Here is a 288,358-nt window from a genome sequence, read left to right on the forward strand (position 1 = left end):
CACACTCTCGACTTTGATCTCCAGCATCTGCAGTCCTCACTTTCCCCTTTTCATAATAGGTGTCATCTCAACTCAGATAAGGAGCCTTCCACATCCATCAAAGTTTTACCTGCACATCCACTAATATCATTTATTGTATCCATTGCTCCCGATGCGGTCTCCTCTACATTGGGGAGACTGGACGCCTCCTAGCAGAGCGCATTAGGGAACATCTCCGGGACACCCGCACCAATCAACCACACCGCCCTGTGGCCCAACATTTCAACTCCCCCTCCCACTCTGCCGAGGACATGGAGGTCCTGGGCCTCCTTCACCGCCGCTTCCTCACCACCAGACACCAGGAGGAAGAACGCCTCATCTTCCGCCTCGGAACACTTCAACCCCAGGGCATCAATGTGGACTTCAACAGTTTCCTCATTTCCCCTTCCCCCACCTCACCCTAGTTCCAAACTTCCAGCTCAGCACTGTCCCCATGACTTGTCCTACCTGCCTAACTTCTTTTCCACCTATCCACTCCACCCTCCCCCTGCCCCGACCTATCACCTTCGTCCCCTCTCCCCACGCACCCATTGTACTCTATTCTACTTTCTCCCCAACCCCACCCTCCTCTGGCTTATCTCTCCACGCTTCAGGCTCTCTTCCTTTATTCCTGATACATCCAAAACATCCAATACAGCACGCATAAATTTTCAGTCGGCTGACTTACGCAAGTCTATGAGATCATCCAGCCATAAATTTCCTTTCAGGGGTTACTGAAGGGCTTTTGCCCGAAACATCGATTTTACTGCTCCTCAGATGCTGCCTGAACTGCTGTGCTCTTCCAGCACCACTAATCCAGAATCTGGTTTCCGGCATCTGCAGTCATTGTTTTTACCCGGTGTGAAGTTAAAGCCTATCTGCGTACCAATGTTAGATCAGGCTGATTCTATTCCCAAAGTGGGATTTACAAAATCTTCCATGGATTTATCCAGTTTTTGACCAGAATAAAATGTAATTCTGCAAATACAAATTGACTATACAATCTGTGTGTGTGTGTGCAGGGGAGACCTCACAAAGTTATACTACGTTACACTCACATACGCACACTCTCTCACACTCACCCCCACACACACACCCACACAAACACACTCATTTGGTCTCCCCTGCATCTATTGAGATGACACCTATTGTTAAAATTGATTTGGAGAAAATCACAAACACCAGGGTATAGTTCAACAGGTTTAAATGGAAGCACCCTAGCTTTCAGAACGCCACTCCATCAGGTGGTTGTGGAGGACACAATTGTAAAGCACAGAATTTACAGCAAAAGTTTACAGTGTGATGTCCTTTGCACAGGAGTTTTTTCTACAAGGATTTCAGTGAGTCTCTCTCTCACTGCACCCCCCAGGTCATCTCTGCACAGAAGTTTTTTTTCCCCAGTTTCCTCATTTCCCCTCCCCCCACCTTGTCTCAGTCGATTCCCTCGAACTCAGCACTGCCCTCCTAACCTGACCTCTCCACCCCACCCCACTCCGGCCTATCATCCTCACCTTGACCTCCTTCCACCTATCACATCTCCATCGCCCCTCCCCCAAGTCCCTCCTCCCTACCTTTTATCTTAGCCTGCTGGGCACACTTTCCTCATTCCTGATGAAGGGCTTATGCCCGAAACGTCGAATTTCCTGTTCCTTGGATGCTGCCTGACCTGCTGCGCTTTTCCAGCATCTGCAGACCTCACTTTTTCCTTGAAAAATACCTTGTCTGTTGAGTCTTTCAACTGTTCGAATACCATGATAGTTTTACTTCTTTCATGTGTAAATGACAAAACTTTTTTTAAAAAGTTACATTCTCAGGTTATCTGTAACAATTGGTATTAGCTAGACAATATGTTGAAAATTCTGGATTAGTGGTGCTGGAAGAGCACAGCAGTTCAGGCAGCATCCAACGAGCAGCGAAATCGACGTTTCGGACAAAAGCCCCAATATGTTGAAGGTGTTAGCCCCCTGTGTTCTCTGTCTGTGCCATGATGTTTAGATTGATTCTAATCTAAAAAGTGAGATAACAGAGTTTTACATGAATTCATGCAGTTTTTGAGCAAAGTACAATGTAACTCTGCAAGTATAAATTCACCCCACAAACGTATATGTATATGCGTGCATGTGGGTCTTTGTGTCTCTGTGTGTGTGTGTGTGTCTGTCTGTCTGTCTGAGTTGGGGGATTGTGAGTGTGAGAGAGAGTGTATATGTGTGTGTGTGTATGTGAGTGTAGAGTGTCTTACATCTGTGAGGGGGTGCATGTGGGAGTGTGTGTCTGGGTTGGGGGGTTGTGAGTTTCTGTGAGAGTATATATGTGTGTGCGTGAGTGTAAAGTGGTCTCAGTGTCTGAGAGGATGCATGTGTGAGTGTGTGTGTCTGTAAGGGTATGTGTGTGTCTGTGTGCATGTCTGTGTATATGTGTGTCCATGTGTATGTGTGTGTATAGGAGTGCCTCTGTGTGTGTGTCTGTGTGTGTGTATAGTGTTATGGTGGTCACCTGTAGTGTGACATGAATCCAAGGTCCCGGTTGAGGCCCTCCCTATGGGTACGGAACTTAGCTATCAGCCTCTGCTTGGCCACTTTTCGCTGCTGCCTGTCCCAAAGTCCCCTTGGAGGATGGTCACCCGATGGTCCGAGGTCGAATGTCCTGGACCGCTGAAGTGTTCCCCAACTCGGAGGGAACACTTCTGTCTGTTGATTGTTGTGCGGTGCCCATTCATCCCTTGCCGTAGCCTTTGCTTGGTTTCCCCAATGTACCATGCCTCAGGGCATCCTTGCCTGCAATGTATAGGATAGACAACATTGGCTGAGACACATGAGTACCTGCCACTAACATGGTAGGAGGTGTCCCCACGTGTCATGGTAGTATCCATTTCCACACTCTGACACGTCTTGCAGTGCCTACCTTGACAGGGTTGTATGGAGTTGTCCTGAAAGCCGGGTAGCTTGCTACGAACAATTATCTGTTTGAGGTTTGGCGGTTGTTTAAAGACAAGCAGGGGAGGTGTGGGGAAGGTCTTGGCGAGTTGCTTATCCTCATTGATAATGTATCGCAGGTCACGAAGAACGTGACGTAGTTTTTCAGCTCCTGGGAAGTACTGAACAATGAAGGGTCGCAGCACGTGTCTGTCTCCTGAGGAGGTCATTACGGTTCCTTGCTGTGGCACGTCGGAACTGGTGATCGATGAGTTGAGCACCATACCCTGTTCTTATGAGGGCATCCCTGAGTACTTCCAGGTGCCCTTCACGTTCCTCCTCATCTGAGCAGATCCAGTGTACATGTAGGGCTTGTCCATAGGGGATGGTTGTTTTAATATGTTTTGGGTGGAAGCTGGAGAAGTGTAGCATTTGAGGTTGTCTGTGGGTTCACAGTAGAGTGAGGTGCTGAGGTGTCCATCCTTGATAGAGATGCATGCGTCCAAGAATGAGACAGATAGTTGAGAGTAGTCCATGGTGAATCTGATGGTGGGATGAAACCTGTTGACATCACTGTGTAGTTTTATCAGTGACTCCTTGCCATGTGTCCAGAGGAAGAAAATGTCATCAATGATCAATGTGTTTAATTCACAGGTGTGTTCTTTGGTCGGATCAGCTGATAGTTGCCTATAGTGCTCCTGGTTGTTCAGTTGTCGGTACAGTTCCTTGCAGTAATCTGTTCTATTCTGAATGACAATGGCTCCTCCTTTATCTGCTGGTTTGATGACAATGTTGTGATTGGTTTTGAGAGCCTGGATTGCATTGCGTTGTGAACAGATGATGTTTTGCTCTACCTTGTGGGTACAGCTGATGAATCTGGCATTTACATATTTCCTGACGGTTTGAGCATACATGTCAAACGCAGAGCAACAGCCCTCCGGTGGGGTCCAAGTTGACACCTTCTTTGGTCACACCTCTACAGATCCGTGTGATGACTGTTCCAACTCATCAGTGGGCTCATTGGGATCATTGATGGCACCTTGAAAGTATTTCTGGAGTGTCATTCATCTGATGAACTCCTCCGTTCTGCTGCAAGAACTAACGGGTCCATTTTGGTGGTAGGACAGACAATCACGGTATTTTTCAATGTATAATTTCAGTTACATCACAGAGTAAGCTTTTGCTATAAATTCTGTGCCTTACAATTGTGTCCTTCACTACCACCTGATGAAGGTGCGGCACTCCGAAAGCTAGCGCACTTCCAATTAAACCTGTTGGACTATAACCTATTGTTAAAAGCTATCTTGAGAATGTACCTTTAAAAAAGTTTTGGGATTTACATATGAAAGAACCAAAACTAACATGATCATTCTGAAAGATGAAAGACTTGAGCTAAATTTGTTTAATATTACATTACATGTCACTGCAATTCTGTTGCTATAAAGTTTGTGTCTTATGATTCTGCTCCACAACCACCTGATAATGGGGCAGCACTACGAAAGCTAGTGATTCCAAATAAACCTGTTGGACTATAAGCTGTTGTTATATGATTTTTAACTGTGTCCACCACAGTCCAATATCTACATGAGCGCTTCCGCATCACACATGTTTTGTCACATGATGTGATATCACGTGGTGTCCGTACCGCGTAATATACGTCATCGCGTCATAACATGTTGCGTGTGTTGGCGATATATCCCATGATTCCAAGGGGCTGGGTCCCTCTTTCCCTGAATCACAATGTCTAAGAGAGGTAAGCGGTGAGAGGGACTCTGAACAGAATCCGCTGCCATCCGTGTCGTAGATCACCGGCACCCATGATTTTTATATTCGGATCATTAGCACTATTGGCTTAGCTATTGTTTGGTGTGACTGTTAGTAAAAAGAAGCGGACTTTTATCACATAATAAACCTTGTATTGTTCTGGTATCCGTGGCGGCCGCCATGTTGGATCTATCCCGGTTCGTGTAGGCAGATAGAATTGCAAAGTTCTGTCCCTACCCTGAAACTGGTTTAATAATGGTTGTAATGCCTTGAAAAGGGTTTAAATGGGTTATCTGTGTGAATCCAAGAGCGGCTGCAGTCTGGGTGTAGGTTGTACCTCCATGTTGTTGGTTCCAGCAGCGAGGCCCTGTCAGTGAGCTGCTCTGTGGCGCTCTCACTGAAGGAGAGCTCTCCTAATGCTCTAACATCAGGCTGGTGTGTGAGGACGTTTAAGCAAAACACTAGCGGTTAAAATGATTAGTTTTTATGCTCTATGTGCCACCTTTTTTATTATTATAAAGGTCTGCTTTGACTGCAATACAAATTATTGCCCCAGAAACTGAGATTTCTGGAAGTAATTACCAACTCTGACAACATCCATAGAATTTCAATAAGGTGAAAAGACCCTTCAGCTTAACAGTCAATACTGTCCCTCTGAAGAATAATGCACCCTGACTAATTTCCCTCCCCTATTGTCTATTTAGCCCTGACTGATGCACCTAACCTACACATCCCTGAACACTATGGGCAATTTGCGACCAATTCACCTTACCTGCACATCTTTGGATTGTGGGAGGAAACCCGGGCAGATACTGGGAGAATTTACAAACTCCACATAGACTGATCTGAATCTACCCAGCACCTTCCCATTCGTATTTCAAACTTAGAAGGTCTGCAGTTCTTCTGTGATTATACAAGGTTGGTTAAACCCCTGAGGTTAAACTAACCCTTCATATTACCTCTACTGACCATGTTGGAAAATTTAAGGTTACTTTGTTAATGGAACATGTATCTGGTACTGAACTGCTGTGTAAAGATCATAGAATGGCCTGTAGGAAGTAAACACCAGTTGCAAGTCTAAATGTATTCTGTGGCTTTTTGATTGCTTGCATGTCACTGAAATGACTTATTTTTGTCGGTTGTAGGACGTGGTGGTTCGTCCGGAGCGAAATTTCGCATCTCCCTTGGTCTTCCTGTGGGAGCTGTGATCAACTGCGCTGACAATACAGGTAAGAATCTTTTTGTCTGTTTGGCCCCTGTATGGCAAGGCATTTGTCATTTGACCCCCTGCTTATGAAAAGAGATATTACCTTTGGGCAAATGCAGGAAAAATTCACTAGTCTGATTTCTGGGATATGGGGTGTTTGCTATTGGGAAATATTAGGGAGACAAGGCATATTCATACAAGTTTTGATGGAAGGTGATGAGCGATGAGGTTAAAATCAGATCAGCCATGTTTTTGAATGGTGGAGCAGGCTCAAAGGCTTATATGACCTATTGGTCATATAAGTAAATCATTGCTGAAATGTATAATATCCTTTTTAAAAGGCTTGCGTGTGTCTTAAATGGTTATTTCCCCTGGTTTGAGGAATTGATCTCAAGGTGTTTGTCTCAAAATGGTGGGGATTAGTTATTTAGGATATAGATGAGAAGAAATGCTTTCACTGAAAAAGTTGTAGGTCTTGAATATCCTGGTGAGCTGTGGGTAATGTTGTTTAATGTGCTGAAGACTTGTGGTGGACTTAGTGATGGTAGATTGAATGGTAGAGCTGACTCATGACCTGCCTCAAGAAGTGAAGGTCTGTTCTAGTGAAATTCAGTAGTTTCTCTAGAATTGTGTCCAGCTGTGTTAATACAATGGTCACTAAGTTTTAGCATATCAGGATTTTAGATCTTGTTTTAATATCTTTGTATGAGATTGAGTGTATTTCATTCTGGAGTGTTCTCGAGACAAGTTTTGAATAGTTTTATACCTAATGTGGGTGTGTTTTGAAATATGGCAGCAGCCTTTTTTATATTAACTGTAGGGTGATGCTTTACCTGTTTTGCTGATTTGTGTGCTTTTAGGGGCCAAGAACCTATACATCATCTCTGTCAAAGGCATCAAGGGACGTTTAAACAGACTACCAGCTGCTGGTGTTGGTGACATGGTCATGGCAACTGTAAAGAAAGGCAAACCAGAGCTCCGGAAAAAGGGTGAGTGAGCACCTTGAAATTGGTGATTTGGGATGGTAAAGGCAAGATCTTGCAGACTGTAAGTGTGACACAATCCATTGTCAGCAGTGGGGAATTCAGGTACAGCCCTGTGGATGTAGCATTATTCTATTTATCAAATCACATTTTAATCTTCAGGGCTTTATCTTCTGAGTAATCCTGACTCTGAATTTTATTGGAATGTTCATTTAGATACATCCTTTTTCATGTGTGTGTCTTTGACTCATGAGTCAAAGTTGGATAAAGAGTAATTGGGAGATGAGTTTTTCCTATTGATTCTTAAATGTGGACAAGAGATTTATTGACACCAAAGAGCAAAGTGTTCGATTGCAAGAGTAAGTAACAATGACAGATACTTGTGATTATTCTTAAATGCCAGTGGAAATAATGTGGATGACATAGGAGTTTATAACTAGTTGAGGTTATGTTGAGAACCTTAGCATTTAAGTGGGTCAGAGCTGAATCTGGTTTCTTTTATCACCTGTATTTAGAATGACAACTGGTACCTGACTAACAGAACTAATAACGTACCTGTGATCTGACATTTGGATTGCTTTTCTCTAACAATGCATTGGCGTCACTTGAAGAATCAGTGCGTGCACTTCAGATATGTTTTACTTTTTCGTTCTGAATAATTTCTGACGCTCACCATTATATGCTATCCTATATTGGAATTATTGAATAATATTTACATGATGGCCCAATTTACTTAGATCTGTCGGTGAGTCCGTATATTTTGTATTGTGCCTTCTGAATGTAATCTTTTCGGCATCCACAACAGACAATTGTGTTTTAGTCTTTGTATTCATCTGTGTTCGTTGACTGGTGCAGAAAATTGTTCTATTGCCACTCACTCAATTTCTAAACTACCTGGTCCAAAAGAAAAGTTTAGAAACTTGTTCAGTGCATTTTAAGATAACTTACTCTTACGCCAAACAACAGTGTGTCCTCTTTCATCTGAAGTTTTTGATGACTTGTGCTTGTCTGTGTGTAATATTTATAAACTATCTAGACTTCAAACTTGAGATAGTGCTTGGGCTAATATTTCTACTTTAGATAACATACATGTTACCTATAATTTGCTCCCTTTAGAGGCATAGCAGTCTGCTCCTTGGATTTTCATCATTTGTTACTGACTGGTTCACCCTCCTAAAAGCACTTGCTTTGTCTGTACTCTGTGGCTCAGTGAGTTGTCAGGGATGGGAATAGTAACTCATTACTTTTGGGTGAGATTGCAGCTGCAGTGTTGTAGAATCTCAATCCGTGGTGGAACAATATGAGATCTGATTCTTGAACGGGAGAAGACCCTGGATTTAAGTGGGTTGCTGTCCTTTGCAATGTTTGCTTTGTACTTGCTGTTTAACCACAAAGATGAATTTTACTGCTGCATAACTCGACAGTGGATGAAATTGCAACCAAGAGATTCCAAATATTGATTATCTTTTCTGTTTACTTATGGTACAGTGCATCCAGCAGTAGTGATACGGCAGCGGAAAGCATACCGGAGAAAAGACGGGGTGTTTCTCTATTTTGAAGACAATGCAGGGGTGATTGTAAATAACAAAGGAGAAATGAAAGGTATAGGCTGACTGAGTTGAAAAATAATCTTTTTTAATATTTCACTTTTGTATTCATGTTTCATTCTGTTCTTTACCATTATTTAGAATTCTCATCTGTTGTATATTGAACAATACCCAGTTCCCTTCCTAAAAGCACTTGCTTTGCCACTTCTCCATGGCATATCAAGTTGTCGCGGAAGGGCAGAGCAATGCATTGCTTTTGGGTGAGGTGGCAGCTGCCATGTGCTGTGCAATCTCAAGTAGTGGTGTAACACTCCCAGGGCAAATCCTGAAAACTTTGGAGTCAGTTACTTTATCAGCTGAAGACTCTTTCTGAGTTTGAGGCAAAAGTGTATCTGTTGTGACTGGATGTTTGGAATGCTTGTCTATCATCTTGTGCCCTGGCTAACTGGAAGTCGTGATTATACTTCATTTTCCAGATTTATACAGCTGTTGGACATTAGTTTCGATATGAATTAAGAAGCCTGACGGTTAAAAACGCCACTCTCCCTTGAATTGTTTACCAGTTGATAGTTGAATTTTAATGTAAATCTTTTAGCAAAATCTGAAACCATCCAGTGCTGAGCTGAGTTGGTGATATGTCTTGTTAGTGGTTCAGAATAATACCAGTATTGCAGTTTAGTTCCTGTTGCAACTGGAGATCAGAATATGTAGTTATAGAATTTGGCCCATTGAGTCCACTCCAAGATTACAGCAGATCTGAAATCTCTCACGCTACTTTCTTGCCTTTTTCCTATGACCCTTCATGTCCTTTATTGTTTATTTCAGTGAAGTTGCTTCTCATTTTTCTGAATTCCTTGAATGAGTTCGCAGAACACACCAGATGGCCGCCTCCTTTAGAGACCGCAATTTCCCTTCCCACATGGTTAAAGATGCTCTCCTACGCCTCACCTCCACCCTCAGACCCCACCCCTCCAACCATAACAAGGTCAGAATGCCCCTGGTGATCACCTTCCACCCTACCAACCTTCGCATAAACCAAATCATCCACCGACATTTCTGCCACCTCCAAAAAGATCGTTCACTCCGTGACTACCTGGTCAGGTCCACGCCGCCCCCCCCCCCCCCCCACAACCCACCCTCCCATCCTGGCACCTTCCCCTGCCATCGCAGGAACTGCAAAACCTGCACCCACACCTCCAACCTCACCTCCATCCAAGGGTCTAAAGGAGCTTTCCGCATCCATCAAAGTTTTACCTGCACATCCACTAATATCATTTATTGTACCCGATGCAGTCTCCTCTACATTGGGGAGACTGGGCGCCTCCTAGCAGAGTGCTTTAGGGAACATCTCCAGGACACCCACACCGCCCTGTGGCCCAACATTTCAACTCCCCCCTCCCACTCTGCGGAGGACATGGAGGTCCTGGGCCTCCCTCACCACCAGACGCCTGGAGGAAGAACGCCTCATCTTCTGCCTCAAAAGTAGAGGAAGTTTTCTCCTTTCCCCCACCTCACCCTAGTTCCAAACTTCCAGCTCAGCACTGTCCCCATGACTTGTCCTACCTGCCTATCTTCTTTTCCACCTATCCACTCCACTCTCCTCCTTTCCCCCGCCCCCAACCTATCACCTTCATCCCCTCCCCCACTCACCTTTTGTACTCTATGCTACTTTCTCCCCATCCCCACCCACCTCTAGCTTATCTCTCCACACTTCAGGCTCTCTGCCTTTATTCCTGATGAAGGGCTTTTGCCTGAAACGTCGATTTTACTGCTGCTCAGGTGCTGCCTGAACTACTGTGCTCTTCCAGCACCACTAATCCAGCATCTGGTTTCCAGCATCTGCAGTCATTGTTTTTACCTATGAGCCTAATCTAGTCAACGTCTCCTCATAAGACAGTCCCTACACACCTGGTATCAGTGCATTTTTCCTTAGTACAGTTTTAGTAAAGAATCCCTGCTTTTGTACTCCAATCCCTTTTTGATAGTTGCACAAAGACTCCCAAATCCCTCTGTTCTGTAGCTTTCTGCAGTGATTCTGCATTCAAATAGTGTTCACTCCTCTATTCCTGCCAAAGTGTATAACTTCACATTTTCTCTATATTATGTTTCATCTGCAAGTTTTTACCCACTTACCTTTGCAGACTGTCATTCTGACGATCCAGTTATGTGCAGATTAGGTGATTTGGTCATGCTAAATTGCCCATAGTGTTCAGGGATGTGTAGGTTAGGTGTGTTAGTTAGGGGTAAATATAGGGTAGGGGGTATGAGTCTGGGTGGGTTACTCTTCAGATGGTCCATGTGGATCTGTTGGACTAAAGGGCCTGTTTCCACACTGTGTAAGGATTCTAATCTCACCACTTGTCTTTCTACCAATTTTTGTCATCTGCAAACTTGGCTACGATTCATTCACTTTACTCATCCAACTCTTAGAGATGTACAGTACGGAAACAGACCCTTCGGGCCATCTCATCCAGATATCCTAACCCAATCTAGTCCCGTCTGCCAGCACCCAGCCCATATCCCTCCAAACCCTTCCTATTCATATACCCATCTAGATGTGTTTTAAATGTTGGAATTTTACTAGCCTCCACCATTTCCTCTGGCAGCCCATTTCCCCACCCTCTGCCTGAAAACGTTGTCCCTCAGGTCTCGTCTAGTTCTGGCACGCACGCACACCATTCCTGTCACGATGTTATACTTCTCTATACAGGCACCCCATAGTCTCTGCTGCTCCAAGGAAAACAGCCCCAGCTTATTGAGAACCTCTCCCAATAGCTCAAATCCTCCAACCCTAGCAACATCCTCATGAGTCTTCTTCTGAATCCTTCCAAGTTTCATATTGTAAATAATATTCTGTCCTGAGGTACATTTGGGCCTACATCCCCATGCTTGATATAGATGATCCCCCTTGAACTATAGAAGAGATGGCTATTATACCTGTTCTCTGATATAATGTATATGGAGCTGCAGGTTCGGGAGGGGGGGGTAAAAGTTAAAAGGAACCTAGGGGACAATGTTTTCACGCAGAGGGTGGTGCTTGAATGGAATGAGCTCCCAGAGGAAGTGGTAGAGGCTGGTACAATTACAACATTGTAAAGGCATCTGAATAGGTATATGAATAGGAAGGGATATGTTTAAAGGGATTAAAGGGATATGGGACAAGTGCTGGCTAATGAGACTGGATTAGGTTAGACTATCTGTTTGGCATGGATGAGTAGGACCAAAAGTTGTTTGTGCTAGACATCTGACTCTAATTATTGTATCCATCTTTATTGGTGGAGCAGAAATTATTGCTTCCATAAACTTGAATCAACAGTTGGTCAAAAGTTTCAATGTTACATTTTATAGAGATTTAAGTCATATTTAAACAACTTGTCTCCTGTTCTATTTCTGACTTGCTAATAACACCTGGTTTTGTTTCTAGGTTCTGCAATCACAGGTCCTGTTGCCAAGGAATGTGCAGATCTGTGGCCCAGGATTGCTTCCAATGCTGGAAGCATTGCATAAGAATTGTGAACAGTTTCTAAAATGATACCTGTATGATTCAATAAATGTTTTTACCCCCAGAGACACGAGAACTCATTGATTTTATTTTTGTCCCATGTCCCCTAATTTATCTGTAGCAAGTTCTGTAATCAATGATGCAGTTTGCGATCCATGTTTATGTAAATAAAATACCTGTATTTGATAATCATTACTCAAGTCTTGCATTTAATATCACTTGTAGATTGATCTCTTCTGTAGATTATCTAATTGGATAATTTCACTGTCTTTTATCTCCCAGATAGGTAATACTAGCAACACAAGCTATTAAATTACAATCTATGGTATCAATTGATTTGAAATATAATTTCTTGAATGTTTTGAGGCAAACAGTTAAAATATATATTTATGATGCTAGATTGACAATCTCACTGCTCCCATTTTCATCACATCAGGTGGGTTAATACAAAATTTATCAAATAAACCACAGGTACTGGAAATGTGGGACAGACACAATCCTGGTAAAACTCAGCCAGTGTCAACATCTGTGGAGAGAGAATGTTAACATTGAGTCTAGAATGACTTCAGGATTACAGAAACCCCTTCTTAGGAAGTCATACCAGACTCTTAATATTGTTTGTTTTTTCTCTTCACCAGTTTAAGCAGCATGTTTACTGGTGTGCAAATTGACTGAAACACTTCAGGATATGCAGAGCTTCTGAAAATGTTTACAAATGCAGATTTTCTCAATGATCTTCAGAGGGAGAATTTGAACTGAAATTAATAGGTGACCCTTCACCCTTGTTCTCTTGCTGTTGGCCTTTTAGCAATGCTTGTCTTGGTAGTGATGAATTGAACCATCAGGTGTTGCAGTGCCTTTAATGAGAAAAGCTTTAGTGAATTCTTTTGAAGAGGGTGGTTATGTAGGCGATGGTTGAAATTCTGCAGCTTATTGAAATTTCAGTACAGGCAGTTGTTGCCATTCAATTAACAGTTCCTCTCTGTGGTCCAGGGAGAGAGAGCCTGGTTCCTGGTCAATACATATTGCTGGAAAGAGTACTTGTGCAAAAGGAGTAAGGGCAGGATCAGGTTTTATTTTTCACAGTTGAATGATCTGCCAATATCATTTGACCTTGGTCAAATTAGACTTTCTGTATTTGAGATGCATCTCCAAAGCCTTTTATTTGGATGGGGATAGCCCATAAAACACTTTTTAAAAATGCAGTGGAAATTCCTCTAGCAACAAACCCAATGTACAAATGTTGAATGTACAAAACAAAATGCTGGAAATCATACGGTCAGCCAGTATCCATGGAGAGACAGCAAGCTAACTTGTCAGTCCAGATGACTTCACAGCTCTGACTTGTATGTTCTTTCTCAATGGATGCTGCTTGACTAGATGTGATTTCCAGCATTTTTCGTTTTTCAGTACAGATTCCAACATCTGCAGTAATTTGTTCCTTCATTCAAATGTACAAAGTTGAGTATTTAAATCTTGCTCCTTCAGTTAAAGGCCATGCTTTGACTTGCATAGATGTTACTTCATCTTATTAGATGAAGTATAGATAATGCTTATCTAACATTTTATTTCCAGTTACACTAATTCCTTTGGCAATGTAATTGCTTCATAATTTATTTTTGAAGAATCTCGACATCACAGCTGAGCAAGTCTGTTGGACATTATGAAAGTGGGAAACAGGATATTTTAATATTAAGTTGCAAGATTGATGTATAAAGACAAATGGGGACAAAGAGTACAAAAGCAATGTGGTGAATAAAAGTAATTTGGCCTTAACTGCAATGTAGTTGGCGAAGAAATGTTGGGTAAGTACTTGAAGAGAAGATTGCAATGCTAGTTTTATGGAAAGAAGGCAGTTAATTGGGTCTAGGTGTGTAACTCTTGCCAAGTGAAAGCACAGATGTTAAATGCAAAATGTCCTCCTTTTTTGATTATTTTGGTTAGTGTGTTAGCTCTGTGTTCACCATCCTCTGAAACTGACAGCAATTTCTTTCTTAGACCATTTAAACTCCAGGTCCAGACGTTATTGGTGATGCCTCTTTTTCTCATGGGGGAACACACTTGAAGCCCATGCAGACTGTAAATCAAGTAGAAATTATTTAATTCAGGAAACTTGGCCTTTTTACATAAGCCCATTGCAAAACATTACACCTTTTGAGGTGCAGCTTTTCAGTAGATCAAGTTCATAATTATTGCTGAAAAATCTCGAGGACAATTATATGCTAAGTTACATTCAAAATTTTAAGATTGGGACAATTTTTTTTAATGAAAATCATTTATTCAAAATATGGGGATTTGATGCATTTCATTAACTGTAATGTTTGAATTTGTATGGTGTAAGTCTGGCACAAAATTAAATACTTTCCTCAATTGCAGATGGTCAAACAAATTGATCCATGTACATTTTGAACTACTACAATTCTTGGACTGTGGGGACTTTCAGAGCTGGAAGTGATCTCGGATTTTATAGTGATAGTGAAGGAAAGACAATATACGTCGATCATTTTGTAGCTTTAAGGGGTTCTTCATAGGTGGTGTTTCAATGCACCTGCTGTCCTCAATATTTTAAAATGGTAGAGATTGTGGATTAGCAAGTTGTGGGAGCTTTGATGTGATTATTGTCGGTAGAACACAGCTGCTACTGTCTATGGGTGCTGATGAGAGGGTAAATTGAAGGGGAATGGGTAGAAATCAACTGGACTGTTTTTACCCAGAATGATTTGGAGATGTTGGTGTTGGACTGGGGTGTACAAAGTTAAAAATCACACAACACCAGGTTATAGTCCAACAGGTTTAATTGGAAGCACACTAGCTTTCGGAGCGTTGTTCCTTCAAGAGGTGGTAGTGGAGGGGTCAATCCTAATGGAATTTATAGCAAAAATTTGCAGTGTGATGTAACTGAAATTATACATTGAAAAATTGATTGTTAAGCCTTTCATCTGTTAGAATACCGTGATAGTTTCACTACTTTCATGTGTAAATCACAAAAGCTTTTTTAAAAAAGTTGCATTCTCAGGTTGGCTGTTAACAATGGTGATAGCTAGACAATATATTGAAGGTATTGTACCCCTGTGTTCTGTCTATGCCATGATGTTTAGATTGATTCTAATCTATAAAGTGAGATAATGGAGTTTTACATGAACGCATGCAGTTTTTGAGCAAAGTACAATGTAACTCTGCAAGTACAAATTCACCCCACAAAATGTGTGCATGTGGGTCTTTGGCTGTGTGTGTGGGTTGGGGGTTGTGTGAGAAAGTGAGTGCAGAGCATCTTAAGTCTGTGAGGGGGGAGGCCCTCCCTATGGGTACCGAACTTAGCTATCAGCCTCTGCTCGGCCACTTTTCTCTGCTGCCTGTCCTAAAGTCCACCTTGGAGGATGGTCACCCACAGGTCTGAGGCTGAATGTCCTGGACCACTGAAGTGTTCCCCAACTGAGAGAGAACACTCCTGTGTCTGAGTATTCCCTCCCAGTTGGAGAACACTTCAGTGGTCCAGGACATTCAGCCTCAGACCCTCGGGTGACCATCCTCCAAGGTGAACTTCAGGATAGGCAGCAGAGAACAGTGGCCGAGCAGAGGCTGATTGGGAGAGCCTCAACTGGGACCTTGGATTCATGTCACATCACAGGTGACCACCATTGACTCACGCACACATAAGATGCTCTCTACTCACCATTCTCTCGCACTCACCCCCCCCCCCCCCCCCCAACCCAGACACACACACACAGACAAAGACCCACATGCACGCACATTTTGTGGGGTGAGTTTGTACTTGCAGAGTTACATTGTACTTTGCTCAAAAACTGCATGTGTTCATGTAAAACTCCATTATCTCACTTTTTAAGATTAGAATCCATCTAAACATCATGGCATAGACAGAGAACACAGGGGGACAATACCGTCAATATATTGTCTAGCTATCACCATTGTTAACAGCCAACCTGAGAATGCAACTTTTTTTTAAAAGGTTTTGTGATTTACACATGAAAGAAGTGAAACTATCACAGTATTCTAACAGATGAATGTCTGTTAAGCCTATCAATTTTTCAATGTATGATTTCAGTTACATTACACTGTAAATTTTTGCTATAAATTCTGTTAGGATTGAGCCCTCCATTACCACCTGACGAAGGAGCAATGCTCTGAAAGCTAGTGTGCTTCTAATTAAACCTGTTGGACTATAACCTGGTGTTGTGATTTTTAACCTACCCAGAATGGCATTGATGTTCCTGAGTATTTAGATTCAATTTGATTCCCTACGGTGTGGAAACAGGCCTTTTGGCCCAACCAGTCCACACCGACCCTCTGAAGAGTAACCCCTCCCCCTCCAAATGATGGACCTAACACTATGGGTAATTTAGTATAGCCAATTCACCTGCTCCACAGGTCTTTGGCAGGAAACCCACGCAGACACACAGTACAATGTGCAAACTCCAGGCTGGAATTGAACCTGCTAACCACTGAGCCACCGTCCACCTGTTAAAATTTTGTTGAAGTTGTACCTACTTGTTCCATCTCACTCCTGACTTGGAGATGGTGTACAGGTTTTGTGGAGAAAGGTGATGAGGTCCTATACTGTTGATTACCAATAAGATGTTTTCACTACAATTAATGATGTCCCTTGTTTTATTATCCTTGCTTATTTATGGGATGTGGGTGTAACCAGTAAGGCCAGGTTTTACCAACGAGCATATGAATCAGGAATAAGCCATTCAGTCCCTCGCCTGCTTTGACAGTAAAGCAGAGTCCAAGAGAATTACAGAACAGAAACAGACCCTTCAGTCCAACTCATCCAGGCCGACCAGCTATCTTAACCTAATATAGTCCAATTTGGCAGCAGTTGGCTCAAATCCCTCTTGATCCTTCCTATTCATGTACCCATCCACATGCCTTTTAAATGCTGTAATTGTACCAGCCTCCACTACTTCCGCTGGCAGCTCATTCCATGCACACACCCCTCTGAAAAAGTTACCACTTAGGTCCCTTTTATATCTTTCCCCTCTCACCCTAAACCTATGCCCTCTAGTTCTGGATTTTTTTCCCCCTTCCCCCAAGGAAAAAGTCTTGTCCATTTATCCTATCTATGGTTCTCATGATTTTACAAATCTTTTATAAGATCATCCCCCAGCCTTCCATGCTCCAGGGAAAACAGCCCCAGCCTATTCAGCCTCTCCCTATAGCTCGAATCCTCCAACCCTGGCAATATCCTTGTAAATCTTTTCTGAACCCTTTGGGTAAGAAAAGGACCAGGGTCACATGCAATTTTCCAAAAGTGCCCTAACCAACATCCTGTACAACCTCCTGGCTGATGTGAATGATGTTCCGTGGGGAGCTTGTTTTAAACAATACCATTGCCGATAACAATGTAATGTAATCGCGGGCCGGCCGCTGTGATGAGATTTAATTTTAAAAATCTTTCTGAAAAATCTATGTTTAATCATTCCCTGCGCGTGAGGTGGTTATAAATGTTTGCTGAATTGTACGTATAATCTGGGTTACCAATCATTGTCTGCAGACTCAAATGTATATCTATGTTGATAGGAAAAGAAAATTGGAGAAAAAATTTCAAACGATGCAAACTAATGCTGTTATTAAGAAATGTTCGTTGGTGCCAATCAGACAGGAACACAGTATTGAGGCGTGAAAAATATGTTTTTGCAAGATACAGTAAGTCTCATATTTAGTGAAACGTAACAGTAAGCCCTGTGACATTAATTGACATTAACAACTCGGACTGGGGAAGTTACACCTGGCATACAGGATTGAGGCCATACGTGAACCGTGCTGTAACCATGAACAATAATTTTTCCTGTCCTCCTGGCGTTTGTTGCCTGAATCTTGACCTTTTTAGAAAAGAAAGAGGGTTCATCTTAGATGGTGTTGCCGTCGCCTCCAACGCTGCGGGGTACGGCAAAGTGAATCCCAAACGGTGCGATGTTATTCCGCCCTACAACGCCCAGGCAGACCCTTACATTAAATTCAGTTTCTACAATAATTACACGAGGAAGCTTCTCAAGCGGACCAACCAGGTATCTTTGGGTTTGCACTTTGGAACAGTTGAGCTGCAGGAGTTGGTATTCATATTGTCCAGTCTGCTGGTGAAACTCATTCATGGTCCAGTTGACTCCACGGGCGACTGTCTGTATGGAGTTTACATGTTCTCCTCGTGTGTGTGTCTGTCTGGGTTTCCTTTTGAGTGTTTTTTTTTCTCTTCCAGCGGTCCAAAAAAAGCAGGTCAGGTGGATTAGCCATGGGAACTAGAGGGATAGGCTCAGGTGGTTGGTGTTAAGTTTGATAGAATGCTTTTGGAGGATAGGCGTGAGCTGGATGGGCCAAATGGCCTGTTTCCACACTAACGGGATTCTATGAACTAGTGATGTGTCAAGTTTTGAAAACGTGTAGACAGTCAGAAACCCAAATTTGGTTGATATTTTCTTGATCTTTTGTAGATGGTTTGAAAAAGAACAAAATCACCAGGAAGGCTGCGTCTGCAGAATAGTAATGTCTAATAGTTTAGGCATGTCAAGAATGTAATTTTTGCATTTAACCTTATTCTTGAGAGATGTAGATAAAATGGGTAGGAAGGATCAATGTGCATTCGCGGAGAGATCAATAAGCAGATAACATAGATTTGATTCGCTGGACAGCTTGTTTGCAACGCAGAGTGATACCTAACAGCGTGTTTTCAAATCCTGCGCCGACTGAAGTTACCAGAGGGTCCCACCACCTCAACCTCGCCTGAGGCGTGGTGACCCTCAGGTCAAACCACCACAATTGTGTCTCTGTAATGAGAGAGCAGCCCGATGGTCCTCCGGGACTCTGAAAACTTTAACAGTACTACTGTAATCGGTGGAAGGATTAAAGGAAAGAAAAAAGAAAGACACGTATTACTAAATTACTTTCCAAGATCACAGAATGTCTCAAAGCATTTTACGGTCCAACAAAAGAATGTTAGCAGTGTAGCCATTGATGTAATGTAGGAACACTCAACAACTAACTTACAGTAGGCAAACTCCCATCAGCTGCAATATGGTCATCACTATATCATTTTTTTTGTGTGATTATTGATTGAGAAATAATTATTAGCCAAGGTAGTGGGGTCAACACGCATTGAAATAGTGACTTAGAGGGGAGTACTTTAGTCACCCAGCCATCCTGAGCTCACTAAATAAAAACCGAAAGAATTGTGGATGCTGTAAATTAGAAACACAAAACAGAAATTGCTGGAAAAGCAGCATCTGTGGAGAGAAATCAAGAGCTAACAATTAGGATCCAGTGACCTTTCCTCAGACGTGCTGAGCTTTTCCAGCAATTTCTGTTTTTGAACCGGAGCTCACCGCATGAAAGGGTGATTGAGAAAGAAGCAATCGTTGCATTTTTAAAAAATGAACATTTTGCTTAAGGTACAGAGCTGCGGACCAAGAGTTGGAACATGGCATTGAATTGAATAATTCTTTTTCAGCTGACACACAGACATATCAGGTTAAATAGCTTCAATCTGTACCATGAATCATCTTATGTTTCCCTAAACATCTAGCTTATATATTTGTTGCTCAAGTTATTTGATTGTTGTTTTGTTTTTGCTTTCTGTTTAAGTTAACTCTCTGATTTCTTCCTATGTTGCCTTCTTTCAGTTTTTCTTCTATACACCCCATTCTTTTCCTTTGTCTCTTGACTAGTCTTGTGCTCAGTTAAAACACACTGCAACCAAATTCTTTTTTTTTCTGTCTCATGATTGGACTGCAATGGACTCCCCTAGTGATTAATCCACTATTGATGAATGAGCCAGAGTATCTGTAGCCTAAAAAAACAATGGATTTTTGCAACAAACCAGTGGTTACCTAGCTGCTATTATTGATCCTAGGTTTTTGTTCCAGAATTATTTAATTAACTTAATTTAGATTTCTAGTTGTATTGATAGTTAAATGATATATCGTCTTGTTACACTATTAGTCTATTGAACTATTAGCCTAAGTTCAGCATTATTAGAATAACATAACTGTTTTGGTCCTTACAAAAGTCCACGCATACACATTGTTAGAAGGAGTTGTTGGAGAGGTTCCTGGCTAGTTTTTTTGCTTTTTTTCATTCATGATGCTGAAGCCTAGCATAGCACTCCTTGCCACCAACACGGGCAAACCAGGAAAAAAATCTGTAATTTGCATGGTCTGTGTCACCTCAGGTGTTCAATTCATATACTTTCTGAGACATGGAACAAGTCATAGTCTTACAGAGGTATAGCATGGAAACAGACCCTTCAGTCCATCTCGTCCATGCTGATCAGATATCATAAATTAAACTAGTCCCACTTGGCCCATATCCCTTTAAACCCTTTCTATTCACATACCCACCCAGATTCCATTTAAATATTGTAATATTATCAGCCTCTAGCACTTCCATACACGCACCACTTTCTGTGTGAAAAGGTTACCCCTTAAGTCCCTTTTAAGTCTCCCCTCTCACCCTAAACCTATGGCCTCTAGTTCTAGACTCCCCCATCCCAGGGAAAATGCCCTGTCTGTTTATCCTATCCATGCCCCTCATGAGTTTATAAACCTCTATAAGGTCACCGCTCAGCCTCTGATGTTCCAGGGAAAACAGCCCCAGCCTATTCAGCCTCTCCCTACATTTCCAACTCTCCAACCCTGGTAACATCCTTGTAAATCTTCACTGATCCCTTTCAAGTTTCACAACATCCTTCTGATAGGAGGGAGACCAGAACTGCACACAATATTCCAAAAGTGGCCTAACCAATGTCCAGTACAACTACAACATGACCTCCCAACTCCAATACTCAATGCTCTGAACAATAAAGGAAAACATACTAAACACTTTCTTCACTAACCTATCTACCTACGACTCCACTTTCAAGGAACTATGAACCTGCACTCCAATGTTGTTTTGTTCAGCAACACTTCCCAGGATCTTATCATTAATTGTAGAAGTCTTGCTCTGATTTACCTTTCCAAAATACAGCACCTCACATTTATCTAAATTAAACTCCATCTGCCACTGCTCGGCCTATTGGCCCATCTAATCAAGATCCCGTTGTACTCAGAGGAATCTATCTTTGCTGTCCACTAAACTACAATTTTAGTGTCACCTGCAAACTTACTAACTATACCTCCTATGTTTACATCGAAATCATTTGTATAAATGACAAAAAACAATGAATCCAGCACCAATCCATGTGACACATCACTGGTCATAGACCTCTAGTCTGAAAAGCAATCTTCTGCTACCACCCTCTGCTTTCTCCCTTTGAGCCAGTTCTGTATCCAAATGGCTAGTTCTCCCTGTATTCCACGCGATCTAACTGACTCTATGACTCTAACTTTTTTTCCCCAGAATCTCAGTTGTCACTTCAATAATGTTTCTTTACTTCAATGAAATGCATTTGAAATGTTAATTTAAAATCAATTGCAATTAATGTAAATGGGCCATTCTAATCAGCAGTCAGAGTTCACCCTTGTCTTTGGACTGGGTTCAAGTGCAGTTTGTTAACCATTCCCCATTATATATGTTCTTCAAATATTTCTCAATTGCATACAGTTAATGCTGAAATGAAAGCATCACTGAGCACACAATTCCATCAGCTTCATGTGGATTAGGTGAACAATTACAAGAGTTCAGTTCAAGAGTTTACCGCCAACATCAAGTTGCAATTAAACATTTGAAGCAGTGCTTCTCAAAGTATGGGCTACAATCTCAGAGGCATCAATAGCTGTTGTGAAATCCAGACTGATTTCTGACAGCTGTGAGGCACCTTTAAATGCTAAAATAAAACCAAAAACTCCAGATGCTGGAATCTGAAACAAAACAGAAATTGCTGGAGGAACTCTGATGAAGAGTCACTGGACCCAAAATGTTGATTGTTTCCTTTTCATAAATGCTAACAGACATGTTGAGTTTCTCCAGCAATTATCCTTTAAATGCTTGTGTTTTTTTTTCATCAGCTTACTAACATTCTTCTCCTGTTCCTTCACTCTTGTTTACATTTAGAACTAAAGCCCTTGTCTCAGCAATTAAATCTGCACTGTTCCTAACCTCCCAAAACACTTATTCGCAAGGTTTTCTGGAGGTTACACAAACACTCTGATGTTCAAATTTGGGATCATACTGGAAAAAAAGTTTGGAAAGCACTGAATTCAGGTGACATTAAAATTTTCCTCTGGTTCACCTGCTCATGTACTGCCTTTTGTGAAACTGAGTCATGCTCAGGTTTGAGTCCATGCCTGTGCTGTGCTAGTTGACCTCAGGTGAAGATAGTCTTGTGGATGGATGTATTAAGGAAAATGTCAGCATTGTTTATATTGTTTTACATTTTTATTCTTTTTCAGTGGGGCTGGCTGGAACGTATATACACATGATCTTAAAGTGAACATAGAATCAAGTTTGTTTTTGATTCATCCAAAGGACATACACTGGCCAGTTAATTTTAGTGTTAGGACACTGCCTGGAAAATGCTAAATAAAGCAAGAAACAGAGGGGAAATTAATAGAGCTTATCTATCATTTCTTGAAATGTGTGGGGTGATGGTGTGGACATGAAATTGGGGAGGCATATGGAAATCATTTTTAAAAATACTGAATTTTGAAGAATGTGAAAAGCTTATTTAGTTTATTATTTCAACTCATTTTGACAATTTAATCAATAAATTTTTTTTGTTAGGATCACGGTGGAACATCAAGCAATGGCTGGCTTGTGGACTATTTTTACAAATATGGACCAGCTCAAAGGTACCTTCACAAAAGAAATATGTATGGAGCTGGTACGTTATTTTACATCCCCTCAGAAATAATCTTGTAATAAAATTTATGAATTCTGTTTTACATGTGGATTCAAAATTTCAAAAGGATCCAAAGTGGATTTAGAGGCTTTGAAAATGCTCATTGTTTGTTTTTAGAACAAAAGATTTTACAAGTAAGGGTTAGATCCAAGAAACAGCATGAAAATAATTAAACAAAGAACTGGATGCCAGAGATCTGAATCAGACAAAAACAGGAATTGCTGGAGAAACTCAGCAGGACTGGCAGCAAATGTGGATGCAAAAAAAATCAGAGATAATATTTTGGATCTAGTGACACTTCTTCAGAAACAATAAGGGTCACTAGACTTGAAATGATAACTGTTTTTCCTCCACAATTGCTGACAGACCCGAGTTTCTCCAGCAACTTATTTTTCTGTGTCCTTCAAATCACTGAGGTGCCTCACTTCAGGCAGCATCTGACCTAACATGGTTCTTGTCCATCTAGGTAGGGCAATCTCACAGAAAGATTATTCTGAATTATCCAATAACTTAGGAGGTTCCAGTGTTTGAGAAACCTAACTAAAGGACCACAGTCCACGTGCCAGGATACTACAAGGGTGAAACAGATAATATGGTTAATCACTAAATAAATTCTAGATGGTGCTAAGATTGCCATGATCTGTGAACACTATTATTGTTGTATCACGTGACTAGCAGGATGGCAGAACCAGGATGACAGTGATCCTGTTTTCCGTGGAGTGCTGCTTATGTAAGTTAATGTTTTAAATGATACAAATTATAAATGGGAGTGAATACTGGAAAGCGAGAAGTTGCGTAATTTTAACGATTCACAGACAGTACAATGGGCCTTCGTTTTACTACAATCGGAATGAGGAAAAACTATAGTTGACAAGGATAAGGTTTCTTGGATGTAAATAAATATGACAAAATTACATTAAAATACCCTCAAAATTATAAAACCTTAACAACTGCCAATCAGCCAAAATAGTAAGTTTAAATTGCCTTGGGAAAGCAATATTCTTTCAGATACATTGGAGCAGTTAATTAATTTAACCACATGAGTTCTGAAAACATCTGATCACTAAAATGCTGATTGTGTCTATTTGTTACAGCTTCTAACTAAGCTATGTTTTATGTCCCTAATGTAATCCATGATTAAAATACTGTTTGGTCAAAAGTGATCCCAGACAGGGATACGTTTGCAGAGGTTACAACAGAATTTGTAAAACAAAGGATGAAAATGTGATCAATATCTTAATTCAGACCACGAGCAGTCAACACGGCAGTTCAGAAAATGAATAGGGCAGTTGAAATATGGAAAAGAAAGCTGCAGTTCTAATGAAAATTTATCAAGCTGAAACCTTAATTCTCTTTCTCTCTCTGCAGTTGCTGTCTAACTTGCTGAATGTTTCCAGCATTTTCAGTATTTATTTCAGGTTTCCAGCATCCGCAGTATTTGGCTGCTACTTGATGAGTTTCAAAGTTCCTTCCATCTGGAAGCTTTTGTCAAATGAATGATAAGCATAAAGCATTTTCTGCAGTTGGAATTTTCCAAAGATTTTTTTGAAGTCTGGTTACTTTGTTGTGTTTGTCCCATTGTTTTTACAAAGAAATGCACTTCCTCTAGAGTTCATGACATAGAAGAACTTTGTCACTTTATTCACAGGCAGCATTTACAAAGAAGGTTCATAAAGAATATCTAACATAATCAACATGACCAAAGCTTTAAATTTGGGTATTAATGTTGATAGGTCTGGAATGAAAAGTATTCAATTTTCTAACACTCTCATTTCAATTCTCATTTCAGTACAAAATATTTAACTAAAAGGACCCCCTCGTGATGAGTTGTGGATCCCAAGGAACATTTTAATTTCAATGTGATTTTCTGTGGTGAGATGAGCACAGTATGAAAGAATCTAATTGCTGCAACATTGCAGGGAAAAAAACCTTGTCGTTGATTACAGAAGAATTGCATTCTCAGATTAAGATTGCTAGTGGGAAAAACAAAATACCTTTGCTTTCTACAGACAGAATCCAGTGTACACATTAATGTCCTGTTGGTTGTTCGCAGGGAGGTTAGATAATAGCCTCTGAATTCAATGACACGTGGGGTTATTTGGTGCCTAGCAACATGGAATAGCAGCAGCATGTGTCTGATTATCATTGTCCCATGAAATGTCTCATTATCTGCTTCTGTCAGGTTTTGTGTCACCCCTTTGGAAACAAGGTGACATGCAAAGACAGTGAAAAGAGTTTATTTTTGTAAATGCAGTGAGATAGAGCTGCTGGAAATCGCAGACATTTGCTTCATAATTTTTGATCCTCGTGATTATTGGTAGGACTTGGGCAAAATTGCACTGACAAATAATGAATAACTAATAAGGCCCACTGCGAAGCACATTGGCAATCCCGATCACTGTCATTCATTGTTGGGGTCTTGTCAAAATGTCTTCCTTTTAATGTTCCAAGGATAACACTGCCCAGTATATAATTGAATCATAGAGAATAGAAAGATCCCTAATTCAGACCCCCATCTGGGCTGAGTTTGCTGACTTCAGACAGAATGACAATAGGAGTACTATGGCACTCCAGAAGGTCCTTGCCCTGAAGGACACAATTTAGAATCTGAGCAAAATTAATGATTAGAATATGTAGGGCAAACTCCCTTCACAAAAAAGGTTGTAAGTTTTTGGAACAAACTAATCAGACAGGAAATAAGTCACCTGAAGTAAAAAGAGGTAAGTAGAATTCTGGAATATATTAAGGGTTTCTAAAGTAATCATAAAAGACAAAATCATTTTCGAACAGCAGAAAATTATGGATATTCCACATCTGAATCACTATAAACCACCCTTTCTCTTAAGAATGCAAACTAACATGTATTTCTAATATTTTGTGTTTAGTAAGGGATCTTGAGGAAAGGTGGGAAATTCAGCTTAAGTGGGTGGCATTGCCATGATGAATATAAATTACAGGAGCAGATTCAATAAGTCAAAAGGCTTGCTCCTAATGTATTGAAGAATGAAGGAGAAAATGTGGGAAATAGTTACAAGGGTGTTCCAGAATTGAAAGGATGCAGCTATCAAGAAGGTTGAACAGGTTATGGTTCTTTTCTCTGGAAAAGGGATGGTTTAAGAACAGAAATGATAGAAGTAATGGGTTAGTAGTACAGAACTTAATCATTGCTAAGAAGAGACAAGAAGACAAAGCTTTTTGTCTTGCACAAAGACACAAGAAATAGCCTTGTAAGAAGGAACACCAATTTATGCACCATGTGAAGAAGGTGATACCTGAGTTTCAGTGCTGGTGTGATGTCAGATACAAAGGCAGTGCATCCCCAATGACTAGCAGACCATCTCAAACAACACATTCCATCAAATATTTGTAGTGGGTAGTATGTCAGTTGTGCTCAACCAGCCCATGTAAGTAAGCCTCAGGACAGTATATGTACCATTCGATGTGATTCTGCTATTGGATAAAATGTATTAACTAACCCGCAATGTTCTTAGAATTATACCATAAAACTAATGTAAGATTGTCAGTCAGGCTCATGGATTGCATGCGCTAGAAAATACTTATATTAGGACACAGGACTCTTTTATATCAATAGCAGGAATTTTGCATGATTGCATCTTCTTTATTACAAAATGGATCATGAAGACTGTCAAACTCTGCTGCATTCTTATGGAAACATCCTGACCAATCAGAGTCATCCGTCTGTTCTAAGAACGAAGATCGACAGTTACCTGTTCTTGCTGCATCTCCATGCTAAGGATGGCCCAACGCTCCTCTAATGCTATAACTTGGTGCCCTTTTTTCAAATCTGTTTTTTGCATCTGAGTTCTGATTAATGCAAGATAAAAAAAATGACACAGGTCTGTTGTTTAAAATAGTAACAGGTTCATTAGAAAAGATTTGGAGAAATAATGCCGTTTGTGGGTGAGTCCAGAATGGGAAAGGGTAGGGGTATAAATCTAAGAGCAACTGATAGGTCAAATAAAAAAAAGGAGGTATTCCTTTCCCAGAAGGTGGTGAAGACAAAACTCACTGCCAAATACAGCAATTGAAATAGATAGCATTAACACAGTTAAAAGGAAGTTGAGGCACACTTGGCAGAGAAAGAACTTTTAGGAGATGGTGAAATGGTAGAATTCTCAAATTGATGAATAAATGCTGACAAGAATGTCTGGCATTGACTGGCCATTGGTTCTTTATAAAACTCAATAAGACACTTGGTTTTAATCTGCATTTATTGATTTTGCAGGTCATTCATATGATCAAATAGTCGGTCACCGAGGATTTTTGGCAGATCTCAAACCGATAAATGGATACAATGGAAGGTTTGGATTCAGAAGAAACACACCGGGCCTGAGACTAAAGCCTTCCAATTTTGGAGAGGTTACTGATTTACCATTGCATTAGCTCATGTGAAAAGAAAAAGATTGCAAAATTTTAACTCATTAATTTCAACATCAGCTGCAGTGCATAATTTTTCCAAGGACCATAGATGATTTTCGACGTTTTGGTGGAATGAAACATCAATACATGATTCGCTATGTTTTTAATTTAGATGCCATTTCCAGCAAGTCACCTCTTCTCAGCAAACAAATTGAATGTGATCCCTCTGTCATTATCAAGCAAAATCTGTCAGTGTAAACAAAATATTGTATGTGATCAAATATACAGAACTCCTTAGATTCTAAAATAAAGCATGTGTGTAAGGGCAGGATTTGGCAACTGTGTATTTTATGTAAGCCATTTATCCTGTGTTTGATATTTCGCTTCTGCCCAGGGAAACACTTGCTTTGAACAGTTCTACTTATCTTCAGGTTATTTTAACAGCACTGACATGAAGAGAAAAATTGACCATTTGGATAAATACTAACCAGTCAGGCCAATGATCTCATTCTGATCTGTCAATCCTATGTAGAGCAGGGTCAATGTTGTCAATATAACAAAGACCTGCGATTGCTGGAAATCTATAACAAACTAAAACAGAAATTGCTGGAGAGTTGGCAGGCAGGTCTGGCAGCATTTATGGTGAGAAAGCAGCGTTAACATTTCCAGTCCAGTTCACTGGTCTGAACTATTCTGAAGAAGGGTCACAGGACTCAAAACATTCACTCTGTTTTCTTTCCACTGATGCTGCCAGGCCTGCTGAGTTCTTTCAGCACTTTCTGCTTTTGTTTGGTTCAATGTTATCAATGACATAGTCAACTTGCTACTCATACTGACTTGTCTCTCGTATGATCAGCCACTTGGCTGAGCTACTTGAAGTTTGGTGACACCGGTGGAACTGCCTAAACATGACCTTTTAGTGCCTTCTGGAATGGAGGAAATAAGAGAAATTGGAAAAATTAAACTTTTTATTGCATCGTAATTTGATGTAAGCTTATTATTTTTCAATTTGAGATCAAGATATTTGTCTATTTGAAGATGATATCTGTCAGAAGAGGTGATTTTCCTACCTCACTGTTTATTATCATCATCATTCATATTTGCTGGACTTGGGTGTAAAATGATATAGAGTTAAGGCAGATGGATTTATTATTTACATCACATTGAACACTGTGTACTTCTGGATTGGATATTTTGTGGGTTCAAGTCCTACAGCTGCTCTTCTTGAGTTCTATGACCAAAGGCATGTCCGACATCCAGCACAACCAAGGGCTCGAAAAGGAGGTGTGTCCTGAATCCATCACAACCGGAGTAGCAATCGAATATTATACTGAGGTGGTACAGCAATCAGTACAAAATGGCTGAATTGTAATGAGCAGTGGAAGCTGCACCGTTGAATAAAAGTTGAGGCTAATGTAGGTGGCTGTTTTCATGGGTAAGGACGACGTGGGTTATGAATGTATGCTTTCCTTTATTGGTCAGAGCATTGAGTATAGGAGTTGGGAGGTCATGTTGCAGCTGTATGGGGCATTGGTTAGGTGACTTTTGGAATATTGTGTGCAGTTCTGGTCTCCCTCCTATCAGAAGGATGTTGTGAAACTTGAAAGGGTTCAGTAAAGATTTACAAGGATGTTGCCAGGGTTGGAGGGTTTGAGCTACATGGAGAGGCTGAATAGGCTGGGGTTGTTTTCCCTGGAGCATTGGAGGCTGAGGGATGACCTTATAGATGCTTATAAAATCATAAGTGCATGGATAGGGTAAAAAGGCAAGTTCTTTTCCCAGATTTGGGGAGTCCAGAACTAGAGGGCATAGGTTTAGGGTGAGATGGGAAAGATTAAAAAAGGGACCTAAGGGGCAATCTTTTCACACAGAGGGTGGTGCGTGTATGGAATGTATTGCCAGAGGAAGTGGTGGAGGCTGGTACAATTATCACATTTAAAAACCATCTGGGCGGATGTATGAATAGGAATGATTTAGCGGAATGTGGGCCAAGTGCTGTCAAGTGGGACTAGTTTAAGTTAGGACATCTGGTCGGCATGGACGAGTTGGTCTGAATGGTCTATTTCCATGCTGAACATCTTTATGACTCTACGACTTGTTCAATGTCTCAAAAAGTATATGAATTGAACACCTGAATGACACGGACCAGGCTATTTACAGATTTCTTCCTGGTTTGCCCCAGTGTTGGTGGCAAGGAGTGCTATGCTAGGCTTCAGCATCATGAATGAAGAAGGGCAAAAAAACTAGCCAGGAACCTAGCCAACAACTCCTGCTAAAAATGTATATGGGTGAGGACCATAGCAGTTATGATATTCTAATAATGCAGAAGTTAGGTTAATTGTCCAATAGACATAAAACAGACAAAGTCTTTTTCCTGGGATCGGGGAGTCTAGAACTAGAGGGCATAGGTTTAGGGTGAGAGGGGAAAGATATAAAAGAGACCTAAGGTACAACTTTTTCATGCAGAGGGTGGTAGTGTATGGAATGAGCTGCCAGAGGAAATGGTGGAGGTTGGTACAATTGCAACATTTAAGAGGCATTTGGATGGGTATATGGATAGGAAGGGTTTGGAGGGATATGGGCCGGATGCTGGCAAGTGGGACTAGATTGGGTTGGAATATCTGGTTGGCATGGACGTGTTGGACCGAAGGGTCTGTTTCTATGCTGTACATCTCTATGACTCTAATAGTGGTCATTTGGATTCATCACGAGGGGAATCCATTGCTGTCCAATCATTTGAGACAGAAAAAAGAAAAATTTGGCGCAGTGAGTTTTAACTGAGCACAAGAGTAATCAAGAGACAAAGGAAAATTATGGGATGTAAAGAAGAAAAACTGAAAGAAGGAAGAAATCAGAATTAATTTAAACAAAGCAAAAACAAAACAGCAACCACATAATCTGAGCGACAAGTATATGAGCCAGATGTTAAGGGAAACATAAGATGAGGATTGGAGCTTTGGAAGATTTGAGCTATAGGGAGAGCTAGGGCTGTTTTCCCTGAAGCATTGGAGTCTGGGGGGAGGTGACCTTATCGAGGTTTATTAAATTATGAGGCGCATGGATAGGGTAAATAGACATCGTTCATTCCCTGGGGGTGGGGGCGTCCAGAACTAGAGGGCTTGGTTTAGGGTGAAAGGGGAAAGATTTAAAAGGGTCCTCAGGGGCAACTTTTTCACTCAGAGGGTGGTACATGTATGGAATGAGTTGCAAGAGGAAGTGGTGGAGGCTGGTACAATTACAACATTTAAAAGGCATCTGGATGGCTTTATTAATAGGAAGGGTTTGTTGTGGTTCTGTTCGCCGAGCTGGAAGTTTTTGTTGCAAACGTTTTGTCCCCTGGCTAGGTGACATCATCAGTGCTTTCGAGCCTCCTGCGAAGCGCTTCTTTGATGTTTCTTCCGGTATTTATAGTGGTCTGTCCTTGCCGCTTCCGGTTGTCAGTTTCAGCTGTCCGCTGTAGTGGTTGGTATATTGGGTCCAGGTCGATGTGTTTGTTGATGGAGTTTGTGGATGAATGCCATGCCTCTAGGAATTCCCTGGCTGTTCTCTGTCTGGCTTGCCCTATGATAGTGGTGTTGTCCCAGTCGAATTCATGTTGCTTGTTGTCTGTGTGTGTGGCTACTAGGGATAGCTGGTCGTGTCGTTTCGTGGCTAGTTGATGTTCATGTATGCAGATTGTTAGCTGTCTTCCTGTTTGTCCTATATAGTGTTTTGTGCAGTCCTTGCATGGTATTTTGTACACTACATTAGTTTTGCTCATGTTGGGTATCGGGTCCTTCGTTCTAGTGAGTTGTTGTCTGAGCGTGGCTGTTGGTTTGTGTGCCGTTATGAGTCCTAAGGGACGCAGTAGTCTGGCTGTCAATTCAGAAACACTCCTGATGTATGTTAGTGTGGCTAGTCCTTTGGGTCGTGGCATGTCCTCGTTCCGTGGTCTTTCTCTTAGGCATCTGTTGATGACGTTGCGCGGGTATCCGTTTTTGGCGAATACCTTGTATAGGTGTTCCTCTTCTTCTTTTTGCAGTTCTGGTGTGCTGCAGTGTGTTGTGGCCCTTTTGAAAAGTGTCCTGATGCAGGAAGGGTTTAGTCGGATATGAGCCAAGTGTTGGCAAATGGGACGAGATTAGGTTAGGATATCTGGTCGGCATGAACGAGTTGGACAGAAGGATCTGTTTCCATGCTGTCCATCTCTGTGACTATGACGATAGGAAAGAAAGTGAAGATCACATCAGATCAACAATGTTCTTATTGACTGACGGAAGAGACTTCAGTGACCTTACTTTCTAAGGTAAAGTAATTGAAAAAGAGGTTCTGAATTAAAATTGTTGAACTCAACACTGAGGCCACGACCTCGGAAGCTTAGGGGGGAAGAAAAGTTGTGGGGCGTTCTGAAACTTTTGTATCTCTTCGTTGGTGAGCTGTACTTGCACGATTTTGGTGTCTTCCAGCCCAGGGGGCAGCAGCGGCGGCGGATCCTCGTCCCAGGGCCCGGGAGCGGCGGAGGGGGTGCGCGAGCCGCGGGGCCCGGGAACGGCGGAGGGTGTGCGCGAGCCGCGGGGCCCGGGAACGGCGGAGGGTGTGCGCGAGCCGCGATGGGCGGCGGGGACCTGGTGAGTATGGGAGAGGGGCCCAAGAGAGCCGACATCTACTTTAGTTGGAGGCTGAGGCCTAGAACAGCAGCTCAGTTATTTCCCGGAGGTTTTGGGGGGGGAGGGGAGAGAGCGGGTTTGGGGGAGGGGAGAGAGCGAGTAGGGGGGGGTTTGGGGGAGGGGAGAGAGCGAGTTGGGGGGGTTTGGGGGAGGGGTGTGAGGCGGGAGGAGGGGGAGTGAGTGGGGGTTGGGGGAGAGAGCGAGTGGGGGGGGGTTGGGGGGGTAGAGTGCGAGTGAGGGGGTTGGGGGAGGGGTGTGAGGCGGGAGGAGGGGGAGTGAGTGGGGGTTGGGGGAGAGAGCGAGTGGGGGGGTTGGGGGAGGGGTGTGAGGCGGGAGGAGGGGGAGTGAGTGGGGGTTGGGGGAGAGAGCGAGTGGGGGGTTGGGGAGGGGAGTCAGTGGGGGTTACGGGAGAGGGAGTGAGTGTTGGGGAGGGGAGTGTGGGGGGAGGGGAGTAAGTAGGAGTTAGAGGGGGAGGGGAGTGAGTAGGGACTGGGGGGAGGGAGCGAGTGTGGGGGGAGGGGAGTAAGTAGGAGTTAGAGGGGGGAGGGGAGTGAGTAGCGAGTGGGGGGGGTTGGGGGGGTAGAGTGCGAGTGAGGGGGTTGGGGGAGGGGTGTGAGGCGGGAGGAGGGGGAGTGAGTGGGGGTTGGGGGAGAGAGCGAGTGGGGGGGTAGAGTGCGAGTGAGGGGGTTGGGGGAGGGGTGTGAGGCAGGAGGAGGGGGAGTGAGTGGGGTTTGGGGGAGAGAGCGAGTGGGGGGTTGGGGAGGGGAGTCAGTGGGGGTTACGGGAGAGGGAGTGAGTGTTGGGGAGGGGAGTGTGGGCGGAGGGGAGTAAGTAGGAGTTAGAGGGGGAGGGGAGTGAGTAGGAACTGGGGGGAGGGAGCGAGTGTGGGGGGAGGGGAGTAAGTAGGAGTTAGAGGGGGGAGGGGAGTGAGTAGGGATTGGGGGGAGGGAGCGAGTGTGGGGGGAGGGGAGTAAGTAGGAGTTAGAGGGGGGAAGGGAGTGAGTAGGGATTGGGGGGAGGGAGCGAGTGTGGGGGGAGGGGAGTAAGTAGGGGTTAGAGAGGGGAGGAAGTGAGTGTGGGGGGAGGGGAGTAAGTAGGGGTTAGAGGGGGGAGGGAGCGAGTGTGGGGGAGGGGAGTGAGTAGGGATTAGAGGTGGGACTGAGTGTGGGGGGAAGGGAGTAAGTAGGGGTTTGTGGGGGAGGGGAGTGAGTAGGGATTAGAGGGGAGATGGAGCGAGTGTTGGGGGAGGGGAGTAAGTAGGGGTTAGAGGGGGGAGGAGAGTAAGTAGGGATTAGAGGGGAGAGGGAGCAAGTGGGGGGAGGGGAGTAAGTAGGAGTTAGGGGGGGAGGGAACAAGTGTGGGGAAGGGGAGTAAGTAGGGATTAGAGGGGGGAGGGAGCGAGTGTGGGGGAGGGGAATAAGTCGGGGTTAGAGGGGGAGGGGAGTATGTGTTGGATAGGGGAGTATGTGTTGGGTAGTGGAGTGGGTGGGGGTTAGGGGTGTGTGTGGATGAGAGTGAGAGTGGGGGAAGGGAGGTGAGAGTTGGGGAATGGGTGAGGCAATGGGGAGGAGAGAGTGTGAAAGGGACAGTGAGAGAAGGGTGGGGGAGTGAGCAGCTGGGGAAAAAAGCATAAGGGGGTGGGCGAGGGTGAGGGGTTTGTGGGGTCAGACGGGGTGGGGGAATGAGGATATTGGGGAGAGAGCACTGTGGGGTGGATGAGGGTGAGGAGTGTGGGGGTGGAGGGAGAGAGGTGGTGCTGGGGTGAGGGGAGAGAGGGGGAGGGTGTGGATGAGGGTGACAGGCAGTGCAGGTGGGGGGAGTGGGCGAGTGAGGGTGAGAGGCTGAAGAACAGTATGAGTTTGGGGAAAGAAAGTGAAGGCTTTGGGAATGAAAGGGGTTTAATTTGATTTTTATTACTGTTACATGTTCTGAAGTACAGTGAAATGTATAGTTTTGCATTTCAACCAGGCAAATCATACTTTATATAACTATGTCAGGGTAAGACAATAAAAAGCAGAATATAGTGTTACAGGTGCAGAAAAAGACCAACTCCAACGTATGAGTTGTCTGTTCATAATTCTGATAATAGCAGGGAAGAGCTTATCTTCAATCTACTGGTACATGTTTTCAAACTTTTACATCTTCACCCTGACAGAAGAGAGTATAACTGGGGTGGGAGGTGACCTTGATTATATTGGCTGCTTTGCCGAGGCAGCAGGAAGTATACATGGAGTCAGTGTGGGAGAGAGGGTGAGGGGATGGGGAAGAGAGTGGGGAAATGAAGCGGGTGGGGTGGAAAGTGAGAGTGTGAGTGAGTGAGGAAGGTTTGAGATAGGTAGGAAGGAGTGAGAGTGGAGAGGGAGAAAATGAAAGAGGAGTAAACAAGGGAAGTAGCTAATGGGAAGAGTGTGATGATGATGGAAAGTGAGGAGGGGAGAGATATTGTCATGGGTAATAATCTAAGCACATAATCTACATTTCAGAGCTATACTCGGGGTTTTCCATTGTCCACAGAACAGTTTTTCGGTCTGAGGTCCCTCAAGCCTGTCTGGATAGACATTAATAGGGTCTACAGAACACAGTAATTGGGGTATGGGATTCAACCATGCATGTCTTTTTCATCTTTGGATTACTGGTGGTCACTGATGTTGTTTACTGTTGTGGCACTTTGGCATTTTACTGAAAAAGCAAATTTATTCAATCTCAGAGCAGTTTGGAAGAATAAAGTATTCTTGGTATTGATCCCTTTCTTTGGGGAATAATCATTCAATATGAATGAAGAAAGTAATATTGGAGCAATACCTGGGAAATGTTCAAGTGAGAACAAACCTCATATCTCTTTGAAAGAAAATCTAAAGTTCTGTGAAACAAATTGAGTTCTACTCTCAGTTTAAACATTGGTCTTTTGCTTTTTGTTTGTATGACATCTTTGTTGCATGAAAGGAAACAAAGTTAAATTTCTTCTGCTTACCACTTTCAGAATCTAAAGAAAAGTTGGCACCCGCAGACTTTGAAAAATGTTGAACGTGTGTGGAAAGCAGAACAGAAACATGAAGCAGAAAAGAAAAAGATCGAGGAGCTCCAGAGGGAGCTTCGCGAGGAGCGAGCTCGAGAGGAGATGCAGCGCTATGCGGAGGATAGCGGTGCTCTTAAGTAAGTTGATGACGTGCTTACGAGGTTTGAGAGGTCTGCAAAATAGGAAACAGGAGGAGTTCAAAACAATACAGCAATATTGGGCAAGATGTTAAACTCAAGCCCCATCTGCCTCTCTGGATGGATGCAGAAGATCCTTTGGGATTCCTTTGGATTGCAAAGAAGATCAATGAAATGCACTTTATAAATGCAAGTCTGTCTTTCAAATTTTGCATAAAACATAGTATCTTAAAATAATTACCTACCTTGCAACTGTAACATCTGATGAATCATGAACTCTTACAGCAAAAGATGTCACTCTGCCTGTTGTACATGCACTGGCATTTTGACAGTAACATTGCTTGGTCTCACCTTTTTGTCTGTACTCTATATATTTGTTAGCCTCATCTCTCATCCAATTCCCTTTTAAAACTATTTACGGAATTATCTTCCATGACCTATTCATGCAGAGGGTTCCAGATCCTAAGTGAAAGATATTCACCTTGGCTCCCCTCTAGTGCTTGTTGTTAATACCTTTAAATCCATGACTTCTGATTGTCAATCTACTGGTCAGATAGAATTGTATTTCTCTGTTAAAAACATGTTGACATTTTGAAACCAATTGAGACCAATTCTGGTCGTCTCCTTATTGGAAAGATGTTGTAAAATTGAAAAAGTTCAGAAAAGATTTACAAGGATGTTGCCATGGTTGGAGGATTTGAGCTATAGAGAGAGGCTGAACAGGCTGCACTGTTTTCCCTGGAGTGCTGGAGGCTAAGGGGTGACCTAATAGAGGTTCACAAAATCATGTGGGGCAAGGATAGGATAAATAGACAAAGTTTCTTCTCTGGGGTGGTGGAGTCCAGAACTAGAGGGCATAGATTTAGGGTGAGAGGGTGAGATTCACGCAGAGGATGGTACATGTATGGAATGAGCTGCCAGAGGAACTGATGGCGGCTAGTATGATTGCAGCATTTAAAAGGCATTTGGATGGGTATATGAATAGGAAGGGTTTAGATGGATATGAGCCGGGTGCTGGCAGGTGGCACTAGGTTGGGTTTGGATATCTAGTCAGCATGGACGAATTGGACCGAAGGGTCTGTTTCCATGCTGTACATCTCTATGACCCTGTGATCTGCAGTTAAGTCCAAAAAAGATATGCCAAAGCTTTATAAATCACTGCTTAGGCATCTGAAGGGTCCCATTAATCTGGAGTATTATTTGCGATGCTCGACAGTCTTTAAGAGGATATAAGGAGGTGAGGTTGCCATTGAAAAGGTAGAGATTCTCTTTTGAGCAGAGAATGTTAAGAGGATATTTGATCTAGATATCAAATATCATGAAATGTTTTGATAGATTAAGTAAAGCTAAGCTCTTTACATTGTCAGAATGATTGGTATCCAGAGTACAGATTTTTAAATTACATTCCAAAAGGAATCGTTGGATGAGGCGAAAGAACTGAGGAGGGGGTGATTAATTGGACAGCTCTTTTTTTATGGGCATCTTGGGCGGATGGGGGGTAAAGTGAAGATGGTGATCTCATGTTCATGTCATTGGATTATTATTTCAGAGGTGAAAATGTGTTGCTGGAAAAGCACAGCAGGTCAGGCAGCATCCAAAGACTAGGAGAATCTCCTGCTCCTTGGATGCTGCCTGACCTGCTGCACTTTTCCAGCAACACATTTTCAGTTCTGATCTCCAGCATCTGCAGTCCTCACTTTCTCCTAATATTTCAGAGGCCCAGGATAATGGTCTAAGGAAGCCAAAAGAACTGCAAATGCTTTAATTCAGAAAAGAAAACAAAAATTGCCAGAAAAACTCAGTAGATCTGGCAGCATCTATGGAGAAAAATCAGACTTAACGTTTTGGGTTGAGTGATCCTTCCTCAGAATTGCTGGACCTGAAATGTTAACTCTGATTTCTGTCCAAAGATGCTGCCAGAACTGCTAGGCTTTTCCAGTAATTTATGTTTTTGTCGTTAATGGTCTAGGGAAATGGATTCACATTCCACCATAGCAGCTGGTGTATTTTAAATTCAAATTAATAAATTTGTAGTATAAAGCTGGTCTCAGAAATAACCAAGAAACTATCATCAGTTATTCTAAAACCCATCTGGTTCACTGATGTCCTTTAAGGAAGGAAATTTACCATCCTGATGTGGCTTCTGATCAACATCAGTATGGTTGGATCTTAATTACCCCCTGAAATGGCCCAGCAAAACACTCATTTTAAGGGCATTTAGGGATGGGCTACAGATGCCGGGCTTGTAAGTGATGCCTATGTCCCATGAAAGCATAATAACCTCCTTTATAAATTCTGTGATCTTACCATTTTCGAACATTTCAGGGTTGAATTTATTTATGTTTCCTGCATGGTACGGTGGAACAGTCCCTTGACATAAAGAAAGTTTCAAAAGCCCCCAGGAAACATACGGCTGTCTTCTCAATTTTTTTGTGCTGCAAAATTGACATGATGTTGCCTTTTGTTATCTGCAGGAAAAAGTCAGACAGGCTTGATTGGATGTATCAAGGACCTGGCAGTATGGTGAACAAGGAGGAATACTTGCTGGGTAGACCCATTGACAAATATGCTACAGACAAGATGGTCGATGAAGAGTCTGGACCTTCTTCTGAGACTGGGCTGCTGCCTGGCTCCATCTTTTCAGCAACGGGGGCTAACTCTGCATTGGATATGGCATCTAAAATACGGGAAGATCCACTTTTTATGATCAGGTAGGAGAAGTTGTTCAATACTCAACACATGGTCAACTCAGAGATAAAAGCTAAGATGTCAAGTGGTGGAATTGAAATATACAGATTGAGATGGTCTTGTCCCAAACTTACTGGACATGTTCATTCTGTGCTGTATTATCTCATCTCAGCTGACCGTTGCAGAACTGTAGTGGATAATATCAACTTCTGTTTTTGTGGGGTGAGGTTAGAAAATTAAATCCTGAAGTTCACTGTGATGCATAGGGATTTTCTCTCTTGACAAGTGCCTTTGTATGGTACTGGGAATCAGTTGGAATGGACTTCATAACAACAACTTGCATTTAAAATGTGCTTTAACCTACAAAATATCCAAATGCACTGAGCAGGAGCCTTGCAAACAAAATTTGACATCAAACTACATAGGGATGCAGAGGCAGGTGACCAAAAGTGTAACCAAAGAGAAAGAGTTTAAGAAGCATCTTTGAAGGGGAGAGAGTTAGAGAAGTGGAGAGAATTGGGGATGGAATTCCAGAGCTTTGGGTGGCAAGAACAAGAAGGCAGATTACTACCTGAATGGAGTCAAGTTAGATAAAGGGGTAGTACAAAGAGATCTGGGTGTTCTTGTACACCAATCAGTGAAGGCAAGCATGCAGGTACAGCAAGTAGTGAAGAAAGCTAATAGCATGCTGGTCTTCATAACAAGAGGGATTGAGTATAGAAGCAAAGAGGTTCTTCTGCAGCTGTACAGGCCTCTGGTGAGACCGCACCTAGAATATTGTGTGCAGTTCTGGTCTCCAAATTTGAGGAAAGACATTTTGGCTATTGAGGGAATGCAGCGTAGGTTCACGAGGTCAATTCCTGGAATGGCGGGACTATCTTATGTTGAAAGATTGGAGTGACTGGGCTTGTATAGCCTTGAGTTTAGAAGACTGAGAGGGGATCTGATTGAGACGTATAAGATTATTAAAGGATTGTACACTCTGGAGGCAGGAAACATGTTTTCGCTGATGGGTGAGTCCAGAACCAGAGGACAGCTTAAAAATAAGGGGTAGACCATTTAGGACAGAGATGAGGAGGAACTTCTTCACCCAGAGAGTGGTGGGTGTGTGGATTGCTCTGCCCTAGAAGGCAGTGGAGGCCCAGTCTCTGGATTCGTTTAAGAAAGAGTTGGATAGAGCTATCAAGGGTTATGGAGATAAGGCAGGAACAGGATACTGATTGAGGATGATCAGCCATGATCATAATGAATGGTGGTGCAGGCTCGAAGGGGAGAATGGCCTACGCCTGCACCTATTGTCTATTGTCCGGGCAGTAGAAAGGCGCAGTCACCAACAATGGATCAGTTCTTATTACGGATACACAGGAATCCAGAATTTGAGGATGTCAGAGATGTTGCTTGGCATTTAGACTGGAGAAGATTCCAAAGGTAGGTGTGTAGTTGAAAACAAAAATGAAATGCTTGATATTGACAATGAGGTAAACTCCTTATATCTACTGTTCCTGGCTATTTCAGTAGGTAAGCTGCACATGAATTGAAGTTGTCTTTTGGAGAGTATGGAGAGAAATGGTGGTAGAAAACCTAATAGCTTTTAGCACGCTGCAAGATATGAGCAGGATGCATTTTCATGCCTGTTTTGGATTCTCGGTCTCACCTAATGAAGACTTCCTTCATAGAAGGGAAGGGAACATCTGCAGACGTCATGTCATCTACAGCATACATTTGTGGACTCTTATGCGTGGAAGAGGATATCCTGTTCTTTCATAAGAATGTGTGGAGTTAGAAGGACTGGGGCATAGAGGTTAAAACTGGGGAACCCTGTAACTTCCAGATTAATTGCCTTAGTCAGTTTATTTTGACTTAATTAACAGAAACTACTTGTATTGATTTCTTTATAAACTGACTCTTTCAGAAAACGTGAAGAAGAGAAAAAGAGAGAAGTTTTAACTAATCCCATGAAAATGAAAATGATCAGAGAGATAGTAAGTGTAACATATTCAGTCTAAACTTTTTTCATCCTGTGTCCCTTCAGACTTACGACTGACCATTGCATGTATTTGATTTGATCACTTATGTGATTCTTTCCACAGGTAAATCATGAGCAATTATGTAGGATTTATTCATTTTGCCTCAAGCTGATTATAACAGCAACACAAATATAAATAAATACATACACCCTTAAATGATTAATGTGACTGAGCTGTGACAGTGAATTATATTTTGATCAAAAGGTGGAACTTTATTTACCGATGCATCTTTCCTTCAGGATCTCAGATCCTGGGTTGACTATCTTCTCCCCTTTTCTGTTACATCCCTGTTCTTCTTGTCTCTGTAACTTCAGCTTTCACAACTTTCCAGGAATTGCTTTTTTCCAACCTGCAGAAGACTATTTGACTAAAGCACAGGACCTGCGGCTGACTCCCATTGAGACCCCATTTATACAATGCTTTAGTTTAGAGTTATTGTAGTTCATTCTATTTTGTCATTCTCAACAATGTATTTTATGTATCGCTGAGGAGAGGCCTACAGGTCTACTGAACAAAACCATATTTACTGTTCTGCTGGTCTCAACTTCAATTCTTGGTTCCTTCATCTATTCAATTCAAAACAGGTACTGTACAGGAGAACGCAGAGTCTCCTCGAGTAAATTGAACTGCTTTTCCATTTTTGAGAGGCAGGAAAAGGAAGGAACAACCAAAAATATTGTCAGTCAGAATTTCTCAAAATATTTGCTGTTTCTGAATACCTAAAAAGAAGAAAAACTAATCTCATCAAACCATGTTTTGTCTTCCTGGTGCTAGTGAACCACCTGCATACTTTGAGTTTTAATTTTAATATTGCAGCTGAGTCTTTAGATTGAATGCAAACCTGCAGAAATTGGGCAAACTATTTCCCAAAAAAACATATATTTACATTTGCATTTTATGCCACAGAGTGAAAAATTAGTTTTTGTTTGGTGTTGAGAACAGTTCTATAATTTCTTGAAAGTTATGACATTCTTTTGCATCTTTCTTTCACATTTACTAGTTCCTGTGCTGATTAGATTAGATTACTTGCAGTGTGGAAACAGGCCCTTCGGCCCAACAAGTCCACACCGACCCGTCGAAGCACAATCCACCCACACCCCTACATATACCCCCTACATATACCCCTTACCTAACACTACGGGCAATTTAGCATGGCCAATTCACCTGACCCGCACATCTTTGGACTGTGGGAGGAAACCGGAACACCCGGAGGAAACCCACGCAGACACGGGGAGAACGTGCAAACTCCACACAGTCAGTCGCCTGAGGCGGGAATTGAACCCAGGTCCCTGGCGCTGTGAGGCAGCAGTGCTAACCACTGAGCCACCGTGCCGCCCTAATATTTTTACCCTTTGTGCCTTGAAAGTGTTGTAGTGCGATGGGTTTCCATTGCTGCTGCTTCCTTCCATTTTCCACAATGCCGTTCTTTGGATGTGGATTTAGATAATGAAAGTGGGCATTCAGAGAGTGTATCTCAGATGGAGCTGAATCTTTGTTTATCTGATTCCCATCCTGTCAACTCAGCCATGTGGTGATCATGAGGGGGATCGCCGCATAGAACTGTGGTTGATTCTGGGATATTTCTGGTCACTGTGCTTGAATCGATGCAAGGTTGTGTTGAATGGCTGAGCAATTGGGATTTATTGTATTAAATAAAATCTAGTGCTTTTTATTCTTTTACTTAGTAAATCTGTAGCGTGGGAGAAGCCATTACAGTCTGTATTTACAATCAGGCAAAGACTTGTTTTAAGGCAAACCCTAACCAGGGTTTGTTACAAACATCTAATGCTCAAACAAATCCACAAGCCTGAACATGAACTGTTGAGATCATGGAGCACAAAAGATAGCACTTTGTAAAAGATCTCCAGTTAATCCACCTCCTTTGACACTTTTCCGTCAGTCCTACAAATCTTTTTTATAAAATAAGCCTCATTTCTCATCAATGTCATGAGATGTCATTGCACACCGCTGGAGCAGGTGGGACTTAAACCTGGGTCTTCTGCCACAAAATCTCTGACAAATATTCTGTCTTTTTTTAAAAAGAATTTCCACCATTATCAAAGAAATTTGTTATAATAAAAATATATATGACTGATCTTCTTTAAAGCTGCAAAAGAACCTGGATAAAACAGATAAAAAGAAAAAGGACAAGAAGAAGAAGCACAAAAAACATCGACGATCCAGCTCAAGTGACAATGAACATCACAAAAAGTAAGGGATCAATGAATAAGGACTGTCCGAGCCATGCAATAATGGTCTTATTCTAAGCTTCATACTTTAGGTAGGCCATGCAAGCTTTGTAGAGGTTATGAAAGTCGCTATAGTTGTTCCAGGGATGATGAATGATAGTTACATGGAGAAGTTTAAGGATATTCTTCTATGAGCAGAGATTATTGAATCGTAAACTACTCCGTTCGAGTGTACATGAACAGAAATAGTTTCTATTGGCTAAAGGGTTGATTAACTAGGCTTGAGGTGAATGGCAGAAGAACCAGAGGCAACAAGAGAGAATCTTTCCCAGAATGAGCAGTGAGGGTTTGAAATGCAGAACTTAACCAGAGTGGTGAATACTGGTCCAAAGTTGTTAATTAGCTGAATTAATGAAGGTGAAAAAATTTGCAGGGTTATAGTTAAGTGCACAATAATCGGAGGTTGAGGCCACATGAAATTAAAGAAGTGCAAGGACCCTGTTTTATTAGAAAATGTGTTCCGAGCAACTTTGCATTGAAGTACAGGTATTGAAAAAAAGCTTTTCCTTCCTATGAGAAAAGTAAACGCTTGCTTTGCTTGTTAAATGTTTTGCAGAAAGCATGAAAAGTGTACCAATTCTTCATCCACGTCTGTTCCAAAGAAACTGCCTGGATATGGCTTAAAGGTTTGTCTTCGTGGCTATTTCTGACTCTCTCATTTTTTTTTAAGTGGATTGAGAGCACAAGTATTTAATGATGGAACGGTTCTCTTAATGTGGCACTTGATGATTGTATTTTGTATTATAGTTTCTAGCTGAGGTTACTGATCACAACCACTTCAAATTTTAAGAATTTTGATCATCAATCTTTCATGATTGCAGCAAATTCAATTTACTGATTTTTTTTTCTCTCTGAGTCATGGCCAACATTTGTTGCCTGTCTTTAATTTCATTTGAAGTGAAGGCCTCCTAGACACTTGGGCACTTAAATCATTGCAGAGGATCTGAAGTCACATACAGGCTAGTTGAGATAAGAATGGCAGATTTCCTCCCCCAAAGAGCATTTGTGAACCAGATAAATTTTACAACAATTGACAATAGTATCATGGTCCCTGTTACTGAGACATGCTGTATAATCCACATTTATCAATTGAATTTAAATTCAACTAGCTGTCATAGAATGATATGAATTCATGTCCTCAGCATCTCAGACTGGACCTCTTGATGACTAATCTAGTGATGTTGGAACTGTGCAACGTCTTTGTATAACAGATCAAATCTCCTATGGAAATCAAGTGTCACAATCATTTCATTCCCTGACTTTTCTAATGAGGTTCCATCCACCACACTTTACTTTCTGCCTGGCTGACGCAATTCTGATTTAGGCTGACCAGGTCCCTAATGATTTTGAAATTGTACCTCTGTTCTATCTCTTAGTCATAGAGATGTACAGCACGGAAACAGACCCTTCGGTCCAACTTGTCTATGCCAATCAAATATCCCAACCCAATCTAGTCCCACCTGCCAGCACCCGGCCCATAATCCTCCAAACCCTTTCCAGTCATATATCCATCCAAATGCCTTTTAAATGTTGCAATTGTACCAGCCTCCACCACATCCTCTGGCAGCTCATTCCATACGTGTACTACCCTCTGCATGAAAAAGTTGCCCCTTAGGTCTCTTTTATATCTTTCCCCTCTCACCCTAAACCTATGCCCTCTAGTTCTGGACTCCCCGACCCCAGGGAAAAGACTTTGCCTATTTATCCTATCCATGCCCCTCATAAGTTTGTAAACCTCTATAAGGTCACCTCTCCACCTCCGACGCTCCAGGGAAAACAGCCCCAGCCTGTTCAGCGCCTCCCTATAGCTCAAATCCTCCAACCCTGGCAACATCCTTGTAAATCATTTCCAAACCCTTTCATGATTCACAACATCTTTCCGATAGGAAGGAGACCAGAATTGCATGTAATATTCCAACAGTGGCCTTACCAATGTCCTGTACAACTGCAACATGACCTCCCAACTCCTGTACTCAGTACTGTGACCAATAAAGGAAAGCATACCAAATGCCGCCTTCATTATCCTATCTACCTGCGACTCCACTTTCAAGGAGCTATGAACCTGCACTCCAAAGTCTCTTTGTTCGGCAACACACCCTAGGACCTTACCATTAAGTGTATAAGTCGTGCTAAGATTTGCTTTCCCAAAATGCAGCACCTCGCATTTATCTGAATTAAACTCCATCTGCCACTTCTCAGCCCATTGGCCCTACTGGTCAAGATCCTGTTATAATCTGAGGTAACCCTCTTCGCTGTCCACTACACCTCCAATTTTGGTGTCATCTGCAAACTTACTAATTGTACCCCTTATGCTCACATCCAAATCATTTATGTAAATGACAAAACGTAGAGGGCCTCTTGCTGAACAGTCCCAGATGATTAAACTGCTGTAGGGGTAACCATATATATAAAAAAAGCCCTGCAACCGACACTCTTGAATCAAGGTCTGGTGCACCATTTGGGGACATGCGATTATTGGTTTTATCAACCAATCAAAAGGAAGCCATGCAGCCCATCAAGTCAATGCCAGCTCTCTTGAAGAGCTAATAAAAGCAGAAGTCGCTGGGAAAGCTAGCAGGTCTGGCAGTATCTGTGAAGAGAAATCAAAGTTAACTTTACGGGTTTGATGACCCGAGGAGCATGGATGGGCTAAATAGACGAGGTATTTTGTCTGACATGGGGGAGTCCAAAACTAGCGAGCATAGGTTTAAGGTGAGAAAAGAAAGATTTAAAAGGGGCAACTTTTTCAAGCAGAGGGTAGTGTGTGTATGGAATTAGCTGCCAGAGGAAGTGATGGCTGGTACAATTACAACATTTTAAAAGGGATTTTAGAAGGGATTTGGATAGGTAATGGGAAGCACTAATCTTTCCCTTACTAGATAGCATCTTCAATCTTGCCTTAACTTAGTGAACGCATTCAGGAATCTGCTATATTTCATATTACTAATTTTTGGTGCTGAGATTATTTTTTCACCCCCTTCAGTCACCCTTTTTGCCATGCAGGTGAAAGATTCTCCCAGCATTATCCAGCAACATCATTCCCCACCTTCTGACCCAGCTAAAGGATCTCACAAGGCCAGACCCAGGTCACGGTCTGGGAGCCACCCCAGGACAGTCGTACATCAGTCTCACAAGCATGTCAGACGTGAAGATTCACGCCGAAGAAGATCCAGATCAACATCTCAGTCACCACCTAAACGCTCGAAAATGCATTCACGGTGAGTAGGTTATTTTATCCAATTAATTTTGTTTTCAATTATGTTACTTTTGCCTCTTCCTATCCAGGATTCATTCGGCAGTTTGTGGTTAGCTTGCTTTGAAGTCTCATTCTGCCAATTTTAAATCTGAGCAGTAAGTGCATGGTAGGCTATTAAATTGTAAAAGACAGAATGCAGCTTGAAGCTGTCATCTTCTGTTAAGCATCTAAGTGTACAGTTTCTAAAACCTAGCTGATAATCAAGATGTAATTTCCTATCCAGCCAGGCTGTTACGGTGACTTGTAATACTCCTTGTAATTACCTATACCAAAACAACACAGCTCAGAAATTCACACTGGTATTTTCTACCATTACTAAAGAAAGAAAATACTGGTTTCACTTTTACATAGCATCTTGCACAAGCTCAGGATGGCATGAGATACTTTACAGCAAATCTAGTCATTGTTTTAATGTAGGGAAAGCAGCAGCCATTTACATGCTGCAAGATTCCATGGATATAAATGTGAATAATGACCACATAATCATATTTGATGCTTGCGATGTCTTGCATTCAGTTAGGTGTAGTGTATGAAGGTGAATGTGTAAAAAGATGGCATGGGAAGTAATGCAACATCATATGACTACAAACAGCAACAAGCAGCACCACATGGTTAGTACTTGCCATGTTTAACTAAAATGTAAAGTTGCAGACTGTCCTACAATCTTTATCCACCTTACTCTTTGACACAACCAAATTAGAATAGCAGACCTGGGTTTGAGAGAATTTGATTTAAAATCTCGTCTGAAAAAAGGCACCTTTAACTGCATTACTATCACGGGCTTGCACTGGAGCATTTGTGTTTAAGTCTCTGGCATGTAACAAACCCAAAGTCTTCTGCTTGAGTGGTGAGAGTGCATTACCTGCTCAATCACTGCTAACACTGTATATCATACCCTGCAAGAGGGAATTATTGGAGGACCAATAGAGGCCACTTCTAATAGGGATTTTTTTTTTGAAGGTATGATGACAAAGTTGGAAATGTTGAAGCTCGAAAGTCAAGAGGACAATACCACAGGAGGCCTTATTCCAATCAGTCAAGGTATTGAAATGAGAGTTGCATAAAGTTGGGCAGGGAGGTTTAATTTAAAATAATTTCTCATGGTTCATAAATTAGAGGATTGTTGATCACTGGTAAACTGAGCATTTGAAATGGTGACAAAGAAGTAAATAGTATAAATTAATATTTAATTGATCTCACAAATGTGTCTCAAAATAATAGGAAAACTCTGAAGTTGGTTGAGCTAAGTTATTAAGTAACAGCAGCAAATACAAGACTGTAAGGCAGCAACAGTTACAGTGGATACAGATTAACACAAGCCTCATCGGTGTTAAGGGTACATGGGAGCAGCATTCAGATTCGCCCTGAACTCTTCCCAGAATGTCCTAGAAAATGGATGACAGAATCGACCAGTGATGCAATGTTATCCCTGGATTGGAAAGAATCTCTGAGGAGCTGCTGCTCCAGACATCGGCTAATCTTCTTCTGTGCTTTCATTATGAACTTAGTTAGAGACAAGTAAAACTGCAGATGCTGGAATTCAAAGTAGATAATCAGGAGGCTGAAAGAACACAGCAAGCCAGGCAGCATCAGGAGTTAGAGAAGCCCACCTGAAGCTGTCTGGCTTGCTGTGTTCTTCCAGCGTCCTGCTTGTTACCTTTGTATTGAACATATCAGCATTAAACTCAGGGGAGAAACAACCTGTGATTGGAGAAGCAGCCGCTGGGGTAAGAAAGAAAACTAAGTGAGCAAGTAGGTCACTGAGTTGCTGAGGCAGGGACATACTGACCACTGAAGTTGGGGTACCTTTGTATGTGAAATGTTTTGCTGGAGAAACCAAGGTGGGAAGCTATCTGTGGGTATCATTGTCTTCTCTGGTAAGATTGGAGAAAGCAAGAGGCTACAAGGGGACTGAGGGAAAGAAAGAGGCTGTAATGGGGATTGAAAAAGCAAGACTGCAAAGGGCTGGGGAGGAAAGTTGAGGCTTCAATGGGATGAGGGGAGGAGGGGAGCTGCAAGGGCGAGATGGGAGAATGAAGGAAGCCAGAAGAGTCAGAGAGATATAGGCTACAAAAGAGAGGGAACAGTTTTAAACCTATCAACAAAGCAATATTCAGCTAACTCAGAACCAGCAACATCTCATATTGTTGAGATAATGAATTCCTAGCTTAGAGCTGCATGAGTCAGGAACTACTATATGAGAAAAAATGTCGTCGGTTCTATTATAATTAATGCTGTATCAGTTGCTAAATTCAAATTTGTAATTGAAATTTTATAACTCGGAGATTTGAGACTTAGTAAATGGATATTAAAATCTGATTTAAAATCTTCCAGCTTCACACAACTGTAATGAGGATGCATTAGTTGTTACTAGTCTGGAAGCTGTGTTTACAGTGAGGGCTTTTTGTGTTTAGCAGTGAGAATCCGTTGTTTTGGGAAAAAGGCTTTTGTTACTAATTATGCTTGGTTTATGCTAATTTGTGCCCTGGCCCCCCTACAAAGTACAAATGAAAGCAAGTTAGTTTTCTATTTGTTTCTATTCTTAGTTCGTTTTTCACAATTTTCAAATGTTTTGCACGCAAGTGTGTACTTTTCTTCTTAATATCCCACTTGGGCAGTAACCCTCTGAGAAACCTTTAAAATAATTTGGAATTTTAGCCTTGCTGAAAAATTCATGAGAGGAAAATGGCACACAAAATCTGCAAGCATTTGTTCCTTTGAGAAAGAGAGGTCAATATATTAACATAAGATTATAACAAGGAATGTCTTAAATGATTAATAGTAGGATGAGATAAAATTATCCTACTTCAAGCTAGTTTTTACTTTCACTAAAATGTTTTCAAGCAGTTGTTGTCAAAATACTTGTATAATAAATAGTGAGGGAGGAATTTGTTACTTTCATTGGACTCTAACTGGTAGCAAGTATCCTGTTCTCACTCATCTAGTTAAATCCCCAATGTAACCAGCCCCATTTACTTGGAACTGTAAGACTGAAACCCATTTGGTAAGTCAAAACCTGCATCTGCTCCTAAAGCAAGTGCTGCTTGACATCCATAAGCTGCTGTGATCTCTGTTCGTATTACACCTGAAAACTGGCACTTTTGTTAATGCAGCAGTGTTTTCAAATCTGCGTTGAGGTGTCAAGCAAGGTCATGTGCCCAACATAGAAACATCTTGAAAGCCTTGAGAAATTGTGCAGAACTGATGTAGGTCAAATGGAAGAGAAAATACTGGGGATGTGTCAGGTTAACCCCATTTGAAGCCATGTGATCTTCCACTAAAACTTTCAGAATGTCAATCCATTGTTCTTTTCCAACTAGCTGGTGTGCTGAGTATTCGCAGAAATTTAAGTTTTCATTTCAGATTCCCACCTTTTTTTTTTGTTTCCACCTACACCTCATCCACTTGTGATGTTAGCCCTGTAGTAGCTGAAAAATGTCATTCTGTAATCTGCTTGCCTTGGTCTGGATCAGTACTCTCTTTTGCAATAGGACATTAATTGAATTTAGTCTCATGGTTTGTTTCTGGCTCAGCACTTTTATTTGTTAAAACATATAAACAGGTGCCTTTCTCTCAAAGCTATCTTTTTCATGTTCGCCTAATTATTGTTTCTAGCATTAGAAAAATTAACTCTATCTGTTGACAAGTCACCATCAGCTGATGGAAATCTGTAGTTCAATAATAAGACCGGGGATTCTGGCTGAGTTGGGCTGGCTTGCTTTAGACCAGAGGGGTAAATACTACTCCTGTCCTGTGTGTAGCAACTTGTATTTGTTTATAACACCCCAGCCAGTCTGCAGTATGGTACCCCAATGCTATGATTTGATCATACTTTGATTTTACAGGAAACTTTCAGCGGAGGAACTGGAACGCAGGCGTCAGGAAATGATGGAGGATGCAAAATGGAATGACAAAGCACGCCAATGTAACATCAAACGGTACAAAGAGGATGATGAAATGGAGCTGGAACTGGAGAGAAAGGATACTAAGGACGGAAAGTTTCTCCAGTAAGTATTAAAAGGGTTTGCAATCTGTTGGTTAAGTTGTACTAGTAAGTGACGTTAGCTTTCAAAATGCATGTCCCTTTAAGAGAAGAATTTCAGAGTTGAGTGAGAGTGGAAGACCCACTGCTCCAGACATGTGTAATGACATCATTGAACAAATTGATCAGGAAATAAACAGCTGCATTCTTGGGGCTCTTGTGGTGCAGTGATAGTATCCAGGAACTCTGAACCTGAAAGCCTAGTTTAGTCCCTGGAGTGGTTCTAATCCAGATGTGTGATATAACATGTCTGATCAGGCTGATACAAAATAAATAAAGAACAGGAGCTAAGTTGTTAAACAGGTGATTTGGTGGTGGATGTGGTTCATATTTTTAAAAAAACAACTGGGTTCTTGGTGTCTTGTAGCACAGTGGTAGTATCCCTGCCTGTAGGCCAGACTATCCCAGTTCACTTCTCACCTTCTTCAGATGTGTCATAACATGTCTGAACAGGTTTATTTGACAAAAACAAATGCTGTGTTGTACCCCAGTGCGGATTTAGCTCTGAATACAATCCAGAAGGAAAAGCTGGATACTTGTACTTGGGAACAGGAGTTGGCCATTCAGCCCACCAAGCCTGCCCCATCATTCTATACAGTCATGGCTATTGAACACATTGACATTTGTTCTAAGCTATATAATAATAAAAATCTTGCTGTCTGAAAATCTTTTGTTGCCTAATTCAACATGTGGATGTTGATTAATAAATGATTAATGAGCGATTTTTGTCAATTTTTTTTAATATTAGAATTGATTTGTATTTTTTATTTTCTTCATCCTTTCAAGGGATATAGGCATTGCTGGCAAGCCAGCATTTGTTGCAGTCTCTAACTAAATGATTTGTTAGCCTATTTTAGAGGGCAGATAAAAGTCTTTTACACTGCTGTTGGTGTGGAGTCACATGTAGACTGGACTAGCAAAGGATGGCAGATTTCCTTCCTTAAAGAGCATTAGAGAACTGAATAGGTCTTTTTGACAATCCATGATGCTTGCATGGTACCATTACTGACACTAGATTTATATTTCAGATTTATTAATTAACTTTAAATTCCAGCAGCTACTATGGTGGGATTTGAACCCGTGCCTTCAGCACATTGGCCTGAGACTCTGAATTACTAGTGCCGTTAGATTACACCACCATCTCCCTTGAGGTTATGAGATGACATTTTTGTGTGTTTTGTTTGGCCACCATTTCAATGTTTATCCTCCTATTCTGATGTCATGTTTAGACATGGCTGTGAATGCCAGCTGGCCATCTTCCATGCGACACAGGGAATGTTGGCATCTTCCTTGATGTGAGCTTTATTTCAGCTTTGCCCAGTTCCTGCCTACACACACTCCAGCAGAGGTCAGTAATAAACAATCAGGAAGGCACAGCAGGGAAAAAGGAATATGCTCAAAGCACTCAGTGGATCAGGCAGCATCTGTGAAAAAGAAACTGAGCTCATGTTTCAGCTTGAAGACCTCATCAAAAATACTAGTAGTAGCAAGATTCAAATTTTTTAAGCAAGTGCAGAGCCAGGGACTGAACAGCGGTTGAAGGAGGACTGGAAGGGAAGGTCTTACAGGGTGGGGGGTTAAATGATATCGGAATGAGGGCGCTAATCAAAAAATAATAAACAGTTGAGAGAAGATGTAAATGGGAACAGCAGAAACATTGCCAGTGGTTTGATCTAAAATTAGTGAAGGTAACATCGCTCAGCCTCAAAATGCCTCAGGGAGAGAAGCTTCCTAGACACTCCAAGTTATCGATTTCCTTTCCTGTCTCTTTCTTCCTTTTAATCTGCTCCTTATGTGACTCACTGTCAAATTTAGCCCTAACACTTCTGTGATGTTTTTGATTGTTTAAATATTTTATTATTTTATATTACCAAATGTTATCTGAAAAGCAATATAAGTTTAATTTATGTTATCCGTGCCGCAGGCAACGAGACTACTTGCAGTTCTGCATTCTGAACATAAACCAAAATAAAAATGAAACTCTTGCGTGGATCCATTCCATGTAGGTAGTGCATTTATGAGCTGAGACATGAGAGAGTTTCTTGGGAACAGTGAAATTTCACAGTGATAGGAAATGGCTTGTGTTAAAAGGTAGCCAATGGTTCTCAGATTGAGGATTTCCATACATGCCCATCAGTGGTTTATAGAGATTCAAAGTTGTAAGTATAACTTTATATAGGGTACATGCTTATCAATTTTTAAATGGGAATTTGACTTCTTTTTCTATGAATTCATAAGCAGTTTCTGTTTAATGTGGAATCTCTCCTTTACTCATTGGTCAAATCCTTTGAATGCAAAGAAACAGATTGTTTTGTGGTTTTTGCTGTTTGTCTCCAATGCAGTTTCAGTTTTTACTTCTATAACATATTACACTCTGATGTTTTTATCACTGTTATGTCAACTTTTTCTCATTCTCATTTCTTCTGTACATATTCATAATAAAACTCATTTGATGTGAATTTGTCACACTTCTGTCTACACTGTTCTCGAATCAGTTTTGCATTTCCCAGTTCCTTGCTGGTCACAGAGTTATACAGTACAGAAACAGGCCCTTCGATGCAACTCTTCCATGCTGACAGACATCCCAATCTGACCTAGTCCCATTGCCACCATTTGACCCATATCCCTCTCAACCCTTCCTATTCATATACCCATCCAGATGCCTTTTAAATGGACCATTTCCTTTGGCAGCCTGTTTCATACGTACATCACCCTGTGTGAAAATGTTATCCCTCGTATCCTTTTTAAATCTTTTCCCTCTTACCTTAAACCTATCCCCTCTAGATTTGGGCGGGCACACACCCCCACACAAAAAAAAAGAAAAAGGCCTATCCTATCCAAGCCCCTCATGATTTTATAAACCTCTAGACGGTCACCCCTACTGAACAGAATTTCCAATGCTCAAACTATTGCTGGTTTTCTTCCCAAATTTGTTTAAATTTTTCATTAATTAACTGTGAAAATGCAACTGTATGAAAAGAAAAACAATCTACATTTTTAAAATGATTTATTATATTTACTTATTTAATCTAGCTGTTCGCTTTCCTCCAACCCTGCTTGTTTTACCCCAAAACTACACATGGTCTTTACTTCCTACATTCCACTTCTGGAGAATTTGACTATTGCTTACTACCAATATATTAATAGATAATATGGAGTACACTGCTGCAGAACAGCATCATATTCTACACTGAGGTTTGGGTTTTGTGGGTCTGACTGATCAATGTTACAGGTATTTCCAGAGACCAATTAAAGAACCAGAATTATCCTAGGAAAAGGTTTGGTATGGTGTAATTAGAGAGTAAACTTTTCAACTTAGCAAAGACCTGGGATTCTTCGGTCAAATCTTAAAGAATATCTTCACATAATCTCAGTCCACAAACATGATTTTATTCCATTTGTACTATGGTTTATTCCCTTGTAATTATCCTTTCTCAAAATTGTAGTGACTTCATAGATTTGCTTGAACTTCTTTAAAACCATGTTTTAAACATTTCATTCTGCAAAGATAATTGTGGATTTAGACTTCCTTTTAAAAAAATTTTTCTCCCCTTCTGCAGCAAAATTAAACTACAAAGCACTGCAACGTCATCATTAGAAGATCGTGTGAAACGCAATACTCATTCCATTCAACGAACACCTGCTGCCCTGGAGAAGAACTTCATGAGGAAGTGAACTGGGCCTTAAAATACAAAAGGAGCTGAGATCCAGTAGAAGAGAATAGTGTTTGAACAATGACAGTGGCCAATTTTGCCTTCCCTTGTACAAATACTTAACAAAACAGAAAAACTTATATATCATCAATACTCAGGGAAATCGATTTGAATGCACAAAAAACACCTAGTTAAGATTGGTTTGTCCTCTCCCAAATTCCGTATGTGCAGTCAGTCAGAACTAAAAACATTTGGTCCCACTGTTTTAAAAAGAACTGCACAAAGGGCTAAGGTTAGTGGTGTCACCCTACTTGTGCCGAAGAAATTGTCAGAGCCAAACTTCCAAGACTGACTGTAAATCTCCTGTAGTTTGAGCAGGACCAGAGACAGTTGTTGATGTTTAGACATTAAGGTCACCACTCTGTGTTAAACTGCTGGGAAATCCAAGGGAATTGTGACTGCTTGTAATTTTGTAGTCTGAAATTTACACCCATAAAAAGATGTGACACTTGAGGTATCACAGACACATGCTAAGGTAAAAGGAAAATACTGCAGATGTTGGAAATCTGCGATTAAAACAGAGCTGTGGCAGCATCTGTGGATAGAAAAAGAGTTAACTTGAACGTGACTTTGTTTTTCTGTTTCCACAGAAGCTACCAGACTGCTGAGTTTTTCCAGCACTTTGCTTTCATGACACTTTTGATCTGAAATGTTTACATACAGATCTGCAAGTTCCTGTTACGTTACCCATTTTTATATGTACATTAAAAGATGATGGAATTTGGGGAGAGATTCACGAAATACTTGAGTTCCAGTCAGCTGCTTTGGGTAGAGACATTGTGACAGTCACAATTTTTTTTAAAAATGCTATCTGACACCTTGGCAGCAAACTTGATTTAGTAAATGTTGATAAAGTCATGAAAACATGATAACAGGAAGTAATATTTAGGGCTAGGATTGTGTTCTTTGTAAAATGAATAATAGGTAGGTTTAGATGTACATTGTGATTTTTCTTTCAGATATTATTTTCCTTTATTCCTCAATTGTACACCAGTTCTCAGTAGATTAACTTTGTTGATCTTTCTTTCTTTGTATTTGCTTCTTGGAACTCCTCACCCCCCAGTAGGGACAGGTGAGTTTGGGGAAGTGCAAGTCAAACCACCACCATCCCAATTCTTTGAGAGTTTACCATCTTAACTTGCTGTGTGCATTCAGATTGGTGAAGATATGAATAGGAGCTGGGGCAGAACTTGCCTAGGATTATAAGTATTGAACTATCATAGTACACACCCAATGCTCTCTGCACATAGGTTCAAGTATGTGACCAGTGCACTGAGTGCACTCAATTAGTTGGGCAGTGAAAAAGGCTGCATTTTACTGAATATAGACACAGGATTCTGCTGCATCCATGTATATCTAGTGTAAATAGTTATAATCTGTATTTGATTATCTGAAGCATATATTGTCATTATGACATCTTTCATCTGCACAAAGTAAATCTGTAAATAACCCAACATGGCTGATGACTTTAGATATTTTTTATTAAGGTTTTTGTATAAGAGTAAAAACTGAAATTTTATTGGCAAAGAAGCTTCCAATTTCATGATTATTTTGTACATTTCAAAATCTAGTAAAGCCATTTTCAAACTTGTGTTAATGTTTTTAATATTATTTGAGCACTTACAAATTGTTCATCATGTACAAAAATCCAGAATGACAGTTTGATTATATTATTGTTTAGGTGTCTTCTATTGGTAGTATTCGCCACTTTATGGATTGAAAATGGCTACGGGAGGTTACATTTGTAATAGCCAAATAGTTGCATATCCCCTTTACCTGTTTTTTCCATCCTGTAAAATCTATCCAACCTACAATAGGCTCCATAACACCATTTACCTATGTCAGGGGATAGGCTTCTGAGCCTGCTTTGTGACCTGAAGTGACTCAGAATCATACAACTGAGAAGGACACCATTCAAACATGAAAGAGCTAACCAGTCAGTCCCACTCCTTTGCTCTCTCTCCCCATAACCCTCTTAAATATTTTCCCTTCAACTAGCTATCCAACATCTTTTTGAAGTTACTATTAATCTACTTTCACTTTCATAGTCCATTCCAAATAAAATTTGCTGTGTTTTTAAAACAAAATTCTCATCTTACCCACTCTGGATACTTTAAATTTATGATCTCTGGTTACTGCCTATCCTGCCAGTGCAGAGTTTCTCATTTACTCTGGTCATCTGGGGGCTCACCGACGTTTCCTAGTATGGTAGCGAAATGTCTGAAAAACAAACCTTCCAGCTCAGTGAGCAAACCTCCATCCAGAACTCCGTTCAAAATCTCTTAATTTTAAACATCTATTAAATGTCTCACAACATGCCTTTCCAGCTATTTTTGTGACTCCTGCAAGTTTGACTATATTATGCTCACTTCCTTACTCCTCGTCATCAATATATAGTGTAAACAGTTGTGGTCCCAACACTGATCTCTCGGAAACTCCACTAGTCACAAATACTAACCTGAAAAATAACTCCTTATCCCCACTTGCTGTTTCCTGCTCATGTGCCAGTTCTACATAGAACATAGAACAATACAGCACAGAACAGGCCCTTCGGCCCACGATGTTGTGCCAAAAATCTATCCTAGATTAAGCACCCATCCATGTACCTATCCAATTGCCGCTTAAAGGTCGCCAATGATTCTGACTCTACCACTCCCACGGGCAGCGCATTCCATGCCCCCACCACTCTCTGGGTAAAGAACCCACCCCTGACATCTCCCCTATACCTTCCACCCTCCACCTTAAATTTATGTCCCTTTGTAACACTCTGTTGTACCCGGGGAAAAAGTTTCTGACTGTCTATCTATTCCTCTGATCATCTTATAAACCTCTTATCAAGTCACCCCTCATCCTTCGCCATTCCAACGAGAAAAGGCCGAGAACTCTCAACCTATCCTCGTCCGCCCTATTCTCCATTCCAGGCAACATCCTGGTAAATCTTCTTTGCACCCTCTCCAAAGCTTCCACATCTTTCCTAAAGTGAGGCGACCAGAACTGCACACAGTACTCCAAATGTGGCCTTACCAAGGTTCTGTACAGAGTACAAAGTCCTGTACAAAGTTCTCTACCAGAGTAATATGCACCTCCAACACCATTGGTTCTTATGATTTAACCTTTTGTGAGGTACCTTATCGAACACCTAGAAGCCCAAATGCAACATTATCTTCTGGTTCCCCTCTATCTGTTCTGGTTGACACTTCCTTGAAAATTCTATTAAATTAGTCAAACAAGATTTCCCTTTCATGAAACCACGCTGACATTTTATTAGATTACAACTTGCCAAATGTTCTGCTATTACTATCTTAATAATTGATTCAAATACTTCAATCATAGATGCTAAGCTAATTGGCCCATAGTTGCCCACATTTGGCTCCCTCTCTTTGAACACATTATCACATTAGTGGATCTGCCCAGTTCACGTAAGCTATCTTTATCCTCATTGCATTGTAATTCCCTTTATTTAAATTAAACACAGTTGTTTCTGACCCAAGTTCCTCATTCTCAAATTGAATATTACATTCTATCATGTGACCACCACTTCCTTGGGTATCTGTTACTTATTAAACCTGCCTCATTACACATTATTAGATCCAAGATAGCCTGCTCCCTAATTGGCTCCTTGACATATTGCTCTTGGAAACTCCCTGATGCACTATATTAATTCATTGTTATAGCTATCCTTCTCAACTTGATTAACCTTATGAATGTGAAGATATGATTATTGCTTTATTCTTTTTATATGCTCCCATTATTTGTTGATTTATAGTGTTTCCTACAGACTGGCTACTGTTTGGGGCTCCATACGCTCTTACCAATATCTTATATCCCTGGCTGTAATTTCTTAGTCTTTGCCCAAATGGACTCTACATCATCTCAGCTTAGATCATCTCTCTCAAATGTCCTCATTTCAACTTATTAACAGTGCTACCCCACAACCTTTTCCATCCCTCCTGTCACTCTAAAAGGTAAAATATCCCTGAATATTAAGTTCCCAGTATTTTTCCTTGTAACCATGTTTTCTTGGTGGCTATGAGATCATATTCATTTACCTAGATTTACACCATCATTTCATTTTAACTTATTCTGAATTCTTCATGCATTAAGATAAAAAGTCTTAATTGTTCTATTATTCATTTTTCTTACACTTTTATGGTTTAGGGTGTAGGTTTGCTCGCTGAGCTGTAGGTTTGATATCCAGATGTTTCATTACCTGGCTAGGTAACATCATCAGTGGCGACCTCCAAGTGAAGCGAAGCTGTTGTCTCCTGCTTTCTATTTATATCTTTCTCCTGGATGGGGTTCCTGGGGTTTGTGGTGATGTTATTTCCTGTTCGTTTTTTGAGGGGTTTTAATGGTTTTATGGTTCCTTGGTACACAATGTTCCTTCGATATTCACATTGTTATCTTCTAGTAAATACTACCATCCATGTGTCTAACCAAGACTCACTTAAATGTCCATAATGTATCTGACTCCATCACTGCTGACAGTGCATTCCAAGCACCGACCACTCTCTATAAAGAACCTACTTCTAATGTCTCCCCTAACCTTCCTCCACAATCACCTTAAAATTATGGCCCCACGTGATAGCCAGTTCAGCCCTGGGAAAAGTCTCTGGCTATCCACTCTATCTATGCCTCTATACACCTAGTCACCTCTCACCCTTCTCTCCAATGAGAAAAGCCCTCGCTTCATCAAACTGCTAATGAAAGCCAACACACCATATGCTTTCTTAACAACTTTATCAACTTGGGTGGAAACTTTGAGGGATCTATGGACATGGACTCCAAGATCCTGCTGTTCCTCCATTCTGCATTCAAATTAGACTTTCCAAAGTGAATCATTTCACACTTTTCCAAATTGAACTCCATCTGCCACTTCTCAGCTCAGGGCATCCTGTCACTGTCCCATTGTAATCTATAACAGCATTCCATGCTACTCTTAACTCCACCAACTTTCATGTCATTGGCAAACTTACTAATCAACCCTTCTGCTTCCTCATCCAAGTCATTTCTAAAAGTTGTAAAGAGAAAAGGTCCCAGAAGAAATACATGCGGAGCATCACTGATCACCAAACTCCAGGCTGAATACTTTCCATCTACTAACACCCTCTGTCTTCTATGGGCCAGCCAATTATGTATCCAGACAGTCATATTTCCCTGTATCCCATGCCTCCTTACGTGATCACCTTATCAAATGCCTTGCTAGAATCCGTATACACCACATCCACTGCTCTACCTTTATCAAAGTGTTTTGTTACATCCTCAAAGAATTCAATAAGGTTTGTGAGGCATGACCTACTTTTCACAAAGCCATGCTAGCTATCTCTCATCAAGCTATGCTTTTCCAAATAATCATAAATCCTGTCTCTCAGAATCCTCTCCAGTAATTTGCCCACCACTGATGTAAGAGTGTTTAGTCTCTAATTCCCAGAATTATCCCTATTCCCATTCTTGAACAAAGGAATAACATTTGCCACCCTGGTACTACTCCAGTGGACAGTGAGGATGCAAAGATTGTTGCTAAAGGCACAGCAATCTTATCCCTCACTTCCCGTAGTAACTTTGGGTATATCCCCTCAGCCTCAGGGGACTTATCTATCATCATGTTTTTTAAAATTTCCAGCACATCCTTCTTCTTAACATCAACGACTTGCAATACCTTGGAAGACCTCGATCAGATTATCCCTTAATCGTCTTAAGTTTTAGAGAAAACTGGCCTAATTTTTGTAATCTCTCATACCCCTGAAATCCAGGTATCGTTCTGATAAATCCATGTTGAACTCCCTCCAAGGTCAATATATCCTGAAGGTGTGTATCCAGATCTGTTTACAGTATTCCTTATGGGATTTAACCAGGATTTTGTACAATGGCAGTGTAACTTTGGCATCCTTGTCCTCCAGTTTTCCAAAAATAAAGACCAGCACTCCATTAGCTTTCTTGTTTATTTTCTGCACTTGTGTATGACATTTTAAAGATCAATGCATCTGACACTCCAAGTCTCTTTGGTCATCCACTTTATTTAACTTCATACTATCTGGAAAGTACTCTGATCTATCATTTCCTTGGTCCAAAGTGAATAGCCTCAGACTCACTTACATTGAATTCCATCTGCCATAATTTTGCCCATTCACCTTGTCCACCTAATATCCCTTTGTAATTTTATGCCATCATCTACACTGTACACAATGCCGCTCTACTTTGTGTCATCAGCAAATTTGAATTTATGACTTTCAGTGCTGTTGTCCAAGTCATTAATAAGTAATGTGAATAACTGAACGCCCTAACACACATCCTTGTGGGACACCATTGGTCATATGCTGCCAATTTGAGTACCTTCCTATTATCCTTACATTATGTCACCTGCCGTTCAACCAATTTCCCAGCCTATCAGTAAGTAGCCCTCAATTCTATGGGCTTCTACCTTAGTTAACAACCTTTTACATGGGGCATTATTAAATGCCTTTTGCCAGTCCATATACACAACATTCATAGACATGCTATTGTCCATTAATTTAGTCACCTATTCAAGTGAGGTTTGTAAGGTATGACCTACTGGTTGGGAATTCATGCAGAGTCTTTTCTATTATCTGGAAGTTTTCAGGGTGTTCAGTTACTCCATCCTTGATTATAGAATCCAACAATTTCCCCACCACCGATCTGGCAGCATCTGTAAGGAGAGAAAAGAGTGACGTTTCGAGTCTAACCGACCCTTTGTCAAAACTTTGACAAAGGGTCAGTTAGACTTGAAACGTCAGCTCTTTTCTCTCTTTACAGATGCTGCCAGTCCTGCTGAGAATTTCCAGCATTTTCTCTTTTGGTTTCAGATTCCAGCATCCGCAGTAATTTGCTTTTTTCCCCATCACTGATGTTAGGTTATTGATCTGTAATTCCCGAGTTTTTCTCTTTTGTCTTTCTCAAAAAGTGAAGTGATGTGCAATTTTCCACTGCTGTGTCTAGGGAACTCTGAAAGTTTATAGTTAGGATGTCTACAATGTGTTCCTTTACTTCATTTAACACTGTTGGCTAGAAATCATCATATTCTGGGGATTTGTCACACTTTCGTTCCATGAATTTCCTCATTGCCAATTACTTTCACTAATTTTATTCAGTTCCTACCCCCAATCCACCATTAATTTCCTCTGGACTTCTGGCAGGCTATCCTCCTTTCCTACAGCAAATACTGAGGCAAAATAGTTATTCAACATAAATGCCATTTTCCCATACTCATTGGCAATATCCTCATTTTCAGTCTTTGGTAGACCAACATGGCTCCTGACCACTGTTTTTCCTTTATGTAACTAAAATTTCTTCTTATTGAATCTTATGTTGTGGTTCTGCTTGCCGAGCTGGAAGTTTTTGCTGCAAACGTTTCGTTCCCTGGCTAGGGAACATCATCAGTGCTGTTGGAGCCTCGTGTGAAGCGCTGCTTTGATGTTTCTTCCGGTATTTATATTGGTTTGTTCTTGCCGCTTCCGGGTGTCAGTTTCAGCTGCAGTGATTTGTATGTGGGGTCCAGGTCGATGTGTCTGTTGATGGATGTTCTTGCCGTTTCCGGGTGTCAGTTTCAGCTGTAGTGGTTTGTATATGGTGTCCAGGTCAATGTGTCTGTTGATGGAGTTTGGGGATGAATGCCATGCTTCTAGGAATTCTCTGGCTGTTCTCTGTCTGGCTTGTCCTATGATAGTGGTGTTTTTTTTGAATTTGACTGGGAAAACACCACTATCATAGGACAAGCCAGACAGAGAACAGCCAGAGAATTCCTAGAAGCATGGCATTCATCCCCAAACTCCATCAAAAGACACATTGACCTGGACACCATATACAAACCACTACAGCTGAAACTGACACCCGGAAACGGCAAGAACATCCATCAACAGACACATCGACCTGGACCCCACATTCAAATCACTGCAGCTGAAACTGACACCCGGAAGCGGCAAGAACAAACCAATATAAATACCGGAAGAAACATCAAAGCAGCGCTTCCCACGAGGCTCCAACAGCACTGATGATGTTCCCTAGCCAGGGAACGAAACGTTTGCAGCAAAAACTTCCAGCTCGGCGAGCAGAACCACAACAACGGATACCCGAGCTACAAATCTTCAATCAGATTGAATCTTATGGCTATGGCAAGTTTCCTTCCATTGTGCCTTTTAATAACTCTCAAGGCTTCCATAATTTAATATATAACATGAGATCAAAACAAATTTCTTAGACCATAACTTAGAATAAATTAGATTGCTGTTTCTGGTGATTTGACTCTACCTCAAGCCACCTTGCACAGTGAATGATTTTTTTGAACTGTGGATAAATGGTTATATGACAGATGGAGATCCGGAGAAATGAATTTTTATTTTTCCGAAGCCAAAACAACAAGTCTCCAATCAATTTCCACAATATTAAGAATTGATGTATTGTAGTGAGAGATGATTTATTAAACACAACACAATTCGCATGGCAAAGCGCTTTTAAATGAACAAATCATTTATAATTGGGGTGAGGAGGATGAGTTTCAGGACCTTGCATAATTTGGACATTATCAGGTGTGCAAGAAGTAATTATTGACCCCCTCAATGCGTTTAATGAACTGAGATTGTCTCCTGTGTACTTTTCTTAAGCTGGCCCTGATTATATTTGGTTCTGGAATTCTTGTCACTATTGATTACCTTCTCTTGATCTTTGCTCTCAGTGTCTCCACCTGCGTTTTCTCTGTCCTTGATCTCTGACCTTCAGCCTCTCCCTCTGGTATTTGTTTTCCCTATTTGCACTATCTTCCATTATCTGTCTCTGACCTCATTTGTTCTTTCTGATTACAGGACCAACTCTCATCGATGTTGCAGCGCCAGACGATAGAAGTCTAGAGCAAATAGCCAGACCAGCAACCTGCAGTATCTGCAGTACACAGAACTACTGATTCAAACATCAAACAGTGTCACTCACCTGAAACTACAAGTCTCAAAAATTATGTTTTCTTTTAAATGACCACAGGGTGGTGATGGCAATTTCCTCTTTCTCTGTTCATTCCAAACTTTAGCTATGGCACAGAAATTGTAGACAATGGGTCGGTGACTCATCCAATAACATTTTGTACTTTTGTGTTTCGCATGTAAAATAGGTTCATGAACCAGAAGTGGATCATGCACCAATCAAGAAATCTGTCGTAGTTTTACAAAAAATGGTAAAGTTATCATAGTCCCAGTATTTTATTAGAGAGAGAAACACACACATCTAGTGGTGGTTTAAACTAAGTAGGAGACAGTGAGGTCTGCAGATGCCGGAGATCACAGTTGAGAGTGTGTTGTTGGAAAAGCACAGCTGGTCAGGCAGCATCCGAGGAGCAGGAGAATGAGTCTCATTCCTGATGAAGGGCTCTGGCCCGAAACATCGATTTTCCTGCTCCTCGGATGCTGCCTGACCTGCTGTGCTTTTCCAGCAACACACTCTCAACTAATGGTGGTTTAACCTGGGGGTCCACAGACCTTAGGCTAGGGATGAGGTTGAGAAGGAGAGTCCTTAATGATAACCTGAGCCATTGTGAGAACTGAATCCACACTGTTGGTATCACTCTGCATCACAAACCAGCCATCCAGCCAACTGAGCTAACTGATCTCAGTTAAGATGCAGTAAGTCTGAGCAGCCGTTGCTACTGTGGAGATAATGCCCCCAAAATCTTGTTTTGCAAATCTGTTTGGCATTGCAACGCATACATTGGGCATCCCTGTTCTACCTCTTTGACCAGACTTTGGTTTGCCTGCCCTCAATCTCCTTACAGGAACTGAAGCAGTTCAAGAAGGCAGCTCACCCCCACCTTCCCGAGGAAAACTAGGCCTAGGCAATAAATGACAACCCGGCCAGCAACACCCACATCCCATAAACAAATTTTAAAAACACCTGCAAATCAATAATGCAGCTCGCATGTATCATAAATCACAGCATATAAGTAACCTGGCATATAACAGAGTCCATTTTTAGGCCCTTGAAATCATGTTTTTTTTATTGCTCACTGTATAAATTGAACCCACCCCTGGTCAACAATTCAGATATTCTGTACTTGCTTTAGTAGACAGCCCCAGATGTTTACCTCACAAATGGCATGCTTAACTTAGTTTATATCTGGATTTGTTTCTTAGCTGTAAAGGGACTGTGCAAGTTGTTGGACGCAATAGTGTATTGGCCTTATCATCAGACTATTAATCCTGAGAGTCAGGTAATGAGGACCCAGGTTCAAATCCCACTGTAACAGACATTAGAATTTGAATTCAATAGAAATTTTGGATTAAGAGTCTAAGGATGGCCATGAATCCATTATCAATTGATACCAAAACCCATTGGTTCATTAATGCCCTTAAGGGAAGGAAGCTGCTGTACTTAACTGGTCTGGTCTATATGTGACTCCTGACCTACAACAACATGGTTCACTCTTAACTTTCCTCTGAGTAATTATGGATGGTAATAAGTGTTGGCCTAGTCAGCATGCCCACATTCCTCTGGATGAATAAAGAAAAGGGGACATGGGCTGCATTGTGAAGCTGCATGGGAGTTCAAGGTGCATTCATCCTTTGCATCACTTGCCAATGATATTTCAAAATGATGATTACCGATGCCCACACTACGGTTCAGTTTTATACTCAAGTGTAAGTTGACTCTGAGTTTTGGAAGAACGTTGCAAGGCTTCAGACTTGTTGACTTATACATCAACATGTATAGTGTACCACAGCTGTAATATTAGTTTTGAAGTCATTCAACTTGGCAGCGACATTAACAAATTTGTGTTTAGATCCTGAATTGACAAAATGGTGTGCAGTGAGATCCCTGGAGTTAATCGTCAGGCCGTAGGACTCAGTACAGTTGCTCTTTGGTGACCTATAGCTGATCCCTGATCCTGAACACTATCTAAGAAATAGAAATTATGGATGTCAGACTGAACTTAATCATGTGATCAGACCGTACCAATTTGCCAAGTGTGTCATGTTTAAGCCTGGGCTGTTGTGTTGACAAGCTCTTTGACCACGATGGCATCACAGTTTGACCTGATCTTCATTCCCTCCTATGTTTAAAACAACTGCTTTTCCATCAGAGTGCAGGGTTAATAAGGAAGACCAGCAACTTCACAGAACATAGAAACACAGAAGATAGGAACAGCTTTGATAAAGGATCAGTTAGACTTGAAACGTAAGCTCTTTTCTCTCCTTACAGATGCTGCCTAGACCTGCTGAGATTTTCCAGCATTTTCTCTTTTGGTTTCAGATTCCAGCATCCGCAGTAATTTGCTTTTATTTAGATAGGAACAGGAGTAGGCCATTCAGATTTGTGAGTCTGCTTTACCATTCAATGGCTGATCATTCAACTCAGTCCCCTGTTCCTGTTTCCTCCCATAACCTTTGATCCCTTTAGCCATAAGAACTATCTCTAATTCCTTTTTGACAGCTTAGTGGCTTACCATCTACAACAGTGATTTCAAACTGTGGGTTGTGATGCCGATTGAAGAATCAGAAAGAGTGGGGTTATGATAAATAATCTCCCGATCCCTCATACCATCCTGGCAGTGAGTAATAACCAATCAAAAGATTGACTCTCTGCTTTGAATGGCTGAGGCAGATTTGATCAGGAGCGCTCTGGCATAAGTATGCATCGCAGTAGTTACTGCAGCAATTTTCTGGGACAGCAGCAACAGAGGTCGATGTGTACTTAGGGACCAGTAGCAGCCTGGACACCAAGGGACCAGATTTTCATCAAGTTCTTCGTATTTATATGTTTTTCCAAAATGGGAACACAGGAACAAAAGTAGTCCCTTCAGCCTCTCAAGCTTGCTCTGTCATTCTAGATCACTGATTACTTCAATGTTATTTGCCCGCTCTATCACTGTAACTGTTGATTTCGTTAGTGTCTACCAGACTCTATCCTGAACAAACTGAATGTCTGAGCCTCAACAGCCCCCTGAGCTAGAGAATTCCACAGAGTCACCACCCTCGGAGTAAAGAGATCACATATGAACATATCAGGTAGGAGCAGGAAAAAGCCACTCAGCTACTTGAGCTTGCTCTGCCTTCCAATGATATCACGACTGACCTAATTACTATCTACATTCCTGCCTACCCCCAATACCTTTCAAGCCTTCACTTATCAAGAATTTACCTGAATCGAATAAATTACCCTGCTTTGAAAACGTTCAAAGACTGCTTCCATCGTGATTTAAAGATGAGAATTCTCTGAGAGAAGATAAAACCTTCTCATCTCTGATATAAATGGGCAATTCCTTATTTTTAAATAGTAACCCTCAACTCTAGGTTTTAACAAGAGGAAACAGCCTTTCCACATCAACCTGTCAAGATCTGTCAGAATTTTATGTTTTAGGATGTCTAAGCTCCGGCAGGTACAAGTCTAATCTGTCCAACCTATCCTCATAAGACAATCATTCATTCCAGGTATTATTCAAGTAAATTTTCTCTGAGCTGCTTCCAATTTACATCCATTCTTAAATAGGAGACCAACAGTGCATACAGTCTCCAGATATGGGCTCAATAATGTTCTGTATTACTGAACTATAACATCCCTACTTATATATTCAGCTCCTTCACAAAAATCCATATAATTAGATTAGTTTTTCTCATTAGAGTCATAGAATCCCTACAATGCAGAAACAAGCCATTCAGCCCATCAGGTCTGCACTGACCTTCCAAACAGCATCCCAGCCATACCCAGCCCACTACCCTATTCCTGTAACCCTGTGTTTCCCATTGCTAACCTACATGGCCTACACATGTTGGAACGGACAATTTAGCATGGCCAATCCACTAAACTTACACACTATAGAATCATAAAGTCCATTTGTATGGAAGCAGGCCATTTGGCCCATCAAGTCTCCACCAACCCTCCAAAGAGCATCCCACGCAGAACCAGATCCCTACAACCTTGTATTTCCTGTGGCTAATCCACCTAACCTACATAGCCCAGGACATTATGGGGCAACTGAGCATGGCAAATCCACCTAACCTGTACATCTTTGGACTGTGGAGGAAAACTGGAGCACCTGGATGATACAAATGCAGACATGTGGAAAATGTGCAAACTCCATAATTATAGATTTTGTTATATAGAATCCCTATAGCATGGAAATATGCCCTTCAAGTCCACACCAACCCTCCAAAGAGTAACCCACCCTCCTATATTTACCCCTGATGTACCTACCCTACACAATTCATGGGTCAAATCACCTAACCTGCACATCTTTGGATTGTGGAAGGAAACCAAAGCACCCAGAGGAAACCCATGCAAACTCAGGGAGAATGTACAAACTCCACACAGACAGAACCTGAGGTTGGAATTGAACCCAGGTCCCTAGTGCTGTGAGGCAACAGTGTTAAGCACTGAGACACCATGCTGCCCATGACTCTTGTTGGAATTGAAGAAGTTCTAAGTTCTGTTTCTCTCTCTCCACAGATGCTGCCAGACCTGCTGTGATTTTTCCAGCACTTCCTGTTTTTATTTCCAGCATCAGCATCTGAAGTACTTTGCTTTTGTTTGAATGTTTAATAATCATATTGTGAATGTTACTGTGCTGCTTTTGTTTGTGTTGGCATTTGGAATTACATCAACTTTTAAATCTTAAAATAGGGTTGTATTAGAAAATTGTTTGGGAAGCTCTCATCAAAAGTGTGCACAGAAATATGGCCCAATGTGGTCAGCAAATGCAGAAGCAATGAACAAAGTAATCAGTAATACTGCTAAAGCATGCAATTCTTTCAAATGGGTATTTAATCACCAAAAACCGGTGCAAGTCACACACCTGCTTCACTGTCAGATCATTCCACAGTAATCAATAATGAAAGACTGGAGAACAGTGAATGCACAACAATTAAATTTAAATTTGAATAAATATTTTGGGCTTCCTTGTATCTTTTCATCTTAATCCAAGCAAAAAAAAAGTTTGCAAATGTGCATTTTGACTATCTTTGTTTTATAAGATTTTTGTTTTAAATGGAGGGTGGTTTTATAAGATGTAACTATGGATAAAGGCAGTCAATTGTTCACTGGGAAAGCCTTCCTTACAACCAATAAATAAATAAATCTCAATCTCTGTTTCTTAATCTCAATCGGAGCAACAGCAGGACCTGAGACAGTCGGCCTTAAGAGAGCATAAAAACTAAGAATGGGTAGATTAGAGTGATGCTGGAAAAGCACGGAAGGTCAGGCAACATCCGAGCAGGAAAATTGATGTTTCGGCAAAAAGCCCTTCATCAGGAATCAGATTCTGTGCTTTTCCAGCACCACTCTAATTTTGACTCTGATCTCCAGCATCTACAGTCCTCACAGTCCTCCTAGGCTATTCCCTCAAGCCTGCTCCTCCTTTTAATACAATCATGGCAAATCACAGCTCAACCTCAACACTGCTTTCCCGCCTACTCTCCATAACTCTTTCAACCTGTTACTAGTTAAAAATCTGTCTATCCCCTCCTTAAATTTACTCAATGTGCCAGCATCCACTACACTCTGGGACAGTGAATTTCACAGAGTCACAACCCCTTGAAAGAATTAATTTCTCCTCAATTCAGTTTTTGGATTTGGATAAACCAATTTAAAACAACGACCTCTCGTCTGTATTGCCCCACATAAGGAAATCTCTATGTCTATTTTGTCAATCCCCTTTAGCATCTTACATACCTAATAGATTTTCATTCTTCTAAACTGGTTGAGAGAGGAGAAGAAAGTGCTTTGAGGTGCTGACCCTCTTAACTTTCGTGCACACTGATAGAATTTGAATAACTATAGGAGGAAATGTGGTCAGTTTTGATGGTCTAACAGCTTGTCACTGGCTTCATCCTTCCAGTTGCAATTTGGTGACGTTTGATCATAAATCCACATGATTGAGCCCATTTAATCCATCTTAAAATACTGTTGGATTCTTTGCTTTCATTCCAAAATGGTATGGCAGGGTCTCTCCTCATTGCTCCCAGCATGCAGAGACAACCCACCATCCCAGTACTACACTTTCCCCTTAACAATGAGTCCTTGTCCCTGGTATTACTACTTGACATAATAACCCTGTTTCTTATAAAATCACATAAGGAATAAACATTTTGTATGTTTTCCATTCACAATAATTTCATTTTGTACCAAAAGTTCATTCAATGCATGAACTTGACTATTTTGACTATGGTGTCAGTCGTGGAAACACACTTCCTCAACCCATGGTGAGGGACCATGCCAAGTTAGCCTTTGACAGACAGCATGTAATTAGCTGGCTCAGACAGCATATAATCAGATGCTCACTACAGAGACCAGGTTTTGAAATAGCTATGCAAGTAGAATGATGTGCAATCTATAACTTTAATGGATTTTTGCATTGTATTGTCCTGGTGAACACTTGTTCCTTAGCCAACATCACTAAAATATGGTATCTTGCCATTTATCTCATTGCTGATTGTGGGACCTTGTTGAACACAAATTGATGGCCACATTTCCAACATAGTCTACACTCAAAAAGAACCAATGGTTGCAAAACACTTTGGAAAATCCACATTAAACTCCATTTGTATATGGACATCCATTTGTATAAAAAAATCAATCATTCCAGAATGTCTCTAAATACTAATGTGTTGCAGACCAGCCCATGCTTCATGAGAATTTCCCACTGAGGCTTAAAATTCTTTCCTCTTTTTCTCTCTTCTCTTCATTTCATACATAACAGGCAGCAGACAGAGGAGGCCCAGGACGTGCATATCATCGACGGAATGGGAGGGGGAGTTGAATTGTTCAACCACAGAGCAGTGAGGTTGGTGGGTGCCGGTGTCCCAGAGATCCCCACCAACCCCACCGCCCTGTGGCTGAACACTTCCACTCCCCCTCCCACTCCATTAAGGACATGCAGGTCCTGAGCCTCATCCATCACCAAATCATTACCCCCTGATGCTGAGAGGAAGAATGCCTCATATTCCGCCTTGGGTCCCTGCAACCAAATGGGACAAATGTGGATTTCAATGTGCTTCCTCATTTCCCCTCCTCCCACATTATCGCAGTCCCAAGCCTCCAACTTGGCACCGCCCTCTGGACCTGTCCATCACTGCCCCCTCTGACCTATCACCTTCTCCCTTACCTTCATCCACCTATCGCTTTCTCAGCTACCTTCCCCCAACACCACCCACCTCCCATTTATCTCTCAACCCAGGCCCGCAAGCTTCATTCCTGATGAAGGGCCCATGCCTGAAATGTTGATTCCCCTGCTCCTCAGATGCTGCCTGACCTGCTGTACTTTCCCAGTAACTCACGCTCAACTCTGATCTCTAGCATCTGCAGTCTTCACTTTCTCCTTACAGACAGAGGAGCCCAGTTGGCAATATTTCACATTGTATAGTCTCAAATCAAAGTAGAGTTTGGGATTATGTAGATTTAAGATACCAAAACATATGTATTATGGTGTTTTTGCTTGAAGCAAGCTCCTCCTTCCTTCATCTAACCCAACAGCATACATTTAATTCATTATCTTCCCATGTATCTACTCTTAAATACATCTATGATTACGCTAATTGTCTCACCTACAAAATAACAAGATCACCATTCTAACCACTCTCAAGGTGAAGAGATTTCTTCTCAGTTTCTCACTGGATTAACTAATGACTATAATTCTGGTCTTGCCTGCATTCTATTTTAGAATCCCTAAAGTGTAAAAACAGGCCCTTTGGCCCAACAAGTCCACACCAACTCTCCAAAGAGTAACCCACTCCAACCCATTCCCCCTGCCCTAGCACAGCCAATTCACTTAACCTGCACATCTTTGAACTGTGAGCAGAAACTGGAGCACCTGGAGAAACCCACACAGACGCTGCGAGAACATGCAAACTCCACACAGACAGTTGTCTAAGACTGGAATCGAACCCCAGTCCAGAGACTAACCACTGAGCCACCATGCCATCCCTGCACGTGGAAAGATATCTATCAAACCCTTTCACAGTCTATCTTAAGGACCTCTATCAGTCTTCTTTTTACAAAAGTTCCCCAACCTGTTTAATCTTTGCTGAGACATGTAATCTTTCAGTTTTGATATTATTCTAGTAAATTGTTTTGTACCTTCTTAAGAGCTACAGTGGTATCGGTATTCAATAGCTTGGCAAGTGAAAGACAGTTGGACGGTTCCTGTTTCTGATTAGTATCTGGTAAATGCAGTGGAAATGGATGTGGGTGGATGGACTCTCACCATGGATCTAATGGTCGGATGCTCTGCCGACAATCATTGTCAAAGATCAGGTACAAAAAGGGATTCTGTCACCCATCATGAGTCAGCACCTTAAAGGGAGGAAGTGTTGCAAACAAATAGGAGTTCTGCAAGGGTGATCAGGTCTGAAGGTATTTGACAATATTTGTAGCAGCCGTAGTCAGCTGCTCTCCAGTCATGATTAAATGTTTTGTTGGCTCAGCCTTTAACACTGAAGCCATGAATCTCCTTGTGTACTTCAGCTAAAAAGGAATTGTTACTTAACAGGATGCACATGTGTACTTTTTGTCAAATCAATTATTTTTCTTTGCCATAAAGACAGGATCACATGGTTAATCTGTCTACTATTCAATCTGTTCTTAAAAATTTTAACCAACATGCAGATTTGAACCTAGACGTTCTGACCCAGAGGTAAGGACATACAATATAGTCTAATGTTGACTTGTTTTGTTATAAGTAAAGCATTCAATCAGTTCTCATGCCATTTATTTGGATCCTTCAATACTACAAGTCTTGGAACAATTTCCAGACTTCACAAACTCATGCAATTGCAGGATAATTTATTTTGAAACTTGTTGAGTTGATCAGGGAATGTTACATTATCAGAGTCTCAGAAACTAAAGGCATTTCCTTTCCATGTCATTGGCGACCAGCACTGTGGCTGTTTGGGCTGTGCTGCACCTCCTTCTCTGTCCCAAACATTATGTTTCTCGATCACTTCTTCCTTCTTTAAGATGTTCTTTAAAACCTATCTCGTTGACCAAACTTTTGATGGCTTGTTCTAGTATCTCCTTGCTTGACGCTGAGTCAGTTTTGTTTTCTGATTATGCACCTTCAGATATTTTACTGCTGAAGTTTTACACAATAAATTGCAGCATTTAAAAGGCATGTGGATGGGTATATGCATAGGAAGGGATTAGAGGGACATGGGTCAAGTGCTGGTAAATGGGACTAGATTAGGTTAGGATATCTGGTTGTCATGGGTGAGTTGGACCGAAGGGTCAATATTTCAGGCAAAAGCCCTTCAACTCTTTCCTGATGCAGGGCATTTGCCTGAAACATCAACTCTCCTGCTCCTCAGGTGCTGCCTGTGCCTTTCCAGCACCACACTCTCGACTGATCTCCAGCATCTGCAGTCCTCACTTTCAATGAGTTGGACCGAAAGGTCTGTTTCCATGTTGTACATCTCTATGACTCTATGGTCTATGACTCTAAATGTAAGTTGTTGTTGTGCTTTACTGAGTGAAACTGAGTGAGAATACCTTAAAAAATAGGAAAGTAGTAGGCCATTTGGCCCCACAAGTCCATTCCTCCATTCAATCGGATCATGGCTGATTTGATATTCCTTATGTCCACTTTCCTATGTTTTCTCCTTTAACCTATGATTCCCGTACTGATTAAGAATCTATCTATCTCAACCTTAAATTTACACAAGAACTCTGCCCCACAGGTTTCTGTGGCAAGGAGTTGGAAAGATTCACAACCCTCTGAGAAGGAATTCTTCCTCATCTGCCTTAACATAGCACCCCTTTATTCTGAGACTATGTCCTCTGGTCCTAGACTCTCCTGTGAGGGGAAACATGCTCTCAGCCCTTATCCTGTCAATCCCCTTAAGAATCCTATGTTTCAATGTGATCATCTCTCATTCCTCTAAACCCCAGTGAATCGAGTCACAACCTGTTCAGCCTTTGCCTATAAAACAATCCCTCCACACCAAGGATCATCCTCGTGAATATTCTCTGAATTCTTTCCACTAAATAATATCTTTCCTTAAATAAAGGAGACTAAATCTGCTCACAGTACACGAGATGTGGTCTCATCAGCACCTTGTAATTTGCAATAAGGTTTCCTTACTCTTATACTCCTTAAAATAAGGGCCAATATTCCAGAAGATTAGATTACTTACAGTGTGGAAACAGGCCCTTCGGCCCAACAAGTCCACACCGACCCGCCAAAGCGCAAACCCACCCATACCCCTACATATACCCCTTACCTAACACTACGGGCAATTTAGCATGGCCAATTCACCTGACCCGCACATCTTTGGACTGTGGGAGGAAACCGGAGCACCCGGAGGAAACCCACGCAGACACAGGGAGAATGTGCAAACTCCACACAGTCAGTCGCCTGAGGCGGGAATTGAACCCAGGTCCCTGGCGCTGTGAGGCAGCAGTGCTAACCACTGTGCCACCGTGCTGCCCTAAAGGTAAAGGAGACTGCCCAAGATCACAAACCAAATAGAGATGTGGAGGTACCTCATCCATCCAAAAAGAACCTTTAATACCCTGATAGTCCAATAGCATCCTGAGTGATGCCCAAGTTTAGCATAAATATTGACAGAACATTTTGCCTCCATTGCCCTGTCTGGAAACACGTGCAATGTGTTAATCATTCCTTACAGAAACATATCAACTGTGTTAGAATGCATTTCCATCATTACGTTTTTTGAGGGTTCATGTTTAAATGATTGTGAAAATTACTTCAAATGAAATATCAAGGAGCTACCTGGACCTTTTTTTAAGTCACAGGAAAAGACAGAGTGGGATATTTTTTTAAGAAGCACTTATTGAAACGCTCATGAATTATCCATCACATGTCTGAGTTTATGGCTGTCAGGAATTATGGCTGTTTCCTAGGGACAACTGCATGTGTCTGATGATGTCTGTCTATGTATACAACGATGCCAGACTGAAAGCCATCTAGAACATTTCATATCTCATTCCTTTATTCTCTAAGAGTAACCTTTTCTTTCCCTAAAGTGTACCTCCTCAGAAAAAAATCTGCATATTTTTCCTTTAACTAGTGTGCGTACGTTGGTTTATTTAGAAATGTCTACATTATACTGTCATATTGTAAACAGTGTGATAATATGTTTTGCATTATTATAAATGCAAAATACTGTATCATGAATCACTGTTTTGCTTTGATTAAAGGAATCTACTGGATGGATCTTTTATTCTGAACCAAATATAAAAGTACGCGCTTGGGCTTATCGGTAACTGCAAGAATCATTTAAAAGATGTTGTGGTCAGTAGAACAGTGGAACTCGAGAGAGCAGTGCACTCCTAAAATGGTTAATAAATATTGTCATTGTACCAGCCTCCACCACTTCCTCTGGCAGCTCATTCAATCTACGCATCACCCTCTGTGTGAAAAAGTTGCAGCGTAGGTCCCTTTTAAATCTTCCCCCTCTCACCTTAAAACTATGCCCTCTAGTTTCAGATTCCCCTACCCTGGGGAAAGGACCTTGTCTATTCACCGTATCCATGTCCCTCATAATTTTATAAATCATGGGGCAACACAGTAGCTCAGTGGTTAGCACGGCTACCTCACAGCACCAGGGACCCAAGTTCAATTCCACCCTCAGGTGACTGTCTGTGAGGGGTTTACATGTTCTCCCCGTGTCTGCGTGGGTTTCCTCCAGATGCTCTGGTTTCCTCCCACAGTCCAAAGATGTGCAGGTTAGGTAGATTGACCATGCTAAAATGTCTCATAGAGTTCAGGGATGCATAGGCTTTGTAGGGTGGCTCTGGTTGTATGGACTTCAGAGGATTGGTGTAGATTTGATAGGCCAAATGGCTTGTTTCCACACTGTAGGCATGGACGAATTAGACTGAAGTATCTGGTCTGTGCTGTACATCTCCAAGACTCTAAGTGATCTACTTGATCTAAGACTGAGGTTGATTTTTTAAATGTTTTTAAATTTTGTTTATTGATTTTCACTAAGAGAATAAAACAATAGAGCAGGAAAGTGGAGTTGACATAAAAGTTCAACCATGATCATATCAAATAGCACAGCTAGCTCAAGGGGCTGAATTGCCTACCGCTAATTTTGAATTCATTCACAGGATGTGGGTTTCACTGGCTAGGTCAGCATTTATTGCCCAGAAGCAGTTAAGAGTCAACCACATTGCTGTGGGTGTGGAGTCACCAGACGAGATAAAAATAGAAGTTTCCCCAAAGGACATTAATGAACCAGATGGGCTTTTCTGACAATTGATTCATGGTCACCATCGGACTCTCAATTCCAGATTTTTTTTTATTGAATTCAAATTCTACCATCTGCTGTGGCAGGATTCAACCCCACGGCCACAACATTACCTGGGACTCTGGAGTTTCAGTCCAGCAATAATACCATGAGACCATCACCTCCTGTAATTCTGCTCCTAGTTCTTATGTTCTTACAACGTTATTGAATTGTCAAGCAAGCCTGAGGAACAGCTTGGCCTATTTCTGCTTTGACTTTTCACACTCTTGCCTATCACTGTGGCTCAATTGGTTGCTCTCTTGGTTCTGAGTTACAGTGTAATAGGTTCAAGTTCCAATCTCAGATGTTGAGCAGAGATATCCAAGCTAACACTCCAGTGCAACATTGAAAGAATGCTCCACTGTTGGGAATATGTACATAGTAAATCATGTGGTTTAAAAGTGATTCATCATATATGAAACCCTCTGTACTGTTTTTCAGAGGCATCTCAATGAGCTCAAGAAATTTGAAGCTTTCTGATGAGTCATACATTTTTGCTTTATTCCACAGAATGTTTTGACTAATGATTTCTAAACAATTTCAAATGCATATCCCATTGAGAGCTTTATTTTGGATATGGCTCACAAAGCAGACCAGAAGAATGCCATGCGGAAATCATATGGTGATCTGATTGGAATGCATTTTGAGTATACTGTCAAACTTTTGTCACTGAGTCACAGAGGAAAGGCTGTTTCCTCCTGACAGAGGACTGACTTATAAGAAAGAAAATGAGACTTGCATTGCTGTAGAGTAATGGCAAAGCGGTCTCCAACCAATTAAGTATTTTCGAAGTGTATACCTTGGGATAATGGCCACCTTGATTAGATCATTTCCTAACAAAAAAGCAGAGCTGCAAATGCTGGAAATCTGAGACAAAAACAGAAATAGCTGGAGAAACTCATTAGGTGTGGCAACATCTGTGTCCAGTGACCCTTCTGTTGACTCTGTTTTTCTCTCCACTGATGTTGCCAGATCTGCTGAGTTTCTCCAGCAATTGTTGTTTTTGTTTCAGATCATTTTTTGCTGTGTATCACACCAATTTATGAAAGGCCCTAATGTAGTCACTCTTGAAAAGTGTCCAGTCTACCTCAGATTACCCCGTGGAAAGATAAGATGTTAAAATGTTTGAGCAATAGGTGAGGCTGGCTCTTTCGTTTGCTGTCATCAAACCAAAATGACATTCCACCTATTATGTAAATAGGAAATTTGGTATTTGATTTCAGTGCCAGTATGATGCCAGTATGTAGATGATACACCTATGGCAGATCATATCATACAGGATATCCCTTCAGCTGTTTCCAACAAGTAAGATACTGACCGCACCTAACCAGCACATAATTACACAAGTTACAGTATAGTGTTTAATATTAGATGTGATCCTACAAGTGGACATAGAGGGATAATCCTTAATATGTCACAAATAATGTTGACAAGCAATTTAGATTTGTCAGTCAAGCTCACAATATGGTGCACTTGCATTGTATTAACAATTGCACATATGATTTGGACATATTAGTCCACAGGCCCTGTTCTTTGCAGATAGGAAATAACATGTACATGTACTGTACCTGATTCAACTCCACAAAGTAGCTGTTAGCCATTCGCTGCTTCATTTCTCAGGACAAGGCTCTGGCCAGTCAGAGACAACCTGCTTTGTTTAAAATATAAACAAAGGCTGCTGTTAACTGTCAAACATCATAAGGGTGCATTCCACATGGCAACACCCTACCAGTTCACTTGCCAACCAATCAGCATCTCCTCTCATGCAGTACAAATGATGGTTTTCACCCTGAATTGGTATTCTTGCGAAATGTCCTGATGAATACATGATGAAAAGCTTTACAAGATGTAACTTTTTTCAGTTCCACTCAAGAAATATTGAAGAAGACACAGTGGATTTGCCTGCTCTTCTTAGAATAGCACCACAGCATCTTTTACGACCATCTAAGAGTGTGGATGGGGACTGCACTTAATCTGAAGCAGAGGACAGCACCTCCAGCAGTCCAGTACATTCTCGGGATTGCACTGAAGTACCCTGCAAGGTTATGTGCCCAAGTCTGTGTAGCTGGCTGGATGATTGAAGTAGGGGGAGGGTGCCTTGAACACAAAACTTTCTGAATGATTGCAAGTCTGTTTAGAAATGTTGAGAAGTCTAGGAAGACAAATGCATCTTGTCTTTGTCATCGACAAACCACATATGGAAAGTGGAAGACTGAGGGGTTACCTTACAGAGATTTATAAAATCATGAAGAGGCATAGATAAGATAGATAGCCAACAGATTTTCCCCGTGGTAGGGGAGTCTGAAATCAGAGGGAATGGGTTTAAGGTGAGGGGGGAGTGTTATGAAAGGATCCAGAGGGGCAAGATTTTTTTTGCATAGAGTGTGGTGAGTGTCTGGTATGGGCTGCCAGAGGTAGTGGTGGAGCTAAGCACAATTTTGACATTTAAGAAACATTTGGACAGGTACATGGATTAGATTAGATTAGATTACTTCCAGTGTGGAAACAGGCCCTTCGGCCCAACAATTCCACACCAACCCGCCGAAGCGCAACCCACTCAAATCCCTACCCCTAACCTAACACTACGAGCAATTTAGCATGGCCAATTCACCTGACCCGCACATCTTTGGACTGTGGGAGGAAACCGGAGCACCCGGAGGAAACCCACGCAGACACGGGAAGAACGTGCAAACTCCACACAGTCAGTCGCCTGAGGCAGGAATTGAACCCAGGTCCCTGGCGCTGTGAGGCAGCAGTGCTAGCCACTGTGCCACCGTGCCGCCCAAATGGATGGGATGGGTATGCAGGGATTTGGATCAAACACTAGCAAATGGGACTAGAGTAATTGTGAAAACTGGGCAGCATGGACAAATTGGGCCAAAGGGTCTGTTTGCATGTTGTGGATATATATATGACTTTATATTTATTGCATTGATATTAGTAGTAATTGTTTTCAAGAATGATCCCAGTGATGAAATGCTTTTCATCTGAGGAGCAGTTGAGGACTGTACTTGATGGTGTTTAGAAGGCTGAGGGGTGATTTGATTGAAACATACAGAGTACTGGATAGAGTGGACATGGAGAAGATATTTCCAGTAGTAGGAGAGACAAGGGCAGGGGGACACAGCCTCAGGGTAAAGGGACAACTCTTTAGAACTCAGATAAGGAGGAATTTCTTCAGCCAGAGGGCAGTAACTGAAATAACTCCCAGAGGCTGATATCCCATTACCAAGTCACCCTTTATTTACACATGAACAGTCTTTGACTATCGTATTGCCTTATCCAGAGTCAGGCACAAGTGTCTGTACCCCTGACACTCAACCTTTTTATATCATCCAGAGCTCCCTGATTTGACCAGATTAAGAGCCTCAATGACACAACTCATATACTATGAGGTTCAGCTAATCTAGCTCATTATTATCACAACAGTGACTCTGTGGAACTCATTACCAGAGAGTGCTCTTGTAGTAGGTTAAAATCAACTAGGAGAAAGTGAGGACTGCAGATGCTGGAGATCAGAGCTGAAAAATGTGTTGCTGGAAAAGCACAGCAGGTCAGGCAGCATCCAAGGTGCAGGAGAATCAATGTTTCGAGCATAAGCCCTTCTTCAGGAATGAGGAGGGTGTGCCAAGCAGGCTAAGATAAAAGGTAGGGAGGAGGGACTTGGGGGAGGGGCGTTGGGAATGCGATAGGTGGAAGGAGGTTAAGGTGAAGGTGATAGGCCGGAGAGGGGGTGGGGGCGGAGCGGTTGGGAAGAAGATTGCAGGTTAGGAAGGCGGTGCTGAGTCCGAGGGTTGGGACTGAGATAAGGTGGGGGGAGGAGAAATGAAGAAGCTGGAGAAATCTGCATTCATCCCTGGTGGTTGGAGGGTTCCTAGGCGGAAGATGAAGCGCTCTTCCTCCAGGCGTCGTGTTGCCATGGTCTGGCGATGGAGGAGGCCAAGGACCTGCATGTCCTTGGCAGAGTGGGAGGGGGAGTTAAAGTGTTCAGCCAGCCACAGAGCGGTTGGATTGGTTGGTGCGGAACACCTTCCACCCCGACCTCAAATTTACCTGGACCGTCTCAGACTCCTCCTTCCCCTTCCTAGACCTCTCCATTTCTATCTCGGGCAACCGACTCAACATGGACATTTACTATAAACCGACTGACTCCCACAGCTACCTAGATTACACCTCCTCCCACCCTGCCCCCTGTAAAAACACCATCCCATATTCCCAATTCCTTTGCCTCCGCTGTATTTGGTCCCAGGAGGACCAGTTCCAATACCAAACAACTCCTTCTTTAAAGACCGCAATTTCACCTCAGACGTGGTTGACGATGCTCTCTACCGCATCTCCTCCACTTCCCACTCCTCCGCCCTTGAACCCCGCCACCTCCAATCGCCATCAGGACAGAACCCCATTGGTCCTCACCTACTACCCCACCAACCTCCAGATACATCGTACCATCCTTCATCATTTCCGCCACCTCCAAACAGATCCCACCACCAAGGATATATTTCCCTCCCCTCCCCTATCAGGTTCCAGAAAGACCACTCCCTCCGCGACTCCCTCGTCAGGTCCACACCCCCCACCAACCCAACCTCCACTCCCAGCACCTTCCCCTGCAACCGCAATAAATGCAAAACTTGCGCCCACACCTCCCCCCTAACTTCCCTCCAAGGCCCCAAAGGATCCTTCCATATCCGTCACAAATTCACCTGCACCTCCAAACACATCATTTACTGCATCCGCTGCACCCGATGTGGCCTCCTCTACATTGGGGAGACAGGCCGCCTACTTGCGGAACGTTTCAGAGAACACCTCTGGGACACCCGCACCAACCAACCCAACCACCCCGTGGCTGAACACTTTAACTCCCCCTCCCACTCTGCCAAGGACATGCAGGTCCTTGGCCTCCTTCATCGCCAGACCATGGCAACATGATGCCTGGAGGAAGAGCGCCTCATCTTCCGCCTAGGAACCCTCCAACCACCAGGGATGAATGCAGATTTCTCCAGCTTCCTCATTTCCCCTCCCCCCACCTTATCTCAGTCCCAACCCTCGGACTCAGCACCGCCTTCTTGACCTGCAATCTTCTTCCCGAGCTCTCCACCCCCACCCCCTCTCCGGCCTATCACCCTTACTTTAACCTCCTTCCACCTATCGCATTCCCAACACCCCTCCCCCATGTCCCTCCTTCCTACCTTTTATCTTAGCCTGCTTGGCACATCCTCCTCATTCCTGAAGAAGGGCTTATGCCTGAAACGTTGATTCTCCTGCTCCTTGGATGCTGCCTGACCTGCTGTGCTTTTCCAGCAACAAATCTTTCAGCAGTGCTCTTATAGTGATTGGAATGAGAGTGAGGTGGATCTCACTGATCATGAGATCCTTGATTGGGGTTGTTAACTGGGGCAATCAGGGAGTCCTGACTGACAGATATCAACAGAACATTGAGAAGGTCTCCTCAGTCTAGGTACTGGCTTTGGCTAGCTAGTCAGAGCCCATGTACTTAGTGATGGGATACCAGTCTCTGTGCAGTTATTTCAGCTGTGGAGACCAAGTCATTGAATGTATTTAAGCCACAGATAGGTTCTTGACTACAAAGGAGATCAAGGTTTATAGGCAGAAGGCAGGAGAATGGGGTCCAGGAACATATCAGCCATGATTGAATGGTGGAGCAGACGCACAGGGCTGAATGGCCTAATTCTCCTCCCATACCTTGCTGTCTTCTGGTACTGGTAGGTGGCAGTGTTTTCTACAGTGTGGAAGAGGGTAGTGTTCATTGGGTTGTAGACACATCTTAGCAGCAGGGGGAGCAGCTTAATAGCTTGGAGAAAGAAGGCGAGAGAGAGAGACACCGAAACAGACAAACAAGAGACATTCATAGGGTTTTTTTTAGTTCTCATTCGTCCACTCATAAGGAGGTACCATGACATTTTGGTCTCACGTTTGCAATGTGCCGACAAGCCCAGAAATTTAAAGGCTAAGAATTAACAAATACCAGAAGCAAGGGGAGGTTGCAAAAGGGAAATACTAAGATCCTTCTTCTTACATTTGGTTTCTCTTTTTTGAGGGGGGGTAATTTTTGTTTTACAAAAATGGCAGCCAACTGTACTGCCAGTGCCAGCAAGACAAAAACCAAGAAGAAACATTTTGTGGCTCAAAAAGTGAAGCTCTTCAGGGCCAGTGAGCCCCTCCTCAGTGTCCTGATGTGGGGAGTCAACCACACCGTGAGTAAGATCAGATCCTTCTTAATTATTGGAATTATTATAATTTATTTATTCATGCATCTTAAAGAGGATAATGTACTTTAATATGAGAAGCTGGAACTTGAGAGAGTGATGATTTAAGATGCTCAACGGTTTTATATTTTTTCTGTTTTAGACCTTCATTTAAGATTGTGCATATTGCAAGAGAAAACATGTTTTTAAGAATTATTTTCAGTTTAATTTTTAAGGATGAACCTAACCTGTTTGGAGCTGGAGGCCTGCTACATTTTTATGGAGATCTTTTGGGAGGGAAACTCATCTAATAATGAATGACAAGTAAATATGTTGTTGCTGAACAATGTTTTAATGACTTGCACTGTTTTTATTAATAAAAATGGAAAGCAGAAATGCATCTTTTTCGTCTTGTTAAAGATCCAGTTTAGGGCGGAGGGAGGAGTTGGGTTTCCATCAAAAAGCACAATTAATAATTTAATTCCGATTAGTTTTTTAAAGCAGGGTTTATTAATTGGAATATTTAGCGCGACTTTTATGTTTAATTATTTCGGGTTCGTGTATATTTTTTTCTCGCGCCCAAAGAGGGAATATTTTATTTTGTTTTCATTTCAAATTATTAGCATTTGAATTCCCTCATATTCTTAGTGGTGGGCTTTGCATTGCTTTCTCTCTGGATTTTTTGGCCCTTTTACGTTTTTCCTGTCAGTGACTTGATTTCTGTCAAAGTTTATTATAAACCAGTTCACGTTTTAGGGAAAGAGAAATCGTCGCTTATTGTCAATAAAACTGATCTTATCAGAGTCGTGTCATTTTAAAAAAAATTGTCCTCCCCTCTTTTGATGCGATTTCGGGATTCCAGTAACCGTGCCTTCAGGTCGAACTCTCTACTCAGGCAAGTCCGAGGCTTCTGCGGCCTAGCTCTACCCAGCTTGAGGTTTTATCTTTCACAAATACTAGTTAAGAATGCTCTCAGGCATCAAAATCCCCCTTCCAAACAAACCCACGAGATTAAGGAGGTAGAGCAATGATTTAAGTGAATGTTTAGTTATTTTGGGGGCTGTATGTGTTAGTTTTGCACAATTGTGGGTTATGGTTTATAATTTGTCTTGTGTTTTGGGTCCAGTAATTCCTGTAATTTCATGATTTCACTCTGGGATTACAGGATTTAGTATAATGTTACGTTTCCAAACAAGTTTGTGATTGACTGACTGTGTGTACAGTATCTCATTTTCAGCATCCTGCTGCCAAATTGCTTTACAAAGAGGCTATAAAAGTTCCTGAAGCAACAATGTACATCTTGATGCCTATGTGGTGAACTTTTTTTTAAATAAAACATCAATGGATTTTTACTAGGTAAGGGTGTTGAGGTTATGGAGCCAATACAAGTAAATGGAGACAAGATCAACTATAATTTCAGTAAATAATGTTACTGTTTTGAGGGACAGAATGGCCTTCTCCAATTCCATTGGTGCTGATGCAATGCATCGGAGGATCCTTCATTATACGGCTGTGGAGCATTGCAGTCATACATTTGAAGTTAGGAAGCAGAACTTATGGTGCCCTTTCAGGTAACTCAGGTGCTGCATTATAAATACCAGCCCTTTTTTAAGTGGATTCACACCAGTGATATGAGGTGGATTTGAAGAATTGACTTTTGTTTAAAACAAAAATCTGACTGGTGCAGTATTTCAAGTAGTGATTTGAAAACCTGGCCATTCCTTTGTGAACGTTCCCGGTTCACCTGTTCCTCATGTTGGTTGGGAAATGCAGTGGAACACTACAGTTACATACTCATGTAATCCTTCCTCCTCCCTAGCTCGATGTTCTCACACCCAATGCAGTGACATGATTGAGACTGCAATCAACCCCAGCACAAGCAGAGGATTGAACCTTGGTTTTTCTTGATCTGTTTCATTTTGACCATTGAACACCGGAGGAACCTGTGTTTATTTTGTGACTTTATTTTAATATTGTTTCCAAATCAGTTCTGCATCTGTATCCTTTCATTTTTCTAACCAGGTGAAATTTGATAGGCTGGTAGTAATGAAAATGTTTCCACTTCTGAGGGGTTGCAAAACCAGGAGGCATGTTGCTACCAAGTTTCTTCTAAGTTACTAATTATAGTTTTTTAATGCAGAGAATTGTTAGACTGTGAACCTTGCTACCTCCCAGTGAAGATGAGACAAACAGCATAGATTTCATGTTAAGGATAAGTATGTGATGATGAACAGAATAGAAGAACAGGGTTGGATAAAGTAGAAAGTGTGGATACACGTCATTTGGCAAAATGTCCTATCTCTGTGCTATAAATTCCATGTATTTTATAAGAGAAGAAATATGAATGCTTTAATGCTACCTTTGTAAATTAAGTTCATGTCCCAAAGTCTGCTTCTTTAATACGAATTTCTGAGGCATGAGTACGTTATAAATGCATAGTAATCAAGCTGAAGGATCATTGTCTGAGTGAAGTATCCTCGGCAATGAATTAGACAATACTTGAGCATTTCGGGCAAAGGAGAGAACAGAAATAGCCTGTTATGTTGCTTGCAGAATTTCACTTACTTTTTTAAAATTGTCACTGCCTCAAAAGTCTGTGAAATCATTTAATAAGATTTCACCCTGTAATTGTGGGTGCCTATGCCATGTGGACTGCAGTGGTTCAAGAATGTTGAGGAGATCAAGGGACGGACGATAAATTTTGACCATAGGCATGACGCTCACATCAATCATTGAATAGCAAGAAAACTTGCCTTTTTAAGTGAGTGAAAAAATGCTTAGTCAACTCAACTAAATGGGCAGTGCTTTCTGGCTCAGTTGATTTGTGCTGTGGAGTTTGATCTATTGTTTTTAACTCATCCTGTTTCATAACTTTTACAAACAACTCAGCACTAGAATTAAAAAATGTAGCTAACTTACCTGGAGAATAAGTGCAAGACTCATGTTGAAGTTCTTCAGCTTTTTTACTATCATGGGCTACAACTCCAAAAATGTATTTTTTTCTGACACCCCAGCCAAGTGGCCATTTCATGTTTGTGTGTTTTAATTGTGGAGTACCATAACAGCTAAGTTTGATACTGAACACACTTTATAGCAGTATAATGATTCAGAGTGGGAATGTTGGACATGTCATTCTGAGGCCAGTTGTATCAATGATCCTTCCTCTTTCTCATACTGACGAACTTGCCACATTCTGCAATTAAACATGTGCATGGCTCAGCCAAACATCAGATTGTTCTGTTGCCAAGTAATTAGGATGAGGGATGCATATTGAATTGGCCTCTGTGCCCTTTTGAAATTAGAAAATGTGCAAGAGTTTTGAAGTTTATCTGGGATCTCCATGTTGAAATAACTTAACAACTCCATAGAGTTAATTGTCCTACCAGTGTTTCATCAGATTCTAGCTGGGATTGCTAGATTTTGTGCTATTGTTGTTGGAATTGTCGAAGTCAAATGCCAAAATGTGGGTAGATTACTTAGGAGACTGAGAAGGTGGTGAGTTGTCTTCTTGAACTGCTGCAGTCCATGTGGTTTGGTACACCCACAGTGCTTTTAGGGAAAGTGTCCCAGAATTTTGACCCAGTGACTGTAGAAATATTGATATAGTTCCAAGTCAGGATGGTGCATGCCTTGGATGGGAATTGGAGATGGCAATATTCCCACGTGTCTACTGCCCTTTCTTGCCATGGAGCTTTCGTGAGTTATTGTTGTCATTCTCCTCCGTGTTAAGCTCCATGGGCCTGAAGATTTGGTAAAGGTTGTGAGCACTTTTATCCGGGTGGTGGATTAGAACACACAGGTTTTCAATTTGGGAAATGTGATTTATGAGAATATTGCTTTAAACACCATGTGGCATGAGAAATCATATGGGATGCATCAAAGTAACCTAAAGATAAAAATCTTGCTACACTCCTTATCATAAATCTCGAGTGGGAGTCATAACTCTTCTGAATCTTGGGGTACTACTTTGAAATTGGTCCTTTGTGGCTAATCTTCAGTTTTTATAAAATGTGTTCCTGAAAATATAATTGGAAAGTTCTATCAAGTCTTTTCCTTCTTGTGAATGTGACAGTCCTTGCATTTGGTGCCTGATTACAAAATCAGTAGGCTCTGCAGCCGGAGAAGCTCTTAAGGTTACTTTGATCACACTGTTACAGATCACTGACTGTAACAATTCCTACAGTATCTAGTTACCTTTTGTATGAACGAACATCCAGTTGATTGTTGCTATGATGCTTACACATTAGGTTTATTGATTATGACATAACATACAAACCTGACATACCCTAGCATAACTGATTTGTTGAGTGATAATGTAAAGAGTCGTTTTTTTTAACATACTTGTATGTTCAATAAATGTTGCCTCTCGAACTCTGCTTAGAACTCAGATCTTTTATTTAAAAAAAACCTTTTCAGGATTGTGTAGCATTATTTACATCATCCAAGGGACTGCCAAAAAAGAAATAAATGAAAATAAGTGAGCAAAGGAAGCTGAACATCTATTATCAAGCAAACTTAAATAACAGTTGTAACACACCTGATGCATGAAAATTATGTGCATAATTATCCAAACTCCCAAATATTAATAAGCAGTGAGAGTTCAGTGGCTAAAACAGCTATGACTAGGATTAAAATCAAAGAAAATTGGTCATGAATTGACATGATAGCAGAAGATGCATGCAGCTGGAACAGTGTATTGGGGGCTGATTTACTGCCTATAGTAAAATTAAAGAGAGAAAGAAAGATCTTGAATATGCCACTGTTAATGATCATTCAAAATGCTGTAAAATCAAAGAACTTTTGAAATGGCGTCATTGTGGGCAAATGTGGCAGCCCCTTTTATAAATAACAAAGTTGTACAAATATCAGTGTTATAATAATTTTTATTTTAATTAATTTAATTGTTTTATTTAATGCTGGTTGATTGATAAATATTGGAAGAACCTTCCTGCCGTTAAGGTATTGCCGGGATCTTTTGATGACTACAAGATCAAAAGCTTTGGGAATGTGTCTATCTTTGCAGCAGTTTTCAGTTTTCATATCTCATGTATAAGACGGCACCAATGTTCTTTCCATCAGTATTACATTGAAGTGTCAGCCTGGATTATGTGCTCAAATCTTGTGTTGAGCCCACAGCCTTCTGACTCCACAGTGAGAGTGTCATTGAATCAAAGCTGTGACCTAAAATACAATGCTCTGCAATAGCCATGTAGCAGAATGCAGTTTATCAGATGTGGCAAAGAAGGCAGGTGTGAAACATGAAACTCCTAGTTAGTGAATTTTCAATCACAGCCTTGCTGTAGAGTGCTTTTGTGATACTTTTGTTAACTAAAGCTGATTTGGGAAGCAAACGGTGTTTCTGTGAACTTCTCTTTTAAGCATTTCTGAAAGCCTAAACATTAACCAAGGTTCTTCTGAGTGTCAGATTTTATATACCAGCAATATTTATTGAACATGTAAGTATATAAAATATAACTAACTCTTTACATTAGTGTTCAACAAACAAGTTATACTAGGGTATGTCGGGTTGCTATGTTATGTCATAATCAATAAACCTAATGTGTAAGCATTATAGAAATAATCATATTCCTGTAAACAATCTTAAGACATTTTACCCTGTTAAATGCAGCACATAAAAGCAAGTTGTTGTTGATGAGGTAAAAATAGAGACGATGGCCCCATTTGTGTGGTAGATTAAAACCTGTGATCATACGTGTACAAATAGTCACTAATAAATCCAATTGGGAATACAGGAGAAATGTTTTTAACTAGAGTTTGACTATAATGTTGAACTCATTAACACAAGAACTAATTGAGGCCAATAGCAAAGAGACATTTAAAAAGGCAATAAATAAATATCAAACAAGAAAAAGGAATAGAACAATATCTTGTCATAGTTATGAAGTAGGATGGAAGACATTTGTGTGTAGCAAAAATGCTGATATAGACCACTTAGGCTGAACTTGATGTAAATTTTATTTAATTCATGTTATACTGCTCTGGTCGCCACATTACCAAAGGAACGTGGATGCTTTGGAGAAGGTGCAGAGGAGATTCACCAGGGTGTTGCCTGGTATGATGGGTGCTAGCTATGAGGAGAGGTTGAGTAGATTAGAATTATTTTCATTAGAAAGAAGCAAGTTGAGGGGAGATGTAATTGAGGTCTACAAAATCATGAGAGGTATAGATAGGGTGGATAGCAAGAAACTTTTTTCCCAGAGTGGGTGACTCAATTACTAGGGGGTCACAACTCAAGATGAGAGGGGAAAAGTTTAAGGGAAATATGCATGGAAAGCTCTTTACGATGAGGGTGGTGGGTGCCTGGAACACGATGCCAGTGGTAGTAGTAGAGGCGGGCACGATAGCGTCATCTAAGATGTACCTAGACGGATAGATGAGTGGGCAGGAAACAGAGGGATGCAGATTCTTAGAACTTAGGTTTAGATAGAGGATCTGGATTGGCGCAGGCTTGGAGGGCTGAAGGGCCTGTTCCTGTGCTGTAATATTCTTTGTTGAATTGGGATTTCTCACTTTCTAAATTCGAATTCAGGTGTGTATTAACTGTGCAAAGTTTTGTCCAATTTTATTTGAGGGCTCATGGAAGTGAGAAATTGACTTTACAATGACAAAGTATGCCCTGTGCTTCAGCCATGTGAACAGAATGATTCTGGTGTTGCAAGTGAGGACTGAAGTCAATTAAAATTGCCTTAAGAATAAGTGTTCACGTTGCCATATGAAATGACAATTGACTTGACATAACCTACCCTCTCTTGATCTACTTCCCTTGTCTGCAGTATACCTATCATTGTCAGTTTTGTCACAGTGACTGTTTCATTTGTTGTGTTGACTGAATCTGAATGCTGTTTAGAAATGTTGTGTATTTGCAAGTCTTAGATGTGAATAAATGTATACTGTGTCAGGATATCCTGTTTATATCTCCATTTGAGGCTTCAAAGAAGCAAATGTAAATGCTGATCTGCAGCAACCATTAGATGGTCCAAACAGATTTGATTGCTGAACTCCTTTACAATATGCAAATTAATGCAACTTCATTCATATAGCAACCTCAGTGTAATTTAACATCCATGAGAGCATTCTAAAATAACATTTTGCATTGCGACACAAGGAATTGTTAAGGCAGATGTCGAAAAGCTTGGGAAAAGTCATAGGAATTTAAAAACAGACGGAAAAAAGACTTAGGGCAGACGAAAGCATGATGCTATAATTGAAATTCGGGATGTTTAAAGGGCCAGCATTAGAGTGGTACAGCTATCTTGAGAGTTGTAGGTTTGGAGCAGCTTACAGAGATGAGAGATTGTGGGGCCATAGGAGGATTTGAAATTAAGAATTCAAATTATAAATTTGAGGCATTTCCTAACCGGGAGCCAGCATAAGCCAACAATAATCAGGGTGATGGATAAATGGATATGACTTTAAGAACCATTCTGCCTATTAAATCTTGATGAGTTTTTCGTATGGATTCAGTCACAACACAGCAGTCCCAATCTGTTTCACTTCAAAATCAAGATGTGATTCTGAATCACATTGTATTTATATTATGATCCTGGACAAGACTACCATATTTATGTTACGAGCTCTCTAGGAAACAGTGATTTTGTTCAAAGTGGACAAAGTATGAAATCCCAGATATTTACAAAGAAAATGTCATAAGATTCCAGGGTTTTAAATGAACAAATTAAACTCAGTTGTGAAGACCTAGTATGGGTATATGATCTACCAAAGGAAACTTTTATATTTTGAAAGTTAAAGTAAAATGAGACAAAAATTCATACAAACTGAGACTGAACACCCCACAACGTATCAGTTTGCAAATATGACCAAGTCAGATCTCAGATTTATCAGCAATCCTTCCTCATCCACTCCCAAGATAATAGTGACAAAGTGGGTGTTAAAACTTCTCAAGGATTGACAATTCACATTTTTGATCTGGTCTCAGCTCCCTCAAGACATGTCCCGTGATTGAAGCATGACGACTGTTTCATTGACTGCTTATGTTCTGGTTGATGGCCCTTCCTTCCAGAGCTTATGCACCCTGGCTTCTCAAAACTACACTTTAACACTTAGATGCCAGCTTTTCACTGACAAGCTAGTCCTTTTTTTTTCCCCACCAAGCTCTAATCTTGCTCAGTTGCATGAAGCAGTGCCTCAAACTCTTTACTGAGTTCTTACGGCACAGATCTATCCAACTATTCTCAGAATGTCTTCCCGAGCCCCAATTCACAGAACCACTGTAGTTCCGTTGCCTTCTGAGCAGTTCAGGCAGCTCTGCTTCCATTCACCTGCGTTTCATGCAATGCCATTCTGGTAACAATGTTAGGTATACTTTTGAGTATTTATAAGACAGTGGTGAGTAGATACTTGATAAGTAAGGACTAATGCTTCTTGGGAATAGGCAAGAAGGCGGAATAATCCAGTCAGCCATGATCTTATTGAATAGTGGACCAGGCTCAATGGACTGAGTAGCCTACTCATAATCTGTATGTTCATTTTAACTAATACTTGCTCTGAGTCAGACCACATTTTGCAGAGTTTTGGGCCCCATATCTCAGGAAGGATGTACTGGCCCTGGAGCATGTTCAAAAGAAATTCATGAGACTGTCCCAGGAATGAAAAGCTTATAATATGAGGAACGTTTGAGGACTCTGGGTCTATACTTGATGGAGTTTAGAAAGTTGAGCGGGAATCTAATAGAAACTTACAGAATACTGAATGGCCTGGACATTTCCATTAGCAGGAAAGACTAGGGTCTGAGAGTACAGCCTTGGAGTAAAGGGAAGACCTTCTTAGAATGGAGTTAAAGAGAAACTTCTTCAGCCAGAGAGTGGTCAATCTATGGAATTCACTGCCACAGAAGGCTGTAGAGGTCACTTGAACCAGTATATTTAAGATGGAGATAGACAGGTTCTTGATTGTCAAGGGAATCAAGAAACTGTGGAGAGAATGGGATTGAGAAACTTATCAACCACGATTAAAAAACGGAGTAGATTTGATGGGCTGAATGGCCTGATTTCTGCTCCTATATCTTATGGTCTATACCTTTTGAGTGATGGTGTCAACCACTTTATGACAGGATTACCATTGTAAATACATAATCTAAAATTGTCCTCAGACAGATCCATGAATAGATTATGAAAATTTGTTTTAAACTTGATCAGCCCTTGGGAATTAGAATTCTGTTCATGTCTGAAGCATTTGGCCAGATTTAGATCTTTTTGACTGGGCAAGATTCTCCAGATGTGTCCGTTCTCTAAGAGGCGAGTCTTACATTGGTTTACTGGCAATACCTTGCTCTGAGTGAGAATTTGCATCCGTATATTAATGGATAATGCAATCACATGTTTTTAAAATAATACGATTCAGTCTGAAGATTGGCATTTGTTAATGAATTAGGGGTGTCATCCTACTGCACAAATGTGAGACTGGTGAGTTCGGTAAACTTCATGCAATTCTGAAATCATTTAACATCAACACCCTGTTGATGTTAATCAATACTATATTTGAGTTAAACAACAACACAGTTTGGCTCCATATGAAGTTTTGCTTCTTCAGGTATTCCGTTTCTCTTTTCCAACTCATTGACAATTCCAAAAACTGATTTTTTTCTTTCCTGCCCAAGTGTCAGTTCTTTCTCCACCCTTTCTCGTGTTTTTGTAGGTAGTGATTCTTGCTAGTGTGCAACTCGATGGGCTCCTGCACCTTTCTAGCATTACCTTTTTAATGTATTATAAGGGGTGTCATGTTGGAACTTTATGGCTGAGTGTGACAGGAAACTAGATAGATCAAGTCCTTCAATTCCTGTTCATGCATTAGCAAATTATCATATTAATAAAAATGCAAATGATTTTATTAAAAATAACTGCTAATCGTTTACCAAAATCTATTGTTATAGTTTTATATATTAATTTAAATAACCACCACAATTATTGAATCTTCTGAAGTGAGAAAGCCCATTCAGTTTTGCCAGATTAAGTTGCAGCAGTGTATATGTTACTTATAGATTTCACTTCAAGTAGTTTTTACTTCTTTGAAAATACTAAAAAAATTTGTGTTGTTTTCTTTTAATATGATATTAGTTACTGGGTGCAGGCAACCAAACCTGTAGAATCCTGCACCATGTAACAAAATCAGTGGAATACAAGGAAAAGATGGTGGTAGCATGATGGCTCAGTGGTTAGCATTGTTGCTTCACAGCACCAGGGACCTGGGTGCAGTTCTATCCTTAGGCGACTGTCTATGTGGAGTTTGTGCATTCTCCTCATGTCTGTGAGAGTTCCCCCCCCCCCAAGTTGGAAGCTCAGAGTTAGAGGTTGGAAGCTCAGAGTTAGAACAAACAGAGTTGTAGTCTCTGGTTTGTTACCCGTGCCACGTGATAGAGAGTCGAGGAACAGGGAGAGAGAGCAGTTAAATGCGTGGCTACAGGGATGGTGCAGGAGGGAGGGATTCCGGTTTCTGGATAACTGGGGTCCTTTCTGGGGAAGGTGGGACCTCTATAAAAAGGATGGTCTACACTTGAACCTGAGGGGCACCAGTATCCTTGGGGGGAGGTTTGCTAGTGCTCTTTGGGAGGGTTTAAACTAACTCCGCGGGGGCATGGGAACCAGGACTGTAGCTTTAGGGTACAGGACCTTGAGTGTAGGGAGGTTAGGAATAATGCAGCGATCTCTAAGGAGGGTGCCTGTAACCAGAAAGGTGGATTGAAGTGTGTATACTTCAATGCCAGAAGTATAAGGAATAAGGTAGGTGAACTTGCAGCGTGGGTTGGTACCTGGGACTTCGATGTTGTGGCCATTACAGAGACGTGGGTAGAACAGGGACAAGAATGGCTGTTGCACATTCCAGGGTTCAAATGTTTTAGTAGGATCAGACATGGGGGTAAAAAAGGGGGAGGCGTGGCATTACTTGTCAAAGACAGTATCACAGCAGTGGAATGGACGATGGAAGAGGACTTGCCATCTGAGGTAGTTTGGGCTGAGGTTAGAAATAGGAAAGGTGAGGTCACCCTGTTAGGTGTTTTCTACAGGCCTCCTAATAGTCCTAGAGAAGTAGAGGATAATATTGCGAGGATGATTCAGGAAAAGAGTGAAGGTAGCAGGGTGGTTGTTATGGGGGACTTTAACTTCCCAGATATTGACTGGGAGAGCTATAGCTCGAGTTCATTAGATGGGTCGGTGTTTGTACAATGTGTGCAGGAGGGTTTCCTGACACAATATGTCGACAGGCCAACAAGAGGGGAGGCTATATTGGATTTGGTTCTAGGTAATGAACCAGGCCAGGTGTTAGACTTGGAGGTAGGTGAGCACTTCGGGGACAGTGACCACAACTCGGTGACTTTTACTTTAGTGATGGAGAGGGATAATCGTGTGCCGCAGGGCAAGAGCTATAGCTGGGGGCAGGGAAATTATGATGCAGTGAGGCATGACTTAGGATGTGTGGATTGGAAAAACAGGCTTCAAGAGAAGAACACTAATGAGATGTGGGGAGTGTTCAAGGAGCAGCTACTGCGTGTCCTCGATAGGTATGTACCAGTCAGGCATGGTGTAAAGGGCCTTGTGAGGCAGCCGTGGTTTAGTAAGGAATTGGAGTCCCTTGTGAAAGGGAAGAAGGCGGCATATGTAAAGATGAGGCGTGAAGGTTCAGTAGGGGCGATTGAGTGTTATAAGGTAGCCAGGAAGGAGCTAAAGAGGGAGCTAAGAGAAGCGAGAAGGGGACATGAAAAGTCTTTAGCTGGTAGGATTAGGGAAAACCCAAAGGCTTTCTATAGGTATGTCAAGAATAAAAGGATGACTAGGGTAGGTATCGGTCCAGTCAAGGATAGTAGTGGGAAGTTGTGTGTGGAGGCGGAGGAGATTGGAGAGACATTAAATCAGTACTTTTCCTCAGTATTCACTCAGGAACAGGACACTGTTGCTGATGTGAATATGGAATCACAAATAATTAGAATGGATGCCCTGGAAATATGCAGGGAAGAGGTTTTGGGAATATTGGAAAGGATGAATATAGATAAGTCTCCTGGGCCTGATGGCATTTACCCCAGGATCCTATGGGAAGCTAGGGAGGAGATAGCAGAGCCATTGGCCTGGATTTTTATGTCGTCGTTGTCAACAGGAATAGTACCAGAGGACTGGAGGATAGCGAATGTGGTCCCATTGTTCAAGAAAGGGAGTAGGGATAGCCCTAGCAACTATAGGCCAGTGAGTCTGACTTCAGTGGTGGGCAAAGTCTTAGAGAGAATGGTAAGGGATAAGATTTATGAACATCTGGGTAGGAATAACGTGATCAGGGATAGCCAGCATGGTTTTGTGAAGGGCAGGTCGTGCCTCACAAACCTTATTGAGTTCTTTGAGAAGGTGACCAAGGAAGTGGATGAGGGTAAAGCAGTAGATGTTGTGTATATGGATTTTAGTAAGGCGTTCGATAAGGTTCCCCATGGTAGGCTAATGCTAAAACTTCGGAGGTATGGCATTGAGGATACATTAGAGGTTTGGATTAGGAATTGGCTGGCTGGAAGGAGACAGAGGGTAGTAGTTGATGGATTATGTTCATCTTGGAGCGCAGTTACTAGCGGTGTACCACAAGGATCTGTTTTGGGACCATTGCTTTTTGTTATCTTTATAAATGATCTAGAGGAAGGACTTGAAAGCTGGGTAAGCAAGTTTGCGGATGACACAAAAGTCGGTGGAGTTGTGGATAGTGAGGAAGGAAGTGGTAGGTTACAGCGGGATATAGATAAGTTGCAGAGCTGGGCGGAAATGTGGCAAATGGGATTCAATGTAGCTAAGTGCGAAGTCGTTCACTTTGGTAGGAATAACAAGATGATGGATTACTGGGCTAATGGTAGGCTACTTGGTAGTGTGGATGAGCAGAGGGATCTTGGTGTCCATGTACACAGATCTCTGAAAGTTGCCACCCAGGTAAATAGTGCTGTGAGGAAGGCATATGGTGTAGTGGGCTTTATTGGCAGAGGAATTGAGTTCCGGAGTCCTGAGGTCATGTTGCAGTTGTATAAGACTCTGGTGCGGCCTCATCTGGAGTATTGTTTGCAGTTTTGGTCGCCATACTATAGGAAGGATGTGGAAGCTTTAGAACGAGTGCAGAGGAGGTTTACCAGGATGTTGCCTGGAATGGTAGGAAAATCTTATGAGGAAAGGCTGAGGCACTTGGGGCTGTTCTCATTGGAAAAGAGAAGGTTTAGGGGAGATCTGATAGAAGTGTATAGGATGATTAGGGGTTTAGATAGGGTAGATACTAAGAACCTTTTACCGCTAATGGAGTCAGGTGTTACTAGGGGACATAGCTTTAAATTAAGGGGTGGTAGGTATAGGACAGATGTTAGGGGTAGATTCTTCACACAGCGGGTTGTGAGTTCATGGAATGCCCTGCCCGTATCAGTGGTGAACTCTCCTTCTTTATGGTCATTTAAGCGGGCATTGGATAGGCATTTGGAAGTTATTGGGCTAGTATAGGTTAGGTAGGATTCGGTCGGCGCAACATCGAGGGCCGAAGGGCCTGTACTGCGCTGTATCCTTCTATGTTCTATGTTCTATAAGTTCAAAGATGTGCAGCTTCAGTGAATTGGCCATGCTAAAGTGCTCACTAAATCTTGTTCAAGAATGTGCAGGTTAGGTGGATTAACCATGGGAAATGTGAGGTTATAGGGCTAGAGTAGGGGGAGGCGGGTCTGGGGTGCGATGCTCTTCGGAAGATTGATGTGGACTCAGTGGGCCGAATGGCCAGCTTCCACACTGTGGAACTCTATATGATTGTAGGCATCAACATAGGCCACACTTTGTCAATGCTGTTACCAATACACAAAGGGCATATGATAAAATTCTAAGCAAAAAATGATTTGACATGGAATTTGAGATAATTTTTTTGATGTAGGTTAGTATTTGGTTGGGAAAGGTGCCTGAGCAAAGACTTTGTTCCCTGCTGGTATGTGACAATGGATGTTTCATTTATATTGTTTTAATATGTTACAATACAATGGTATGGTATTATTGTATGTGTGTGTATAAAATATATGTTAAGGTATTTATGTAGATGTGTGAATATATAAATACCATGATGTGGTATGTATGTACATGGACTGTCTGTATAAATGATATGGGATGATATTTCTGTACATGGGTGACACTATAAATCACTTGGTGTGTTTTTTTTGTGGATGAATGTCTGCATAAATGATATGTTATTGTTTTTTGCTGTATGTGGGTATCTGTATAAATGATGCAGAATGATTTTTCCAGTACATGGGTGTCTGTGTGTATGTACGTGGTAAGATCTTTCTCTGTACATTTGTGTATAAAAATTATATGATATTTTTCTCTGTACATGGGTGTCTCTATAAATGGTATGATATGATTTTTACTGAACATGGGTGTCTGTATAAATTAGTTGGTATGATTTTCTTTGTACATGCGTGTCTGTATAAAGGATATGGTATACTTTTTAATCTGTGCATGGGTGTCTGTGTCAATGATATGGTCTGTATTTTTTTCTGTACGTATGTGTCTATAAATGATGTGGTATGGTTTTTAGTGAACATGGATGTCTGTATAAATGATATGCCAGGATCTTTTTGCTAGGTGGTGTATGTACATGGTATGATGTTTTCTCTTCATGGATGTCTTATTAATGATATGGTATGTTGTTTTTACTGTACGTGGGTGTCAGTATATATGCTATAGTATGATTTTTCTCTACATGGGTGTCTGTATAAATGATATGGTGTGATTTTTGTTTTCCCCTTGTACATAGCTGTCTGTCCAAATTTGTAGATGAAATTAAATAAACAAGAAAAGCAAATCAATGAATTAAGTTCACTGTGGGGAAGTGTGAATTCCTCTACTTTGAATCTAAAAGATTTAAATGAAACTGTAAAGGAGCAAAGAAATTGAGAAGGCTCTGTGTTCAGATCAGTAAAGCAAGTGTAACTTCAAGAAGAATCATAAAAGGCTCATGGAATTCAAAAGAAAAGTGATGCTTCAATTATCCAGAGCTTTGACCCAGTTCAGTCTGCAGTTGTGTGTTCAGTTTTGGACAACAAGCTCAGTTAAGATATATTTCAGGGAGTATGGAAGAGAATAATCAGAATCATACCAAGGCTTAAAGGCATAAGAAACTCAGTATGTCTGACAGTGTCTATGGAGAGAAAGCAGAGGCAGTGTTTTGGGTTCAGTGGCTCTTCTTTTGAATAAGTAGTAGCTAGGAAATGGTGGTACATATGCTGAAGGAGGTGAGGGGTTGTGAGGAGGACGTTGCATGTGTGTGGGGTGAAAGTGGAGGAGTCAATGAGAATTGGCGACAGCATCTCATTTTCCACTTGGGGACCCTGCAGCCTTCAGACTCCATATTGAGTCCAATGATTTTAGGGCCTGAACACCTTCCTCCATGTCCTTGATGCAACCTCAAACACCCCAGGCTTTGTTCTCCCCTTGGCTGCTTTCAGCACAGCCAACCCATTTTCACTTACTTATGGTCTCCGTCAACAGCTTTTCTTTCTCCATGGTTTGAACTTCAAGTTAGGAGGCTGAAATATTTAATCAGTTAAGAAACTGGGATGCAGTGAGTATGAAGAGGAAAGGGAGGGATTTAGGTTTACTCTGTAGGGAAAAGCTCAGATGAGCTGAATGACCTTGCACCCTTTAACAAAGTGATCTTATGAATTTGTTCTTGCAAATTATATGTTAAAAGAACAATTTCATTTTTTTTGCCATTTGATTGACACAACTGTTACCATGCTACCTTGAAATTTGGTCTGTGTTCCATCAAAGTCCCAATGTGTCATTTTGCGTATACTCCTCCTATTCTCTGCAGCTTCATAGTTTTGGGAAAGGGGCTCATTATACTGCCTCTGAATTTTCCCTCCCTTTTCCCATTATTAGAAAAACAAGTTTAATGTCATGTAATCATGGCTATTTGATTGATCCCTTATCCCATTCTACTGAACTTGGTAGCATTCTGCACTTTTGAACATTTAGTTCTTCAGTTCGGTTCCTCAATAACAATTACAATGGTCTGTGTTTTATGGCTGTTGTAATAGAAATTAAAGTCTGACTCATTTGTCCTTTTGAGATGAAGCATCAATTACTCAGTTTCCAAGACATGGAATCAGCCAAGTGGGAGTAATGTCTGAACAGGTAGGGGACTGGAACTGAGCACGTGCTACAAGACCTGTTTGGTACTGAACCTGATTTTTATACCATCTTTTATTACTTCTTCCAATTTATGGCCCTTGCAAGACCGGAAATACTTGGCAATCCAACGTTCTGAGTGTAATACACCAGTACCATGGGCTCACACCCTGTGCAATCAGAAAATAATGCAGCGTTCTTTTAATGAAACACGTGTGGCTGCGGTAGAGAATTGGGGCAGAGGCAACAATTTCAAGACCCCTTCTTCAGCTTTCTTCCCTCATCTGAGTTATTATTGTAGCCATGTGAACACATACATATTAAATTTTACATTGACCAGCGTAAAGCTTTTGTTTTGTCATGTCTGTTTCTACATCCTCCATTACAGCCGAGATCTTGAGTGTGACCAAACTATTACTCTCAGCATATATATTTAGGCATCGATCTTATGAGCTCAGTGGCAGCTCTCTCATCTTTAAACTGGTATCATGGATTCAATCCTACTCTAAAGGGGTGGCACGGTGGCTCAGTGGCTCAGTGGTTAGCACTGCTGCCTTACAGCACCAGGGACCTGGGTTCGAGTCCCACCTGAGGCAACTGTCTGTGTGGAGTTTGCACATTCTCCCTGTGTCTGCGTGGGTTTCCTCTGGGTGCTCTGGTTTCCTCCCACAATTCATGGATGTGCAGGTCATGTGAATTGGCCATGCTAAATTGTCCATAGTGTTAGGTGCATTAGTCAGGGGTAAATGTAGGGGAATGGGACTGGGTGGGTTACTCTTCAGAGGGTCGGTGTGGACTTGTTGGGCTGAAGGGCCTGTTTCCACACTGTAGGGAATCTAAAATCTAAAGCTGGCATTTCAGTTGAAATAATGATAAGGTAATGCAGGAAATGTGGCAATCAGTTTGCACACAGGAATGTAATCATGACCAGATTATCTGTCTTAGTGCCCAGGCAAGAAATGCTCTGCTGTTATTTGAAATAGTGTAATGTGATCTGTTAGGTTCACGTGGAAGGATGGGTAAGACTTCCGGTTAATATTCAACTGAAGACTGTAGCTTTGAAAGTGCCATACTCTCTCAGAACAAACTGTAACCCAGATGTGAGAGTGCACTGAGTCATAGCTGATTCTGGGACACTTCTCATTTTACACAACACAGACTCACCATGGCCAAGTGAAAAAAAGCAAGATACAAATATGGATCTACACACAACAGTTGCTCCTGTTTTGTTAAAATACCACTAATGCAGATATACTGATTGTTGCTAGAACAGTACATTGATTCCAAACTGATGACAGTTGTAGTGATCGTAACGATGTTGGCTAGATGGACCTCGTACAATACGACTTCTCTGATTGAGGCTGTTAATCTGACCCAATCAGGAAGCTCTACCTGACCTATAAAAAGGGTGAGTGTTGGAGGTACAGACACTTTGGTCCTTGACTCTGAATGAGGCAGTACTAAAATCAAGGACTGTTCATATGTGTAAATAAAGGGTGACTTGTTGATGGGATACCAGTCCCTGTGGGGTTATTTCATCAGTTGTCAGCAGGGGAAAGAAAAAGCCATTCAAACATTTCAGGGAAATATTGAGATGGAGAGCATTGCCAGCAGTGTACTTATTCTTTAAAGAAAAGAATGGCATATTAGTTCTGAGAACATCAAATGTTTCAGCATCAAGCACTCTCATGTCATGACCATAACATATAAGAGCAGAATTAGGCCACTCACCCTTGCAGCTCCAGCTTTCAATCCAAGGTAGACAGACAGGAGGCTGGAAGAACACAGCAAGCCAGGCAGCATCAGGAGATGGAGTAGACAGCATTTCGGGTTTGGTCTTTCTTCAGGGTTATACCCGAAATGTCGACTTCTCCACCGTCTGATGCTGCCTGGCTTGCTGTGTTCTTCCAGCCTCCTGCTTGTCCACCTTGGAATCCAGCATCTGCAGATTTTTGTCTCTAACCAGCATTCAATCATGGCTGATATGGCTCCCAACCCCATTCTCCTGCCTTCTCCCATAACATTGATCCCCTTACTAATCAAGAACCTATCTATCTTTGTCTTAAATACACTCGATGTCTTAGCCTCCACTGTCTTCTGCGGCAGTGAGTTCCCTAGATTTGCCATCTTCTGGCTGGAGAATTTTCTCAACTTGGTTCTAAAGAGTTGTCCCTTCACTCTGAGGCTCTGCCCCAAGGTCCTGGACTCTCCTACTAGTGGAAACCTTTTCTACACATCTACTCTATCCAGGCCTCTCAGTATTCTGTAAGTTTCAATAAGATGCCCTCATCATCCTTCTAAACTCCATTGAGTTAAGACCCATAGTCCTCAACTGCTCCTTTATATGACAAGCCCTTCATCCTCAGAATTATTCTTATAATTTTCTTCTGGACCCCCTCCAACACCAACACATCTGTCCCTAGATACAAGGTCCAAAACTGCTCATAATATTCCAAATGAGGTCGGACCAGAGTCTGATGCAGCCTCAGCAGTACATTTTTGCTCTTATATTCTAGCCCTCTCAAAATGAATGTGAACATTGCATTTGCCTTCCTAAGTGCCAACTGAACCTGCATGTTAATCTTAAGTAAATCCTGAACTCGAACTTCTAAGTCCCTTTGTGCTTCAGATTTCTGAAGCCTTTCCCCATTTAGGAACACACTCAAATCAGAGTCGGGTAAGTGTACACTTCAGAAAGCAAGCAACTAGAGTTGAGCTAAAGATTGTCATGAGTTGATTTTATGGTAGAACAGGCTCGAGGGTCGGGATGCCCATTTCCTGTTCCTATCAATTGTTGCCTGCAAATAAAAATCCTACTTTTTGCTTTTTATAGTTTTATTTTGTAATTCCCTGTCTACAGGGAGCTGTAGTGAGACCATTTTGTACATGACCTTTCCAAGCAGTGGTCAGTTGAGATGTTTGCCCTAAAGGCTGGGCTGAATTTGACACCGTTTCAGAGGTGAAAGCCAGTGCCTAGATCATTGCCCCAACTGTCTGTGGAGAGTATGTTCCATCGATTTTCTTTTAATTGGTAGACAAAAGCTAATATGAAAATCCCAAATTGAAAGCAATGGACAAAGTCTGAAAGTCTTCATGGTAGAAGTCTGATTAGCTCTCGATTATCTAACAGAATTTTCATGGAAGTTTGAGGTTGATTTTGTATAAACCAGGTCAAATCAAATTGAGTGTTTTTAATTGATTATTTTCCCCTCACTCAGCTCTTAACCCACTAGTTGTCTAAATATCCTTTGCTCAGTTGGATACATTATCTATACCGCTTCAGTGTTTAGTTTTGTTTCTGACAGTCCGCTGGGAGGCCGGTTTGCTGGCATTTTCACATGCAAAAGCAAATGACTCATCTTAACTGTTTGAAGCTTGCTTAGAATAATTGAATTTTAGTTGTAACTCTAAAGCATCTTGCACTTGGAGGTTATTACATCATCCACCTGTCTATATTTCCTGCCTGGTCTTGCTTCTCTCTAATGCTGTAACTTTCTCCAGCCCTACTATACTCTGAGAATTCAATGTTTCTTCTAACTCTGGCATTCTGTGCATCTTCAGCTTGAGTCACTCCACTGCTTGTGACTGTACTTTAAATCCTAAGGTCTGGAAATGCCCCCTCCCAAATCTTCACCTCTGACTGTCTGTCTTTTACGCGCTCTTACAGAACGTTGTGAACACAGCCCACACCATCGTGCAAACCAATCACCTATCCGTTGACTCCATCTATCTTCTCATTGCTACGGAAATGCAGTCAACATCGTCAAAGACTCCTCCCACCGTGGTTATAATCTCTTCCAAACTCTCCCATCAGGCAGAAGTTACAAAAACTTAATGTACATTTTCAGCAGGTTCAAGAACAGCTTCTTCCCTGCTCTTGTTAGACGACTGAATGGACACCCCCAATTTCAAACTAATGCTGGGCTTGGTTTTGTATATTTCCTGTGCAACTGTAACTTTGTACGCATCGCTGTGTTCACACTATGGCCTGTATGTTATGTTATGAGTGTTATGATCTGCTTACTGCATGCAAAACAGAACTTTTCACTGTGCTTAGATACATGTGACAGCAATAAATCAAATCAAATCCTTAAAACATACCTCTTTAACCAGTCACCTCTCCTAAAGTCGTCTCCTTCGATATTGTATTTTTTTAATCTCGTTACATTGCTGCAAAATCCCTCAGGGCAAAGAGTTATTCAAAAGGTGCTAAATAAAAATACAATTTGTTCTTGTGTTCTATCAATGAGAAAGTGTGACAGTCAACTTTAAATAATTGAATTTCACCACTCTCTTCTCAAGGTAAGTATGGATGGGCAATAAATGTTGACCCAGTAAAAGACACCCATGTCCCACAAGTGAATCTAAAAAGAAATACATAGTAATGGAAGTTTAGATTTCTTTAAAAAGCTCACCAAGAACAATTTGTTGCTCTGTTTAACTGTAAAGATATTTAGGTTAACAAAGCACTTGTGTATTTATATATATAAAGAAATTTTAGTTAATGCCTGTTACTAATGTTGTACTGCTTGCTATATGCTAATGATTATTGGTTTCTGCAATTTATGATTTGCTACTGTGCTTGGGTAAGGCATGTGTTGTATTCAGCACTACTTCCACTATCAGATATATTTTTAAAAAATTGCTGGCAACTCTGTTTTTGATTTATTGGTTCAGTAATTTAGATTACTATCTGGATTGCTAACTGAAGAATATCTTAGTGATGGGAAAGTATAGGAGCTATTGGTTTGTTTTCTGCAGCAGCATAATGTGTTGGGGTTTAATAATTGTATACTTGACACAAGTTGCAGGCTCAGGAGCTTCAACTGAATTTAGGTTTGCAAATGAAAGTGTCTGTAGTGGGTGTACTTGTGGCAAATTTAATGTTTTGCTAATTATAAAAGTTTTTAAGAAATCACATTGTATTCTGATTCAAGCAATGCTCTTAACTGATTTATTCAAATCATTACCATCCTACAGTGGCCTTTAGATGAATTGTTAAGCAAAGGCCCAGTCAACCTTTTAACTAGACATAAAATATGCCAGAACGGGACGTACCCTCTGGTGTCTTGGCCAATATCTATCCCTCAGCCAACATCAATGGAACACGCACACCTTTTTATTATCACATTACAGTACGTAACTTGACCCCTGCATTGCCCGTGTTCCAATAATAACCAAAATATTTTAAAATATTTCATAGACTATAAAGTGTTCACAATATCCTGAGGTTATGAAAGAGGCAACAAATTGCTGGAGAAAAAGCCAAGCTAACCCTATTAACTGAGTTTCTAAAGTATTGTGCTCCAAAGTCAGCGGGTTTGAAACATGGACTCAGCAGCATCAGTGGAGAGAAAACAGAGTATCTCCAGCAATTCCTGTTTTTGTTTCAAATTTCCACCTTCCACAGTTCTTTGTTTTATATTGTTGCAGTATTTGCGTGCCTGGTCCAGTTGGGTTTACGGTCAATGGTAATAACAGTGATATTGATGGCAGGGAATTCAGCCAAGTTAATGCCATTCTACACTGAGGGGATATGGTTAGATCTAAATACAGTTGCCATAGTCCTGTTGGAGCATAGAGCTAATCTCTCTTTAGAGAGAGACAACTGATGATGATTTAACCTGAGAGTCACCACACCACAGGACATGGCAGAGGTTGAGAAGGAGAATCCTCCATAGTAATCTCAGTCACTTGAACCTAAACTGTTGACATCACAATCCAGCCAGCTGATGGTTGCAAGAATGTACGCTGAATTCAAATCCAGTGCATGCCATTCATGAACAATACTGTTCACATGGAGCGATGCAATGCACTATTGCAGAATCATGCCCTCCATTTGACTGAATCTAACACAAAAATAACTTGGAATAAATGTTGCATCTGTTACATCATTACTGCAGCTACCAGAGGAGCTGGGAATTCTGTAGCAAGTAGATAGTCTTACAATTTCCAAGTGCCTGACCACAATGAACAAGGCACAAATCATGAGGGAATACTGCTCACTTGCCTGACTGAGGGGAGGTCCAACCACACTTGAGAAGCTGCATCCCACTTGATTTGCACACCATCCTATAACTACAACATTCATTTTCCCATCACTAATGCAATGGCAGCAGTGTCGATCATCTGCAAAATGCACTGCACATGAGCTATTCAAAAGCAGCTTCCAAACTTATGATCTCAACAACATAGAGAAGTAAAAGCAGCAAACATATGGGAACACCACGACTTGAAACTTTCTCTCCAACTTTGTACGTATCTTGACTTGGAGCAATATCACTCACTTTTCCTTCATGCTGGTTGTATGTCCAGAAAATCCCATCCCTTTGCTGCATAGGCTTTAGCCAGTCAAGAATGTAGTTCATGCCCATTTTCGTGCGGCTGTGCAGGACATTGGTTAGGCCACTTTGGAATATTGTGTGCAATTCTGGTCTCCTTCCTATCAGAAAGATGTTGTGAAACTTGAAAGGGTTCAGAAAAGATTTACAAGGATGTTGCCAGGGTTGGAGGATGTGAGCTATAGGGAGAGGTTGACTAGGCCAGGGCTGTTTTCCCTGGAGCATCAGAGGCTGAGGGGTGATCTTCTAGAGATTTGTAAAATCCTGAGGGGCACGGATAGGATAAATAGACCAAGTCTTTTCACTGAGTCCAGAACTAGAGGGTATAGGTTTAGGGTGAGAGGGGAAAGATATAAAAGAGACCTAAGGGGCAACTTTCTCACGCAGAGGGTGGTACATGTATGGAATGAGCTGCCAGAGGAAGTGGTGGCTGGTACAATTGCAACATTTAAAAGGCATCTGGATGGGTATATGAATAGGAAGGGATTGGAAGGATATGGGCCGGGTGCTGGCAGGTGGGACTAGATTGGGTTGGGATGTCTGGTCGGCATGGACGAGTTGGACTGAAGGGTTTATTTCCGTGCTGTACGTTTCTGTGACTCTGTGATTTTTGAGGATAATATGGATTGATGAATAAATGCTGGTCTTGTCAGAGGTGATCACCTTCCACGAATGAATTCTAACATATCCAAGCAAAATTGCATAATATTTATAGGATATTGGCAAACCTGCTGTGGCCTTACTGATGGAAACATAAATGGAGTAATTTCTCATTTTCTACCAAAAGACCTATGTCAGGGAGTAAAAATTGCTATGGCACATCTCTTCAAGGGCAAAGATGTCTAAGGCAGTTGAGAAATAATTGAGCAAATTTAGTCGTTCATGAGATTGCAAGTCAGAATTCTGTTACTTTTCTCTCCTTTTGAGTGCAGTTTGAATTAATTTGTGATCTGGGATGTAGCGATTTTGTTTCATTCAAAAATAGAACTCTGACTATAATGGCTGATTTCAGAAATAACGCTTAATACTCACTATTTCTTCTCCGAATAGGAATGCAGAGTGAATTGACTAAAGTCGATTTATAATTAATGAAAATTAAAATTTCCAACATTCCAACCAGAAATCTGTCATGATATTTGAGACAAGGTCTTGTGAAATCTCTTTTTTTTTGTTTAGTGAAAACGCTTCTTTTATCCTTTCTGCCAATGTGGAGGCATTCAACATCAATTTATCTTGGTCAATTTACCGGGGATAGAAGGGTTAGATGATGAGAATGAATACGTAGATTCATTTCAGAATGAGTTTGGTTGGAACCCACGCAGATACATGTGCTCAAGCAACACCTTTGGCAACATTTGGCACCTCCTCTTTCCTCAGTTTTGTTTGCATTAGGAATAGAAGACTAATGGCTGATCTAATTGTTCGAGATTATTTGCAGATTAGATAGGGAATTTGACAGGGTTGACAGAGAACCTATTTTCTCTGGTAGTCAAGAGCAAGGGGTCTAAATTAGAAATAGTCTTTCTTTATAAGAAAGCTATTGGGAAGGACTTTTCCATGCATCATGCTGGAAACTTGGAATTTGCTCCTCCAAGCGCTGTTGACTGGGATTCAATAGAATTTTATCAGAGAAAAGTGTTGGAACATGGGTGGTTAGAAAAGCACAGGCCGTACATGTATATGCGGCAACACACAGTCCAATTCCTACACACACCAATGCACATGCCCTCACGCATCCATCCAACCACCACCCCTCCTCTCCCAGCTCACTCTCAAACACACAAATGCAGAAACATACACTCTGCCTGTAGAAATAATGGATAGCAATCAAGAGCAGACATCGCCTTATTGTTTTTCCATTCTGCAGCTCTGGGGCGCTTAAGTGAATTGCTGTGTTGTTGTATCCACTTTAGTGATACATGCAGAGAGTGGGAATCAAACCAAGTGACCTTTTGATGTTCTGTATGGATCAGTTTCATACGCCCCGTGCATTTGGCAACTAATCTGTCAAATTATATTTGACTCTCAAAAATACTTTGGAGTATTAAAAAAACAGCAAAAGTGGACATAATGGTAATAAGATGGTGCTGAAATTGACTAGCTTCCACTCATTTCCTTTATTTTGTTTCACATCAGCATGTTTCCTGTGAATCATCTTCAGCCTTCTTTAGATGTACAGTACCTTGCCAGGCAATCCACTGGAACTAATACAGTCTGCCATAAAAGTGAGGTTAACAGTATTAACTGTTTCCTTTTCAGATCAATGAGCTGAGCCATGTTCAGATCCCTGTAATGTTGATGCCAGATGACTTCAAAGCATACAGCAAGATTAAAGTGGACAATCACCTTTTTAACAAGTAGGTGGATGTTGTTTTCTCTGGTTTTATTGTATGGACAAAAAAAAGAGAGATGCCTTCGAGTGTAATCATTTGAACTGACCATATTGAGCTGTCCAACATTCATATATAAGATATTCTGCCTCTGAACCTTGGTTTATTGAACATGAAACCATATGCAGTGACTTAAGGTTGTATCAATATAATAGATTAATTTAAATAAAATCATAGAATCCCTGCAATTAATGAGTCATTTTCAGTTCATTGACGTGTTGGCTTTCGGTTTCCGATTTAAATTATGAGCATTTGAATTATTTTCCAATATCCTCAGATAATATAGTAATCTAATCCAACTGTGAGTTTAGCCCACATTCCTGATCCCTTGCCTTTTTCCCAGAAAAGAGCTTGGTTGCTGGATGAAAAAGACAGAGCCAATCAGTGAGCGAGACTTGTTTTATTGCCCATATCTGCAGTGACCTGTGGGAGTAGCGTTGACACTGAACATCCTGTGCATTCTTTAGCATGACATATTTTTTTGATTTGGTTTATGATTGTTTTGTGATTATGATTTGTTTTGTATGCAGTACAGGCAAATCATACCATACAAGTGCTATAGGGTAATGCAATATTGCAACTGCAGAGAAGATGCACAGAGAATGAGATCAGCATTAATTTAAAAATTGAGAGGTACGTTAAGAAGTCTGAAAACAGCAGGGAAGAAGCTGTTCTTGAATCTGTTGGTGTATAGGTTTAAGCTTTTGTATCTTCTGCCTGACGGGATTATTGGGGGGAGGGGTCTTTGATATTAACTGCCTTCCCAAGGTAGCAAGAATTGTGGGTGAAGTCCATGGATGGAAAGTTGGCTTGTGTGATGGATTGGGCTGTGTTCACAACTCTGTAGTTTCTTATGCTCCTGGGCAGAGCAGTTGTCATACCAAACCGTGATGCGTCTGGATAGCTTGCTTTCTATGGTAGATCTGTGAAAATTGATAACAGGCTTTGTGGACATGCTGAACTTGCTCAGCCTCCTGGGGAAGTAGAGACATTGTTGTGCTTTTTTGACCATATCATCAACATGGATGAACCAGGAGAGTGATTATTGCTCCTAGAAACTTGATGCTCTCGGCCCACTCCACCTCAGCACCGTTAATGTAGAGGGGGGCATGGCCTCCACCTTGCAATGTTTACGACACAAGGACAAGGAGATATACATTTGGAAAATGATAGAGAAGAAATGTTAATCTGGTGAAGTGTTTGGCCAGTGTGCACAATGAATCTACTTGAATTTCCCAGTGTAAACAACAGAGAGGTTTGACAATGTCCAGTGATTTGAGGTTGATTAACTCAAGAAATAAGTTTCTTTTTTCTAAAAGGTTAAACTGAGAGCTAATTGTAACAGGGTTTTTATTAAATTGTGGAAGGGTTTAATAGGATGAATGTAGAGAAGATGTTTCTATTTCCAAGTGAGATCAAAGCTAAGAACTATAAACATACGGTAGTCAACAATGAATCCATCACAAACTCTGAACAAACTCATTTATCCAGAGATTGTTTAGGAAGTGCAACTTACAGACACGCATGGAAGGTAAGATGAATTGCACAGACTCAGTTAAAGCTAGAAAGCAAGAGTGAGGAAGGAACAAGGATATGCTGAAAGTAAGAGCTGGAATAATGAAGGAGAAGGTTTGTTTGGAGGACAAACATGGCAAGGATGATCTGATTAGTCTGTTTCTGTACTGCAAGTGCAATTTAATTCTGGACTTTTTTAAATCAACCTGTTTCAAAATGTTATTGCACACTTCTGAAATAGATAGAGCATGAACCTGGTCTCCTGGGACACTACCACAAGAGCACCATGGTTGAATATTGTCTTGGTGTTCTAAATGTTTACTCCAGTGAAATTATCACCATATCATTACAAACACTGGGCAGCAGTATAATTCTAATAATGCTATATCTGATTCACTACTTTGCAAGGTTAAAACGTAATCTTCAATTGATGGTGATTTTGGATCAGCCTCAGTAGGAACTGTTGATCATTATAATCCGTCATTGTCATTGTGCTTCTGATAGACACGAGGAGCAGATGCATTTATTAAAACAAATAATGGCTGAACGAAAAATCAAAATTCTGTCATTGAATCTTCTATGTCCCTGTGGTCCCCTCTTGTCGAAAATTATAATTAAATCAAAGGCCAGGATCCCGATTTCCGAACCTGATCAGCGTTGGTTCTCGCAAGTGACCAAATGGGCCAGGAGTCCTCCCAGCTGAGCAGTGCAGTGTGGTCCAGGTATACAGGCGGTTGACAGTGATGTGGATTGGTGCTTAAATCACACCTTTCTTCTGACACTAGCTGCCATAATGCAAGTTTCCTGAAGCTACTTTAATACCTCCCAAGAGAAGCTGAGTTGGTGGGTAGGATGACAGGTTGGGGGTAGGGTAGCAGTTAGTTGAGAGATTGGAGTGCCAGATCAATGGGGGAGTGGGGTAGTTGGGGGATTGGGGCTGTTACCCCCTAGGTCAGGGTGGGTGGGGAGCAGATATTACACTTCAGGTCCTGATGTCTGATTGAGGATGTTCTTTGGGATCAGAGAAGAAGATGAATGACTCTCAACTATTTTGGTGGAGGTGTGGGGATGGTTGAGTTAGAGGTATTGACTCTGAGGGGTCTGATATTTGGAGGAGAGAAGACTTGAGTGTGGGGGTAGGGAGAGTGTTTGTCTGCAGTGATGTTAGGGTCTTCCCATTAGAATATCTGGGGCACGGTCTCTTGGTTGGGAGATGGGTATAAATTTGGGCCATACAGCAAATAGATTCAACCAAGTCTTTGCAATTGACTGTTTGTACATGACTAGACTCCTACTGGAGGGTGGGAGGGAGGAAGAGACATTGATTCACAGGCATTTACTGCTTTATCAAATAAAAACAGGACTACAATTCCCACTTTGAAACTGTTCATTATTAATTTTGCAGAGAGAATCTCCCAAGCCGTTTCAAGTTTAAGGAATATTGTCCAATGGTTTTCAGAAACCTGCGAGAGAGATTTTCCATTGATGATCAGGATTATCAGGTTGGTTTCTTTGCTCGTTAATCAGTTGCTTCAGCACCCCTGCACTCTGACAATGGATCATGTTAATTTTAACAATGTATTTTAATAAGTAGAGTCAGAAAATAAACCATTCCAAGACCGACTGGTACTGCAGAGTTGCAGGGAGGTTTGTACATTACATTGCAGTAGGTTCTACCTTCTACTGGGGCATTTTTTTTAATATATGCTAGCTTCTGTTACAGTAAACACAAAGCATTATTTTCTGTGGTTTCAATCCACCCTGTTCGGATTTAATATTTGGTCAGCTTTACTCTGACTCATCATTGTTTTCTCTTCAGTGTTGGCCTTGCTGTGTACTAAAATATAATGAGAGGTTGTGAGTATGAAGATAAGAGCTCCCTGCTTTTGTGGAAGTCTGCTTGATTAGCACTGTGTTTATATTCAGCTAAATTTCTTCCCTGTGAAAGGAAATACCCCAAAGAGAGAACAACATTTTGTGGTGTCAGCGAAACCAGCAACCAAATTACTCATCAGGAACTGGTGTTTTTCTGACTAATATAGTTCCAAAATTCAGGAACAACATTATGTTCCTTATACAGTTGTACGTTGTGTATTAATATCAGCTCAGTTGAAATTTAGGCACCTTGCAAGTAATATTTTCGTGGTGAGGAAGTTTTAAGGGTTTTACAAAGTTTTGAGTTTCAGTGGCCTTAAAGAATGGAATAGCTCCAGCAATATGAAGCTTGCTTGATTAAGTGCTCCGTCTCAGATGGATCTGAGTCATACAGACCGGGCATTCATCTGTTACCTCTTGCTGATCTCAGCTGCATGGGTGGATAGGCAAGGCAGAATTGGAACAGCTCTCCAGTGACCCCACCTATTTAATAAATGTGAACACTAGCTGCTCATGGGTAGGCTCTCACATATGGGAGAGGTACAGGCATATTGACAGCTTCATACTCCAGTGTGAGATGACATCTTTTGGAATTCAAAAAATTGGGGAAGCAGAGCTCCTGAGTATGCCTGAGAGTAATGACAAAACAGAAGTAGTCTACCCTCTAATACCTCCATGGGAAGAAGTAGAATTGTACACTGGTACATTACAGAAGAAGTTCATTTGGCCCTGTAGTCTGCACTGGTTCTTCCAAAGAGCAATTTAGTTAATGTCACACCCCATTCTTTCCCCATATCCCTGCAAAATTTTGACCTTGAACTGTTCATCTAATGCTCTCTTGAAATTGTTCCCTCCCCCTACCAGACACTGTCTCTAAATATGCCCAGAAATATAACTATGCTGAATTTTACTAATTTAATGGTGATTTTTGGTGTTTTTAAAAAAAAACAACTGAGCATCATTGTTATGCACAGTGCAAATTAAACCAATTGAATTTGCACCAGAATAGAAGAAAATATGTCACTTCAAACACATGAGGTCAGTGGTAACAGAAGATGGAAGTGTGGAAAAGGAAATGAAACCATGAGTTTAGTTCTACTTGCGATAGCTTCATAGGATAGAAAAGTTTCATTGAATCTGGTAGGAAACTCCTACAAGTCAGTTGTGAGAGACCAATCTTGTTTATATTATGCAAAAACGTGAGTGACAGCAAGAAGAGAGGAACAGTGACTGGGGACTATTGAGGTGTATGTGTGAAGTCATGAGAAATGACAGAATCGGGGATCAGTACATCAAAGGGCCAGTGAAGTTTGTGCAAACTTTGAAGAAAACAGCTGAGATGACATTGAAATGGTTTGTTGTGAAGAGGGAACATGCAAGGAGAAGAATGTCTGGGTTGCCAGAAGAGAACTGGGAAGGTCTAACACTAGACAGAAGGAAGTGGTGGTGAGACACTTGGCAGCAGTGGCATTAATGATAGAGGAGGTGAAGACGGTGAAGAATAATCGAATGGCATTTCAGGATCTGCAGCAAAAATTAGAAAAACCAGAAGAAGAATTTGCAGCAGGGTTACATTGAACTGAATTATTTTGGATCCATGCTGAGGCATTGGTGTCACATGATGCGTTGGTGTTTGGCACAAATACAGGAAGAGGATGTGTGCCCTACCTGGATCTTTTGATGATTAACGGAGAGTGCCACCTTATGGTTACAAAAAGTATGAATTGAAGAAACACTGTATGAAATGTGAAACCTGTATTGGTTGCATTGCTTTTTTATTTTTGATGGGTGACTCAGTTGCTTATTTTTCTCCTGCTTTTTGATGACGGTCATGCCATGGGCCATGTGTAAATGCTCCTCCTTAAATAACTACAGTAAGATCCCTGAACATTATCTTCTGAAGGGCATTCATGCTCTGCTCCAATGTAATGCTTCCATTTCTATAATTCTCATTGACAAATAAAGTTCATTTAGACTGACTTGAAGACCAGGTAATCGTGACAAAGAGCAAACTAACCATCTTCTTTTGAGATTAATTTCATCAGCATTTCAACCCTGTGTTGAAGTCCTGAAAATACTTATCAGGTCTGGAAGCATCTCTGGAGAGAGAATCAGTATAATTGGGCTAGATTTCCAGTAGTATTTTGGGAATCTGATGTTGGGATCTAATGCAGGTGTCCGTGCCCTTAGTTGGCAGCAGTAAGACCGGTTCAGTGATCTTCTGAGAGCTCGCTTCCCAACTGAGTTTCATCTACAATCTGGTTTAGTTTTTTGTGTAATTTGATGCAATATTTTTTGTAGTCTCCAGTTTTTTTACATCACTGGGAAAGGTATAAAATGTAGACACTGAAGATGTTTCCACTTGCTGGGAACCCCAAAGCTACGCGATCATGAAAGTATAATTCTGACCAACAAATCCAGTAGATAATTCAAGAGAAATGTTGTTACTCAAAAACTTAGAATATGGAACTCTCACCCACACCAGTTCATGCAAATAGCACAGATCAATTTAAAGGAAAGTTTGATAAACACGAGAGAGAGAAGATATCCTGACAGGTTTAGTGGGACTACAGTGGCAAATAGTACTTGATTAGTTAAATCAAATGGACTGTTATACTAGGGTAAATTCTAAGCAAGATCTTAATGTTTTTATTTAGGATACATCAATCAGTGCACAACTGAAAGCAGTCCTTTTGAACCCTGTCAGCCCAATAAAATTCAAGAGTTGGCAAATTAACAAAAAAACAATTAGAAATCTCTGTGGCCTAATGCCCAAAATAGTGATTTGGATACTTCCCAACTGAGGGATCAAGCTGTTGTATTGTGTTAAATTCAAACTTACAGACCAGAAGATGTCTGCTTTGATTTTAAACCAGAACCTGGTTTGTTGATCCTGTTCCGCTGTTGGCTTTCTGCAGCTTTCCACTCTGATTACCTGGAGTATGACACATCAGCTTGTCTCTGGGGGACATCAAATGGTTTATGGTATAAATTGGAGTCTTGCTCTGCAGATGCCAAGTGATGGCAGGATTAGGATTTGTTGGAGTACTCTGTGTGAACCTTCCCTGTCACCACTGACTACTCTGTTGACGCCTTGGTCCACGGTCACTTAGATGAGTTGCCAAGGGTGGCTGTGTTGCTGCAGGGAGATCTGTATCCCAGCATCAGTCATTGTGGAGAAAAGGATGTGTGGTTGAGATGGGAGTGGCAGACACTTGGATGGAAATTCTGTGGGCTTTTTGATTTTTGAATTTTTGACTCAGCACCAAACATGGCAGCTGCTGAATTACAGTGTGAGAACAGAATGCAGGAAAAGAAGATGTGTGAAATAAATGGACTTGGCGCCCAGTCTTTCTGGTCCAAGTCTGGTAGAGCTTGAATCCAGATAAATGGCAATGTCATCCATGTTGGCCAGAGCTTCATGCAAGAAATTCTGTAAATATTTCCCTGAATCCTTGTGTCCTCAATGTTTAGAATCTCACAGCACATATAACTTGTTGTGAATGTACTGTTTCAGTGCAGTGTATAACATCTCCCTGCAGTCACCATTATTGTCATATTGGTCGCAATCACCCCATCTCCCACATCCTTTGCTCCAGGCTGATATATTTATACATTTGGGGGAGGTGAAAAAAAGATAGAGAAGCAGACAGACAGACAGTGTCAAGTGTTGGGGAAAGCAAGACAGATTGGCTCCAGTAGATACAAATTTTCACCTCCAGGGATCCATCTAATTACTATGGCTCCCAGTAAATTCAAAACTATTGATCTCAATGCACTGATGTACCTTACTTGCCTCTTTAATCTGTCTTTCCTATTGATAGCTGGTGGCTATTCTCAGGTACTGCTACCTGTATTGGCTTTGTATAGCAATAAGATTTAAACTCCAATTGTAAACCAATTTGTATACAAGGCAAAGGCTTTGCTGTTGCAATTATGACAGCTTCTTCTGCTTTAGAAGTTCCTAACATTAATAATTGAGATGCAGGTCATCAGCTCTGGTGGATACTTAGACAACAATGGCAAGTGTTCTTATCTGAGTTTAGTGGATTAGGTTTTGAAATTTATTGCAGCTGTGACTGAAGCTGAGGTGAACCCTGACAACAATGAGCTGAAGGAGGCAGAAAACAATATCCCCCACAAATTGAAGACTTGATATTTAGTGTATGAGATGATATGGTTACATGAAAGAGAGATCACATTTTTTTCTGATTTTGTAAGTGTTCATAAAACCTTTCGTGCATCTTTTTCATTCCACAGTATCACTGTATTGCAGCTTTCATCTTTATGTCCCAGTTAAAACAAAATTTCACAATGATCTGTGATTATTAACTATTAAAATCTCAGGTGAAGTACACACATATGTGAAACAGAAAAACCATCTACATCAATGAAAAATATTCTGGTATTTGGGTGCATGTGGGTGCAGAAATGGTGAGATTGGATGTAATATTACATGATGTTTTTATTTCCGCCATCCAAATTTTTGGAGCGCTGTTTTATTTATGCAGATTGCTTTCCGTCCCTCATGATTCCACCTCATCTTTCTCTTTCATTCTGTTCTCTGTAAGTCATTCTGCCTGCATTGATTGTACCGAAACACGCCAGCTCCTGAGGAGACTTGTCAGGGTGGGTGCTGAAGGGATTAGACTTAGACTTAGACTTAGACTTACAGTGTGGAAACAGGCCCTTCGGCCCAACAAGTCCACACCGACCCGCCGAAGCGCAACCCACCCATGCCCCTACATTTACCCCTTACCTATCACTACGGGCAATTTAGCTTGGCCAATTCACCTGACCCGCACATCTTTGGACTGTGGGAGGAAACCGGAGCACCCGGAGGAAACCCACGCAGACACGGGGAGAACGTGCAAACTCCACACAGTCAGTCGCCTGAGTCGGGAATTGAACCCGGGTCTCTGGTGCTGTGAGGCAGCAGTGCTAACCACTGTGCCACCGTGCCGCCCTCAAGTGTTTCTCCCAAGTGGGAGAGACCTAAACTAGGAGCTACCATTTAAAAATAAGAGGTTTTCCCATTTAATGAGGAAATGAGGAAGCAGGTTTTCTGTGAGGGGTTGGGAGTTTGTGGAGCGCAGATAGCATTTGTTGCAACGTCATTGATTACTTTTTATTCAGAGTAGATTGATCCTTGACTAACCAAAGGGTCAGAGTTTTGTCAATAGACAGGCAAGTGAGGTAGATACAACATTCAGATTTATGGCAGAGTCAGACTCAAGGAGCCAAATGGTCTGTTCCTGCTCCTAATTAGTATGAATGTCTGAATCAGCTGCAAAGGAAATGTGGTAAAGGAACTACATTATGACTGTCTTGATTTCTTTTTGTATCTCTTGTGTGGGACGTGATTTCCTCATTCGATTCCTTGCTTTCAAAAGAAGGAAGTGAGAATTGAAAAGATTGGTTTGCTTTCCTTAGAACAAATAAGGTTAAGAAGTAATTTGATTGAGGTGCTTACAATCATATACAGACAGAGAAACTATTTCCAAAGCTCAAGGTTTGATAAGTAGGACACAGGTTTAAGGTTGAAAAGTGTGGCACTGGAAATGCATAGCAGGTCAAGAGGGTTGACGTTTTGGGCATAAGTCTATCATCAGGAAGAGCTGATGAAGGGCTTATGCCCGAAACATCGACTCTCCTGCTCCTCTGATGCTGGCTGACTTGCTGTGCTTTTCCAGCGCCACACTTTTCGACTCTGATCTTCAGCATTTGCAGTCCTCACTTTTGCAAATATTTAAGGTAACTGGCAAAGAAAATACAAGGATGACCCAAGGAAAAACATTTTTACTGAAGGAGTGTTCAGACTTTTGGATGCCACTGCCTGAAAGAGAGGTGGAGATTGATTTCAGCAGTAGCTTTCCAGAGGAAATTGTAGAGATACCTTTATGTTGTTCGTTTCGGGGGTTTAGGCACTATTGCTCGAACTAGCATTTTATTAGCTATCCCGTGTTGTACTTGAGAAAGTGATAGGCAGTTCACTATTTGAACTGCTGCAGTCCACTAGCTGTAGGAGGCCTACAATACTGTTTGGAAGGGAGTTTTGGGATTTTGATTTGAAGAGGGAAAGCTGCAGGGTCATGCAGAAAAATTGGGAAAATGGGATAAATCTGGACGCTCTACAGAAGGGCTGGGGCAAACTTGATGGGACAAATGGCTTTGTTCTGCAATGTTTTAATCTCTGGTTTTATTCTCTGGAGAATTATACTTTGCAGCTGCATCTTCTTGCTGAATGTATGATGTCATCTTTCCAGAGGGTGAGGCAAACCAGGAAAATTCTCCCCTGTAACACCATTGCTGCAACATCTTGCCTTTATATAGCATCTTTAAACTCGCAAAACATCCCAAGGCACTTCACAGGAGCTTTATCAGACAAAATTTGGCACCGACTTACAGAAAGGAATATTATCCCAGCTGACCAAAAACTTGGTGAAGGAAGAAGGTTTTAATGAATATCTTAAAAGGAAAAACAAGTAGAGAAGATTAGGGAGGGAATTTCCAGATTCCCAGCTGAGACATGATTGTCAATCCTGGGGTGATTGAAGCAAAGCGTGTCGACCAAGCCAGAATAGGGGGAGCATGTTGGAGCAACTGCAGAGATGGAGGGCCATGACCATTGAGGGATTTCAAAAAAACGACAAACAGTTTAAGTTGAAGTAATTAGAGTGAGAGCCAGTATAGGTCAAGAAGCACAGGCGTAAAGAATAAACAGAATAGTGTGAGTTTGAGTACAGAGGACAAGACATTTTGCACTAATTTGACTTGATGGATGGTATAAATTGGGAGAGTGCTGTAACACAACCTTACAAACAGAGCTCAGCCTTGATGCTGACGTATATGGTTCTGTTTATAAACAGTTAAAATCACTGCATTTTATAATGAGCTGGATTTTATTTCTGTTTTCAGAAAAATTGACCCCAAGACATTGTTATGTGAAAGTGATTTTGTTTTCAATTCTCTAAAGTCTAAACTGCAGCATCACTTCATGACTAATGACTGCACAATCTTTGAAGTCACAACTGTAGAAACTAGGGAAAGATTATAGGGTGATTTACAGCGTATTGGGGAGGATCTTTGATTTTAGACTCACCTACTCCAATCCAACTTAGACTGCCTGAACCTTTTGGCTTAAGCGTGTTTGTGTGTAACTGTTGAGCTTACCACAGGACACTTTTACAGAGTGGACTATTAAAAATTAATTTCCTTTTTTTTCCTCACCCTTTCCTGCTTTAAGTGTTAAGCATATTGGTGTGATTATGGAGTAGAGTCATGTTAAGCTTCAACTGTTTCAACTTTCACCTGGCTTTCAACTTACTTGAAGTGTGGCATTTTGGAGCTGTGATTTGGAGTTGTAACCTTTTTTTTAATATTAAAAAGAGCAGTGAATGTTTGAAATGCTGAACAGGTCAGGCTGCATCTGTGCAAAGAGCAGACAGGTTGGCATTTTGATGGTGAAGTGTTGTCAAAAGTACTTTTTAAATTGCTAGCACATCCGGGTTAGGTTATTGGAATCTGAATGAAAATGGAAAAAAGTATTCAAATACAGATTAAAGGTTAGCTTATTTAAGATAAATCAGATACAGAATGGTCTTATAGGTGAGAAATAAAGTAATTAAAGTTAAAAACTGGAACAATGACAGGCAAACCGGCCTGATAATACTCTGGGTGAATGTTATGAAAAATACTTTGAGCTAACATTGTAATCATGAATCTGCTGCTGCCACTTCAGATTTATTGCTGTAATAAAAACAAATGCTGGAAACACTCAACAGGTGCGGTAGCGTTCGTGCAGAGAGAAACACAATTGCTGCAGTTTTGTAGCCTCTGTGATTTACAGCCTCTTAAGTATGTTTGAGGTCTAGTCACTGGTTATGATGTAGGAATCACACCAACCAATATCATGTTCAGTAAGTTCCCATAAGCAGCAATGTAATGGCAAGCAGATAATCTGATATTGTGATGCTGACTGAGAAACAAATATTAGCTGGGATTACCAGGGATAATTCCCCCCACCCCATTCTTTGAAATAGTGTTATTGGATCTTTTACGTCAGTTCGAGAGGAATCATCAAATCTCACTTTAATGGTTCACTGGAGATATAGTACGGCAATCCATTTATTAAGTGGCACCTATGAGACCAGGAATGTATTGGTTGATCAAATATTCTGGATAATCAACAGATACGCATAACCACAGTAAACCCTGACCATTTTAAACTTTGAGATATCCACATTCCTCAAAAGAGCTATGATTTTAGGAGGTGTTCATTTTTTTTTGCAATGTAAAAACACAGCATGTAACAGGAATACAATGCAGGGCTATACATATCACTTTAAACTTTATTTACAGCGTAAATACTCTCATCACAATAGATTATGGTTTTAATGCATTTTTTATTCATTCATGGGAGGTAATGCACATTGAAAGGTGGCCAGTGAGGGAGCTCAGAATTTGATGGAAACATTACACCTTTATAACATTGTCATTTATGATGCACCTCTGTGGTAGGTGGCTTGAACCCAGATCTTCTAGCTCAGAGGTAAGGAACTACCACTGCACCACAAAGCATCCACTTTGTTGTATTCATATTGATTCTGGGAAGCTTTTAGCCTTAACTATAGTCTGTGGGCAGACTTCTAGTTTGACAAACAGTTGGTATACTTTTTTTACTGTTGGAATATAGAACTCGTTAATAATTATAAGGATTGCTCATTTAAGACCGAGATAAGAGAATTATTTTTCTCATAGAGGGATTTGAGTTTTTGGAATATGCTTCCTCAAAACCTGGTAAAAGAAAGTCTTTTAAGTAGGAAGGTTTTGACATACTTTATTGAAAACTAGCCAGTGATTGGGGCTTTTAATTATTAACATTTTAAACTACGTAATCACACAATGTTAATGAGTGGATTTAACAGCAGAGCAGAGACCAAGTCTGATCAATGCTAGCTCAGCTCATCTGGTGCCAGTTTTGGGTACAGTGGTGAAATGGCATCGAGGCTCCAGAAACGGTAGATTGTACGTATATCGAGCTTCTAATGTAAGAGGCTCTAAGGCACATTACAGGAAAATAATCAAACAAAATTTTGACATCAAACCACAAGGTATTACAAGTGACCAAAATGTTTGTCAAAGTGGTAGATTGTAAGGACTGTGAAGAGGAGAGGGGAGAAAGAGGTTTAAGGAGACAATTCCAGAGCTTCTCTTAGTCAGTCACATGAAAACATGGCCACCAAGATCGGTGGAATTAAAAGTAGGAATGCGCAGGATGCCAGAGTTGGAGGAGCATAAATATCTCAAAAGATTGGACAGGTTAGGCTAGTATTTGCTGGAGTTTAGAAGAGTAAGAGGGAACTTGATTGAAATATGTATGATTCTGTGGGGTCATGACAGGGCAGAGGTGGAAAGGATACTTGCTGTTGGGGGGAATATAGAACTCGTTAATAATTATAAGGATTGCTCATTTAAGGCCGAGATGAGAGAATTCTTTTTCTCATAGAGGGATTTGAGTTTTTGGAATATGCTTCCTCAAAACCTGGTAAAAGCAAAGTATTTTAATATTTTTAAGGCAGAGGTAGATCGATAGCAAGGGGGAGAAATATTTCCAAAGAAGCTGGTATCTCACCACCAAGTCACCCTTTATTTACACATGCATAGTACTTGACACTGGTCTAGCCTCCTCAGAACCATCTCTGAGTGAACAGAATCTCTAACACGCTTGTTTATATCTGTCAGCCAGGGCTCCCTAATTGGTCCAATGTAACAGCCCCAGTCAGGGAACTCCTATTCTGAGGTTCACCTGGCTGACCTTGCAACAATCACTACACGCGGTGAAGGGTTTTTGGGAATAGGCCGGATTGTGGATTAATTTGGTTGGCTATGATCTTATTAAATAGGGAACAGGCTCAAGGAGCCTACTCATCATTTGTATGTTGTAAGGCTGGGGAAGATTTAAAGAAAGAGTAGATGAGGCTATGGAAAATGCTGAAAGCAAGTTTTGGTTTTCTAAAAATTATTCACTATTGAGGCTGTTGATCCTTGTTCACTGGGCACTGCCATGCCTGTGTGGGCATTGGTGAGGAGGGATTAGCCTGCTTTGTGGTATCCACCACTGGAGGCTAGCCTGCCAATAACACATGCTGCTGAAGTAGCAACAGATGTGAAAGGTGAAGAATAAGTTTGGTATGCTTTCCTTTTTTGGTCAGAGCATTGTATATAGGAATTGGGAGGTCATGCTGGGGCTGTACAGGACATTGGTTAAGCCACTTTTGGAATATTGCATGCAATTCTGGTCTCCTTCCGATCGGAAATGAAACTTTAAATGGTTCAGAAAAGATTTATAAGCATGTTGCCGGGGTGGAGGATTTGAGCTGGGGAGAGGCTAGATAGGTTGGGGCTGTTTTCCCTGGAGCATCAGAGGCTGAGGGATGACATTAGAGAGGTTTGTAAAATCGTGAGGGGCATGGATAGGATAAATAGACAAAGTCTTTTACCTGGGGTGGGGGGCATAGGTTTGAGGTGAGAGGGTAAAGTATAAAAGGGACCTCAGGGTCAACTTTTTCACACAGAGGGTGGTACATGTATGGAATTGGTGCTGGCTGGTACAATTGCAGCATTTCAAAGGCATCTGGATGGATATATGAATAGGAAGGGTTTGGAGGGATACGGACCAGGTGCTGGCAAGTGGGACTAGATTAGGTTGGGATATCTGTTCGGCATGGATGAGTTGGACCAAAGGGTCTGTTTCCGTGCTGTATATTTCCATGACTGTTAAGTACAGGAAGAGAAGTATAGCTGGAACTGGTTCATTAATACCTTTCAATGTGCATTAGCACCACTGGAAAAGGTGTGTGTTCAATTAAATTATACTCTGACTGAAAACTGCACCAGTAACTCTGTCCTAGGTCCTCTTGTCACTGTGAGGATCATAGTTATAAGCTACTTGTGGTTGTAATGCTTGTGAAACCCTAAATTGAGGCATGCGATTGCCTGGATCATTTAGATAATTGTTTCATCAATCTTTTGTTTAATCAGTTCCCCTGAATTGGAGTTTGTGTTTGGACAAGGGTGGATGTACAAACCATGTTGTTTATTTTAAGATGTTCAACCAGTATTATGCTAAATCACCTTTATTGACATTCTGAAGTCCACCTGTTTTATGCATACGTAGGTATTTTGAGTGTCTATATACAGGCATATGTCTTTAGAACATACCCCTTTGGGAATGACATGCACAGTTGTTAAATCAATACAGCTGGGCTTGCTGACATGCTGCAATAGAGAAATAAAGAAATTATCAATTTAAATTAAATGTTTTATTGTCTTAAATACTATACAGTTCATACTGCTCTGTATTATTTGTGCTTTTCTCAATGCTCTTTCCATCTTTTAGACTGCTTCAGAATATAAAAGATTTGAACTTATAAAGTGCCTTTCATGGCATTGACATCTCAAAGCTCTCTGGAATCAATTAAATGTTTTCTGAAGTGTAGTCGCTTTTAGAATAGAATATTCTTTATTGTCACATGTAGTGCAATACAGACAAAGATTTTACAATGGCTGCCTTTAATGATGCCATCTTAGGTACAAGTACCTAGGTACAAATCTGACAGAGTAGTGTTGTTGCAGAATATAAATTGGCAGGAAACAGTGAAAAAGTCCAGAATAATAATGTGACCGTTGGTACTTAAGTTCCAGTCTGTCCCTGCTGGCCCCAGAGCTAAAGGCCATGTTACCTCCATGTGCTGACCACCATCCAGGACTTGTTCCACCACCGCTGCAGGAATTGCTCACTTTGCTTTGCATTGCCGTGGAATTTGACCCATGTTTGTTCTGCTCATCGACTCCATTCTCCAGGTAGGGCGAGGGGAAAGGAAAACTACGAAGAGGAGGAAAAAAGAAGGAAAAGGGACTAGCGAGCAGAGGAACTCCAACTGGAGCAGCCTACTTTACCGCTATCTTAGAATATAGAACAGTACAGGCCCTTCTGCCCTTGTTGTGCCGACCTTTAATCCTCATCTGAGATCAAAGAAGTGAAGAACTTGTTGTAATGTAGCATAAAAGCATAAGAGCCATCTCTAGTTTGTATGTTCTACATATCTTTCAGACTGATCCTTCAGCCTTGAGAAAGTGATCGTCACCTTTTAAGTTTTTCTTTCCACAAACAACTGGAATCTTAAACCACTTGATACAACTTAAACTTATGGTGAGCCAACCAGTGACTTGGACAGGTCAACATTGTGAATTTTCACATCAAATCATTGCAGGAATATTGCTTCTTCTTGGTATTTACAGCAAATGATTTTTAGGGTTCATGGTAATGCCACTGGACTCATAATCCAGAGATCCAGGATGACGCTCTGAGGACCTAGTTTCAAATTCTGCCAAGTCAGGTGGAATTTAAGATTCATAACTATATCTGGGAATAGTGATCATGAAACCATCATCAAAAGAAACCATCATCAAAACAAACCGTCTGATTCATTGTTGTCCTTTAGGGAGGGAAATGTGCCATCTTTACCTTGTCTGGCCTACATGTGACTCCAAGACCCATGCCAATGTGGTTGTCACCTAACGATCTTCTGAAATAGTAATACGTGCCAGTCTGTTCAAGAACAATTAGGGATCGTCAACAACTTGCCAGCAATGCCTAAATCCTGTGAAAGAATAAAGATGAGTTAATTCACTGAAAGCCTCACATGGCACAGGTTAATTTTCTCTTGATCAACACTTCATTTTTGGTATTAACAGACACTTTATCCCCCCTCCCCACCTCTGTTGGCCCATGTTTCTAATAATGCTGTATTCTAAGACAGCTACTTTGTGGATTCTGATGTTCTGTTTTGTAGTCAATATAATTGATGGTTTCAGTATTTTCTTAAGAAGGCAAAGGACACTTCTTATTTGACATTTTTCCACACATTACCTCGTTTCTTAGTTATGTTCCCTTATTTCAGTTTGTGTGGTGGTTCTTTTATTGTACAACAAATGCATATATCTTAAGGCATTCACACTTCAATAGGTTAACCTTTTGGATCAATTTAAGCTGGATTTCCAGTTTTATATCCAGGTCATTCATCTGTTAATGTTCTTTGCAGTAGGGTTGATTTCCATTAGAAAAAGCGCACATTGCATTGGGATTTTTAAACAGTATATTCTTATTTGTTATTGTGAACCATATACTTATCTCAATGTTGCTTTGCTTATGGGATCATAGAGTTATACAGCACAGAAACAGACCCATCAGTCCAACTCGTCCATACATACCAATCTGACCGTGTCCCATTTGCCAACACTTGGCCCATATACCTCTAAACCCTTCCTATTCATATTCCCATCTTAGATGTTTTTTAAATGTTGTAATTGTACCCGTCTCCTTCACCACTGCTGGCAGGTAGCTCCATACACACACCACCCTCTGTGAGAAAAGGCCTGTAATTTCCTCCAGGTCCTTTTTAAATCTTGCCCCTCTCACCTTAAACCTATGCCCTCTAGTTTTGGACTCCCCCTATCCTGGGGGAAAAAAACCTTACGTCTTCACGCTATCCATTGCCCCTCATGACTTGATAAATCTCTTTAAGGTCACCCTTCAGCTCCTGACGCTCCAGGGAAAAAAAGCCGCAACCTATTCAGCCTGGCCCTGTAGCTGAAACACTCCAATTCCAGCAGCATCGTTGTAAATACCAAAAGGCTTCATGTAATGTAGTTTTGAACCTCCAAATAGTTTGTGCTGGTGGTGGTCATTCTGGATGAAGGTGCAAATATATGAATTAGGAGCAGAAGTCAGCCACTTTCCCCATCGAGCCTGCTTTTCGTTCAGTAAGATCGGGGCTGATCTGATTTACTTTCTGCCTCTCTGTAATAACCTTTTACCTTCTTCCTTATCATAAATGTATCTAAGTCTAAGCCTTGAAAAGACGATAATTCTTTCACAAAGTTTTGAGGAACAGTGTTGCAAAGACAGAGTATCCCTCAGAAAACAAAACATCACTTGCCTCTGTTTTAAATGGATGCCTCCTTATTTTTAAAAATGTCCCATTAAATCTAGATTCTTCTACAAAAGGGAAGATGCTTTCCACATGTACCCCATCAAGATCCCTGAGGACTTTGTTTCAATCAAGTTAGCTCTTGTACTCAGCAGATATGAACCTCTCCTGTCCGACCTTTCCTCATAAGATAATTCCTAGTCTGCCTTCCCCCTCCCCCCACAACATGTATTATTGGTCCTGCAAATTTCTGAACTTCCACTGCATTTATATCCTTCCATCAATGGATAGACCAGTGTTGTACACTATAGAAGAGGTCTCAACAATGCTCTGTATAACTGAAGCATGTTTAATTCTCCTCGTAATATATGATAGCTTTGCTAATTATTTGCTGTAACTGCATATTAACCTTTTGTGGTTCATGCACAAGGACACCCAGATCTCTCTGCATCTCCGAGCTCTGTAATTTCTTGCCGTTTAGATGTGTTTTTTATTCTTACTACCAAAGTGGATAATTTCACATTTTCACACTTTCTATGCTCCACTTTCCACACTCTTCACCCATTTATATACTCTTATCATTTTTGATGCCCTTTTAACAAATTACTTTCCTATCTATATTTGTCATCAGCAAATTTAGCAACCACAGTTTTGATCCCAAGTGGATAAGGAGTGGAGCTGGAAAAAGCACAGCAGGTCAGGCAGCATCAGAGGAGAAGGAGAGCTGAAGTTTCTGGTCGGAACCTGTTGCAGGATGGTTTGATTCTCCACCCCCCCCCCCCCCATCTAAATCCATGCAGATGTGTTACCTTCTGGAAATCTAAATGTAGTGCATCTACTGGTTTCCCTTTATCCATAATACATGTTACTTCCTCAAAGAACACAAAATATGGTTAAGTAGGATTTCCCTTTCACAAAGCTATATTGACTCCACCTGATTGCCTCAAAGATTTCCAAATGCCCTGCTAATGCATGTTTAATATTAACTCCTATCATCTTCCATTTGACAGATGTTAAGCTAAAGGGCCTGTAATTTCCTTCTATCTCCCTTCCCTTTCAAATAAATTCACTACTTATTTTTGCTACTTTCCATTCTATTGGAAACTTCCCCAAATCATTGATGTCGTATTTTGTCAAATTTTGCATATAAACTCGTCAGGCAGTTTTTAAATAGTGGTACTTCAAAGACCTATTAAATTGTTGAAAGTAGCATTGAAATTTGTGTTCAATATGAGCTTATGAGGAAATTATGTTTTGAATCAAATTTAAAGAGTGAAATTTGGTCTGAGATTCTGATTGCATTCACTTGTGGTTTTACACATTTGAAATCAAACCGAGTAAACAAGGACATTTTTGTTTGGTGTGGAATGGAATTTGTTTTCTTGTTTTTCGTCGACTCTTACTAAGTAGCATCTTCGATAAATCAAGGGTTGCCCCACCGTGGCAAATTTATTTATTCTATTCTGAGGCAGGACAAAGCAACAGGCTATATCAGCTGGAATGGTGATCGAACCCTTCACTGTTGTTCTGTTCTAAACTACATGCTAGCCTTTCAGTGGACAGAGCAGGCTTGTTTCCCATCTCTTATCTCCACCACCACCATCACCTCCTGGACTATGTACTCCCTCACTATACAGTGGTACAGCTGCATAAAGGTGAATGATCGATTGTTATTTCAAACATTCTAAGTGACACTTGATGATCAAATACTTGGTGCAACTAAAGTGAATGAATGGTTTAGTTAATCCACCAATGTCATCTGTGAGTGGAATATCTGTAAAAGAATGCAATATGAGACATCTGAACAAACAGCCAAGAGCATATTATAGAGATAATTGTTATGAAAGCAATAAAATCAACCTATACAGCATAACTTTATGGTCCTTGTGTTTACACAGTTAAAGTTGATTATAGTAAAATGCTTATATTGTTTATTTCTTACCTTGCTATTTTTCTACTCTCTGTTTCTAAAGACAGGTCACTCCGTTCTGCATTGCAGATCACTGGGTGCTCAGTACCTACTTTCCAAAACAATCATTAATTCTGTTTGGGTCTGAGCAGGAAGGGATAACTGCCCTTGCAAGTGCCACAGTTCATCCCAATCCTGACCTCCCCCTATTGCTCACAGAGGCCCAATGTCGATACAGTGGCTGGATTGAAAAGGCTGCAATGATTTTTCTATGTGTTGCAGAAATTCACCAAGGCTCCTTAAGCAGCACCGGCCAAACCCACAACCATGTTGAAAGTTAAGGAAGCAGAGATGGGAGCACCATTGCCTGCAATTTCCTCGCCGAGTCATTCACCATCCTGACTTGGAAATATATTACCATTCCTTCAGTGTCAAAATCCTGGAACTCCCTTCTTAACAGCTTTGTGGGTCTACCTACGGCACATGGGCTACAGCAATTGAAGAAACAACTCACCCCCAACTTCTCAAAGGCAACTGGGGATGGGCCATATATGCTGCCTCACACAGCAATGTTTACATTCCATGAAAGAATGGTAATTAAATAAAACTTCTCTATACCTCCCCAAATCACAATCTGATTAGATAGTGAACTTGCTAAAACTGATCAAACATTTAGCAGTCAATTCAGCAGTTACCATTGTTCCCGTAGTTGAAGGTAAGACAATAAGAACTAGGAGTAGGAGTCAGCCATCATGCCCTTCGCCATTCAATATGATCACGAAACTGATTTTTTTAATGGCCTGAGCTCCATTTACCTGCCATCTCTCCATAACCCTTAATTTCTTTACTGTTCAAACATATCTTAGCTTTAAAAACAATAGATAATAGTTGCAGGAGTAGGCTATTCTGCCCTTCGAGCCTGCACCACCGTTCAATATGATCATGGCTGATCATCCTTAATCAGTATCCTGTTCCTGCCTTATCTCCATAACCCTTGATTCCACTATCCTTGAGAGCTCTATCCAACTCTTTCTTAAATGAATCCAGAGACTGGGCCTCCACTGCCCTCTGGGGCAGAGCATTCCACACTCTGGGTGAAGAAGTTTCTCCTCATCTCTGTCCTAAATGGTCTACCCCGTATTTTTAAGCTGTGTCCTCTGGTTCGGCACTTACCCATCAGTGGAAACGTGCTTACTGCCTCCAGAATGTCCAATCCTTTAATAATCTTATATGTCTCAATCAGATCCCCTCTCAGTCTTCTAAACTCAAGGGTATACAAGCCCAGTCGCTCCAGTCTTTCAGTGTAAGGTAATCCCGCCATTCCAGGAATTAACCTCGTGAACCTACACTGCACTCCCTCAATAGCCAGAATGTCTTTCCTCAAATTTGGAGAACTGTGCACAATACTCCAGGTGTGGTCTCACCAGGGCCCTGTACAGCTGCAGAAGAACCTCCTTGCTTCTGTACTCAATCCCTCTTGTTATGAAGGCCAGCATGCTATTAGCCTTCTTCACTACCTGCTGTACCTGCATGTTTACTTTCATTGACTGGTGTACAAGAACACCCAAATCTCTTTGTACTGCCCCTTTACCTAAATTGATTCCATTTAGGTAGTAATCTGCCTTCCTGTCCTTGCCACCAAAGTGGATAACCATACATTTATCCACATTAAACTGCATCTGCCATGCATCTGACTACTCACCTAACCTGTCCAGGTCACCCTGTTATCTCCTAACATCCTCATCACATTTCACCCTGCCACCCAGCTTAGTATCATCAGTAAATTTGCTAATGCTATTACTAATACCATCTTCTATATCATTAATATATATTGTAAAAAGCTGCGGTCCCAGCACTAATCCCTGCGGTACCCTACTGGTCACTGTCTGCCATTCCAAAATGGAGCCGTTTATCACTACTTTTTGTTTCCTGTCAGCCAACCAACTTTGAATCCAAGTTAGTACTTTGCCCCCAATACCATGCGCCCTAATTTTGCTCACTAACCTCCAGTGTGGGACTTTATCAAAAGCTTTCTGAAATACATAAACTGTAGTAGCGTCAACCACTTCACTAAGCAGGGAATTCCATAGATTCACAACCCTCTGTGTGATGTGGTTCCTTCTCAATTCAGTCCTAAATCTGCTGCCCCTAATCTTGAGGCAGGGCCCTCTTGTCCTAGTTTCACCTGCTAGTGAAAACATCCTCTCTACTTCTACCTTATCTATTCCCTTCATAGTTTTAAATGTTTCTATAAGATTGCCTCTCATTCTTCTAAATTCCACTGAATGTAATCCCAGCCTATTCGGTCTCTCCTTGTAAGCCAACCCTCTCAACTCCGGAATCAACCTAGTGAACCTCCTCTGCACCCCCTCTGCTGCCTGTTAATCCTTTCTCAAGTAAGTAGGTCAAAACTGCACGCAGTACTCCAGGTGTGACATCTTATACAACTGCAACATAACCTCCCTGTGGCAATACTTTAACAATGAAGGACAAAATTCCATTTGCCTTTTTAATTCCCCGTTGCATTTCTAGACCAAACCTGTGATTCGTGCTGAAGGACACCCAGGTGCCTCTGCACAGCAGCATGGTGTAATTTTTTTTACCATTCAAATAATAGTCCTTTTTATTGTTGTTCTTACCAAAATGGATGACTTCACATTTATTAATGTTGCACTCTATCTGGCAGACCTTTGCCCAATCACTTAAAGTATCTATGTGCTCTGGCAAAGTTTCACAGACCTCCGCACACTTTGCCTTACCACTCACCTTAGCATCACCTGCAAACATTGACACACTACACATGGTGCCCCACTTCAAATCATCCATGTAAATTGCGAATAATTGCGGTCCCAATACTGATCCTTGAGGCACACCACCATTCACTGATCACCAAGAAAACACTTACTTATTCACATTCTTTGCTTCCTGTTAGTTAACCAATCCTCTATCTATGCTAATACATTACCCATAACACCTTGCATCTTTATCTTATGCAGCAGCCTTTTATGCAGCACTTTGTTATATCTTTTGGAAATCTAGATACAACCCACTTACTGGGTTCCCATTGTCCACTGCCTTTTATGAACTCATGTTCCTTCTGCCTAATGGGCCAATTTCTATCTAGATGTCTTGTTATTTCTTCCATGCTAGTAGATGCAAGTATTTTCCCACTGCAGAAGTTAAGCTGACTGGCCTATAATTCCCCATCCTTTGTCTACCTCCTTTTTTTTACAGTGGCATCACATTTGCTGTCATGATTTGGAGGTGCCGGTGTTGGACTGGGGTGTACAAAGTTAAAAATCACACAACGCCAGGTTATAGTCCAACAGGTTTAATTGGAAGCGCGCTAGCTTTTGGAGTGTCGCTCCTTCATCAGGTGATAGTGGAGGACTCAATCCTAAAACACAGAATTTATAGCAAAAATTTACAATGTGATGTAACTGAAATTATACATGGAAAAATACCTTGATTGTCTGTTGAGTCTTTCATCTGTTTGAATACCGTGATAGTTTCACTTCTTTCATGTGTAAATCACAAAACTGTTTTTTTTTTAAGTTGTGTTCTCAGGTTAGCTGTAACAATGGGTGATAGCTAGACAATATGTTGAAGATGTTAGCCCTCTGTGTTCTCTGTCTCTGCCATGATGTTTAGATTGATTCTAATCTAAAAAGTGAGATAAGAGTTTTACATGAATTCATGCAATTTTTGAGCAAAGTACAATGTAACTCTGCAAGTACAAATTTACCCCACAAAATATGTGTGCATGTGGGTCTTTGTCTCTGTGTGTGTGTGTGTGTGTGTGTGTGTGTGTGTGTGTGTGTGTGTGTGTGTAGTGAGTGTAGAGTGTCTTTAAGTCTGTGAGGGGGTGCATGTGTGAGTGTGGGAGTGTGTGCGCGTGTCTGGGGTGGCGGGGTTGTGACTGTCTGAGAAAGAGTGCATGTATGTGCTTGAGTGTAGAGTGGTCTAAGTCTCTGAGAGGATGCCGGTGGGAGTGTGTGTGTCTGTCAGGGTGTGTGTGGGTGTCCGTGTGTCACATTTGTTGATCTGTTGGAACTGCTCCAGAGTCCAGCAAATTTTGGAAAATTTCCACAAGTACATTTGCTATTTTCCCCCGTCATCTCTTGTGAAACTGTTATCTCCGTGATTGCGTGAGGCTGATCTGCTAGTGCATGATTTTGTTTATAGCCTTTGCGGTAAACATCTCCAGAGTCTCCAATGTGGTCCAGCTGGGTGGGACAATACTCATGGTTCTATTCTTACATACCTAATTGTGACCAGAGAGTGACTTACAACAGCTGCTTTTGCTGCTCGCTTTATTCTTGGTTTTCTAGGGTTTCACCCTGGCCCCTTGCGGTTTCCCAGTTACATACAGTCTGTGAACACACTGCTTGTTTACATTGTAGATATTTTCTAATCAACCTGGTCGGAGATGTTACTGCACAGCTCAAGAGTTGGTGGGACTTGAATCCAGGCCACCTGACTCAAAGATAGGGACATTATCACTTAGTACAAGAGCTCCAAAGCATACCCTTATTTATACACAGCCAATCACAGAGATCAGTGATAACACCAAGCTCTGTCTCACCAGCACCTGTCTCTATATTATTAGACTGTGTGCCCAATATCCAAAACTGGATGAACAGAAATTTCTTCAAGTTAGATATTGAGAAGACTGAAACCATTCGGTTTGGTTAGCCAAAATTAAACAAGTTATTAACCCTGTTCTCTAGCAACTGATGGTTTGTCTTCTTGACTGAGTCCTATCCCCAGATTGTTTGGGACCTTAATTTCATCTTTGACACCAGTATGAACTTTTGACCATACTTCTTTGCAACTAAGTTGATCTGCTTGCACTGCTATTATATGGCCAGACTCTGCTTCATCTACTCCTGAAACTATCATGTATTCCTTTGTTTTCCCAGACTTGACACACTCTGGCTAACCTGCAGTATTCTTCCTTCAGTAAACTTTGAGGTCACCCAAAATCTTGCTGCCTATCACTTTACTTGCAACAAATCCTGTTCATCGATCGGCCTTTCCTGTTTCTCCAACCTCCTCTACCTCCACAAACTTTTCTCTAATTCTGACTTTTGTGCACCTCCAGTTTTAATTATTTTGCTATGTCTTTAGTTGCATAGACCCTAAGCTCTAGAATTGTCACTGTAAATCTCTCTGTCTCACTTTCCTCCTTTAACACACTCCCGAGAACTACCTTCTTTGACAAAGATTGGCCAAATGATCCAAAATTTTCTCCTCCTCAGGCAATCCCTCAAGACTGAGGACATGGGTGCTGAAGGGACTAAACAGTCCAGTACTGTCTTTGCACATCCTTCCATGGGTCGAGCAAGTGAAGTTTGATGAGGTGCGTGAGAGGGATGCTTGGGGTTTTTTTGCACACTGCTTCTGCTGTTTCCCTTGGTGTCCACCAGAGAGGCTTGGAAAGATCGACCCCCTTCCGGATACTGCTTCTCCAGTTTTGGGTGGTCTTGGGCAAGAGGTTCTCATGAGTTGGTGGGGATATTGCATTTTTCTCCAGGAGGCTTTGAGGGTGTCTTGGAATTAGTTCCTCTGCCACCCTGTGAACTATTTACCATAACACCTCGGAAATAGTGAGCTTATTTTAGAAGTCTTGTGTCAGGCAGATGATGAGGACTGAGTCAAATGTGTGGTGCTGGAAAAGCACAGCCAGTCGGGCAACGTCCGAGGAGCGGAGGATTTGACGTTTCGAGCACAAGCCATTCAGGGGATGATGAGGATTATCACCTGCAACTGATTGAGGAAATGGTCACACTCAATTTCCTCTGAGAGAGGTTACTGCCATTGGAACCTGTCATGTCATTGAATTTTCATTGACCCAATGTCTCGTTCTGTATCTCTGTGTCAAATATTGTTTTGTAACACCCCCCCCCCCCCCCCCGTAAAGTCCTTTGGAATGATTTATGACAAAGGCATTATATAAACACTTATAGTCATAATAACCTTACACCTTGCAGGAATATTGGGATGAATAGAAAGATCAGTATATGGATCATGTTTTTCCTTTTTGGATTATAAATTGTAATGTTAATTTGTACTGCTCAAATACTAGAGAGATTTTGCGATTTGGAAAAAAAATCGAGTGGAGCAATGTTTAACTATGCAAGACAATGTTATTTTTCAAAGCGGCAAAGGGGATATTTGAAGACTGAAAGTCTTTGAGTTAAGGAAAGATTCCTTGGATTAATTGGCTGCAGTTTGCTACAAACCTGTAGGTGCGGAGCAGCCAGAGACATCCAGAGTCTGCAAAACTGAAAACTCTTTCTTCCTCTCTGACTTTGAATAGGTACAAACCAAGAAATCTTATAATAAAAAAAATTCTAACAATGAGAGGTCTTCCAGATCAACTATCAAAGTGAAGAACAACAATTGTTTAACAGGCAACAGTGTGTCATTATTCCTGAAATTTTTTTAAAAATTGAAACAAATATTCTTCCAGTGAGATCTAAGCTTTTGATTTCAAAATTTGATCTTCTCAGTTTGTTTGTTTTTTCTCTCACCCATAATGTGTATCAAACCCTCTGACTTCTTGCTGTCTTAGCCATAAATGTTTGCGTGTGTGTGTGCACATGTGAACATGTGTTATTTTTAAAGGAATATAGTTTAAAATGCATAATAGATTATTAATTCTTCTCTCTGCCCTTTGTTGAAATTATATTACAATAAATATTTTTTGTTAATGATGAACCTGATCTGAATTGGTATGTTTTTTTTTCCTGAATAGCAGTCAGTCATATAAATTAGTTATTTTGGTGGCATTTTACCCATTTTATGATGGCTTGTGGAACAGTGGGTGTGGTGATAATCATACTCTTCCCAGTTAGGTTGTAACATCAAAACATTGTATCTGATTTCACCTTGTTTAAAAAAAAACTATGACAGTGGATATGAGTGTCTCACAGTCTGTTGTCATTTGTTTTTTATTCAATCTACTCATAGTGATCATTGTAATCAATGACTTATTACTAATGGATTGGCAATAAAGGACATATAATTCTCCTCGATGCCTCAGTTTAATAGCTAAACCATGCAGATCACATTTGACCCTCTTTCTGTGTTAACTCTACTTGACCATGACTGCTGCACATGTTCTTGCTTAGGAGAGAAGACAATCAACAAGGATTCCTACTCTTGATCACTGCTGATTGATTCCCACTGCCCGGGCAAATGTGGGTTTAGGCAATGACTGGGCTCTTGCTCTGCTGCTAGTTTGTCCAACACTTACTGAATGCTTGTGCATGAATAATTCATCACATGTGACGGTTTCAGGTAGTACCCAGTATCTGGAAACCATGTCCAAGCAGAGAGTCAAGGATTTTTGGCAGAATGGAGAGAAAAGCAAGACAGAAAAGGGGAAATAATCCACCAGCTTTTTTTTTTGTTCTTGAAAACTGATAGAAGTAGCTAGCTCGATGGAAAGTTGGAACGGTTTAGAAGGACAAAAATCACATATTCTATGATTAAAATATGGCAATTCTGCAATGTGCAATCATATAGTGACTCGTATTCTCTAACCTACTGATAAGGGTTAGGATAAAAGCAGGAAATGCCAGCAACACACTCCATTTGGATGACCTGAAATATTAGTTGTGCATTGATTGCTTGACCTGCTGATCACTTCTCTTGATTTTTTTTCAGATTATCAGTAGCTGCAATAAGTTGCACTTTTATATAGAACTTGAACGTAATTGTCTTATTTTTGGTCCAGTTTTTGGTGACAGGTGCAGTAGCAGTTTTTTGCCACTAGGTATCTCTGCATTTTGTCAAATACCATCAGCATTTATGCTAAACTCCTATACCTTAACCGAACAAAAATGTTTACTGTTGCACAGGGTTAGAATCTAAGATGCAACATAATGTAGCAAGCATTCTTTACAGGAACATTTTTGACAAACAAAATTTGAGCTTTTCTTCTTAAAAAAGAGAAGGCCATTGTGCACCATTACTTCACATTAAACTGGGCAAGAGGATGTGACAGATACATTCAGAACTGATTTCTGGCAGTTCTTTCCCCAAAGTATGGTTGTTATGTGGACTAGAATTTCAGGAGGGATAAGTGAAACAAAATTGCAGAATAATTTCAAAAAGTAATGGCTGCTGAATGAGGGGAGCCATGACCCTCCATTGGATTGATGATTTGAAGTGAGCATGACACTGCTTTATCCTCAATTATCTCGTGATTGTACTGTTCCCCTATTCTTAGAGAGAAATGTTGACAACCTTGTCCCTAAATATGAGATTAATTTACAATGTACACCTATATTAGTGCAAACCCCCAGGCAGGGGAATTAGAAGATGAATACATCTCACAAGGGGAAAAAAATGCTGTTTTGTCAATTGAGGGAAGGAGATATGATATGATTAGCAAAAGAAGTCGTGTATTGAGGTATAAACTTGCTAAATTTGGTGTAGTGGTATAGGTGTACTGTTAATGGAGGTACCTCTATAATATGTAGTCTTTCAAGGATGTGGGCATTGCTGGCTAGGCATCAATCACTGTACTTCCCTAAATTGTCCTTGAAAAGTGCAAGTGAGTCAACCTCTTGAACCACTGGAGTCATTAGAGGGTAACAGTGCTATATACGGAGATTGAAAATGTGTTGCTGGAAAAGTGCAGCAGGTCAGGCAGCATCCAAGGAGCAGGAGAATCGATGTTTCGGGCATGAGCCTTTCTTTCAGACTTATGCCCGAAACGTCGATTCTCCGGCTCCTTGGATGCTGCCTGACGTGCTGCGCTTTTCTAGCAACACATTTTCAGCTCTGATCTCCAGCATCTGCAGTCCTCACTTTCTCCTATATATGGAGATTTCCAGGGTTTTCACCATTGAAGGAATGGCAATATATTTCCATGTCTGGATGGTCTGGCTTGGCAGGGAAATTGCTGATGGCGGTGTTTTTGTGTATCTATTGCTCTTGTAGTCTCAAATGGTAGAGGTCAGGCTTAGACGGTGCTGTTTAGGGGATCTTGGTAATTTGTTGCAGTGCATCTTGTAGATGGTACACACTGATGCCACTTCTACATCGATCATAGAGGGAGTGAATGCTGAAGGTTGTGAATGGAATGTCAATGAAATGGTTGCAGAAAGAAAATGACAAATACTGGAGATGTGAATTCATGGTAGAGATCAACTACTGCTTGAAGAGAGAAAGGACAAGATAACAGTTGGGCATCAATTTGGAACAAAAAGACCTGACCAACCATTAATCTGTCTTTTTATGTTCCAACTGCATGGCTGACTGGAGGGGAGATGAGCTAATATGGGTGCAATTTCATAGTAAAGGGTTGAAGTAGACCAGAGAGATGTAGGGGCTCAGGTACTTTTGAAAGTTGCATCACAAGTAGTCAGGGTGGTTAAGAAGATTAGCACACTTATTTTCATTGCACAGACCATTGAGTTTAGTCATTGGGATGTCATATTGGGGTTCATCAGGACATTGGAGAGGCCTCTTCTGGAGTACTGTGTGCAGTTCTAGTTGCTATGCTATAAGAAGAATATTATTAAATGAGAGAGGTTCAGAAAAGATGTATCAGTATGTTGTCAAGAATGAAGTGTTTGAGTTATTAAAAATAGTCTGGGACTTTTTCACTAGAGTATAGGAGGTTGAGGGGTGACCTTTTTATAAAATCCTGGTCATGGATAAGGTGATTAGCAAAGATCTTTCCGAAGGTAGGAGAGTTCAAAACTAGGGGGCATATTTTTAAGATTGTGGTGATTCTAATGAGGCTAGCCAGGTGGACCCCAATTTGGGGTGGCACGGTGGCACAGTGGTTAGCACTGCTGCCTCACAGCGCCAGAGACCCAGGTTCATTTCCCAACTCAGGCGACTGACTGTGTGGAGTTTGCACATTCTCCCCGTGTCTGCGTGGGTTTCCTCCGGGTGCTCCGGTTCCCTCCCACAGTCCAAAGATGTGCGGGTCAGGTGAATTGGTCATGCTAAATTGCCCGTAGTGTTAGGTAAGGGGTAAATGTAGGTGTATGGGTGGGTTGCGCTTCGGCGGGTCGCTGTGGACCTGTTGGGCCAAAGGGCCTGTTTCCACACTGTAAGTAATCTAATCTAATGTGAATTCCCTTGTTAGACTTGTTAAACTTAATGAAGCTGGGCATGAGCCATGCGAACATGCAGATGTGATTAAATAAGATTCCCAGAGGTACACTACAATTAATACCCATAAGAGTTTGTACCAATACACAAGACTGCCGTTTGTTTTATCATCAGCCATTTTTCAATGGACGATGGAAAACATTTTACAAGGTCCACTTCTGATCGCCATTTATCTGGATGATGTGCTATTAACAGGGAAAACCAATAAAGAGCACTTACAGAAACATCTAAGGACTATGTCCAAGTTCTCGAAGGTGGATGTGCACCTTAGAAGGGAACAAATGACCTACTTGGACTGCAGAGTCAACAAGATCGGGTTACACCTGTTGGAAGATAAGGGCAATCAAAGATGTCCTTGGTTCAGGTTAAGCTTGGGTCTTTCCTTGGAATGGTGAATTATTACGGAAAATTAATATGCAACCTGGCCTCCATCCTGGCACCCTTACATCTGCTCTTGAAAAAGAGTCTGCTTTAAATAGAACATAGAAAAATACAGCGCAGTACAGGCCCTTCGGCCCTCGATGTTGCGCCGACCGAAGCCTACCTAACCTACACTAGCCCAATAACCTCCATATGCTTATCCAATGCCCGCTTAAAAGACCATAAAGAGGGAGAGTCCACCACTGCTACTGGCAGGGCATTCCATGAACTCTCAACCCGCTAAGTAAAGAATCTACCCCTAACATCTGTCCTATACCAACCTCTCCTTAATTTTAAGCTGTGTCCCCTAGTAACAGCTGACTCCATACGCGGAAAAAGGTTCTCACTGCCAACCCTATCTAAACCCCTAATCATCTTGTACACCTCTATCAAATCTCCCCTAAACCTTCTTTTCTCCAATGAGAACAGCCCCAAGTGCCTCAGCCTTTCCTCATACGATCTTCCTACCATGCCAGGCAACATCCTGGTAAACCTCCTCTGCACCCATTCCAGTGCCTCCACATCCTTCCTATATAGCCTCGTAGCCTTTAGGGAAGTGAAGAAGCAGCAATCATCATCTGAGGTGCTGGCCCACTATAACCCCAAGCGAGATCTGGTGCTGACGTGATGCCTCCCTGTACAGTATCAGTGTCGCATTGGTTCAGAGACGCGAAGAAAGTGGAGAGGAACGCCAGTAGCTTATGCTTCCTGAACTCTGATGCAGAGCGCAAATATGCCCAGATAGAGAAAGTAGCTTTGGTGGTCATCTTTGGTGTGAGCAAGTTCCGACAATAGCTTCACGGACATAAATTTGTAATAGTGACAGAACACAACCCCCTGCTGGGGCTACTCCAAGAGGACAAGGCAAAGCCACCCATACCTTCAGGTCGAATTCAGCAGTGGGCTCTCATTCTAAGTGGATACAATTACAAATCAGAACACCGTCCAGGTGACCAAGTAACAAATCGGATGCCTTGAGCCACCTCCAACTGGCAGATACACCACTGCTGGTATTGTCACTGGAAAGGTCCATTTTGGGTTTTAAACTTTCCGGTCACCACTGACAATATCAGATTGTGGACACCAAAAGATCTGGTCCTCACCAAACTAAAACAGCTGGTGATGATGGGGGAAATGAAAAGACCATCACAACAGGAATTGAAACTTTTCTGGACTCAGAGAGACCAGATCACCGTAGAGCACCATAGATAGTTTATTATGTGCAGCAAGAGTGATTGTCATGTGCAAAGGTCACCACCAGATAATGGCTGAACTCCACCAAAGTTATCCAGGTATCCAATATGAAGATATTGGCAAGAAGTTATCCCTGGTGGCCAGAACTGGATGCAGACACAGCTGTGTTGCTGGACAGTGCTCAGTGTTCCAAGAAAGACAAGAATTACTGCCCACAGCTCCCCCACATTTGTGGGAATGGGCAGGAAAACACTGGACTTGGTTACACAGCGACTCTGCCAGCCCTTTCATGGGCTCAACGTTCTTAATGATCGTAGATGCCCACTCAGAGTGGTTGGGCATGTACGGAGTTCATTCGTCAAATACTGGAGTAATAGAAAAGCTGCGAGCATGTTTCGCAATTCATAGGCTCCTAGAAATTTTTGTCACAGACAACAGGCCATCAGTTACCAGCAGGGAATTCAAGTATTTCCTAAAGTCAAATGGCATTCAGCATACAAGGACAGGTACATACCATCCATCATCCAGTAGTCTGGCAGAAAGAGCAGTCCAAACTTTGAAGGCAGGTTTAAAGAAACAACTTCACTCTGTACCAAGCTATCCTGGTTCCTATTTGATTAACAGACTATCCCTCATGGTCTTGCAGTATTGCTAATGGGGCGAAGACTCAGCATCAGATGAAGTCTGATCGGGGGGTGGCGTGAACGGCATTGCGGATGCCAATGCCGGACACAAGACACCTCTAAGTGAGCGTTACAGTTTATGTCGGGGGCGAGGTTTGATGTCAAAACCATGGGAATGGCCCTGCGTGGGTAAGAGGCACAGTCATGTGTCATAGAAAATTCAGGTAGATAAGGCGGTCCTGAATAAGCACATGGACCACATGAAAGCTGCGAGCTCTCAAATGAGTCAGGAGGAAAATAATATCTAGCTCCTCATAATATCGGCAAGTCTGTTGGAACCCATGGGTTCTCCTCCTCCATCTAACTTTGAAGAAACCTCAGAGTCTGATTTGGACATGGCGGATGTAGCAGCCTCAATGCCTCTACTGCCTGGGAAAGAGGATGAATTTCTTCCAAGCTGCTCAGGGCGCAAGAGGTGGGCTCTGATCTGATACATGCCACCCAAATCTGAGGCTGAGTCAGAGGAACCGGGTCCAGTGCAAACACATCTCAGAAGAGAAAGAACAGGACTTGGAGGGGGAGGAATGTAGTGATTGTAATAAGGTTAGCCAGGTGGACCCCATTTAATATGAATCCCCTGACTGGTCCCAGTTTGGGGCCCTGGTGGACCTTTCTAAACATGAGTGTCAGAGGTTCTGCTCTGTCTGAGAGCTGATTCTGAGGAAGCTGGACCAGTGTCAAGTACTATACACATGTAAATAAAGGATAAGTTGGTGATGGGATAATGGCCTCTGTGGAGTTATTTTAAAAGGTAAAGATTTAAAAAGGATATGAGAGGCAAACATTTTACAAAGAAAGTGTGTGGAATGAACTGCCAGAGGAAGCGGTGGATGCAGGTGCAGTTGCTCCACTTAAAATACATTTGGAGAAGTGCATGAACTGAAAAGGTTTACAGAGATATGGGCCAAATGCAGGCAGGAAGGACTAATTTACTTTGGGAACATGGTCGTATGGACTAGTTGGACCAAAGGGTCTGTTTCCATTCCTTATGACTCAATGAATACTGAAAACATTCAACATTCCACTGAGTAGCAAATGTAGGACACTCCACCCACCATTAGGGCACTGTATTTTGAAGCCTTTTGAATTTAACAGTATACAAGTCTTTTGTAGAAAGGAGTGAAATAAATGAAATTGTTTAATTTTTTGATTGTTTCTAAACATTGTATTGGTTTCTGTCTCAGAAACCTATTTAGCTGCAGTGTATATGACACTTGTAACATTCTTGGTGTGAACAATAAGGCTGTTGAAATGAGTATTGCTTGTGTTGGATCAGGTTGATTGCAATGTGGTTTTGATTTCTCTGATGTTGATGTTTTGTTTGTTGCCTCATAAGTAGGGACTTTGTTAACTGATAACAGTTCATGTTCCCAGGGCATAGGTGTGTATGTTTATTTTTTTCAACTCTTTTGTTTATAGCGATCTTTGTCAAAGCTTCCGTCGCAGGAGCTGGATAAAGTAACAATGAACGTGGGTTTAGTCTACCAGGTCAGATTATAAAATGGCACCTTGCATTTGTGTGCTTTACCACGATTTCCTGTGTGCTGCACTGCATGTACTGCTGTAGGTACTGTGTGATTTGCAACTAACACGCTGCAAAAAAAAACAGAACCTTCACAATCCGAAATGATCGTTATTTTACATTGAATGGTTTTGTCCAATGTGTTAAGCATTAGCTACAAATACCTGATTAAGAATCCAGATTTGGCTGATTGCATTTCTGTTAAATAAATGAAGAATGAGTAATAAACATCACCTTTCAGCATGTGATTCTGACACTCAGTTGCACGACGCATGTGTGTCAATATTTCTTTTTTAATTTTTTTAACAATGTTAACACGCTTTTCATTTTACCAGCAAAGAGAAGGTTACAGTATGTATGTGTGTGTGTGTGCATTTTAATCATTGACTGTGCTTAACTTCCTTGGTTACTATTTGCTGCATAAGGCTGTATCACGGATGGAAAGACTGGACTTCAGCACAATGGAAAAAACAGGAAGACTGGAGCTGTCACCGTGGCAGCTCAACCAACCACTAATCACTTCAGGCCAGCAGCAAAAGCAGATCTAGCCAATAGCTGCTAGCTCTAACAAGTATGGAAAGAAGCATCCAGTTGATGTTCTGCTCAGTGAGGCCGGGGGATGATGAAACAAGTTTGGGGAGAGGCAGGACTGTTGTGGGCAAAGAATGAGGCTGCGTTTGGACAGGCAGCGAGTGCGACTCTGGTGCTTTTCATCATTTTGAGTTAACAATAATTACAAAAAGTCAAAGTAACCTTCATAGCTGCTAGACAAACGATGTGCGTCTATGAAGTTCACGCATGAATTCCTAGTTTTGATGAAAAAAAAATTGCCAGGTGGTAGTAATTTATTATGTGTGAACTTACATCTATTTGTACTATGCAAAAGAAAATCTACTGCAATTATTGGATGTGGCTAAATTATATCATTTTCTTAACTATGACTAGTCACTTTCTGTTCACAACATTGTGTTAGGAAAAGATGTCTGGAATACTGTAGTGCTAGTGATAACATTGCTTTACATTAGAGTCAAGTCATTGCAAGATAGGTTGCTCTAATGGGTTAAATTCATGTTCGTCGAGGTGAGGAATAGTGGAGCTGGGAAGTGGAATGATTAATTGTCTGCATCCAAGCATTTTGTTTTAACCAGATGCAAGACTGTAAATGAATGAGAGTACTTTACTTTATTTTCCTTTCTTGCCACTAAAGTTCATGAGGCCTCTAATGGAGATTCCCAGTAGCATGGCATTCTTGTATGCGCTAAAAGACTGAGTCTTAAGTCTACCATAACTAGTTTATTTCAAGACCATCAGACACTATGATGACACCCTCCTCTGACACTGCTGTTCCCAGCTCCCTGGATTGGTGAATTTTTTACTTAATCAGAGGCAGATTGCCTCTGCGGTCAGGATATCACTGAATAGCTTCACTGTGTGGGCAGCAACAATAGCCTGCTTTTATGTAGCCCCTTTTGATGTCAAAAAATGTCCCAAACCACTTCAGATGAGCGTTATCAAACAAAATTTGATACTGTGCCACAGAACGAAATATTATGACCATTGACCAGCAGCTCAGACAGAGAGAGAGGTTTACAGCAGTGAATTGGAGAGAGAAAGAAATAAATTAGGAAGGGGATTCCTGAGCTTAGGGCTGAAAGTAAGGCTGGAACTGTTGCATGATTTTAAAGTGAGCATGGCGTTTGAACCACAGTTGGAGGAGTGGACATGTCTTAGAGCGGTGTAGGGCTGGAGAAGTGTAAGTATTTGAAAACAAGTGTTGGGGGTTTAAAATTGAGTCATTACTGAACCAGAAGCTAGAGTAGGTCAGTGAGCACATTGATGGGATGAAAGATGGATATCCAGCCTTTGTAAGTAGGGGTGATATCTGGCAAAGTAAACATGTATCACCATACTGTGTAGTACTTGATTTGTATCAGCTTCCAATCGCTGTGGAATTTTTCTGAACCTTAGGTGAGTTTGACACGCCTTACAAGGATAGAAGATTTTGACCTAATCTATCCTTAGCCAATTATCAGCTTGGTTTGTTTGACAGGGGAGTTAGGCACGAGTCAAGTGGCTTCAAGCCCAACCCTAGACCTTCCGCAAATATTGACCATTCAGTCTGTGACTGAATGATTAAGGTGCATTGTTGGTGTAGTCGTCCTTGAGAAGATATGTTAAACTGATGACAGAGGATTTTTCTTTACAGTTCAGTATCCTAGAGTAAAAAGTGAGGTCTGCAGATGCTGGAGATCAGAGCTGAAAATGCATTGCTGGTTAAGGGCGACGGGCCGCCTACTTGCAGAACGTTTCAGGGAACACCTCTGGGACGCCCGGACTAACCAACCCGACCACCCCATGGCTCAACACTTTAACTCTCCCTCCCACTCCACCGAGGACACACAGGTCCTTGGACTCCTCCATCAGCAGAACATAACAACACGACGGTTGGAGGAAGAGCGCCTCATCTTCCGCCTGGGAACCCTCCAACCACAAGGAATGAACTCAGATTTCTCCAGTTTCCTCATTTCCCCTCCCCCCACCTTGTCTCAGTCGGTTCCCTCAACTCAGCACCGCCCTCCTAACCTGCAATCTTCTTCCTGACCTCTCCGCCCCCACCCCACTCCGGCCTATCACCCTCACCTTGACCTCCTTCCACCTATCACATCTCCATCGCCCCTCCCCCAAGTCCCTCCTCCCTACCTTTTATCTTAGCCTGCCTGGCACACTTTCCTCATTCCTGATGAAGGGCTCTGACCCGAAACGTCGAATTTCCTGTTCCTTGGATGCTGCCTAACCTGCTGTGCTTTAACCAGCAACACATTTTCAGTTCAGTATCCTAGCCAACATTCCTCCCCGATAAGAACCACCAAGCGTAGATAAGCCTGCTGTTTATCTTGATGCTGTTTATGTGAATTATTGTGCAAATAAATGCTGCATTTCAGAGAATCACAGAAAGGTTACAGCATCGAAATAGGCCACTTGGCCTGTCATGTCAAGCCTGGCTGCCTGACCGAATAATTCACTTAGTACTGTTCCCCACATCCCTACATTCTTTTTCTTTTGAATGTCTTGATAGATTCAGAATCTATCATGCTGTCAAGCCTCACATACCAGATCCTAACTACTGTCTGTGTGGGAATACATAGAGCATATGACTGTGCAGGTCCTTCAGCCCTCGATGTTGTGCCTGCCTTTTATCCTACTCTAAGATTAGACTAACGCATATACCCTTCATTGAACTATCCTCCATATACTTATCCAAGAGTCACTTAAAGTCCCTAATGTATCTGACTTTACTACCACCACTGGCAGTGCATTCCATGCACCAACCACTCTCTGGGTAAAGAACCTGTCTCTGACATCTCCCCTAAACCTTCTTCCAATCACTTTAAAATTATACCTCCTTGTGATAGGCATTTTCGCCTGGGCAAAAGTTTCTGGCTATCCACTCTATCTATGCCTCAACAATTTGTAGACCTCTTTCAAGTCACCTCTCATCCTTCTTGGTTCCAATGAGGAAAGGAGGAGAAATTGAGGACTGCAGATGCTGGAGAGCAGAGTTGAGAGTGTGGTGCTGGAACAGCACAGCTGGTCAGACAGCACTCAAGGAGTAGGAGAATCTACATTTCAGGCTTAAGCCCTTCATCAGGATCCCTGTTGAAGGACTTATGCCTGAAACGTTGATTCTCCTCCTCTTCAGATGCTGCCTGACCTGCTGTGCTTTTCCAGCACCACACACTCGACCCCAATGAGAAAAGCCCTAGCTCCATCAACCTTTCTTCATAAAGACATGCCCTCCATTCCAGGCAGCATCCTGTTAAGTCTCCTTTGTACCATCTCCAAAGCTTCCATATTTTTCCTATAATGAGGCGACATGTTTACTGTTATGGTAACACTGCCTTTTCCAATGCCCTTAACTCTGTGCCCTCTTGTTCTTGACTTGTCCACCAGTGGAAACATTTTTACCTATCAACTGAGTCCAGACCTATAATGATTTTGAATACCTGTATCTAATGTTCCCTCAACCTTCTCCAAGAAGAAAAATCTTAATTTCTCCAACCTATCTATGGAACTGGTTCCAGGAATGAAAAACTTGATTCTCATAAATCTTTTTTTGCACTCTCTACCTCTTTCACATCCTTTGTGCCCAGAGCCACGCACAGTTCTCCAGTTAAGGATGCACCAGTGCTCTGTAAAAGATTAACATAACTTGCTAAGTTGCTTCAGAACATTATCTTGTAATATTATAAGGTGAATCTGCATCCCTTCAAGGACATGAGATATGATTAATAATGAGTAAAATGGTGATCAGTCAGGTCATTCAGAGTGATGGTACAAGAGGAACTTGAAACAAGATGTAGATACTGTTCCCTACAGCCACATATTCTAATAATGCTTTAGGGACTGAAGGATCCTGTGCATTATTCACAAGCCTTCATTAAAGAGATAGTTCAAGCCATTCTTGGCTACAAGATCTGAACAGAACTAAATGATTTGGAGGGTCTCAGCCTATTTTTTTTGGACTGATCATCGCCAGAAAAGCAGGACCCTGCCACACACTCGAGCTTGGAATATTGATAATGCCAAGCCTGCAAAATAATAGCTACTCTTCTTTTACCTCCACTATTATCCCACTGCTTTTCTCAATCTGCTGTTTCACTTCTGTTGTTTTCTCTCCCTCTTGCCTCCTTCACTTTTTGTTTTTCATTAGTAAGCAATTCCATTCTTTTTGTATCATTCTTCTCTGCTGGTGCTCGCTCACTGTTTCAATTATTTTACTCTTTGTCTTTCTTCTGTTTTAATCACTAGCCTCCTTCACTTTTTTCCTCCTCATCCTTCACGATTTCTCTCTCACTCTCTCGTTTTCTTTATTTCTCTCTCTCCCCACATCCACATCCCCCCCATCTCCCCCCTCAACCCCCATTGACACCCCCCCCCAAGCCTCTTCTCGAGTTGATGACCCAATGCTGGTTCCTTCAATTCCTTAGATTTGATATGTTAGAAGGAACGTGGGAAAGACTACGTTCTCTGAATAAGATGAGAAATCAGATCTTCCGAAAAACAGAGGGAACAGGATTCTTAAATATGACGTCATGGGCTGGCTTAGAAAACAACACTTTATATTTATATAGCATCTTTCATGGAATGAAACATCCTAAGAAATTTTATAGGAGTATGACAAAACACACAATAAGTCAGTGTGCCTTCAAAGAAGATATTAAGTCAGGTACCCAAAAACTTGGGCAAAGAGCTATGTTTTAAGGAATGTCTCAGGAGGAAAGCAAGTTAGAAAAGCACAGAGGCTTTTTCCAGAGGTTATTCCAGAGTTTGGGGCCTAGGCAACTGAAGACCAGGCCACCAATAGTAATGGTCATAAGATATTGGAGCAGAATTAGACCATTCGGCCTATCTAGTCTGCTCTGCCATTCAATCGTGGTCCATATGTAACTAGAAATCTACCAATCTCTGCTGTGAACTTAGTCAATGACTGGACTCTCAAAGTTTCTACGGGAGAGAATTCCAAAGGATCACCAATGAGTGAAGAGGTTTCTCCTCACCCCAGTCCAAAATATTTGCCTTTTATTCAAATACTGTGTTCCTTGGTTCTCAACCCCACAGCCAAGAGAATCAGGTTCCTTTGGAATTCTCTCCCACAGAAAATTTGAGAGTCCACTCATTGACTAAGTTCACAGCAGAGATTGGTGAATTTCTAGTTACTAGTGGACCATGATTGAATAGCAGAGCAGACTACATAGGCCAAATGGTCTAATTCTGCTCCAATATCTTATGACCATTACTATTGGTGGCCAGTCTTCAGTTGCCTAGGCCCCAAACTCTGGAATAACCTCTGGAAAAAGCCTCTGTGCTTTTCTACCTTGCTTTCCTCCTGAGGCATTCCTTAAAACATAGCTCTTTGTCCAAGTGTTTGGGTACCTGATGAAGGGCTTTTGCCTGAAACATCGATTTTCCTGCTCCTCGGATGCTGCCTGACCTCCTGTGCTTTTCCAGCACCACTCTAATCTAGACATAGGTTTCTCAACCCCATTTCCCTGCCTACTACTCATAACACGTGATCCCTTACTAATCAGGAACCTATCCATCACTGTTTTCAATGCACACCATGACTAGGTCTCCACAGCCTTCTGTGGCAGCAGATTTGCTACTCTTTGGCTGAAGAAATTTGTCCTCATTTTAGTTCTAAAGCATCTCGTCACTCTGGGGCTGTGCCCTCTAGTCCTAGTCTCTCCTACTAGTGGAAAGATTTTCTCCACATCCAGTTTATTCAGGCCTTTCAGTATTCTAAACTCCATCGAGTACAGACCAACAGTCCTCAACCACTCCTCATATGACAAACCCCTCATCCCCAGGATCATTCTTGTAAACATAACTTGTAACTGGGGGAAAGAACATAGGAACAGGGATAGGCAATTCAGCCCTTCAACCCTATTCCACCATTCAATGAGGTCATGGCCTAATGTGTGTCCTAACTCCATATGCATACCAATGGCCCATCTCCCGTAATACCTTTGCTTAACAAAAATTTATAAATCACAGATATAAGATTAATAACTAATCTAATATCCACTGCCATTTGTGGAAGAGCGTTCCAAACCTCTACCACCCTTTGTGCATAGAATTGCTTCCTAACATCTCTCCTGAACGGTCTGGTCCGAGTTCTCAAATTCTGCCCTTAGTTCCAGAACGCCCAACCAGTGGAAATTGTTTATCTTTATCTACCCTGCCTTTTCCTGTTAATGGTATTCATGAGGCCAGAATTGGAGATGTGCAGAAACCTTGCAGGAAAGGAAGGGAGGGAAGTCACAGAGATGTGGAGAAACAAAGCAGTGGAGGGATTTGAAAACAAAGTTGAGTGAATGAGGAGAGATTGTGAAGATTGGACCCATATTCTCTGGAGTTTAGAAGGATGAAAGGCAAAACTCAAGAATTTAATAAAGAATGGTCAGATCAGATGCAGAGAGCATGTTTCTCTTGACAGTGGAGTTGAGAACCAGGGAACACAGCCTTTGAATAAAAGGCAAATATAGTGGACTGGAGTGAGGAGAAACCTCTTCATTCATTGGTGATCTTTTAGAATTCTCTCCCATAGAAACTTTGTAAGTCCAGTCATTGACTAAGTTCATGGCAGAGATTGGTAGATTTCTAGTTACTAGTGGCATCAAGGAACATGGAAATATGGCATTGAGATGAATGATTAGCTGTAATCTAGAATGGTGGAGCAGACTCAAAGGGTTGAATGGCCTACTCCAGCTCCTTTAGTCCTATTAAAAATTAAGATTTGGCTTAACCAGAAGCCACTGTAGGTTAGTGAACACAAGGGTGATCAGAAAATGGAGACCTTTGTGGAAAGACAGCACAGTCATTATAGTATGGAAAGAGGCTCTTCATCCCATCAAAAATGTGCTAGTTATCAAGCACCTTTCTACTCTAATCTCATTTCTCTTGGTCCGTAGCCTTGAATGCTATGACATCTCAACTGTCCATCTGAATACGTCTTAAATGTTGTAATGGTCTCTATCGCCCTTTCAAGTGGAGAGTTCCAGATACCCATCACTCTCTGTGTGAAAGAATTCTGTTCAAATTTTCTGTAAACCACCTGCTGCTCACCTTACCTGAAAGGGTGGTAGAGGTGGAAACCATGACAACAGTTACCATAAATCTATGCCCTCCAGTATCGCTTTTCTGCAAGTTAAAACACAGGTAACAGGTTTAGCTCATCTCTTGTTTATAGAGACTAGAAAGTGGGTAGCCTGCCAGGTGTGCTGGAACAGTCATGCGTAGAACTAGTGAAGGGCATAAACAAAGATTTCAGCAACAGATGAGTTGTCACATGGGCAAAATAAGTGACATTGTGAAGGCGAAAATAGGTGATCTTAGTGATAGTACAGTTACGAGGCTGGGAGTCATGACATGATTAAATTTGGACTGAATTTACTTTATTGTCCCATGTACTCACAGGAGTACAGTGAAAGTCACCATTTACAGTGCCATCGTAGTAAAAGTGCCTAAGTACTGACACTTGAGAACATATCTTAGGAAAGAAAGATACAAAACTGAAGAAAATAAAAATCCAGAATTACCAACCTTCAAGTGAACTAAATCACAATAATACATTCAAAAAATAAATAAAAAGTTCAGAATCAGAGTAATAAATTAAAAGAGTAAAGATATAAAATGTTCAGAATAATAGTCCTTACACGATAGTAGACTTTAAAAAAAGAAAGAAAACAAAGAACAGAGAAATTAGTCTAGTTCATGACTCTGGACTCAAGGAGCCAACCTCCTCCCTTGGAATCCCAGGCCGGAATCCGACAATGCCAAAGAAAAGTCACGTGGAGTCATAGACCGATGCCAAAGTAGTCACAAGGAGACCCAGACCGATGCTGACGAAAACCACCACCAAAACCATCGGAAGAAGCCTCAAGCTGCCAAAGTTGTGACCAACTTGACTTAATTTCATTCAGTTTACATGGGGAGGGCTGGCATCAGTGGTCAAGGATTGGAGTTTAGAGCAGGAACTGAAAACAATGGCTCCAGTCTTCCCAAACAAAGCCTTTCTTTTTTAAAAAAAAAGTGGACCTTGGACATTTTAAAGTTTAATAGGTGAGATTCTTAAAGAAACTGGAGGTGAGAATTTCAAAACAAGGGCGAGCTATAGGACTGAGGAAACAATACAGCTCATTCTGCTATAACGCACATTTCATTCACAGAAATTCGCTACAACACGATTGACGAATTGGGGACACTGTTTCTAATGTGCAAACCTTTAAAACGGGTATCGATTATAACACAATTCCGGCCCCATTAGTTTAAATGGTGCTGCTATTATGTAATTTTCTTATAACACGAGAACAGAACTAGCGCATTATTGCAGACTGACTGTATTACTGTCAGAGAGACATGGGGTGAGAGGGAATATTTTAGTGCGGCACTTGAAAAGCACGGCAGGAACAGATTTAAGCAAAACAGCTGTGCCAGCCAGCAGGGCTTGAAAGCAAAAGGGGTTGGACTTCATGAAAACCTCTCTGACTGACAGCAGGAAACGCTGTTCCCAACTCTGAGATGGAGATATGGTCAGAAGCCAGCTGAGGCCAGAAAGAGGGTTTTGATAGCTTTGAAAACTGCTGGGAGCCTGACTTTCAATGTCAAAGGAAGCAAGGAATATTACGTCTGTAGAAAAAACTGCACCAGCATCTGACACAACATTGACAGGTCGTTTTGGAGTGGCAAGTTGAGAATGAAGGACCCCAAGTTGGAAATTGTACCTTTTTGAAAATTCATTTCTAGCATGTGGGGATCATTGTCTAGGCCAGCATTTATTGCTCATCCCTAGTTGCTCTTCGGGAGGTAATGATGAGCTGCTTTTTTGAACTACTGAACCTCTTGGTGTGTAAGGGAACTCATAATGCTGTTAGGAGGGATGTCAGAATTTTGACCTAGCGCTGCTCAGGAAGTGCTGATATATTTCCAGGTCAGGATGGTGAGGTGTTTGGAGGTGATGTAGGTGGTGGTGGTGTTGCCATGCAGCTACTATCCTTGTCCTTCTATTAACTATTGACCTGTAGAGGAGAAGGGTGACAAGAAGGGTGAGAGATGCAAACCCTGAGGCAGCAAGAATCTGAATGGGACGAAAGTTGACTGGCATAGGTCTGGAGACCTAGAGCAGAGAATGGTAGAGCTGGGGAAGAGATGAATAGGATGGAGTTGAGTTGGCGGGGAAGAAGTGAAAAAGGAGATGGGGTGTTAGAAGAGTGTGGCTCAAAGACTAGTAAGCATCCTTGAATGCATTTAACAAAATATTGAAGTAGGCCTTTCTGGCTCATGATTTGGAGATGTCGGTGTTGGACTGGGGTGTACAAAGTTAAAAAATCATACAACACCAGGTTATAGTCCAACAGGTTTATTTGGAAGCACTAGCTTTCGGAGCGCCGTTCCTTCATCAGGTGATTGTGGAGGGCACAATGGTAAGGCACAGAATTTACAGCAAATATTTATAGTATGATGTAACTGAAATTATACATTGAAAAATACCTTGATTGTCTGTTGAGTCTTTCATCTGGCTCAAACCCATGTCTTAAAATTCCAATAGTATTTAATTTTTTGGTTATATAATTTGATTTCCAATCTGTAACAGTAATGAACCTAGATCTATTGACTTGGTTATAGTCATAATGCCCAGAATTTGTAAATGATTCACACATTGGGTATTGATAAAGGTGTTTAGAACTGAAAGCCAAAGTTTGCAAACACTACAAAATCAAAATTGAAACTATGGGAAATACACAGTGAGTCCATTGGCATTTAACAATGAAGACAGGTTGGCACTTTAGATAAGAATGTTATATCATTTTCTAATGGAGGGTCTCTAACTACATTTTAACTTATGTTCTGTGTTTCATTCACTTTTTAGTTTTTTTTGAGTGTCTGTCAAAATGAGGGATGCTGATGGTATTAGGTTGATGATGGTATTTCAGACACCCAGAATTGTGACAGCTTACAGGAGGGTATAGATTAATATGATTGCTGGACAGATCTCTTGAGGATAGGGAAATATGCAATAAAAACACAGCAGTTTGTAAAGCAGCGTTGCCATCTACACAGGTTGTTCATACTTCTGCCCTACTTCCTCCTGTGATGAATTTTGGTGTTGATACTCGAGAGGTTAGCTTGCTTTCTCTCTATGGATGCTGCCTGACCTGCTGTGATCTCCAGCATTTTTTGTTTTCAGTTCAGATTCCAGGATCTGCAGTAATTTGCTCCTATATCATGTTTTACCAAAGCTCTCCTCTGCATACAGACTTCACTGTGGTTAGAGAGAAAGATTTGTCTGGTTTGCTGTAGTTTTTACTTCTGTCTTCTGCACAGATGTGTTCACACAGCAGCTTTGATCTCCTAGTGTGCAACAGTTGCCAAGATATTCAGCTGCTACAACAACAACCATACCATAATTCAAATTAGCTTCAGTTACCACAGCGTTTACAATGAGGTAAAAGTTTTCCAGGACAATCATTGTTCTGATTTAAAACTTTAATGGTAGTTTGTTTGCTTGAATTAATTTCTGTAATGACCAAATACTGCCAAATCTTCAGAATATCTAGTTTTGTGGGTTCTTATTCAGTTAGTTTAAAGCCTTTAAGCCTTGCTGATTTAATTTTGATGCTAATTATTTATTCCCCTCATGCATTCGTTTTGATTAAGATGATATTGTTGAATTTCTTTGAGCTGTTTTGCATTGCCAACAAGCCACTTGACCACTTTCTTCCAAATCTCCTGTGGTTCTGTCTTGACCAAATTGCTGAGTTGCACTAAGCAATACAGAGCAGAAGATCAAGATGACCACAGTCTGGGCAGGTAAGTCTCCTGTCGGAGTAAGGGTGTGCTACATTTTGGTCAGAACTTGTGAGGAGGAGATGGAGGTGAAAGATCAGCTGTGGCTCCCATGTCTGATCATTGTCCTTTAGCCTCTTATGTAAAACTAATATTCAAACACTTCAGTGTCTGTGCACGTAAGGGCTCAGGTACCAAGGTTTGTGAGGGGAAATCAGCTGGGAGTAATGTCGGAGGTGAATAACTCCCATCATTTAAAAAAGGAAGAACAATCCGTTGGGAACTAAACCGAGCTGTCAACAAACCATACCTGAGTGTGAGGAAGAACCAGTCAGTGGGCAATAAATTATAGTGTGTTTAATTGATCTTAACAAAGATAGAACTGTTTATTTTTGATAGAACTTTGAAAAATTTTCTGCATGTTGTGCCATCTGAGCTGCATGTACAAATATTGCATCACCCTAGAAGTCATAAATACCTTCCCTGTTACAAACCACTATATACTCTTACCCTTTTTAGTTGGGAAGATTACTTGGAGACTTTATAGGCTTCTGCTGACTTTTCAACTAATAACCCCAATCATTTTATGTTCCTATTTTAGCTTGAATGATGACAGTTGACATGGGGTAACCAATGAGGAAACTGTGGCTTCTCTTTATTTTTCTTTCTCACATACTGTAGATTCTCGTTGCCCAGCATGCTTGTCATTTTCTCCCTGAAGTATTAAAGGGGGTGGCACACTTTCAATTTGCTGCCATTAATATTATTTCTATTACAATTTGTGCACATCTCCAAGATGTAAAATTTTAACATAATGGCTGTTTGCTGACAGTTCTATCATTTCACATCTTTCTTTCACTATGAATTTAGTTTGTTATAACCATTGGCTTCAGTCAGAATAAATCATTTGAAAGCCAGTGGTTTAAAAACTAGAGTGTACCTGCTGTTTAAGTACTAGTTTTTTCTGTGTGGGTATTGTTCACGAAAAATATCAGGAAATCTCCCATATGTAACTAACTACTCTTGTCGCCATATCTTCTGACCTCCCTTGCACTTTTTCTACCACAACACCCCCATCTTTGTGCACTTTGACAATCGTTTTCATTTTCTATTTTTATATAAGCCTTTATGTGACTGTCTGTCTGTCTCTTTCTCTCCCCACCCTGCCCCCCATCTTGCTTTCCCTCGCTGTCTGTGCCTCTCTCTGTCTCTCAGTTTCTCTCTTTGCCCTGTCTGTCACTCGCTAACTGTCACTCTGTGTCTATCTCATTATGTCTCACTCGCTTTCTGTCTGTCTTTCTCCCTTGTGCTCTCAGTTGCTTGCTCAGTTTTCCTCACCTTTCATGTGTCCCTCATGCAGAGCCCAGGGATAAAACAGAGGACCTTGTTATAAAAACAATCCCCTTTCACTCTTGGTATAATTTCGAGCTGAAGGTGGGTGGGAGGAATGGATTTTGTGTGATTTGGGTAAGGTGGAATTGGGAAACCCTTTCCTGTTTTGTCCTCTCAACACTGTAATCATGACAATGGACAGTGCAGTACTGAAGATGTGCTGTACTGTTGGAATATTACCTTTGGAAATGTGTCATATGAAAGGCCCCTTCTGCCTGACTAAGTGAATATGAACAGACCTGTGGCACGTATTGGGAAAAAAAATTGGGAATTCTCTAGGTATCTAGATCAGTGCTCTCCCAGATACAAAACTACAGGAAAGGAATTCACAGGTCATTTCAGTCATTTATTTTTCTTGAGACTGTTTATGTGCCAATTAGTTGGTACATAACAACAGGCTACATATTGTCTGTAGGATTTCCTACAGACAAGGTATGAAAGATGCTTTACAAATGCAAATTCTTTCTTTCCATTAGACACATCTTGTCCATATAATATTTACTAATATAAGATGCATTCAAATTGTCAAGCCAGCTTGAAATGCACACAGATATGTGGTAGTGAGTGACTAGATTTCTGTCTCAGTTTGATTCTGGGATATAGTAAACCCAAGAAACATATAAATTCCTGCCCGCTATGCTGTCTGAGGAGGCCAGTCTGTTTCACTTGAGTTTGACACCAAAAGGACTATAGTGTAGTGTGAAATGGCACTTATAAAGCACTCAGGGCTTTCTCTGGGCCTCCTGGCTACTTCATAAACTTATTGCAACAGCCTTGCTTGTCTGCTTGCTTTGAAAGACAGAATGCTGCCTTCAGCAAAATTAAAACATTCAAAATTTATAGCTGGTTAGTGCAGGCTTTTGAAAATAAACACAAAAAAAGTGTTTTATGGCTCCATTCTAAACCCCTCTGAGACTGTCGACCACAATAAAAAAAAGTGGTAATTTTAATATAGTTCAAAATGAGGATGAATTGACAAGTATTTTTTGATGATTGGGTTTTGAAATTCTTTTGTGCCACACGTCTTCAGATGCTTTCAGAGAAAGGGTTTATTGTTGCAGGTCTGGTATTGAAAGGAGACGCTGTCGTTTTAAAAGCTGAAAGACCCTACTTTGCACACAAGGGTCCGGTGGAGAATCATTAATGTGTTTTTTTAAAAAAAAATTGTTTTGTAATGTTGGTTCTTAAAGGCCACCTTCCAAAGTGGGTCTCTGCATTTAATGCTTTCATCCATTATGGTCATAAAAGGTGAAATGCATTAGATTGTAATGTCGTTGTTGAGCATGCAGCTTCCTGAGAATAGGCTTTTGGAGCTACAGATCCTAGATTGTCTGGCAAAAAGGTTTGTGTCATTATTGGATTCATGAATCCATGATGTTTGCACATTTGAAACTGGTTAAATGATGAGATTAAACATTTTACATTTAAATTGTATATGACATTTAAACTGGCTTCATTTTTAAAATTCTTTCAGGGGATATGGGTTTCATTGGCTGGGGCAGTATTTATTGCCCATCCCTTATTACTGTCATCAAGGTGGTGATGAATCACTGCAGTCCATTTGATTGAAGGTAGACCCACAATGCTGTTCAGGAGGGAGTTCCAGAATTTAAACCCAATGACATTCAAAGAATGGCAATATATTTCCAAGTCAGGATAGAAAGTGGTTTCTTGAGAAACTAGCCTGTGGTGGTTTTTCTTTGTATCTTCTGCACTTGACCTTCTTGATGGTAGTGGTGTGTGTTTGGAAGGAGTTATCTAAAGAACCTTGGTGATTTCTGCAGCTCCCTCAGTCAGAGAGTTCAAATCCCATATCTGAGCTTGAGATGGTCATTTAGGCTGCCACCCCAAATGCAGTGCCCATGGAGTATTGTGCTGTTGGAGAATGGGTCACTGAACCCCTCAACCTGTTCTTGGTTGATTCTCAGAGCACTGTCTAAGGAAAAGCAGAGCATTCTCCAGATCAGTGCTTCTCTTAGCTAGAACCACACAAATTAACTTAACTATAAGGTTCCGGATTAGTGGTGCTGGAAGAGCACAGCAGTTCAGGCAGCATCCAAGGAGCACCACGAATCCAGAATCTGGTTTCCAGCATCTGCAGTCATTGTTTTTACCTTAACTATAAGGTTGTTCATCTTACGGATCTTTGTGAGATCTTGCTGCCTAAAACTGATTTGCTGATTCCTTATTTATGATTCTGGACAAGGCCACCAAGTTCATGTTACAATCTAGCCTTTTTTTCTTTAAACTAGGCAATGGGAGATCCCAGGTGTTTACTAAGGAAATAACACAGAGGTTCCATGATTTTGGACAATCGATAATAAATTATGCAAGACATAAGGTCTGGCAGCATCTGTAGAGAAAGAAAAACAGAACTAATATTTTTGATTCCGTATGACTCTTGGTCAGAGCTGAAGGACTCAAACTCTTAGTTCTGTTTCTCTGTACTGCTGCTCCATGTTTTTTTTCAGACTGCCAGCAACTGCTGTATTTTGCTTTTATACCACAAATAATATCAGAATAGCAATGCAATCAATGATATATTTTTCATATAAAACTTAGATTCTAACATCCAATTAGCATTAACCTGAGGTAAATATGGGTAACAGACATACTGTGGTCGATCACCCAGTACCACATCTCAAGTAACTCATGCTAGCAAGACAGATTCCACAGTAACTCATCTAGATGTTAATTATACTATGGATCATCAAATCTATTGAAAATTTCAGGTGTTCTAGTTCTTCACTGTTAAAGAACCAGGTACAGAACTCGTTCAAAAGCCCCTCTGTCATTTACTGCCTCAATGATACCCATGTTCAGCAGTACAAATTAGGATTGCACTCTCCTAGATTCTGGAAACTGTGTTGTACCTTGGAGGTTGGTTAGCTCAGTTGGCTGAATGGTTGGTACACAATGCAGAGTAATGCAAACAGCATGGGTTTGACTCCTGCACTGGCTGAGGTTACCATGAAGGACTGTCCTCCTGAACCCCTCTCTATCCTGATGCATGATGACCCTCAGGTTGAACAACCACCAGTCATCTCTCTCTAATGAGAGAGAGCAGCTCTGTGACCTGGTCAGACTGTGGTGACTTTACTCCAGCATCTACACAGAGTACCTACAGTTTCTCGTTCTCACCAGAACTTCACCAAAATGGTACTAACCCTGCATTTCTCCAAGCTCTAATTTTGCTCAGCTGTACAAAGCATGTGTTGAAAATGTGTTGCTGGTTAAAGCACAGCAGGTCAGGCAGCATCCAAGGAATAGGAAATTCGACGTTTCGGGCATAAGCCCTTCATCAGGAATGAAGGTCTGTTACCCATATTTACCTATTCCTTGGATGCTGCCTGACCTGCTGTGCTTTAACCAGCAACACATTTTCAACTGTGATCTCCAGCATCTGCAGACCTCATTTTTTACCTGTACAAAGCATGTGGGCTACCTCCACGCTGCTCTCTACTGTGCTGAACTATTAATAGCATACAGTTTCTTCCAAGATTTCATGGCTTTTCCTGAATTCCAACCCAGATACTTAGCTTGACCTCATGTTCCAGTTGTCTCCCGAGTCCTAACGGCTTGGCCCCATTACTACAGCAGCTTTCCTCTCTTCTCTCTGCTACTACATACCTGGCTGACTAGCAATCTAGCAGCCTTCTCTGACTGTTTCCCTCTGGCTAAAATTGAATGTTCAATAACCCTTAAACTGTCCTGAATAACCAATCAACAATTCCTTCCATGTTCTTGGGTAGTACTGAATGTAACAAGTATATTTTGGAGCATCAGGCTCCCTGAATGCTACAATGTTCACAGCGTGCTGACATTTTCAGTACAAAATAGTTACAAAGCAAAAGAATTTCATCACAGCCTGCATAATCATAGTGGCTGAATCTCAAAGGAATTTGTTGATGTGAATCATGTAAGAGTATTTCTGAGAAACATTATAAAATAGCATATAAATGCGAGTCTGCCTTTCTGCCTGTGTTTCAGATTCAGCATGTGCCTATAACTAGGCTTCTCAAAATGCTGAGTAACTTAATTTGATTTCTAAAATTGTGAAAGTGAAATTGCCTTGGGCAAAGCTGCTATTTTGAGAGTGGTTTGTATCGTAGTTCTGGCATTTAAACGTTAATTAATGCCAAAGTGCTTGTGTACTGTAAACTGGTAATTGGACTATGTTATGCATGTCAAATCTGTGGTCTGAATAAGAATATCATTGTTTGCCAGCACAAAGGAGGGCAGAAAATATATATATGTTGGTGGTGTACATAAGATTTTTTGTCCCCTTTTTTGGTGTGCTGTTTGGTACTACCCAGAATTTATGAGAATGCATGTTAAACCATGGAGTGAAAAAAAAACAAAATTTTCAATTTAAAGGCTGCAGCAATCAATTTTAAAGAGGGTGGTGGCTCATACTGAGGGAGGGGGATCAGACAGAGAGAAATTGGGTCAACCACACCCTTAAAGTCATGCTTGACTAACATGCTATTTTAGTTCCGAACATAATGAACTCTACTCCACTGCATATACTTACATAAAAAGATATTCAATTGGAGGGCCTGTCAGGGTAAATTCTGTAAGGCTGTCTCTCTTGGCTGTAGAGTCTGGAACAATCTCCATCTCAGTTCAGCTGTTCAGGCATGAGGTGAAAAGAAATTTCATTATTTTAAGGATTAGGAACTTTTGGAATTCTACACTCCAGAGGGCTGTGAATATTCCATCGAGTCGATTCAAGGTCGAGATCAGCAGATGTTTTTGGTGTCAAGAGAGGGCAAGAAAACCAAGTTAGGTATAGGATTAACTACGATTAGATTGAAAAGTAAAGATGTCTTGAAGGAACATAGGGCCTTTCCTACCAATCGTTGTGTATAAAAATAGCTCTACCTCACATTGCAATACTGGAATATAGGCACTTGCCTTTGTGGATTCAGGTCGGAACTCAGCCTCCTGCTCTTTAAGATCACAGTGCACCAGCTGCATTTTCCTGAGCTATAACCTCAGATAGACATATCTCCATTTCAGGTGTAGAATGATTCTCCTGTTGCTATTGGTCATGGCTACTTTACTTGGTCCAATGGGCTATTTTAAGAAATTGAGGAAAATCACAGCTTATGTATAATGTCCACAGGCTTTAGTGTTGTCGAGCATTCTTAATTCAGTAATGGTAACTTTCTACCTCTAATCTAAATGCTCTGTACTTACTACCTCAAGTCCATTGCAACCATTTGCAGCAGTGGAATTGATGTGGTGGTAAATTTTGATTAGAGAATAATTGCGATGTTGTGTATTGGAGACCATGCAGGCTCTCACACTTAATAGGAGGAAGAGCCAAGCGTTAAAAGGGACAATGAATGACGTTAGCAATGTCAATTAAAGCAGGAAAGGTTGCGAAGGAGTGAACTGGAAACCGGAGGTAAGAAAAACCGATTCATTGTAATCGGGAAAACAGCAATATTGCTCTGAGGAAAAATTGTTTCACACAGTAAGAATCTGGAAGGGACTTGCTGAGTGTGGTGCAGACAGAATCGAGAGTGTGGTGCTGGAAAAGCATAGCAGGTCAGGCAGCATCCAAGGAGCAGGAGAATCTACGTTTCAGGCATTAGCCCTTCAAAGGTCAATTCTCCCGCTCCTTGAATGCTGCCTGACCTGCTTTGCTCTTCTAGCACCACACTCACGACTCCGATCTCCAGCATCTGCAGACCTCACTTTCTCCCTGTGGTGCAGACAGGTTTGGTTGAGGCATTCAGAGAAAGATTGTGGACTGAGATAGCAAGGATCTTGCGCTCCTCCTGAGTTGTAGATTTCTTATGGTTATATGTATCAAAAGCATAAGACTTTATTTATTTTGGAACTTTTATAGTCCAAAAAAAAGCAATACATGAATTGAAAGGGTTTGGAGGGATGTGGGCCAAACGCAGGCAAGTGAAACCACTTTAGTTTGGGAACATTGTCTGTGTGGACTGGTTGGACCAAAGGGGTTATTTCCCAGCTGTTTTTGAGTCTATAAAAGGGAATGAGATCATTGTCTGAAGAAGAAAGGTTTTGCAGGTCTATAGGGGAGAAACAGAGGTGTAGCATGAAATAGTTGTTCTTTTGAAGGGCCAGCATGGACGCAATGGTCCAAGTGACCTGTTAATGTGCTGGAACTGTTCTGTATTGTAATTCTTAAAAAAAAATCATTCAACATACACCAGAAGCACTGTTTCTTAATAATGACAGAACTGTTGCATTTATTCACCAAATTTGTGGGACGAGTGACAGAATTAAGCTTTCAGGTTCTGTTCAAGCCTTTCCATGCTTTATCAGGAGGCAGTACTGGCTCTCTTTCTCCTCCCTATTTATCAAGTTTCCTAGAAAATTGAGCTATACTTTTTGCCCTACCCATTCCTTGAGGAGCGTGCTCCACACTGTTATGACTGTCTGTCTGGGTAAAAGAAGTCACAATAAGCAATGTTAATCCATGTACCATTTGTTTGAGAAGGTGTTCCTTGAAATTTGCACTCAAAAGCTGTTCTTTCTTTCAGAATTCAGTAACACGGAGTGCTCCCTTAAACAGCGATGCGCAGAATCGAATGGGGGCTCGATTCCTCACCACATATGACAAAAGATTCGTCATTAAAACAATAACCAGCGAAGATGTAGCAGAGATGCACAATATTTTAAAGAAATACCATCAGGTACATTTGGATGCACGTTACATTCGGTTTGATTAATGGCTGTGGTGTGACAAATGTTGGGCTCTTAACATTTGCAAGGTATTAAATGTGCAGCAAGTTGAAATTGGACAGGAAATATGGTGAGCATCAGAAGTGAAAAAAATCATAACTTGAGATTTAACACTTGATTTGTTGGTGAACATTTAACTAAAACCTCAAGAAAAGTGACAGTTGGGGGAAGAGGAAGGACCTTATGTCGTATTTCCTTTTGGTCAATCGTTTCACACTGATTTGAAGCTAGGTAGGGAGTAACCTCAAACCAAAACACGATGACTTTGGCTGCCACGTTGAAATGAATGCTGAAACTTGCAATGAGCACAGCCCAAATCAGAATCAGTGAAGTGGGCAGAATGATGAGTCATAGAGATTTAGAAAATAGGAACAGGAGTATTTTTCACCTTTCAATCGCACTCCACCATTTGGTATGATCATTACTGGTCATCCAACTGAGTACCCTATTCCTGCCTTCTGTCTGTACCCTTTAATCCCTTTAGCCACAAGAACTATATCTACCCCTTCCTTGAAAACATTCAGTGTTTTGGCCTCAGCCACTTTCAGTGGCAGAGAATTGCACAGGCTCGCCACTCTGACTGAAGTAATCTCTCCTCGTCTCAGTCCTAAATGGCCCACCCATATCCTTAGATTGAGACCCCTGGTTTTGGACTTGTCTGTCATTGGGAACATACTGTGTTGTAATCTGTCCAGTCATAGAATCATAGAGATGTACAGCATTGAAACAGACCCTTCGGTCCAACTCCTCCATGCCGACCAGATATCCCAACCCAATCTAGTCCCACCTGCCAACACCCAGCCCATATCCCTCCAAACCCTTCCTATTCATATACCCATCCAAATGTCTCTTAAATGTTGCAGTTGTACCAGCCTCCACCACTTCCTCTGGCAGCTCATTCTATCAATGTACCACCCTCTGTGTGAAAATGTTGTCCCATAGGTCTCTTTTATATCTTTCCCCTCTCACCCTAAACCTATGCCCTCTAATTCTGACATCCCGACCCCAGGGAAAAGACTTTGCCAATTTACCCTATCCATGCCCCTCATAATTTCGTAAACCTCTATAAGGTTGCCCCTCAGCCTCCGACGCTCCAGAGAAAACAGCCCTAGCCTATTCAGCCTCTCCCTATAGCTCAAATCCTCCAATCCTGGCAACATCCTTGTAGATCTTTTCTGAACCCTTTCAAGTTTCACAACATTTTCCAATAGGAAGGAGACCAGAATTGCATGCAATATTCCAACAGTGGCCTAATCAATGTTCTGTACAGCTGCAACATGACCTCCCAACTCCTGTACTCAGTACTCTGACCAATAAAGGAAAGCATACCAAACACCTTCTTCACTATCCTATCTACCTGCGATTCTACTTTCAAGGAGCTATGAACCTGCACTCCAAGGTCTCCTTGTTCAGCAACACTCCCTAGGACCTTACCATTAAGTGTATAAGTCCTGCTAAGATTTGCTTTCCCAAAATACAGCACCTTGCATTTATCTAAATTAAACTCTACCTACCACTTCTCAGCCCATTGGCCCATCTGGTCAAGATCCTGTTGTAATCTGAGGTAACCCTCTTCACTGTTGCTCACGATTTTATAAGCCTCTGTAATTTTGTGTTTGTTCTTGAGTCTATGCTGCTATCGATAACAATTGACTTGTACTCCTGGAATGAGGAGGAAATATCAACCAGGTTTCTTGCTGCTAACTTTAGGATGTCTGCTGGAAGTGAGATTAGATTTATCTGTGATTATCTTCATGGCTGAGTAACCTGCTCCTTAACTGTCATGAAAAACGGCCAACACCCAATGTGTCAAACCCCAGCAAGAGTTTGTGGATTCTGCAGGGTATGGGAAACAACAGCGAAAAAGATTGCTTGGCAGTGCAGCTTGAGCTAGAGTCTTGGTGCCCATTGTTCCAGATGGGTCCAAAGGAATGAGGTCCATTTTAAAACATAACAAAAAGTGTGTATTCGTATTTGACTTTCTTCTGTTTCTGAAAATATTCTTGTTTTATTTTTCTAGTATATTGTGGAATGCCATGGCAACACACTTCTTCCTCAATTCCTGGGCATGTACCGGTTAACAGTAGATGGAGTGGAGACCTATATGACTGTAACAAGAAATGTCTTTAGCCACAGACTCACTGTGCACAGGAAATATGACCTGAAGGTAATTTCCCTGACAGAAACATGTGACCTGCATCAGAATTTCTCTACACATTTTTCTTTCAAAGCCAAGTAGTCCAGTGGAATTTTGTATATTTGGTGTTAGAAGGGGAGCCTGCAAGAAATTGATTTGTAAAACTCCTAGCACAGAAAGTATCTTCAGTTTTAAATGGTAAGCAAAGTGCAGGGATGAAAACTAGGTAAAGGGAAAGGGAAGATATAGTCAGCAAGTGAGCACAGGGCAGCTTCTGGAGGAAGTGAGACTGGTAACAAAGTGAAGTGTTTTTTTTAATTTATTAATTTTATGGGCTGTGGACATTGCTGGCTGGGCCCACATTTATTACCCGTCCCTAGTTGCCCTTGGTACAGGGAGAAAACTCCAAAAAGAAGAGAATCTGTCTCAAGGAACATCTCTGATGCTGGGAGAAATGAGGTAACAATCCAGCAACATCCAAACGATGCAAGTAAGGGTATATATTTAGTAAACGTTAGCCATGTAAAGGCATAATGAAGACATCGTGATACTAAAATTGAAGAGATTGAAGTCAGCTTGTAGAGACCTAAGGAGCTAATAACGAATTGGTCAGTTTGGAGATGATAGGAAGGCAGATTTTGTTGCATCTGCAGAGTACTCCTGTAGGGACCAGTGAGCATTTCAGGACTGAATGCTTTAAGTTCGAACCATTTTTCTGAAAATATGCTCTTTACTTTTAGATGCATGCTTCCTTTGTAGAATGGGTAATTAATGTTTTGTTGAGTACCTGCTGCAGTTTACTTAACCAGTAACATTTACAATTACATTGTAGCAAAGGGACTCCCATGACTTCTTTTCTATTGCACCACAAATACCGTGGCGGTGATGGTGGTGGCATTAGTCATCCAGTGCAGTTACAATTGCTTTGACATCACTGCCAGAGATGATGCAGGACTAAAGGCTTCATATTTCCTTTCATGTAGCAGCCTGGCGCCTCTGAAATGGACAAGAAAACCATTGAACCGGAGGAACATTTAAAAATAGCCTTGGTAGCTCACCGTAAGAGAAACAAGTAGAAATAAGCTTCTGAAGCCAGTATATCTTTCCATGGACAAGGGGCCCAGAACTGCTTGCAGTACTCTCACTGTGATCTGACTAGTTCCTTGTATAGTTTTAGTTTCTTGTGTACTCCAATCTCTTTGAAATAAAGGCCAACATTCCATTTGCCTTCTCTATTACCCTCTGAACTTGGATGCTAGCTGATCATGATTCAGAGACAGCAACATCGTAATCCTTCTGTTCTGTTGCTCTCTGCATTCTTTCTTTATTTAAATAATATTCCAACCACCTCACTCACTGCCCCACTCCCTGAGAACATTGTGGGCTGTGCAGCAAGGGGGTAGAGTCTTGGCAATGGTCAAGAGGTAGCAAGTGGGATATCTGGAGGGGTCAGTTTGAAGGCCATGAGGGGAGCAGTCAGTGGTCAGAGGCCTTGTCAGAGCAAAGTGAAATCACACTGCTGTTTCTGTCAGCATCTTGATACTGGCAACATTTTAAAACTTTTATTGTAGAAAGAGAGCTATTAATGACTAAAACATTAAAAATGTATTTTATTCCGCAATGGCTTAGCATATCATGAGTCCTCACACCCAAGGAAGATATTTTAATTGATTCCCTCGTGTGTGGTGTTGAGCTGGCTGAGCTTAACTCAAGTGGCAAGGGGGGGGTGTTATGCTCTGGAGCTGTGGAAGGGGAATAAATCAGCCAGGATTCCTGTTTCGAGAGCTGTGGAAGGAGAATAAATCAGCCAGGATTCCTGTCCCTAATCTCTCTCCAGTGACCTGTTTGAAGCGTATATGTATAAATGTCAACTGGAGGCAGCAGTGGCTTGTCCATGATGTTCACCGTACAGGAATACCTTGATGATATTCACTGACAAGATTTACTCATGAATAATAGCCATTTGGTCAAGATACCATGTCCCAGAAAGGAATGTAAACAGTTTTGAGTGATAATAGAATTAACTTTTACACGAGCAAACCACATGCATTAACCGCTGTATATTCATATTGAAAACATGGAACTGATTCACAGGTCAGTCTATTAAAACATTCAGAACTCCAGCTGTGAGTAGAAACCTATTTTGGTGAATCAGACGAATTGTTCTTCCATGGTCCCTACATGAAGTCATGGCAGGTGAAGCAATTGTTAAATTGCTTGCTGTTGTTAAATGCATAAGCCTTTGCTCATTATTGGTATCTGCTTGCTAATCTTCCCTTCTAATTAAAACTCAGACTTACCTTTCCCCACAGTGGATCATCAAGTATGTCAACTGAACAGCTGAGCCATAACCTAGCAAGGTCCAGATTTAATCTGTTATTTTTGTTCTCTATTCATTCATGCGATATAGACATTGTTGGTAAGGCCATTATTTATTGCTCATGCCCAATGATCCTTCAGAGAAACCAAAAGAACTGCAGATGCTGTAAAACATAAACACAAACAGAAGTTGCTGGAAAAGCTCAGCAGGTCTGGCAGAATCTGTGAAGAGAAATCAAAGTTAGCGTTTCAAGTTCAGTAACCTTTCCTTGGAACAGACAGAGTGAGGGGTGATTGGTGGAAGGATGGCAGTGGGCTTTATTGGGGCTTGGCTTTATTACTCCTACTTTCCTTGATGTGCATGAATAACTGTGAATTAGGTTTGTCAGGAACAAGTTAAAATATTCAGATGACTTAAAGCTTGGAAGTTTTGTGAACTGAGAAAGACCATGTAAAAGGGCTCAAATAGGGATGGGCAGAAAATTGACAGATGAAATTTAATGCAGAGTAGCATGAAGACAGAGCAAGAAGAGGCAATATAAAATAAAGGGTACAATTCTAAAAGGAGTGTAGGTACAGAGGGACCTGAAGATATTTGCCTCAAATTAATGAAGGTTGCAGAACACGTTAAGAGTGGTTAATGAAACACACAGTCTCCTGGGCTTTATATATAAAGGCAAATATTCCAAATCCAGAAAGTTGAGAAAAACCTATATATAGCACTGGTTTTGATCACAGCTGAAATTTTTATCCATTTCTGGATACAGTGCTTCAGAGAGGGAAATATGAAGGTATTAGAGAGGTACAGACAAGATTCCTGAGATAAGAAAATTAATTTATATGATTTGATTGGAGACACTGAAACTGTTCTCCTGAGAGGAGAGGATTAGGAGGAGATTTGACAGAGTTTTCAAACTCATAGGGACTTTGGACAGAGAAGGTGGAGAGTGACAATTCCATAGGTGGAAGAATCAAAATAACTCCGATATGTTGGTGACTTGACAAAAAAGCCTTGCAGAGCAAGTGGTTAGCTTCCAGATTGCATTGATTGAGAGTGTGGTTCATGATAACTTTCAAATTATCTGAAGAATTGCAGTGCTACTGAAAAAAAGATGGGGAAGTGGGACTAGGTACTAGCTCTAATTGAGAACCAGCAGAGATACAGTGGACCAAATGGCCCCTTTCTTTGTATCTATTCTGTCCCAGAAAATAACGTGTAAACCCAGCATGGTCACTCCGTTGTGCACTGATTTACAGATGGCAACCCGTTTAGCTCATTGCCAGCTTCATTATTTTTGCAAATCCTTGCCCTTGTCCCTGAGCAATTGAGACCACAAAGGCAATGTGCATTGTGAATAAGTTAAATGTGCATATTCCCAGTCTATCAGGTTGGTAATAGGTGGTGTTCAAAGTGACAGGAATGAATAAAGGCTGTTCACCCACTCTCTCTTGCCCTTTCCCCAGAATTATGCTGATAATAGGGGAAATGATCGTTTAAGTAATCATTCTTTGAGACAAATAGCCCTGCTTCATTCTCAATGCCTGCCTGCCAACCCCCCACTCCGTTTAAAACTCATCACAGCTGTGGGTGGCATATTTGAATGTTGGCCTGTGCTGTGAGTCAGACCCCTGACTGCATCATTGTGAAAGTGCTACATGAACCATAAAACATAGTTCCTGTAATTTTCAACTGTATAATTAATTTCCTTTTAAGCTGTGCTAAAAACAGGCTTGGAAAAGGATTAAATACAGCAAAACTGGATACTTTGCCCCTTTTCAAAGTTTCTATTGTCAAAGCAAATTTCAAAGTTAACTTTGATGTGGAGATGGTATTTATCAGCAAGACCTAACTCAAGGAAACCCCAGTAAGTGAATTCTGAGCAAAGTACTGCCGATTATTAGTAATGTTAAAGGCACAGAACCCATTCATATTTTAAAGCTACAGATTTTATGTCCAACTGTCCCTATCTACTTAAAATGTTGGAACTTTGTAAATATTGAGGGGACGCAGTAACATGGTGGTTATGCCATTGGATTAATAGTTTGGAGGCTGAGTTTAATGCTCTGGGGACACTGGTTCGATTCACACTACAACAGCTGGTGGAACTCAGATTCTGTCAATTTCAAAACCTAGATTGGAATTCTAAGTATGGTAATGGTGACCGTAAAACTTCCGTTGATCATTGTAAAAACCCATCTGGGAGGCAGTGGCATATTGGTTATGTCATTGAGCTAGCAATCCAGAATCCCAGGCCAATGTTTGTGGGGTGTAATTCCTGCCATGGCGAATGGTGAAATTTGAATTCAATCAAAACATGAACTAAAGAGCTGGCCTAACATTAACCACTGTCAGTTGTTTCAAAATCCCATCTGGTGCACTAATGTCCTTTAGAGAAGAAAATCTGCCATTCTTAGCTGGTTTGGTTGATATGTGACTCCAGACCCACAGCAATGCGATTGACTCTCAATAGCTCTCTAGGCAATAAATGCTGCCTAGCTAGAGAATTGGTTTTAAAACAAAAGTCCTTTAGGAAGAAAAATCTGCTGTCTTTACCTGATCTGACCTATATGTGACTCTAGACCCACGGATTGACTGACTATAAACTACCCTTTAAAATTTCTTAGCAAAGCTAGTCAGTCTGAGGGCAAGATACAATCGCTGAAAAATGCTAGCCTTGACAGCAATGCCCACATCTCATGGGAAAATAAATAAAAAGGAATCACAATATAAGATTTTGACAAGCTGCAAAGAGCAAAGAATACTTCCTGTAGTTGAGGAATCCATGATGAAAGGGTTGGGGGTGTTCATTAATTTTTAAATTTTTGCAATCAGCATTTTGAGAATAGTTAGGAGAAATTGCTTGATACTATTGGGATGTAGAGTGATGGAGGCAGAGGTACTGTGGCAGTATTGCATGGTGTTGTGTGTACAGATATTGTGTGTGCAGCAATGGCCTCAAACAAAAACTGCTCGGTGATCTCTTTTAGTAATGTTGTTTGAGGCATAAATATTGGTCAAGATATCAACGAAATCTCTTCTGGGGCTATGTTACTGTAGTTAAGGCACGTTATTGGAATGAGTCTCACTATAATTTGATCCTCATATTCCTCATACTAATCTCTGACTCAAATGCATCTTGTCTCTTGCACTTATACTGTCTCTCATTTTCAGCTTTCCCCCTGTTACAAGAACACCACTGAGTGGCATTTTAAGTGTGAATGGACAGATTGTGCTGCTAAAATTGCAGTTTAATTGTAGCCCGGTGGCTAAGAGGTCACAATAAATTGGCTCAGAAAATGTTTGCTAACCTTTAGATCTAGTTGGCTCCCTAATATTAAATGAAAATATAATTACACAAGTTCTGAATTCTAATATGTTCAGCACAGATATCCTTTAAATTAAGTTGTACAATTAAGAAAACACTGGCAGTAAGTCAATTAATTACAGAATGGATTCAGTGATTTAATTATTGAAGCAAGTGAATAATTAATTATGAAACACCAAGTATTAGATTTAATTTGGATCAATTTAAACATATTCCAATGAAAGTGAATATTTCCATTATATCAATAAAAATTGAAAGTCCACAGTTGTCCCCAAAGCTTTAACTGAATGCATACCGATCTATGCAAACTGATTAGTCCCAATGTGACTCCTGAACAGATTTAAATTATGTGATGTTTGGCGAAAGAATCTGGAACCATAAAATAGCACAGCACATGAGATTGATGTTCAGCCCATCAAGTCCGGCTTGACTGTTTGGAAGAGCAATCCAGTTAGTCCAGTCCCAGAGGAAAATATTTCTCCTTCAAGATTTGCTCTTGGAAGTCACTGCTGCATCTGTCATCACTAACCTATAAGGAAGTCCTTTACAAGTTTTAGCTACTCAATGCATAATAAGATCATCTTCTTTCATTGGGTTGGTTCTGATTCTTCATATTTGGTCACTGCTGTTGGCCTTGGTGCTGTCAGCTGGAGAGGGAAAAGACCATCCATGGATGTTGCTGCGCCTGGTTGCCAGGCAGCAATCCTTGCTGCAAGGTGCATATGTGCATGGTGTATGGCGGATGGATCGAAAAGTGTGACACTGGAAAAGCCAGCAGGTCAGGCAGCATCCGAGGAGCAGGAGAATCAATGTTTTGGGCATAAGCCCTTTATCAGAAATGGGATGGATCAAATTTGGATGTCCAAAAAACAGCCATTATTACAACAGTGATCAGTAGAACAGCAGCAGCAATAACTTGCATTCATATTGCTTCCTAACATTGTAAAGCATCTCCAGTTGCTTTAGAGAATTGCTACCAAATAGAATGTCATTGAGTGATATAAGGTGATAATAGGAGGCGTGAGTAAAAGCTTGGAGGAGAAAGTGAGGACTGCAGATGCTGGAGTCCAGAGCTGAAGCTTGGTCAAAGAGATGGGTTTTAAGGAACAAAAGTAAAGTGCTGCTAGAGAAATGCAGTGAGTCTGACAGCATCTGTGGAGACTAGGGTTTCAAGGAACTTCTGAAAGAAGAGGCAGAGAATTTCAGAGTGCAGCCGAAAGCAAGGGTGCCAGTGAAAGAATTGTTAAAACTAGGGATGGACCACCTGATGCACAATAGGAACGCTGAGTTTTAAGAGGATGGTAAAGCTGAAAGAAAGAAAGAGGTCTGGAGGGTTAAGGTCATGGAAGGATTTAAAAACTAAGATGAAAGATTTTAGTGCAAATTGCAGTTATGGAAATTGAGTCTTCAGGATTGCGGTTGTCATAAATGAAAATTTCATGATGCCATTATATAACAATGCTGGAACTCCAATGAAATTTTCAGAACTGAACTTGATAGATTTGTAAGTTCAAATGTTGAAATGTATGGAAGAAAGGCAGCTAACTGGAGTTAAGACATAGATCATTCATGATGTAATTTACCATACTCAAAGGGTTGACAGTCCTAATCATGTTTCTATGTAAAATAGCTGAAAATGTGTTGCTGGTCAAAGCACAGCAGGCCAGGCAGCATCTCAGGAATAGGGAATTCGACGTTTCGAGCATAAGCCCTTCATCAGGCTCGAAACGTCGAATTCCCTATTCCTGAGATGCTGCCTGGCCTGCTGTGCTTTGACCAGCAACACATTTTCAGCTGTGATCTCCAGCATCTGCAGACCTCATTTTTTACTCTATGTAAAATAGGCATATTAAGCATCAGCATGTCGTCCCATTTCAGTTACTTCAGCAAGATGCTGAGCTACACACACGTTGCATGCATTACCCAGAACAAGCTCCTAACTTCGATAGACTTATGTTGGAGCTGGATATTTTTTTAAAATTGCACCACAGAGAATTTTGTATTTTTGATAAGCAGGTAAAATTTGTGAGAGCTTAAACTGCTTGTTAGTTGAATTCTTCCCCATTGGCTGTCCTAACTTAGTGCTTGCTCAAATTTGCTACTTTACAAGGCAGATTATGGATTTGCTGAAAATGTGTTGCTGGAAAAACGCAGCAGGTCAGGCAGCATCCAAGGAACAGGAAATTCGACGTTTCAGGCATAAACCCATCATCAGGATGATGGGCTTATGCCCAAAACGTCGAATTTCCTGTTCCTTGGATGCTGTCTGACCTGCTGTGCTTTTCCAGCAACACATTTTCTGCTCTGATACTCCAGCATCTGCCGACCTCACTTTCTCCTCGAAGATTATGGATTTGCACCTGATTGTAGTTACCTACATGGGCAAATTCGGGTCTTGCATGTGCCCTGGCAGAGGCAGCATGCAAATGTCCAGTATTACCTCAGGGAAAGAAAGGAAATTGGATGGTGAACTCTTCCATTTCATATTTCTGCAACGCAGTCTCTCCTTGTTTCCGTTGGGAAAGTGAATGAAAATTTGCCATCTAAATGACTTGGAACTCAGGGATGCCCTCATAAGAACAGAGTACGATGCTCAACTCATTGACTGCCAGTTCCGACGTGCCACAGCAAGGAACCGTAATGACCTCCTTAGGAGACAGACCACGTGCTGCAACCGACAGGGTACCCTTTGTTGTCCCAGGAGCTGAAAAACTACGCCATGTTCTTCGTGACCTGCAACACATTATTGCTGAGGATGTTCACCTTGCCAAGACCTTCCTCACACCTCCACAAGCTCACCTTTAAACAACCACCAAACCTCAAACAGACCATTGTTCGTAGCAAGCTGCCTGGCTTTCAGGACAATTCCATACAACCCTGTCACGGTAGGCACTGCAAGACGTGTCAGAGTGTGGAAATGGATACCACCATGACACATGGGAACACCTCCCACCATGTCCGTGGCAGGTACTCATGTGACTCAGCCAACATTGTCTATCTTATACGTTGTAGGCAAGGATGCCTTGAAGCATGGTACATTGGGGAAACCGAGCAAAGGCCACGGCAATGGATGAATGGGCACCGCACAACAATCAACAGACAGGAGTGTTCCCTCCCAGTTGGGGAACACTTCAGCAGTTCAGGACATTTGACCTCGGACATTCGGGTGACCATCCACCAAGGCAAACTTCAGGACAGGCAGCAGCGAGAATGGCCGAACAGAGGCTGATAGCTAAGTTCCATACCCATAAGGAGGGCCTCAACCGGGTCCTTGGGTTCATGTCACACTACAGGTGACCACCATTGCACAATACACACACACAGAGGCATTCCTATATACACATACACATGGACACATGCGTTCACAGACACGCACACAGACACTCGCACACACCCCAACAGACACTCCCCACACTCCCACACTGACACATGCATCCTCTCACAGACTTAGACCACTCTACACTCACACACACACATACACTCTCTCTCTCACACTCAACCCCCCACCCCAGACACGCACACTCTCCTACAGACACGCACACACTCCCTCACTCGCACGTGCACCCCCTCACAGACTTAAGACACTCTACACTCACATACAAACACAGATACACACACTCTCACACTCTCAACCCCTCACCCCAGACAGACAGGCGCACACACACAAAAACCCACATGCAGACATATACGTTTGTGGGGTGAATTTGTACTTTCAGAGTTACATTGTACTTTGCTAAAAAACTGCATGAATTCATGTAAGACTCTTAACTCACTTTATAGATTAGAATCAGTCTAAACATTATGGCACAGACAGGGAACGCAAGGGGCTAACATCTGCATCATATTATCTGGCTAACACTAAGTGTTACAGTTAACCTGAGAATGTAACATTTAAAAAAACATCTTGTGATTTACATATGAAAGAAGTGAAACTATCATGGTATTGGAACAGATGAAAGACTCAACAAACAATCAAGGTATTTTTCAATGTATAATTTCAGTTACATCACACTGTAGACTTTTGCTATAAATTCTGTGTCTTACAATTGTGTCCTCCACACCCACCTGATGAAGGAGCAGTGCTCTGAAAGCTAGTGCTTCCAATTAAACCTGTTGGACTTTAACAGAGTGTTGTGTGCTATTTAACTTTGTACAATCCTTCTTGGTTTGTGTAGTGTACAGTGGAGTTAATCCTAATAAGAGTAGCATTTTATAATGTGCATGCTATTGGAAGGATAATGGTAATTTTTTTTGTTTTCTTCCTTAGGGCTCAACAGTGTCACGAGAAGCCAGTGGAAAAGAAAAGGTATGAATATCTACATTTATGCAATGCATGATCTTTCCCTCAGCTTCCAGCAGTACTCTTGCTTCTATATGCATTGATTTTGACTTAAAAGTACAATGAATACATATTCACAAGCAAAGTCAATTTGAAAATTCTGATTCATCAACCAGAGTCAGGATTTAATAATGCACTTTCATGTTTGTTTTGTACATACTTGTTATTTTTAAAACATATATTTCATTTTGTCATTGAAGATACAGTCTATTTATTAAACCGAGTTATCAATCTATTTTGTATTCATGTAGCTGACAAGACTCCCATTGTAAGATTTAAGGATGGTTATTGACATCGGTTTTTTTGTAATAGGACAGAGAGCTATTTTAATCTATGCCTGACATTGTTGCTTCAGAGTCTATGAAGTATTACTAAAGCCAGCTATGAAAATACAAGAATAGGATGCAATATTTTGTGGTGTAGTGTGAAGCTCCATTCCACCGAGCCTCAAGGAACTTGGATTAGAGTTGTACCAGTTGCTTTTTTGTTGAATTTATCAATATCATCCATACTGTCTTGTCAATGTGTCCACTCAGAGAAAGGAGCACTACTACTGCTCCTGTGCATCTCCCAGCAGCTGAGCTAGATGCTTGGCCAGGAATAAGAGAGAATGTGGCAAAAGAAAAATATTTTATCCTTCTTACTACATAGATGCAGCATTGGTAGTGACTATTGTGTTGCGGCTATTCTAAGTCTGTAAAGCATTGCAAATGGTAAAGAGATGAGTGGCAGTCATTCTGAGTTTAGCTGCTGTACTTTTCCATACATCAATCATTTGCTTTATACGATAGGCAGGTTCACTGCAGTGAAAGGGTAATAGTGATTGGGATAATGCATGTGGTATATCATTTCATTGTAGGAGTTATTAGAGAACAAGTCACTCAATCCATCAAAAGATACTAACATGCAGTTAGAGCTTAATTCTTACAGTTTAGGTTTGTTTCCAAGTGTCCATGCTGGAAGTCTTAAATTGTGGGATTCACAACTGCATAAAATAGTTGATGTGAATAGCACAGATAAATTTGAGGGAAAGCTGAAAAAGCATAAGGTGTTTTTTTTAAAAAAGGAAGAATTTGCTGACTGATTGATGAAGGGAGGTTAGAGAAAGCTTGAGTAGAGCACTAATATTGGTGTAGACCAGTGGGGCTGAATGACCTGTTTCTGTGTTGTAAACTCATAAGTAATTGACATGTTATCAAGAACTGTCTAAAGTTGTTATGTAGGCAATTGAATCAGATTCAAAACGTCAAAAATTAAATTGCAATGAACATTAGACATTGTCCACTGCAGCACTTAGCCATATAAATTAGGAGTTTTTGTGTGTTTGTCAGTAAAATGATGAAAACTAGAGCGTGCAAGCTGTGTTGAATCATTTTTGAGTGCTTTACGCCTGTGGTTACTGATTAGTGAAAGATGTTTAAGCAATCATGTGTAAGATTATTTATATATGTAAGTTTATCTATATTGTGTATGTGTGTTTCCTGCTGAGATATATGCATGTCTCAAAATTGTAAGACCAAAAGATATAGGAGCAGAAATTAGGCCATTCAGCCAATCAAGTCCGTTCCCCCATTCAATCATGGCTGATAAGTTTCTCAAGCCCATTCTCTCGCTTTCTCCCCGTAACCTTTGATCCCCTAGATACTCAAGAACCTATTTATTTCAGTCTTAAATATACTGAACGACCTGGCCACCACAGCCTTTGTGGCAATGAATTCCATAAATTCACTACTCTCTGGCTGAAGAAATTTCTCCTTATCTCTGTCTAAAAGGTCTTCCCTTCACTCTCAGGCTGTGCCCTTGGGTCCAAGTCTCTTCTGCAATTTATATTGCCCTCGTCACACTTCTGTCGCTTCTAATGGACAACACTACCCTAATTGATGCATACCCTACCGACTGTCGCTTACAGATTAAAAGTCGACTTTTATGCAGGACACAACATAGCTGTTGGTGCATACGACACTATATATGAGAGGTCAACTTTGAGAAAAGCAATGCATGTACCGATAGACAAGTGCGGAGTCCATGAAACATGTTCCCTCTATGATTTAGGTTCAGGCAATATCTAAATTGCAAACACTTGAATAAGTTTACTATTAGAAAGTATCTTTAGAATGCGATGCAGAGCTCTTATTTTGAAGTTTTGTAAAACAATGCAATGGATCGTTTATTGTGGAATGTGTGTTGATGTTTCCATAGTATCAAAATGAAGAAACTGACAGCCAAGGTCATCACACTCCATGACCAAATATGTAAGAAAAATTATGACCTGTTCACCATATTTACTTCTCAAAAATTACAATTTCTGGATCAAATGGGAGGGAGGAATCTCTTTATGCAAAGGCTTTAACTGCCTATTTCCAAATCAGAATTCCCCTAAGCTGAGAGAAATGCTTTACTCATTCTTTATCATTCAAGTAACAATTGCAACATGATGTTGAAGTTATAACTAAAAAATACTGTTGCAAATATTTATTTTTCTGTTTCCTCCTTGGGAAATGTATTAATATGTAGCATTTTTTGAAGGCCATTTATTTGTAGATGCTATTTAAAAATATATACTTTTTATCACATGTTGCTAAAAATAGATATACTTTTAATCCTATAAGCAAAAGAATGGTTTGAAGGAAGAATATTAAAATTGTGTTTTCCACACTTGAATGAAGTGACTGTGAAAACTCTTTGGAAGGAATCATTCTTCAATCACATGTCCCCAAAAGGAAGCTGTGATCACAGAGAGTGGGTCAGAGTGTTTGGGGCTTTGTCAGCACAGGGGACTGTGAAGGTAGCTTCCCTGCTGGAGTCACAGAACCACCAACATCGTCAAAATCGCAAAACGCTACATAACTAGTAAAAGCACAGCACTGGCCAATGTCATCAGAGAGGAGTATTGGATCAAAATTGGCACATCTGGAACTCATGTCAGTTTTTCATGGCAAAAGTCATCATTAATAATATGGATTTGCAAATACTGAAGGCAGTTGCAGGAATGTGAAGTTCCTTGGGCATCTAAATCCATGAAGCACTAATATCTTTTACGAATGGAACTCTGCTGTTCTTACCTGGTCTGGCCTACATGTGACTCTGTAACAGTGAAGGAATCCACATATCACATGAATGAGTAATGTAAAAATAAATGAGAGAAGGTGAAGAAATTCTATCAGTGATGCTTTTGCCACATTTTGTCACTTTCAGACAAACCAACCACTATGGACTGGACGTTGTCCAGATGGCCGCAAACTGTCACCCTCCAACAAGTCATGTTTCCTCAACTCTCAGATCTCCAGCTTCCCAGGGAAAGATAAAGAAGATGCTTCAAAGATGTTCTAAAACCATTGTTGAAGTTCAGCAGCAGTGTCATTTAATATGTGGCTGATGCTCACCCGCAATTGTTCAGAACAGCATTAAATTGACCATGAAGCTGCATCACATTTTGACTCATAACAACTTAACAGTGAGACAACGCAGTAGCCGAGGAGGGAAGAAAAGGAAGCATATCCAAGACTCCAGATCATACCACCTCCTGGAATACCCTACACCATGTGCTCAGAGGGCTGGCAGTCGAGAATTGGCCTTGTCAGTCACATTTAGAGTGGTCCTGGAAAACCGCAGCAGGTCAGCCAGCATCTGAGGAGCAGGAAAATCGACTTTTCGGGCAGGAGCCCTTCAACCGGGCATCAGATTCCTGATGAAGGGCTCCTGCCCAAAACATCGATTTTCCCGCTCCTTGGATGCTGACTGACCTGTTGTGCTTTTCCAGCATCACTATAATCTTGACTCTAATCTCCAGCATCTGCAGTACTCACTTTCGCCTGGTCAGTCATATGAAGACCCACAGTTGAAACACACAACCCTGAGAAGACATCATCTACAAATTAACGGTCAGTCAACTGAGCATTGGAGGTAGAAGCACTGAAATTAAAGAAAAATAAACTGACACTGCTTCTGAAGATACTTTACGGATGAGCTGGGAAATCATAAATGGTCTTCTTTCCTGACACCCATCTGAAGAACTGGAATAAAATTAAATGTATAGGTTCAGATGGGCAAGCAGCTGCAGATATTTGAAGTGGTACATTTTCAGTCAGTCAAGAATATATTGTTTCAGAGATTTGAATATACAATGCCATTTAATTATGGAAGACAAGTGGTGTTGATCATGTTGTAAGCACAAAAGTGAAATTTCCTTCCTTCCAAACAGAGAGATCTTATAACATTTCACTGAGGGTTCATATACATGAAAGGATGATGTCACATTTGGTGGGAAGACAAATAATGAGGATGATGCAAAGAGTCTGCAGAAGGTGATATAGACAGGTTAAGCAAGTGGGCAATAAGTTAACAAATGGAATGTAATATGGGAAATATGAGGTTACGCAGTTTCTCAGGAAGAATTGAGCAGCTGAATATTTTTTAACTAGAGAAAGAATGCCAAAAGCTACATAACAGTGAGGTTTGGGATCCTCGTACATGAATTGTAAAAAGCTACCATCCAAGTTCAGCAGGTAATGGGGAAGGAAAATGGAATGTTGTCTTTTGTTTCAAAGGGAAAAGAGTATAAGAATAGGTAAAGTTTACTAAAACTATACAAGGCACCAATTAGACAACAACTGGAATACTGTGAACAGTTTTGGACCCCTTGTCTAAGGTAGGCTATACTGGCTTTGCAGATGGCCCAGAGGAGGTCCACCAGGCTGATCCTGGGTAAGGAGGAACTGTCTTATGAGGACAGGTTGAGTGGGTTGGGCCTGTTGCCCATTTAAGACAGAGATGAGGAAGTTCTTCTTTCAGGGTAGTGAATCTCTGGAATTCTTCCCCACAAAGGGGTTGAGGCTGAGTTGTTAAGCCTATTCAGGGCTGAGTTAAGCAGATTTTTAATTGGTAAGGGAATCAAAGATTATGGGAAAAAGGCAGGAAGGTGGAGTTGAGGAATATCAGAGCAACCATGATCTCATTGAATGGCGGAGCAGAGTCAGTGGTCTAAATTGCCTGTTTCTGATCCGACATCATCTGATCTCACTGTGGCTATTGACTTTTCTGAATAAGGAAGATCTGTCCCTAAATGATTTGTAAATATTTATCAGGTAATACATTGGCAGAAAAATTTAAGCTAAAGTAGATGGATTCACTTGAGGTCATAGCACAGTATCTGGGATTGGAAGAAGAGCACAAGCCAAATGGTTCGCAGCTTGAGTTAGCTAGAATTCTGTCGCAACTAAAGCAGTTTGAGAGAGAAAAAGCGATGCAAATGTTTGAACTTAAACTTCAAAGAGAGAAAGAAATCATGAAGCATGATCTACATAATTAAAAGCTTAGATTTTGGACATTAGGAGAGTATAGTAGTTTGGACAAGGAAGGAGGTCCCATTCTTAAGTTAGATTTAACCAAAAAGTTTTCTATTGGTCATAAGGAGAAGCAGATATTTTCTCTCATTTGTGAATTTGCTAAAGGATTGAAGACCTCAAAAGATCTCATTGATATGCTACAAAGTGTGCTGGCTAATAAATTGATGGATGTGTATCCTAGTTTTTTTTTTTAGAACACCTGTCCTCAAATTGTGAGACAGTTAGAGTGGTGGCACTTATCTCCTATTAGTTTGTTCCTGAAGCTTGCTAGTTAAGATTTAGATTTTAAGGCAAACCCAGTCAGATATTTAATGAATTTTCTGGGAAAAAGTAAACATGATGGGATCTCTAGTGTCGTTTGTTGGAACAAATGAACTTAATAGTTTGAGCAAACCTTTGATAATTCGAGGGACTTTGTCATTATGGAAGAATTCAGGAATAGTATTCCATTAACAAGTAAAGTTCTTATTTGGATGAATGGCAGGTAGCTAAGGTCAAAGAGGAAGCTCCTGTGGGAGATGCATATGATATTTCTCACCAGCATCCAAATATCCAAACTTTGCCATATGGAAACCAGTAAGGAGACTGGAGCAGTAATCTGGTTTTAGGGAGAAGGCAGAAACTGACCCAGTTAATTGAACATGGAATACAGAGAATAAGAGTAAAAAATGAGGTCTGCAGATGCTGGAGATCACAGCTGCAAATGTGTTGCTGGTCAAAGCACAGCAGGCCAGGCAGCATCTCAGGAATAGAGAATTCGACGTTTCGAGCATAAGCCCTTCATCAGGAATAAGAGAGAGAGAGCCAAGCAGGCTAAGATAAAAGGTAGGGAGGAGGGACTAGGGGGAGGGGCGATGGAGGTGGGATAGGTGGAAGGAGGTCAAGGTGAGGGTGATCAGAGGAGATGACCTGGGGGGTGCAGTGAGAGAGGGACTCACTGAAATCCTTGTAGAGGGAGGAAGAGAGCTTCTTCAAGGAAGGCATCCTTGTAAGAGGATTCGCAGTAGGTTAAAATCTTCGAGTAAAAAATGAGGTCTGCAGATGCTGGAGATCAGGAATAGAGAATTCGACGTTTCGAGCATAAGCCCTTCATCAGGAATAAGAGAGAGATTTCGAGCATAAGCCCTTCATCAGGAATAAGAGAGAGATTTCGAGCATAAGCCCTCTCTTCCTCCCTCTACAAGGATTTCAGTGAGTCCCTCTCTCACTGCACCCCCCAGGTCATCTCCTCTGATCACCCTCACCTTGACCTCCTTCCACCTATCCCACCTCCATCGCCCCTTCCCCTAGTCCCTCCTCCCTACCTTATATCTTAGCCTGCTTGGCTCTCTCTCTCTTATTCCTGATGAAGGGCTTATGCTCGAAACGTCGAATTCTCTATTCCTGAGATGCTGCCTGGCCTGCTGTGCATACAGAGAATAAGAGCAATGTAGAGAAACCAATACTTCTCATTACCATGACATGCGTCACACATGCGGCATGGTGGCACAGTGGTTAGCACTGCTGCCTCACAGCGCCTGAGACCCGGGTTCAATTCCCAGTGTGGAGTTTGCACGTTCTCCCCGTGTCTGCGTGGGTTTCCTCCGGGTGCTCCGGTTTCCTCTCACAGTCCAAAGATGTGCGGGTCAGGTGAATTGGCCATGCTAAATTGCCCGCAGTGTTAGGTCAATTACCCCTTACCTAAAGTAGTACCTTAGGTAAGGGGTGAATGTAGGGGTATGGGTGGGTTGCGCTTTGGTGGGTCGGTGTGGACTGGTTGGGCCGAAGGGCCTGTTTCCACACTGTAAGTAATCTAATCTAAAAAAGCAAATTGTAGGAAACAGAATGGTGAGCTGGTGGAGTTTATTTGCATATAGTCCTCAGAAAACACTGTATCAGTAAAGGAAATGGACTAAATAAATAGCCTTGGTGCATACAAGAGGAATTTCCACATGGAAAGAAGCATCAGAAAGTAAAGCTTTCTGCAAACCACTTAGGGATAGATCTTCCCTCCCCAAATAAGTTGTCATAACCGACAAAGCCATTTTGATTTTCAATATGTATAGTAGAATGCTTTATGAATCTAATTGCATCTGATATTTTTAGTGGGAATAAATGCCACAGGTTTGAAGGGAAAGTCCCAGAATTTTTGAGAAGGAACCTCACAAGATTGTTATCCTGAAACATACTGGTTAAGCTCAGAGTTTAACATTAACAAAGGATTTGGACTTCTCTTCATAACATTTGCTGAATCAAAATGTAATAATGCAGGGTGCTGATGGGAAGTGTTTGCCTTTTCCATTGAATGAGATGAAGTCAGATTGTGCTCTGGTTAAAAGTGTCTTCTTTGGTTGGAAATGTTATGAAACTGCTTATTAAAAAGTATAAATTTTTATACTTGGAATATAATTGGAACATAAATACGATGCTTGTGCTGACTCAAGTATGTTTATCAGATGGATGGCAGCCATATACTCAAAGACCTCCTGTCTGGTGAACTGGCCACTGGGTCATGACGGCCTGGGCATCTATCCCTCTGCGACAGGGGCATGTGAGCGAAATATGAAGCTGGGTGAGCATGTTGCTGTCCACTGGAAAATCATTGCTGATGGCCGTGATCTTTGGAGCTGACTGCTACGGTATTGGAAGCAACGAGCAGAAATGCAGTGATCAGCTGGCTGAGAAGAGTCTGGTGAAAACCAAGGCCAGCAAATCATGTTCCAACTTGTCTCACTATCTTCCTCTGTGGCAAAGCAGCTGACAGTGTTTAATGCCAAAAAGTGTGATGCTGGAAAAGCACAGCCAGTCGGGCAGCATCCAAGGAGCAGGAGAGTCACGTTTCGAGCATAAGCTCTTCATCCTACCTGTCAGTGTTTAATACTGAGTTTATCACCATAATGCAAACCATTGGCTTACAAGACTGAAAAATGAGAAATTCTGTTGCAACAAATAACTATCTTTTTCAGCAAGTGAATTATAAAGAAAACTTAATTAAAATCCCCACATTGTATGTTTGTAACTTTTGACTGTAAATGTTGGTTGATCTGGTAGTATTAAAATTAAAAAGTCAGAGGGTTCAGTTTGAGTTATCAATGATCGTGAGAAAGGAACATCATTTTAAGCTCAATCTCTGCCTTGTGTGGATTTAGCAGGTCCACATTAAGGTGGCTACAAGCATGTCAAAGTTGGCCTTGATGCCCCTGAACTAGGAAGTGAAAGAACCTTTCTGAATTTTGCAAATGCAGACTGAATTGAACTTGGTGGATAAGTATCCAACTAATGGTCACAATCTAAATGTATGCATAAAGCATAATGATTTAGTCAAGCTACTTCAAGTGACATCTGTGTCACTATATCTGGACATGTGACTCAGATTTCTACTGTCACTTCCTATGTGATTGACGTGGTACAACATGTTGGTTGTATGCATAACTGTTACTAAGTAGGTGCCCATACGACTGATGTCTGTAGTGGTCACTTGCATTGGTCAACCTCATTTTAAGCAATTGTGTTGATATTGAATTTTTGGGATTCAAACTATGGCTACACGGAGAACACTTGGAGCTAAACAAACATAAGACTATAGGGCCGAGTGCAGGAAAGTGAAACTTATGTAGGTAATGGTGCATTTTTGGCAGTACAGACTTGTTGGTATGAAGAGCCTTTTCAGCACAGTTATGATTCTACCATTCTAAACATGATTCATTGTTTTGATAAAATAAGTGCTCGAATGATGGGTCCATCATGAAAATGGAGGTTTGCAAATAGTTTTAATGATTCCTGGTCCACACTATAGCAAATACGTTTCTTCAGATGGAAATACCTTATAAACCACACATCATTTGCAAATCCCCAATATTAATCACTTCACCATTGATAGCCGTGCTTTAAATTGCCTGTGCTCTAAATAATAAAATCCCCTCTCTAAATTTCTCGATATCTGTACCCATCTCTCCATAAGACACTTGTTAAAACCTAACAACTTAGGTCACCTGCACTAATATTTTTTGTATGAGCTGGTGTTACATTTTGTTTGGTAGTTCTTCGGAACGTTTTAATTATTTATTGGTGCTACATAAAAATGCAAGTGTAATCATCTTGTGTCTAGCAAGTCTGTCACATTTCAGATGCCACAGGCTTTACAGTGTGTGCATAAGGATCTTAAAGTAGCAGACTGTACTTTGCAATATTTTTCAAAGCACTTATTCTGCAGTGCCCCCCCCCCCAGAAAACAAAATGTTGCTATCCCTACAGATGAATAGGATAGAAAATTCCCTTTATTTATGTGTATTAGAGAATCAGTTATGTTTGGATTAAACTAAACCAACTAGATTGTTGTCTCTTACTGAAGTGGTGAAACAAGCCTTGTACTTGGGGGAAGAAAATTCATCAGAATTTCTATCAACATTCAAGGCAATTGGCAAGAGTAGCCATGACGTGTCACAAACAAGTTTTTTTTTCAAAAATAGAATTAATTCCAATGTCCATGTCCATCATGTACAGTGTTTTATAATTGAGTGTGATCTGTCTTATTCTGCTGCAGGCCAAGGAATTACCAACACTGAAAGACAATGATTTCCTAAATGAAGGGCAGAGAATTCAAATTGGAGACGAAAACAAAAAGATGTTTTTGGACAAACTCAAGCGTGATGTTGAGGTCAGTATTTGTTGTTGCAATTTACCTCTAGAAAATCTGAGACCACTGAGAAAGTACAGTGCTTCCAAAATGATTCCTATTTGAATACGTGTTTGGTCATTTAGAGACCTGATATTAAACAATGTTTGCCTCCTGTGCCAGTTGATTACTTGTATCCTGACTGGATTTTTGAGACTCAGAAATTGTGGGAGATTCAGCAATGGTAATGACATTGAATGCCAAGGGAGCATTCAGATCAAGTTGCAGTGGCTTTGCAACGAAAAAATATGAAATAGTACTGGAACAATACATTTTTCAATATCAGAGCTTATGGTTAGAAACAAAGGGATGTATAAACAAGAAGATGCCAAGCATTCTTTACATTCTGTTTTACCAACCACTTAGTCTTCACTACATGCTTTAATGTCACCATCCCTCCAAGGTGAGTTGGAGTTGACATATAGATCAGCTGGGATTTAATTGATTGGCAAAACAGAATTTTAAGAATGGTTGGCATCCTCTTGATTATACATCCCTGTGTTTCGAACCATACGCTCTGATATTGAAAAATGTATTGTTCCAATGCTATTTAATATTTTCTCATTGCAAAGCTACTGCAACCTTATTTGTATGCTTCCTTGGCATTCAGTGGCATTACCATCTTGCACTGAATCTTGCACTGTCAATATTTTGGGGTAACCATTGACCAGAAAATGAACTGGATTAGCCGTATAAATACTATGGCTCCAAAAGCAGGTCAGGGTCTAAGCATTTTGCAACAGTAACTACCTCTCATTTCCCAGAGCCTGTCTGCCATCTACAAGGTACAAATCACATGTCTGATGGAATACTCCTTATTAGCCTGGATGAGTGCAGCTCCAATAATAATCAAGAAGCTTGACATCATTCAGGGCAAAAATTGGTACTCTATCAATAAACATTTACTTCCTCCACCAACATGCCCAGTTGTTCCAGGTGTGTAGCATTCACATTATGCACTGCAGAATTTCACCAGAGCTTCTTACACAACACCTTCTAAGTTGACAACCACTCCCTTCTGGAAGGAAAAGGGCAGCAGATTCACCATACTGATTTGGAAATATATTATGGTTCCTTCAGTGTCGCTGGGTGAAAATCCTGGAACTCCCTCCCTTCCAACGTTGTGGGTGTGCCTACATTAAATGTACTGCAGAAGTTCAAAGGCAGCTCACCAACCCCTTGAGCAATTAGGGATGGGCAATAAACGCTGACCTCGTCAAAAAAAACCCACATCCCGTGAATGAGTTTTTTTTAAAATAATTCTCTATAATGGTCTTGCCTCTGCAATCAGTCGTAATGAAGCTGTTACTTAATGTGCACCAGTATTGCTTTCAAGTTGCACTACAGTGTGCCTGTGATGCCAGCTTGTTCTGTATGGCTGTCTCACAGATGGTGACCACCTCATGAAAGGCCTCAGTATTCACCAATTTAAGGACACTCTTTATGTTTTCTAGACATGAATCTTTGTGGGTCCCAGGAAATTTGCTTTCAATTTGAAGCAAGCTGGACCGACCCACTATTGGGTCTTAGTGTGGTGGTGGGGTTTCATGCTACGTAAAGACTGTATTTGCAAGGTCTGGTGTACTACAGTGTGTCTGCTTTGCAATGGGGCGTTGTTCTTCAGCATATAGATTGATTTTTCACTTTAAATTGATAAATAGGTTCAAATACCTTTAGGACTTTATGAGCAGTCATATTGTGTTGCCCGAGTGATAACCTTGACCAGATACACAAACAATCTAACTTTGCTTAATTTGTTTCTTTAACAGTTTTTAGCACAGCTGAAGATCATGGATTACAGTCTGTTAGTTGGCATCCATGATGTGGATCGTGCCGAGCAAGAAGAGATGGAAGTGGAGGAGAAAGGCGACGAAGAAGATTGTGAAAATGATGGAATGGGTCATCCAGTTGGTTCATATGGAACTCCACCAGACAGTCCTGGAAATATGCTGAATTTTCCACGAATTTTTGGACCAGGAGAGTTTGATCCAACAGTTGATGTATATGCTATAAAGAGCTATGACAGTAAGCAGATTGTTAACATTTCTTTTTAAAAAGGTACTTTAGTTTAAAGCTTTTGATACTTAACACTATTGTGAGAGCATCTGTACAGAAAGAAGCAGTTAGTATTTCAAGTCCGATCCAGCTGCTATTCCGAACTGAAGAAGAGTCCTGTCTGAAACATTCACCGTGTTTCTCTCTCTACAAATGCTGCCAGATCTACTGAGTTTCTCCAGCATTCTGTCTTTTTATTTCAGGTTTTCAGCATCTGCAGTATTTTACTTTCATGCCATTGTGGAAGCACTTTTTTTTGGCTTAGACAGTCCCTTTGGTTCAAGTATGACTTGCTTTCACTTGGGATCGATAGGGCCTGGAATGGCTGACAAGTCCAACATGTATTCAGCAGACTCTGTCACATTTGGCATTTTTGGTGATTGAAGATAAACTGGTCATCCCGAGGTTTATGTTCTCCCTGTGATCTTGGATTTCACCTCTGCACATTCCCATTTGTATTCATTACCTTCCAGAATGTACCTTCTCCCTTCTGATTGCAACCCAGGGTGTCCCATGGGAAGGCAGATAATCATTGACCTCTTCAGGGATACTTTGGGAGCACATCACCAAATAATTTGCAGTGTTGGTAGGAAAAGGCTTAATGTCACAATTTCAAGGCTTTTAATGAGACTTTGCCAATGTCTGTCACAATGCTTAAAGAAAATTCCCCTGGTCTCCTAACAGAGTCATTGAGTTGTACAGCACAGAAACAGACCCTTCAGTCCAACTCATCTCTGCTGACCAGATGTCCTAAATTATTACAGTCCCATTTGCCAGCATTTGGCCCATATCCCTCTAAACCCATCCCATTCATGAACCCATCCTGATACCTTTTAAATATTGTAATTGTACCAGCTTCCACTGTCTCCTGCCACAGCTCATTCCGTACAGGCTTCACCCACTGTATGAACAAGTTGCCCCTTAGGTCTGTTTTGTATCTTCCCTCTCACCTTAAACCTATGGCATCTGGGAAGAATCCTTTTCCATGCCCCACATGATTTTATAAACCTCAATGAAGTCACCTTTCAGCCTCTAATGCTCCATGGAACATAACCCTAGACTATTCAGCCTTTCCCTATAGCTCAAACCTTCCAATCCTGGTAACATCCCTGTAAATCTTTTCTGAATCTGTTCAAGTCTAACAACATCTTTCCAATAGTAGGAAGACCAGAATTTAATGCAGTATTTCAGAAGTGGCCTCACCAATGTCCTATTTAGCCACAACATGTCATCCCAACTCCTATACTCAATGCACTGATCAATAAAGGCAAGCATACCGAACACCACCTTCACCACTCTGTCTACCTCTGACTCAACCTTCAAGGAACTATGAACCTGCACTTCAGTCTCTTTACTCAGCAACACTCCCCAGAACTCTATCATTAGGTGTACAAGCCTGCCCTTGTTTGTCTTACTAAATTAATCTCCATCTGCCACTCCTGAGCCCATTTACTCAAGGTCCTGAGATAACCTTCTTCACTGTTCACTACATGAATTCACTACACTAATTTTGGTGACATCCTCAAACTTACTAACCGTACCTCCTGTATTCACATCCGAATCATTTCTGTAAATGACAAAAAACAACGGACCCAGCACCAATCCTTGCAGCACACCGCTGGTCACAGGTCTTCAGTACAAAAAATAACCCTCCACCACCACCTTCTGAATCCTACCTTCAAGCCAATGTTGTATCCCAAGTGATTAGTTCTCCCTGTATTCCATGTGATCCAACCTTGCTGACCAGTTTACCATTCGGAACCTTATTGAACACCCTGCTGAAGTTCGTATAGATCTTGTCCACCACTCTGCCTCTATCAATCTTCTTTGTCACTTCAAGCTACTCAGTCAAGTTGATTTCCCATGTACAAAGCCATGTTGACAATCCCCAATCAGTCCTTGCCTTTCCAAATACATGTAAATTTAGGGCAACACAGTGGCTCAGTAGTTAGCACTGCCTCACAGCGCCAGGGACCTGGGTTCAATTCCTGCCCCTGGGCAACTGTGTGTGTGTGGAGTTTTCACATTCTCCCCATGTCTGCGTGGGTTTCCTCCAGGAGATCCGGTTTCCTCCCACAATCCAAAGATGTGCAGGTTAGGTGAATTGGCCATGCTAAATTGCCCATAGTGTTAGGTGCATTAGTCTGGGGTAAATATAGGGTAGGGGAATGGATCTGGATGGATTACTCTTCAGAGGGTTGGTGTGGACTTGTTGGGCTGAAGGGCCTGTTTCCATACTGTAAGGAATCTAATCTAATCTAAATTCTGTCCCTCGGAATTGCCTCCAGCAACTTAGCCACCACTGACACCAAGCTTACCGTTCTATAGTTCTCCGGCTTTTGCTTACCACCTTTCTTAAATAATAGTATCACATTAGCCACCTTCCAGTCTTACAGCATTTCCCCTTGGCTATTAATGATCCACATGTCTCAGCAAGGCACCCAACAATCATTTCCCTAGATTTCTACAAAATTCTGAAAAAGACCTGCTTCGGGTCACAGGGATGTATCCACCTTTGTGCATTTTAAGACTCCAGCACCTTCTCCTCCATAATGTGGATGCTTCTCAAGAGATCATTATTTATTTCTCCACGTTATTTAGTTTCCATTATCCTTCTCCACAGTTAATACTGATGCAAAATACTTGTTTAGTATCTCACCCATCTCCTGCAGTTCCACACATAGATGATCTTGTTGATTTTTAAGGAACCCTATGATCTCCCTATTACTTAATGTATTTGTAGAATCTCTTTGGATTCTCCTTAACCATATTTGTCAAAGCTATATCATGTCCCTTTTTTGCCCTCCTGATTTCCCTCTTGAGTCAAGTTTTACCCCTTCTCTAGTAGGTACATCCATGTACTGAATAAGAAAATTTTCTTGTACACACTTAAATTCCTCCCCATCCAAGCCTTTAATACTATGGCAGTCCAGTCAATGTTTGGAAAGTCAAAATCTCCTCCCATTACAACCCTATTTTTTTCCTACAGATATCTGAGATCTCCTTACAGATTTGCATCTAATTTCCCACTGACTTTCGGGGTCCCTATGGTATTGTAGGGAAAGAAGCTGTTCAATGTGGCATTGATTTACAGACAGTGGGTGTTCCTTACATCTTGCATCTGGATGAGAGAGATTTTGTAAACTTGTTCTCTTTTAAAATGCTTTTTCCGCCGACGCAGATTTTATCTTAAAAACATGCGAAGCTAGCATTGGTTAGCAATTGCCGAGGTTACACACAACCCCAGACTAAAATTATTAAATTCACTTTGTCCAGCAAGCAAAAAGTCCTGTTTTTTTTTTCAAACTCAGCCTTCTCTGCAGCCAGCACTAACGAGGGTGGCAAATTCATTTCTTGACTGTTGGGGGATGTGGAAACTAGCCCTTAAACATTCAATATAGAAGTAACTGAGTTACTATTTGCCTATTTCTGTGTTCACTTCAAAGTAAATTGTACAAAAGAATTGTATTGTTTTGTTTCTACTTCAGAATTTACATTAGTCTTAAATGAACTATCTGGTTTTCAATATTATCCTGTAGATCTACAATCCTTTCTGTATTCCTCTTGATGCTGCTGCCCCTTCTCCCTTTAAGGCATTCATTAAAACCAAATCCTCTGACCAAGACCAAGGTTTTAGTTACCTGTTCTAATATCATTTTAAATTGCTCAATGTTGCATTTTGTTTGATAACATCCTGTAAAGTGCCTTGGTAACTCACCATATTAAAGTTGGTATCTAAATGTAATCTGTTTTAATTTATATGAGGTGAGATCTGATTAAGAATGAGGTGAGTCTATACAGCACATCAGCATAGCTTTGATTATTTAGTATTTTACACATTTCTGGAACCACAGCTCAGCAGTGCATGGTCTAAGTGTTAATTGAACCTTATTGCTTCCAGCTGTACATTTGTTTTCATTGACTTCTATATGAGTTTGTTAGACTTAACAAGCAAGATGATGTGCATTGTCAGAACTAATGGAAAATATTATTTATCTTGGTCTTTTTCCTATACTGTAACATCAGTCACTGTGTTATGACAGGTCAAAGACTGTGGTAAGATTTGTTTGATGCTTGTTGCTGGAGGTTTGAGAATTGATGATGGCTGATGCTGTACATCTCCTGTTTTAGAGTCTGTTGCTGGAGACTGTGTTTGTACATGTTGGGGGGTGGGGAGTGCAAGGTGGGGTCAGGGTTGTAGGAAAGGAAGCTGATTAAGATGGCACGTGATCTACACTTGATGACCCTTATATCTTGCACTATGATGACAGAGATTCTGTAAATTTGTTCTGACCATTATTCACATTTTGCAAAGGTTTGCAGTTTAAATTCTAGTCAGAATGGATATGTATAGCAACTGAGGAGTACAAGAAAGCTGGAGGGAAACGTGGATTAAAGTTTTAACTAAGGTGATTTGGTGAAGTAAGGGCAACCATTACATTATGATTTGTTCGCAGATCCACAGTGGTCAGTTTTAGTGTTTACTTCATTTATTTCAAATGTCAGTTTCAGCATATTTTCTTGTATCAATTTTTAAACACTATAACCATTGTTAATGGTTTTGATCTGAGTTTTGTTTTAAATCATTCTATCTGGTCACTGTTTCAGTCTGGTATTACCCACTTGCTGTGTCCCCACCTGCCTGTTTTCAGTTGTTGTGCAAGGCTCCACGTGGCAAAGGTCAAATAAGGTCAGACTGTTCTCTTAGTGTTCACATTCCTCCTCAACCCACATCACCCAAAAAAAGTTCAATTGATCATTCGTCACATTGCTGTTTACGGGATCTTTGTTTGCAGAAAATGTGTAAGAGTCACTTCTAACTCTCCGAATCAAACAGAGATTGTGGCTTGCTGACAATTGCAGAACACTCTCCCTTCTCAACATGATCAATGTGAACTGCCAACACTTGGCTTAAACTAAAGAACAAGGATGTACAGTGATCATTGCAGCTGAGTACTCCATTGTTGCACCCTGCTATCGCATGTATATACTTGGAAATGGTTTAAAGAGGAACAATTGGACAAATTATATATTTAGAGATAATAAGAAGTGAAATTTGCAGGAGGTGATTGTCTTATTAATTAGAGTTTATTGTGGAATGAACACCAACCCAATACTTATTTAGCAACTTTAACATAATAAACTATTCCAAGATGCTTCAGGGGGTTAATAAAGCAAAATTGTACACTGAGCCACATCAAACAATATTAGTGAAAATGGTTTTTGGAAGGATCTTAAGGAAGAAAGTGAGTGGAGAGCTTTAGGGGAGGCAAAAAATCAGATTTTTGAATGATCTCCACTTTGCAGAAGTTAGAATGTGGGAGGCAAACCCAGATTCGCATTGCAATGGCCTGGAGATAACAAATGCATAGATGAAGGTTTCAGCAGCTGAGACAACAACAAGTCAGATGATATTATATCAGGTGAAAATAAGCTGATTAAATGCTATAGTCAGAGGAACTTCAAGATGTTACTGAAGGAAGTAGAGTGGGTCGAATGGCCATTCTTATAGTGGGCATTGGTTACTGACATTTCATTAAGTATGCAAGAGGATAATGACAGTGCAGTGATTAAGCTATTGGATTGTTAATTTGAAATTCAAAAACAACAAATCATTAATGAAAAGGAAGAGTTTAGAGGGATATGGGCTAAGTGCTGGCAAATGGGATGAGATTAGGTTAGGATACATGGGTGGCATGGACGAGTCAGACTGAAGGTCTGTTTCTGTGCTGTACATCTCTATGACTCTAAATCTCGATATATTCTGGTAAAATGTCAGCAACAGCTATTGGATTACTAACACTTTCACTAAAGTGCTTCCAGTTAGAGCCGCCCTCCAAATCTGTCTTAAAATATGAGTCTAGTTGCTGATTCTGAATGCCTGCTTAATGAGCCATTTTGATTTAAAATCAGTTGCTTGAAAAAACAAAAAGGCCCACATCTCCAGAACAAAATGCTTTTATAAATATATGAGGACCAGAAACGTGCCGTGAAAAATGCAAGTGCACTGCATGGCCTGGTAATTAAAAAACCATTAGGGGTAGCAGGTGGACATGACGATTCTGCAGTCACTAATGAAGATGCCAAGCCTGTTGAAAATTAGTTCATTTGGGAGTCATTAACAACTGGACAAATAACATGATTGGTTAAAATTAAGTAAAATTAGTAATTTTACTTTGAACATCTGTAAGCCAGATGCCCAGTACATTGTTCCTGTTTGAAGAGATTGGGGCTAAATTAAATAAAGCTATTTGGAAACTGAGGGAAGTTCAGCGAAGCACATGGAGCAAGCTGCCCGTAAGGCTTATTGGGGGAGGAGTGTGACCTTTGGGCAGTGTTGTAGTTGTAAAAATATATAGCTCTGCAATATGTGTTTTATGTCTGAAATATTTATCTGCTGTTTGGTTATTACTGCAACTTGGTGGCCATGCATTGTATTTTATAGTTGTTAAAGGATTGGATAGAGGTAAATGTGTGTTTTGTAAAAAAAAATCTATTTGCAAATTAAGTACCTCCCTTGAGTGTTAAAGCTCTTTTGTTGTCCTGATATAAAATGAGTAGACGGTTTAAAAAATGCAGGCATTGTTTGATAGCCCTGATTTATTGTGGTTAAGTCTTGACTCAGATGGCAGCATATTAATTTCCTGATCATAGTGAGAATGGCACAGTAACAAGCCATTCAGCCCATTAAGTCTGTACCAGCTCTCGATAGAGAAAGCAAACCAATCCCACTCTATCCCTGAAACCCTGCAAGTTTATTTTCCTCAAAGCGTCCGTCCAATTTCCTTTTGAAACCATTGATCATGGCAGAGTTCCAGACTATACAACTCTAGAGCATATAGGGGTCATTTGGCCCATCAATTCTGCACTGACCCAGAGCATCCCACCCAGACTGACCCCCTCACACTATCCCCATGTTTCCCATGGCTAATCCACCCAGTCTGCACATCCTTGTACCCTATGGAGCAATTTAGCATGTCCAAATCCACCTAAACTCTGCATAATTTTGGACTGTGGGAGGAAACTGGAGCACCCGGAGGAAATCCACACAGACACAGGGAGAACATGCAAACACGCACACAGTTGTCCAAGGCTGGAATTGAACCCGCTGCCCTGGCACTGTGAGGCAGCAGTGCTAATGACTGAGCCACCATTTACCAGTCATGACATTTACTGCATGATAAAAATGTTTAAAAATCTTCCTTGTGTCCCATCCCAATTCTTCCCCCCACAGTGCTTCTCAAAATCTTGAATTTAAATCCTTGTACTATCAACTAATGGGAACAGCTTTTCTTTATCTATTTTACCCAAATCTGTCATAATCTTAAATACCTCGATCACATCTCCCCTACATCTCCCCTACATCTCCTTTGTTCCAAGATGAATATACGATGCTACAAGTTAGATGGAGGGTGTTAATTGTTTGTGATTACTAACCTATTTGAAAAGAGTACCTGAAAGCAAGGAAGTTAAAGAATCATTTGTCTAGTTATTCAGAAAATGTATAGATTGTATAATGCACATAGCTGTTAACCATGCACCAAGATTGTGAGGGGCCTGGGCATGATATATATTTAGAAGATGTTTCCAATAGTGAGGGAATCTTGAACTTGGGAGATTAGTTACAAAATAAAGGGATGCTAATTTAAAATTGAGAGGCAAAATAATTTATTCACTAAGAATGTCTGAAATTCTATACATCAGAAGGTTGTGGAGGCTAGATCGCTGAAGATGAATAGTAGACAGTATCAAGGAATTTAGGGCCAGGAGCACCTGACACAAATGTGGAGGTGAGGCCTGGGGTTGAATAGCTGAAAATGTGTTGCTGGAAAAGCGCAGCAGGTCAGGCAGCATCCAAGGAACAGGAGATTTGACGTTTCGGGCATAAGCCCTCCTGAAGAAGGGCTTATGCCCGAAACGTCGAATGTCCTGTTCCTTGGATGCTGTCTGACCTGTTGCGCTTTTCCAGCAACACATTTTCAGCTATGATCTCCAGCATCTGTAGACCTCACTTTCTCCTGGGGTTGAATAGCCTGATCTCAGAGAATGGCATTGCAGGCTTGAGGGGCTGGGTGACCTACTCCTGGGTCCCATTCCTTATGTTTAACATTTGGATCAGATGACCAGGTGGAGTTGGGCTTCCTGCAGTTTACTTTGACGTTACTGAGAGGCAAGTGATGAGGATGATATTACAATTGAACTTCTTGACATGAAGTACAATTTGCGGGTTGCTTTTATTTCAAATTTTACAAGCCACGGGCTTATTGGCTTGGTTGTGTTATTGTCAGCATTTCACTACTTTCCCAGTGTAATTACTGATGAGGTATGCACAATTGTCAAGGCAATGACCGGAAACTCTAATTGACCATTGCTGCACAAATTGTGGTTAACCAATGACTCATGCCTGAAATACTCTGCAGCACACTAGCTGGTCAGTTCCATTTCTCACTGCTCCCCCCCAGGATCTTGGAGAATTGCATGAGTTCTGAAAGTCAGTGTGTATAACTGGGCAACGTTGCTGTGTACAAAATTGTTAGAAGAAACATTTTGTATTCTAGAGCTGGTATCATAACTGCATTGTAATAGTCTTGTTCTCTAATGTCAGTAATACTGGCTGATTTTCCAGATGCGCCAAGTAAAGAAGTTTTTTTTATGGCTATAATCGACATTTTAACTCACTATGATGCAAAGAAGAAAGCTGCCCATGCTGCCAAAACAGTCAAACATGGGGTAAGTACATGACCTGTGTCTGTGACATCTGAAAGCTTTGGGGAGAGAATGCATTTAGAGGAGATGGGAGCTTTTTAAAACATCTGAATATATTTTTTGTGTTTATTCATAGATGTTAACATTATGTTTACAAAATGAAGAAAGCTACTCATCATCTGGTTATTGTTTGTGAGCATGGCTTTGGCTCAGTGGGTATCACCCTGATTCAGCAGCTTGTGGGTTCAAGTCCCATCCCAAATACATGAGCATGTTGTTTACGTGAAAACTTCAGTGCAAATCTCATGGAGTTCTGCTCTATCTGAGGTGTGCTGTCTTTCAGCGGAGGTGTCAATGTCACGCTAATGACAAATGAAGAATATCTATGCACTTGTTGTTGTAGGAGCTGAGTTCAAACCCAGACCTTGATATTAAGGAAGAATTATCAAGTGCTTGCAAATGCATTCAATGTCCCAGTTGTTTTTTTTCTCTGCACTCTTCTTTCACACAATTTTTCATTCACAATCTTTCTTTTGCATTCCCAGCTGCACTTTTGCACACTCATCCTCTCAGTCACTCACTCACTAATTCACTCTCTGACATTCAATCACTCTCACTCATTCTCATACTCATTCACTCACTCACTCTCATGCTCACTCACTCATGCTCATTTACTCAATCTCATACTCTTACTCCCTCTCATGCTCACTCACATGCTCACTCATTCCCACACTTACTCATGCTCTCACTCAATCAATCTCACACTCACATTCATGCTTACTCTCTCTCATGTACTCACTCACTCTTTTTCTCTCAATGTCGCTCTCTTTCTCTTTCTTACTTGCATACTCACACTTGCTCTCATTCTCACACTCGGTCTCACACTCACTCATACTCACACAAGCTGTCACTTCCTTGCTCTCCCTATTTCTTTTTATCTCCTGTTATTTCTCTCGCTATATCAATTATAGGATCAGGAGTCAGCCATTCAAATCTTTTTCCAGACTTCTTCCATATCTGTTCAAATCATTGATATTTAGAAGACCGTCTCCAATATAAATATATGACTGACTTGATGACTAAGGTTCTAGAGCCCTCTAGGGCAGAGAATTCCAAAGATTTGCAATTGTCCAAGTAAAATTTTAAAAATTTCCATATCTATGCTAAATGCGTCCCCTGGTTCTAGCCTTCCCAACTAGGCAAACATCTGAAAAATGTAGAAAGCATAGAAAATAAATGCAGGAGTTGGCCATTCTGCCCTCTGAGTCTGTACCACCATTTAATATTATCATGGCTGATCATGCAATTTCAATATCCCACTCCTGCTTTCTCTCTATATCCCTTGATCCCTTTAGCCACAAGAGCCATGTCCTGCTTCCTCTTGAATATATCTAACGAACTGACCCCAACAGCTTTCTGTGGGAGAGAATTCCACAGGTTCACAACTCTGAGTGAAGAAAGCTTTCCTTATCTTAGTCCTGAATGGCTTACCCCTTATTCTTAGACTGTGACACCTAGTTCTTACCTACATCTGCCCTGTCTATTATTTTAAGTATTTTGTAAGTTTCAGTGTGATCACCCCTCATTCTTTCAAGCTCAAGATAATTTGTATCCAGTTCCACAATCTCTTTTCAAGGATAAGTCCTGTCGTCCCGGAGATCTGACAAACCCCAATGACAATAATATGATTCCTATTACAACTAACAAAATAGGTGACAGCTATTCATTGGTTCATTTATCAGGACAACATTATGATCAGAGTCAATCTGACTGGTTTAAAATTTAAACAATGCCTGGCAGTTAACTGTCAATCACCATTAATTGGTGCATACTTATGATAATATTTCTACCACTCAGAGTTCATTTGCCAACTCATGCAATATAAATGTTGGATGTCTCCTTGCGTATTCTTGTGAATTGTCCTGATGAGTACAAGACCTTTGACAAAATATGCCTTTTTTGTAGCAATAGTCAAGTTCTAAACTACCAAGTATCTACTTTCTGTCATTTTGCCAGTCAACCTTCTGTGAGGTTTGTAACCAAGAGCCTTCTGAAAAATCTAAGTTTGCCAGTTAGGCTGGGGCTATTTTCCCTGGAACATCAGTGGCTAATGGCTGACCTTTGGAAGTTTATAAATCTTGAATAGCCAAGGTCTTTTCCCCAGGCTAGGGGAGTCCAAAACTAGAGGCATATGTTTAGGGTGAGAGGGGAAAGATTTAAAAGGCACCCAAGAGGCCACTTTTCCACAGAGAGGGTAGTGATTGTGTGGAATGAGCTGCCAGATGAAGTGGTGGAAGCTTGTGTGATTACAACATTCAAAAGACATCTGGATGGGTAGATGACTAGGAAGGGTTTAGAGGGATATGGGCCAAGTGCTGGTAAATGGGACTAGATTCACTTAGGGTATCTGGTCAGCGTGAATGAGTTGGACTGAGGGGTCTGTTTCTGTGCTGTATATCTGTATGACTCCGAGGCTAAAAGGGTAGTAGACACGGGAACCCAATTTAAATGTGCACTGGAAATACCTCGGCATAGAAGGCTACAAGAAAATGGGATTAGAATAGATGGACATTTGATAACTGGTATTGAAATAATGGATTGATAGGCCTCTATCCATACTCTTAAGACCAGTGATAAGTGTCAAATCCCCTCCCCACATTGCAATTACATTGGTTGAAAGTAAATACAGACAAGGAGAAAAGCATTAGCTTTCAGCTGAGAGTAACAAATTTTTAATGTTCTCAGCCACCACTTCGTCAGTGTTCAAGGCAGTTAGCTCCTGATTTTGGATTGTTTCTCTCACTGGTGGGCAACACTGCACTCAGAATGAGACAGTTCTGTTTTTTTAAGAAAAGCAGAAAATGCAGGAAACATACAATGGAGCTGACAACCTGGTGAAGGTCTTTATTTTAAGAAACTGATAAATGCTGAGCACTTCCAAAATTTCCTGCATTATGTAATGTTGACCTGTAGTTTTCTCTGCTGAGGCATTTCCACTGCACTCCCATATCTACCACCCTTTTAGCCTTGGAGTTATAGAGGTGTTCAGCATAGAAACAGACCTTTTGGTCCAACCCGTCAATGTCAACCAGATATCCTAAATTAATCTAATGCCATTTGCCAGCATTTGGCCCCTAACCCTCTAAACCCTTCCTATTCATATACCCATCCAGATATCTTTTAAGTGTTGTAATTCCCGGTGAGTTCAAGATCACCACAACCCTATAGGTAAAAACAAAATTCTCCTGAAGTCCCCTCTAAACCTCCTGCCCCTTGCCTGTTCCTCAGTGATTGGGAAAGTCATAGCTAAATTTCTCCCACTGATGCGATTGCCTACATTTCAATTGGGCAATAATTGAATAAATGTGGCTGATGAATATTATTCATATCCAAAAAAACCCCATTTTCTAAAACTGTTTAGTTCTCCTTCAACGGTGCAAAGATGTGCAAGTTCAGTGGATTGGCCATGCTAAATTGTCCAATGTATTAACAGATGTGCAGGCTGGGTGGATTAGCCATGGGAAATGCAGGGTTACAGGGATAGGGTCTGGGGGTGAGTCTGGATGGGATGCTCTTCAGAGGATCAGTGTGGACTTCATAGAATCCCTACAGTGTGTAAACAGGTCCTTCAGCCCAATATGTCCACACCAACCCCTCCGAAAACTAACCCACCCTGACCCATTCTCCTAACCTATTATACTATATTTACCCCTGACTAATGTACCTAATGTAGAGGTCTCTGAATACCATGGGTAATTGACAATTCACCTAACCTACACAGGTTTGGATTGTGGGAGGAAACCGGAGCGCCCAGAGGAAACCCATGGGGAGTTGATGGGCTGAATGGCCTGCTACCACACTGTAGGGATGCCAAGAATCTCTGAAGGAAAATTCTTAATGTACTTCTTCCTTCTCACCAAATGTAGGCCGGAACAGATCAGCCACAACTACATAAAATTGCATAATACTTGCAAAGCAGAAACAGGCCATTCAGTCTATCTGATTTGTCCTGGCATTGTGCTCCACACGGTCCTCCTCCAAAGTACTTAATCCCATTCTATCAGCATGTCCTTCTTTCCATTCTCTCACAGAGTTATCTAGCTTCCATTTAAATGAATCTATATTATCTCCCTCAACCAACAGCTCTCTCTCATTCCAAGCAATGACATTCCTCCTGAAGTCTTCATTGGGTTTATTGGTGACATTTGTCCAAGCTGATCATATAACATGATAGACTTCACTACATTTTATTCATTCTGTGAATGGGTGTTGGTAGCAAGGCAGTGTTTTTTGCCCCTCCCTAACAGCATTTTAGAAGATGGTGATTAGCCACTTAATAGAAATGTTGCAGTCTACAGGGTGACATTAATTCACAAACTGTGTTGTTTGGACATGATATGGGCATAACTTTGGTGGGGAGTTCCAGGATTTTGACCCAATAATATGTTTTCCCTTGTGAATCGTAGAAGTGATGGTTTCCCATTAACCTACTGCCCTTGTTCTTGTAGGTGTTTTTGGTTTTGGAAATATTGTCTAATAACACTGAGTGACTTGCTGCAGTGCGTCATATGGATGGTGTACAGTGCAGCCAAAGATGGTGGAGAGAGTAGATTTGATTAGATTAAATTCCCTACAGCATGGAAACAGGCCCTTTGGCCCAACAAATCCACACCAACCCTCTGAAGAGTAACCCACCCAGGCCTATCATTTTGGGCAATTTAGCATGGCCAATTCTCCTGACCTGCACATCTTTGGATTTGGGGAGGGAAACTGGAGCACCCGGAGGAAACCCATGCAGACACGGGGAGAATGTGCAAACAGACAGTCACCTGACGCGGGAATCGAACCCAGGTCCATTGATCGTTGATGTATGCTCAGCTTGTGTATCAAGAATGACCATGTTTGGGGAAGCTGAGTATCAGTGCTATCAGGAGAGGAAATAACGATAAGACAATTTATTTTAATGTGTATAATTGCCCATTATAGCAGGCTAACTTTGCATTTTTTTTCATTATGACTTTGTAATACATATTTTAAGTTCCACAGAATAACAAGCATTTCAAATTACTGTAGTTGGAACCCACTGGCCACTTTATTTGATTTGACAAGAGGATTGATAAATGTACTGTTATTTTACACAAAAGGAGCAGAAGTATACAATTCCTAATTTTAACAGCAGATATGAGGTCAGATCAGCAACTTGGTCTTAATTTAGTGCATTACATTATGAAGTGACTGTTGAGGGAGTTTAATCTATTCTTGCAACTGCTTTGCAATTATTTCCTTTCTCAAGTAGGGAGACCAAAACTGAACACAGTGATTCGGATATAGCCTCTCTTGAAGAACACTAAACGATATTGGATTCTGAGAAACAGTACATAGCATGAGTCAATGAATCTGTACGGTTGCAGTAAAAGTTTTGTAATTTTATATTTCATTCCCTTTCCAAGAAACAACAGCGTTCCATTTGCTGCCTTAACAATTTAATCCCTAACATGCATCTCAAATTAACAACCTGGGCTTTAGACGAAATGCTTTAAAGTGGGATTAAGCTGGACATCTCACTTTTCAGCGAACATAGACATAGAGTCATAGAGATGTACAGCACAGAAACAGACCCTTCGGTCCAACCCGTCCATGCCGACCAGATATTCCAACCCAATCTAGTCCCACCTACCAGCATCCGGCCCATATCCCTCCAAACCCTTCCTGTTCATATCCCCATCCAGATGCTGTAATTGTACACTTATCCTAATAAGTAATGGGATGTGTCGTACCTCACCAACACTTTCTGAAATGCCAAATATACTGTATCCAGAACTTCCCCCTTATCTATCCCATTCATTACCTCCTCAAAGAATTCCAATACATTTGTCAGACCTCCCCCTTCCCCCGTCGGCTCCATGATGCCTCTGCCTGACCTATCCCAGCATTTCTAAATGCTCTGCTATCACACCCTTTCGAAGAGATTGGAATTCATTCTAATGATAACGGGGATCAAAGGCATGGCAGAGGAACTGATAAAAGACTGAACATCAGTTTTCACAGTGGAAACCACCAGCAGTAGGAAGGAATGGAAACGCACCAACATGACACCCCTGTCGAAAAAGGGAGGAAGGCAAAAGATGGAAAATAGACATGATGGGCCAAATGGCATCTTTCTGTGATGAAATCTTATTATTATTCTAAACATTCAAGATAAATAGTATCTGTTGTGGTTCTGTTCGCCGAGCTGGGAGTTTTTGTTGCAAACGTTTCGTCTCCTGTCTAGGTGACATCCTCAGTGCTTGGGAGCCTCCTGTGAAGCGCTTCTGTGCTGATTCCTCCGGCATTATGTCTCCTCACAGGAGGCCTTCATGCACTGAGGATGTCACCTAGACAGGGGACGAAACGTTCGCAACAAAAACTCCCAGCTCGGCGAACAGAACCACAACAATGAGCACCCGAGCTACAAATCTTCTCATAAATAGTATCTGGATAGATAGAATGAACTAGTGTTAATGACACAACTGAGTCAGCCACAAATTATATGTTTTTATCTCCCTGTTTTTGGATGAGAAATCTTGAGAAAACCTTTCTCCTTTTCAGTAATTTTGAGATAAGGGAAGATTGCTTGAACTTGTGCATCGATGTCAGGTGTGAATCACATCAGACTAATTGTATTATTCTTTACACATTTGATTAGCATGTTTGGTACACACTGTCTAGCCTCTCTTGCAGAATACTAAAGGATATTGGATTCAGAGAAACTGAGAGTTAATTTCCTTTCAGGGTGAAGCTTGGATGGTAGGTGATGTGGTTTGAGTTTGATGAGGGGAAGCAGTCGTGGACCAATATCTTTTGGGGACATGGTGAATAAATGATCAAATCTGCTTAATGTTTCTATTTTTGCTAGTTATGGTGAAAAGGAAGTTGTAACCATTTTGCTTTTCAATGTCTTAACTTTGCTAGTTAAGGATTTATAGTTTCTTGAGCACAGTTATCATTTAGATTAATGCCTTGTTTCCTTGTGTGTTCCAGGCTGGTGCCGAGATCTCCACAGTTAACCCCGAACAGTACTCAAAGCGTTTCTTGGAATTTATGTCTAACATCATAACATAGTGCCCCTGCAGACAACACATGACACGCACAACAAGACTACCAATGCGTAGCAAATGCAGGAACGTGGAAACTGAGGACACTGTAGTGGTGCGTGCAGTATTCAATGTGCAGAGACTAATCTCCAAATTTGCATCCTTTGGAAATAAAACAAAAACACAACAAAAAAAGATACTTGCTGGCAAACCTGCATTGCCTGAAATGTTGCATTGCTCTTGAAGCTTTCCCTGCCATGTATTATGAGTGTGTCTTTACTGGCGGCAACTTCAGTGGCACTCCGTTAGCCATGATGAGACGTACTGTGTGATCTTAAAACCAGAAGGTGGGCACTTGAACGCAGTGAAGGACGATGGGCACTTTAACAATGGCAAGAATCACTTTTTTTTACAGTTCATATATTGTCCAAATGGAGCAAAGGCACGGTATTATTTGCGTGTATCTTTGTGACACTGCACTCGTCCCAACCCTGGTTTTGTCATTGCCAGGCCTTTGCCACGCTGTTTCTCAAATATTTTAAGTTGCCATATTGTCTAATCGCAAAAAAAAAGGACTTCAGCAACTTTATCAATAAACCAACGCAACTATATATAAGCTATTGTTCGTTAAGGGTGGGTGGGTAAGGGATGGGGCAATGTTTACTCAAGTGAATATTTACAATAGGATGCCACATATCCAGATTTCTCGAGTCTGCATCTGCTTATGCAGTCTGTGGAACGGCCATCAATCCATCAGATGTGATTTGGGTGAATCATTTGGTTTTGTGGCATTCCTAATGTATTCTAAACGTTTACTTTTATTTGTTACTCAGCAGGAGGGCTCGCGTTTACTTTGATGTGAGCTACTTGGCTTTATAAAACAGTACAGTCTGTAATTGTGCTTTAAGCTAATTTTTTTGGACAATGTGGCATTTTGTCTGCTAGGTCAATAGACATGAGTAAAAAAAGTGATTTTTTTTAAAGAGCTAACTCCTTTGTAAGGGACTTTTTAAAAGACTCAACTTCTCTTGAGAAAGTATTGCTATTTGCTGTTGAATCTTGTTACAAAGAAGTAGCTGTGACAATAATGTTACTCAGTAGTGCTTTTGTAAAACTACTTGATTGTTGATTTTTGGATCCTTAACAAGCCTGAAATATTATGAAAATGCTGTGGCAATATTGTGCTGTTTTAACAGAACATTCTGGGTATATGAAAATGTATGACTAAAGCAGGCGAGCATCAAATTTGAACCATTTACTTGTTGTTTGCAGGAACCATAGAAGGAATTGATTGGCACTTTAACCCTTTAAATAACAAATTTCATGTATTGCTGTTAGTTATGTATAGCTTAAACAAATTAAAGGAGGGATAATGCAGATGAGCTTAGTCTGCACTTGGCAAAGACTAAGTAATCACTAATAGATATAATAATAACGGCAGAGACTAAACTTAATGTTTGAAACCTCGCTAATTATTTTCTATGGATTGTTTTTAAATACATAAACGTTCTGTACTAAAAGGCCATTTTACTAAGTGATCAGTCAAGTTTATAATCGAGAACAATAGACATAGGGTGGTAGAGGTGTAAACATTGCAGTAGATGAATAGACACCTTCTAACATCCTGTGTTGCTGGAACAAAATGTACAACTTATTGCACTGTATGTTACGAAAGATTCTAGTGCAGCTGTAGGCTAATTCAAAACTGTAAAGGATGAAGAAAAGGAACATTAAAATTACTGTCCAAATTCCGTTGCATCAGGGTAAGTGCACATCTGATCCAAGCTTTGATATTCAGAGTACCAAGTGATTTCTCACATATGGATAGTTCCTGATGCAGGCATAACTCATGTATATAATCTGGTCCTTTCATAAAATACTTTAGTTGAACAACAGCTCAGTTCAGTCCATTGCTGTCTGTTAATTTCCATGAGGTTATATTTTACAAGATTTGGAGGATGTTCTCATGGTATTTTCAATTGATCATACATTACGTCACTGATAATGTGGACTCATGCCAATTTTCAAAAGTTAACAGCAGAAAGAAAATAATTTTTAAACCTTAAAACTGTTGCTGTGGATACCCACTGGAGAGCATGCCCATAAATAGTAACCCTTCTCCCAAACTTCACCCAAATAGACCATTTTCCATATGCAAGACCAGATGATGATTAAGAGCAGGTAATTTGGCCACGAACACCATTGGTACTATCTTGCAGTGGCCACCTATTAAGGATTTTTAATCCCTCCCAGTGGTATGGAGACCAATTTTACTTTTGTATCCATTTCCATTTTTGTTGAAGCTGGCAAATTCAGCACTGACCAGGGATTGGACTGTCCAGTTCCATATGCCACCTTACCACATGAAGCAAAATATCCACCCATGATCAAATATTGCTATTCTTATAGGCCCAGAACTTTGTATTTGACAAGTCAGGGCCCCCCAACATTAATTTTTCATATCTTTCCTGTTGATTTTAATAGATCTGACACACTATCACCCCACTGGAGAGCTCATTTTATTCTTGCACCAGATTTCTTATTTTGTTCCTTGTTTCAGATGTCTAAACAACAAAAAAAAATTCAACATATCTTCATCAAGGAACCAAGATCATATGACTTATGATTGAAAACACTAGGGATTAACCAACTTCTGCAGGTGGTACATCTCAGTAAGTGAGGGCATATTAGCCCAAACCCACAGTTTATCTTTGGGTTCAGATGCAACACACACACAAACTTGTAGATGTCTGTCTGTTCCATAGTGGAAATTATCAGCAAAGTGCAAAGATTTTGGTTTGACCAGTTATGCATTTATCAGGAGTTTGACTGTAATAATTTGTAACGCTGTGTTTGGAGTCATCGTGACACAGTGTTTAAACTCACTACAGTAATACCAAAGCTTACAAATAAAAAACTTGTTTTTGTAAAATTGTACTGGTCCAAGCAGATGGTGGTTAACTCTCCCACTAGTTAACACTGAGTGTACAACCAGATCAGGTCCAAATACGTTGAGATTTTGAAGGGTATTTTAGTAGATTCCATTACTCTGTAAATTTCCCTGGATTTTTCTTTCACACCCACTTCTTTTCTCTTTAGGCTGTGTTCCACAGGTCGTGGACTTTTAGGGTAACGTCTCCATTCAAAGTCATACGGAAGTGGGTGAAGCATTGGGCAAAGTTTATCCCTTGTGGATGTACAAGGTCTTGTGGCATTTCTTGTTTGAATAGGAGCAGAGACATTCTCTGTAACATCTTGGTCCTTGTTTATTCCTCAAGACAGGTCAGCTTATTGCTTGTTATTTGTAGGGGTTTGATGTGCACAAATTGCTTGTCGTATTCCCTACATTAAAACAGAGGACTACAACTTTGAAAAGGTACTTCATTGGCCATAAAGTACTTTGGAAGGTTTGAAGATTAGATATATGAAAATATAACTTATAAACAGCATCAGTGGGTTATCATGGATCCATTAAAATTGTCGCTGGGTGTTTGCTTTGAATTTTTTTTTCCATGACTCCAAAGAAAGATTGCTTTGTAAATAAAAATACTTTTATGGCATACCACACTCAGTAGGTAAGAGGAATATTAAATGATTCTGTACTTAAGATGTTCTGTTATATAACTAGTTTATTTTTGAATTACACACATCATATAAACAGAATATTCAATGACTGCTGAACAGAATATGAAAAGTTATTCCATTAAAATTCTTAGGTTGACTGACAATCTCCTGCTATTTTAGGTGTGTCAGAAGAGAAACTACAATTAAACAAAAACATTGTATTGCAAAGTTGGTTACAGAAGTTTTGCTTTTAATCCATACGAGCTTTTAATGTTCTGGTGGTGATCTTGTCTTTTTCGCTGTAAAGAAGAAAACACAGGTAAGATAATAGAATGTAACAAGGAGGATGACTGCCTCTTCCATTATAAACAAAGCCTGGCAGTCAGAGGATAATCCAGCTGGGAAAGGATCCAGAGGGTTTATGTTCGAGCCAGTTAGTTGTCATGATCTGGCATACAAAAGGAGTGGTGTAAGCAGATTTTCAACATTGAAAAGGGAATTGGGTATATTTGGAAAGAGGTGTGGAGATACAGTAATTAAACTTAGTATTCAGCACTACTCAGGCCAAACCTGGCACTTGTACAGCTGTTCAGAGTGGGTACAGGCACAATGGGCCAGATAGCCTACTTCTATATCATGCTGATGTAAACAAAACAATGTTCCACCTACAGCCATGCTTGTTCATCTTAATTGAAGTGCTTTGCCATTAATACATCTGCAGGAAGTTGTCAGGTTGTTGTTGAAGCAGTTTGCCAGATTACAGCAAATTCAATCTGAGACTGGGGACAGGTCAAAGAAAATGATTCCATAGGAAAGATGTTTTTTTAACTTGAAAGGGTTCAGAAAAGATTTACAAGGATGGTGCCAGGATTGGAGAGTTTGAGCTCTAGGGAAAGGCTCAATAGGCTGGGGATATTTTCCCTGGATGTTGCAGGCTGAGAGGTGACCTTACATAGGGCATATATTTAAGGAGAGAAGGAAAAGATTTGAGACACACTGAAGGGCAATCTTCTCACAGAGGGATGAGCTGTACGGAATGAGCTGCCAGAGGAGGTGGGTACAATCACAACACTTAAAAGGCATCTCCTTGGGTACATGAATAGGAAGGGTTTAGAGGGATATGAGCCAAATGTTGGCAAACGGGTTTAGATTAGTTTAGAACATTTGGTCAGTGTGGACAAGTTGGACTGAAATGTCCGATGCCATGTTGTATAACTCTGTGACTCTATACTCACTGTCTTTCTTGATTGAATGAAATGTTCCTGAGCTGAACAACAGCGAACTGAACAGTGACCAGACAATAAGGCCATTCAGCCCATTGAGTCTGCTCTATCATTCAATCATGGCTGATATTTTCTCAACTGCATTCTCCTGTCTTAAATACCATCACTGGCTTGGCCTGTGCAGCTCTCTGCAGGAATGAGTTCGACAGATTCACCCCCCTCTGGCTAAAGAAATTCTTCCTCATCTCAGTTCTAACAGATCATCCCTTCACTCTTAAGCTTTGTCCTCTGGTCCTAGACTCTCCTACAAATTAAAACATTTTCTCCACACCCACATCCACTTATCAATCGGGTCCTACCTCATCCTTCTAAACTTCAAGTGTAGACTGACAGTCCTCAACCACTCAAATTATGACAAGCCATTCACCCCCAGGATCATTCTCATTAACCTCCTATGGGCTCCTGCACCAGCATATCCTTCTTCAGACATATGACCCAAAACTGCTCCCAATATTCCAAACAGCCAGAGCCTCAGCAATGCATCTCTGCTCCTATAGTATAGCCTTTTTGAATGCCAACATTGTATCTGCCTTCCTTACTACCAAAATAACCTTAAGAAATCTTGAACCAGAATTCCCAACTCCCTTTGTGCTTCAGACTTCTGAAGCCTTTCCCCATTTAGAAAAAGTCTATATCACTTCTTCCAACCAAAGTGCCTAACCCCTCACTTTCCCATATTATATTCCATTTGCCGTTTCTTTGCCCATTCTCCTAGCCCGTCCAAGTCCTGCAGCCTCCTCGCTTCCTCACCACTACCTGTCCCTCCACCTGCCTTTGTGTCATCTGCAAACTTAGCAACAACACCCTCAGTTCCTTTATTCTGATCTTTAATGTAAAATGTGAATAGTTGTGGTCCCACAATTGACACCTGCAGAACCTCGAGTTACCTGCTGCCATCTTGAAAAAGACCCCATTATCCCCACTCTCTGCCTGTCAGCCAATCCCCTATCCCTGACAGCACCTTGCACCTAACAGCGTGAGCTCTTATCTTATTTAGCAGCCTCCTAAGTGGCACCTCATCACTGGCCTTCTAGAAATCCAAATAGATTACATCCACTGGCTCTCCTTTGACTAACTTCTTCATTATGTCAAAGAATTAATAGATTTGTCAGACATGACCTCCCCTTAATGAAGCTGTGCTGGCTCAGCCCTATTTTACCATGTAATTCCACATACTCCACAATCTCATCTACAATAATGGATTCTAAACACTAACCAACAACCTATGATTTCTGTCTTTCCTCCCTCACTTCTTAGAGGTTGGCAGCTCCCTGAACTATTTACTTTGGAATTGTTGAAGAAAGATATTTTATCAAAAAACTTTTCATCTTGTAGTCCGCAGGACAATACATAAGAATACCAGTTTATGAGGAAAACCATATTGTTAAAGAAGAATGCTGACTGGCAAGTGGCCTCTAAGTGGTAGAGGCATAGCCATGGAGAATGGGTCCATGATATGGCTGCCAGAACACAGCCATGCCTTCAGAGGTATGGATCAGGTCCAATTCAATGTTTCTAAGGGATGGAGCCAGTGGGCCCTTGGAGTAAAAGGTGGAACAATCATTCAGGTTGTGCATGTAGCTTTTCCTGGAACCTAGCTCTGACTATCCTACAGCCTGCTCCACTGAGCTAACTACCACAGACATATCCCAGACACAGCAAGGGTGACTTCCCTGGCTTTTGCTGAAAACTGCCCCAGTTGGGGCCCTGACCATTGTACAAGTCAGAGATCCTTTATCTGAAAATGTCAGACCCAACTGGTTTTCAGATAAATGATACTTTTGGTTTTCAGATACATATCTACAATAAACATTTGGGCCCGCTGCAAAACACTCTTTGTTTGCAGATCCGAAACTGAAAAGATTTAAAAACTAAAGGGCTCCCAACCTGTAAATGACTGCCCACACTTAGAAAGCTTTCCTAGTAGCTGAGTTGTGTCAGGAGTCGTCATGACGTGGCTCCCTATCTCCAGTTGTTCTGGACTACCTCCCCATCTCCATACCTGCCACTGCAAGCCCAGGAAAACTTTACTCTCTGCGTGAAGAAATTTCATCTCATTGCAGTTCTTAAAGATCTTATTCTGAGACTTTGCTCCTTAAAGTTAAGGCTCCTCATGCAGGGGAAACAATCTCATAGCACTGTCAAGAACATGATGTTTCGATAAGATTACTTATTTTCTAATCTCTAGAGAAAACACGTCTAATCTACTCAATCTTCCCTCCTAGGATAGTCATCTTATTCTCTGAGTCAGTTTCATGAATAACGTGCAATAATTAAGTACTGTACATGTAAAAAGCTTCTGTTACTGTTTGTATCTACTCTTGTCGAGAGATCTGTTGTTATAGTGCATACTCCTCTGTCTTATGCAATCCTCACATAACTACTGTGACTCTTCTGCAACCACTCCAATATGTCCATCAGTCAACAATGCCCAGCCTGCCTGACCTTTCTAATATGCTGTCCTCCACTTCACCCTTTAGAAGAGATTGCTGTGGCCTTTCAACTCTGATCAAAACAAGAAAATACCAGTTATTTTCCTGGATGTTATTTTTAAAAAGTCTTCCTTCTGATCTGGCAATTTCAACAAGACCATAAATAGGAACAGGGCTAAGCTGTTAAATCTCCCGAAACTGGGAGGTTCAACAGGATCATGGCTGATTTAAAAGCACCCTGATCATTTGTTATTATGATTTGTATATGGAAATTTTAGCATCTCATTACAAAGACCTCTATTTTCTTCCACAAACCTCCATTAGTGGCCAAGTTACTGAAACTACTGGAAAGTTGATTGTATGAAGCATGTTAGGAGCTTCCTTGTTAACACATCCCTTCATTGTCACAAAATTACTTCAGACCACCCCTTATATTTCTATCTCCTATAGAAAGAGCTATTACACACACATCTATCTCACTGGGGCTCTAACTCAAAACTTACACTTGGTTAAGTCACATACATGGATATATATCACAAATTCTCTTCCCTATGAACTATTATTAGCCAGCAAGTCAAATGGATTGATTTTGTTCATGCACTGCCTTCTAGCAACCCAGCAGTGTGAATACTTTTGATAACACACAGTTTTAATACATATGGAAGCTAACTTTCTGCCATTATACAGCCATAGCGATGTACAGCACGGAAACAGACCCTTCAGTCCAACTTGTCCATGCCAACCAGATATCCCAACCCAAACTAGTCCCATCTGCCAGCACCCGGCCTCTATCCCTCCAAACCCTTCCTATTCATATATCCATCTAGATGCCTTTTAAATGTTGCAATCATACTAGCCTCCACCACTTCCTCTGGCAACTCATTCCATATAAGTACCACCCTTCACGTGAAAAAGTTACCCCATAGATTTAGGGTGAGGGGGGAAAAATATAAAAGGGATCTATGTCCTGGACACCCCCACCCCAGGGAAAAGACTTTGCCTATTTACCCTATGTCCCTCATGATTTTATAAACCTCTAAGGTCACCCCTCAGCCTCCGACTCTCCAGGGAAAACAGCCCCAGCCTATTCAACCTCTCCCTATAGCTCAAATCCTCCAACTCTGGTAACATTCTTGTGAATCTTATCTGAACCCTTTCAAGTTTCACAGTATCCTTCCAATAGGAAGGAGACCAGAATTGCATGCAATATTCCAAAAGTAGCCTAACCAATGTCCTGTACAGCTGCAACATGACCTCCCAACTTCTGTACTCAACACTCTGACCAATAAAGGAAAGCATACCAAACGCCTTCTTCACTATCCGATCTACCTGCGACTCCACTTTCAAGGAGCTATGAACCTGCACTCCAAGGTCTCTTTGTTCAGCAACATTTCCCAGGCCCTTACCATTAAATGTATAAGCCCTACTAAGATTTGCTTTCCCAAAATACACCAACTCTCATTTATTTAGATTAAACTCCATCTGCCACTTCTCAGTCCATTGGCCCATTTGATCAAGATCCTATTGTAATCTGAGGTAACCTTCTTCGCTGTCTACTACACCTCCAATTTTGGTGTTATCTGCTAACTATACTGCTTATGCTCACATCCAAATAGAATGAAAAGTAGTGGACCCAACACCGATCCTTGTGGCACTCCACTGGTCACAGGCCTCCATTCTGAAAAACATCCCTCCACCACCACCCTCTGTCTTCTACCTTTGAGCCAGTTTTGTATCCAAATGGCTAGTTCTCCCTGTATTCCATGAGATCTAACCTTGCTAACCAGTCTCCCACAGAGAACCTTGTCGAACGCCTTACTGAAGTCCATATAGATCACGTCCACTGCTCTGCCCTCATCAATCCTCTTGTTACTTCTTCAAAAAACTCAAGTTTGTGAGACATGATTTCCCACGCACAAAGCCATGTTGACTATCCCTAATCAGACCATGCCTTTCCAAATACATGTACATCCTGTCCCTCAGGATTCCCTCCAACAACTTACCCACCACTGATGTCAGGCTCACTGGTCTATAGTTCCCTGGCTTGTCCTTACCAGCCTTGTTAAACAGTCATTAACCTGCTTATGTTAAACAAACACATATGGAAAGCATTTGCAAAAACTGAAACTTAACTTTGTCACGTTGTAACTAACTGCATCGAATGTTCCAAACTTACATAATGTGAACGATGACACCCATACCAGATACAGCATCTCTATCCACAGCATTCAGCATAGCTTGAGATATGGTTTCAAACAGATCATCTGGTTTCTGAAATGGAAACATTCATTTGGTATGTTAGCATAGAACACAAATGCTGTTATTTCTTTCCTGAATGGGTGCATTTGATTTGCTTCAAAGGGACAGAGGAAGCACTCAGTTGTGCAGTAGAGTGCCCCTAGGAAGGCCACCTCATGTCCTTCAAAAGTTTGATGTTACCTAGAACTGAAGTCTAGTGTCTGGCTATTCATGCACTGAAATAGCATTTGGGACCTGTTGAACCTTTGCATATTTTATGAAAACAGAGCCTAAACCATCCAAGATTTCATACCTGTAGCACAGCAGTCCCCTTTTAACAAAATATTGAATGTCATTCTTGTGATAGATGTAACAACTCCATACCTGTCTACTGGTTTAGTTGGTAACAGATACCATCTGATGGGTCACTGAGCCATACAATTCACAAAAGTCTCAAGCTCGAACCCAAGTCTTTAGTTGATGTGTAAGTGATTAGAAACAGTGCTATTGCCTCAATGCTTCTGTCTTGGTGGGATGGGAACTGGTTCAAGGTCAGGACAAGTGAATGTTTTCTCAACACAGATTGTCCAAGTTCATAAGAAAATGACAAGTTTGTTTTGCCTGGAGCGTCGGAGGCTGAGGGGGGACCTTATAGAGGTTTACAAAATTGAGGGGCATGGATAGGATAAATAGGCAAAGTCTTTTCCCTGGGGTCGGGGAGTCCAGATCTAGAGGGCATATGTTTAGGGTGAGAGGGGAAAGATATAAAAGAAACCTAAGGGGCAACTTTTTCATGCAGAGGGTGGTACGTGTATGGAATGAGCTACCAGAGGATGTGGTGGAGACTGGTAGAATTGCAACATTTAAGAGGCATTTGGATGGGTACATGAATAGGAAGGGTTCGGAGGAATATGGGCTGGGTGCTGGCAGGTGGGACTAGATTGGGTTGGGATATCTGGTCGGCATGGACAGGTTGGACCGAAGGGTCTGTTTCCACGCTGTACATTTCTATGACTCTTTCTATTACTGGAAAGGTAACAGTCTCAGTGGAAGCTTCTCAGTGTAAATCATTGCCTTCAGCAACAGAGAGTATCAAGCTAGGGGATAGGGAACAGAACTTCGAGAAGTATCATAGCACATACAAGGTCAGCTGTAAAAGAATCCTAATGCAGGTGAAGTTCAGTACCGTTTGACAATCATTCTGGTGCTAAATTAAACACATCTTTTGTTGGAAGACGTGCCATTTAATCCTGAAGGCTTGTTTTCAATTAATCCTTCCCACAAGGTCAGAATAATAGCAATGCACAGAGATGACCAGATGGCTGAGACTGAAGATTGGATAATGCTATTATTTTAGAATTGGATCCATGCTGTTCTCAAAGAAGACAAAGTGTATTCACAGAAAAAATACCACTAGCATTGGCGAGTTTTGAGAAGATTTGTAGCTCAGTTTGAGGTCTGGATTGAAGTTTGTTCACTGAGCTGAAAGGTTAATTTTCAGAGGTTTTGTCACAATACTAGGTAACATTATCATTGGAGGCTCGCTGATGATGTTACCAAGTACGGGTGACGAAACATCTGAAAATGAACTTTCCAGCTCAGCGAGCAAACTTACATCCAAAACTGGCATTCTTTGCATTCACCTCAAGCAATCAACAGGTTAAAGTGCGAAAGCCCTAGCGCAAAGAGACAAGTAGTACTCACCATGTCTGGTTCCCAAAGGGATTCACACATCCCATACATTTGTTCTGAGCACGTTCCACTGACCACAAAGTCTTCAGTCTCCATTGGACAGCCAATTAAGTCAAGCGAACAAATAAATGGTCGGTAGGTTTTTGGATCAAGACCTGCAATCACTGGTTCAACATAGTATGGGCCAAATCTGAGAAGGTTGAAAGTAATAAATGAGAAAACAAATCCACACATAAAAGTGCATTGTTATAAGAGACAAAGACCCAGGCTTCACCAAGTTGAATAAGGCAATTGAGGGACAGTGTACAACACAGGGCCCTATTATACAGTTTTAATGTCCCGGTTCAGACAGACAACTGCAGCACCCAATGGCAGATCCATAGCAGTATAGCTCAACCCCACCCTCAGCAGGATCACACTGGTAAATCACACTAGTTACAGGCCACAATAGTTCCTTATCTGTAATGAGGAGTTAGATTTTGGAGATCTCAAAAACCAATATGGACTCTGTATATTTTACATAAGCTGCTTATAGTATACAAAATGGAAACCAATTACAGAGTGATAAATGTTTATTGTACATTATGGCTGTGTGGGGCAGTTAGTAATGCAACCTCACACCTGAGAATCAGACAATACCACGGTGTACACATCAACCATTGCATCATGAGTTTGGAATACTTAACCTACCGTCGCTCATAGAGGAGATTTGAGACCATGCTCATAAATGTTTTTGGTTTGATCTGTCTGCCTTCTTTCAATTCATACAGGTTCAATCTGAACTTGAGTCGCTGTGAGCTAGAAAATAAAATGAGAGTAAGCATTAACAGTAGTGAATAACTTTAACCCATAAAGGGAGACAATATTCAACTTGCACTGAGGAAGTCAGAAAAAGTATTCACTAACTTGTGATACCTGACAGTTATTCTGAAATGCAGAAGTCTATACATTTGGAAATGGAGCAAACCAGATCTTATATAAACTATTTTCAAAAGAAAAAGTCTGTTAGCTGATGGGCGCTGATCAGAAATTTGCCAACAGCCTATGTCGACTCCAAAATTTAAGTTCTCATTAAAATAATCTATGGGATTATATTGGTTCCATCACCAGCACTGCCAGAGCTTTCCTGCTTTCAAAGAGACCAAAAATAACATAGCGTAGTTTAGACATTTCACAGAGTTGTAATCAGAAGGATAATTTTTGGGATTCTCCAACTCTTGACCTGTGGAACATTTCCCAGTTCCTTCATCCTATCACTGGATGCTGAGCCTTTCCTTCGTCTGGGGAGTAAGCTCTTTGATTCTCTTTTAAAACACCTCCTGTCTCTCATCCTTTCTTGTTTTCAGATCCTCCATAACATCTATCCCTTTGTCCAAGCATTCAGAAATCCCTGTTAATATAGCTCCTTAGTTACAATATTAACTTTTGTTTGACAAGTCTTCTGTAAGTACCTTGTTTTCCTACATTCAACACGTTGTAAACAAATTGTTGCACTTAACAGAGTCACATAAAGAGAACTGGCACAGGATTCAGTGCCATGATCTTCAAGAACAATAAATTTTGGAAAACGGAAACTCCCATTGAGTGATTTCTTTTTCATTTGCAAAACATTTTGGTGCAGCAACAAAGTATGAAATAAAAGCAAACAAGAAGCCACTAGTTGGGTGGAATGGAGTTAGGTTACAGATCAGTCACGTTCTCACCGAATGGTGTCAGGTAAGGCTCATGGGTTGAATAGCTGACCCTGGTTTTTACCTTCCTCATTTCCTAACAAGGCTGACTTTCAACGATTTGCTGAAGTAGAGTCGAAAAATGTGGCACTGGAAAAGCACAGCAGGTTAGGTAGCATCTGAGGAGCAGGGGAGTTGACGTTTTGGGCATAAGCTCTTTCATCAGAAATGTGGAGAGGGAAGGGGACTGAGTGATAAATAGGGGGATGGGGCTGGTGGGGGGGCAGAAGGTAGCTGGGAAGACAATAGTGGATGTAGGCAGGGAGTAATAATGATAAGCCAGTGGGGAGGGTGGAGTAGACAGGTTGGAAGGAAGATAGACAGGTCAAGAGGGCGGTGCCAAGTTGGAGGGTTGGATCAGGGATAAGGTGGTGGAGGAGAGGGGTGAAATTTGGAAACCAATGAAGTACTCCAACAATTTCCACAGTTGTGCAAGTACTGCTCAGATGGTCAATACTGCTGCTCGTAAGCAATTTAACAGTGTAGAAATGAAAAAACAGGAGGCATGGTTATACAGGTGCCACTCTCACTCTGCTGCCTCACCGAGTAATGCGTTAATCACAAACAAACACCAAAAGCGAGGGCCTACTCCAATATAACTGGGCAGAGACAGTCAAACTCGTCTCAGCTAAAGCTCAATTTAAATAGCAACTTGAGAAAATGGGATGCCAGATTGCAACTAGAGGCAGGAACACGAGTGGATTTTACTCTTCTTAATGTACGGCCTAACAGATCAACTGCACATATTCCAGCCCCACCTCGGGATAACACTTTGATTGCAACATTTCAGAGACAGCAGGTGAGTCCTTGTACCCTCATTTCACACATCTCCGAAGTCTTTATTCACTTGCTAGTGGTAGCATTCCTACCCCTGGGTCAAAAGGTCCACGTTTAAGTCCATCCGTCCTGAACATATGCGTATCCAAACAGGTCGATTAAAATGATTATGTACTCCTATTCAGTTGTCATCTCCTAACACAGGTAAAACCTGCGCCCACACCTCCACCCTCACCTCCATCCAAGACCCTAAAGAAGCCTTCCACATCCATCAACGTTCTACCTGCACATCCACTAATATAATTTATTGTATCAGTTGCTCCCGATGCGGTCTCCTCTACATTGGGGAGACTGGATGCCTCCTAGCAGAGCGCTTTAGGGCACATCTCCAGGACACCCACACCAATAAACCACACCACCCTGTGGCCCAACATTTCAACTCCCCTCCCACTCTGCCGAGAACATGGAGATCCTGGGCCTCCTTCACCGTCGCTCCCTCACCAGCAGACGTCTGGAGGAAGAACGCCTCATCTTCCGCCTCAGAACACTTCAACCCCAGGGCATCAATGTGGACTTCAACAGTTTCCTCATTTCCCCTTCCCCCACCTCACCCCAGTTCCAAACTTCCAGCTCAGCACTGTCCCCATGACTTGTCCTACCTGCCTATCTTCTTTTCCACCTATCCACTCCACCCTCCCCCTGCCCCGACCTATCACCTTCATCCCCTCCCCCACTCACCTACTGTACTCTATGCTATTTTCTCCCCACCCCCACCCCCACCCTCCCCTAGCTTATCTCTCCACGCTTCAGGCTCTCTGCCTTTATTCCTGAAGGGATTTTGCCCGAAATGTCGATCTTACTGCTTCTCGGATGCTGCCTGAACTGCTGTGCTCTTCCAGCACCACTAATCCAGAATCTCCTAACACAGCACAAACTGAAAATCAAATTTGCAAATTCATAGCTTATGTAACTCTAATCACTGGAGGGACTAAATGAGGTCTTGGGGAGCTGCATTTAAATTGATTTTAAAATGATTACTTTAACATACTTATTGGCACATAACCAGAAGTGTAACTGTTGTAGCAAAGAAACAGTTTCCTCCTTAAGTAGACAATAGTGTGTACTCAAGGAATGAATGCTCAGGAATGCTGCCTTTCAAACCTACTCTGTCATCCAATTTGAATTCCATTTTCCAGACCTATCCCACCCATTACCATCACTGCCCAAGAAACCATCAGTCCCATTCTTGAATATACTCAAAGATTGAGCATCCACAACTGTCAAAAAAAGAATTTCAAAGATTCAGAATATTTTGAAACGTTTTCTCTTCCCTTGTTGTCTTCAATCTTTAATATCTCACCCTGGCATGAGGCCTGGTTCTCGTCTTCCCAGCCAGGAGAAACGGCCCCTCAGATTCAATCACATCAAGCCCTTTGGTTATATATTTGTAATGAGATCACCTCTTATTCTAAACTCCAGAGAATACAGACCCTTTCTACTCACTATCTCCTCATAAGACAACGCTGTTGTGAACTGTTAGAACTGTTCAGTGCAGAATATGGGTCAAGTGTCAACAGTGTGAGTTGGTATCTTTAATACTTGCGTTTTTCAGAAAATCTGGGGGAAATCAAATCAGAAAGGACAAGGTAATAGAAACAGTGCAGATACGATGGACTGAATGACCTCATTCTATACTGTAACGATTCTGTGAAATTCTGTCACCTGAACTACAGACCTCTCCAAGTTCTCTCTACTCTCCTTCACTCGAAGGTCTCTTTTGCTGGAGGGCCAGTACCTTGCCAAAGAGGCTATTCTTCACAATTAATACCAGTGCTGCAAACAACCATATACTGTACTTGGCTTATACAAAGCATCACTTTACCTGACATGAATTTTATAGCATGATTCACTACATTGGAATTGGGGAAGCTTATCCCGTCAAATAAGCACAGGTAACAAAATCTGGTACACCCGAATCCCTAACTGGTTTACTTGCTCCCTTTACTGAAATGGATAACCCAAAATAGACCTGAACTGGCCAATCTACTGTCTAACTGAGGACACAGAGTCAGAGAGATGTACCATCTTAACCCTTAAAGATCAAACAGCTAATCTCTGTCAGCATACTTACACCGTCTGTACATCTGTGCCAAGACCAGCCAGTCCAATAAATAACCTTTCACCCATTGGGAAGATTTTCTGGAAGTCAGTCGTCACCAACTGTGCCTGAATTCCAAACCGTCTGTCAGCTGCTATTGCCACACAATCTTTACCCCGCATGGCCATAACAGCCCCACCATTATATGACATGTGCGACTGTTGGAAGAGAAGGAAAAACAAGTTAGGAACTCCTACAATGCTTGATTTTTTTTTTGTATTTCGTCACATATACTTTAGACAATAGCGGGGAGATGGGAAAGATTGTGTCACAATTGATTTGTGTCAGGAATACTCGTTCCGTGGTCAATAATTCCTGGAATGTGTCTTGAATTCAGTGTCTCTGGCCCAGATTCTGTGAATGGAGCCACAAGACCTCTGCAGCATTTGATGGGTGAATCCATCTCACCACAATTCTGAATCATGATGAAATAAAAAGTTCAAGTCAATGTATTTATTATTTTAAAAGCATTTTACTGAACACTATAATTTTTGAGGCATCGTAGAAAAATGTTTATAAAATCCAGTGGGTAACAGTTAATGCATTAACTTGCTGCCTGGCAAAATTCTTTCATCAAAATATCTTGAGAAAATATAAGTAATAGAGCAGGTTGAGAAAGCTTTAGGATATAGGATCCTGGGATTTGTAACTAGAGACAGAAATTAAATAAACAAGGAGGTTTCGGTAAAACTTTATAAAACAAGTTCAGCTTAATAGAAAATTGAATCCTTTTGTGAGCACCGTTCATAAGGAAGAAGGGAAAAGCATTAAAGAGACAATGCAGACAAGATGCCAAAAAAGAATGGTTCCAGAAACAAGACAGCAGATAAACTAAAGAGCCTGGGAGGTATTTAATTCTGCTACAGAAATACACCAGTACACTATGCTAAAGCTATCAAGAAGTCATGCAAATCTACACAAATCTGAATTTGTTTTTAATTCAGTAGGTTGGTCAGAAAAAGAGAGAAATTTATCAAAATGTAAAATGGAGCAAAACATCAAGTCAACTAACTGCAAACATAGGTAAAAACAATGACTGCAGATGCTGGAAACCAGATTCTGGGTTAGTGGTGCTGGAAGAGCACAGCAGTTCAAGCAGCATCCAAGGAGCAGTGTGGAGAGATAAGCTAGAGGAGGGTGGGGTGGGGAGAAAGTGGATAGGTGGAAAAGAAGTTAGGCAGGTAGGACAAATCATGGGAACAGTGCTGAGCTGGAAGTTTGGAACTGGGGTGAGGTGGGGGAAGGGGAAATGAGGAAACTGTTGAAGTCCACATTGATGCCCTGTGGTTGAAGTGTTCCGAGGCGGAAGATGAGGCGTTCTTCCTCCAGGTGTCTGGTGGTGAGGGAGCGGCGGTGAAGGAGGCCCAGGACCTCCATGTCCTCGGCAGAGTGGGAGGGGGAGTTGAAATGTTGGGCCACAGGGCGGTGTGGTTTATTGGTGCGGGTGTCTCGGAGATGTTCCCTAAAGCGCTCTGCTAGGAGGCGTCCAGTCTCCCCAATGTAGAGGAGACCACATCGGGAGCAACTGATGCAATAAATGATATTGGTGGATGTGCAGGTAAAACTTTGATGGATGTGGAAGGCTCCTTTAGGGCCTTGGATGGAGGTGAGGATGGAGGTGTGGATGCAGGTTTTGCAATTCCTGCGGTGGCAGGGGAAGGTGCCAGGATGGGAGGGTGGGTTGTAGGGGGGGGCGTGGACCTGACCAGGTAGTCACGGAGGGAACGGTCTTTGCGGAAGGTGGAAAGGGGTGGGGAAGGAAATATATCCCTAGTGGTATAATCTTTTTGGAGGTGGCGGAAATGTCGGCGGATGATTTGGTTTATGCGAAAGTTGGTAGGGTGGAAGGGAGCACCAGGGGCGTTCTGTTCTTGTAACTGCAAACATAGTGGAAGAAGGTACTGTTGAATCCAGACATTAAGGCCTTAAAATCCTAAAGGAACGCTTCTTCAGGTAAAATAGATCATAGTAGGTAAATTAAAAGAAACTTTAGCCTTATGCAGAAAAGAAAAATAAATTATTATCGAGAGAAGATCCTAAAACTATAGTGGTACAGCCTCTAATGAATTAGTACCTTTAAAAAAAGATCTAAAATTCCTGTGGCACCCCTTTAGGTGGAGAAAGACAATTAATGATTGTAATAAAATTACCCGAATCTTCTTAAGGTTTAAAATGAAACTTAAATAATATAAAATCTTGGTTTAAAAGTGAAAGTAAAGGCCACATTAATCAGGTCAGGCCTGGCTCGTACCAACATGCAAATTAAACAAGCTGTAAATCGGTGCAAAAAGAGCTATATTTTTGAGTACTTTCCCTTTTATCACTCACCATTCTGCCTAGTTGTCAGTCGAATCAAATACAGTAATTTTTACGATATTTTCCTAACTTCCAGACCAAAAAAATTAAAATTAACCTCCACTTCCAGCTTCTGGCTGCCGCTCACCCAAACTTGATGCACAAACTAATCCCGCCTCTTGACCTGTATGATTGGTCCATCCCTGCTAATAGGCTTCATTATTGGCCTACTATTCTGTCTGTCAGCGCCGCCACGGAAGTATGTTTGGTTTCACGGTGCCGGGTGATGGGGAAGGAAAATGACCAGTCACGGCGTGCGGGCGGGCCCTGGGGTGGGGGGCATGCCGGGATAGTGGAGGTCCAGAGCTGGAGGAGAAAGGAGGACAAAGGGAGCAAAGAGTGTATGGAAAACATTATTGATATTGTGACTGGGGAGGGAAGAAAAAACACAATTTAGCAGAGTGTTTCATTTAGTAATGCGCAGCGGGTATTTTATTTCCAAAAATAAATGACATTTATTTCAAATCATATTCAATAGAATATGCATTTGCGTTTATTTTAAAAGATCCTTAATTCCAACAAAGAAATGCTGACAACTATGAACCTTAGATGCACCAACTCACTAACTAAAACTTATATTAATAGGAAACATCTGATGTAGAAGACAAAGAGGAACCTAGATGCATTCCTCCGAAAACCAACCTCCCACGTCCCCATACAGTTTCGGGGAAGAATGCCTGACGGATGTGTGGAAGCAATGAGACAAAAAAAAGAGCAGATCAGGTGAATAGGGTCAGACATGTAATATTTCCATATCTATCATTCGAAAGGAGCAGGTCCGTTGTTGCAGTCCTTCAAAGGTGGTGCACAAACTAAAACTATCTTTAGAACTGGTCACTGCAGAGCTCTTTAAACGACAAAGAAAGGTTCATTGTCCATTAAAGAGGCATCCCCCCGGCTGGCAGTAACAGTCCTAGTCATTTTAAAAATAGTGTTTCCGTTTCATTATGACTGGGCGATATAAATCTTGTTTAACAAAAGAAAATCAAATGTTAGCAGTAGGCCGATAAATCATAACCTAACATTTAATATTGGTACATCAGGAGACAACAGACAATTCTGCCACTGCACTCTCCCAGTGTTTATGTTGCTTCAAATTAGTAAATTCTGCTAAACAGTTATAAGAGTTAAATATATTGGAAAATATGAGTGAAGCTGGGTACAAAATGTAACAACGTAGAAGCTATTTGTTCCAACAATATTAGGGGAAAATGGTAACGATGACGGTGTTAAGTGTAAACTACAATTCTTGCCCTGTTTATATTCAGGGCTATTTAATAGTCATTATGCAGCAGTGTGTTTTTTTTCCAGAAAATAATCAAACCATCTCGTTGACAATATATAGTTGCTATAATATTATAATTAGTTACAAAATTATCATAAATCACGCCTGATGCCAATTAGTCCATCATTGAAATAAATTCAAGCTCACGCTTAATAAGTAGTTTTTCAGTTTGAGAATTAATGCCTCTAAATGATGCACGCAGGTCCAGTTGCATGCTGGAATCTGCCCTTGGCTCAGAAACGTGGTTACCTCCACTGCCTTAGTACAATTTAAACATGCATACTCACGTAGAATTAATAGGTATAATTCAAAGAACATATGGGCGGAAGTAATCCATTAAGAATGCTTTCCGCTTTCATTTGACTAGTTTATGTTAAAATTAAGTAACCTCTTGTTAATTTAGACACAGGTTTGTCGAAAGGACCACTATCCTGTGAATATCAACTAAAACTTCGGGCTTTGAGAAAGAACGATTTTCATTCCAGAAGAGGAGTGAAATTGAAGAGATTTAGTGACACTTCACTCTGCAGACTCGGAATTGACCATTATTGGCTGTAAAATGATTATTTCAATCCTGGGTGATAGTTTTGGGCCTACTTACTGGAACACACTAGGCTATTTTCCTGACTTCGGTTTTGAAGTCATTTCTTCTATAAGTTTAGTAGAGAGTGTAATTTCCCTGAAGGGACAGAGCTAGTTTAACCCAGAGTCTTATTTGAGGGATTTATATTTGTGGAAGCAGATAGCTTGTATTGGGAGCAGATAATGTTAAGCGTACGGTTGGGGTTAGGTAGTACTCTAACTGGGATTTTATCCGTTGCCACATTCTGTGATTGTGATGTTTCATTGGCTCATGCTGTACTGAAAATATTATCTAATGGAAAATGGACCAAACTAGGATTCAAGCATGTTTCTGAGATCCATAACGTTTTGACAGCATATTATAATTTGTGGTTTTACTACTGTAGTATGGAGCATTGATTAAAAGGTTAGGGAGATAATTATCCGTTTAATCTTGACAAAATGGTATTGAGATTGTTATAGTCCGTGATGTAAATATTTACTGTAATGTTCCCAACATATAGCAAATACAGTTTGCAGAATTCATGTCCGTTTTTTTAAAAAAGTGCAGTTACACAATTTTTTTTAAAAAAAAGTAATGGTTTTACAACTTATTTTCTATTTTAACGGAACTTGGAACGTGTTAAATGCAAAATGTGCCGAAATACCTGATGAAACGAACATCCAGGCTCACTCTGAAATGTTACGTGTTTATTGCCGCTGCACCAATTGGAATTCTTCTCGCTGTGTAGCTATGCAAAAGTAATCAGGGGATGGTGGTTATGTCATGCGTCGACGAAAAGCCACTATATTTCCAAAGGGCAAGCGTAAAAGCTCAGATAATTAAGATCCTTCCTGATAATCTGTGGCTCAGGGAGGGGAGAAATGCACAACGTTTTAAACTGACTTTTAGGGTTTGTCGTTGCATCATCATCAGAACTGAGCATTTCTGGTCACTTTTGAGTGCCAGACGAGTGAAAGCTGATGCACGTGTGTAATGTGTGTTGTTACAATACGGATCTTGTTTTTAATTTGTACCAAGGAATCGATGCATCGATTTACAAGGTGGGTGAATGCAACAATTCGGAAAACTTCTCGGCTGAAAGCTGCAAACAACAGACGCAGAATCTGCCCATAAAATATCTGGGACTTCTTGACCACGTATTTGGATTCCATATGATGCTTGTGAATAGATTTCCTGTGCAGTTAACTCTTTCTTCCCCTTGCTATACCCAACAAGCGACGTGTGTCCCCAGTGTGCATGATTCAGACGACATGCAAAGTTATGTGAGCAGCACAGTGGAGGGGATTTACTTTTACTCAAACTCCACGTTGCAAAAATGGAAGTCGAGAGTCATCGTCATGTCGCCCTTTCCTTCACCAGCTGGGCAGAAAGGCTGAAAAATGCCTTGGGCATTATTCATTAATAATAGTCGAAAAATGTTGTCAATAACAGCCGTTTTCAGTCCTATATGTTGCGAAATAACTAATATTTCCCCCCAATCGACTATAACCCCAAAATAGGACCCTTTTCATGTTTTAGCCAAGCCCAATAGAAAGTTGGCCTGACGGCTATATTCGCCCGTTGAAAATGTGTTGCTGGTTAAAGCACAGCAGGTCAGGCAGCATCCAAGGAATAGGAATAAGCCCTTATGCCCGAAACGTCGAATTTCCTATTCCTTGGATGCTGCCTGACCTACTGTGCTTTAACCAGCAACACATTTTCAACTGTGATCTCCAGCATCTGCAGACCTCATTTTTTTTACCCGGCTATATTCGCCCACCGTTAAATTCCCCTGCCTGGTATATCAGGTTCTGACTTCAACTGTTTTTTTTTGCTCTTCTGCAACCCCTATCACAATAACCTGCTGCTGAAACCAATCTTAATGGCAGTGTTACAATTGAAAATAACCCTTTGCACGGTGGAGGAGGGATGTTAACAGACAAGCGAAGGAGGTGTTACGGGGTTTGGTGTTCCATTCCATCCCGCAATGGACGCTCGAAATTATGTAGCCTGCAGTGTTTATATATAAACACACAATAAAAATAAAGCTGCAACACAGATCGTCGCCAAAATGACGCCCGAACGATTAGATTACAGCTCCCTGGGAAACATTTGGAATAATGCCAACTGATTCATAATTATGTAAAGCAGCTCCAAACCAGACGCCAGGCTGGTCGGCGTTTTATTTAAACGTGGTGAAAAAGTGTGGGGGTCACCTTGATCCTTTAATTGGATGTTATTGCATTAGGCCGTCATAACAATCGACACTAAACCAGTCACTGGCCACTTTCCATCGATCTGGAAGAAATCAAGGAAGACGTTACTGACCATTCTCGGTAAAACGACCAGAGAGTGTCAGCGGTAAATTCCAACACATACCAGACCTAAAGGGCTGTGCTGGAGTCTATTTGTGTCACGCATGAGGGGTTTCAACCAAATTATTAAAGGAGTATTCGCTGCCCTTGGGGCTTCCAATCTATCAACAATTAGGATTCCCGGAATAACTTGGGAAGCCTTGCCGATTATTTTTATTAGAAAAAAACAAACTTGTCTCTCTTTTCTCGATGCTATTCAACTTGGAATTATGAAATCTTTTTACTCCTCGAAACAAAATTAAATATCGACGGTTGTTTGCGATTCCCTGAGATGATTGGACATTTTATTCTTGTGTATATTTATAGACGAATGTATTTTCAATGCAGATTCCAATCGCAAGTTTGAACAGGAATAACTAGCAATCTTAAGTTGGTACAAACGCTGCGCCAATTTCAAGCCTGCAAACTCCAGGCTAAGACCCTTGCTGTAAGTCATTGCTTTCACCGGTACTGAGTGTGAAATACATTTCATCGTTATGTACCAAGCTGGGTATTTGATCCAGTAACAGGCACATTTAAAGCATTGAGACGTTTCCAGAGTCTCAGATTGGAGTTTTCACCGTTCCAATTGGTGTAGTTTTATTGAGTCCCCTTGCTGTGTCCTCGGGCTCGCCAGAAGGCTGGAATTTTCTGGCTTTCATTATAGTTGATCTGGAAAGTATCCGGGTGAACCCGTGTACAATAGCAAGTGTTCATGTATCACCCCACACCAAATAAGTCCTTTCAAATAGAGGATGAGGCAATACGTGACGTATCAGAGCCAAACCAGGCGTTGGGACCAGATAACCGAGAACTCATCCCCCAACCCCCCCCCCCCCCATTGACGATGTACGCTTCCGAACAAGTGATAGAGTCACAGAGGTCCACAGCACCATCCGCGCCGGTCAAAAACATCCACCTAACTATTCTAATCTGATTTTCTACAACTTGGTCGTAGTCCTGGATGCCTTGGCATTGCAAATGCACAGCTAAATACTTCTTAAAATTTCTTAACGGTTTCTCCCTCTACCGCCCTTATAGGCAGTTAGCTCTAGGTTCCCACCACTCTCTGGGTGAAATGTTTTTTCCTCACAACCCCTCTAAACTTTCTGCCCCTTGCCTGTGAGATGGTATGGAGAGAGGGAGGGAGGGCGAGAGAGAGAGAGAGAGACAGGGGAGGGACTCTCGGAAATTGATATGTTCATCCATGGATACATCACCACGATTCTAGAGCCCCACTGACATCATAATGCATCGCACTTCCTCAATGTCGCAAGTTTCCAATTTGGAATGTTGTGACTCGTGACCATTCATGTCCAAGGTGTCCAGCAAATCCCCCGCACCCCTACAGTAATGGCTTGGTTGATGTATTTGTGGGACATCTTTGCATTCACGCAAACTCCACAACAACTTGTCATGACATGGTGCCTCTAATTTAACGAAACGTCCCAAGGCACTTAGTAGGAGCATTATAAAACGAGGCTGACGGGTACTGCTCCTCGGATGCTGCCTGAACTGCTGTGCTCTTTCAGCACCACTAATCCAGAATCAGGTAACCAAATAAGGAAAGATTAGGTCAAAGATTAGGCTAAAGAGGTGGGTTGCAAAGATCATTTGGAAGGAAGAAAGCGAGGCAGAGAGGAGAGGAGGCGTAGGGAGTGAATTGCAGATCTTGAGACTTAGGCAACTAGGGTCATACCGTTAGCATGCCTTCCATTAACATAATTGCAAATCTGATTCTTTATTCTTCAAAAATACCAGCACGAGGACATTTAAAAGCAATGACGCCACGCTTGAAATCCTGACATTTCTTCAAAACTCTGCCTAGTCTCTGTCTTACCCGAGGCCTCAAATAATGATTTACATCGACAACAAAGGAAGTAGGTATTCAGTTCCGTTTACACCTCCCTATGTCAACCCGTGTCGATGTTACACTTTCAATACATTCACAACAAAGGCCGGCACAGAATGTTTTACTCACAACATGTTACGTATTTTAAGAGCTTATTCTCGACAACCTTTATATACAAGCATTGACCAAGGTGAAAGAACTGTTTTCTGTTAGGCGATGAATATTCAGTTTTCTTGGTGTTTGACACATCTCCTAATTTTGTGAAATTGCATTATTTGGTCTAGGGTGGATGGGAAGAATGGATTGTATATGACGGTTTTGAGCTCTGTCCAGTGTAAATCATGGCAAAATGATGCTGTTTCATTGGTTGTGTTCTGCAGAGTCTGAGGGGTATGGCAGTTCGTTCATTTTACAGTTAAGCCATCTCCCTTTCCGGATTTTTATCCTCACTTTCATGCTTTTTTAAAAATATTGTTTCCTCTGTTCGATTCCTCAAAACTTGCAACCCTCAAGCCACGACTTTGTGCTCATCATATAATCATGTAATTGTTAGGACACCACCCGCTTCCCCGCCTTCTCTCTGTAGCCCCGAAAATGTGGTGTGTTCTGATAATCGGCTGATCAATTTTGTAAGCCACGTTGAATCTGGCTTCATTACACTTTCAGGCAGCGCCAGTCGGATCCTAATCACTTTGAGCATAACTGTCAACGCTCCTCTTAATCGTCCCTTCCCTGGGAAGAACAGGCCTAGGCTAAGGCCTTGCGAACATGAGTTCAAATTCCAACAGGGCAGCTATTGGGATGAATGATTCCGGAATACAACTCTCGGCTCAGACATATTGACTGAAGCTATCATTGATTGTCGTGCAAACCCATCTGATTCATTAATGTCCTTGAGGGAATCCGCCATTCTTACCCAACCCGGTCAACATTCGAACAAGGAACAAGGGCAGGCCACTCGGCCCTTCTAGCCCATTCCGCCATTCAGTAAAGTCATGGCTGATTTGATATTAACCTCAACTCTATATTCCTGGATCGTACACCACCCCCCCCTTCCCCCCCCCCCCTCCCCCCCACCTTGGCAATCAAGAATCTATCTACCTATGTTCACATCCAAATCATTTATATAAATGACGAAAGATAGTGGACCCAGCACTGATCCTTGTGGTACTCCACTGGTCACAGGTCTCGTCATTTATATAAATGATTTGGATATGAACATAGGAGGTATAGTTAGTAGTTTTGCAGATGACACCAAAATTGAAGGTATGGTGGATAGTGAAGAAGGTTGCCTCAGATTAAAACAGAATCTTGATCAGATGGGTCAATGGGCTGAGGATTGACAGATGAAGTTTAATTTAGATAAATGGAGATGCTGCTTTTCGGAAAGGCAAATCAGAGCAGGACCGTTGCAGGTTCTAGGGAGTGTTGCTGAAAAAAGAGACCTTGGTGTGCAGGCTCGTAGCTCCTTGAAAATGGAGTCGCAAGTAGATCGGATAGTGAAGAAAGCGTTTAGTATACTTTCCTTTATTGGTCACAGTATTGAGTACAGGAGTTGGGAGGTCATGTTGCGGCTGTACAGGACATTGGTTAGGCCACTGCTGGAATATTGCGGGCAATTCTATTCTCCTTCCTATCGGAAGATGTTGCAAAACTTAAAAGAGTTCAGAAAAGATTTACAAGGATATTGCCAGGGTTTGAACGATAAGGAGAGGCTGAATAGGTTGGGGCTGTTTTCCCTGGAGCATCTGAGGCTGAAGGGTGACCTTACGATGTCTATGAAATCATGAGGGGTATGGATTGGGTAAATAGACAAAGTCTTTTCCTTGGGCGGAACAGTCCAGAACTAGAGGGCATGGGTTTAGGGTGAGAGAGGAAAGATATAAAAGGGACCTACGGGGCAACTTTTTCACACAGAGGGTGGTACTTATATAGAATGAGCTGCCAGAGGATGTGGTAGAGGCTGGTACAATTGCAACATTTAAGAGGCATTTGGATGGGTATATGAATAGGAAGGGTTTAGAGGGATATGGGCCGGGTGCTGGCAGGTGGGACTAGATTGGGTTGGGATATCTGGTCGGCATTGATGGGCTGGACCGGAGGGTCTGTTTCCGCGCTGACTCTATGACTCTGCCCCAGGGAAATTGCATGTGACTCCATGTCGTTGACCATGAAGCGCAGTGATGGTTGACAACAATTGCAGCTTTGCCAGTGACACCCACATCCTAATAGAATTTTAAAAAGCAATACTGGAGATATGAAATTAAATCAGGAGATGATGGAAGAAACCTCAATAGGTGTAGCAGCATCTGTGGAGAGAGAACCAGTGTTAACGTTTTGAATCCGATATGACGAAGAGTGCGGGTAAGTGGAATTGAAACCCATCAGCCATAATTAAATGGCGGAGTGGCCACGATGGGCCGAATGGCCTTGCTTCCACTCCTATGTCTTATGGTCTTACGACCCTTCTTCAAAACTTCACAACACTCCAGTTGAGGCTGGGCAAATGCTTAAAGTAGGGTCATCATAATCTCCCCGCTTTTATATTCATGCTCCTATTGACAACGCTCAACATGGTCTTTACTAATTTGATTAGCTGTATTAAGCCTGCTCTGGCCCTTGCTGTGATTTGGACACATGCTTCCATCTGATCCTGCGCCCCTATACAATTTTCCGCTGTGTAATATTGCCTCTGCTCGTTCTTCGAAGCAAAAATCAGTCACTTCACATTCCCCCTCATTGAAACGCATCTCTCACGTGTCCCTCCATTACACCATGTCCTTCTAAATTCACACCATTCTTCTCCCTGTTTACAATACTCCCAGGTATTGTGGCCGCCTGTCAACTATCGATCAGAGCCAAAGAGGTAAGATACAGTGAATTAATCCATTTGAATCCTTCAACAACAACAAAAACCGGGGAAACGCAGATAAGTAATAGCAGGGAATAAATGAAGCAAGTTCAACCAAATCCACTCCTTTGGGTGTCCAGAACATGGTCACGCCACAGCGAGGTGCATGTGAAGGAAATGTGAATTTAAGGTTACCGATTTAATCGGAAAACAAAGAGTTGAACGTTGAAAATAAAATTCCACAGAGACCTGCATTGTTGGCATTGCTCGTTCATTAGCAAAGCTAAGGTTCGCTGTGCCGGTGTGTTCGTTTTGGAGCCCATTAGGATGGAGTATGGAGATATCATGGGACATGGCAGGAACCCCAAGGAACAGACAATAGGAACAACGAGGTCCCGGCTTACAAAGGGAGTTGAAATGAAGCGACCGCAATGAAGTGACATTCAGGTCGTTCTATGTATAAGCATGTCGAATACAATGAGAAGGCACCACAGAAACTTCCAAATGAACCACAAAACAACAATGGCTTGGAACCTATCCCCCCAACTCAATCGCCACTGGATTTGAGGAACATGATGCCTCCTGTGAGGATGCAGTCTTTACACTCCGCTGCCCAATCCACGGGACTGTGAGTGTCCCAAACTCCGACCTGTGACCCTGGTGATTTGTCAGATTACCCGTGAACCGCCGGCATTGCGGTTTAAGGAAACGTGGTGTCACCGGGGCAGAAATTGCTGGAAAAGCTCAGTTGGTCTGGCAGCATTTGTGGAGAGAAATCAGAGTTAATGCTTCGCGCCCAGTAACCTTTCCTCAGAAATGATTTCGCTCCACAGACGCTGCCAGACCTGCTGAGTTTTTCCGGCAATTTATGTTTTGTGTTTCTGTTTTCCAGCATCCGCAGGTCTTTCAGCTTTTTACAACATCCTTGTCATCTGATGAATGGGTGAGAAAGAGAGACAGTGAGACTGATGGCCACTGCAAGCAAGATGGAGACATAATTATTTAAATAACACTGTTACCAACTTGAAAATCATTCCAATGTGGAAACTACACTCTCTGATCCATTTCCTTCCCTTTAGATGTTATTTTTCAATTGGAGTTTCATGTCCTTTTAAGGAGTCGGGCAATGTACTGTCCCTGAGCTAGTAATCCATCGGCCCAGGTCTATGCTCTGGGAGCATTAGTTCGAATCCTGACATGGCAAATGGAACATTTGAATCAATAAAAACATCTGATATTAGAAACTAGCTTAATGTAATCATTGTCAATTGTTGTAAAACCCCCTCTGGTTCCCTAATGTCCTTTAGAGAAGGAAATCTGCCATAGTTACCGAGTCTGGTCTACATGCGACTCCAGACTCACAGCAATGTGGTTGATTCTACACTGCCCTCTGAAATAGCTCCCCCACACCCCCTCAGTTCATGGAGTTGGGCAGTAAATCCCAATCAGCAACGCTAACAGTCCAGGAATGACTTTTTTTATATAGAAAGGCAATATGAAATCTCAAGGTTAAAAACAATGACTGCAGATGCTGGAAACCAGATTCTGGATCAGTGGTGCTGGATGCTGCCTGAACTGCTGTGCTCTTCCAGCACCACTGATCCAGAATATGAAATCTCTGTCCACTCCCTCCCCCAGCAGCAATTCAGCTCCAGGGTTTCCTCGCTGCCATTGGCCTGATGTGAGATTAAATCGCCGCCCTGCTTTGATTGTATTGATTCTGTTCCCAACCAGCAGAGAGCACTCCAGCTTTGGGGAAAACTGGGCGACTGACTGTTGCCAGGTAACCGCGTCTTTCCTGCCTGGAATAGTGTTCTTTTGTTCACAGACTGCCAGTGTTTCCCACGGTGACATATGCTCCCTTCTGTCGCCTCTCTAATAGCAGAGGATATATCGATCGGCGCTGCCCTTACTGTTCAGCTGTACTAGCAATGGAGATAATATGGATCCAGACAGAGTCAAAATAGCCAGCACGTGTCATTAAGACATTCAGTTTATTCCACAGAAAACTCTATGTGCATTACAGGCACTTATTATCCCGATACTGCATCATACAATCTGCATCATTTAAATTGCTTATTATAATATGTGATTGGTAATAATCTAAAATAAATGAACATACTTGTAGCAAAGCCAGATTTCCTGACCGAATCATTTAATGTATGCAGCAACGGGTATTTTACTGCATTGTACGCTCTATTCGTTCCTGCGTTTATTCAGAAAAACCAGCAACGAGAAAGCTAGTCATTGCTAATCAATAGATCGATTCCCCAGAATGGGCACTGCGCCGTCCTGGACAAAAAAAGGAATTTCGTTTTTTATTGTCAGATTGTCCTTGAGGTTTCCTCACCTCCTCCCCCCGTACCCCCCCCCCCCGCCCCGTATAAATGAGAAATCCCCGCCCCCCCCAAACGCAAGCCCCCAACGCCCCCCCTCCCCATCTCACCCACCATGAGGGGGTGGGGCGGGGAGATGGAGAGAGTGGAAAGCATGCCAGACAGAGATAGATGGCATGGAGATAATAGCTACGTGAAACAAAGAAACGGGAGAGAGGAAGGACAAGAGGCTGTGTCACATTAGTGAAAGCGATGTGTTAACCCTCACGACCAGCGCGCACACACTCTCTCACACACACTCACAAGCACTTGAATGTTCAATGATTATACATAAATCTGTGTTTATTGTGTGTATAATATTGGCATTGCAAGGATTTCTGGTTAAAAAACAATGCTTGTTTAAAATATAATAAAGAAACCATAAATCGTTAGGGAAATGAGCCTGTAATTTATGTTCAGTGGGGTTTGAGCGCTTGTCCAATATTTGAGAATATATTTATGGTAATATGGCCGCACTGTTTCTTCGAATCTGCCACCATTTATTGCAAAATTGCCTTTCACGCGTTGGTCGAAAGACAGATATTTTTTAAAAAGCGGGGGGACAGAAAGACTATGACCAGCAGAAGGAAGGCAGAAAATGTCAAATAGGGTTAAATCTCATTATCTCTAATCAGAGAAACAGATCGATGGACATGATAGTTCTGTGTGGAACGAAATCACCAGTCCGCTGTAAAAGTTAAACTGTGGCTCACGTCCGAATGATGCAGAAGGAGCGAGCAGAAAACCAATCTTTGTCAGTCCCTGCCCCTCATCCTAGTTATCTCTCTCCTGTCTGTCATTTTCTCTCCATTCCCCGGACTATCTGTAGGTTCCCCCCACTCTATCTCACTGTATTTGACTGTCTCCATCTGTCTTTGTTTCCCTGTACTGTATTTGGCTTTTTCTCTCTCACTGTGAATCAATTCTGTCCGTCTGTATTTTTCCCTTTTTCTTTACCGTTGCCTGTCTGTTTATCTACAGTTGGTTTTCTTTTACTACCCCTTTCTCTCTTGTAAATCTATTATTCTATTTTTGACCTATCTATCTATCTATCTATCTATCTATCTATCTATCTATCTATCTATCCATCTATCTATCCATCTATTTTCTTCGCTTTCTTTCACGCATAAGGACAACAGCTCATGCACAAACGACCAATTCTCGTCCATTTAGATTTTAAGGTTGCTCACCTGCACTAATCTATTTAACTGCGCCTCTTTGAGCGGAGGATGATGTCACTACGTTCCTTGTGTTTGTAATGTGTCAGTAGTTCGCTGAAAATATTAAATACCCATGTTTAGTTATAAATATCACATTCGAGGCTGGAAGATTTGATCGATGTATCGGAACTTTGCAAAATCTCCAGTTTCCAACTCATGCAAACTGCATGCTTACATACTAGATAGTGAGAAAACATTCAACACACCTGCCGTCTTTTTAAGGAAATGGCTGCCAATGATCATTATGTACAATCGGATAAAGCAATAATTCAACAGTTCATCAAGCAGTGTTCGAAATTCAAATAATTGCTAAACGAGAAAGAATAAGAGAATAAAGACTTTATAAGGCACTCCTTGAATTAAAGTCATTTGTATAACTGGTATCAAGTCAAATGTTCCAGAAAATTATACAATTACTTCCTGTTCTATCATCCATTGAAAGGAACACACCTGGAATCATAAACCACGTTTAAGCTGGGTCTGCTATTTTCCTAAACTAGAAACTAACACGATTCAATCGGGTTTAAAGACATACAGAAATCATTTTCCCCTAATACTTTGGTCTAACGATTGGAAACAATTGGTAAATTGGCGGGAGAATGGGTGTTCCCCATATCTTTATTTCTCCATCATCCTGTCTTCATTTCCTTTATTTAACCTTATTCTCTTAAATGTATGAATTAGCCAATGGTCTGATGCAGTTGAGAAAAGGAGAATATTTCGCGTTCTCAATCTGTTTGAATTGATTTGAATCTAATTATGATATCATTGGAAAACGGAACATGTTTAATACGTGTGCAAACTCATGGAGATTTTACCGCGAAAGAAATCAGACTCAGGGAGCACTTAAATACATGTTTTAACTTCTTGCGACTCCTATAGTTAAAATTGTGGACCGTTTTCTTGCATCAACAATATGTAGAGAAATGGGATCCTTATCAATTTTTAGATATGGTTTTCCTCATAATTAAAAATGAGTCAGACTTTGTTTTTAACGTACAACTTGCTGGATTCTATTTGTTCTGGGTCGTAATATTGCCGCTCTGCTCAAAAAGAACTTGAGAGGCGTATAATGTTCTGAATATTTGGGACATTAGAGAAGTTGTATCCTAGCTCTCTAAGACCCGAGCCCTGGCAAAACAACAAGCTTGTTAGCTTGCGTAGTCGGTGACGATAAACTTTCTCCTGTTAAATCTTTTTTAATTTTTACTTAGAAATCATATTTACTTAACGTATTCGCTTGACTGACAATCTGTGTAAATAAATGGGATTTAACGTTTGACAAAGAGGCCGCTTGAATGCTAGTTCAATCCGGTTGAAGAAAAGAAGGCAATCCTAGCAGGCAAATGAATGTATTCACACAGTCAAGAACATGTACTAAAAAAAGACATATTGTTTAAAACGATGTACATTTACAATTAAAATATAGTAATTACAAATACTTGATCGTCTGTACCCCAATTTTCCTAACATATCTTCGTCTACCACAAAATGCACTGTTGGATATTCAGTAGTGGTTTAAGCTGTTGCAGTATATATACACAGGTTCTTTAGCATAACACATTGTTATAGACGGTGCTTAAAACAAACACATGAAAGAAAAGATTTCAGAGGTTTATCACCGAGAGCTAGCTCACCAGTATCGTGCCAATAAAAAACAACAAATTCTGAAATAGGTATGACATTAAAATGAGGGATGTTCACTACACTTTATGACGGATAGGACACTAAATCAGAGAGCGCTTAATATTGACAGATCCTAAATCGTAATTGCTGTGTATATACTGTATTCGGTATAGTCATAAACACTGTGTACAATGTGGCAATTTGCGTCAGCTTCAGACAATAATAATGATTATATTAATGATAAGAGTTTGTAGCACTTAGAACTGCATTGAAAATGCAACGTAATCAGTTATATTGCATTGAGATATCATAATAAACAGCAGATAGAAAATGAAGCAATTTGTAGTATTAGCAGATACATTGATGTACGGTATTAAATGTATGCAGAAGCGGGCCGTTTGGTTGAAGCAGCGAGCATTGATAAGTGATCATCATATCTCCATGTCTGAGAAAAGACAGGTATCTGCTCATCTTTTCAATGAACCCTGTGCTCATTTAGAGCACATTTAGCCGGTTAAAAGAGCTGTAATAATCTGATTTGTCTTTTGAAATGCATTCGGTCTGTAAAAACAGGCCTTTCTTTAAATCCGGAAACACACACTCTATCGAGCAAACTAATAGCAACTGTTTGATACAGGGCCCCCGTCTGACGCCCTAGTTAAACGTAGCAGCGAAAGAAATACCTATTGCATTGAGGTACAGTGATAAGTGCATTGAGCAAAACACTGCAACGCAGTAAGTGCGTGAAGATCGAGCTACAATCAACTAATTGAAGAAACCAGTGACAGGCAAACCATCACATTTGATCAGAAATATCTGTATTACACTAACAGCTAAGCGGGTGTATTGGATGTTCGGATTGGATACAAATAGAGATAATGTTGTAAAGACAAGTAATAGGCATTTCATTCATGGTATACATAGATATATCTGGATAACCAAACAAGGCTGCAATCCAATCAAAATGAAAATAGTTTTTTTGTGTGTGACAGCCTCCAATGTCTGAAACGCTGCACGTGAAACAAAGGAAAACTCAGAGGCATGGTATAAATTTTGGTGCGAGGCAGCCTTTGTGAGCATATTTTCTCAAGGCAGTTTCAAAATGGCTGTGCTTGGATGGAGGGTTACATTAATCAACATTTAAATATTTTTTTTAAAAATGCAAAGTCTCACCACCAAAAGATTAACAATGCATACCCAGACTGAATCGGTGGTAGGGGCGCGAGGGGATGACAAATAAAAGAAAGTGCAGCTACCATGTGATACCTTTACATGAGTATAACCTTGGCCTCTTAAAATGGTCACATTTGAGGAATTTCGCAATTGTGGGATTAGAAGTTTTTTTGGGGGGGGGGCGGATACAGCAGTCGTCATGAGGTGCAACGTCGTTTAAGGCCAGACTGTTCCCATTGAATAAATCCAACGGTAGTTTGAAATATGCCTTGACACTATATTATTGGGACAAGAGAGTAAGCAGGAAATAAAAATACTGAGGCTTCGAATGCTTGCAATGTATTAGATAATTAAATAACCTCTGAGAAAATAATGTATATTTTAACATACCATAATTAACATGTATGGTAAAGATGCATCCTGTAATTATAAATATTGACTAAAATTTTAATGTTTAAATACACTTCTGTTAAGTTGCCTCGTCTCCCAGCAACAAAGGCAACAGAATTCAATGCGCGAGATAATAGTGTTATCTTCGCTATAAATTTTCTAATATTTTTAAATTGTAAAAAAGTTGTGAAATAAACAGTAAAGATCAGAAATGTGCCCGTAGAGCGAGTGGCGAGATAGAAAAGTTAGCGTCCCTGGGTGGGCTCGAACCACCAACCTTTCGGTTAACAGCCGAACGCGCTAACCGATTGCGCCACAGAGACTGGCTGGAAAACGTTGCCTAGTTCAGTGGTTGAAATAGATTATATCCATGTTCGGTTTTCATTAGTGCTTGTTTAGTTTAATATTGAATGCGTGGGCAGAAAGATAAATGTCTACAAATAATAAGAAAGGAAATTACATTCAATGGTTTCACATTTACATGCTGCATGTCTGCATTAACTCTTCCGGCACTCGTGTGAAGGTCCCAGCTTTTCTACCGTGAGGTGCAATCACGTTTGACATGTATTGTGTGCACAAATGCTTCATATCTGTTGATTTGGAAGGAATCAGCAAGCATGAGAGAGCCTTTGCAAGGGGCTGCATGCAACTTGCAGCAAGAATGATCGTATCATGATGCAATTTTGCAGCTCTTGTTGTGTTTCAATATTGCCTGAAAAATGGGAAGGTAATGCAGCAGAAAAAAATCCGTATGAAATATTATCTTACTTTAGCAAGGTTTTAAATATGAACTGGATTGTCATACACATTCTAACAGTAAATCACTTAATTTAACAACAGAGAAAATAGTTTCTGTTCATAACTGATTTGCAATTTTTTTCGTGTAGTTTTATGATATTAAATTGTAAATCCAAGCACCATGCACTGTGCTTTGTCCAGAATTAAGTGAATACATTGTAGACCTTTGCCCTTGAACACGTGTTTGTGTTGCTAAATTTGTATTTTGGAAACGCAACATAAAATATCTCAGTGAACACTATGTGCCTGCGATTCTAGGTTTGGGGGAGGGGGAATTTGCAGTGGGGCTGTTTTTGTATGATTTTCCGTGAGGCATCAAATGGTTAACAGGAAACCAGCAAAGCCCGGTTGCAGCTGTCAATCAGCCGGCGGCTGCAGACGGATCAGGTTGCTCAGCTGATGTAAATGAATCTGCCTGTTGGGGGAGGGGAGATAATTGGCTGAATGGTAAAGGTAATAGATTCCACGGGCTACGGCCTAAAAAAGCATCTGCAATCAGTTTCTCATTGTAATTACTCATTCCGGATTGTGACTGAAAGCATTGTATCTTCTGATTCCATTTCTTTTTAATTTAATAATCTTGCAAGTTGATCGCTGACAGTGGCTGGAGAATAAAGCTACAAAATAATGTCCTGAATAATTATTGCAACGACATTCCCAGATTCGTGCTCTTCAAGCGGTGAAAAAAATATAAACACGGATTCATTGTGTTTGCCCCCTCCCCCACCAGAATTGTACGCTTTAATAGTCGGCATGGTCTGTAGCTGCTTTCATCGGAATCTCAATTGGAATATCGGTGCACCGTTTCCATTATTGGCCACATTTAATTCCCCTCCACATTAGTGCAAATTGACATTCACCTATTTATGTATTTACTACTTGGTTATTATTCTGATATGAGTTCTTTAAATGAACATAATGCATATATTTTGGATTAAATGTATTGCCTTTTGCTGTGTGAAACATAGGCGCTTTGAACATTTCTCAATCTTGAATTTCTGTTCAGGCATTGAGCATTCTGCCAGATGCGTGTTAAATCATGAATCGTCACCATGGCTGCCCCGGTGAGTATTCCTGGACCTCGCATTAAACCTCCAAGTACCTGTAGTCAGCAACATTGGGACGAACGTCCATTACAAAGCACACATACTCACATTAGCCGTAGTCATGTTTTCGAGCTAGCTGGGATTAGAATACCACAAACACAAATACCAAAATGCAAATCAAACCATTCACACTTGCATTAAAATGTAATTTTTAAAATTAAGGCTGAAAGTAGAATGTAGTTGGGCTGAGATTGTTTTACGCTTCCTTCCATTGAACTCAACTTTATGAATGGGCTGTTGATGAAATACGCTTACTCCATCTTGTGTGATTTTTGGCATTCACCTCGTTTTTTTTCTGTGAATGCTCTTTTCTGCCCAATGCCTTCTCGACTTACTTTCATTCTTTTTTTTAAAATAAACTACTTGGTAAGGGCGGAAATCTTAACCGCTCAGCCTTGTATCTCGCTCTTTCGCGCCTCCTCTCTGCCACTAAAACCCAGTTTCGCCTCCAGCCGCTACTCTGTTGCCGAAAGGGCTTTTCAACCGACCGCGAAAACAAAAACAACAAACCCTGCAATTCGTCGTCAGATAGGGTTTTTTTTTAGCTACATGGAAACGGGTTTTGCATTTCAGTTCTAGTTGGCCTCCGAAAAGGAAACAATCTCGCGCAGAAGGCCCCATGAGGTGAATGACATTGTGGAAACCACCGGTGGGCCCCATCAAGTGTTATGCGTACGTGATCTGGGTTGATGTAGTTACCAGGGTCTCTCAACGCAAGCACGGTGGGCTCGTCATCTGTCAGTTTATGTGGATTTTCAGGGGCGTTGTTGACAGTTTGTAGAAGGTTAATATCAACTAGATTGATATTGATACCAGGTTAATATCAGTTTGCCACCGATGAGGAGGGAAAAGTAAGTCGCTCGGGTGAATGCATTTCAACGTTTAAACCCTACATTAGGGGCAATTGTCTGTATTCTTTTCTGCGAAGAAGGGCATTAGAACATAATACTAAGGAGTGAATCTTGATGCATTTTACGTCGGTAGACTTCAGAATTCAATGGTTTAATGATTGCAGAAGGAAGCTGTCCTGCCCATAAAGTCCGTGCCTCATCTTTCAAAGAGTTATGGATTCTGGATCAGTGGTGCTGGAAGAGCACAGCAGTTCAGGCAGCATCCAACGAGCAGCGAAATCGACGTTTCGAGCAAAAGCCCTTCATCAGGAAATTCAATTTGCCCCTCACCATGATTCCAACTCCCCCCGCCACGAGTCCTGCAATTTTGAGTTGTATTTATCCATATTATTTTTGGAAGTTAATTATTCCACCGCAGTTTCCATTAATAGCCAAATTTAATTCCCTCTACTTTAATGCAAATTGTCTTGCAGCTATTTTTGCATGTACTTTTTCACTCGTATTCTGAGATGAGTTCTGTAAGTGGACATCACGTATATATTTTAGTTTAAATATGTTGTCCCCTTGCAATACATTCCAGAATATCATAACGAGGCGAGAGTTTTAAAAATAAAATCACCTAATCTTTCCTCGACCTTTTTTGTTGTCGGTTGTCGGTTGTCGTAAGTCTCTCTCATCTCTTGCACTGTTCTTTCACAAGATGCAATAATCTCGCAATGAAAATCGACATCTCGAGGTTAAGAATAGTTGATGCCGTTGGTCAAATCCTAATCGCTTCGTCGCTTCTAGAATGTGGATTGAACTGAAAACCACTGGAATTAATCGCTTCCGGAAGCGAGCAGAGATTACCTGACTCCTGCATTGAAGACTTAAAACATTTCTTCGGAAGGCTTGAACTCTCCTAGCTTGCTAAAACTCGAGAGAAGACAACGTCTGGAAATATCTGCAATGCGGGGTGAGGAACACGTTTGCCACACAATTCCAGCCTGTTCATGAAGCATTTTTTGATCACAAAAAAACTCTGAGAACCCTGGCGTTCATTCTGCAGAATGTGTGCTCTATTCCGCAACCAAACTCCACATTCCCCGGCAAATTCTCCCGAACGCCGCGCGCGCGTTTCAGAGGGAACGTTTAGGACAGTTGCAGTCGGTGTCCTTCGTTATTCACGGTTCATGTTGTTGTCGTTATTGTGTTCACCTTTTTCAGCAGAAACCCAGAAGCGGATTGTCATGTTTGGGACGTAAACCGGGATCGCTGCAAAGTTTGGATCAGAAAGAAAGGCATTGCATTTGCATGGCACCTTTCACGTCCTCATGAGGCGACACGGAAACAGTTTGCGTTAGCGGAAATAAAGCAGAAAAGTTGTGCACGGAATGATCCCACAAACATGAGAGAACCAACAGCGCTAGTTTATTCGTGAACTCGCTGTGAAACTATCCTTGATCAGTGGTGCTGGAAGAGCACAGCAGTTCAGGCAGCATCCAACGAGCAAAAGCCCTTCATTGTCCGAAACGTCGATTTCGCTGCTCGTTGGATGCTGCCTGAACTGCTGTGCTCTTCCAGCACCACTGATCCAGAATCTGGTTTCCAGCATCTGCAGTCATTGTTTTTACCTCGTGAAACTATCCTGCATTGTCCGAGGCGGTTAGGTTCCTAGATCCAGCCGACCAGCCAAGTAGTTATCCCGGAGTCAACTGCAGATATCGACCTGGTCACGCTCCGAGCTCCATTTCAGACGGTGCTTGAGATTTCGGGAGAGTTTAATCGTGTTAGGTTCCGACGGCAGGGGACATGACCTGATAGTCTTTGAAAGAGAGAAATTGAAGAGTCATCCAAATTCGAAAGTTTCATGGATGTTGCCTGGCCCGCTGTGATTTCCAGCACTTTTAGTTTTCAGAAGGAAATTCTCGGCAGCATCAGTGAAGAGTGTCAGATTCCCCACAGACTATTTCTCCAGTTTTTCAGGAATTTCCTTTATTTTTCTCACTCTCTCAGAATTGCAGGTTCCACAGTTTTAAGCTTTTCAATTGACCGATTGGGATTTCGAAAAATCCATTCCCGGAATGAGGATGTCACTGACTAAGTCAGCATTAATCTCCCATCCCTGCTTGCCCACAGGGAATTGTTACCATAACCGTGGGACGGGTACAGGGCTAATAGTCCTAATCAAAACCGGAGTGTTTCAATCGGCTTGGCTTGGCATGGCTTGGTTGAACTTCCATTAGTCAGCAAAGACAATCTATCAATGCTCTGCTCTGTTCCTAGTTGTGCTCAGTTAGATCCCTTGGCTGGTCCGCCACGAGAAGCGATGCTGGTGGCATGGGTTCAATTTCCCCCAGCAGCTGGGGGTGGCATGAAGGGTACTCTTCTCATTATCTCAGGCTAAACCGGCTCTAGGCCAGGGCTACTTTATCCTTACTGCATTATATACAAATTACTCAGCTTCTGCTCTTCTCGAATCTTCATCTTAACGACAAGTTCTTCAGTTCGTCTCTCACCTATCTTCCCAATTCCCCTTAAATGACTATCCCCCTATATAACTTCCACTCTACTGAGTGAAAGGATTCCTCTGACTTTTTTTTGACTTTTTTTTCTGGGTCTTCATCCATATTGTAGTGAACAGCTGCTTAACTTATCAATTGAAAATTATACATTAAAATGCTCACTTTTCAAGGCGGAAGGCTAAACCAGATTATTTAATAGCGACTTTAAAACCAAATCATGTTTGTTAAAAAATATATATATAATTAGCGCTATTTCTAAACGAAACATCTCAGTCGTGCGAGATTATATAAACTAAGCTTTTGCCTTGTAGCCGTTCTTGGGGATTAAGTGAGAACTGAGAATGCGGTGATGCTAATACTCGCCAGTCCAATTATCTACCTTGGCTTCTCACCTTACTCCCTTAAAAAGCCCCAAAGCGAGACTCAGGACTTTTAGCTTTTGCTATTCCTTACGTTTTCTTTCGAGCTGAATCCTTTGAACTGTTCAACTTTGGAGATAAACTGTCCGCCTAGGGCGGCTTTTATTAATTTTTGAAAGGATCCCAGGCAAGCTTGGTGGAATTTGCAGCTCTACTTAGACAAATCGGATGAAATAGCCCTACAAACACCCAATAATGTTTGACAACAATTATTAAATAATTGCACTGGATCATTGCTTCCAATCTAGCACTAACTGTCAACTCTGAACAAAATCTTGATTAAAAGGTATGGGATATTTGAGTGCTACAAAGCTTAAATACTGTACTGTCTGGCTTTGAGAGACGTTCTTTGTTGGCAAAGTATCAATGAAGCTGAAAACGTGATGATGGAAAAGCGCAGCAGGTCAGGCAGCATCCGAGGAACAGGAGAATCGACGTTTCGGGCATAAGCCCTTCTCCTCAAAGTATCAATGAATTCGAGTTGCTGGATTGAACTAGCAACTTTCATAAAGGCAATATCTAGAAATGCTGGAAATCTGAAAGACACGTGGAAAATCCTGGAGAAACTCAATAGGCACCATCCCTGGAGGTAGAACCAGAGATAACGTTTCGAGTCCTGTTCTTCAGAAAAAATCTCTGAAGTTCTGAGTTTCTCTAGCATTTTCTGTGTTGGTTTCACAATCCTCAACTCCCTAGCAAAGAACCAGCTGGGGAAATAGTCTTTGTTTATTGCAATACTTGGTGACGGAACTCATTGGAAAAGGCGTGTCGCTCATTCGACAGTTGTTTCTGTTACCCGCTCAGTAACTCCTGTAGGATAGAGGACATCCAACAACGCAAAAGTTAAGGGCTTTTGTAGTGCAGTGATAATGACACTACCTCAGGTCGAGGATGCCTTTAAGTCCCATCTACTCCAGAGATGTCTAATAATATGTAGGCCGGGAGTGAGTGACCACGCCTCCTAACGGCATAGAAATGACGAAAATCAAGAGGTAGATACATCTTTCACACTGATGAGTGTGCAATTGAAATGGGTAATTATTTTCTATAAAACAAAAGAAGTCAGTGCTCATGCACTCATCATCAATAATTTAGCTTTTGGTCCGAAGTGAATTTGGGATTTAAACTCCAGCTCTAAAGTCATGCCGCTAATTGGCAAAACATCCCAATATCCAACATTGTGCAGTCACTACCCTTCTGTATCCCCATCAAATCTCTGTAACAAAATATGGTGAATGTTTCCTCGTCTGTAATGAATGTTTGTGGGTATACTTTTTATTAAAAAAGATACATGTAGAACTGAGTGCAAGTCAGGCCCATGATACATTTTAAACTTAAACACGCACCCAAAGATTAGTGTCTGCTGATATTATATAACTATAGTTGGCTGGACTGAACTTTCACAATCTGTGGAAGTTTTTTACTAGATAGAAATTGGGATGTAGATAATATTGGAAGGATTTTCTATCTAACCAGGTCGAGGGAAACGAAGGGGCAAATTTCCGTTAACTTGTCATTTTGTCTGCTTTTCATTGGCTGATGGCCAGTGATGGAAACTATTATTGATTGAGCTTATTGAGTGGGTGGAATTCAGTTCTCTGGTCAGTATCCGAATTTAGGCTGTATAAGAGCTTGTTTTATATAATTACACATGTCTATTTAAAAGTTCTTGCAAATTAAAAAAAATGCAACATAATTGATGAGCACATCAGGGAAGGCTACCTCTGGGCTACCATCTTGCTTTATAGCTTGTGATCTGTTCGCCTGTGAGACAGCAACTCTTGCTTGTTAGATTGAGCACAGGCTCTTGACTTCAGCTGGGTTTTAGACTGCTCACTTCGCACCAGAAGAAAAATCTGCACTACCAGAAGTACAACTTGACTTGCACTTGGGTCTGGGCCGCTTGATCTTATGCAAAAAAAAAGTGTTTTTAAAAATAAAATACATCTCCCGGGACAGCGCCAAACGTGTGATCTAACAGAAACAGTGAGAATGTATTTGCAAGTGGAATGAATTCCTGTCAGTCCACATAGTCTGACTGACCTGTTCAGTGTGTAACACTGCGCAACCCAACTCTTGATATTCCAATAGAACTGGATAAGGAATTCATTTGATGGCAAAAACAACTTTGAGATAGGAACTCAGATATCAAGAATCCGTAAAACCGAACCAGGAAGCTTCAAATACGGGATTGTTATCGCTTAATAAAGCTGGGTATGTATCCTGAGTTGGTTTATCTCTGAAGGAGAAAAGTTTGGAACATCCCATTCTAATTGCGACATCTTGTTTGCTGAGAAAGTAGCATTCCTGATGAAGGGCTTATGCTCGAAACGTCGAATTCTCTATTCCTGAGATGCTGCCTGGCCTGCTGTGCTTTGACCAGCAACACATTTGCTGCTGAGAAAGTAGGGTTAGTGAAGTCATGTGAGTGTTTAACAAGGAAACATGTTCAGGCACGAGTGCGTGTATGATGTTGCAATGACAGAGTTGGGAATCCAGGTGGGTGAACTTCCAAAAGCCGAACGTCCGTATGGTGGTGTTCTTCACATGTGAGCTGAGGGGATTTGACCGACCAACTCGCATTAGGTCACATTTTATTGGCGTTTCAATCTTAGGCATTGTTTGGAATATTTTGTTTGTTGCAAGTGAGTTCGGAGAGTAACCTACACTTGAATCTCTAACGAATCCTTTCCAGATGGACACCAGAACAGCTAAATTAATCAAACGTTTGCCCAGCTTTGTATAGAATGCTGAACTCCTGGACATTTTTTTCTCTGAAGAACAGTTTTGAAGATGGGTTACTGGAGCCGAAACGTCTGCAGACGTGCTGAGTATTTGCAGCAATTTCTAATTTTGTCTCTGGTTTCCAGCATCTGTAGGTCTTTTGGTTTCTTACTTCATTGGAGTTTTTCTTTGTAAAGGGATGATCATGCCAAAGGTCACCTGTTCACGAAGAGCCACCTGACCACGCTTGTACCAAAGTAGGTTATTTGTGTTACAATTGTTTACGCAGCAGATTTGGTTCTGTCTGCGAGGCGCCTATTTTGACTGACTTGAATAAATCAGTCAAAGTTAATTTTGGGTGTGTGTTTCCAACTTGCTGCAACAGATCCAACAACTTACTTTACACACCGCTGTGGATAACCACAGAATGTTGGACGTATTATTCCCATCAAATGCAACGAGAAAATAGGAACATTGGTACAAACATTGAGAAGTACTTCGGTGATGTATTAGATTATGGCAGCTAGTACTTATTAATAAAATGAAAGCGCCGCCACTGTCAGGCTTCATGTCATTGACCATGTTACCATGTTTAAGTGAACTTTTTGATTTTTACAACAGTTTAAACGAAACTCTTAGATAGCTTATGAAAATAGGCAGAAGTGGATATTGCAAATGCTGGAGGTTAGAGTGGTGCTGGAAAAACACTTCAGGTCAGGCAGCATCCGAAGAGCGGGAAAAACGATATTTCGGGCAAAAGACCTTCATGTCAACTTCAAAGTTTAATGACTAGAAATTTCAAACTTAGTTATGTTGATTCCCATCAAACCCATGGCTGTAGACATGCTTTGAATGGTCCGGCTTATAAGCACTTGTCAAGACTCCAAACATTAGACACTTAGCTTCCTTTAGAAAGATTGTTTGACAATCCAAGATAAAGCTTCATTGCTCAGTTCATCTAACAGCTGTCACAAGTCGCTTTTCCATGAGGTGACTGTCTTCTCAGGGACTCGAGGAGAAGCCGGGGAGAAGTCGGCTCCAGATTCGGAAGGCGCTGGTTTAATTGTGAACTAACAGCAATCCTGTCCAAATTGCGACCTATTGAATATTTCATATTACGTTGTTTGAAAGACGTATTCTTGAACGCAGCAAGAATTAACAGCGGCAGCTTCTGGGGGATCAAGCAAAATTTTTACCAAATAAATCATTTTATACCTGGTCACGAATCAATGCGCCAGAGTTTGAAGATAATATTTCATTTCTATCGTGGTGTAAGCACTGAAAATAAAATCCTTGGCAGTCTATCGTGATAATGTGCATCTGAAGAATTTGAATGTGATATCCTTTAGTCAGTTATCACGAGGTAATGCCTTGCACAAAGAAAAGGCTTTCCGAGTGAATATTTTAGTTTTAAAATCTGGCTAGTTTAAATGGAATTGTTGCTTTGAGTACCAATGCGTGCACGACTTGAGTTGGATAATGAAGAAACGAAATGTAAGGGGCACCAATGGAGTAGTTGTAGTGCCTCTACCTTTGAGCCAGGAGGCCAACATTCATGTCCCTTCTCAAGAGTTGTGCCACATCTCTGAGTAGGTTGATTAACATAAATAAAGTCTGTTCCGTTAATGGTGTATCATTTTAACAACCAATGTTAAGATACCAGTCCTATACAGACCTCACGCCGTGCAATCTTCTATCCTCTCCCTAGATGCTTCCAATGAACTGTGTGTACAAGTTTTGTGGAGAACAAAGGCATAATCTGCTGCAAATTTTACACAGAATTTAACGACGTTGTTCATACATTGCGAGCATATTTTCCACATAGCTTCGTATCTATGCAGACCACATATTTTCTCTTTCCATATGGATTATGTGACTGACAAGCTTTGTGTTCACTTTGTGGTTACTGCTGTTAATGTTTTATGATTGTGGTGAAGACGATTGTCCCGTTTCCAATAGAATTACTGTACACATATTCCCAATAGAGTTACTGTACACATATTCCCATTAAAGATCCAGTGTTCCTCAACAAATTCCAAGAACATGTAAACAAGAAGACAAGAAGCAAACAAAAAACAATACACATAAGGTGGTCAGGACTTGGGATTATCTGTCGTAGATCATTAAAATGTTTAAGGAAAAGCCGCTTGAAGCAGGAGAAAAATGAAGAGAATAGGAGGGTGGTCGTAGACTAGGGGATTCTTGTATAAAAAAATAGTGACGCTGATCTGATGCACAGAATACTCTTTGACTAAAGTGAAGAAAATTGTTTTAGGAGTAAAGTATAATTTCATTTTTTTAGTTTAGAGTGTACTTTTCCTGCTTGAATGAGCTGATAAGAGCATAAATGTATGAAAGAGAATAGATCATGTTAACCACCCTGTTCTGAGATATTATTGTTTGTTATGTCGCCATTGTCTTACCAGACCATAGGGACTGCTCTTCCTCTAGATTTGGGATTTGAACCCCCGTCTCAGAGACAGTGACGCTACCATTCTGTCCCCAGAACCCTCTGTAAAAGAAGGTAGAGTATGAAAACCGGTTTAGTCTTAAATCCAGCTCAATGCTTTTGAATGCTTGAATCCATTGGCTTACCAGTTAAAACATTTTAACAATCTTTTGTGCCGTGGAGGTATCATTAAAGCACGGAATTTCTGGGGAAAAGACTGACAGACGGCAATTCCATTAGAAATTGTACGATCTGATGCTTAATGTTTCACATTTTTCTGAGGGCGACCCTTCAACCGTATTTCTTATTTATTACATGAACATTAAACTTGGATTTAAAGGGTTCAAAACGAAATTGTGGCCCTCCCGAGCCTTAAAACTATGATAATATGTTCGGAAGACAATATATTTATCCTAGTGCTGATAACCGAGAAACACGATAGGTACATTATGTGTACTGTACAAATGATGGTGAACAAATATCCACTCGATGGCCACATTAAACATGCAATCCCCTAACTGGCACGTTGATTCCCACAATAGCAATGTGAGCTCACTACTTGTTTCGTGAACAGTTCTAATTTATTATAATCTTGTATTTCATTCTCTGTGTTTGGACATCTATGGAATAGATTATGATAACTTGCCCATTCACATACCTGTAGGTGTTTGTGGCAAGTTTCGGTTGACATTTGGATTTGCCAACCTTTGGCATAACCTACACCGCGCACCACCTCCCCCAGATAAAGTCACCTGTTCCTCCATTGATAATTCAAGTGTTTCAAATGGTGGGGAATAGTTCAACTGATCCGAGCTGCAAGACTCAAAACGGAAATTTGCGTCGTGTTTATGATCCTGGAAGGACATGAGATCTAACATCAGCGGGTTCTGACGTTAACCGCGTTATCATTACAAAGAACGGGATATAAACGGCATGACGTCTTCGTTCTGGTACCAACATCCAAATAGAAGCCTCACTCTGATGTGAAAATATGAAATTGTTTGGGATGTTACCTTACGCCATTAAGATCCTATACGGCAGAAATAACCGTTATCTCGGGAGACCTGTCCCCTCCATCACATGTAATTGGACTCTCTGTCAATCTGATGCAATTTTAAACTCTTTGGCCTGAGTCATTTTATAGTACAATGATTTTGTTTTTGGCGCCTACTGTTACAGGCGCCCAGGTTTTGAAGAAACGTGTTCAAAAGGTTTCTGTCAACCGTACCCTGGCTGACGTGCATTTACTCACGAAAGGTTATCAGTAACTGGGCGTGAAGAAGGAACAGAGTTACATCAAATGGCAATTCATCTGACTTTTTTTGGTACCTGGTGCTAGAAATGGTTCTGTGTGAGCACCACTAATAAAACTAAATCCGTTCATGTCAAAAAATAGACTCATGGCATTGGTCCACAGGCAGCGCCTGGTCTCTGCGGTAGATGTACTCTTTTCACAACAAACTAGAAACTCATCAAGTGGGTGTTTCCGATTATGGTGTGAACGAAGATGTGCAGATGAGCCTGTGAAAGTTACCTGTTTAAGCCTTTCTGTCAAGGTCTTCTCTATTAGAAAGTTCATTCAATCCACACAATCACACTCTGGGAGACAAGAGTAGAAGAAATAGATACCACTGCTAGGAAAGAGTAAGGCACCTGCCAGTTCACTCTTCTGTTGAAAGTGTGTCTAACATGAGAACCTTCAGAGTTCTCGGTGTGGGAGGGTTTAAACAGAGGCAGTAGCAAACCCCAGGAACTTGGATAAAACATAGAGTTACAGGTCTGGAGATCCGAAACCCCCAAGAGCAGTAAGTGTTGAAGAAACTCGGCAGCTTTGGCAGCGTCCATGGACAGTGAAACGGAATTAATGTGTCGAGTTCAGTGACCTTGTGCCAGAACTGAAAACGCGAGGGACAAGGTAATATTTTTGGTGATGCTGGGGTAGGCAGTGGGTGAATAGAATACACTGAGACCAAAGAGAGAGAGAATAAAAGAAAGGCAAACAAAATGATTGCCTATGCTTTTTACTCTTTCCCCTACTCTCTCTCATCAGTATAAATACCATCTGTCCCAGCTGCTGTTAACCGAAAGGACAACTCTGTCTTTCTCTCTCTCTCCAGATGCTGCAAAACCTACTGCGTTTCTTCAGCACTTTCAGTTTTTTATTGCTCAATAACTTTGATGCAGATGATGATTAGACGCTACGAAGAATGTCGATGAATAAGTTGAGGAAGTATTGAGGTAACGCTGAAAAATCATCCTCCTTAAGAAGGTAATATTGCCTAAAGAAATTATAGTTCAGCATTAACAGTGTTCTATTGCATTGGTGCCCATTGTTCAGACGAAAGGAACTCGCAATCCAACACGTTATTAAGCAGCAAGTACTTCGAAAGTGGGTCTATCTGCGGATAAACCTGGTGTCTTTCCTCGCTCACAGAATGACGTTGGTAGCTCTTGTTTATTTAAAGGGAAAACATTTTCTACGTGAATGAACATATGTTTCCCCTTCCCTACTCCCTCCTGTGTTAGCTTCGTGCAAGGACTCTTATCTCCAGAACGCCAAGACAAGGATGGCACTCAGCCAAGTCAAATTCTTTGGCACAACTGCCGTTAAACTTTAGCAGCATTCTGTCAGATGGCCGCGAGTTCATGATTGAATTGTGCCCAAAATTAGGCCAGTCCTCAGTATAACACCGAGGGAGTGCTACGCCGTCTAAGGTGCCATCTTTTGGGATAGATATTTAAAACGAGACCCCCGTCTGCCTTCTGGACGTAGAAACTCCCATGGTATTAATTGGAAGTAAAGCAGAGTGTCATCCTGACAACATTCACCTCTCTCAACATCACAAAACAAAATTACATCACAAAACAAAATTGCCTTCGGCACATCGCAAGTCACAATAGCAGCAACTCTTTCAAAGAAGTGCTTCATTCAGTGTGAAGCGCTTTAGGGGGTTTGGTGGCCGTCAGGCGTTATACAAATTCAATGCCAATTCAACTCACAAAGCGGACAATGGTCTTCTGTGGCAAAAGTGAGGACTGCAGATGCTGGTAATCAGAGTCTAGTTTAGAGTGGTGCTGGAAAAGCACAGCCGGTCAGGCAGCATCGGAAGAGCAGGAAAATCGGGCAAAAGCCCTTCATCATGGTCTTCTGTAGCGAAGTGCTCCATTCTCAAATCACTTTGTAGAAGCCCATGGTTTTAGTCAAAGTAAACTGTCTCTCACTTGCATGACTCACATTCTAAAATCATCCCAGTTACCTATTTATTTTGAGACAAAAAAAAACTGCAGTTGCTGGAATCCCAAGTAGACAAGCAGGAGGCTGGAAGAACACACCAAGTCAGGCAGCATCAGGAGGTGGAGAAGTCGGCGTTTTGGGTGTAACCAAAACGTTACACCCTGTCTACTGTGTGTCTACTATTTATTTTATGATGCATGTAAAGATCAATCCGTTCGTATTGTGAGTCTCTGTGCAAACATTGTTCGTCATTTTTCCTTTTAAATTTCTACGCAATCCCTTGTTAGATTTGATTTTGCTCAGAACGATGTTCAACACCAACACTCTGATTCACCAGCTGTTTCGCTAAAAGCAATTTGTGTTTTGTTAGTGCTGGGTATATCCAGCCTATTTTACTGGACACTGAGCAGACGGTCATTATCGAATACATTTGTATACTGGATGATTGTAATTTCAATTATGAAGGAAAGCATTTGAGAAGTCAACATTATAAATATATTATTTGAGTAGTCTGACGTGGAAACAGGCCATTTGGCCCAACAACTCCACACTGACCTTCCGAAGAGTAACCCACCCAGACCCTTTCCCCGACATTTACCCCTGACTAACGCACCTAACACTATTGGCAATAACTGTACATCTTTGGGTTGTAGGGAGAAAACTGTAGCAACCGGAGAGAATCCGCGCAGGCACGGGTAGAATGTGCAAACTCCTTGCCTGAGGATGGGATCGAACCCGGGTCGCTGGTGCTATGAGGGAATCACTGAGCCACCGTGCCACCCATCACTCTTTGACTTTTAACAAGACTCTTTTATGACCTAACAGCAGTGAATTCTTCCTCCTTTGCATTTTGTGCTTCCTCCCACATTGATAAGATCTTAATATCCAAGACTGGTGTCGTTCAGCATTTTAAAAACATTTGTTTTTCATTCTTCCTTACAGTCTCAGTGTAGGCTTTCTCTGTTGACTTTAACCTTTTTTCCTATTTAAACTCTCACATTACACAGTGCTTCCTAAGCAGTGTGATCTTTGTATCTGCATTGGAAGGCACACACCTCAGTGCTGACGGGAGGCTGACACCTCCCAAAGTCGCCCTGTAAGAGTTTCACACTGTCGGAGAGAAACCCTGTCTATTGGCCGAGGGGCTAATTCTCAGTCTCCCTCTACACTTTTTGGGGGGTATAGTCAAGATCCAACTGCATCTGAAAGAAAAGCAAAGGAATTCAGGCGAACATTTATCCCAAAATTAAGATTTTTTAAAAATAAAAAGGTGGTCACTTTACCATTGTTGTCTATGGGAGTTTGCCGCGCGCAATATGACATTTCAGAAAGATTAGATTAGATTACTTACAGTGTGGAAACAGGCCCTTCGGCCCACCAAGTCCACACCAACCCACCCATACCCCTACGTTTACCCCTTACCTAACACTACGGGCAATTTAGCATGGCCAATTCACCTGACCCACACATCTTTGGACTGTGGGAGGAAACCGGAGCACCCGGAGGAAACCCACGCACACACGGGGAGAACGTGCGAACTCCACACAGTCAGTCGCCTGAGTCAGGAATTGAACCCGGGTCTCAGGCGCTAAGTGACAACACTTTGAAAGTTTCCAATTCGGTGCAATGTCACTAGGAGTTTTCTTGCATTCTGACAAGCATAAATTATTTCCTTTATACTAACACTGTGGAATATATTAATAGTCGATGTTATATTACGCTCATCACCTTTTTCTATTCTGTATAAAGTTTTATTTTGTCTCGATAGGATGCTGGTTATTTCAGACCCCAGGTTGTTCATTCTGTGGCTGGTAATAATTATGTACAAACAGTAACCTTTGTTTCTACTCCAAAACATTGACTTTTAATCGTCTTTATCAGCGTTACCAAAATGTGAGTTTGTTTGATGTATTTCTCAAATGGATGGACCAACATTTACAACAGCCGTGTAATATACTGCCTGTATTCTGAGTTTGAGGTGGTGGGGGGGTGATGCGGGATGGTGGTGGTGGGGTTGGGGATGGGAGGGACTAAACAACTACAGTTGTTTTTAAGAATACCCTTGTCCCAGTATTTGCGCCAGTTATTATCAAACTTGAGATATCACCCAAACCAATCAAACTGAATGAAGATCAATGGGAATCAAACATTGAAACCAAATTGGCAGATAGTTTTGAAATCACGAAAAGATTTTTATTGTAACCTTTCTAACTTTTGGTTAATTGTGGTTATATTAGTGCGACAACCAATGCACATGTATTATGTGCATGTATGAATATGTATATAGGGACACAATGTGGCATAGTTTGGACATCGCTCATTGGCCATTTACAGCTAGATTTGCATGGCTGTAGGGAAGGACCAAATGCTGCAATTGCCCCATGCGTAGGTTGGCTGTTAAAGTTTGACAAAAAGAACAATTGGCAACAATTAATCTATTTTCATTTGTTTAACACCATTATTGCTGCTGTCGAAGATCGAAGATGTTCTGAATGTAATACTAATGGGAAACAGCTTGAAGGTTGTGCATTGGAGAAGTTAATGTTCTTAGGCAGTCTAAAGTTTCGAATTAATATGCCACCACCCACCCCGCCACACACTGAGAACGACATACAGAAGGTCCAACTATCATCTCACCCAATTAGAACATGCGTGTGAAATCATAATGAAGCATAATAGCACTAGATTAAAAGGGATATCTGTTTCTTCTGAATACTCGGAGACGTGGGGAATGGACTGGACAATATTCAGCAATACAACTGAACATTGCAGACTTTGGGACTCCCATGAACCACTATTGAGTTTAAAATGCAGTAGTTCATCTTATTTCCCTTCAGGCAACTAGCAATCAAATCCAGATCTAGTTAGCTTTTTTTAAAAAAAATATGCATTCTCGGTTTGTTCTCTGTGGCTTCCTTGCTGGGGGTTTTGGGTCTAAATTTGTTGAATCAGTCAATTTGTCTGCCAGGAACATAAAACATGAAAAAGAAACATATCTTAGCAATATGTTCAAAGTACAACCATTGCAATGAAAAACATGGCAGAACGACAACATGTGAAGTATATAGATTTTAGAAAATAATAAAACACGTATTTTAAAAATATTGCTATCCACCATTCCTTGTCTCAACAGCGAATGCGATGCATGGAGAGGTCATTAATAATAAAAAAACGACTGAGTACAAAGACTTAAGTCGAGTTGGAGTTCTTTTTGGAAAATGTATTTACGGCATATGGGCGTCGCTGGCTGGACTAGTTGTTGTTGTCCACCCCTAATTTCCCAGAGGACAGCTAAGTGTCAACAACATCGTTGTGGGTCTGTAGTCTGTGTAGGTAAGGACGAACGTTTCTTTCCCTAAAAGACGTTAATGAACCAGATGTGTTCCACATTCCAGCGATAATCGACAACAGTTTCATGGTCATTATTAAACTTCTAGTTCCAGACTTTAAAATATTGAAATTCAGGATTCAAGCCAATGCCTACAGAACACTGCCTGAGTTGTGGGATTAACAGTCGAGCGATAATGTCCACAAATACCACCTCCTAACATCCTCAGATCACTGAGTACTAAGAGATCTCACAATTAGTGTACAGTAGACTGCTCTGAGTGCTACTTAAGAGAATGGCGATAATGCTGTGAGGTGATAGTACATCGGTTTAGTAATATATGACACACATAGGTTAATTCTCAGGGACATGTGATCTAATCGGTTGGGGGCGTTCTATGGTGTTTTTACCTGTGGGACGAGCAGGTCGGATTTAATTCCCACTTATCTTGTCATAGTACGCCCAAGCAAGTTGACAAAAGTAGCTATAGAGGGAGTACTTCATTACTCAAAGCAGAAGATGAATTAGTAAACCTTAGAGTCACGGAAATACCTGAACAAATGCTTCATTGTTAAATATTTGTTACACTTTATGGTGTAACTAACTGATTCTTTAGATGAGTTCCACTGAGCATCGACCTTGTCGGGCGATAGATTCTTTGCATCATTTACCATTTTTAGCTGAAATTTATCAAACAGTTCATCATTACAATAACAACAAGGTGCTATAGTTTGGACGTTATCTAGAAGCGGCGCTATTATAATCAATGTTTATGGATGATGAAGTGAACCATTTAAAGCGCGGTTGTTTTTTTTGTTCAAATATGTCGCGTTGTTGTACTCGCTCATGAGAGAGCCTGAAATCTAGGGATACGGGGCTGTGCAGGTAGGAAGGGGCCGTGGGCAGGAGGCGAGGTCGGAGGATGGTGTGACAGTAGGCTTTAAGTTTATATTCAGTCATATTGTTGGCAGTATTGGATGGGACCGATTTGATAGAGCAGTTGGTCCTCTCCCGCCCATCAATTTCACATGCTTATAGGAACGTCCTTAATTATTTCATAGAAATAACCTATAGAAACATGGAAAATATTGTCAAACCTTATTCCAGAATGCCTGAAAGGTTATCATATATCCGTGGTGTAATAATAGTGTGCAGTCTTGTTTAGTCGGTTATACGTAGATGAGCATATGATGCCTTGCCTTAAGTAATAGCTAAATTAAGAACCACTAAGACATATTTTGGAGCTTAGAGTCAAGATTAGAGTGATGCTGGAAAAGCACAGCAGGTCAGTCAGCATCCGAGGAGCGGGAAAATCGACGTTTCGAGCAGCAACACTTCATCAGGATTCCTGATGAAGGACCCCAGACCGAAATGTCGATTTTCTTGCTCCTCGGATGCTGCCTTGACCTGCTGTGTTTTTCCAGCACCACTCTAATCTCCAGCATCTGCAGTCCTCACTTTCGCCTATATTTTAGGAGCTCTTGATTGCTCCGGATTTATCTCTAACCTCAGGTAGACCAGTATCAAGGAGTTTCTGTGTGGAAATGTATACATTTATTTCCAGCCGTTTCGCCACAAATAGTGAGGACACAATAGGAAGTGGAGAACCAAGGAAGTGTGGTCTGTGCTGTATACACACGTAGAGTTTTGAACTACATCTTATAGGTATATAGGCCTCTGAACATAATAAGACACCCCTCGAGATTTCACAGGAACACTCAGTTAAATCAGACGATATGAAGGCAGATGTCCAAAACCTGGTCAGAGTTGGTTTTAAGGAGCATCTTCAGGGAAGAAAGGGAAGATGAGGGCTTGGTGAAGGTAGAGGAGGAATATCCAGAATTTGGCACGCACGCAGCTAGAGGCGTGACCATTAACGGTGGAGCAATTAAAATCGGCAATGCTGAAAATGTGAATATTAGCCCAACACGAGCGTTTCAGATTGGACACAGCACAGAGACTCCTGAAGGGTTAATGTGGTGTGTTTTCACATATAAAGGTTTTATGAGCTGCCTTCACATAAGGTTCTATTTACAATACTGACATCATAGGGATTCTCGATAAATTACATTTGTTTAAAAAAATGCTTCTGATGCATAGGTTCCTCCCTCCTTCCTTAGTGATGTAATGCCTAGGTCTTGCCCAATGGATTGTTTTACTTTGAGTCTGCCCCGGCCAGATAATCTGAAAATAGAAGCCCAGCATTAAAGGACCGTTGGAAAGTAAACGAGGGAGTATTCCTCTAACGCCCGATCTGAGATTGGATTGTGAGACGACATTGTAGCTCATGTTTCAGAGGAAGCTAGGTTTGCATTACTATAGCGCCCTTCAGGGACTTCCTCGCAAACAATGAAATGCTTAGGACATATGGACCTAAGTGGGTCTGATGTGAAGAAGAATCTTAGTCGGAATGCTACATGTTAACTTGCATGTATGTTCGTAGAGGCGAATAGAATTTGTTAAAAAGGTATAGGGCTGTTGCCATTCTTCGCCTCCCTCTCAATTATGAGATTTGTTATCTCGCGGGTTGCTTTGTTCGTCAGTTGGAACAGTTTTCCTGGTTAAACTGTTGGAGCAGCACTTGTGTACAGTCACAGCACGGATTTGCAGTTTCTTATTAATCCTGAGTTCAGACTCCACGCTTTTACCAGTTTTGGTTGCCTTGTTATTAAATATAGAAATGCTTCCCGTTTCAGAGTTCGGGAGCAGCCGTGGGGCTTTTAATAGTTGTTGATGAACACTTTGTGATTGTAATGATGAATTCATGTTCAAAATAATGAACATATTATCGATTGCGGATTCCTTCAGTAAATGAGGATTGTACGTCTGTAATTTAGGTAGGCGAGATAATTGAGTTATTAAAGCAGTTTATTAATAATCAATAATGCTGTTATTCTGGTTGGTGGGTGCACGGAGCTAGGAGACGGTTCGTTGAAGACAGGAGGCCTCGGAAAGGGAAGCGAGCGATCTTGGGAATGGCTTCCGGGAAAGAGGCAGCTTTCCCGGGTAGCGAAGCAACCTCCAAACTTCAAAATAAGGAAACAGGTTGAGCATGGGCCGGGGAAAAGACGGACAGAGAAACAGTGGTTTCGGGACCAAGTGGAAGTGGGGTGGGGGTGGCAGGAAGGAGAGCCACATGAAACTGGGGCAAGGGAAAGGAGGGATCAGCGGCAAGGGAGGGGCCGTTGTCCAGGCGGATTGAGAGTGGGCACATGCTGATCTAGATTTGTGCAGTGCGGCTATTAGTATTGCAACAATGTTTGAAGTGTCATTTAGTATGTTTCCTAAAACAGACAAATAGTCCCTACAGTACAAGGTTACTTAATACTTAGCTACTAGTTAATACTTCCTATAGACCACTGCATGAAACCCAACTCAGGATTTCATTTCCAACGTGGAATTACAGAATGAAACATTTTTAAGACCATTATTCCAATTTTTGTTGTTAACAGTGGACCAGTGCAAACTCGATTTTTATGTTTCCATTTCCCTGTGACTCGACAAAAAGTTCGAAAGAATTCGAACCTCGCGTTATATCAGCGGCGAGCCATTCTAATGCATTTTTTGTTGTTGTGAGAACTCCGGAGAGACGGGAAACGGTGAGACTGACTCTCTGCTTAGCCATACAGAGTTATGGCTCTTCTGAAGTACGGACAAATCAGACTGAGAGAGGCGGAACCTGCCCCTGAAACCGTCTCAATCGCCGCTGGAAGAGCGAGCGAGCGAAAGAAAGCCATTGTACAACACTGGGGGGCGGGGGGGGGGGGGCGTGGGGGGGAAGTAGCAGTGACAGCAAAACAACTGGAGTTAATGCCGGAGAAATGTAAATACTTTGGACGGATTGAAGACGACAAGAAAATGGAGTGAATGAAGCTTTAAATGCCCGCTGTCAACAATGGAGGAATTTGCCTGCTTGTGGGGCCACTTGGGGTCATGAAAACAGTCCGCTCCCTGTGAGAGACATGCGCCAATAGTGACACCATGGCCTCTTTCTTTTCTAAAAAAAACTTTTTCATTCCAACTCCAACAACAGTCCAGTTATTTGCATCGAGATCTAGCAGTTCGTTTTTACAGAGAGGAACGGCCCTTTGCAAAACTGGCAGCAAATAAAACAATCCTTTTTGATCCTGATCATGAAATACTGGAGAACAGACCAGGAGCAAGTGGTTTCTGTCTGGAGGGGGAAGTGTTCATTTGAGCTAATGCTCCTGTTACCAGAGAGCCAATTAAAATTGGAGGGGGGTCGTGTGTTGGACGAGCTACCACATAAAGCAGATATTCTTGTGGGAAGAGCATTATAGAAGGTCAGAATAAAAGTCAACAGTTATTGAGATATTAATTAAAAGCAATAAAACGCATTTGGTACATATTTTATATGAGGTGGTAATCTTAGAAGGAACCCGACCTATCGACCGTTTGAAATCCAGCGCCCATGAAACAGGAGAGCAGTGTTTTGCATTCCTTGTTGGCATTTGGGAAGGATGACCATTGGAATGTGGCGTCTATGCGGCTTTGCCATTCATTTGAAAGTCACAGAAGTTTAAAAAACAAACAATATTTTAATGTGCGCTTGTTAACAGGGTGGAGTTATGCTTAGAAGATAACTGAAATAGATCTGTCGAATATTTAAAATGAATGACAGTAAAGCTCGGATTTCTTCCGGAAGAAAGTCTTTCATTTAGACATTAAGTCCCCCCCTTCAGTGTGGCACGGACAGAGGCGAGCCAAGCTGGTGTAGAAACCCCAGAGCTGTGCACGGGCCATGGCAACACTCCCTATTTGCTCCATATTGTGACTTTGAACGACATTGGAAATCAAGAGAAAATGGCGGCAGCGCTGTTGAAATATACCGGCATTCCTCCATTTTCCCCTCCTAGGAGAAAACATGTTGTCATATTCAATTGAACCGTCCACACCGCGTGAGAGGGACGAAGATTGACAAAACCTTCCCCGCCCGCTGCTCTTAAGCCGTTTCCAACGTTCTCAATGATCACTCCTTCGTCTTCCAGGAGGATTTTTAAAAAATATTATTTTGAGATATCTCTCACGACAGGAATTCTCCAGCCACGGAGGGTTATTATTTTCCTCCTGTTGATGTACGACTTGAAGGAAACAACACCCGCCATGATTACAATCTAATTAAAATGGAGCAGCCCCTCGTATGGTGTAAACTGCAGGCCGTGTTTTTCAAACATGCACGCTGCAAGCTGTCGTTTTTGATATTTATTGCCTAAAGGCCGCTTCTTTCCAAAAGAGATGGGCCACTGCGGCACACAGGGGCACCTGCAATCCTCATTGATGTACAAGTTGAGGGATAACAGGTTGCAAATCTCAAGGTTACCCGGGTAATATTGTATGGAAACACATGGGAAAATGTCAAACACAGCGTCGTGGAAGGAGAGAAGCAGTTCGCACACTTTTAGATTTCTGACGGAACAAGCAGAACTATTAATTTTAAAATATTTATAAACAACGCATTTCAATCCATTGGCTTGCTCGGTCTCTAAATATTGGGTCATTAAAATTCAAGACAAAGTTGTCACAGCCGATGGATGTCGCGTTGCCGAGAAAAAGCTTTCTGGTTTGAATCATTAGATTCCCTACAGGATGAAAACAGGCCCTTCGGTCCAACAAGTTCACACCGAACCTCCAATGAGTAACCCATTCCCTTACCCTACAGTTACCCCGACTAATGTACCGAACACTATGGGCAATTGAGCATGTAATCCACCTAACTTGCACATCTTTGGATTGTGAGATGAAACCCACACAGATACAGGAAGAATGCGCTATACTCCACACAGACAATGGCCGAGGATGGAATGGAACCCAGGCCTCTAGCGCTGTGAGGCAGCAGTGCTTACCATTGAGCCACCATTTTTTTATTAGAGGTTAATAGGTCAATTCAGGTGGAGAAGCCTACTGAGAAGCCCAGTAGTACATATCTGTTGGCACACACAAGCTTTCGAAATCGAAGGACTGGGAAGGTCTTGCTGACCCATCAATCTTATTCCCAAACTCTGGTGGCCCCAGCTTCACAGTTAAACACTCCTTCCCTCCCTCTGTCACTCTCTGTCATCAACTCCGAATCACCGCCCCATCTCAACCCCAAACACACAAACACATTGCAGTCAGGTCATGACCCGAGAGAAACAAAAATATGTTTTAAAGTCTGTACCAATAAAGGAGATATGCTTGATAACATACAAGCAGAACTGAATAATTAATGTACACATGTAACTGTAAGGTTTTGTTTTACAAGCTTGGTGGTTTCAGGAAGGATGGTAATATAGTGATGGTCATATTGAAATTGTAAGGCGGAGCCGTCTCTTTAATAACGATTTCAGATCCCACCTGGTCAGCTGTAGAGCTTGAAATCAATCAGTAAATGCATCTGAATAAAATTTTACTATTAGCGACCATGTAAGGATTGGATTACAATAATAATAAAAAAACAGTTGGTCCACTCATGTCCTTCAGGGGAAGAAATCTGCCATCCCTACCCTGTCTGGCTTACATGTGACTCCAGGCTCACAGCAATGTGTTTGACTGTTTTAGCCCCCTCCTGAAATCGTCTAGCAATCCATACACTCATGTAGCACTGATAGGAACGGGTTGTCCTTTCCAGCGACGCTCACATCCCACAAAGGAATAATATGTACATATAAATAAATAAACACAGAAAGAACTCTGAAACTCTGGAAAGATTGAGTTAATAGGAAACAATCAGTGATTTGTTTGACTCCAACGTTAGTATGAAGATGAAGGTAATTTAGAGGGCGCTGATTAAATTCGGGAGGAAAGCAGGAAGTGTTGGAAGATCGTGATGATACTGCACGATTCTTATAGTGTTATGTTTTGATTTCTATTCCATCGGAGGCTGGAAGAATTTCCGTAATCAAATGAATATTCCCCGAGAATTGCCAGGACCATGGTAAATTCTGTTAGAGCCAGGAATGGGGCAATAGAACTCCATAATTTGCCGCTCGCCCACCACTTGATGTAGGTGTCGCTTATAGTGACTCCTAGTACCAATTAACCATGTTCAGTCATCACAAAAGGCAAACAGGCGTTTTTCAAACTGTGATTTTTTTCTCTCTCTTCACTAATTTGAGTTTCTCCAGAGCCCCTCGCTGCCGCAGCCTAAAACATCTTACAGCCAATGAAACATATTTTAAGCTGTAGTCACTGTTATAATGTAGGAAGTCCAACAGCAGCAAAACATGTGTGCCACAGTGAGATGGTGACCAGGCCATCTGTTGTTTTTTTTTTGGTGAGGCTAGGTAAGCGATAAATATGAAGTTGAGGGCTATGTGTTCACACGTTGCTAAACGTCCAATGGTCTTGATGGTGATGGTTGAGTTGATGGTTTAATAATAACTGGAAGATGTTTGGTTTTTGATTGTTCTTGAATTTTTCACTTTGTGAGGTGTTTGCTCGCATGACCTCACCGAAGATTGCATCACAGCTCGCTTTACCAGTAAGGATGCAGATGCGGGAAAAGCCAACGCAGAAGCATAAATATTTCGCGTGGGAGACAAAGGAAGTAAGGAGCCGTGAACTTAAAAGCCCCATTCTGTTTTTGCTTCACGTCACTGTGTGGCGCGGGTGCGAGCACTTTAACCGGCCCACCCTTCATTGAATCCCTCGCATTTCAGCCCCGCCAGGCAGCACTCAGAATAAAGGGACTGCAGTCTCATATACATTAGGAATGACTCGCAGATGGGGCCATTAAGCAACAGAATTCTGCAATTTAAGTGTGAAATTATATTTCAATCAAACTGCTTGCTAATGAGGAACAACGTGAAGAAATGGTGGACCTGGTTGAAACACTAAGGGATCCATTGCCCATTGTAATATTTTGAAGTTATTAAGCTGAGTGACTACATGAATAAAAGTTAACGTCATAAATGACCTTCTTTAGTCCCCCACCCACCATGTTGGTTGAGAGAAAGGGACCTCTTGTCATTTACCAACAAATCGTTTTACGTAATCCGGTAGATTCGCCCAAGGAGTGGCGAGGCTTCATCTTCCGCGGTGAGGAGTGAAGGATCTTCTCAAACATTGGCTTTCAGAGGCGTCTAATCCGCTGTCCACCTCCAGATCTTTGTGATCCGAAATTCAGATGGAACTTTACAGTGCAGTACAAAGAGAACCAAAATTTGATACCTGAACAACCCAACAGCAAAAGTGAGGCGTAAGCGATAAAGATTATCCGGCAGTTCTGAGTAAGGGTCACTGGACCCGAAATGTTAACTCTGGATCTCTTTCCACAGATGCTGCCATACCTGTTGAGTTTCTCTCTCTTTATTTCTGTTTGTTTTATTATTTAAGATTTCCGGCGTCTGCAGTATTTTGCTTTCACTGTTATACTAAGTGTTTCAGAACAGCCTTTGCCTTGTTGGATGGTGGTCACGTGAAATGGAGGATTTTTAAACCTCTTCTGACGCCTGAGGACCTGACCTCTCGAAATCTAAAGCATATCAAAAGGTGCTTCACCAAGCATAACGTTTTATCTTTTTTAATATATTAAAGACACATGTTGTTAGAAGCCGCCCTGACCTTAGTCAGTTCAAATAGGTCTGACGAACCCACTTAAAATATTAAACTAAAAACAGAAATTGCTAGAAAAGCTCAGCAAGTCTGGAAGCACCTGTGGACTGAAATGAGCGTTAACGTTTGGGATCCAGTACTCTTCCTCAGAATATTAAAATATTCTCCAGCCCAGGTACACATGGTCGAGGATTTTGGAATGGGATCACTGTCCCAGTGATTTCTTCAAATACTTACACTTTCCATAGTTTTGAACCGAATCTGCAAAAAACTAGAAAATTCCTTCACCCCCAGTCCCAGACGTAGAAATCGTCCAGTTTCTGCAAGGCGCGCCAACCCAGTTTTAATACTAAATCCGTATAATTCTGTAATCCGGGTCTACTGACTGATATCAACCAATTCTTGCAGGTGAACCTGCCCCTCACTCGCTTATTTGAGGATTTGAATTCCTGGTACAAATTTAAAATCATGTTTCACCCCTCTCCCCCTCTTCCTCTATCGCCACCCTCCGTACTGTCCACCCTTCATCTCTCCCCACCCCTCACCCCTCAATCCCCACAGAAACCCGAGATTATTTTTATTGTTGCCTGGGCTGGGAGAGTGCGTGGGGTTAAGTGGAAGCCGGCTGTGGGTGGGGGGGATGGGAGCTGAACGTGTGAAATTGAGTTGGCGGAAGGATAGAAGGCGGAATTCTACCATTTTCGAGGAGATGAATGCAGAATATAAAGAGTATATGACCTGAGGATAGATAATTTTGAGGCACATTTCATATGTTAATTTTGACCTTTGTTTCTGATCTCGGGCTAGCGAAAACATTTTCTTTTAAAAAAATATATTTGGTTTGCCTCAGTTCCTTTTGATGTCAAGTCTGAAAATTACACGGAAGCGACTGAGTCAGTTTCTTTCTCTCTCACTCGCTGTATCTCTCTGTCCCTTCACGTACACTATTATATATGTGTGATATTTCAGTATAGTGCATGGCAGCGGTAGAAGTTCACTGGTGGCGCCCTTAAACTCCGAGCTGCCGCGTGATAAAACCATCAACCCGATCAGCAATACCTCCGCGTCGAAATTGGCGGGGATCGGATCTTGACTTTTGCCTTGCAAGCAAAACTCCAACACAAATCAAACAGAATTGACAATTTATCGGCACGCATTGTGTCGGTTGGATGGCGATCTTTAAATGATTTGCACGGTATCCTTTTATACAATGCTAAGAAACCGCTTGGGGCTGTTTGCTTTTAAAATCTATGAAATGGGAAAAATATTAAGACAAATATTTACCACAAGCTTTACGGCAAAAGACCTCAATGGTTGCAGTATGGCTACAATAAAGAAAGGCAGGGTTATAGAATGGTTAATAATTCTTGATATTGTCGATTCTGTCATACGCACTTTCTTTAAGAGCGAGCGAAGAAGATGGAATCTTGAGCTGCACATCTCTACCAGGGTTAAGGGCAACTTATAGTTCACCCCAAAAAGGCCAAATAAAGTATCACCATAAAAGCGCCAGGATTCAAACATCTGATTAATAAACCCACACGTCCCAAGTCACTTGAGATCTTGGAGTGAATAATACTCGTAAAGTACAGGCGCCACACACACGCGTTTTATTATTTTATAACTAATGGTGTGTTCTATATCTATTTTTCTTTTAAAAATCACATTTTATTCTTTGATCCTTGTAACACAGTACCCACCGCAACCGTCCTCCCCTTTCGCTATGTCTTTCTCTGTCTCCCTGTCTCAGTCTTCCCCTCCTTTGTGGTTGTCTGTGTTTACACCTCGCCATCTCTCCCAACCAGAATGTCTCTCCCTCTATCTGTGTGTGTGTGTGTGTGTGTGAGGTGTGTTCTGTCTCTCTCTCTTCCCTCTCTCTGTCTATGTTTGTGTGTGTGTGTGTCTCTCTCTCTCTGTCTGTGCGCCCTCCCAGCCTTTCCCTTCCCGGTCTCTGTGTCTCCCTCTGTGTGGGGTGTGTGTAACGTCCCTCTGTTTGTGTGTGTGTGTGTGTGTTTGTGTGTGTGTGTCTGTCTGACTCTGTCTTTCTTTCAGTCAGTATTTCTGCCTCTGGACACCCTGAAGGAATGAACCCACGTGACCAAACGGGGCGGTCGATCAGGAGCTGAAAAAAAAAGCCATTTTGTGTGAGGAGCCTGTAGTAACAGCTCCAACCAAACACTGTTTCTTCGCTCGATTACTCGCACCCGAGACGGCGGGGGCCCGAAGACCAGGTAGGGACCGCTTTAAAAAATATTCTACTTTGCGACCGGCCTGGGGGACTGGGCTGGAGCTCCGGCAGCTGTCGACATTTGAACGAAATTAGTACTGCGAGCTCGGTTGACATCCTTATTGCTGTTTCTATTTCAAGATGGCGGCTTGCCTTGAATTCATTTCTACTGAACTGCTACTTTTCATTGTTGCTGCTAGACTGTCTCCGTTGATCCGGTGCTCATTGGGACACGGGGTTCTGGTCCTGAGCTCGGGTGTTCCCTTCGCCCGCTGCCCGGGTTCCTGAGAGAGTACTCGGAGCCCTCAATTGTTGCAGAATTGGAGTTGGGTCTCTCTCTGTCTGTCTCTCTCTCTCTCACACACACACACACACCGAGTGCATGTCTGCTGCCTCTCTCTCTCTCTCTCTCTGCCTTTTTCATACTGACGCTGGGCCACTTTCCCCACTCTTTCAACGCCGAATTAAGTTCGAAATCGTTGCTTGCATCGAGGCGAGCCTCAATCCCCCGGTACCGCTGGAAAACTCAGAGTTCCAGCTTGTAGTCTTTGCTGCCTCTGAACTCTGGTTCGCTCTCGCAACGCCGGGGAGAGCTTTCCAAAAGACGGTGCGCCCGTCTCCGCCAACCTCGTGCGGTCAGAAGGTAGGCACCACCCCAGCATTGGCCCTGATTTCAGTCTCCTCCCCGGGTGTCAGCGGGATGATTTTATAGAATCGGAAAGTGCACAGTGTGCGGATGGTCTCCGTCAGGATCCCGTGTCGATCTGACCGAGCCCGGGCGTTTTACGAACTTATTTCGCCCAGCGAAATATTTTCTGGAATACTCATGAGTCGGGAGGGCACTGGCCCCCGCTCTACAAATTGGAGCCGCCACCGCAGCTGCAGTGAATTCAGTCTCTCGCAGCTTTCATAGAGATAGCCGGGTCAAGGGGGAAAGGTAGTGTGGGGAGACACTAGTCTCATTTATCCCTTATTTTTATTTGTGATGTGAAGGACTCAGGAGGGCTTCTGTTTAGCACAAATCAGAGCAGAACAAGGAGCCTTGTGTCGGGGTTTCAAGGACGTTAGAACGAAACTAAATTGAATCGCGCTTTTTTTTGAAAAAAATATAATGCGTGTTGTGTGTTTTGGACTGATGGCTTTTATTTTTTTCCCCACGATCTAAATGTTTTAAACACTCGAAACCTTTCCGAGGTTTGCACCCTGTTCAAAGGGTTTGGACTTTTAAAGCTTAATGCTGGAGTTAGTGTGAAAATGTGTAGATAGAATTGAATTATTAGAATTGTACAAGACGGTAATTAATCTGGGAGACGGTGTGAAATTGAATTTTAATCTGCTTGTAGTTTACAGTTTGTGAAGTTAATGCCACGCTTTGTAATGGTCACCGATGGTAGTACAGGTCATTTTGGAGTTTCCTCGGCGTTTGTATTTTTAAAAAATATTTTGAACAAGATACCTAGTTTCGGCAGTGACAGTTCTTCTACAGTCTGTGTGTAACAACAGCGGATAATTATAATTAAAGGCTGGGAGTTGGGAGTGAAGTGACGATCAAAAACGGTGAATATTGTCTGGGAGGGGGAGGTGGGGCTGGGTTGGGGATTTGGTGTGTCTGAGCAGACCTTTTATTTTTTTTAAAATGTATTTTTCCAGAAAGAGCGAGAGAGAGAGAGAGAGAGCTGCACGGGTTAGAGATGGAGTCAATGGGTTGAAGTGTTGATACCTTGTTACTAAAAACATGCGCTTTTTCAGTACTTCCAAAGGTGGTCACCCAGTCCCCTCTCAATCCTCGCGCCCCTGCCCCAGGGCACCCAATACAGGAATCGCTCCTTGACGATTTAAGGTGAGCCGAGAGAGAGGTCGACTCGGTCCAAGTTAGGATAATTGTTTATTAACCCAAGGCAGAGGGGAGGAACATAACTCAGACCGAACTCGTCCATAACGTGTTTAGAACCCCCTGACGGCATTGCTCTGTCGACCAGTGTAAGGCAAAAGTTGCTGGTATTTTCCACACGCTGCCTACCCATGATGATGCGAACTGATATTATGTGTGAGGAACGAGTTAATGATGTGTACGCGTTTTGGAGGAAGTTACCGGCTGGTCTACATTTTCACGACCTAGCTGGTCCCGGTATCTCCCATTAGTGAAAGTCATGTGATCTTAGGTCTTTTTTTTAAAAGCAAAAAAACTTGACAAAAATCACGTGTGTGTGGTGTCTACTATATCCGGCTTCCCGTCGCTGCAGCTCTGGTCGCCAGACTGCTGTTAACTGACCGATAGATTCTGTGGGTCAATTCGACCGGGGAGCAGCTTCACATCAAACATTGGGATCCCGGGTTCTTGAAACGGCCGATGGCGAGTGTGGGATCGATACCGTTGACTGAAATCTTGCCTTGCTCAGGGGTCTGTCCGAAAGCAACCCGTTTTATTTACGGTGAATGAAAATACGGGAATGTAGCCGATTTGAGATGCAGCCATCCCGCATCTCGGAGAGTTATTGGTTAACAGTGTCATGTGTAGGTAACGGATTCCTGATCAATAGAATTCCCTATTCCCCAACCGTCACCGGGATGACACTTCATAATTTGCGCCTCTTGGTCTCAGTGATTGTCAGCAACACACACATCGCTCATGTGTTGTCAAATTAACAAAAACCGAAATTGCTGGAGAAACTCAGCAGTCTGGCAGCATCAGTGGAGAGAGGAAATAGAGTTGTGTCCAGTGATCCTTCTTCAAAAGTTCGCTTTATTACATTGTAAACCTGTTCTGTGAACTTCGACCTGGCTACTTACAAAATTTACTTTTTAAAGAGTCACTCTCTGGTTTTCCCCTCGCCAGTGTCCTTCCAACAAAACCAGCCTCTCCTGAGTCCGTGGGCGGTGACAAGAGCGGCTGGTTTTGTGAAATGGAATGAGCGCTAGATTACATTTTGCTGTCGAAATGAAATCGCACGTCGACCAGTCCAAAGCAACTTTCTGACATATTCGGCAACCCGTACATTTGGCAACACAAATTATTCTGCAAAGTGGCCGTTGGATTAGATAGGACTTTGCATCGTTCGGGCCTTAAAACATCCTCTTTCAAAATTCCAAGAGTTATAATCAGTTGATCCCTTGTCATCTTGTATTACACATAGTGATAGAGTCGGTTTTATTCTCATGATTTCTGCTTTCTTCAAAGACATAATGAACTTGTTTATGGACAGATACAATCACAATAAGATATGAACAAACATTTAGCTGGTAGTTTTGGAAGTGGGCTTGGAAGTGACAACCGGACTGAGGAACCGCAGCTTTAATTTATTGCGACTCCCACCATCCCACCAAGCCTGCTGCAATTCAAAACGATGGCCTGCCCTTGCTCTGAAAAGCAAGTTCACGGGTCATAGGGGACGAGGAATGAAACGTAGGGGGATCCCCCAACTGCACTGGAAACATTGGAGAGAGCCCAAACAGCTTTAGATCCTGAGGGACCGATTTTAGAACCCCATAGTTAACACTTTCAACTGAAATTTGTAATATTGACCCGAGTTGAATTTATTTAAGACGGGTTATGTAATAAATCATTTGTAACAAGACAGATTGTTTAAAAGTCCCAATCTATTTCACGACCAGGATCGCCTTCATCATAAGGCCACACGGTTTACTTGGGGAAATTTAGATGCTGAGTTTCAGGAGCTGACAGGATTTGTCTCTGTGTGGCCTTATCGATAAGGGATGCACACATTGCACACTCCCACAACAACTCGTTGCTACAACAACCACCAGTGCCATCTACATTTAAAAATTAGAGACTCAGACAATCAAGCATTAATTTAGGGAACAAAACCTTTACTTAGGAAGCGTCAGATAGAGGCCGGCATTGTTGCTTCTGCGCTTGTAATAACCTTGACATACTGTTGCATTTTTAATGTGCAGATTTAAGTGGAGTTACCGTGGAGAGAAAGGCCAACTCGTTTGTGCTCTGAGAGGGGCTGGATTTAAACCAGTTTACTGAGAACTGAACGGACGCCTTGGAGAGAGATTCTCAAAGTTTGGCTTTTAGCAAAGTTGTAGTTGCTGTGAGCACACCTTAAGGCAAAGAATCTCAGGTAGTTTTAAAGAGACAGCCGTATTCAGTTTACCTGTACAATTTGTTTTCAAGCTATTTAGTAGACGTGAGGTTTTTTTTTCGCTGTGATAATCTAAGCCCCAATGATCAGGAAAGCCAAGCTGATTCCTTGTTGTTTGTAGTTGCGGGATAGCATAGGCAATAAATCTAATCCACCGCGAGAGTTAAGTAATGTTTTGACTCTGACAGGAACACTCCGGTGAAGCGCTGTGACCTCCAACCTTTGAGTGTCCCACTGCTGGCCAAAGACCGAGTAGCGAATAATTAGTGAGGTCCTTTTTTTTGAAAGGTGGAGACAGAGTGTGACGGTGGGGAGAACTATGATGAAGGGAGGGTCACGTGTAATGTAATTTGCATCCGCTAAGACTCTGTCTGTAATCCCAGGAGAGTTTTTCTGTTTAGTAACTTCATCAGATAAACGAGTGCCTTTAAAATAAACGTGCAATGCTTGTCAATTACTTCCATTCGGCGGGATTTATCAACAAATAATATTGGATTTGTTTATTTCTGGTCTCCGTCACCGGCTGTTTATTCTAACTTCTGGGTCATACTTTTTTGCAACTAACATTTTTGGGGGGTGCGGTTTGGGAGATGACTTCCAGGTCGACATGTCATCCTCGCTTTCCCCATCCCCAGTCAGAAATGCAATGCTGGTTGTTACAATAATTTCCCAGAGAAATGGAGTGTTAATGGGACTTGATACAAGCACTGTTTCTTTCACCCAATCACAAAATTGATTTAACTAGCGCCCAGAATACAGGTTAAAAAGCAGGATGCACCTCGCCCGACACTCCTGTCTTGGTACCGATCAATGCAGCAGCCCAGTCAGTTGGTGGGTGTGTTGAACTGTCTGTCAGCCTTCAGTTGCAATAAAAGATATTTCAACGTAATCCTGTCACGTGGTCGACCAAGGGCGTCATCTGCAGATCATATACATACAAGCACACACACACTCACTCAAGTAAACACTCAAATTCACACACACACACCGATACGGCTGACTCAAGTGCACATGTTCACTGATGCCCACACTCTCAAGTACATGCGCAAAACCATATACTCAACCGAAATAAACACACGCAAATTCACACATACTCACTCAACTACCTGCATTCAAAATACACGCACAAATTTAAACACAGTCTGATATATACATGCACATACACGTACCCATACACACAGTCAAATACATACTCAAATGTATATATTCACACGCACTCACGAAAATGTACACGTTCAAACACACACATTCAACAGGCACATACTGTCATACCCAAATACGTATGTATTCAAATTCTCTTTAACGCACTCAGTCAAACGCTCACTAAAACACACACACAAACACATATAGACAATTTGCACAGCCACATGCAGCTAAACACATGCACTCAAGTACACTCAAGTACACAAATATATACAACACACAGACACGTGCAATGGTGCTGGAAAAACATATCAGGTCAGGCAGCATCCGTGGAGCAGGAGAATCGACGTTTCGGACATAAGTCCTTCATCAAGAAGGAATGAAGGGCTTGTGCCCGAAACGTCAACTCTCCTGCTCCTCTGATGCTGCCTGACCTGCTGTGCTTTTCCAGCACTGCACTCTCGACTCTGATCTCCAGCATCTGCAGTCCTCACTTTCTTCCAGCTAAACAGACACTCACAAACACTCAAACACATGCAGATAACACCCGGGCACAGGCCCACACAGCTAAACACAGACACTCACATATACTCAAATACATATAGGCAATACACACAGACACTTGCACCTAAAACACAGTCACTCACATATACTCAAACACAAATAGACAATACACACAGACACATGCACCTAAACACAGCCACTCACACATACTCAAACACAGACAATACACAGACACATGCATCTAAACACAGCCACTCACACATACTCAAATACAAATAGACAATACACACAGACACGTGCATCTAAATACAACCACTCACATATACTCGAATACATATAGGCAATACACACAGACACATGCACCTAAAACACAGTCACTCACACATACTCAAACACACACAATTAACACAGACACATGCACCTAAACACAACCACTCACACAAACTCAGACACATATAGACAATAAACACAGACATATGCAGCTAGACACACTCATATACTCAAACACATATAGACAATATTGTACACACAGACATATACAGCTAAACGCAGACACTCACACATACTCAAACACATATAGACAATACATACAGACACACACAGAGATAACCACGGGTATTAGGAAGCTGGTGATCCTTTCAACTAATTTGCATTGTGAGTCCACTTTGTGTCGATTTCCGAAAGAACTAATTTGAATATCAGGTACAGCTGGGTGGGTTTCTTCACTTCTGGTAAGATGGGTTTGTTTTCATTTTTTTTGCGGAGGGGGAGGGGAGGGATCTTACGAAGTGTAAAGACGGTCGCTATAGTAACCAGAAGTGGATACTATAGCCGCTATCCACGTCATAACACGTACAAGCCGATGTAATGTGTCTGTGGTTGTTGTTAAATTGGAAAGTCTACTGGCTGAGCGCTTGTTTATCGTCATTTTTTTTCATATACTTTTTGTTTCGCGAGGCAGTGTCAGTCGCCGGCCGCGGGGGTGTGATGCTGCATTTTCAAACGGATATTAACTTTCTCCAGCATCGATTTAAGCGACCGCGTATGTGTCCCAATACTCTACAGAATGAATTGCGTGTTAACTGTTCATCGGACCATTTATCTGATTTTGTACGGATCAATGCCTATGAAAACGTGTGTGTGCCTGTGTGTTTGCCTGTGTTGGTGGATGGGGGGAGATGGAGAGAGGGAGAAGGACGAGAGAGCGAGAGAATGGTTTCCCAGTTAAAAGCAGTGAGTGAAAGCTGAGAGGGGTCGAGAGATTGTAGGTTAAACATTCGGTGTCAGCAGTCTGCTGATAGGACGCGTGCCTGCTTTGCAGAAGCGGCAACAAACCAGGCGTACAAAGGGATTGGGAATATTCCCGAGAATACGCCAAAGAGTATGGCGTTGACAGTGTACCGTTTGTTTAGCGAGAGGCCGTACGCTTGTGATTTACGGACAGGTAACCGGAAAATGGGGGTGCAGTGGGATTGAATGTAGCAACCCGCGTCTATTCACACGCCAGCTGAGCCTTCCCTTCTTATCGAAATGTCCACCCTCGCTGTCGGAATTGGGTTTCTTTCCCACCTCAAAAGGACGTGCGTACCCTGCAAATCTAGACTTGTCTTGAGTATGATGTGGGTAATGCCCTCTGGCACAGTGTCGCTCCCGGTAAAGGCCGCTGAGTTCTGCAAACCCGGAAAGTTAACCTTGCTCGATTGAAAACCTACCGGGATAGAATGGATTGACAGATGTCGCCTTACAGCGTCTCCAGTTGTGTTTTTTTTTAAAGATACGTTTGTGTGCTTCGTCGATATGTTCCACGCAGCATGTACCAGATTTCTTTCAGAAATGATTCACTGGCGCAGGTCCCTGTAATGGTTCATTACAAATTAAGTGAGCACAGAATGTGGTACATCCCTCACTTGCTTTCAAAAAGCTATGACTCTCAGGGCCCCACTCTTTCCATTCTCTAAATGGCTTCGCACTCATATACTGTCTGCGTGTGATATATGACGAACACTCTAATTCAACTATAAACTAGATTAATGAATATTTATAGCCTGTATGGACCGACTGTGAATTTCAAGCTTTTTATCCTCTCCATTTTCCCTCCCCATAAAGTTTCAGAATTGACCATTTAAAATATGCGTAGTTGAATAAGGGAAACTATCTCTTAAAAGTTTAGACTCCAAAAAATGTAACATCGCCTCTTCCTTTCACGTCTCGGTAATTCAATGGCGAGTTTGTATCAGGACCTCAGTTGCAGTGAGCGCTCGATATTTCTGACGGCGATCGATCTTTGCGATAATCGATGTCAATCGTTGAGCGGGAGTCTCCAAAAAGGGGAGCTGATGGTGTCCTCTTAGCTGTATGTTCCATCTGTGGCTTTCACCCGGGTCTGACAACAGGGCCACGGGGAAGATGTAGTAGACGCGAATGGAGCCCGTTTCCCCGCTGATGATTGCATCAGACGAGGGTTTACCACGGTGACCAACGCTGGCGCTACTCTCTGGTGCTATGTATATTGAAGTAATTTGGATTAACAGCCATCGGTGATAGGTGTGCGTTTGGACTGGACGCGCAAGTCACATGCTATATATTTGAATCAGTGCCCAAGTCATGTCCATAGTTGTTTTCTTAATTTATATTGAAAATCACCCAACCTCCAACTTCACTCCCGTCCCCAAAACATACCGTCAGCTCATGTATCAAGGATAGGCGTCACATGTGGGGATCCCTACTGCACTATTCATCTGTCATACAATCATTGTTTTCCTTTTTTTTGAGGGATGGTTAGAAGGTACACTGTTAGGCCACTTGCACAGTTGATTATAAGTCTTCAGACTAATATTGTTTTATTTTCTCCCAGCAAGCTCAACTTTTCAAAGTAGCCAGGGCTCCTATTTGTGTGATGAAGTATTTGAGAAACGTGCGTTAAGTATAGGATTGGCTACACACATAGCTGTTTATTTCCACCCTTTAAAACAGTTGCTTAGTAACCGCGTCTACATATAGGGAGGCATTTAAGGTAAAGCTGGCGTGTACAATACTATGTGGTAAGCGAATAATGCAGAAAAATGTATCTCTCATTTGATGCATGGTTTAAGATTAGGACCTCATGTATCCATAGTGAAGTCATATTTCCGAAGTAGACGTGCTTTTGCTCCCAGATGCTCAATTAGGGAGTCGCAAACATTGAAGAAACCAATTTTCTCTCTCAAGTCTTTAAGAAAAACAACCAACAAATGTCAATACATGTTTGCGAAATGCTAGTTACTCAACACGATCCTTCATAACCACGACATTTTCCAAAATCGAAATGTTTGCCCAGTGATCAGCTCCACATTAAATCGTATTGGGGAAGGATTAATACTGTTCATCAGACGTGGGAATTGTGTCAGTAGGTTCTGAATGGATTTGCTTGCACTTCCACTGAACAGAATGACAAGAGTAATTCTTCCGCCCCGTCCCAGGTTTCTAGGCAATTGAATAGATTCGAACATTTTCTGTTGGAAAATAACAAGCTGCCCTTCAATGTTAGTGTATCAAGATAGCCTCCTCATGTCACTGCTGTAATACTGAAAGCTTTAACTTTTCACAATTAACTTTGCCAATCTCCTGCCAAGCCCAATGGTTAAAAATGAGTAGGTTAGCACAGTAACGCCCTTCCTCCACCGTAGCTTCTTCTCGCGATTTTTTTGTCATTTCTACTTACTGTTACGTTTTCTGATTAGATTAGCAGTGGGGTGCCTCACATCACATTATCCCAGCTTCCAGCTATTAGCATTTGTAATAATGCGGGGTTCCCAGTTCATTACTAAATGATTCAAATAGTCTTTGTATAAAAGTTGCAGCACCAGTATTGACGTTATTGTCTCTTCTGGCAGTTTTAAGGTCCAGTATGTTTAATTAGTTAGAGATGAGTCATTGTGACAATGCATAAACCACGGGTTATGTATTTCTAGCGTTGTTACTCCCCCTGTTTTGGGACTTTCACTTATTCTTGGGCCTTCCCTGGAGTTTCTCCTCCACAGATAGTGCAATCCGGATTCTTTATGTAATTCATGGCATACAATTTAAAGTCCTTCTTAATTATGTTTCCTAAATAAGCCCTGGTACTCTACTCAAAAACGTTGGAAATTTGGACATTGTGATAATGGAAAAATGACTAATAAAGTTAAATTGTTGCTATAAGGTCCTACTTCATGTGCCTTACTTCTTTTTTAAAATGATGTTCTTTGGAACACCTCAGCAAGTTTTATACAGGATCTGCAACACCCTTAACCATGAATAATCTTCTGTTAACATTGCAGAGTCTATTGCAGCTAAAATGCACAGAACCACTCGGATCAAAATCACAGAACTCAACCCTCACCTGATGTGTGCGCTGTGCGGGGGATATTTCATAGACGCCACAACCATCATTGAATGTCTACACTCATGTGAGTTTATTTTAATCATGCTTAATGTAAGCTCTTAATGCTTAATCCTAACGCTTGCCCATCACTGCCTTTCAGCAGCCTACAGGTGAGATGAATTATGGACATTAGGGGAGCAGTATCTGACAGTTGGTTGCTGCCAACTGTCAGATACTGCTCTGCCAACTGCTGCTGACAGTTTTGCTGCCATATATTTCATCAGCTGTGTGAATTCTATCGGTAATCGGGTTTGGTTTCATTGTAAATATGTAAGATTTTTACTTATCTTTTTGGTTTTCACTTGTTAAAGGTACCCAACCCTGAATAGCCCAGTTTCACTAAAGGCCATTTCCTGTCACACGAGGCGCTTTCACTTCACCTGCCTCCCCCGTGATGATCAATATGTGCCTTTGTTTGTGGCGGAGCTTAACCCTCATCAATGCTAACCCCAGATGGAACCCAGAGAGTATTGTGTTAGCGCACTTCACCTCATCACGAGGTACAGCTAACTCTAACAGAGTCGCAAGTGAAATCAGGTGTTAAACTACCCAGATACCCGTTTAGCACGCTTTTAACTTTAACTTTTGGTCCTCTCAAACTCGCTCCAGCGTTCATGAATCGCACGAGTACCTTTGATTGTAATATAATACGCACCTCGGCGGGACGAAGGCTGTAACCCAATCTGACGGTTCATGTGACGTCTCTGAACAGCTGGAGCTTTTGTTCAGCTTGTTGCTGAGGTCATAGTAATCTCTTCATTATGTTAAAGCCCCTACCCAACAAGGTAACTAGGAGCTTTTCACTATCTGCCTGTTCCCACGTAGCTAATGTATGAGTTAGACAAGACACAAAATAATTAGTAAAATGTTGTTTTCAATCATGGGTAATTTACTGCAATTTCATTATAGCTTTTTAATCAAACAAATTTATTAAAAATTATTTCAGCATGACGGTTACAATACTACTGGGATTATAACTTATTTTAGCTGCTTGCATAAATATACTCCAGACAATTACTATTTTTGAAACATAAATTATTCTATTAATTATTATAGGGAAATTACAGATAACTTACATGTTACTTGTAATAATTATGATAATCCTTTCTGATTGTAAGGTTTCACCCGTATAATTTCAATTCATTCTATTGCAAAAAAATTGAACACATTGCTTATTTGCTAAATTATTTTATTTCATTTCAACCCTATTTGCAATGAATCAGGAGCAGACTAATTATTATAAATAAATACTTGAGCAATCAATTAGAATTAGTTATTGACACATTTAACTAACAATGTTAAGACATACAACATATATCAGAAAGGGGACATAAAACAATATTATTGTTGCTAAAGGCCTTGTACAATACAGTTCAGAAAAGAATTAAGATTAAAAATGATTTCATCAAATTACTTAATTGAAAGCATTGACCATTTTGAAAGTGCAGGATTTTGAATGTTTGTTATTTTGTATCTATCCTTGTGATGTTATTCACAAAAAAAAGATAAAGTCTTTTGGATAGGTACATGAAAAGGAAGGGTTTGGAGGGATATAGACAAAAAGCTGGCAAGTGGGACTAGATTAATTTGGGTTATCTGATTGGTATGGATGAGTTGGACTGAAGGATTTGTTTCCATGCTGTATGGCACAATGACTCTATGAGATGTCAGCATCTGTGATTGCATTAATGCTTCAAAACCATTCTAGACAATATATGTATGTTGCAATCATCTATTATTCTCAACACAATTAATTTGACTACAATTACCAGGGAGTAAAAAACTCCAGCTATTCATTAATAAACCACTCAGTCCCTTGCTTGAATTGTAGCTTTATAAACAATGGTACAAATGCAATAATTTCTACATGAAACAAATACTGACTTTGTGTCTCTTCCAATTGCCTTTGTCATTCAGATTAACTTTTCTCAAAAAAAAGTGCAGATATCTATAGCCTTAATTCTGTGTAAAAAAAACTTGACCCTAAAGTAAATTGCAAGTTTGTAATAACTCCAAGAAGTTATCCATTAAATACGTTAAAAAAAATGAAAGCATGTTGAGGTTATATCCCTGATAACACTTCCACTTGTATTCTGTCCAGTACGTAGATCATCTGAACCCTTTAATCAAATAAATGTCTCACAATATCATCTGTGCATTTTTCTGTTTGTAATCAATCAACATTTAGTTATTTTTATTTGCATTCATCACTAAAACTGTTTATAAAGCTCTTCAGGACATCAAAAAGATTTTACATGGGGCTACATATGTGAAAACTAATATCTTTCTTCCTTTTCTTCTTATAATACTCTATAAATGCATATTTGCAATTAACTACCATTCAATAAAATTTATATTTATCTAAACAAAGCACATTATTGTCCTGAAATTGTTTCAAAACAAAAAAATATTATGTAACACTGATTGAAAATTATATCTAACCAGGAAGAAAACATAGAGATGTATTCTTTGTCTCAACTCTCTTGTCTTTTCAATTTGCTCATTAAATTGGAGGAGTTTTTGCTTGAAAATAAAACTTAATTTTTTCCATGGATTATAAAGATTCCAAATTATTTTGTATATATGTCAGCATCAGACTAGATGTTGACATCATTTAAGTGAAAAGAACTGTACAATGAGGCTGTGGACTGTAACCAATCTTATTCAGTCTGTTCACAAGACAAATATTTAATGAATTAGTTGCTCTTCAGGGAAATATTGAAGGCCAGACCATAACAAACACTGCAAGAACATTACTTGCTAAATTAGAAAAGTCCTTTGTTTTTATTCATTTCTGGAATGTGGTGTTGCTGACTGGCCAGCATGTCTTGCCTGTCCCTAATTGCCCTTATGGAGATGGTGGTGAGCTGCCTTCTTGAGTCATCACAGTCCATTTGATGTCGGTTGCCCAAAATGGTATTAAGAAAGGAGTTCCAGTATTTGGACCCAACAAAATATCTTTGATCAAGCAAAATTTGTAAGTTTGCTATTGGATTGAATGTGACCATGAAAAAAAAAGAACATGGCAGTCAGAAGAAATATGTAAGGGAAATAAATTATGGAGAAAATGGAAGTAGATGCTGTTGCATTGAAACTAGTAGACAATTTGTTTATTCAGAACAATTGGTGGCAGACAGGATGCTGAAGTCAGATAGGGCTAGAAGAAATAAATTTGTCAAAATGAAGGCTATGTTAACAAAAAGAAAATTCAAAACTTATTACAAGGGGGAATAAACTTCAGGATGCTGCATTTTATCAATTGTTCTGTATGGCACAGAAACATAGGCAATAAATAAAGGTCAGTAGAAGAAAATAGGGACCGTTGAAATATGGATGTTAAAATGTATGCTAAGAATTCCACTTGAAGTTGCAAAAGCAAGATATACTCCAAACAGTGATGTCCAGAGAAAAGAATGTCAGTATTTCAACCATTTGATCAGAGCTGAAAAGCTACAGGAAACCCTCCGGGAGAACAAAGAGATGGCAGCAGAAAGAGGGGTTGACTGAGACATAGTTGGATGATTGATGTCACAGAACTGTTCCAGAGGAGCTAGAATGAGTATGGCACAAACTATGACAAACTATGCAGCAGATCCTCTGGTAAGAGTATATATCAAAATTCCCTTAATCAATTTGCTAATCATTTGTACTCTGATACCTGCAATGTCTATTTCTGAATCACAGATGGTTCATGTTGATATGCTTCTAAGTTTGGCCGAGCAAGACCTTTATAATGACTGTGAAGAACATTCTTAAAAACAATTGACTTCACAAACAAATTAATCTGGGATTAACTTGTGAAAAGTTGACATTTTGTACCATCGTTACATGGAAGGTTAACAGAAACTGTAGTATGTTGTGAAGCAATAACTGGTTAAATGATTGAGGTGATGCTTTAACTGTGACAGCAAAATTGGAAGACTTTATCCATGATTGTGAAAGCTAGAATGTGCTAGTGCCTCTGTGAACAATGCAGAGTTGCAGCACTTTCCCGTGGGGTTATTGTGAATGCAATCATTCACTACACAATTATTTAGTTTTGTAGAAATGTTACTGAGATTGATTTTACTTATGGTTTGGGGGAGTATTGCTGTTTCATTGTAATATCCTAATGTAAACAGGTCTATCAAACTTTATACCTGCAGTTATACACCAGCCTCAGCAACAGCTGTGTGTGTTTGTCTGAAGAGTAGGCCTAGAAAAACTGAAACTTAATGGCATGCATAAATCCCTGGAAATAGGCTACTCGGTGTAAGCCAATAAAAGGAAAGCTAAGGGCCACTTGATACAGTGACCTTCCCATTTGAAAGCGCTTATATTTTGAGTATTAAAAGACTTGATAGGAATTGGAGTTAGGAGTTGTCTCCACAAAAAGCTATGGATCAGTTGGAAACTTCAAAGCTGGAATTGACAGGAGTTTTGTCCAGTAAAGGTGGCAACAGTTAGAGTGGGATAAATAGACTGGCTAGGTTGTTGAGCAGGTGGGATACTAATCTCACTGTCTGGGTGTGAGGTGGAGGATTCGACAGGCGCTACTTGTTGCTATATGCTTAAAGATTTTTTAAAGAAACCAGAAATGGTCCCAATATGAACTCAACATATCTGTCACTGTAAGTGGTCACATGCACCAAGGTGCTGTGAAATATCACCCCAAATGCCACCTGATGAAGGAGCAGCACTCTGAAAGCCAGTGCTTCCAATTAAACCTGTTGGACTATTACCTGGTGTTGTGTGATTTTTAACTTTGTACACCCCAGTCTAACATTGGCATCTCCAAATCACTCCAATTAACTCATTGTTTGAGTTAGATCTGCCTGTCTCTTCAGAGGTTTGTTTCTACAGACTTCAAACTGTTCATGGGAACTCTGTAAGATCCTCCAGTGCTTGAGGGCAAATCAGGGAAGATGAGGCATCCAGAAGTGAAATGCAAGGAACAGCTTAAGTTGTGACTGTAACTGTCCCAATTAATCCATCACCTACATCCTGAAGTACCATCCTGAGAGAGATCCATCCCTGGTGCTATCACAACCATTCATATTAAGTCAGCTGAAGCAATTGAATAGACTGCCAATCTGAGGTAGAGCCGCTTTCCAATCCAAACCAAAACAAGCAGCATTAATGCATCTCAAATGTATTTCTATTGCCCAGATATTCGTAAACTTAATATCAGGCTTTAGATTGCAATTATTCAGAAATGATATTTAAAACCGAGATGTTGTAAACCCGGTTCTCTGACATTTCTGCAAACTGATTGGAAAGGTTTGAAGTTATGTTCGTCTACTTGCTATTGTCAAAGTGTACATCTAATAATTAACTTTTTTCCCCCTTTTTTTAAACCCTGGCAGTTTGTAAAACTTGTATCGTTCGCTACTTGGAGACCAACAAATACTGTCCGATATGTGACGTACAGGTTCACAAAACTAGACCCCTCCTTAGCATCAGGTGAGTTGTGTTGTCACCTCTTCTGTAACTTATGATTGTGAATATCAGTCTTATGGGCCTTTTTACTTTCCAAAGAATTAGATGTGTATTAGCCAAACTTCACCAACACCACTTCTTCACTTAGCTCCAGGAAAACCTCTAACATTTGAACCCTGCCGAGTTATGTCCCTCTTTCTGCCTATTAGTAGAGCTGGACTTTTCCCTTTAAGAACTGGCAACAAAGTGAGGAAAGTCATAGCTTGACTTGGAATAATAACATAAACGGCACTAAAGGGAACCGGACTCACATAGTGTATGTATGAGCTGTTGTTTGCACGTTCATCCTCATAAGGTAGTACTCATTCCTCGTTTGGTAACAATGTAATCTCTCTCAAGCCACGTACGCGATTAACTGGATTATCGGGGCCTTTTCTGACACGTGCATCTTCATATTTGTTAGAGATGGTTAAATGTTTGGCGCAACTTGAGTGCCGTCCGTGTACTTTCAACCATTGTCCTCCCCTCTGTTCCAGGGCCGATAAAACGTTACAAGACATAGTTTATAAATTAGTTCCGGGGCTTTTTAAAGGTAGGCAACTATTCTTCACATTTTGCCTTGTTTTCTAAACATTAAAATAGAGCACTTACACACATTTTGGATCAGAACGCGTTATGTTGCTTTTATTTCTCTTGCAGATGAGATGAAGAGGCGGAGAGACTTCTATGCAGCCCATCCCTCCGCAGATGGTAAGTGTTAATGTGAAAATAGGAGATTAAGGTCGCTTGTAAATTTGAGACTATCTTGGGAACAAAGCCTTCTTATTTCACCAACAAACTTTGCCTCCCTTAACTCAATGCTACATGATCAACTTCATCCTAATGTCAGAATCACACATCAGAAATCATCTACTTACAATTCAGAAACACTAGAGGCTTACCCTACCTTTACACGGTTCTATGAGACTCCGATATTAATTATTGCGGTTACATGAAGTCATTTTCTATTCAATCTGCCTCCAAACAGTACATTTATTTTGTCCCGAGGGCTGTGCAGTCAACATAATAGATTAAAAAAAAGTCTAGGTTACTTTCCAGAAACCGAATGGACCAAAGAGGCTACAAAGGGTTCAATAAACAGGCGAATTCTAAATGGCTATTGTGGAGAGCAGGAATTACAATCACGGGGAAACCGAGAAGGTATCCTCTGGTCATTCGATCGCCAGCATCTATAGACGTGACATTCCATAAGCTCGGGATCAACTAATTGAAGGGTTCTGAGCTCTCCATCTTCAAACCATCAATTCAAGGATATAATTGAATGCATCTACTTTTCCTCTCTCCCTAAACAGTCACAAATGGTTCAAACGAAGATCGCGGGGAAGTCACAGAAGAGGAGAAGAGAATTATTACAGATGACGAAATAATTAGTTTGTCTTTAGAGTTTTACGAGGGCAACAAGTAAGTTGAATCGTCTTTGGCAACACAACGATTAATTTGAACCGTTCTCAAGTATTATCTTCGAGATTGACAGCAGTATTGATATCAATTGCATTTCACTGTAATTTACAGAAATAAAAGCGCATTTATCTATTTGAATTAACCTGTCACTGACACCCTTTAACAAGTAAGTAAGGACTGCTAGAGCATTGGACATAGTGCACACTTCTATGTACGATCGAGTACAAATACAAATTCTGAAATGAAAACAAAGCATGCTAATGTTGTGAGACATAAAATTAAAGATACCCATTCCGCTTTTATATATATATATATATATATATATATATATAAAATCTGCCTAGGTCATCAGATACCCTGAAATCCATTAGTATCAACCAGCTTGGCGATTTTCCTTGTCTAAAATAGAAAGGCAGGCGTCTGTGAGCAGCTGTCTTCCATTATGTTGCATTGGCGGGAACTACAAGTCTCTTTCAGACAATAATTGGTCTACCGTGCAATTATGACATTTTGCTAATGCAATATAATTGAAACTGCATCACCTCGCATTAGGTGTACCGTTTGTATAAGAACTTCTGTCGCTATAAGGGGGTAATCACTGTTAGTTACCATGTCCAGAACGGCATGAATTTGCATTCAACAAGATCCTACAATCAGCAACGAGACAATGACCAGTCGTTCTTGTCGTGTCCGTAACATTTGGTGAGGGATTAATATTGGGCAATTTATCGGGGAGAACTCCTCTATCCTTGTTCCATCTGTGCCGCTTTTACCTAAACACCAGTCGATGCATGTTCACAAACCCAACTGTTACTAACTGATCCTACATTTGATGTAGATTAATGGTAAAATATTTAGTAACCATACGACCATCTTAACATCAATGCAAAGCCACTTTACATGTACATTATTTCATTAATTTTAATGTAGGGAATCACTGAATTTGGTAGAACTGTCGGACTTGCATGTTCATCCATGTTGGTCAGTATATTCCTGTACAAATTGTATATTTAATGACACCATGTTCTATTTATTTGTTCACCGCTAAACTGCCCAAGGACAGTTTCCCGCTGAGAGTTTTCCATTTTATGACTTTCAACTTAATTTATCAGAAAGCTTATTGAAAGCAGGGTATTAGAGATTAAATAGTACGAGCAAGAGTAATTGGATTTCTATCCAAATTCATGCAAATTCCGTCTATTCTGCATTGTGTTTATGACGAGCCGAAATTCTATAGAGTTATAAGAACACGCCAGTTACTATTTTAGGAGACAGTCATTGTAATTGGACAATATGTGACTCTGTAAACCATTTTAAAAATTACACAACACCAGGACCTGTTGGACTATAACCTGGTGTTGTGTGATTTTTAACTTTATCTACCCCAGACCAACACCCGCATCTCCACATCTGTAAATCATGAGGAAGTTATCGAGCTCTCACGTTCAGTCAATAAAGAATTAAACATCGGAATGAAAGTTAATGACTATTCGACCTTGCAATTAATTAAATAAAAATTGTGTTTATTGTGTGTTTTTCAACAGCTCAAAGGGTTTTACAGACAATGGAGTATTTCTGAAAATCTAGGAATTGTTTTGTTAAAAACACGTTTAATCGAACCTTTTCAATTTATATTGTTCCAGATCAGAAAAGAAAGAGGTGCCGCAGACTGAAGATACAGATAAGGTAATTTATTGTTTAAATTGTAAAGTTAAATTGTGAAAACTAAACGTACTGGAAATAAGGCAGTATCTGTGGAGACAGAGAGCTACGACTCTAGATGAATTAAATTGTTTTCAGCAAATTCTCCGGTAGTCTACAGGGTTGATCACTGATATTAGCAGAGAGTCAACGTTTATATTTTTATTTATTCAGATTTATTCGTCTGAACTGAATGTAGCAAATCTCCTTTTCACCGTTCTGTTTTCTTCAGAGTACTCGTCGATTCAATAAACAGAATATTTCCGGAGTGTCTAAAATATTCGGTAAACTCAATTCCTTTTGGCGTCGTGTTAGAGTAGAAAACTGCTACAGTGGCTGAGGTTTCAAGTATTAGGTCAGAAAGCCAGGATCAACATGATAGCATCTTACAGCGTGGACAGAGCCGTTCGGCCCATCGAAGCCGTGTCAACGCTTTGAAAGCGCTAGCCAATTAGTCAGCATTGTTCGCTATAGCTTGGGTATTTCCCCACCCCATTCATTTAAATGTTTCATATCATTGATTTGTAGTTGCTTTTAAGAAATTAAGGGAAATTAGGGACATCCCACGAGAGACCCTATCTGCCAGAGGAATTGACGGAGGCTGGTATTGTTACAACATTTAAAAGGCGTCTAAATGGGTATATGAATAGGAAGGGTTTAGAGGGATGTGGGCCAAATGCTGGCAAATGGAGCTATGTTAGTTTAGGATATCTGGTCGGCATGGTCGAGTTTGACCAAAGGGTCTGTTTCTGTGTTGTATATCTCTATGACTCCATGACTGTAGGGCAAACAAAATGCTTATAAAGTATCTTTCTTAATACAGTTGATCTGTAAATGCTGACATAGTATACAGTATTAGAAGTTTTGGGTTAGACCTATTTAGGAGTTTGATTGTCCACCTCCAACTGTTTAGTGTATGATTTAAACAGATATGAAGAACACTCGGAGATACATGAAACAAAAGAGGCTGCTTCAGGACAGAGCAAAGCTTCCTTAATGAAAGTATTGGCTACATGTAGATTAAGAGGCTGCTAATATGCTAACGACTTTTTGCAAAAAAAACTAGAGTCTTTTTGGGGGTCATTTTATGGGTTGGAGTCGCAAAATGCTTGTGGTCATCGGTGTAGCTGTAGTTAAATCGATTATTGGCCTCCAAGGTAAAATAAATGACTGCAGATGCTGGAAACCAGATTCTGGATTAGTGGTGCTGGAAAAGCACAGCAGTTCAGGCAGCATCCAAGGAGCAGCAAAATCGACGTTTTGAGCAAAAGCCCTTCATCAGGAATTTATTAGCCTCCAATCCTCGCTCTGTTCAACTAAAGGTCCTGTCGCATTTGAAGTTGATGCATCTTACGTTCTCTTCCAATCTTTGGAGCTTCCTGATCATAACTGGGCAGCGAAGTTCTGGATATCCTCTACCTGTACAAGTAGGAGTAAGAGTAGGCCATCTGGCTTCTTGAACCCGCTCCGATATTCAATAAGATCAGGGCTGATCTTTTCATGGACTCAGCTCCACGTACCCGCCCGTTCACCATAACCCCCGATTCCTTTACTGTTCAAAATTCTATCTATCTTTGTGGTAAAAACATTCAACGAGCCAGCCTGAACTGCTCTACTGGACAGGGAATTCCACGCAGTCACAACCCTTTGGGTGAAGAACTCAGTGCTAAATCTGCTCCCCTTATAGTGAGGCTGTGCCCGCTAGTTCTAGTTTCACCCGTTAGTTGAAACAATCTCCCTGCTTCTATCTTATCTATTCCTCCCCCTATATGGAAGTACAATTGTCTGTACAAATTTACCGATTAGATGGATCCAGACAGTTCCACATATTAACATTACGTGGCCGTGCCTGTGCAAGGCAGTGGTCATATCCCAAAGCTAAACATTAACCACTATGTTCTTTGGTGAAAAAAAAACTCGAGTGGTTACAGTACAGAAGGAGGCCTTTTGGCCCACTGAGTTTGTACAGGCTTTTGTAAGTGCAGTTAAATCGTTCTGTAAGAAAGTTACAATCTTAAATTAGTGTTGCTATCTGAATCGAAGCGAAGTGCAGGTTTGCTAATTAGTCTTTGACCGTGCGTAATGGTTTCAGGAGCAGTGAAGGCGGGGCTTGGAGAGACTTAAAAGTGCGCTCTTGCTTATTTGTTGACCATGCAATCATGCAAATTGGGTTTAATTTGTTCTGGGATTTTTCCTTTCAAACATAAAGGGTTCGATTCCCGCCTCAAGCGACTGTCTGTGTGGACAGTCTCCCCGTGTCTGCGCGGGTTTAAGTGCGGGTTGGTCATGTTGGTCATAGTGTTTGGTGCATTAGTCAGGGGAATGGGTCTGGGTGGGTTACTCCTCGGAGGGCCAGTGTGGACTTGTTGGCCCGAAGGGCCTGTTTCCATACTGTAGGGAATCTAATCTTGTGTATACAGTTGCCCTCAGGCTGAATTCTCCCATCATGGGAAGAACCTGCTTTAATTCGCGTTCAGTAGTTCACAGTGCATAACTACGGGTGGGCTAAGTGACGCTTTGATATCATTGACCTTTGACAGCTGTTGCAGTGAGCTCGTTTGGTTGGGCAAGTTGCTGCAGAATGATGAATATCTCTGTTCATAATATTAAAAATCGCACAACACCAGGTTATAGTCCGACAGTTGTGATCACCTGATGAAGAAGCGGCGCTTCGAAAGCTAGTTGGACTATAACCAGGTGTGTGATTTTTAATTTCGTCCACCCCAGTCCAACACCGGGGTTCCAAGTCTCTTCATAATGATAGCCCGTTATACCCCTGTTACAGGTTTATCAAAGCTGACCAAAGTTGTTCAACAATAATAACAATAGAAAGTGCTGGAAAATTCAACAGGCCTGTGGAGAAAGAGAAACAGAGTTAACGTTTCGAGTCCAATATTTCATATCCCCAGCATCTGCGTTTATTGGTTTTGTTTTAGTGGTTAGAGTCATAGAGTCATACAGATGTACAGCACGGAAACAGACCATTCGATCCAACTTATCCATGCCGACTAGGTATCCTAAATTAATCTAGTCCCAATTACCAGCATTTGACCCACATCCCTCTAAGCCCTTCTATTCATATACCAATCCAGATGCCTTTCAAATGTTGTAGTTATACCAGTCTCCACCACTTCCTGCGGAAGCTCATTCCATACACGCACCACCCTCTGCGTGAAAAGAAAATCCCCCTTAGGCACCTTTTAAATCTTTCCCCTCTCACCTTAAACCTATGCCTTCTAGTTTTTGGACTTCCCTACCCTTGGGAAAAGATCTTGATTGTTCACCCTATCCAAGCCCATCGTGATTTTATGATTTGAATAAAGTGTTCTCTCGCTCGACCCGTACCGGGTGTGTCAAACTTCTGAGATCCCACAAATATCGTGCCCTTATAAATTGGAAAACGACGTGTCAAGACAATGATGACAGATGTTGGTTTCAGTGGACAACAGTCAGGTTAAAAACCGCACATCAATATCTGATTGCAATCTCTTATCCAGACAGTCACCATCACCCGTGTCTGCTTCCTCTCTGTAGGCTAACAGTGTACGGTATCTGCGGTGTCCCGCTGCAATGACGGTGATGCATTTGGGAAAATTTCTAAGGAATAAAATGGATATTCCCAGCAATTTCCGAGTAAGTGTGTAGCTTTCTGAAAAAAAACCAAACTAAAACCTATTTCCTTGTCTGAAACCTTATCTGAGATCTGTCTGTTTTGATTCTAGATTGACGTTATGTATGAAGATGAACCCCTCAAAGACTACTACACACTCATGGATATAGCGTATATTTATACATGGAGACGGGTAATTGAGCTTTTCATTATGGGGCCAGGCAATGCTAAATTCAGATAATTTTTGTAACAAATAGCTTGGTTTGTACGTACGTGTGTACTGTAAATGGCAGTGGTATCCATGCTGAAGATAGGCAGTAAGGAGAACAGACCATAAGACAATAAGAAATGGGAACAGGAATAGGTCGTTCGGCCCTTCGAGCCTTCTTTCCCCTTCAATAAGATCATGGCTGATCCACATTCCCTACATCCATTTTCCCGCAACCTTTGACTCTCAACGGATCAACAACCTGAGTCAGCCTTAAATTCCACACACCCACCAACAGATCACTGTGGCAAGGAGTTCCGAAAATTTTCAACTCACTGAGAGAAAAAAGTTCCTCCTCATCTTAGTCTTAAACTGCGCCCCTTTATTCTGAGACTACGCCTCTGATGTTGGACTCCCATGAGGGGGAACATTCCCATAGCATTAACCTGTTAAGCCCCTTAAGAATCAAAGAGAACAAAGAAAATTTACAGCCCGGCAACAGGCCCTTCGGCCCTCCAAGCCTGAGCCGATCCAAATCTACTGTCTAAACCTGTCGCCCAGTTCCTAAGAATTTGCATCCCTCTGCTCTCCACTTACTCATGCATCAGTCCAAACGCATCTTAAATGAATTCACCTGCCTGCCTCTACCACTTCTGCTGGCAACGCGTTCCAGACACCCACCCCCTTCTGTGTGAAGTACTTGCCGCGTGTATCCCCCTTAAACTTTCCACCTCTCACCTTGAAAGCATGTTCTCTCATTATTGAATCCTTCACCCTGGGAAAAAATTTGTCTCTATCCACCCTGTCTATACCCTTCATGGTTTTGTAAACCTCAATCAGGCCCCCCCTCAATCTCCTTTTTTTTCTAGTGAAAATAAACCTAACCTACTCAACCTCTCTTCATAGCTAGCACCTTCCATACCAGGCAACATCCTTGTAAACCTTCTCTGCACCCTCTCCAAAGCGTCCACATCCTTTTGGTAATGTGGCGACCAGAACTGTACACTGTATTCTAAATGCGGCTGAACCAATGTCTTGTACAATTTTAACATGACTTGTCAGCTCTTATACTCAATACCCTGTCTGATGAAGGCAAGCAGGTTAATGCTATGGGGATGTTTCCCCTCGTGAGAGTCCCGCACCAGAGGCATCGTCTCAGAATAAAAGGGCGCAGTTTAAGACTAAGATGAGGAGGAATTTCTTCTCTGTGAGTTGAAGATTTTCGAAACTCCTTGCCACAGTGACCTGTTGGTGTGTGTGTGGGGGGGGGGGGGGGGGCGGGGTAATTGGAATTTAAGGCTGACCCAGATTGTTGATCAGTTGAGAGTCAAAGGTTGCGGGAAAATGGATGTAGGGAATGTGGATCAGCCATGATCTTATTGAAGGGCAAAGAAGACTCGAAAGGCCTTCTTGACCACTCTATCCACCTGTGCAGCAACCTTCAGGGTACAATGGACCTGTACTCCCAGATCTCTCTGCCCATCAACTTTTCCCAAGGCTCTTCCATTCATTGTATAATTCGCTCTAGAATTAGACTTGCCTAAATGCATCACCTCACGTTTGTCTGGATTGAATCCTGTCTGTTTCAATTATATCGCCTCTCATTCTTCTAAACAGTTGACAAAATAGAATCTAACTCCGGCGTGTGCCAAAAAGAAAATTATTGCCAATGCACGTATTGGCAAAACTTGAATATGGCTGTTCACTCCTAAACAGACAAGTCCCTTTAAGCTCTTAGCAATGAATGCCAGATTCTGTGCGCTCTCAGTGGCGCGTGTTCCAGGTAACCCTCAGGTGATCAGAGGAACAACCAACCGGGTTTCAGTTATTCAGTCAGGCGTGAACAAGAGGATATGGCAAGTCCTTAGAGTATAGCGCTTATTGATAGGATATGAGTTGTTTTTGTCAGCAGTAGGTTTGGGCCCGTGGCCAGGTTTAGAATTCCAGATACAGGATTTTCTAACCCAGACGATCATAGCTGAAGTTGCAAGACGTGCTTTTAACAGTGAACATGCTTTCATTTGCTCAGTCCAAATAAAACGGGTAGCGTAATCGTGATTAATGTGATAATCCACGTCAGTCTGTTTATTTCATTGGCTGCACTATGAGGAGCCAGGTATCTCGTGCTGAGCCAATTCAAAAGGCGCAGGTGCATATGTTACCTGACCTTGCCCTTTACACTTGAAAAAAATATCCCGAACAGACGCTGTCCAATTTTATAGACTGTCTCTACAAGAGAGCAACATACAAATCCTTTACAGATGTTAAATGCTAATCTTGCAGATTTTGGAAAGATTCACAGGTGCTTAAATTCGCGATACGCAGTCCTCAGCTGTTCTGTCCTTTAATACAAACGTTCAACAAGACATTAACATGATAATTAATCATCTAGCTGAATCCTGTGCAATCTTTTCCCACTTTGCTCATTACATTGAAATAGATAAATTCACACGTGTCTGCCCTTTCTTTGCAGCCTTCAGTTACTAACAGATCTGTTGGTTTGCTGAGTTTAACCAGAGCAGAAAATAATAAAGTATCCAAATAATTTCAAACACAGCCCCCGATACTGGAAAGTCAAACATACACAGGAATATATGTGCCATACAGATAAATGTGCACAGATGTGATGACCCTTTGCACTTCCTTGTCCCTTCATTAAGATTTCTCAAGAAGCTTGCCCTATCTATTCATAACTCGTCATCTTACTTAGTGGCAACTATTTGAAAACTGATGTATTTCATTACACATTTTATGCTCCGACTGTACTTGGCTTCATGTTTTGCTATTTGAGTACAGAAGGTTGTGGAAATTAAGAAGTAGTGAGAGACTGGTGCGAGAATTGGTCTTCTTAAGATGATATGAACGTTAACTTTTTAGGAAAACTCTACCAATTCCCAAGGTGCGTAGAGAAGGCACAAGAAGGCGAGAAGTTGAAAAAAACTGGAAGGAGCTGTTTTTTAAGTATCCAGGGTTTTTCTATTTGAGGGAAACAAACGCAAAATAATGAGGCATCCACACAATTGTAACTAAGTCCCCTTTAGTATTTGTAAATCACGTTTGAATTAGTGGGGAACATAAGTGATAGAGATGAAAGTTCCAAAAGCTTGCCTTCTCGAGAAAGACTAGTTCAGAAGACGACAGTCAAATCTGTACATTGTATTCCATGCCATTTCTGATGTGTGATTGACTACAAACTGACTGGGCTTTAGCATCTCTGTTTTGCGATTCATTTACAGAATGGTCCTTTGCCTCTGAAATACAAGGTCCAGCCTGCCTGCAAACGGTTAAAACTCAGTCACCCGAATGAGGACTTCGCTAACACCAGCATACACTCGGAGAGTGACTCAGTGAGTGACAAAGGCAGCCCAGCCGCCGTGGCCTCCACATCATCGTCGCTGCCGAGCCCCGGCACACCGGCAGTGTCTCCCAACCCGCAGTATCCAGCCGCAGCTGCCTCGGTCGTGAACGGCAACACAAACTGTCACCAGATGCCTCCATCTGTCGGTAGAGGCCGCAAAGTGACTGTTAACGGCTCGGCCGCCCCGGCTTCCTGCTGAAAGCCGGACCCAAACTGAATGTTCAACCAACAAAGGAGAAGGGACTCGCCTGTATATTAAAGACGGCGCAGCCACCATCACACTGGCTTCTGCGCCGTTTATTAAATGTAATATATATATATATATATATATTCTGTTTAGCAATATGGTTATTGTCAGAAACATTTGTATTCCCAAACAGATTTGTAAATGTAAACGGATATAACGCACACATACACACACACATGCACCTCCAGTCCCAGACGTAGCTGTTCATTTTCCCTAATTGCAAATGTCGAGTCTAGTCGATCTATTTTTAATGAAGGATTATTGGGCCGTAGGATACTGTTGGGTCGTCACTGTGTTTACTGGGAAATCAGGCCTGGATTTTGTTTTTGTAAAACCCGTATATTTAACAAAAAAAATTGCCTTAACACCAGCCTCATTCATGGCAGTTGTTAACAGGGGAACATAATATTTCTGGTATTGTGGCAGGTATTCTCTAACCAGCCTGTTCATCGACGTTATTACACACCTCTGGAACAGGCGGGTCTCTTGACTCAGAAGTAAGGACACTAGCACTACGCCACAAGTAACCCTCTTCTCTCCACTTCCCAATGGTTTTGTGAAGAAGTGATCTCAGTTCAAATTGGATAGTGGTGTAGTCAATTAAAGTTGACCAGGTCCAGGAGAGACACGTTTTGGAAGATCCTCTGAATATTAGGAGGAAGTTTTTTTTCTCTCTAATCGCGCATGTGTCTTTGTGTATCTGACAAGGCAACAGGAGGTTCGAGATCTGTTGTTCATCTTTATGTAGGGAATCCTTTCTTTAAAAAAAGGTCCTTGATTGGACTTGACGTGGCCTAAGGAACAGTTTGTAATTTTAGGGAAACATATTCAGTTCACACTACAAACTTGTGTTGTGGTTCACTCATTTTGTGTTCCAACATCATTGTGGGGAAATTAAACAACGTCTACGGTCAAGATTTGCGAGGTCATCAGTTTCTGATCTCAATTAACATGAGGAAAAGCTGGATACCTAATTCAGGCCAGAGAAATTGATCATCTTACCTCTTCATCACTGCACCTAATGGGAATCAGTATCCCTGAGGATAAGGGTTGGGCGTGATCTTTCCAATCTCAGGGACACTTTTAACCATCATCCAAATACCTTCGGAAAAGCTATTCATAGTGGCGTTCCTAGGTATTGCTACATTCCCAAGTCGACCTCCTAGAATTTTTTCAACAGCTATGGTTAGATTGAAAAGGGGTCGGTTCAGAGACGGATAAGCTATTTTATGTGAATGGTTTTACTTTGTGTGAAAAGCATACGAAATGCAATTGAGAGTAACTGGATTGGAAACTATTGCTGCAAGTTCTCAGCTACAATGGTTAGAATGACGCCAAGGCTGTATATAGTCAATTGTTTTAATGATTTTGTTCCTGATTCTACGCGCTCCGTCATTTTCTTCATTTAAGACGTGGCTTTTTAAAACACTGACAACGATAATCAAATAATCACTGCTAAAGAATTAAGGTAACAAACAAACTGGGTTTGCTGCTTAGTACGAATTGTGATTTTCCCTCTTTATTTAATCAATTAACTGGAATCTACTGTACGATTTAGCATTTTCTTAACGTGGCATGTGTGATATTGAGAAAGAGAGAAAAAAATGTTAAGACTGAATGAAACACAGACCTTAGCAATTAAATATATCTCTGTCCTGGTAACGACTTGCTACGACACAGCAAAAGGAACTGAGTTGAGAATTAATAATGTTTCATAAATTTTTATTTTATGTTTTGATAAACCTATTAAACCATTCTAGAAGCCTATTTACTTTAATTATAAACATCTTCCAGTGTTTAAAAATAATCTTTCGATTGTAGACTGGAGAATGGTATGCAGCTATTCCGTTAAAATATTGACAATATCCATTTATTTTCTAAAGCAAAAAAAAACATATTGAATAAAGTTTTGAAAGGAATGGACATGGGTAACACGATATTGCCTTATTAAGTTAAAAATCACACAACACCAGGTTATAGTCCAACAGGTTTATTTGGAATCACTAGCTTTCGGAGTGCCGCTCCTTCATCAGGTGGTTGACTTATTTAGTGATTTACACAAGTGTGCGCCGATTGGTCCTAGACGTTTTTTTTGAAGGGGGAGACCATAACCTTTTTTTGCAAGAAAGGGTGTGGAGAATGCCCCAGTCAGCAACTGAAAGAGAAAGGTAGGTTTCTGATTCGAAAGGGCCTAAATAACCCCATTATTTTTT

The 288,358-nt window shown here is 41.3% G+C and overlaps 6 protein-coding genes and 1 non-coding gene across 11 annotated transcripts; 5 read left to right on the forward strand and 2 right to left on the reverse strand.

Annotated features, from left to right (window-relative positions):
• The first annotated feature begins 4,599 nt into the window (after positions 1–4,599).
• Positions 4,600–11,999, forward strand: rpl23 (ribosomal protein L23). Its single transcript, XM_060848618.1, has 5 exons — positions 4,600–4,683; positions 5,840–5,923; positions 6,762–6,890; positions 8,373–8,486; positions 11,856–11,999. The coding sequence occupies exons 1-5, from the start codon at positions 4,671–4,673 to the stop codon at positions 11,936–11,938; spliced, it is 423 nt and encodes a 140-aa protein (XP_060704601.1). The 5' UTR covers positions 4,600–4,670; the 3' UTR covers positions 11,939–11,999.
• A 5,726-nt stretch (positions 12,000–17,725) lies between these two features.
• Positions 17,726–27,126, forward strand: LOC132830951 (sperm microtubule associated protein 1-like). Its single transcript, XM_060848914.1, has 3 exons — positions 17,726–17,962; positions 22,605–22,704; positions 26,969–27,126. Exons 1-3 carry the CDS (start codon positions 17,726–17,728, stop codon positions 27,124–27,126), a joined length of 495 nt encoding a protein of 164 aa, XP_060704897.1.
• A 4,426-nt stretch (positions 27,127–31,552) lies between these two features.
• Positions 31,553–54,395, forward strand: cwc25 (CWC25 spliceosome associated protein homolog). Its single transcript, XM_060848608.1, has 10 exons — positions 31,553–31,709; positions 34,729–34,901; positions 37,376–37,612; positions 39,502–39,571; positions 41,724–41,827; positions 42,422–42,491; positions 44,869–45,083; positions 46,082–46,162; positions 48,967–49,128; positions 52,724–54,395. Exons 1-10 carry the CDS (start codon positions 31,692–31,694, stop codon positions 52,836–52,838), a joined length of 1,245 nt encoding a protein of 414 aa, XP_060704591.1. The 5' UTR covers positions 31,553–31,691; the 3' UTR covers positions 52,839–54,395.
• Positions 54,396–79,940: 25,545 nt separating this feature from the next.
• LOC132831016 (phosphatidylinositol 5-phosphate 4-kinase type-2 beta) lies at positions 79,941–200,802 on the forward strand. Of its 5 annotated transcripts, none has more exons than XM_060849040.1 (11): positions 79,941–80,324; positions 105,070–105,167; positions 108,121–108,217; positions 138,350–138,418; positions 157,715–157,867; positions 159,937–160,083; positions 169,966–170,004; positions 179,905–180,018; positions 181,806–182,061; positions 190,697–190,821; positions 197,818–200,802. In XM_060849040.1, the coding sequence occupies exons 1-11, from the start codon at positions 80,193–80,195 to the stop codon at positions 197,896–197,898; spliced, it is 1,311 nt and encodes a 436-aa protein (XP_060705023.1). In that variant the 5' UTR covers positions 79,941–80,192; the 3' UTR covers positions 197,899–200,802. The 5 variants fall into 5 exon arrangements, with proteins under 5 accessions (XP_060705023.1, XP_060705024.1, XP_060705025.1 ...); XM_060849041.1 differs by having other exon boundaries at positions 190,718–190,821; XM_060849045.1 differs by having other exon boundaries at positions 80,240–80,328.
• Positions 200,803–201,481: 679 nt separating this feature from the next.
• psmb3 (proteasome 20S subunit beta 3) lies at positions 201,482–216,213 on the reverse strand. The gene is made up of 6 exons (XM_060849046.1): positions 216,073–216,213; positions 213,718–213,902; positions 209,770–209,877; positions 209,092–209,269; positions 207,326–207,420; positions 201,482–201,733 (listed from the first exon to the last, which is right to left on the reverse strand). Exons 1-6 carry the CDS (start codon positions 216,073–216,075, stop codon positions 201,685–201,687), a joined length of 618 nt encoding a protein of 205 aa, XP_060705029.1. The 5' UTR covers positions 216,076–216,213; the 3' UTR covers positions 201,482–201,684.
• A 15,826-nt stretch (positions 216,214–232,039) lies between these two features.
• On the reverse strand, positions 232,040–232,113 carry trnan-guu (transfer RNA asparagine (anticodon GUU)). Its single transcript has one exon. It is a non-coding gene; the product is annotated as a tRNA-Asn (tRNA).
• A 27,778-nt stretch (positions 232,114–259,891) lies between these two features.
• Positions 259,892–287,976, forward strand: LOC132830699 (polycomb complex protein BMI-1-like). Its single transcript, XM_060848514.1, has 10 exons — positions 259,892–259,988; positions 270,039–270,167; positions 275,488–275,584; positions 276,097–276,152; positions 276,260–276,310; positions 276,913–277,021; positions 278,665–278,707; positions 282,257–282,355; positions 282,445–282,525; positions 285,777–287,976. Exons 2-10 carry the CDS (start codon positions 270,056–270,058, stop codon positions 286,095–286,097), a joined length of 969 nt encoding a protein of 322 aa, XP_060704497.1. The 5' UTR covers positions 259,892–259,988; positions 270,039–270,055; the 3' UTR covers positions 286,098–287,976.
• The last annotated feature ends 382 nt before the right edge of the window (positions 287,977–288,358 follow it).

Source organism: Hemiscyllium ocellatum, chromosome 32 (assembly GCF_020745735.1).
Source record: "Hemiscyllium ocellatum isolate sHemOce1 chromosome 32, sHemOce1.pat.X.cur, whole genome shotgun sequence".
NCBI lineage: Eukaryota > Metazoa > Chordata > Chondrichthyes > Orectolobiformes > Hemiscylliidae > Hemiscyllium > Hemiscyllium ocellatum.

What these genes read in the sequence shown, in the direction of transcription:
- LOC132830951 (XM_060848914.1), top strand. Translation starts at nt 17,726, where the DNA reads ATGAACAATAATTTTTCCTGTCCTCCTGGCGTTTGTTGCCTGAATCTT. An exon ending in TTCTCAAGCGGACCAACCAG is followed by an intron (nt 17,963 to 22,604) that starts GTATCTTTGGGT and finishes TTTTTTTGTTAG; the next exon opens with GATCACGGTGGAACATCAAG. An exon ending in AAGAAATATGTATGGAGCTG is followed by an intron (nt 22,705 to 26,968) that starts GTACGTTATTTT and finishes TTGATTTTGCAG; the next exon opens with GTCATTCATATGATCAAATA.
- cwc25 (XM_060848608.1), top strand. An exon ending in GACAATGAACATCACAAAAA is followed by an intron (nt 41,828 to 42,421) that starts GTAAGGGATCAA and finishes AATGTTTTGCAG; the next exon opens with AAAGCATGAAAAGTGTACCA. An exon ending in TGCCTGGATATGGCTTAAAG is followed by an intron (nt 42,492 to 44,868) that starts GTTTGTCTTCGT and finishes TTTGCCATGCAG; the next exon opens with GTGAAAGATTCTCCCAGCAT.
- psmb3 (XM_060849046.1), bottom strand. An exon ending in AATCTCCTCTATGAGCGACG is followed by an intron (nt 209,270 to 209,769) that starts GTAGGTTAAGTA and finishes CAACCTTCTCAG; the next exon opens with ATTTGGCCCATACTATGTTG. An exon ending in GGTGTCATCGTTCACATTAT is followed by an intron (nt 201,734 to 207,325) that starts GTAAGTTTGGAA and finishes TCTTCTTTACAG; the next exon opens with CGAAAAAGACAAGATCACCA.
- rpl23 (XM_060848618.1), top strand. An exon ending in ACCAGAGCTCCGGAAAAAGG is followed by an intron (nt 6,891 to 8,372) that starts GTGAGTGAGCAC and finishes CTTATGGTACAG; the next exon opens with TGCATCCAGCAGTAGTGATA. An exon ending in TAACAAAGGAGAAATGAAAG is followed by an intron (nt 8,487 to 11,855) that starts GTATAGGCTGAC and finishes TTTTGTTTCTAG; the next exon opens with GTTCTGCAATCACAGGTCCT.
- LOC132831016 (XM_060849040.1), top strand. Translation starts at nt 80,193, where the DNA reads ATGGCAGCCAACTGTACTGCCAGTGCCAGCAAGACAAAAACCAAGAAG. An exon ending in TTTTAAAGAAATACCATCAG is followed by an intron (nt 157,868 to 159,936) that starts GTACATTTGGAT and finishes TTATTTTTCTAG; the next exon opens with TATATTGTGGAATGCCATGG. An exon ending in AACTCAAGCGTGATGTTGAG is followed by an intron (nt 180,019 to 181,805) that starts GTCAGTATTTGT and finishes TTTCTTTAACAG; the next exon opens with TTTTTAGCACAGCTGAAGAT.
- LOC132830699 (XM_060848514.1), top strand. Translation starts at nt 270,056, where the DNA reads ATGCACAGAACCACTCGGATCAAAATCACAGAACTCAACCCTCACCTG. An exon ending in GAGTTTTACGAGGGCAACAA is followed by an intron (nt 277,022 to 278,664) that starts GTAAGTTGAATC and finishes ATATTGTTCCAG; the next exon opens with ATCAGAAAAGAAAGAGGTGC. An exon ending in AGACTGAAGATACAGATAAG is followed by an intron (nt 278,708 to 282,256) that starts GTAATTTATTGT and finishes TCCTCTCTGTAG; the next exon opens with GCTAACAGTGTACGGTATCT.